Genomic DNA, 216,416 nt, shown 5'->3' with positions numbered 1-216,416 from the left:
GTGAGACTTGTGACAGTTCGTTGCCTGTGACCATAATAGATAGTTTTTGCATGGCCTCCAAGATTGCGGACGCGTGGCGGGTTTTTCATTGGCTGTCCCAATCGCACGGAGAACGCTTGTTTCCAGAGGTGGGCATGGTCCGCTCTTTTCTCCGCACGACGGCGTTCTGTCTTTTGGTTGCAGGGATTTTTTTGTTTTTTTTTGTTTTTATCACCGATTTATATGCTAGGGTGCCATTACATCCGCACGCTAAAAAGGGAACAGCATCAAATCATCATCATCATCATCGAAGGACTTGTGCACGGGGGAAGAAAAGGTAAACTCGTGCTTCCTCCGTGGACTCGTGCGTTGGCAGCCATTGCGTCTGGCTGCTTCATTGTTACAGTTCTGTGTTCTCACACAAGAGCAAGTTTACCTTCACGGCGAGCACAGCCACCATGAGCGGTAAAGTGGCTTCGACAAGTAAACCGACCCGCAGCAGTGCAACCGACAGAGACGCCAAACCTTGTGCCCGTCGCATAGAACGCAACCAATCTCTTCAAGAACTCAGCACATCGAGCTGCGACACAAATTTTCAACACAGCCACAGTACCGACGACTTGCATGTAGAGAGGCATGCTGAATGCAGGGCCACTCCAATGCCACCAGGAGTTCCAATGCCCCCAGAAGGACCAGCGGAGAATGACAGCACCACGATAACACCAATGGATCACAATTCCCGGGATTGGCTGACAACTAAGAAGGGCGGGTCCACAAAATTGACTAAAAAGGCCGAACACAACAGTGTCCTTCAAGAGAAGACAACAGAAACGCATACGAGAACGACCTCGGTTCCAAGTACAACATCCAAGCAGCTGACAGTCAAACTACCGGACTTAATTCTAGTTTCTATTCAAGCCCGCCTGCTGTTCACCGAACTGTTCTGACCCGGAAAATCATTTCCCAGTTATGCCTCAGACACCGAAATCCAATGACTAGCTTGGAGCTAGTTTTTTTTTTCATTTTTTTTTTTCACAATAACTCTGACTACGCACCCTGGAGATCTTATATGTATTTAGTTATCCATTAGTGCTTTTCTGAGGCGTTGGCATGTTTTATCGTAACGCATGTTTAGTGTCGGTGCAACATGCGATTTATCATGCGGTGAAACACTTGGGTCTTTATCCAAGGCGTAATAAGCTGTCCGATTATCCTCGTGAACGCACGCTTGTTTAAAAAAAATAGTTACTAGCACAAAGGACTAGCCAAAAAAGTGATATAATAAATGAATTCTTACTTTGGACGTTTTGTTTAGATAAACTGCGTAGGACTTAATTGGTAATGTAATATAGAAACCATGCAGCTAGTAAATAAGACTGCTTTCAAAAAAATTTTGTTCCGGAAGGAACGCTATTTATCTTTAACGTTCGCGCTTACGCATTGATTTTAGAGGACCCCGATAAGCCTGCAAAAACGAATGGCCGTTTGAAAGCTTTAGAGCCGATTTTACTATATGACGTCAGATTTTACACTTCCTGTTTTTTTTTACGTGTGTGTGTGTGTTCGCGGACTTGCCACAGAGTGTTATTGTCAGTAAAGTTTGCTTAGTAACGTTTCAGAAAGAAATATTTCAGCGTTATGCATACATATTGCGCAATATGTAGTGTTTACAGCACGCTGCATGGCGTGTATTCGCTTTCTTCTTCACAGCTACACTATGCATAATAAACACACCTACTTGACTAATTTTAAAGATAGTGTTAAAGAGCTCGTTTCGCAGAAATATCGGCGGCGGCGGCGTTAGTTGTAAGCGGAAAGTCGTCTTGTGCGTTACCGAAAAATTGAAATATGTTTTTTTTTTCATCCATAACAAAATGATATGGGATGGACATCATTTGAGGGCAGGGAAGCTAGCAGCAAGATAAAATTTGAGAAGTGACTGAGAGAAATGGGGGAGGAGCGTTGGGCTAGGAAGGTTTTCAGCTACTTGTACATGAAGAATGTCGACACAAAATGGAGGAAGCGAACCAGAAAAATGACGGGTAAATACTTAGAAAAGATCAAGGGGCCAAAGCAAAAAGAATTACCGGTTAAGAAGAAGGTGAAGGTAACAAAGACCGTTATGTGGAGAATTGGCATGATTAAGAAGTCCGCGCAAGAGATCTATCGAACTTTTAAGCAGGCAATTGCCAAGGAAAGAATCTATGATAATACTCGGGGTAGTTCTTCACTGTTTGAGGCCAGGACGGATGTATTTCGAACCAAGACTTATCGAGCCAAATACGAAGGGGTAGACACGGTGTGAAGTGCGTGTGGAGAGGAGGAGGAAACTGCCGAACACTTGATAATGTTCTGTAAAGGGCTTCACCCTATAGTTTAGGATGATGGTGCAGAGTTTTTCAAACACTGGGGTTTAGGGACAGCGAGAGCAAAATAGACTCTAAGCGGGTAGAAATAACTAGAAGTAGGTTATCTGATTGGTGGCTAAAATCAAGGCACGAACAAAAATTAAATCCTTCACTGCGAAGTACCAGTCCTGAACCTCACTATTTAGGGGGAAAAGGGAGAGATAAGTCTAGTTGTTGGTTCACTAAGTATTACGGCTAGGTAGCGTCAGCCCCCACCCGATTTAAAGGGTACAGCCACATCAATCCATCTAATCTATACATCCATACATCCATTGGTGCAAGGCATTTGTGCGCAAAACCGTCTACAGAGCGTACAAAGTGCGAATATCCTTTATGGAATAAAAGGCCACAACACCACAGAAACAGCGACATTTAACCGCCTGTCAATGAACACATACGATAGGAGGAGGAAAGAACTTTATTCAGAGTCCGGCGAGTAGATGGGGTGGGCGATTGGCCCCGCCTAGGTTACGGCCAGGAGTCCTTGAATCCTGGCGGCTTCCTCGGCCCGCTGGACGGCCCACATTTGGTCTTCGAGGACGGAACTGAGCATTGCGGCTTCCCAGCGCGCGCGAAGGCTGTCAGCAGAGGCCGCATACTTGTTATGAGTACTAATCCCTCTACATTCCCATAACATATGCTCCAGAGTGGCTCTGGAGTCGCAACGCTTGCACCTGTCCGTTTTGTATATATCAGGATATATAATGTGCGATAGTGCAGGATTCGGATATGTCCTAGTTTGTAACTGCCGCCATTCGACAGACTGTCTTTTTGTTAATTTTGGGTGAGGGGGCGGGAATATGCCCCTCTGTAATCTATAATGTTTTGTAATTTCATTGTATCTGGTCATTCTGTCTTCCCACTCCCACTCGTCTGCCTCGCCGTAATCACCGGAGGAGGTTGGGGCGGCACTTGAGAGTGCAGCTCGGTCAGTGAGCCCTCGAGCTGCGTCATGTACAGCCCCGTTGTTGCTGACCCCCGCGATGGCATGAGCAGGTGTCCATATAATATATGTATTTCTGGGGCTTGTTCGACACCCTCCTTTGAGAATACGTAGTGCCTCCGGGGAGATGCGGCCGTTGGCAAAGTTTCTCACTGCCGTTTGAGAGTCACTGACTATCACGGTTGCGTTTGTCTGAGTTATAGCGAGCGCTATGGCTACCTCTTCCGCTGTCTCGGTACTTGTGGTGCGTATCGTTGTGCATGTCGTACAGCGTTTGTTGCTATCGATTACGGCTGCGGTAAACCCCCGTTTGCGCTTGTATCGAGCAGCGTCTACGAAAACTGCGTCCTTGTCATTACCGAACTTTTTTTGTATTTGTTTTGCTCTTGTCTCTCGTCTAGCTTTATTGTGTTCGGGCTGCATGTTTTTTGGCAAGGGTGGTATCATCATTGTTTCCCTGGTCTCTTTAAGAATGTCCACCTTAACGCCGTGTTGCGTGTGATACGTTATGCATAGTCGCTCTAGAATATGTCTTCCTGCTCGTGTCTTAGAGATACGTTCATATTGCGCCGTACGCTGCGCCTCAATAAGCTCATCTATTGTATTGTGCAGGCCTAGCTGTAACAGTTTGTCGGTGCTTGTGCTAATCAGTAGCCCTATAGCTAGTTTGAATATTTTTCGAATGAGGCAGTCTAGCTTGATCTTTTCCGCGACTTGCCATTTTAAGTATGGCGCTGCGTATACTATTCTGCTTATCACGAATGCCTGTATCAACCTTATCGTGTTTTCCTCCCTCATGCCACTGTGCTTAGTTGCTATCCTTTTTATGAGTCTCATTATTTGGGCTACAGTTGCATCCAGTCGCCTGCGGATTTCTCCATTGTTGCCCTTGGCTTCGATGAGCAGACCCAGTACCCTGATCCTGTCGACTATGGGTATGGTTTTTCCATCGGCTGTTCTTAACTGTATTTCTTCTTTATGAGCAAGACCTTGACGGCAGTTGCCTGGTTTGCGACCTCTACGAGTAGGTCTGTACAGCAACAGCTCTGTTTTTTCCGCAGAGCAGGCTAGCCCAGTACCTTCCAGATACCGCTCGACCGTTTCGATTGCTGTTTGAAGCGTTTCCTCTATTTCGCCATCACTACCACTTCTCACCCATAGGGTGATGTCGTCTGCATATATAGTATGATTCAGTCCTTCGATTGCTTGGAGTTTGGTTGGCAGTCCAATTAGAGCCAGATTGAATAACATAGGTGATAATACCGAGCCTTGCGGCGTAGCTGCACTCCCAATCTCAATTTCCTCTGAAACTAGGTCCCCTATCATGATCTTTGCCTTCCTTCCCGTCAGATAATTACGCACGTAATTGTACGTCCGTTGTCCCAGATCTAGATCGTTTACCCTTTTTAGCACCGTTGCATGGGTTACATTATCAAAGGCCTTCTTGAGGTCTAACCCTAGAATGGCCTTTGTCGCTGTTCCCGGATTATCTATAATCTTATGTTTTAACTGTAGCATTGCGTCTTGCGTTGAGAGGTTCCTCCTGAACCCTATCATTGTGGGTGGAAGCGCATCCCGGTCCTCGAGATAGGTAATTATCCTTTCCAGAATCACGTGCTCCATGAGTTTCCCCACGCAAGATGTGAGAGATATGGGTCTCAAGTCCGCAATCTGCACTCGCTTGCCTGGCTTGGGTATTAACACGATTTTTGCCGTCTTCCATTGTTGCGGAATCTGTCCTGCCTTCCATGATTTGTTAATGAATTTAGTTAACTTAGTTATGGACTCGTCATCCAAATTGCGTAGCGTTTTGTTAGTTATGACATCTGGTCCAGGTGCTGATCTAGTATTGAGTTTTTGCAAGACGGCCCTCACTTCTGCCTCCCCGATGTCGTTGTCTAAATCATAATTTGCCAGCCCTGTGTAATCAGGGTGTGTAACGGGAAGCGCTTGAGAGATGTATGTTTTCTTGATTTCATTCAGGAAATCCTGCTCTGTACCTTGATATCTTTGTATTAACCGATTAATATTGTGCCTTTCTGCCAACTTCTTTCCGTCCGGGTTTAACAAATGTCTAAGGATGGTCCACGTTTTCGCCATTCCTATCTGGTTGTCCATGTCATTGCACTTTTCCTCCCACTGTTGTCTGCACAGCTGCTGGGCGTATTGCTCTATATCTCTATTCAATTAAGCTATCTTTCTACGAAGTGTCCGGTTGTGCCTTTGGTTTTTCCACCTCCGTTGTAAACCTTCCTTAGCTTCCCACATGTGGAGAAGCTTATTGTCTACATACTCTAGCTGCGCCTCCGGTGGCACCGTTTGCGTAGCGGCCTCCACGTCTCGTTTTAACTTTTCGGTCCATTCCTCAATACTCCGTATCATTTCGTCGGGCTCCTCTCTGATGTTTCGGAACTTGTCCCAATCGACAAGTTTAAGTTGTCTGCCTTTTGCCTTCCGCGGCCCTGCCCTCACCGTTATTTCAAGTATAAAATGATCGCTTCCCAAATCATGTTGCGTATTGGTCCATTGCGTGTCCAATATATTTTTGGTGAACGTCAAATCTGGCGTGGTATCCGCGCAAACGCTAGTACCTGTTCTTGTAGGAATGGATGGATCGGTCACGAGCGTCAGGCCCTCCTCCTTTGCGTCCAACCACAAGTTCCTGCCTTTCTGGGTTTTGATCCTGTATCCCCATGCACCGTGTGGGGCGTTGAAATCTCCTCCAATCACTAGCGCCCGGTTGCCCGTTATAGCGAGGGTTTTTCGAAACAGCGTGCGGAATTTGTACTTTCTGCATTTAGGACTGCTGTAAATATTCAATACAAAAAGACTGTCCTCTGTTTTTCGCGTGGGTATGAGTTAGAGGAGAATGTGATTTATTGCCTTGATTTCTGTGTCATGTTGCACCACCGCGTGATTTCGCTTAACCAACGTTGCTAATACCTTTGTCTCCCCATCAGCACTGCCGAATGACTTATGTCGCGACAGTTTTACCAACCCGTGCGTTTCTTGCACCATTATAACATCCGGGGTGCTGGTGTCTTTAAGATGTTGTTGCAAAATATATCGTTTTAGATTATATCCTCGACAATGCCATTGCCAAATCGTGTAGCTATTTTGTCTGTCCATGGCGGCGTTACAGGCTCTCTAATCCCTCGGTGGGCACCGAGGTCCTAGCGTACGGTTTAAAAGACGTCTTAACTGGGCCCCCACCACTTGACTGCGATCCCCATATTGCTAGCTTGGCGTCGAAATCAGCCACCATTTGCTGCACTTTCTGCAATATCGTCTTGCCTAGCTCCACGCTTTTGGCCTCTATGTTTGCCTCAAATCTAACTTCTTGTTGTTCGAGCTTAGTTTGCAATTTTCTTTCAATTTGTTCCATTTCGGCTTTTATGGTGTTTGCGAATTCCTCCTGTCTTTCTTGTGGCGTCGCCACTGCTTTTGGTTTCTTTACCACGCTTTTAATCGGAGCGTTCTCTGGTTTACGTTTAACAGGGGTGAGGGCTGCTACCTCTTCCTCCATTGCTGCTCCTTTTTCCTCCATTATAACTTGTGAGGTTTCCTCGTTGCGTGTAACCCCTTCGTTTTTCAGAAAATCATTTTCTTCCCTGAGTTTTCTAATCTCATTCATAAATGCAACATTGTTCTGCCTGATCTGCGCCAATTCGTTCTCTAGCGCCTTAATCCTACATTGAAAAGCAGCCTCTGCCTCCGCGCGCGCCCCGGAAGCTACATCAGCCCACCTGGAAGGGTCCCGCGGTGCCACGGACGCCGCTCGGTCCTTTTGAGCTTTGGGATCCTCCTCCCTCCTTTGATCGGGGAGACCCGGTATTGCCGGTCTTGGGTCTAGACCTCGATCTGGACCTCGATCTGGACCTCGATCTGGATCTCGACATAGATCCCTATCGGAAAAAAACGAATGGTGGGCATGGTGGAAACCACCACCCACCATTATAGTGGATTAATGTAGTGGGTGAATGGTGGGAAACGCCCACCATGGCGCATGGTGGGTATGGTGGGTGCTGCAGTGCCGGCAACACTTGAGCGTGAAATGACGTCAGAATCACCGTGACGAGCTGCCACAAAAAATAAAAAAAGAATTCTATAAAAACGATATAAAAAACACCCGTCCCGTAAAAAAAAAAAACAAGGCGCCACGGAGGATCGAACGTGCAACCTACGGATTCCCATTCGAAGAGGCTAACCACTGCGCCACACCAACATGACGATGACTGTGTGTTAAATACTTACTTGCCATACAAACTTAAGGTTCAACTTAAGTTATGTTTGTTGTGTACACAACATAGACAAGATCTACATCTGCTACTAAAAATTGCACATTTATTAAACACAAGCAACTGCGGCCTGTAACGATTGCCACTATGTTAATGGCACTAGTGCTATTTTTTTTTTACAATTCACAACTTCAAGGAAAAAAACCAATTGTACTGGGGAGCAGCAACAGTTTACCGGCGGGGTCTGTCAAGTTTATTATCCGTTTCGCGCTCGTTCTAAAGGGCGACATCTGCTCACGCTTTATGACGCTTCTAGGCTCATTCCATAGATACGCCCGCTTAATTTATTTGATTGAGTATTGGGATGCTTTTCGCGCAATGTAGAGGGCGGTCGCGCCAGCGCAATGCTGTAGCTCTTTCGCTAAAGCAACAACTACATAACGGCTTGGCAAAAACGAATGCAGTGTGCCGGAAACATTACGCTATCATATTGGTTCACCAAGCACACGAATTGCCATGTCTGAGTTCTCGTACAAGAGCTAGAGAAGTGCCGGCGAGTGCGACCGGCGGCTGTCGGTGAGAAGACACTTAATTACGTTCTCTGGGAGTGCTTTAATCGCGTCGCATTGATGTTTGTTGCTTCTTGAGCGGACGCCATACACAATGAAAAATGCTTCATTTAGGTTAATTGATGCCATATGGCTGCGCTGTATTGTCATACTTAATCGTCGTAATCACTGTATTCTGAAACCCGGAAGAACGGATAACACAATTGTACGGGCTCGGTCACTAGGCCTAACCTTTGGTGGAAATCATGGTGGTAGAACATGTAGTGTACAGATCCCAGCTTGGTACACTCTATAAATTGCCCCCCATTATAAGCCCACCCATCATCTGCTTACTGCTTACCAGCATTATCGCGATGGTGGGCAGAGCTTCTCCGCTTGGTACACCATGTGGCCCACCATAACAAGCAGCACCCATCATCTGCTTAGTGCTTCCCAGCATTATCGCAATGGTGGGAAGCGTTTCTCAGCTTGGTACACCATGTACCCCACCATAATAAGCGCCACCCACCATATGCTTAGGGCTTCCCAGCATTATCGCAATGGTGGGCAGAGTGTCCCATTATTGCCCACTATCTAGTCTCTGCTTTCCACCATCATTTCCACTTTACCCATCATCTGTACACCATACCACCCAGTATGTCCCGGCATAACCACCATATTTTCCACTACGTCCCACCATAGCCATCATAATTTCCACCATGCCCACTATTATTTCCACTACGCCCACCATGTTTTCCAGTATCCACCATGGCAATTTTTCCGATAGGGATGTGGTGGTAGTAAACGTAGAGCGGTTTTTGTTTTGTGCTTGAAGCTTGGTGAAGGCTTCTGGTCCGGATGCGTCCTGCGTCCGATGTTCCGATCGTTGACCTGAGTCGCCCCATCTTTGCCTGTGAAGTGCTTTCGCTTCCGTCTCGTAGTAAAGTGCTTCTTCTTCCTCTCGTCGGGCTCGTTCCCAGCGGCGTCGTTTCACTAGGTACGGTACCTTAAATCTGGCCTTGCAATGGCGATCTGCCGTCGGGTGGTCTTTGCCACACAGCTGGCACTTCACTTCGCACTCGTGCTCCTACGGTGGGTTCTGAGTGCCACGCCCTCTGCATATTCTGCTATTTGGGCTCGGGCAGACGTCAGCTCTGTGACCAAGGCGTCCACACTGGTAGCACACGTCTATTTTCTTGCAGTATAGTGAGCACTTGACCAGTGCTCTTCCGTAGCTCACATAACTTGGAACGTGATGCCCATCGAAGAGGACGATGACGTTCGTGGTGTTTCCCATCCTCTTGGCCATGAGGACTGTCGGATTTCTCAGGGTTACCAGCATTTCCACGATCTCTCTTGGAGACATGTCCTGCGTTACTCCTCGGATCACCCCTTTAGATGTATCTTCCGGAGCTGACTCGTACGCATTGGCTTCGAATTCTTTGTCCCCAATCTTCAGTTGAGCGATGGTTCTGTATTTTTCGGCGCGCTCCTCTGATGGTGTGCTGACCACTAGAATGTTCTGTTTATAGTTGGCACATACCGTGTCTTCTTCCGATTCATTCCTGGGTATTTTAGCGGCGTTGGCGGCGCAGCATTCTAGACGATTGATCCCGTAGTCAGTGACCTTGAAGCCGTCATGTGGGCGCAAATTATCTTGTAATTTTCCTTCGGCAGACGGGGCATCCTGCTCGCAGCCACAATTTGTCTTGCTCTCTGTCCCTTCCTCCACCTATTACTGACCGCGTTTTCGCTTCAGAAGTGCGTATCTTGGTCCTTGGCTTCATGCGTTGTGGTTTCTTTGTTGGCTCGTCCTCTTCTGTTCACAAGGCGCCAACCTGCTTCGTTCTCATACTCTTGTTGCGTGATATCTTCGCCATCCACGCTCATCGTAGCCATCCTGTGGCATTAACCCGATAAGACGCCGCCTTGAAGGGGCTCAAGACGCCAGCGTCCATGGGCTAGGCCAAGCGCATTATGCACAGCAGCAGGAGGCAATGGCGTCGTGCGTTCGTCGGCGTTACAGAAATGTGGTCAATGTGTCGAAAATTAAGCGTCCACCTACTTGAGAGTGGTATCGCGATGTTCCGCGGAACTTCCACTTTCTTCACTGTAAGAAGGCATCCGTCAATTCTTCGATTTCACGCTGAGAATCACTCCACATACGACAGAGCAAAAAGTAACCTATAAGAAAATATTAGGTTACAACAGCATAAAAGCCGCGAAGCTACAACGCCAACGACATGTGAACAAACCAACTTTTGTGAACAATAAAAAAGTTAGCAAAAAACGATTGAACAGAACAAAAATAAATAAAAGGTCTCAGCACCGCAATAACACCAACAATTATTCGCCCACAAATCAAAGTTTATAATTTAACAAAAAGAGAAAAATAACAAAACAAAAAGCAGTTACCCAGATCATAATAGAAGGTCACGATTGATAATCCACTGAATGCTGCATTAGTCTGTGAGCATTATTTCTAGTCAATTTACACAGATTTTCAAGAGGCACTTATTGAGATAGGCCTCATTTGTGGCAAAATAGAACGCCCACACATACTTCAGGGACGGCTTACTGCTCTCCCATAGCTGAGTACCACGTACTCAAAATCGTTCAACATTTTTTCTAAAGAAACCAACACGCGACATTTTTGTCGATACGGCCTCGTAAAGTGTGAGGCCTATATACGGGACGGCTTCAAGCTTTCCCGTAGTAGAGTACCTGGTACTCTAAACTAAATCGCTGCCCTCTTTTTTAAACACAAGCTATCATGACATGGTGGTGGTAGTGGTTGTAAAGGAAGAGGAAAAAGGCACCTAATTTCTGTCTGTATTCAGGCGACACGGCGCAGTGCCTTATAGGGGTGAGGGGAAGGAGGGATAAAAAGAATAGAAGGAAAATAGATGAAGAAATAGACAGGCAAGCGACGGAAAAAAGAAGGAGATAGGAAAGTGGGGATCCGGTCGAAGCAGTCCAAGGGCGGGGCGCCACAATGCGAGAGCTGCACGGCGTCCGCAGACCGCGGAGGGCGGACCAGTCGGCGGGAGCTACGCTGGCGTCGAAGATCGCGAGGGCACAACCGTCCAGCTTGAAATCCTGCGAGCGAATCATGATATCATACTGTAAGCTGGTTTCGGTGTCTGTAGCCACCACGGAGGAAGGAAAGGTATTAGAGGCCCTGACGTCACTCGTTGTGAAGCCGCGATGACTGGACAAATTCTCCTCTCTTGTTTACACCCGAATGTAAAGCAGAACGCGCGACTCTCTCTCCGGCTCGAAAAGCACGTGGGCTGCGCAACGCGTGTACCGTGACGATCTGAAACTATTGGAACGGGGCTCATCACTCTGAGCCAGAGGGACACCTTCGGCGAAATCATTTCGTCCGAGTAATAACAGGGAGTGACGGCTCGCCGACAATGAAGCAACTACAAGAGAACGCGCGCTAGATGCACTGACAACGGCGAGTGTTTTCACGCCATTAATTCAGCAACTGTACAGACAACACGATCGGTCGTGCGCCTTCTACGGTTGCATTCCGCCACGCGGCCGACGCAGCGTCCGGCCACTGTGTCCGTGTTCCGCGTGAAACTCACCGGCGTCAGCATTCTGCTACCGTGGTAATTTTATAAGCACGGCGCAAGTGACACTTGAACGCGGTTGCGGTTACGTTGAGGTTACATGCAATGCTGGTGGAGAGTGTACGAAGCGGAACATAAAATGTGTTTTAATACGCACATGCAAGTTGTTACTGTACACACACCATAGAGTTTCTCAAAATTAACTAGAGGGCACTCTGGCGCTGCGATCGTTCAGCGACCATGGCAATGATGGGTAGTACACACATTCGCCTAGTCTTCGTACTTGCGGTTGGCGAATCGTACTTCCGGCTTCGTTTATTGCTGTGTTTCGATTTTGTTTTGAAAGAAAGATTCAACCTTTTTAAACTTCGTGACCCAATTTGGAAAGATAATTAACAAATAGGATGGTGAAGCGCAATCGCTGAACATTTGCCGATTTTTGTTTCATGAGAAAACAGCTTCAAGCCACACGAACACACACGGAGCCAAAAGCAGGCCAGAAGTACGAAGTTTAGACAAATGTGTGTACTACCCATCATTCCCATGCTCGCTGAAGCGCCATGTGTTGCAGCTCCCATAGACACTGGCGCCAGAGTTCCCTCTAGTAAGTATTGTGGGAAACTCTATGACACACACAACACGAAACTACGTATGTGCACATGGTCCTCGTGGCGTCTTGCTGGGCTCAACAGCGTCGTCCGTTGTCACAAGCAGGAGCCCTGCTCAACCGTCACTGACCTGCAAGGCGTTTGTCGTCGTTTAGCTTCGTCATGGTGCCCAACGCAATTTCGCTGAACACTTTCATCCGCGTCATCCGCCGCCCGACACATGGATATGCACTCGTTCTACGCACTGTTGAAACCCCGTAATGGACAAAGGGATTTGTAAACGTGTCTAAGAGTACAGTAACTACCAGAAGAACACTGCGTAACCAATAACACGGCGCAGAGCATGGATATTGTCCGCCACGGCTCAGCACGAGACCGTTTACTAGACCAGCTCCACAACGTTTCTAGACTAGGTAAGCTGCAAAACTCCCGGTGTCAGACTACTCGTCACTCGGCGCCGGGGCAGCTTCCGGTTTGGTGGCACTGACGGCGCAACAAGCTTCCGCTAGCAGACGGAAACGCGTAGTCGTCGTGTCAAGACGCCGTGGCGGCCGTTCTAAAAGAGCTCTGCCAACAGTATATTATCGAGATTTGTTGTGCTGCCGCAGAAACTTAGTGCTGCGTAATATTTAGTGGTGTAAGGCAAATACAGTATAATTATGGTTTTCTGAACTGCCCACAAAAAACAATGATTGATATATATAGCGTAACATACGAGTCTGTCGGTTAGTTGCTAGTTGGCGTACGTTCGCAATATATTTTTAGACGCGAAAACCCCAATTACAATGTCTGGCATCCTCTTTTTGTGGCTGTGTTTTTCGGGCTTGAAAATAAATTACAACTATGTGACGCAATCTCATGGCTTTTGTCTCGTTATGTAGTCAGCTTTTTTTTTTTTCATGTCAGTCACATTCTTTACGAACTTACTCCGTCGAGAAGCTACGCGTGCGGCCATTTTCTTGAGCAAGTCTTCCCTCTGCTTCTTCTGGATTTCCTCTAATGAAATTCAGTAAAACTTGCGTTGGGTCTAGTTGGTACATAGCACAAAAAAAGAAGTTAACTTCTTTGGCGCAAACAATACGGAAAAAAGGAAAAAAGAAGGCGAGGAAAGAAACAGATTGTCGCCAAACTAACAACTACTTTATTCTTCACACAGCAACGCATATATATGCCGAAACCACATACATTGCATGCGCACGCACAGCTTCGTATCGTATACGTAAAAACGAAAAAATTCCTAAACCTTAACACATCACACCACACACCTGAATGTACACGCGTGTTGTCATATTACACTTGTAGAACACGATATCTTAACCAAGATGTGTACGCAAAAATTCATATTCAATGGCATGCAAAGAAACGGAAGTATCACTGATACAGTCAGCTCCGCTTTTCTTAATATGATAAGCCTCCAAAGCAAGTCTTGCATCTTCATTCCTGCTCCTGCCCAGAATCATCGTATCATGAAACCGTGGCGAACATCCAATGCAGGATTGCAAGTGAGCAACAAGATGTGCCCCTTTGTCTACCTTGTTAACTATTTTTTGCGCATGTTCCCTAAGACGCTCGTTTATGCAACGTCCCGTTTGCCCGATGTAGATCCTGCCACATACCAGAGGTATGCCATATACCACACAGGTGATGCAAGAAATAAAGCAGACACCGTGTTTTATTTTGCACCCAGTTTTGCTACTACCGCAGGTGCGGGAGCACAACTTCAAGAGTTTGTTGGGCGCAGAGAATACCAAGGAGACCCCATGCCTGTTAGCAACTCTCTTGAGTTGATGTGTGACCTTATGTAAATAAGGTATCACAACAGGCCTGAACGTATCATCGCGGACGTCAATGCATTGCTCGACCACATCATTCATGCAACCTGCAGAGCAAGAGTGTATGGTTTTTCCCTGCGCAAAGGATTGATTCCGGCAGATGTGAGTGCTTTGTTTGGGCCCATATGTCCCTCGTGGGCTCACACCAAGAGACTGTGTAAACTTCTACGGTCAGAGATGTGGCGACAAGTTCGTTTCTTCCGGGACTGGCTTTGGAATATGTGCCTTTCCAGTGTTCCCTACTGGCTGGCTCTTAAAAAGTACCGATCTTTGATTCGGCTTGCGGGCCAGCTCATTGAAGCTAGGTGGAAATGCCTTTTAAAGGTTTTGTGCATTGCAGCAAAGAAGGACAGTCCTAGGTCCAAAATTAACGTCAAAGTAATAGGTAATGTTAGCCTGCCTGAAAATGTTTCTCGTTTGTTGTCCAAAGGGCCCAAGTTTTGCATGCCTTCCAGTATTCCTGCGCATGAATTGGTGGCTTTCAATAGAAATGTGGCTTCAAAGGCACAGCAAGTAGTGCGCGATCGATGCCTACTTGAAGGGGTGGAGTGCCTAGATAAAGCTGTGTCCAAGCAAGGAGCAAAACGCATGGATTTCAGTGTTAAACATACGTTGTCCTACTTAAGGAATAATAACCTATGTCTTTTGCAGGGAGACAAGGAAGGTGGTTTTGTTGTAGTAGAAAGGGGGGCTTTTAATGAAAAAGCGTTACAAGCAGTGACAAAAAATTTTGTAGCGGTTAAGAAAAGCGAAATTCGCGTAAAATCAAGATTCGTGGAATTTTGTAACAAGTTGGCGCTCGCGCCGCTTGCGAGAAGTATTCAGAGAAGTAAAGCCAATTGTTTAAATGTGTTTTTCACAGCTAAAACGCACAAGCCTGAAACGCCTTTTAGAACCATTATTAGTGAGTCTGGGTGTTGGCAACACAACGTAAGCCAATTTTTGCAGAAAAAGCTGGGGTGGCTAAGTGTCAACGACCCGTTCCGCACTAAGAATTCTGAAGATATAGTAAAATTTTGTAGTGGGAACGAAAAAGTGGGCTATGTTTTCTCGGTTGATGTCCAGGATTTATTTTACTCTGTACCGCAGCAAGGGTTATTGTTATCTGTGCATGAATGCATTGAAGAAAACGGTGCTATCTCGTTTCAGAACGAGGTCGGGTTGAACGTGGCGAATTTTATGAGTTTGTTAGAATTCTATCTTAAGGTCACATTTATAGTTTTTAATGACCAGCATTTTATTCAGCGTGATGGCATTTGCATCGGATCCTGTGTTGCTCCTGTACTTGTCAACATTTTTTTAGCCCATGTCGATAGGTCTCTACAAAATGTTTTTAAAGTTTTTAAGGTATTAAGAGTTTTTAGATATGTAGATGATTTTATTGTGTTTTTAAATATTGGCTCTGACTACAGTGATACGGTGACTGATGTTTTAAATGCTTTTAAGCAACACGGACAAGGGCTCACTTTCACGCATGAGCTGCCCCAGGAAAATGTCTTACAAGCTCTTGACCTTAGTCTAGAGGTATGTTACCGGCATGTGTGTTGGGCTTACAGTCCCCGTGTACAGAAAGAGCTGTTAGATTTTAAGTCGGCCCACTCGAAAGTGGTTAAAAGAGGAATAGTCTCAACCTGCATAGATTCAGCTCTCAGAAAGTCGTGCGCTCATAAAATGCAGGAGAGTTTTGAAAATCAGGTACGCCGTATTTTGGCTGCAGGTTACCCTATGACGCTCCTTACAGCCGTAGCTGAAGCCCTGCTTCAGAAAAGGAAAACAAGAAAGAAGGCGACATGTGAACGTGATACGTTCAGGCCTGTTGTGATACCTTATTTACATAAGGTCACACATCAACTCAAGAGAGTTGCTAACAGGCATGGGGTCTCCTTGGTATTCTCTGCGCCCAACAAACTCTTGAAGTTGTGCTCCCGCACCTGCGGTAGTAGCAAAACTGGGTGCAAAATAAAACACGGTGTCTGCTTTATTTCTTGCATCACCTGTGTGGTATATGGCATACCTCTGGTATGTGGCAGGATCTACATCGGGCAAACGGGACGTTGCATAAACGAGCGTCTTAGGGAACATGCGCAAAAAATAGTTAACAAGGTAGACAAAGGGGCACATCTTGTTGCTCACTTGCAATCCTGCATTGGATGTTCGCCACGGTTTCATGATACGATGATTCTGGGCAGGAGCAGGAATGAAGATGCAAGACTTGCTTTGGAGGCTTATCATATTAAGAAAAGCGGAGCTGACTGTATCAGTGATACTTCCGTTTCTTTGCATGCCATTGAATATGAATTTTTGCGTACACATCTTGGTTAAGATATCGTGTTCTACAAGTGTAATATGACAACACGCGTGTACATTCAGGTGTGTGGTGTGATGTGTTAAGGTTTAGGAATTTTTTCGTTTTTACGTATACGATACGAAGCTGTGCGTGCGCATGCAATGTATGTGGTTTCGGCATATATATGCGTTGCTGTGTGAAGAATAAAGTAGTTGTTAGTTTGGCGACAATCTGTTTCTTTCCTCGCCTTCTTTTTTCCTTTTTTCCGTATTGTTTGCGCCAAAGAAGTTAACTTCTTTTTTTGTGTTTTGTTCCTCTAATGAAACCAGTTAACACAGCTGCAGCCAAAGCTTCGAGCATAGACCGCACTTTGGGGTATCGGTGAGCACTTCGTAGTCATTACCCACGAGTCTGCCTGCTGACGCACTGGGACAACATGAACACACTTCCAGATTTTCTAAGTCCTCCAGAAGTTCGGCCCATTGGGTGAAGGTATCTGCATTGCCAGGCGACTTGGCTAAGCGATGGTGACGGCTGCTAATGGTGACTGTAATGTCTTCTGCGACGACAACGCATTTCTCCACAAATAGCACTCTTTTTTTTTTCTTTGAGCCCTATAAACACCACAAGATGTCTTGTCTCGCCATTCTCAACAACTTTCCGCCAGCATGTAAACAAATGTTTTCTATGTCTTGAAGCGATATGACGCCACTAGTTGACGGCATGTCGGGACTTATTTCACTGTCTTCGAGCTCAGTGCTCGGAGATAGTCTATTCTTTTTCGCCGATGATATTCTGGAAAATGCCCCACTCCTATCGGGCAGCTTTCGCTTCTTTGTCGCGGGCCCCACGACAAAGCTAAGTGGGCAAGGTAAGCGGGTGAATTCGGGAATATTCGTGGAACGCATCCTTCGACAAGGTCCCACTTTCCTCTTGCGATTTGTACCTTCTTACTATAAGACGTGAGTGAAAGCCTTCAGGATGTCCTTCTCATGAAAGTGCATCTACTGACGCCAACAAGAGCTCTCGCAAGTGGTTCCCCGTGCTCGGACTCCTGTGACCGTGTTTCCATCTTTCCTATCTCTCTTATCCCCTCAGTTTGTTGTCGCTCCTTCTGGCTTACCACTTCACTTCTCTTCCTTTTTTCTACTCCTTTACTCCTACCCCTTTTATCCCTCCTCACCCCCATCCCTTGTGAGCTACTGTTAAGGTGTCGCTCACTGAAGCAGACAGTTACGGGGCTCACTTTTGCCTTCCTTTCTTTCTTAAAAATCACCTTCTCATATCACACATACGTGAGGTGCTGGGCAGTTTCTTATCTGCACGAGGAATAGCGTGGTTCCATACCTCTCGCTGCTCAGGTACACGTGGGCAAAAAAGAAATGTCGTGGTGTCTCATTTCCTGTAGCTACTCTACAGCTGAGAACGCAACATCTGGGCATGATGAAAACACGCAACACATACAAAGCAGAACAGGGCGCGCTGAAGCACAAAACTGTTCACGCAGAAAGAAGCCTCCACAGATATCGACGCACTGCAACATGCACAGGCGATGGAGGTTACGGGAGTGACACGAGCGAGCTAGATGTTCTGTGAGCGAGCATGCAGTAAGTGAATCCGGATGCGACAGCAGCGCCACATTTGTCGCTGGCAGCGGCGGTGCTGCGCAACATCGCTCAGTTTTGCAACTTACCTAGTCTGGAAACGTTGAGCTCCACTGCGCAACACGTAACCATAACAACGCCGCCATTGGGCCCACTGAATGTGGCCGCCATGATGTCATTTCCGCCACACTTTTTACGCAGCGCGCTGGCTGGGCATGCCCTCTCCTACCTTTCCTTCCTCCGTGGCCTGTGAAGTGTTTTTGTTTATTTACTTTTTAAGTTTTTTTAGATAGGGCAGATTAATCTGGCCCGCCCGATACAAAGGATAAGCTTCAAATCGTCATCATCATCATCATCATCAGAAAAAGTCTGCCTCGCTGTTGGAGAATAGGTTTTATGTGGCGAGAGAACATATATTTTTTGCTTTCATACAACTTTGTGTTCGTTTGAAAATCTAGGGTCGAGGAATACGAAAGGCAAAGTCAATGCTGGGGCATATTATTTTGAAACGGGGTTTTTATTTTGCTGCAGATTGGGGCTGCCCGTATTAGAGCAGTCAAACTATACTTCGAAGTCCGCAGGCTGTATTGTATGAGGGGGGGAGGGGGGCACTGGCGAAAAAGAAATGAAAAATAGCTGCCTGATCTGCAAGCGAGGTCAGAAGAGTGCCGCGTTCTACGTCTATGGATTACTTTCTACACTCGATTGAATGGATTCTTCTTGCTCTCATTGAACTAGCATTGTTTTTAATTGTAACGCTGTTTTGAGCATTTTTGCTTACCTCCTAATGTAATCACAGCTGCGCAGCGACGTGGTTTTATTGCTTCTTAGAAGTGTTCCTCGTTACTTAGGATGGCACGCCAGCAGTCCAGCAATGCTCGTCACAACTGGTCTTCCCTATAAATGAGGCGCATTCAGTGGGACTCCTGAACGAGGAGCCAAACGCTGCTTGGCGCACGAGAGATAAATAAACAAAAGCGCGGCATATGTGCGAAGTGAATGATTAGCGGGGAGAAGCGTCCACCCGTCCGTTCATTCGTCCATGCGTCGGTCGACTCCCATCACACAACAGCATGCATCAGACGGACGGACGCTTCGCCCCACTCATCATATTATTCACTCATTGGATATGCTGGCTACGCTGGATAGAAGGACGACCGACCAAGTGATGCCATAAAGAGCTTCGTCCCTAAAAGCAATAAAACCACGTCGCGCTACGCGTCACAGCTGTGATTACGCGCACGCCTGTAATAATTCTTTAAAAAGCGTTACAATCTATATAAATCAGTGGTATAGTTCCACGAAAGGAACATGAAAGTGACCCGTGTAACCCGTGATTGAGAATGGGGCATTCTGATTTAGCTTGTGGATTGGGATGTCAATTTTTATTAAATGTGGAGCATTTTATAGTCACACCTACTCGCGAATTTGGCGTCGGCGGTGCCATTGACACCACCACTGCGCATGCTGACGTCTCGTGTCCAAGTTTTTTTCCTATCTGACGTGCAGAAGGGCACGCAGCAGTATGACATATTCCTAAAGTAAAATAGAAGAAACAAGACCTGACGTCACTTTTTCTAACAAAAAAAAACTACAGCATTGACTTAGAATTAATCGCCTCACCGTGGTGGTGTAGTGGCTAAGGTATTCGGCTGCTCACCCGCAAGTCGCGGGATCGAATCGCGGCTGTGGCGGCTATATTTTCGATGGAGAGGAAAATGCTGTAGGCCCGTATGCTCAGTTTTGGGGGCACGTTAAAGAACCCCAGGTGGTCGAAATTTCCCGAGCACTCCACTACGGCGTCTCTCATAATCATATGGTGGTTTTGGGACGTTAAACCCCACATATCAGTGAACATATCATTAATTGTATAAAGCGTAACCAGTCGACAGCTTAAATAATAAATCGCTACTATTGATCAAACATTTGTTCCGACTTCCACTCCAAAACTTTCTCTCCTCTATGCAGATTGCTACGAGGAATGCATGCAAGGTAACCACGCGAACGCCGCAGCATGAACCCGCTGAAGATGAGCGGTCGCTGAGCAGACCGAACTCGGCGCTCAGCATCAGCAGCTGTCTTGCTCTCTCGCAATGTGCCGATGCCGTCAAGTCTGGCACGAAAGCCGCGCTCTCAAAGCGTACGCTTCGCACTCAGCCACCGCGAGGCTTTCCCAGTTTCTCTTTCTAACTGCCTCCCGTCGCGCCGCAGTAGCAAGAAACAGGGAGGAGGTCTAGACAACGGCTAGACTGAACGCCACTGGCTTTGCGACAACGACGGGCTGGTTACAGGTGCGCTTTGGTCACTTATGGTCGCCAATTCGCACTGTGAGTTCTACGATGTGCAGTGGATACGTTGGGGAATGTAAGAACGAACATCGATTGAGATCTTTTGCTTGTTGTAGGAGAACGCCGCACGCGTTGAGAGTGCTGAGTATCTGAAACACTGCGCGTTTTCTCCAGTAGTCTACCTCGACGAATACTTGGTTTTCTGAAAGACGCCGTTCGGCCGCATGTGCGACCCTTATTGGGTGAATGAACACTGTGAATGAACACGATACTGATATTGCCATTGTGCTACCAAAATCTAATCAAAGTACAGATGACGAAAAAAGGAGACGATAATAGTTCAAGCACTTTCGCTGTGAAGGACGTAGTGAGTAAATGTAGGTCGGCTAATCGTAGCCTTTCACAATATTCTGGCAAAATTATCACATTAATAAGTGGCACAATCAGCGCACTTAATTAACCTGATAAATATCAGTACACGATAAAATAGTAAAACGATCTCTAACGATAGGAGGGCAATATAATTCAATGACTATAATTAGCTAAGTTTTCACCCATATGCGCGTCTAGAGAAAGGAGGAATGCTACAATGCTTCTGTCACAGACAAAATACCTTCTACCCCATCTTTTCGCCACCCTGCGATATATCCCTCCCCTTTGTGCATTTTTGTCAACAAAAAGCTAACCTAGACCATATCATGTGGGGGTGTACTCGAAACCCACCACCCAACTCTCTACACATTAATAGTAAGGAGAAGTGGGAGGCTGCTTTGTGCAGCTCGGCGCCCGAGGTCCAGGACCAGATCTTGGATTGGGCCAAGAGGGCAGTGGAAACTTACGCTGGGTAGGCTCCTCTGACACTCCACCACCGCACCTTTCCCTCTTGAGATAAATAGTTTTACTCCTCCTCCTTGCAATGATTTATATAAGAAAAAAATCTGTGGTTGTCATTCTTTTATTCGCCCATTGGACCAAAATAAAAGCATAAACAGAAAAAAAGACTTGCTTTGAGGGCAGCCAGAAGATTTCTCGGTGATTTTTGCTCGCACGCAAGAAAACAACAACAAAAAAAAAATGTTCACGCTGAAATCCCGCGGGCCCGCTTTCTTCCGTGGTCTCCTCCGCTCGAAGAACCATAGCGCCCGCAATCTTGGAGGCCATGGTTCTTGGTTCGTTGTTGCTAAACTGGACACGTGGTGTCAGATGTGTCAGCCACAGCCTTCTAGATTTCTTTTGCCTGCCGGATTACCGACGGTCACTTAAAAAGCGGCCGTCGCCAGAACTATGGTAGTGGCGCTACCTAAATAGGAATGTTTTCAAAAAACTTTTTACGTTTTTGAAACCTATATGCAACAAAAATAACGTAAAAAAGTTAAAAAAAGCGTCAACGTAATTATAATTAACCATACGTAAGTGACGCTGCCGATTAGAAAGGAACTTTTTCTATACAAGGCATAGCCTTTGAAATTAGTAGCAAACATCAAAATTGCCAATCTCAAAGGCCAAGTACAAATATCTTGATTCCTACGTAGGTAGCGCTGCCATGGAGGACGGGCGTTTCACGCTTATTCGGCAGGCAAGAGAAATCTAGGAGGCTATGTGTCGGCGCAAGCTCCGGACAGCGCTACCCGGCCACGACCTACTGTACTCTTGACCTGCCCAGCTGGCGGTGGTCTACGGAGCTGCCTGCACCTGCTCGAATGCCGAACTTCACCACCTAGGGGGCGCTTGAGTTACCCCAGCTGAGCAGTAGGGGCGTTCCCAGGACGCAAGCTGGGAGCAGTCATGAGGCAAGCGAGCGCAAAACTCAAAACTACAGCTGATAGACGATACCTCGTGATAAGTTCAGGCGGTTTAAACGATGCCTTAAATGAAGATACAGCAGGACTAGCAACCACACTGGCGAAAGGCGTCGATGACATGCGTGCCACTTCTCCTCAGGTACAGGTAGCGATATGCACGATACCTGAGGTACCGGTGTGTGATAGCAACCTGCAAAGAGCGGTTGTCAACGCAAACCAAGAGATATGGCGGATGAGTCGAGAGAAAGGCTTTGAGGTGGTGGAAATAAACAGAAAGGTGCATAGGTGGGGTGGCTTTCAAGAAGACAGAATTCACTTCGATGGGCGGCTAGGTCATGAGGTGGGTTGGCAACTTGCAGGACGCGCAGTAGTTTTTTTGGGAGGCAAGCAGGCCCTTCGGGGTGCAGGATAGCTTGTAACGAGGAAAACTACCAGGGAGACTCTTTGACAGGTGGTATGGACAGATATGATTCCAAAGTGGCACCAGTATATAAGATAGGTAGAGTCTGGGGCAGAAATAGACGTAGCCACGAGCGCCAAGCCAATTCAGACATAGGGTATATTAACATGCAGGGTGGTAGGAACAGGCTGAAGTGGGAAGAAATAGAAGAACAGCTAAGGGAGGAGAGGCCGATGGTATACGGTTTTGTAGAAACACATCTCAGGGTCATGGAACAACCTCCTAACAATGCAGACTACGCGTGGGAATATTGTAATAGAACAGAAGGCAGCAGAAAGGGGGGTGGTATTGGGGCATTCATTCATAAAAGCACAGACTGGAAAAGGGTCAAGTAGAAGTGCAAGGAACATTTATGGCTAAAAGGGAAAGTAGCAGGGCAAATGACACTCCTTCGTTTCGTGTAGTTGTGGACGGGAGCAAAGGCCAGAGAGAAAAACCAGGCGATGGTAGAGTGTATATCAAAGGACATTCAGGAGTTAGGAAGAGAGGGCGAGATGATTATACTAGGAGTTATGAATGCACACATAGAAGATATAGATGGGTATACCGACCCGACAGGCAAAATGATCATGGATATGTGTGAAAGGCTTGATTGTATCATTTGCAACAGTACCGAGAAGTGTGAAGGGCAAATAACGTGGGAGGTAGGAAGGCTGCAGTCGACGATAGATTACGCACTGATATCACATAGGATGTATGATAAGCTCAGGGGAATGCACATAGATGAGGGTGGCTCCAGAAGTCTGGGTAGTGATCAAAAACGAATCAAGCTAAGTTTTGGAAGTCCAGTTAAAGTGGGAAGGAGACATGATGAGCAACTACAGGAAAATTTTTATTCAGAAAGGTAAATTGAAATAGCCACTAAACAAAGTGAGAAAGTAATCACTGAGGATAATAATACAGCGTGGCACGAATCTAATTAGATTGTTTGAGCTAGAGCTTGCTAAGGCACGTGACAAGTCACCCCGGAAAAGAAGACGCAAACCCAAAAGTTGGTGGGATGAGGATGAAAACCTCAGGAAGCCTCTAGGGAAAACCGACATGCTAAGCAGTGGGGTGAACCGACAGATGATGTTGAAAGAAAATGGGAAATCTTTCTGAGCTGTAGAAGGGATGCATCTCTTCTGATCAATAAAAAGATTAGAAGAAAGGGAGCCCAGTGGCTGGCAGAAGTACATAAAAAAGATAGAAAGGCAACTGTGAAATTTTGGAACCATCTAAACTCCCTAAGAAATGAGACAAGCCTAGAGCACAGGTTTATAACTACAGCTCAAGGTGTTAGGCTAGAAGGGGACGAAGCTATTGAATATATAAGAACAAGGGTGACAGAAAAATTTCAACAAAGAAGGGCTTTATGCACCACAATAGACAAGGATGAATCAAGTGGCACAATGGCTCATTTTCACAACAAGAGTGGGAAAGGGCTGAAAAAAGGGTTCCTAGTAGTACATCAGCAGGCCCAGATGGCATTCCAATTATGCTGATAAAGACATTAGGTCCGAAGTCTAAGCAGGCTTTGAGAGAGGCCGTGAGCAAAATAATAATCGATGGAGAAGTTCCCGATGGATGGAAACTTAGCAGGAGGAGCATGATCTATAAAGGAAAGGGGGACAAAGCTGACATAAAAAACTACCGTCCTATAACAGTGACATCAGTGGTCCACAGGCTGGCGATGCAGATTATAAAGGAAAGACTGCAGGCATGGATAGATGATGAGGGGGTGCTGGGGGAACTGCAGAACGGGTTTCGAAACACAGGAGGCTGGAAGACAATCTGTTCTCACTGACGCAGTGCATCAAAGTACCAGAAAAGGAACACAGGCCCCTGTGGCTAGCATTTTTGGATATCAAGCTTGGAAGCGTCCGATAGCGTGGTTCAAGAGGAATTGTGGAGAGTATTGGAAACACTAGGCGTGGAAAATGTAGTCACTAATCTTTTAAAAGATATCTATAAAGGTAACAAGGTAATTATAAAGTGGGAAAAAACAGGTATCCAAGCCTGCAGAGGTAAAACAGGGGCTTAGGCAGGGGTGTCCCCTGTCACCCTTATTATTCATGATGTACCTACAAGGATCAGAAGCAAAATTAGGGGGAAGTGGACTGGGCTTCAACCTCTCTTTCGTCAAACAAGGAAAACTCATTGAATAGGCACTACCAGCATTGATGTACGCAGATGATATAGTGCTAATGGCCGACAACAAGGAAGATTTCAAGAGATATTGGTGGACATCTGCGGTAATGAGGGAGATAGGTTAGATTTCAGATTCAGTAAGGAAAAATGAGCAGTTATGATTTTTAATGACAATGAAGGTAGTGAGCTTAGAATACAGGAGGTCACGCAAGAGATAACAGATAAATACATATATCTGGGCGTATGGATAAGCAATGGGGCCGAGTACCTAAGGGAACACGAAATATACGTGACGACTAAAGGTAACAGGAATGCAGTGGTAATGAAAAACAGGGCACTATGGAATTACAATAGGTATGATGTTGTGTGAGGAATATGGAAAGGGGTCATGGTTCCTGGTCTGACGTTCGGCAATGCTGTCTTGTGCATGAGATCAGAAGCTCAAGCAAGATTAGAAATTAAGCAACGTGGAATAGGTAGGCTTGCTTTAGGAGCTCACGGGAATACACCAAATCAGGGAGTACAAGGTGATATGGGATGGACATCATTTCAGGGCAGGGAAGCAAGCAGCAAGATAAAATTTGAGAAGCGATTGAGAGAAATGGGGGAAGAGCGTTGGGCTAGGAAGGTTTTCAGCTACTTGTACATGAAGAATGTCGATACAAAATGGAGGAAGCAAACCAGGAAGTTGACTGGTAAATACTTAGAAAACAGCAGGTGGCCAAACCAAAAATAACTATCGGTTAAGAAGAAAGTGAAGGAAACGGAGACTGACATGTGGAGAATGGGCATGATTAAGAAGTCCGCACTAGAGATCTATCGAACGTTTAAGCAGGAAATTGCCAAGGAAAGGATCTATGATAATACTCGGGGTAGTTCTCTACTGTTTGGGGCCAGAACGGGAGTACTGCGAACCAAGACATATCGGGCCAAATACGAAGGGGTAGACACAGTATGCAGTGCGTGTGGAGAGGAAGAAGAAACTGCCGAACACTTGATAATGTTCTGTAAAGGGCTTCACCCTATAGTTCGGGATGATGGCGCAGAGTTTTTCAAAGCATTCAAAACACTGGGGCTAGGGACAGTGAGGGCAAAATAGACTTTAAGCGGGTAGAAATAACTAGAAGGAGGTTATCTGATTGGTGGCTAAAGTCAAGGCGCGAGTGAAAATTAAACCCTTCACTGCAAAGTACGAATCCTCAACCTCACTATTTAAGAGAAAAAAACAAATCTAGTTTTTGATTCATTAAGTATGACGGCTTGGTAGCGCTAGCCACTACCCAATTTCAAGGTACAGCCATATACATCTATCCATTTATCCATGAGCGCTGGTGGATGCATAGAAATACATGGGGTGCATAGAAGTACAGATACGCGGGTATCTTGAATCGTTTTATTTTATGTGACTTTGAGAATCTTCTTTTGCATTTTAGTTGACATTTCAGTGCGTTATTTTTCAAATATAACCGCAAATCAGATACAAACACATGTATCAGCGTGCAAAACAAGAAAGAATGATGACAGAGAGAGGTTGTAAAAAGTGCTGGCCCACCAAATCTTTATTTAACTGATGATATCGGCTACACGTGTATACATTGGTGGACTTGTCGCATACTCAGATCGATTGAATTTACTGTCTGGACAAGAAAGTGTAAGGACTATGACATTTGACAGTGGCCGCGGCATCCAGCGTGCATAGAAGACAACCCAATACAGACAATTTTGCGCATAAATACCTTCGTCTCAAATGTCAAATGTAGATCGCAGGTACATGAATAATCAATAAAAAACACTCTGCAACTGCTTTGAAACGAAACAGCACCAACAGCAAACAACTTTACCTGCAAGACTGCAGTGTTTGCTCTTTTGGAGAACAGATTCACCTTTGCAACTTCACGGTTCAGCTTGGCTATTTGCGCCTTTAATTCAGCATTATTCCTTGCCATGGTTTGGCATTACCGGTGCGATGATTTTGCGGAAGTCATCACACGGCGCATCTTCTGGCTGGTTATAGTTGTTTGCGTGGTCAAGGAGCGACGGTCTTTTTTTTTACTTTGTCGCCAGGTGCAGTTTCAGGTGGTTCTGTGCGCTCGAATTCGGTGAGAGGGTGCATAAAGTCTGAGGATGGTCCCGCGATTGTGTTTGCGGATGGTACTGATGACATGTCGCTCGATGTCAAGCTCTGCTGCGCCGGGGCTGAACCTGTTTTCTTCCTGCATTAAAAATTGCATTCTGTTATACGCCTTTCCTTGAAATTCGTTTTTATTGGTCCAATTTGTATGCAAGAGCAGTGGGGAGACGTCAAGCATTAAACATTGTTAGTCACTTTTTTTCTTTGGGCAGGGTCCATGTTCCTGAACATTTGAATGTTTCAAGATGCGGTGGACTTCTGCCACGGGTGGCACCATGTACTTTGGGTAGTGTGGAAACATGACGGCGCAGCATCCGCTTTCAGCCTTTTTATATTTAGTCCTGGCTTATAGTCGGTTGGAGCAAAGTGCACACTGCACACCTTCGACCTGTCATTTGGGAGCCAAACTTCAATGCCAGCCCCTTGAAAGGAAGAAGATGAACATTCAGTGAAATATTGTGAATAAAATACAAAACTTCTTGCTCTTTTCTAAGGAGTATATCATGTAATTAGCAGTTTATACTATGGTGGCGAAGTGAATAAAACACAGTTATGAAGTGAGCGTATGACTTCAACTCGTTAACCATGGGACACACGTAACTGGCTGAGATACATTAGCACTAAATAAAACGGATGACCACAAGAAAGAAGACAAGGACACACGCTACTCGCAACTTTTCATTAGGAGAAAAGGTTTCACGTATATGTCCTTTTGTCATGCATGCGCGTAGACGGGTAAACTAACACGTTTATATCAGACGCAGTAGCACATAAATTCAAGTTCGAGGTCAAACTAATTAAGCGGCAGAGGATAAATATTCACTTATACAACGATCTCTGCTCTTTTTGGTAATGCAATTAAACTACTAAAGCTATCTCGAAGAAGCTGCTTCTTCCCACAATGGGTGTGTTTGAAAACCTAGTTGCATAACCACATGTAATGACATGACTTCCATATATGAACTTTTGTCATCACTTCTTTTTTTTTTGCTAATAAAAAGTTGTGAGTATAGCACGTAGTCATTTACAACCCATTACATTTTCTGCATGCCAGACAACGCCTAATTGAGCAGCTTACCCTTTCTAGAAATCACCTTGATCCATTTTTCACCAACCTCGGTCACTGGAAACTCATGGAAAGTGACATCAGAAGTCTTCCCTTGCCTTGATTCGCAGAAAGGCACGCAGCACACCACCATCGTGATGGTTAATTTGCACCAATAAACCTCGCTTCGCTGGTGTACAAACTGCACCTACCTGCACGCTTCTATCGCAGCTCGGCACGAGGAGATGGTAGCAAAAGATCGTCATTATACTTTTAAGTTCATTCAAGAAGAGGCTTTTATTCATTTTTTTTTCAATTGTTCATAATGTATGCACGCGTAAACATTGCTGCTTTTCTCCCAGTGTCACGCGAGCAGACAACAACAACAAAAAAAACGAAAAAAAAAACGCGGCGGCTTGTGTTTTGGTCGTCAGCAACCGGTGCGGGATGGATGGATGGATGCTATGAGCGTCCCCTTTATAACGGGTGGTGACAAGTATGCCACCAGGCTCGACAAAAGGTGCGGATAGGGTAAGTTAGCGCCAGAGAGCGCTTAGCGGCAGGCGCTAGTACCAGAAAGTGCGTGCTGGCACTTCACTCGCTGGGCAGGACAGTAAAATACAGTAGGTCGTGTACCCGGCCGCCACCTCTTCCGCCATATTTAGCAAAACATGTCGGTTTGCAGCGTGTGTATGACATGACGCAGAGGTTTCTAACATGGGCGACGCGCGTTTGGTAAGTGGTACTGAAAAATTCATTGTCGCGTGCTGTTGGCAGGCGCCCTTGAATCAGCCGGGTTTCACTGGTGTGACCAGTGTCGTTATCGGCTGCTTCGCCGGTTCCTTTGAACGACCAGATATCTGTAGTCCGCAAGTTTTAGGCCTATTGCTTAACCCTAATTGTGTTTTCAATGTGCTCTTTTGTGCAATGTGTGTTTAATGTAAGGAGTTGATATTGCTTGCAGTGGTATTATAATGTTGGGTTGACTGTCTGGAAACTGTATGTCGAGCGTTTATTGCCTTTTGTGTTGATGCACATTCGAACTACTGATGTAATCGGTGTCGACCGCACATGTCGGACGTTAGCAGCCTAGCCGAAAGTCGTCCAAAACCGGCAAGTCCATATTATGTCATCATGTAGAATTGGTTGTATCATTGTTTGCGCTGTTAGTTCCGACGTTTGCAATGTTTACGTGACGAGACCTGTTCGGACTGGCCGTGGTAGCGTAAGTGTTGACTTGAGTATGGCCTGGTTGCTGATACCTTGGCTTCTGGCGCGGGATCATAGTGATTTTTTTTTAATTTTTACTTACGTAAAGCTATATTGGTTCGTGTGTGTGCTCTGACCAGTGAAAGGTATCAGAAAGAGCAAATTGTTCTATGGACAGCCTTTTTGTATATGTTGAAGTAGATCTTGAGCTCTGTAATGAAATCGCCTTTCTTTGAACAGTTGCAAAATGACGTCTGCACACGCGCCAGCCAGTGCGCCTTTACCTGTTAACTTCCTGTTGTGACATGATTACACCAACCAAATGCTCATTTGAACTGGTCGTAGCACATGTGTTAGTGCCCCGGCGTGTGCGTAGGTGTGCAAACTTCGAATATGCAACGAAAGATGATCTGTGTAAAACCAGTGAATTGTCGCTAACGTGCAGGTTATTCTTTTGTTTTTTAAAATAACATGATGGAATAGTCTTGGAGGTAGATTAAACGCAAGATTGTTCCTTATTGCAGTGGTGGAATTAATTATTTTTTTTTCTACTGTTGCATTCTTTGTTACATGCCTTGTGCGTCGATGCTGGCATTGTAGTCCCGAGAGATATGTTGCAAACGACAATTTTGTATTGAAAGTTCTGGGTAAACTCTTCAAAAGCAGTCTTAACCTATGGCTACTACAGTGTGCTTTGTCTGGCATTATGCTTAGTGGTCTAGTGGCTAAGGTACTCGGCTGCTGACCCGCAGGTCGCGGGATTGAATCCCGTCTGCGGCGGCTGCATTTTTGATGGCGGCGAAAATGCTGTAGGCCCGTGGGCTCAAATTTGGGTGCACGTTGGAGAACCCCAGTTGGTCGAAAGTTTCGGAGCCCTCCACTACGGCGTCTGTCGTACTGATATGGTGGTTTTGGGACATTAAACCCCACATATAAATCGAATCAATCATGGCATTATGCTGATACCCCTGTTACGTCACACCTAATGTTATTTACAACGAATGACATTAAGAGGACTTAGTCATTTACCTGCGTGCTGTCGCACAACGAAAACAAGTATTTTATAGAGATGACCATGACCTTAGCTCTTCTGAGCCGTGGCCTTGGGAGAAATAAAAAATCCATTAAAGCTCGCATGTAACATATGATACCTGTACCTTCAAAAGTAACTTTTTATCCCTGTACAGTTGCTAATATAAGCACAGCCATTTTACACAGCTTCCCACAGCTGCATGCTGCAAATCTAGACAAGCCAAGGGCCACTCGAAAACCTACATGGCCGACGATATGACGGAGTGAGTATACATAGTGAACTTATAAGTGAACTGAAGTTTGGGTGCATAACAGACCCCACGGCTCCAGAAATGAGACGGCGGCAGCAATTTCATGGGGTCCACACCTGATCACCACAACACAGGCAATCAATGCCCGCGATACTGGTAATATTGAGAAAAAAGTCCCTGGCATCGAGACTATGCATTTGGTTTGAAGTTGAATGCCAATGTGTTTTGTGAACTTATAAACAGGAGATGTTGATTTCATCAAATAGCATTATTTTCTGTGTGTGACAGCAAAGAAATGACATTCGGTTTGCCTTGTGACAGGGGAATTATACTGTTTCATACGTGAGGCGCAACACTGTGGATGCTATGGAAGTTCAGCCAGCATAACGTATAACTTCGTACTCGGCTGCTGACCTGCAGGTCGCGGGATCGAATCCCGGCTGTGGCGGCTGCATTTCCGATGGAGGCGGAAGTGTTGTAGGCCCGTGTGCTCAGATTTGGGTGCACGTTAAAGAACCCCAGGTGGTCGAAATTACCGGAGCCCTTCACTACGGCGTCTCTCATAACCATATGGTGGTTTTGGGATGTTAAACCCCACAAATCAAATAACGTATAACTTCCCTAATTTATTGCTGATGCTTCCTCGGCTTTCTTTGGCGCGACTGGCAAACAGAAGAAAGTGAGGTGAGTACAAAAGAACGCAGAAACGCCGCCATTATGACGTACCCAGAGTCGAGAGCCTGTATGTGACGTAGCGTAAAAACTATACAGCCACATAATAGCAGACACTCAACGGCGTTTTTGTTTGCAAGACATACTTGACATACTTCCATTACTTAACTGCCTAATAATGAAAGAAAAATGAAGTTTTGGTGGTAAGAACACCGAATTACTTTTTGTTGCGAACATATCGACTGCAAGAAGTCTCGCTAGCTTTCGCAACCTTGCACATGTGTGAAACAGAGTATAGACGAGAGCACGCCTATCTCGAAACCCAGGCTCCTTCGACGGTATACTCTCGATCCGAGACGCCATAATTTGCAACTGCCAAGGCGTACCTCGCTAGCATGGAACGCAGTGGCTCTGGGAGTTTGAAATGCGAAAAAAAGCACCTGTTTACGCTGCGCCCGCTTATAAAATGTCATCTGGTTGCCACTGCGCTGTCATCTGATGCGACAACAACCAGCGCAAGAGAAATAGATTGCTAAGCACTGCCTGTGAAGTTCGCAGCGCATCGCGGGAATCGTGTTGGTGTGGTGTTTTGTGATTGCACAGATTTCTGTCACCACCTTAATACCACGTTGATAAATTTCGGGGGGGGGGGGGGGGGGGGGGGGGGGCATGTGCCTAGTGTGCTGCGCCCATGCTTGAGCATGTAGCAAGTTTAACTCGCAGCCACTGTGTTCACATTTTGAGGGGGGTTAATTCTGGAAAAAAAGATCTACTCAGATTCATGTGTGTGTTCATGAGAATTTCAGCGATTTTATGGGTCTGGATTACCCTACCAAGGGTTGCTTAAAGGGCCCCTAAACCACCCAGCGGTCGAAATTTAGTTGAGGTGAGGAAGTTGTGATAGAGTTTACAATGAACACATAGCTGTTAGAATTTTTCGAAACGGTGCCATAATAGAGGAGTTACGCGCGTTAGATGATCGAAATGCGACAATCGCTTCTTTCCCTCTTTCCTACGCTACCCTCTTCCAAACCGCTTGGCCTCTCCTCGCTGAGTCGGCTAGCCGAGTGCTCCTCCTCATCTCGATTGGCATGCGTCACCGCTGACACGCTGTTCAAGACAGCGTCTACTTCCAGTTGCCGCGATCCGCCACTCCTACACCCCAGCTCGCCGTCAACTGTGTTGTGTGTGTCATCTGGCTGCACTGATCGTTGATTAACCGCTGTTGCTGTCGTGCCGGCCCGTGCCCCTACTCTAGCGACTTGGCGGTTGCGTTACGGGCCGCAGATGTCGATTCGCAAGCGGCAACATGACCAAGACTGGCGAAGTGTATGCGAACAGCTGTTTGCAGAGTGACCGGAAGTCGTCGGTTGTCATTCGGCCAATCGCAAGCATCGAAAGTGGTGACGTCATCGAGTTTCACTGGTGATGTCACACATGTCAGTGGCAGCGACCGGAAAGGATAAGCTATTGTTTTTTTGAAATTGTGGCGCGCCTGCTGTGTGTAGTGCTGCGGCATGTGGCATCGTTTATCGTGATGGCATTCTATACGCGATGCGCTTGTTTACTTTAAATGTTTGGGAAAATGACGGAGGTGGTTTAGGGGTCTTTTTTAATAATGTCTGTTTTGGCATGTAGTGCTTCAGTACCTAATATGGCTTTTAAATTTATGTTGCTGGGAAAAACAATACTGCCTATGCAATATTTTTTCTGCCTGCGGCTTTCGCTCCACTCATTTTGTCCACTTGTTCACTATTGCGGTATTCATAGTGCAGTGATTTCGGGGAGTCTTACTTCTCTGTGGCACTTCGAAAAATGTGCTAGTCTAATAACTATTTTGAAAATTTAACTGAACCTTCTGGCCATGATGCCTGCTGCAAATGTTGTCCTGCATTCAAAGGTCGAAATGTCCAAAAGCACTGACAAACCTGCATATTATGTAAAGACATTTTTGATTTTGTGGAAATATAGATTGCGTTAAAAATGCCATTTGTGAAAATGTTTTGACAGTCATTGAAACCTCCAATTTGGAAGTTGTGTTATGGCATGAAGACGAAAGTGGGGTAGTTACTTGGAGCATAGCAAGTTCTTGAAGTTTGTGAAATGGGCTACAGTGACGTAGATCGTCGTTCGTTTTCTCTGCAAAGTTTGTTACTTTTGTGCGGCTAATAATGTATCTTTGTGGCAAGTCAAGCTTTATAAACGTTTGTCATCACCCCTCTCTTGTTTCCAGAGTTGTCTAGAGCATCACATGAAATTGTTTTTAAATTGGTGGGTAAGCAGTTATGATTATCTAATTTGAGGTAAGCTGTTTTAATCATAGCTTGGTACCATGCAGAGGAAGAATTCAGTTATGGTACTTTATACGTGAAAGGTATCCTCTTCGAGCTAAATAGCAGCAAACAGCAGTTAAAAAAAATGTCGCCACAGTAAACATTTCGACAAGGCTTTAAAGATATCCCTAGTTTGACTGCTAGTGATCACGCCTTCATATCTGTGTGTTCCTCTTGTACAGAATTCTAGAGAGTTGGTACCGGCTAAATATCAAGCAGTGCATAGCCATCATTCCCCTCTCCCCTTTTATTGCCATTGCCTTCGAAAGCGCCCAGTGTGATGTATGCAGTGCCTGTACAATAATGTAGCTCTCTTCACCAATATATACCTGCAAACTTCTTGGTGAAATGTTGTGAAGAATGAAAAGGGGGCTGAAATTCATCATGAAAGGCTAGTTCCTAAAAAGGACAGTCATACTAGAAAGAGAAAACATGAACATAGTGCTGTGGTCATGTTTTGCCTTTCTAGTGCTATCATCCATTTCGTGTGCCATCGTTGCTGTGTCAACAGCTCACCCAGCAGTTCATCATTCTGGTGTTTAAAGGTGTCCCAAACAATGCATCTAGGCATATTTCTGTGTGCAAGCCAGTTGTAGCATTTTGCTCATTTTCACCATTTGAAAATTCTGATTTAGATGTTTGGCATGCTCTAATAACAGGGGTGGTACAGCTTCGCCGATTGCGCTAAATTGATAAAATTTACTTTGCACTGTGCCGAGATCATGTAAAAATTATGCAACACCGTGCCAAAATATTCAACCAGCCTCACGTTGTTCTTAGTTCTGCTAATTTTTACAATGGAAGCTGCATTGGCCACATAAAGGCCTTGACCCTACCCCTATGGCGAAAAGAAAGAAAAAAAGACAGTGATTCTGCCATTGGGCAAAGCGCATTTCATTTCTTAACTACTCATGCATGCTGACATCTGAAAAATTACTGGCTATCATTCATGGCTGTAAGGTTTTCGTGGCCCTGAGAAACTACAAATAAACAATAATGTAAGCCAGTTTTATTTTTTCACCATTTTAACTACAAACCTCTGGAATTTCAAGGTCACTAGGGTGGCACGTCAGCATTTGTTTTGACTGTCATATTTGACAGGCATTGTTGATACTAATGCGCTCGTCTTTGTTATTTCCATTGCACGGGGGTTCAACCTATTACTTTTATTAAAATAGCAGTGTTCACTTACACTGTGCACGAGCTAGCGGGGATTTTTTTTTTAATAAAAGTAGGCTGGCTTTGCTAAACAGCTCCAAATTGGAGATTCTGCACTATAAAAGTTTCAAGTGCTCCAGAAAAGTACTCCAAACCTTATTCGTGGTGTTGTACCCCTGCTCTTAACTCACATATCCTTAACAAGTAAAACATGTAGAGAAACGGAATGTACCTTTTTTATGTTAAGGCATTATTTTGCACTTTTTAATAGTTTTGTTTCTGTAATATTACAATTCAATTCTTGCCTTAGATTTAAATAAGAAAGTAACATTGTAGTATGGGCTGTCTTTCAGTTTTCAGTGCTTAAAGTCACTTTAAAATGGGCATACTTGAAGTTCTGAGGGTATGTACGATTTCACGATTTTATATCATTACTACAACCATTATTGCAATATTCAGTGTTTTTTTTTAAAGATTAGATGCAGTACACTTCATTCCAACTTCATGGGCATACCACATTTCTGCAGTGTTGCATCTGCTGCACTGGTTATAGTGCTTGGCTGCTGTCCTCAAAGTTGTAGGTTTGACCCCAAATGCAGTGGTTGCATATTGATAAGGGCATGTTTAGTGTGCGATGACAATGCGTGCTAAAGAGCACCAGATGGTCATAGTTTACACACGGCCGCTGGATGAAACAATGCACTGGTACGGCCCGCCGCGTGCTCTAAAACCGGCAATACAGGTCTAGTTCCCGAACTGCCGCTGCGGCCCCACCAGGGGGGGACAGTTTTCGTGAGCGCCCATTGAATCGCATGCGCGGCGCGCTTGCGGTAGTTACGATTGAGCGCGTGCACCTTTGTTTCACCCGCGAAATCTTCTTTTAATATCAATCTGGCGTGTGCCCACCAGGTAATTACGGACCTTGCTTTTAGATACCTGCAGCCCTTGCAAATTTTCGGTATTGCCTTACTCGAGATGGAACCTTGCACATTGATCAGTTTTCGCGGAAGTAAGAATTGTGAGCGCATTTCACTCGGATCCTATAAGATCACTACTAACAGATTTGGAAGAGCTATACCTTTCCAATGCATCTAAATTGATTATAGTAAGTGTGAGTATGTCGTGTCAGATAACGTCCCTTATTTAATCATTTCATTTAAAATCAGTAACCTCAGCAATGGCTGTTGCCACTGTTCCTTAAACACAAAATAAGATAGACATTTACTTCCTCCAAACACGTCTATAGTATTCATACAACATAGTATCAGATGCAACAGCCACTATGCTAAGCATGTGTGCGAATTCATAACAGTGGACTTGAGGCTCTTTGAAATTTCAGTGTTGAAATTTCAGTTTGAAATTTCAATGTTGGCAATTGAGCGAGCAGTTATGAAGTGAATAATATGAAAACTGTTAGACGAAAAGAGCGATGAAATGATGCAAAACGTGAACACAACTGCATGCGTTACTGCGTTTTTGACTGTTTTCGTCTCTTTCGCTCCCGAAGTTCTTGTGACAATGCAGCTAATAAAACAGTGAACACATAACCAGAACAAGATGCGTGAAAATATTTTATTTATTCTCAATTTGTAGTTGATCATGACATTTTTTATGTTTTGTTTACTTCTTTACACCGCTGCATAATAAAACAACTTGACAATTGCTTCAGCTTGTCCACCCAAGTTTTGGCTTCTGTGTCTATCGAGAATAAAACCATTCGTTCGGTCTTTGCATGTTAGCCTCTCCACGGGCACTGGCGAATCCCGATAACACTCCAACGCGCTTGTCTTCTAGAAGTCTTCGTCATGTGGTTCTTTCAATCAGTACTGTTTATTTGTTCTACTTTGTATCGTCGACGAATTGGCACCTTTGCTCGCTCAAACATAGGCAGGTCACATGCACTGGACTGCCCTACAGCAGCCATGGTTTCGCGATTTGTAAATGTAATAACGCGGTTGTCACTTGACCAAGCCGTACACGCGCGCACACACGCACGCACACCACACACACAGACAGACAGAGAGAGAGAGAGAGAGATAGATAGATAGATAGATAGATAGATAGATAGAGAGAGATAGATAGATAGATAGGAAGAGACGAGACATAACTTAGCGGTTGTCTTAGTTTTATTTCCAACGGTTTCGACCGGTGGACCAGTCTTCGTCAAGGTTTGTGAATAATTCACAAACCCCGACGAAAACAGGTCCACCGGTCGAAGCCGTTGGAAATAAAACTAAGACAACCGCTAAGTTATGTCTCGTCTCTTCATATATACGTGTGTGTGTGTGTGTGTGTGTGTGTGTGTGTGTGTACGGCCAGGTCAAGTGACAACCATGTGTGTATATATATATATATATATATATATATATATATATATATATATATATATATATATATATATATACACACACACACACATACACACATCTGCCTAGTAACAAATATGAAATTCGAATGCCGCTTCTAATGATGTATACTTTCACAGTCTCTTCAATAAAAAAAGTTACGAGGAGCGCATCATGTTTGTATAAACCACTTTTATCCAGCGAGCGAAGCTTAATTACTTTCCGGCACACTACCCTGTATCGGATAACAAAAACTATTCAAAATGTGTCTCATTGGTAGGCTTTCAGCGTACAAAATTTATGAACGTCTATTGTCAAGTGTCAAAAAAATTGTCAAGCATTCTGGAACGGGAAAGGGCTGAATAAACGCCACAAAAATAGAAAAATGTGAGTTTAAGACATCTTCATAAACAGAACGACTTTGTCACGCATTCAGTGCCATATGATTCAGCTACATGCATTGTGGGTTTTTCTTTCAGCCTCAAAGCAAGAAGCTGGCTCAGAAAAAAAAAAAAAAAAATTCAGGTGCTCGGCACGCACAGGCGAAATCAATTGGCTTTTTTTTTACTAGATAGCGTCTCATAGTCCACTAAATATGCGATATATCACTGCTGCGATAAATGAGATTAAAAACTGATTAAAACAACTGTGTGTCACTGTTGCGACAACCACCAGCTAATTTGCTGCAGCTTCTGCCCCGAGGGAACAGCCGCCCCTTGTTTCCCCGTCCCTTTTGTCCCCACCCCGTCGCGCTGCAGCGGCCCCAACTGACCCTACGGCTGACGCGCGCTCTCCCATAGAAAGTCTCTCCACGCAGCAGGCTGACACGCGCTCTCCCATAGAAAGTCTTTCCACGCAGCAGGCCGTACCGTGCGCTCTTTCATCCAGTGCCCATGGTTTACAAAGCCCTACATTATGGCATGCCTCGTAATCATATTGTGATTTTAGCTTGTAAAACCCCAGATATTATGTACTTGCATCTAGTTGCACTGGAAACTACTTGCGTTTCTACACACACATCTACCCACACCACCACCCACACACTATGGCACACGGTCATGCTATACTGTCACCTCTACGCACGCTCACGGGAATTTCCAGTCATACTGAAACCTACCCATGTTCACTAATACTAACATTTATGCCCGTGTCTTTCACGTTCGCTCATATTTTCCGACATTCAGAAATGCTCCGTCAAGTTCACTTGCACCTGATGGACTACAAATATCCACCGTACAGGGACAAGGGATGGGAAAAGTTAAGGAATGCCTAAAGGGGTCGCGAAACATTTTCCAAAAATTTTCAACTGCGTATGTGTTTGGAATCTTGGCCGTCCATTCAATATTGTACCTCGACTTGTGTAATACAGTAGTGATCCAGCTGCGCCATTTGCGCCAATTTGCTACAATTATACCTTCCTGCGCCTTACTGCGCAAGTGTTGTTTTGTTTGCGCCAAATGCGCCAAATTGCACGAAAGAACCCGACTTTAGCGGATGTTCATTTTGCAGTTGGCAACAAGTGAATTCTTTTCTAGGTTGGCAATTGTTTACCATGTGCTTTGCAGCTTTGGTATTCGTCGGTGTCGTTTGGGTGTTTTCTGTAGGTTTTCGCGCTCATGCACAGCATGTCGTGTCGTAGCATGTGCGCCATGTGCTTGTGAACAAACAGTCAGCGAATGTTTGTCATCCCCCCGCTGTTGAAATGGACAAAAGTAAGTCGCTTTCTTTTTAAATTTTGTGGCATTTCTTAATAGCGCCCGTGAAATACTTTAGTGAATGCTTAGGCGATCGCGTAGCGCTGCTGGCATTTATTACCGGCCGCACTTTGCTATTGAATCAGTACAGAAGTTGCAACTTGCCTATAGTTCTTGTGATTTCTCGCTACTGATTGTTTTTGTGTTCGGAGTGTCCGAGCGCTGTACGTAGGCTTAGGAAGGTGCGCCGTGCCTTGTTTCGTGGTGCGGAATATCCGCATTTGAAACGCGCAATCGCTCGTACGGCATGCAGCAGTTACACCTCCTACATGCTACCGTTCGGAACATATAATAGTGCGAAACGAACGAGCGAGTGACGCGGAATACACTACGAATTTCTGCAGGCGGGTCGCTTTTGTTGACGTTAGCAGATCGCTAGATGGGCCGTATGTGCTGCCGGCGCGTCACGGATCGGGCGCCCCACCGTGCGAGCTGCTTGTAGAATAGTCTGAAAAGAGTGATTGAGCGTCGACCATGTCAACACAAGCAAGTCAATAAGCACCGTAATGTTACCGCATTAGCGGCCGCCGATTGTTGGGAATCCGCTATTCATGACGTGCCGTTCCCAATCAGCTTTTTAAATATTTAATTTAAGGAAAACATTGCTGTCGATTTCTGCTCTGGTCATCGCGCGCCGCGCCGGAAGGAAGCAAACCTCCAACATACATTAGCGCCTTATGCCGCCTTGCCAGCTGGGGCAATGCGTTTGTCTGCGGCCGTCAGACCCACGCGTCATCCGCATGGCAACTTCCTGTAAGTTGGTCGCGAGTTTTAGGTGTGAATGGTCGACAGACATACTGGCATCCCGATTCGCGCTATTTGTCGAGGCTGTACCCAAAATGCTTGCGCAAATATTTGGTGTTGGCGCCTTAGAGTTGGTATTTAGATCTTCCAATGAAGTAAGGTTGGCATTATGTTACGGGCTACCCTAAAAATAAATCTAGTAGTTACGTGCTCTTTTTACTAGCGTGCCCTTGTCGTGGGAAAATTTACAAGAGTGGGACTTTAGGCTAGTTGATGTGTAGTCACATTTGCAAGATTTTTATACTGACGCATTGACTAGGCTTGTATTTTGTCATGTTTTTAATCATCCTTTTTTGGGCATATATATTCTTGCCACTCTGTGATATAAAGTTAGAAGTCAGTGCTCTTTCTGTCTACCCTGTTGCTTTTACCTATATTCACGCTCTGAAAAAAAACTTGGGAAAGTTTACTGTCATAAAGTTCGTTTCGCTCAAGTTTTCAGATCGCAACACCAAGTTCAACGCCTCTGTACTCAACGAGGTGGACTCCAATAATGATCCGATCAGTCGGTGGTGCAAGAGTGGAACCCGAAATACAGATGCATTTTGTATTCTTTGCAACAGCACCATTTCTTGCGCACAGCATGGAGCGGCAGCAGTGAAGCGTCATGCTGGGATGAAGAAACATATTGATGCAGCTGCTAGACACAGAGACAAGGACGGGAATCTTCGTCCACCCAAATTGGTGCAAGGCACACTGGACTTCTCCAACGGGTCTGCTAATACATCACTTGAGCACCAAGTCAGCAAGGCAGAAACTACTTTTGCTTTGTCTGTTGTGGCCAAGGGAATTCCTTTTTCGTGGGGAGACACGGCAACTTTGATTTATCACTGCATATTCCCCAACAGTGACATTGCCAAAAAGTTTAGTTGCGGCAGAATAAAGTTGGCCCGCATTGTATCAGATGGACTGGGTCCCTACTTTAAAGGACAAGTGGTGACTGAGCTGTGCCAGCCAAATGTCTATTTTTCCATTATGATTGATGAGACGCCAAAGCCAGAGCTAAGGGTGTAACAACTAGATGTGCTGGTACGCTATTTTTCCAGCAGCCAACAGGAAGTTGTTGTTGAACATGTCCAGTCATTTGATCTTGGGCGTGCAACCACTGAAATAATTGTTGGCTGCATAGAAGAAGCAATAGCAGATCTTCCAAAGCAAGGACTTGTTTGCTTTTTCAGTGATGGCCCTAATGTTATGAAGAGCGTAAGAAACAAGCTTCAGAAGCATGTGGCACCAAGTTTGATTGATATTGGCAACTGCAATCTTCATAAAGTTCACAATGCATTTGGCAGAGGCCTGGATGCATTTGGCTTAGATGTAGAAGAAGTAGTGAGAAATATTTACTACTAATTCAAAGGTGCTGTCCGCGCTGAAGCACTCAGAGAATGCCAGGATGCTTTGGGAATCACTTGTCATGTATTTCTGCGCCACGTTTCTAATCGCTGGCTGACGCTACAAGACTCACTTTGCCGAGTTGAGGAACAGTTTGAAGCGCTTCGCACCTATTTTTTTAAGGGCAATTCATCTCGTCAACGACCTGACACCCAAAGCCTACACAACAAGCTTGGGTCGGCATTTTCTGAGAAAAAACTTTTGGCCAAAGTGTTGTTCCTTAAGAACTGTGCGCAGCTTTTCAGTGGATTTCAGCTGCTCTTCCAAAAGCAAGAGCCGCTCTTGCACATACTTCACGTTGAACTTATTGTTCTAGTCCAATGAGTCCTCAGTCGGTTTCTTCGTCATGAAGCCTTTGCAGACAAGAGCGCTGAACAACTGAAAAGGCTAGATGTGATGGATGCATCCCTTTGGAAATTGAGGCCGGAAGTTGGTACAGATACTGAAAAACCAATGCTTGAGTGGGACTCTAGTGAGAAGAAGCGGTTTTATCTTGGAGCACGTGCTTTTTACTTGACCTGTGCCAAGGATCTTCTTCAGAAACTTCCACTCGACAATGGAGTTCTTCAATCTGTTAGCCTCCGTAATTGGCAGTCAACAAATGTTGAATCGGAAGTGCGAGCACCGAAGTACCTTGTGTCTCAGCTTCCACAGGTAATCAAACATGAAGAAGTTTCCTCAGCCATCGATGAGTGGCATATGTTAAAGTGCGACTCCAACAGTGACCTCCTGGCACTTGGAGGTGAAATAATTGATGTTCGTTTTGGCACAATATTTGAACTGAAGTCTCCTGGAGGTCAACCAAAGTATCCATTATTGTCGAGGCTTGTCAAGTGTCTGCTGTGCCTGCCACATGGCAACGCAGACTGCGAACGAGGATTTAGCGAAAATAAGCGCTTTTATGAGAACCGCTACTCATTATGCATTGCTAGCATTAACGGGTTGCGCCAGACAAAGACATACCTCCGCAGGTATGATGGAGATGCCACTAAAGTTCCCTTGTCTACAGAGCTTCTGCAAAGTGTAAGGAGATCTAGAGCCCGATACACAGAGAGAACTGCAAGTGCACAGCAGTCAGAAAGCAGGAAAAGGCTTGGAGACCAAGACACTGGTGCTGATGTCGACGAAAAGCGACTTCGTAAGAACTTGGAAGAAAAGGTCACCTCAAGTAGGGCATTGCTGAAACGAGCAGAAGACATAATTTCTTCTGGTCTGCGTTCTAAGAGCCTGGAACAAGTTGAAGCTGGGCAAACTTTATTAGCTGAAGGCAACTACGCTTTGAGCCAAACCCTCTCACAGCTGGAAGAACTAAGCAAGAAGGTGAGCAAGAGGACGTAAATGCTGCAACATGCACATCTTTCTTCTGTAAATAAATGAAAGTTCAAAACTTTCCTTACAGTTCGGTTTCTGGGAATTTTCGTCGTAGCTTTTAGTGTACTTTAATCAACTAATGCTACACCTGCACTACCTTCATTTTCAGTAGTGCATTAATTCTGATGGACTGGTCCATTTCTTGGTGGCTTTTAAAATCGGCATGCACGTGACACTCTAATTAATAATTGAGAATTGAGACAAATACGGTTTTATAGAACTGTGGTTGCTATCACAGCTTTAGTTTCAGCAATAATGAGAGATGTATTTTTGTAAAATAAGTTGCTGCTACAATTGCTGCTCCAAAATCGAGTGCCGATACAAAGGTGCTCCAAAAGAGCATTTTCTCTGCTCCAAAAATTGCTCCAAAAGTTGAAGTGGCTGGATCACCACTGGTAATAGTCTGGGCTCACTGAATAGCTGAAAAAGCACAATTTCAGTTTCACAGTTCATGTTCCTGTCAACTGTGCAGCTGACGTCACTCTAAAACAGCCAATGAAAAGTAATTCTTTGAAAAAACATGGTGACCTAGCGATGTTTGTGTTCCTTATTTGGCTGTAGCTCATAGCATCATACTGTGTTGATTACGGTGCTGTCACCGTTATTACAATACCAAAACATCGTGAACACATACTGTAGGATCGCCGATTTTCTCAAACTACAGCGTCGTCTGCTAGAGCAGAGTTGGCTGTTGGGCTTTGAGTCGTACAGCTGTGGTACACTATCACAGCCATGCTAGTGCCAGATCGGTCAAGACGGTGGCGGCGATGTCTAAGAAGCCTGTGCCCTGGAAGCACTCGTATCCAGACGCGTGGCAGAACATCCGCTTGCAGAAGCCGTGACCACGAGTCTCCACTCTGCATGTCCATACCATTGAAGCCGTCACGGTTGATAGCTCGTAGCCACACTGCCTTGCACTGTGGCTCACTGGGCAGGTTGTGAAAACGAACGTTGATTGCACTTCCATAAGTTGTGCGGCGCTGTCTGATGATGCACGTGGTTGGCATAGCGAGGATTAAGCCACCAAGAATACGCAGTAGAACACAACCTGATGCAATAAAAAAGAAAAAAGTGGGATGCTGTACTGGCTGCACCAATCGAGCCAAGGCAACTTGCGGGAAGACAAGGATACACACATGACAGAGCCCGGATGTACGAAAGTGGAACCAAGCAGATGACTCGCTGTAATTGCACAGCATACAACTCGAGGAGTGAAAACTGCTTTTTCTTTTATATGTAGATTCCTATAAATGTACTACTTGAGAGAAAAATGAAGCTCACACTCTGCTTGTAATTTCTCTTACTCTGACGTTTCACTGGCGTCTTATGTTAGTGCCTATAGGGGCCAATGGTGCCACATGGTCGCTAGCGTGTCCAAAAAAAACTAATTTTAAGTGCCCGTCATTAATTAGAAACTGGATATTGCACCACAATATTTTGGGATTGGTATGTGTAAGCCTTATTGAAGCAGGGAGAATTGCAACCAGGAAGTTTCATTCTCGTTTCACGGCCCCTTTACAGTCCAACTGCAACGAAATTGTGGACACTTCGAAAAGCAGTTTTATAGCTGGGGGTGATGCTACCAGCCATATGTCACCTTCAATATGCAAGTGGTTACCCATGAAAAAAAGTCTCCAACGATGGCCATCACAGCTGACCAGAAGGATAATGCTACCAGCCATATGTCACCTTCAATATGCAAGTGGTTACCAATGAAAAAAAGTCTCCAACGATGGCCATCAGAACTGACCAGAAGTGATGTAGACAGCAGCTTGACAGATGGACCGATACTGGCAAATCGTCTACTCTACACTTCGAAGTATGCACTTTGAGGCTGCGCCCCACAATTTTTTTTAGATGGTTCTCTATGGAACATTCTCTATGGAAGGATACATGATTATAAAAGTTCGTGAAAGTGTGTCTCTAAACAAAGATTGCTCACTTCGCGCCTACGCTCTCATCCTTCAGTCTTGGAGAACTCGTTGGTGCAGAAGGAAGGGTGCTGCTGGTTTACGCTTTGAGCATTCTTGCTTCGTTAAAGGGCCAGTCAACAAGCTCCGACTTTTTTTTTTACACCCCCCAAACGAGCTCGGCGATTCGTAGAGTAAACCGCAGCAATCACGTTTTCTGATTATTATAAAGCTGCGTGCTGCGCAGAGCCCCCATTTCGAAAAACATTTCCCGCGCTCCTTTCCTACGCCTGACCAATGTTCCTTGCAGGCGCAGTGACTACAACTCGGGGACATGACGCAGCACACAGCTCATCGATTGGTCTAAAGCAGGTCTCAACAAACAGTAGTGAAGTCAACGACAGTTCCTGTTCCCACCCACAGCTACGACAGAGCTATTCAATCATATGAGTTGGGAAACTCCCCGTAGGCTCCATGCATCGAAATTGTAACACTTCACTGACCCAATTTTTGGGAATTAACAGATTGTCGTGCCACCTGTTGATCAGCTCACCCACTATTAAGCGCATTATTTGTGTTTTGTGTTGCTACTCCCAGATGGGGCGACAGTCTTTTTTAAAAAAATCAAACTCCAGAAAAATTTGGCGAACTTCATGTCGGGGTTTTGGCCGGTGACGTCAATCGCTGACATCTTGTCACATTGTCAAAGTGGGCAGAGTAACGACTACGGGCCACGCCTTCCCCTCCTTCTGAAGGAGGTGGTTGCAAGGCCGCGTGAAAATTTGAAACCAGCTGGATGCAATGTTCTAGCCCCTGTAACTTCCTTAATATAGCGCGTATTCACAAAATTTTTGTGGCAGCAAGTTTACGGAGTAAAAGTGCACATATTTCTCTTCACAACAATTTTGGGACCGTGGGGTTGTTTACTGGCCCTTTAACAAACAACGGTCCCTAAGATGGTGTTGTTTGGCACACTCCGGAGTCTAGCGAAAGCGTCCCTATGTCTGTTAGCTCCACCCTAGACTTTCACATTAATTTCTAATGTAGTACAATTCGTTTTCTGATAATATACTTATATGCTTGAATTGCTATGAACCGAGCAAGATTACATTTCTGTACTTCGCTGCCTTGACTAATGTAACTAAAGGTGAGCCGATCAGCTTAGCCATTTGATTACTGGCACATAGATGGCGCAGCTAGTCCAGCGCTTCGATGGGCGTCATTCTATATGTTTTTTTTTTTAAATAGCTTTATGCTACAAATTAGGAAGCGAAACATGTCAACGTAAGCATTTTAGGCTATACTAAAGCTGTCTAATACAAATACCTTTCGTTGCCGGCAATTCTCGAAACGCTGGTTGAGGATTCCCACTATTGTGTTTGCAGTGGCTGAATATTGAAGGCACTGTGTCAATTCAACATTTTCAGTTTCAACAATATTTGCATGTAGAGATGCAAATATTGCAAAGCTATGCCCAAATACTAACTTCTTTGAAGTGTGCTGCATAAAACACCATGCTCTTCAAAAGCTCCTCTACTTGCAGCCCAGGCCAATAACCTGCAGCATTTGAAGCTTTACGCTTTTCAAAAAAACGTGGAAGCTGGTCTAAGCCGTAACATATGTCCCAGCAGGCTACAGCCCGGCATATTCTTCTATAAGATTGTTAACTCTTCTAAATTATCCGCCTGTTGAGGGGTGTCACACTCACACACACACAAAAAAGGGGGAGTGGGGAAGGGGTGAAGCTGCAGGGAGTTCTGCTCGAGTAGTGCTGAACTAAGATTGGATTTCCATGTGGGTCTGATTCTATTTGGGTCTGAAGGTACTCGGCTACTGACCCGCAGGGGTAGGATTAAATCCCGGCTTAGACGGCTGCATTTTCGATGGAGGCAGAAATTCTTTAGGCCCGTGTGCTCAGATGTGGGCGCACGTTAACGCATTCCAGGTGGTCGAAATTTTTGGAGCCCTCCACTATGGCGTCTCTCATAACCATATGGTGGTTTTGGGACTTGAAACCCCATATATCAATCAATCCATCAGGTTTAGTCATCGTAGTGATGCCATTGGCTGTGTGTTCTGGGTGGCTTGACAAGCCAGGCATCACTTAAGGTTAGTGTGGTGCCAGCCAGGTCTCTCTATAGATCTCTAAGAATATAAAAATTTTGTATACTTTGCCAGATGCAAGTTTTTTTTTTTTTTAAAGGGTTGATGCTCGCTTTTCAACATGAAAAACCGAATAACCTCGGTATCTGAGTCAATATCTCGCCATGAAGATTGCGAGTTTTGGGGAGATTTGTTCCGTGTATTAAGCATTGTTTTTGTTGTTGTTCTTATTCTTTTCAGCTGATGAGAACTCTGTAGGCTACACAGGGAGGAACAGCAAAAGGGAAAAAAGTTATGCCATTGCGTATCATGACCTTGAATGCATGTGTGCCCCACTATGTTAGCACACACTATGCAGTGCGGGGCCCACTCATGGTGGCACCCTGTGCAAAAAATGCATGTCCAAATGTTACTCTTTCTTTATGTTGGCTATTGGCCAATAAATAGCATGCTATTTGTTGTTTCATCTCAAACAGCAGGTGTCCCACCATAAAAAATTTGGAGGATGGATGCATGAAGAGAGCATGCTTGATAAAATGGTAACTTACGTTCCACTTCTATACTCCTCTTGCTATGCTTGACCATAAGACTTGGCTGAGTTGTTCCTAGCAGTGTCTGCTTTCTGCAGAATGTGCTTTCTCACTAAGCCTTAGGGCCTATTCATAACTAGGGCTCCGTGTTTTCGGAGTTTATTTTTCTTGAAGTTCGGTTAATTTTTTTAGTTCATCTTTCTGGGGAAAAAATTGGAATTTGTGACAGTTTACTATGGGGTAAATCCTGAATTTTTTTAAATTCAGCATTTAATTTTGCATTATAAGTTGTTCAAATTTGGTCTTTTGAATTATCATTTCCAGTGAAATTGCTTTGCTTGGTTGCTGATAATCCTTATTGTCCATTTACATTTTTCTCGTGTGCTGTTGATTAACTCTGTTGATAAGTCCATTCATGTGCACCACTGGATAATCGCCCGAGGGTACTTTTAGAGGCCTGGAGCTAGTCAAGCTGCACCTTGGTTTTTTTTACTAGTCATCTTCTTGATGAAAAATAAGACGTATTTATTATTCTCAATACACCAAAATCTTGCATGAAATGATATTGGACCATGATATTATGCGAACCCAGTAAGTATATTTTATACGATTTGAAGGCTTGGACTGTAGAAACAGGTATGCACACAAGCATAAATACTTTAGTATTGAACATCTACGTTTGGTGTTTTAACTTTAAAGCTTGTTATAATATAACTCGAGCATACTTTACGAAGTTACTGCCACTGATGGAGGTACTCTCCTTTCGAAGAATGATTCTCAGCTTTGAAAATGTCCTTTGAACTTGCAGAACACTGTATGAATATACGAAGTTTATCGGATAAATCATAATTGACAGAAATTTTACTGGAGGATGTTGATCGGATTTTTTTTGGATTAATCCGAAAACATGGTGCTCCATTCATAACCCTTTTAAATATGGTGGTCTGAAAGCAATTGCTACATGACTGCAAGCACACGATGCAATGGCCTACATCGGGTGCGATTTGCTAAACATTTTCTCATTGCCGGCTCGGTCTTTGAACATTCAGGGGCATTGACTTCAATTCCAGTGTAATCATTTTTATAATTCTGTCTGCGTTCACCTCTTTATTTGATATCGCGCACTCTTTAATGCTATAAAAACAATTTATAAACAAAAATTAGAGGGCTGTTCTGAGGTTTGTATGCCCCCCCCCCTCACAAAGGGCCTGCCTTCCCAGTCAACATAAGCTGATTGTATCCCTGTTGGGGGGGGGGGGGGATATTTGTATATGCACATATTGTGGAAAGGCTGGCACCCGAAGCCACTGACAGTATTTGAATCTTGCATTCAAGAGTATCAATTTAAATGTGTTGTGGTGGTGTGTCATAGTTGGTGACTGGAGAGAAGGGAGAGGGCTATGGACTAGGCAGCACATGCCTGTACACTCCCTTTCCTTTTGAATGTTTGATAAGATCAAAAACGAAACCTGCTGTGCTATAAGTGGTTTCCCTCTTTTTTTTTTTTTATAGAGCCTGGAGTTTTTCAACTGGGATGGTTTGCCCGAAGATGATGTTCAAATTCTAAATGAGGCCTTAAAGAATGGGAGCGGCTGTGTCGAGGTAAGTTCCTGAATCTAGTGTAGAGATCAAGAAAGTGTGTCACTCAAGTTAAGCTTGTGGGGTCTCGAAATGGCGAGCGAGCGCCACGCCACGCTCTTGGAGTGAACGGACACCGCTGACACGGTCAGTACAAACCAAAGAACAACATACATTTATTTAACTACTTTAGAACGATGATATCCTCCGCCAAATCGATACATCAATCGTAATTAACAGGCTAAGTCATCTTTACACAGAATTACCATACACTCAAACAAATTAACACAAGAGCACACAAAAGGCGGCGTCGCCAACGCTTCACTCACCACGTGGGCCTACCGCAGGCGGCCCGTGGTGCCGTCCACGGCAGAGCCATCGCGAGAGACAACCGTTCGCGACAACCGCCACACGCAGAAGAGGCTCGTTCAGCTCTTGCCCGCAACCAAGGCTTGCTTTCCGCCAGGGGTCACCGCCGGCGCTACGCCATGATGGTGATGATGATAGTGGTGCTCAACGCGAATACGCCACCTACCACCCAATGGTTGTCACCCCGAAATGCGGCTTTGGGCGAGACACATGTGCCACGCGGCGCAAACAACTTCACAGGGGGTGTCAGCACCTCCTCAAGCTTCAATGTATTGGCAGTGTTCTTTGGTGATGGTTGTGATTTCAATGACCTCTGACAGGGAAAGTTGTATTATTTATTTCTTTTACAATAATTTGTAGCTTTGCATCTGGTAATACTGAAATCGAATCATGAATGCATTAATGCATGGTAATAATAATGTTAGCATCCTTAATTCAGAACAATTTTATGTCAATTTGAAATGCTTGTCTAAACACCATAAAAAATTGGTGTCTCACATGGGGGGGCTGAGAGTATGTGCGCTCAATCTTTGGCGATGCTGAACACGCTGTTTTCAAATCTTGTGATATGTGGGGGGGGGGGGGGGGGCTTTTAAGCGTTTCCCAGAGAAGGAAAAAAAAGAAGCATTCCTGGCGTATGCAGCCAAAGCCACATTGAGAGCAGCTTGACAACAGAGCAAAAAGAGGTGGACAAACAATAGTCGTCGCTGGGTGCCAGTTGGCGTATTGTGTGTGCCCCTGAAATGATCTCAGACGTTAACAATAGTTGCTTTAATAGCAATGTGGATTGTCAAACGGGTCCTCTGTCTATGTCAAACTAGAGATGTTGATACACTCACCCTTAATTAAAAACCAAATGATCGTATAGGCAATGTTTGTCACTAATAATTGGCGACTGTCCCACGCACAAGACTGTCAAACAGAAGCATCTCAAGTTTCGAAATTAGGTGTCAGGAGTCTTTTAAAGGGACACTAAGTATAATAATAATTTACGTGAGAGTGAAAGCTCAATGTATGACAACCTCTGAAACAGGAATATTATCAACAGCAATGTCCTACTTACTGAGAAATTAAGGTAAATGCAGGTGAACACATGCGCTACGATAGGACATTCTCAAAATAATCTCGATGTCAGACAAACCGCCTGCAATTAATCACTAGTAATCGATCCAATTGCACTAAATAAAGAGCCTTCCGTACATTAAGAGATGCAATAAAATGTTGCTTGTTCGTTTCTGCTTGATTCATGGAAAAAAGAACCACCGGACGTTACTACGGGGAATGGCACGAGTGGTTCAAAATTTTAATTTTTGCATGGCTACACAGGACAGGTGGTGCCATTAAGTGGGGTGCGGTTGAACCAAAACAGGTGCCATTTAGTGGGGTGCGGTTGAACCAAAACACGTCTGCCATTTCGGAGCCAATGGAAGGAAATTGATCAATGGCCGTTGTTGCTGCTGTGGCTCCCGCTACCTTCATTTTACTGCTACTAGTTTCGGTGGCCGCGCAGTAAAGCTGGGCAACGTTGTGCACGGCAACAGTGATGTTCCGCTTTTTAAGGCAAGTAATTTGTAGTGCGCTAACCCGATGCAGACCACTAAAATGTGATTTTATTTCAAAATAAGCACTTCCTTGGCACAAAAGTAACATTACGAAGTTTCTGGACCACTATTTAAACAATCAACGGCAACTTAATTGTTGCCTTTAGTGTCATTTATGGTATTTCACCACTTTTCGAAAAGAACTTCAATGTTTGTCTGAAATTTAGTTCCACTTTTGCCTTATCAAGCTTTAATATTTCAACTGTTTAAAATCAACATATCTGTCAACTGTGAAATCATTTTCTATATTAGTAATGAAATATAGAATTTCATTCACGTTTTTCTAGTGTATTACATATGTGAATTATCCTTGCAGTTGCCTTGGCAAGATGAGGAACACTGCCTGGATACTGACGCATTGCCCTCTGAGCAACGTAAGAGACTGTTATGCAATATTGGAATGCTGCTGAGTAGTCAGTGCCTGTCGTTCTCTCTTGCTCTGAATACAATATTCGTTATGTGACTAGTTCATTGTATATGGACTCGTGCTTAAAAATGTGGGCAGGGCAATAATTGGCTGAGCTGTTTACAACAGTGTGTTCTTTACTCAGTAAATGTTTTTTCTCACTAAGTTTAAGGGATGGTTCAGGGCTGGTGGCACAGTTGACATGATGTGACACTTGGTGCAATTTTACATGTATTGAGCCCCTCCTAACAATACATTATGCCTGTATTGGGTGTTCACATTGAGCAGTTTATAGTACTGGCATAGTTCTGTGGAAGGCCTTAGTTCAATTTCGGCTTGAACCTCTGATTATTGTTGAAATGTGCAATTTCTTGCTCACCACTTATGCAGACACCAAAACTGTTCTGACTTGAGCGTCTTTAAAGGGCCACTCACCAGGTTTGACAATTTTGAGCTGACAAGCGCAATGCATAGATGAGGCGTTCATGATCATTTCTGCCAAAATTAGCAATGCTACGCGCTGCGAGTATGGGTCAAATTTCAAGATGAACGCTGTTCCCCCTTCCTCTTGTGGGCACGCGCCTAGAGAATGAGGGCATGACGTGCGTGTATGAATGGCTCTATGTATATGGCAATGCAGTCACGTTGGTCATCTACGTAGACAACTCTGCTCTGACGTCAATAGTATACCACGTGACATGGCTTGAATTCTTTAAGATGACATGCGTAGTTTATGTATTTTGTTGCTCTAATAGATGAATAAAACTTGACATAAATAATGAGACACACTAAGGAAATGTGCGTGTCTTCCTTTAATTTTTTCCGTGAAATGCAACGAGATGTGGGGCTTTATGTGCCAACGTTTCGCATTCGTTCGTGTCCCCGTTGTCAGAGAATCGAGCAGACGACAGTCGTGGCACGCTCCTACGCGTTTGCGCACTCATTGTGATCATCTATTCTGCTGCATCTAAGCCAGCTTTTCCAAACCATCCCGCAGAAATGGGCAGTACACTTCAAAACAACGCTGGTCAAAATAAGTAAATAAAAGCCGCTCGCGTGCACGGGGGTTGGGCTTGTTTGGGCACGTCATGTGCACGTGACCTCTTGGTCAGATGCAGAGAGAGTAAGGAAGAGATTCGGCTCTCGAAGGCTACGCGGAGGAGAGGCAAGGATTTCAAGCTCTCCTCCTCTCATCTTCGTTTCGCGCCGCTTCAAAAAAAAAAGTTTTCTTGGCTCGTAATGAGCCGATTAAAAAAATTCTTGTGGCAAAATGTTCCTGATCGGACACCCAACAACTTCCATGGTCTAACTAAAGTTTGGTGTGGGGCGTGGTGAGTGGCCCTTTAACACTGTTGCATTAAAGTATGGGGCTCCATAATTCCTATAATTAAGTAAGGTTTGTACTTAGGAGTTTCAATTATCAAGGTGTTATTGTAGCAAAAAGCTCTTTTTGCCGAACATGGTACTGATGCGTGCTTATAAATTGTTCTACCAGGATTAACTTAAATGGTGTTGTGGCATTGTGTTCCTTTAATGCAATCAAATAAGCTTGTTTGCTTTTTATTTTAATATGTAGCGGGTCTTCCAAGTTGTGCCGACACCCTCGAAGCGCAGCCAACCTTGGTCAGCCCAATGCAGGAGACATTGCCAGTACAGCCGCTCTACGTGCAGCCTCAACAGGTGTATCCACCAGCTCAGTATTCAGAAAACCACCACCATCTACCTGTTGTAAACCCGGAGGTGGGTGTGATACAGGCATGCATGCATACTACAGTATTCTTGTCTTTTATATGAGATGTCTCTTATAAGCAGGTATCTCATATGCATTTTGTTCAAAATCTATGCACTGGTGTCTCTTATCCCCATTTATCTCTTGCATTAGTGTCTGTTATAAAGAGGTTCTACTGTATTATTAATTTATTATTAGGGTGCTTGCTGTGCTCCCAACTAAGGCTGCAAAACTTTTTTCTCTCATGAAGCTATCCTCAGAGTATCTCAGCTACCTTTAATGTTACTTATCCTCTTTTTTTTTGCTAGCCTGCAGAATTCCTTGCTACATGCATCAATGTTATTGCTGTTGAATCAATTTTTTAGCATGCCTGTGGAGCATGTTGAAGCAAAAATTCGTAGTAACGTTTGCTGGAAGAGACCATCGATCCCGAATTCGGGAGTGCCTACTCGCGACGAATCTTTTTTTGACTAAGGCTTCTAATCATCCCTCTGGCGAATAAATTTGTCAGAAACGGCAGACTGCTGTGAACAGCTGAGATCAATTTTTGTTTGTTGTGCTTGGGAGAGGGAAAGTCCACCATGTAGCACATTTGCCATTTTTTTTAGTAGCCAGCGGCTCCTAAACTTAGTCACTTAGCAGCTTGCTACTTTTGGCCTAAAGATAGGGCTCCATCTTTTTAGAGCTTCTCTTTATTGAAGTTTGGAGGGTGTCTCTCAGAGTCAATTTTTTTGGAGGATATTTGGAGTTCAGTTTTTGTAAATCCCTGTTTCCGCACTTACAACCTGCTCAGGCTGGGTAGTCGGGTAAAAAAAACCGCACCTGTGATTGTGTTCATTGCAACAAGAAACCTGTCAGTATGTGTTCAATGTGTTGCAAATGTTGTATACAGCAGTCTTGCGAAATGGGCACCTCCATTCCAATTCCATTCTGGGGAATCGCACTTGCCATAATTCCATTGTTTTCAGTTCCTTGGAATGAAAAAACTTAGCCCATTCCTCAAATTAGGAAAGACATATCTTGATAGCTTTATTGGGCTATGAATGATCGCAACAACATAAGGCTGATGTCATCAGATGAATAAAAACTGTAGAAATACACTTAACATGTTACCACAGTCAAGGGATAATGGCTCGGTGACTTGCATCGTGCAGTACAACCACAAGTTTCCAGAAGGGCAGTTCTGCCACCTATGACGTTTGCATGGTCAGCACAATCTTAAAAAGAAAAAGGTTGTAAACAGTTGGCAACGCATCCATTTACTTGTTTCGAGTGTATTTTACCTCCTTTGCGGCATTTCTTAACTATAGCCAGCAGCTAGTTAACTCTTTCGTTATGGAGAAAAAATGGCCGATTTTCAGTGCTTCCAGAAAAAATTTTTTTTCTCTTGAACAACTGCTAGCTTTTAGCATTGCTATATATCAAATCGTAGCTTTTTCATTTGGCTTTCCAACTATGAAAGGACAGTGCTGTGAGGTTTATAGTAATTGAAAGTTTATTTGTCAATTACAGACAAACATGCACAAAAAAGTACAAACACAAAAAAGTGAGCGAGTATGCTTAACCAGAAAATTATTTTTGAAATTCTGAAATATACAAATTGTTCCCTATTCTATCAGCTATCGGTTAGTATATATATCAATGCGGTGCTCTAAGTACTGCATTATTGGATGCCCGTAAATCTAGCGGCCTTGACGGCTGTGCCACTCGGCAAAGCAGTCGCGCGAGGGCACGAAACAAAGATAAACTTTGCAGGTGGAGCAATAGACACTTGTTCTGTTCTGTGTTTTTGTTTTCTCATAGCAAATCTTACAGTTTCTTCTTTTATCCAGTCTTTTTGGTTGGTGCCGAAGAGGGTCCAATGGTGCGAAGGGGGGTGAAATGGGGGCGTGTCCTTGCGCGACTTCGTCATAATCAAATATCTGATGAATTAGTTCTTCTCTAAAGGCCAATTGATCAAAATAAATGCTCCTGGAAAGTTCTGGGACTTCTGGGTTGTTTTTTCGGTGCTCTTGAAAGAGAATGAAGCTTTTCACGCACGCGATGTCAACACAGTGAAAAAAGAGAGTTTTCCACCATCGCACGCATTTTCTGAGGACGTTGTAAGTGCCAATGATTTGGTCCGATTTGTCCACACCTAACATCCCAGCATTGTATTCGTGGACAAGGAGCGGCTTTTTGATTACTTTCAGAGCCCACTGGCTCCCCCTTCGCTCTCTTTTTTTGGCCGGCACATGCTGGTTTGCCGTGTGCATTGTACTCATCAAGTTCACAGCCCGGCGGTCTTTCCACTGCATGTAGAGGATGCTACCCTTCCGAATCCATCGAATGTCTCCACGCTGTGCCCGTTTTTCCCATGCAGTGTCTTTCAATTCAGCTGGAAAGCAGCGACGGTCCTTGCGAGTTGTCCCGCATGCAAGTGTCTTGCGCTGAAGCAGATGTTCAAAAAGTTTCCCTGATGTGTAAAAATTATCCATATAAATTTTGTATCCCTGATCAAGGTACTGTGTACAAAGCCTGTTCACTACGTCAAAGGCTAAGCCATGAGGCCCCGGTGCCTCACGCTTACCAGTGTACACGAAGAATTGAAGTGTGTATCCGGTTTTCGAATCTGCCAGTACCCAGAGTTTATAGCCAAATTTAGTCACCTTGTCCCGAATGTATTGCCTGATTCCTGATCGGGCTTTAGATTTGACCATACGTTCATCAATGGAGAGGTCGCGCTGTGGCTGGAAGAAATTTACTGATTGCTGATTTATGTGCCTCAGCAGCCACGACACCCTCCATGTCTTTCCATCAGATGCTGCCGCCGCTGCGTCTTCTGGGTCCCCTACACTCAGAAAGGCAAGCAGCGCGAAAAATCGGTCTCGTCGCATAATATTTGGTGGCAGCAGGCCACTGAATGTTCCTGTGGTCCGCCAATATAAGTGCAGTCGCGGTACTTCAACAAGGCCCATGTAGATGATGAGTCCAATTAGTCGCAGCATCTCCAATGGAGTGACTTCCTCCCAGGAGCCGTCACGCCGAGAATAGGTTTGTTTCTCCAATATGTGCATCCAGGCGTACTTATTTGTGTTCTCGCACACCGTCTTGATCACTTCGGTCGTGAAAAACAAAAGAAAAAAATCCAGCGCTCTACAGAACCGACGCGCGTCGCTCCGCATCACTGCTCCAACATAGGCACCTGGTTCTCTCGTAGGCAAAAACTTTACACGCCGCGATGAGTTCGGCAAAGTATCCTGGCCATATGTTGTTGAGGCCCTAAAGAAACAAACAATAGCACTGTCGTCAAGTATGAAGTGCGTTTTTTATATATACACAGCGCGAAGTCGAAAACGAATCTCACCTGCAAGCGCTTGTCGAAGCTTGAGGCCCCTGCGCAGCAGGAGTGTCGTCGTCCGAGCTAAAATCTGACGATCCCGCATCGTTGCTTGAGCCATCACTACTGCTTAGGTCAGAAAAATCGGCATGAGAAGCGACCGAAATACTTGCTGCAGGAGTCTGCTTTCGAGGAGCGCGACGCTGACGGGACGCCATTCTCGCACGCAACTCGAAACCACTTTCGGTTCAAGTGTCGTCTTCAGCGGCACGGCGCGGCGCGAAAAGTAAACAAACCAAGCTGGAACTGTAAGAGGAGTTTTCAAAGAGTATGCCAGATGGCGCAACTTGTCTGTAAAGCGCTGCTTTTATTTTTTGCGGGAGATTTGAAGTCATCGGACACCCGTGTCTGATGGCCTATGGCGCCGTACTGAAAGAGTTAAGCTTGAAACTTTTGCCGTTACTAACCAGGAATGCTTCCTCGGTCTCTTTAACTAGGTAACTACTAATCCACATACATCGCCACATCTCTCTAAAACACCATCGTATGTCCTGCAGTAATCGTGACACTCAAGAAATAAACTCTAAAAAAAAAAGAGCGAGTAAAAAGGGTGTTTTTTTTTGTCTCACAACAATAATCGTCATCTATATTGCATTCCATCCTTGCGCTATCGCCCCGCGCCCGGTACATTCCGGTCATGATCGACGTGCCCATTATCAGGGTTACATTGCATTCTCGATAGGAAAGTGGCCAGCGCAGAGTTTTCAAGAAAGGAAGCGCACGCAAGCTTGATGACGATTATTGTTGTGAGACAAAAAGACACCCTCTTTACTCGATATTTTTTAGAGTGTATTTATACCTATCCTAATTTTTTTATTACATTGAAATTAAAATTTCGTGGTAAGTGATGGCAGGCATAGTAGGGCAGATGTTGTGTACGAAACGTCCATTATTCTTCTACATATTATCGCTGCTAACCAGTACACAGCAGTGTTGCGGAGTTGCCACTCCGGATATGGAATAATTCTGGAATCATTCCTTATTTTTGCGACCCATAAAGTTGGAATGGGGACGATGCTTGGAGGAATAGGAATGGAGTTGCATCTATTTCTGAAAGTAGAGCAGGTTTTCGTCCACGTGCTGTTTTTCAAACTTCAAACATTAGTGAATTAGAGCCTTAAATTCAGCTATAAATCAGCAATTTTCAAATGGCTTGGCTGATTACAAGCACGGTATATCTATAACCAATGCGCCTACTAAACCGGCCACGGCGGTGTAGTGGCTAAGACACTTGGTTGGTGACCCGCAGGTCGTGGGATTGAGTCGTGGCCATGGCGGCCGCAGTTTCGATAGAGGCAGAAATGCTTGAGGCTTGTGTGCTTATATTTAGGTGAACGGTAAAGAACCCTAGGTAGTCGAAATTTCCGGAGCCCTCCACTACGGCGTTTCTCATAGTCATATGGTGGTTTTAGGACGTTATTACAATTCTGTCCTTATATCAACTGGGTTCCTCCTAAGTTTGTTTCGATTCTTTGCCTAACCGTAGGCGAGCGAAACTACTAAGGCAGCTCCCCCCCCCCTCTTCTTTTACGCCTTGCGTTTTTTTCCCCTCAGCGGGGCCTCAGCCGCCTGCTGTCTCTCCACCCTTCACATCTTAGGGCTATTGGGCTATGTCACTATCGGCGACTTGGACGTATATTTGAAACAACGCTTCTCTAAGTTATGCGTACTAACGCTGGCACGGTGCTTTCGTTCTCTGCAAGCTTCCGTATACCAGCTTGCTAGCCCTCTCAGCTCATACTCCCCGCTTCATGTCCCCCCTTCTAGACACATAGGCGCCTTTGCTTGAAACTCTGTCGGTGTATGTTTGTAGGTCAGCGCAGTGCGCAGTCGTACACGGTGAACTGTATGCAAGCCGCCTCCGTATGCGTGCAGAACTTGAATAAACTTTTTGAAAGCATTAGTTCGGAAATCGCCTGAACCGGGAAAGCGCACGTAACCACAGCCAAGGCAGCGTCTCCCTCGAGTCCTCACGAGACGATTTGTGTCAAAGAAAACCCAAGTTCGCTCTGTTTTCGGGTAAACAAAGGGCCGGGTGGAAAGTCGCCGTACTTGTTGGCGGCTAGTGAAGCACTACCACACACAGACTTTTGCGTCCAGTGCTCACGCTGGAGCAGTTCATGTTTGTGAAGCGCACTACATAGTTAGGTGTATACGGCAATTGTTTTATCTCAATAATTTTTAGAACCAACCTTTCAAAAAGCTGTCCATTAACAATTTGGGCTATATTTATTTATTTATTTTTACATACCGGAGCCTTAATGAGGCTATTGCAGGAGTGGGAAAAAACAACAAAAATCAACATTCATGAACAGGCTTCCAGAAATTCCTGAAGTGGTAGAGAGCGAACACTTCCGGGCAGCAAATTCCAGGCTTTTATAGTTGAAGGGAAAAAGCTGTATTTGAACATGTTAGTGTGGGTGAAAAAAGTTGCAGTGTTAAGGTGGTAGGGCACCTTCAAAAGTTTTTTTTTTTTGCTAAATAAATTTTTAGGGTTTTGTTTTTCTTGCACGCCCAAACATTCACATATATGTTGCAACAAAAATTATCCTGCTAGCGTCATTAGGTTGCGAGTTACAGCAAGTTTTCCATACCCTATGCTCCTATAGCAAAACAGAAACCACATTTCCAACTGTGGTTTCGGTTTCGAAAAATCGCTTTCAGAAGCAAGTGTTGTTTCGTCTATATTAATGCTATTCAAAATACTTTATGCATTTTATTGACTGTTATATAAGATGATGTCATTAAATACAACTTTGTGTTTAAAAGTCTTCGTTAATCTCTAACAACAGCCACAAGGGGGACGCACAATGCTCGCCGGAATTTTTGTTGTTTGCCTTGGTCAGGCTACGTCAGGCTTCGTTCTGCATTTGTTCCACGTGTCAACGCTACTAGGGCTGTATCCTTAGGCCACCTGGACCATATTACGACCAGCATGGGGAAGTGCAGAACACAGAAAACGAGGAAACGCAAGTTTGCTAAAAATCGCTACACGACGACGAGGCTGCTTACTGACACAGACGCCAGTATTTCGGCGACTGCGAAGAAGCTTGGGGACATAGACAAGGCATACCAGGCTCCACTAGACAATTCTGCGCTCCAAGGGAATAGGATAATGGACATTGGTATTCTTTCTTCAGTGTTTTCATCGCTGACATGTTCCAAATGCATGAACACAAGACTGAAGCTCGAGGAACGCTCTCACCATAGGATATGCTCGGCTTGTGCGGTCGTGTGTACCGACTGTGGGTTCAAGTGCCCATTTCATACGTCGAGAAAGATGGGTCGTGCCAATGAGAACAATTTACGTCTGGTTTACGCGATGCGCCAGTTAGGAAAAAAGCACACTGGTGCAAAAACTTTTTCCAAAGTGATGAACATGCCTGCTCCTCCACGTCACTCCGCCTTCGACAAATTGTCATATCGGCTTTCTGCAGCGGCAGGAGAAGTGGCGTCGAAGTCGATGACTCATGCTGCTGTGGAAGTTCGTCGTGTTGTGGGGAGTGCCGAGTGTGGTGTTTCAGAAGATGGCATGTGGCAGAAGCGTGGCCATTCATCTTTGAACGGTTGTGTGTCTGTGATTTCTGTTGACACGGGAAAGGTTATTGATGTTGAGGCCCTTTCTAGTTCGTGTAAGTCTTGTAAAACCAAAAGCAAGTTGAGGCAAAATAGTGCTTCGTACCAGGAATGGAAGGCAAACCATACTTCCTGTCAAGCAAACCATGCAGGAAGTGCTGGCAGTATGGAGACGGTTGGTCTATACCGAATATTTGAAAGGTCGAAAGGCACAAGAGATTTGAAGTACCTGCAGTACTACAGCGATGGTGATTCCAAGAGCTATGCCGCTGTCAGACATGTATGGAAAGGACAGTGTGCAGAAACTGGAATGTATTGGGCATGTCCAGAAGCATGTTGGCTGCCGCCTCAGAAAACTGAAGAAGACGGTGCGTGGACTCTGTGGTTAGGGAAAGCTCACTGATGCCCTCATTGACCGCCTGCAAAACTACTATGGCATCGCCATAAGGGCTAATGTGGGGAACCTTTCTGCAATGAAAAAGGCTACCCATGCCAGTCTTTTTCATTGCAGCTCTACCGACAAGCAGCCGAGACATGGCCTGTGTCCACTTGGACCCAAAAGCTGGTGCGGATACCAAAGGGTTGAAGCACTTGGCCAAGGGAAATATGTACATAAAGGAGGACCTCCAAATGATGTGCTCAACAAAGTTAAAACTGTCTACAGTGATCTGTGCTCTGATGAACTTCTAATGAAGTGCCTTTATGGAAAGACTCAAAATGCTAATGAGTGTTTCAATGGTCTAATATGGCAGCGGGCACCCAAAGAGGTCTACGTAAGCTTGCCTACAGTAATGTTTGCCTTGCATGATGCTGTAGCACACTTTAATGATGGCAGTGTAAGCACCCTAGATAGATGTAAGCACCCTAGGCAGTGTAAGCACCACACGATGAAAGCTTGCATCGCCAGGGATCTTCTGCACATGCAGAATGCTAAACGCAAGTCAGTGGATGGGACAAAACAGGCCAGGAACAAAAGACGAGCAGCCACCCGAACAAAAGGAGACAATAATGCTTCCGCAGAAGGGCCCAGCTATGTATCTGGTGCATTTTAGGCCTGCATGCGAAGATTGTCGCCCTTTTTACAAGCTCGGAAATCTTTGTTGTTTTCTGAAAATAACAATTTGCTCCAAATGTTGTGACGCCAACTTTCATAACGTATTTCTCAGCGCATGCTTTGAATTGAAATTTTGCACAATGATTTACAACATATACATCTGTGCAGTGAATTAGAATAAAAGAAATCCATCGAATATTTTTCAGTTCACAGGTGAATTCTCCAACAGGTTCTGTCTAAATTGGCTCTTTTTCCCCGTTTTTTTTGTTTTTAGCATTACTTCTTTGATATTCACTGCATAATATTTATTCTAGTTCACTGCATAACTCCAGCCATTAGTTACACAAATGTCAAAGCTTTACTGAATAAAGCCACCCATTAGTCACTAATCACAGCTGGCGTGGCATGACTTTTAATGCAATTTTTGACAAAGATTACCTCCCAATAAATAAATATTCAATATTTTGCACTGTAAATAGCTGGGTAAATTAAATAACACATGCTGGTTTTGGGGAAAAAGTTATTTCAACGCTGCCTGCCCTTCAAAAAATTTTTGTTTTTGAGTGGCCTACCACCTTAAGGGGATGGTCACTCCTCGTAGATGAAGATTTCGAAAATTTCGGAAAACCTCGGCACTCTAGAATACTAGAGTGCCGAAGCGAGAAGAATTAAGTTGTGCAGAAATTCTAGGCATTCAACATGGCGAGGCTTTAAGAGTGTAGTGAGACCTAGCTGGGGAAGGAAAACAAACAGCAAAGCACTCATTTAGCTCTTAAAACTTTATGGCAAAATGTCGATGAATAAAACCAAAGTACCACCTCTTTTTGCACCTTGTCCTACTTGTGACCTTTTTTCAGCATTTAAGTGAAGATGGTCCTCAAAAAACTTTTTCTTCGGATATCTGTGACAGCTCAATGAAACTTTCACCAGTTATAGAGGTTGAGCTCCTCTTTTCAAATCTGCCCTTACTTTTTTATGGCACATTTACTTAATTTTTCGCAGACCATGCATTTGTAAATACAAAACATTTTTGTGCAAGCTAAGGCAGCAATAGTAAGCTCAAGAAAGCTCTAAAAATAGCAAACGTTGCTCCTAATGAATTGCAGAATTCAATAAAGCAAAGAAACATTGTGTAACATTTGTGCGCTGGCCTAGAAAAAAATTCTAATGCTCAGTATGAGTTTATTATTATTATTAGTAAATATGGATACACTCGGCAGTGTTTTGCCGTCGCCGCCATGTTTTGTAACAAGTCCAAATTAATAACGTGCTCCGCACATCCTAGCTTTCACAAGTGGGTAAAAACGTGCGAGTGCTGCTGAAGCAAAGATAAAATGAGTCGTCCCATCCCTATCGTCGCCTGGAGACTGCATAACATCTTCTGCGTGTGAGAACTGTAGTTGAATGCTCAAACAGAAAGTAAACCACCTGTCTTGAAAGAGCATGAAACAATCCGGGAAGGGGACGGGGGATTGCTCGAGTAGCAATAATGAACTTGGATTATAAGGGCGGTTGCGATCCCTGGCGCACTTGCTATCTCGGCGAGTATCGGTGCGGTTCCAAGGTGAAGGGACTGTGTGAAAAGAGCAATTTTTTTTGGTGCGGCCCTATTCGCTCACACCAACGTTTTGTAGCAGTTGTAAAATATCGGATCCAAAAGAGTTGGCTGCCAGCCTTACGTCTTAGATTACCATTTTTTGTTGTCGCGTTCATTGCATTGCATTCAGCGTGCCGTCACGTTGCCAGAACTACCGTATTTTCTTCCGTAGTGAATGCACTTTTTTTTTTCTCGTAAAATCTGAGCAAAGTTGGGGGGTGCGTTTATTAGGCGGGGTAAATTTTATGGAGAATTTTTTGGTAGAAGAGAAAAAACGTGGTTATGCAAAAAAAAAAGTCTCTTAGCCTTTCGCAATTTACATAAGCGTACACTGTTTAAAAACAGCTTCTTTGTTGCACTTTACTCATTTTTGGTGGTTGATGGCGCTATCTTCTGCAAGTTGTTTCCCGGGCCGCTCGCGCAAACCAGGTGCAGCTACAGTGCACGAAACAAGTATTAAGCGAAGTATTAGATATATTTGTGCATTGAACACTCAGAAAAAGAGCCATGAATTTTTTTCCGCTAGTCGACTGCGTCACCAAACCGCCGTGACATGCTTGCCAGAAAACTCGCCTGAACAACGGCGAAAACAAGAGCAGGTGCCACAGCTCCGCACTCTACGAAAAAGATTTCATTCTGTACTACTGTTGCGTTGTGAATTGCCACGGGCGTAAATGACTTCAGTGTTACTGATTTCCGCAGCTTTCGCAAAGCAGAATGGCGAGAGGGCCGAATTCAGGCCGTTGCGAGTGTGTAGGGTAAGTGATATTACTCGCGTTCTCCACAGCCATTCGCTTTAGTAAGTGCGATAATGTAGGTACCTGTTACTGTTTTGATGAGACTTAACAAAGAACCGTGGTAACTTTGATTATGAAGCGTAACATACCCTCTGACCGCGGTATGGGACTTGCAACAGTAGAAAGGTGACTCTTGCGATAAACATCGCACACGCTGTGACCACCGATAATCTGAAGTTGTCGCCACCACACAGCATTACGCACGTAGGGCTTTGAAGGCTCTAAGTCTCGGCTTTATCTAGAAAATTCCAACACATGCGTTTTATACATTTTAATCGCAAAATGATTGCGACCACAATCGTTTTTTTTTTTGAGGGGGGGGGGGAAGGGCTCTGCAATTACCTGTGCTATCTCGGACGCATCGGCTTCGCCTTTCGTTGAACACTGAGAAAGTGGGCACACATGTATCCCCATTTGCAGTATATATACAAACGGATGACAACCGTTAACAGGAAATTCTAGCATGCGTAATAAAACAGCTTCAACGCACAGGAAGCAAGAGATTGATGGAGAATGCAACTGCAAAGCGAAAATCACCAGGGCCATTCGTGCAGGATAAAACGAGCTTCATACCAGTGATCGCATAGATGGTTCGTGTAAGCACTTCAACGCTTTCACATATATATGCCCAAGTTTAACGCATTGAGGCATTACAGAACACACGTCGGAGTGCTTGCTTCGAACACGATGTCATGCGATGTTCGCTTGCATTTAAATTGCAAGTTGCCGCTCGCCCAAATAAATGAAACGTCTTTTGCATTGTGCCCGCATTTCGGTTTGATGAGCTTCCTACTTTTATGAAGCGAGGTTGGATTGAAATGAGAAGCTTGCCAGGTCCTTGATTTTCAGGAAACCGCGCCTCAATACCAACGAAAGAGGAGGGCCTATGCAGGTTTGCTTGCAGACGGCTCTCTGTGCACTACCCATTTATGGCTGGCGCAGCGATGGGAGCGCTGGTAGAGGCGTTTTTCGCAGTGCCGCCTGGGCAGAGTCTGATATCCATAAGCACACGGCAACGGGCGAAGGGAGGGGAGGGGGAGCAAGCCGGGGTGGTTGAGTGAGGGGAGTCCGAAAAGTAATAAAAACAGAAGAGAGCTGATGGGTGAGGAGGTTAGCGGGACTGCTGTGGATGAATTTAGGGGATGCATTTATTACAGCACGCGGCAACGGGCGAAGGGGGGGGGGAGAGAACGAGCCGAGGTGATTGAGGGGGGTTGGCAAAGTAATAAAAAATGGATGAGATCCAACGGGTGAGGCGGATCCAGGTGTGGATTGGTGAGACTGCAGCGGATGAATGTAGGAAGTGCGTTTATTACTCAGCATTACACTACCTTCACTTTTTAGGAGGTTTGTGCTTTTTGTGACAAGTTAACGATTAGTATTTGATTAGGTTGATAAGTGGGCCTTTCTTCTAAGAGTGCGTGTTTAAACCAATGTTGTTTTAATATTGTTTAAGCTTAAATGCATTAATGTTAAAATGATGACTTAGTGAATCGTTGTGTCCCTAGAGATTCGGGGAGGCGCTGCCTTAGTTGCGTAGGATCGTCTGCTTTGGCTGGCTACCTGAACCAATGCTTTCAAGAGCCGATTTTATCTCCCTCCTGCGAGGTTCATCTTTTGCAACAGTTCATCACATGCACAGTTCACACAGCACACACTTCAGTATGTACTAATGTGCACTGCTTAGACATACAGACCTTTGCGATAGAGTTTCAGGCAAAGGCATTCATATGTGTAGCCAGGGGTGACAGTATTGCAAAAAAGAAATAAAAAAGGAGGGGGGGGGGTAATATCTGGCAAGACTGCACATGCAAGTATACGAAAGCGTGCAGTAAACACAAGCGTCTCACCTGCATCAATACGCATCACAACTTGGAAAAGCACTTTTTCGAATATGCGTCCGAGTATCTGATGGCTGCCTGCTGGCTCCCCATCCTTCACTTTGTTAAGTGAAGGATGTAGAGACGGCAGGCGGCTGATGTGCCACCAATGGGGAAAAAAATCGCAAGGTGTGAGGTCAGTATGCCGCCATCGTATAGCATACCTGCCAAGTCTCTGATTACCTTGGAGACTCCCGGATTTTGAACTTTTGAACGTTTCTCCCGGTTGTAGGGGTCATAGGAAAATCTCCCGGCAATCCAGTTTTGCCTCGTGTGTCCAGTGCTTTGTCTGGCCACTTGAGTAAAGTTGTCTGGCCTTGTAGTAATAAAGGATTCTTCTTTTTTTTTTTTTAACGATGGCAGCAAGGTTCAACTCTGTTCAATGTACGAAAATAGCGCCAGAACATGCAGCCTGCCGAGTAGGAGCAGCAAAATCGTGCATGGCTGTGCAGTTTTTGAAGGTCACGCACATTAACGAAAAAAAGGGAGAAAACTTCGTTGGAGTACAGAGAGGGCAGTGACTCTATGTTACGGTTAATGCTTTTCCTGGCTGTTGATTGTGTTAGCATTCTAAGAAGTGATGGTAGTCAGACTGCTCGCAGTGCTGTGCCACTACACTCTGTTCGCTGTTCAACTGACGAAGGTCGTCCGCATCTTTTCGTAAAAATTCTTGGTTTCTTGATGTAGGAAGTGGGCAGTCAGCCATTCAAGCAGACGTCAAAGGCCCCATCTCATCACAGCATCGGTTTTTGTGCCCCTGATGTAGGAATTGGGCAGTAAGCCATTCAAGCAGCCGTGAAAGGCCCCATCTCATCACAGCACCGGTTTTCGTGCCAGATGGACAATCGCCGAATGTTTACGTTCGATATTACACGCCAGAGGAGATGGTGGCGTACAAAAATGACCCCACATCGTCCTCATTTAGCACTGGTGTCTTCCAAGGAGGTAGTTCGCATTTATCACGCGGGCTGCGTATTTTGAACTGCTCGTGCCGCAGTGTATGCGAGAGAGAAAAAAGGAGAGTAAGGAGGGAGCCAGCACCACCAACAGGAGCGCTTGCTTTGACATGACTTGTAGTGACACATTTGCAAACGGGCACACGAACGGAAGAATGCGCGGCCCTCTTTGTGGCTGTTCCCCCCACGCCCTTAGAACAGTGGGGGTGCAGCTGTTGACCATTGCGGTGGGGGGGTTGGGGGAGAGCATAGTCAGCCCATTAGATTGAAATAATGAGGGGTGAGGCGACTTGGGTGGAGGGGGGGCGACCCTGGGACAGACCTTCACTCTCCCCCACCTGTACCCGGAAAGGGAACTGAGCATGCGTATGCCCACACCTCACCGCACACTTCTGTACCTTTCCTTTATGCGTCCCCTTTCCCCCTCACCCTCAAGGAGCTCAGCTGAACCGTGCTTCCGCAAGGGTTCATCGAACCTAATGGCAGGGCTTTTTTAACTCTTTCCTTACCACGCCACTAGGCATCGTTCACCGGTGAACGACGATTTCACGCCCCTATTTTTCAACAAACACCGTGCATATGGACTTGTAGCGCCATCTAGGCGATGGTACACACACTAGAATTGCCTTTTCTGTACGTTTCGCATTTTTACCGTGTGGCGGTGATTTTTAAAGGGCACGCCCGTTCAAAGTTTGAAGAGCATGTGATTCGCGCGATGGCGTCATCAGAAACTGCGCGCGCTCGGATAAAACCGATTTCGCTCGATGCCGACGCCTCGACGAGCGATCTTTTGAATTTCTCGAGCAGTGAGGAATCAGACAACGATGTGGTGACATCGGATTTTTGCTCCGATGAAGAAATTTCATCAGATCAGCCGGGAACGTCAGCTGTTAGTCGCGGGTATGTTTGGTTTTCACCTTCTGTTTTGTTTATCGTGTTCTGGAGCTGGCTGACTTGCTCTGTATGTGTCCCACATATTATTATTATTATTTCTAGCGTGTCTACTTCATATGGACGCGATGTGCTGCCTCCAGCACAAAGACGCGTGGACTTCCGACCCCAGAAAGATCCGAGCATCGAGCTCGGCATGACGCTCCGCAGTCGTGCACATCGGCTGACGAGAGCACTGGATTTTTTTCGCCGCTTCTTCACGGCGGAAGTGATCCGCGCAATCTGTCTAAACACCAACAAGTATGCGTGGGCTCACATACTTGAAAAGCCGACATACGGTGAGAAAGACGGATCGTGGAAGGAAGTGACGCCGGAGGAGATGATGAAGTTCATCGGACTCCTGATGTATATGGGGATATTAAAACTTCCGCGTCTAAATTTTTACTGGAGTACGACTAAAATGCTTTCTGAACTTCTTCCGCCAAAAGTCATGTCAAGGCGGCGTTTCACCGCACCTCTGGCCATGCTGCATGTTTCAGATCTCGAAACGAACGGCACTACCGCACAAAAACTGGACAAGGTGTCTTGGCTTCTTCAACACATCAATGACTGCTCTGCAACGTTTTTCCAGCCGTATTGCGAAAGTTCAGTTGATGAAAGAACGGTTAAATCCAAAGCGCGCTCCAGAATTCGGCAGTACATTCGAGACAAAGTTGTGAAATGGGGATACAAATTGTGGGTTCTTGCAGATCCGAAGACCGGCTACACCATTCAATTCATAGTTTACAGGGGGAAGCGTGAAAAACCAAGCACAAATGGGCTGGCATTCCATGTGGTGACGAAGCTTTGTGACAAATACCTTGACCGTGGCCATGTCATTTACATGGACAATTTCTCTACGTCCACATATCTTCTTGTGCACTTGCTAGAATGCAAGACACTCGCGTGTGGCACTACTAGAAAAGATTGCCGCGGGTTCCCATCAGAATTGAAAAATATCACCTGGGAAAGGAAAGCCAAGAGAGGGGACATTCGCTGGCTACGGGATAAGGGGGTATTGTACCTTCAGTGGAAGGATCGGCATGTTGTGCATATGGTTAGCACAGCTCACACCGCTAACGCTCACGTGCTTGCTAAGAGAAGGGAAAAGAAAAACGGGAAGTGGGAACAGATCACAATCAGGAAACCTAAACTCATTGACGAATATAATGCCGGCATGTTAGGGGTCGACAAGTCTGACCAGCTGATTGCTTCTTACAATGTTCTTAAAAAATGCGTCTGCTGGTGGAAGACGGTGTTCTTCCACAGCATTGATATCGCAGCTGTGAACAGCTACATTCTTTTTGAAGCACATCGGAGGTAAAATCCAGAAACACCTGAACTTTCTAGGCTTTCTCGCTTCGATCAGCTGGCTTTTAGGACAGAACTCGTTCAACAACTTCAGATAGAGGACACACCGCACCAGCTTCTATTCCTCCCACCCCAATTCGGCCACCCACAGGTGTACAGCACCAGCCTGAACGATTGGAGATACACCGCAACTGTAAGAAGTGCTACCAAGAAAACAAGTCTCAACACAAGACGAACGTTTTCTATCGCACCTGCAATGTCTATTTGTGCTTCACAACGAGAAACTGTTTTGGTGTCTGGCACACTGTTCTCCTTGAGTGAACAATTTATAGCTCAAGAAGTTCTTCAGCTATAACTTTAATTTTTTCAATCCTACTCCAATACGCTGTTTTAAATATTTTGCATCTCTCATAATATTCCATAATTTTATACTCGGAAGATATAAGTAAATCATTACGACGTTTGTTGTGAACGTACCTAATTATTTGTGTTTGTCAATTTTTGTTACCTACTTAGATCTGCCAGTTCTTCCGTCAAATATACCTTTCAAACCCTACATTTAGTACTTGCATTTTGGTATGTAAAATTTTGCTGTTAAGTTTTTTTTCTTAAAAAAAAAAAATCTCGCGTAAGACCAACTCAGAACTTCACCATTTCGCTATGCATCACGCAATTTTTTTGTAACTCAAAAACAGCTTTGTCAATTTTAACAATTCTTCTAAATAATGTTGCCCTGTGATTGCTAAACATTTTGTATATTTCAAAATTTCCCAGAAAAATTTTTTTGTCGGAGATATCGCTTCGTTTCCAAATAAAATTTTTGAAAATTTTTGAGTTTTTTTGTATACGATTTTTTTTCGCCAAATAAATTTTGTTTATTGTTTCAAAATAAAAAGCATTCAAAAGTACATTCATTCGTATTTATTTTGATGTATTGCATGGCACTGTAAATCTAGTAGCGACGGCGCAGAAAATTCCTAGCTGCAACATACAAAAATAGGCCAATTTTTCCGTGGTAAGGAAAGAGTTAAGCTGCTCGCCACGATAAACCAGCGTTTCTCTATTTTGCAAGTCAGGACTTTTTTTTTTACTTTCTCTTCCCTCTTTTTTAAATCCGACCCTTTTCCCCTCTCCCTGTCTCTTTTATCCCCATCCCCCTTATCGGGCACTCCTCCCCATATTTTTACCTTTTTTCCTCTAACACTCTTGTATTTTTGTGTGTGTGTGTGTGTGTGTGTGTGTTTACTCATTTGTAAAGGTTGCCAAAAAGAGTGCTTGATTTCTTTTCTTACGCACCTTTTTTCCTCTAACACTCTTGTATTTTTGTGTGTGTGTGTTTACTCATTCGCAAAGGTTGTCAAAAAGAGTGCTTGTTTTCTTTTCTTATGCGTTCGGGCTGCGAGCAGAGAAGGCTGAGCTGGGGGAAGGCGAGTGGTCCGCAGGACTGTACTGTGGCCCCTTGCCCAACTAAATAACTTGTAAGCAAGCGCCGGAGCGATGTTATCGCATGTGCTCTTCAACGGTGATGGCCGGGTCGTTTCATCTCTGCTTCAGCTGCCTTCGTCCCTAGCATTAGCGCGTTTTTACTCGCACGTAAAACAGACGATGCGTAAGCGATGTTATCGGTTAGGATTCTGTACAGATCAGTGGCGACCACAAAATTCTGCTGACAGGTCCATATAATAGTGAGAAAAACTTGCCAAGCAGTGCAGTCTATATAAGAACAGGATTATAGTAGGTGTGTTGCTTATAAATGTAGCGTGCTTGTAATCAGTCAGTCCATCTGTTTTAGGAATATAGGTTCTAAAAAAAATTATTTTTGAGTTTTAGTGTACACGTATCTCAAAGGAGTACGACTAGCGTGGGTCCCGTCTTAGCGAGCCACAGGGTCGCTTTAACAGTTGCCTCACGTGACTAATGCCGCTGCACATGTGTGTTTTAACAGCCAAGGCGCCGAGCGCAGCATGGCAAATACAAACTCTCAATACAAGCAAATACAAACTCTCAAACAGGTCGCAATACTTCATTGCCTGCGGCAACACCAAAAACAAAATGCAGTACAGAGCCCGTTGCAAAAGGGGTGGCGGGAAAGCAAACGAGGCTTATCCATGCCACGGGCGAAAAGTACAACAAAAAGGGGGCCGCGAGCACGTGGGAAAAAGGGATTCACGGTGATACGCCGCTGAGGGAAAATGGGCCCGGTCGCTCGAGCGAGAGCAAAATCCGCTTGTGCTGGGTTCAAGAGGTAAGGGTCGGCGTAGTCGGTTTAGTGCGAAGACGCTGCACCACTCTTTAGCCTAGCGTCGAAAGCGGTAACGAAAGATAAGCATTCGCTGCAAGCGTAAGGCGCTGGTGGCGAGTCTGAGCTAGCCCCAAACAAAGGGAGCCGACGGACAAAAAGATACGTGCTCACCCTTTGAGGTCCCGGAGAGGTCTTTTCTCACAGACTCCCGAAGCACGCGCGAGACATTCCAAGAGACAAACACAGCACCATAGGCGAAATGTGGGTGAAAGGGGTCAACGTCACTCCTGCTCCCCAGCGTCGACGCACCACGGAGGTAGGGAGAGGCGTGTTATGACGTGAGAACGGCAGAAATGCGCCAGAAAGCCCGCACAATGGCGGCGGCTAGCCTCAATTTCCAGAGTCAGTATAAACGAAACTTCACTGTCTTGATCTGTTTTTTTTTTTGTGGATTTCATATCTGTAATTAGTTTTTTTTTTTTAATAGCTCCGCAGGTCGCGGGTTCAAATCCCGGCTGCGGTGGCTGCATTTTCGATGGAGGCGGAAATGTTGTAGGCCCGTGTACTCAGATTTGGGTGCACGTTAAAGAACCCCAGGTGGTCAAAATTTCCGGAGCCCTCCACTACGGCGTCTCTCATAATCATATGGTGGTTTTGGGACGTTAAACCCCACAAATCTAAATCCAAGTTTTTTGATAGCTGAACTACTTCAAAAATTATTGAGGTTCAGAAAATTATTAGGGCCTACTCTTTACTGGCCTTTTTGGCACTTTTGACGCACTGAAACTAATATTGGAGTGCATGGCCCCAACGCCCAAAATATGCTTCAGGGGGTGATGCTATTTCTATTCAAGGTGGTGCTGAAAAACTTCATTATAAATGCCAGCGTATGAGTCCCCGAAAGGGCCTTACAGAATAGGTGACATCCTCAGTCAGGGACGTCATTCGACAATACTGCTGTCTTTGCTCGGGCAATCGCGGCCTGTTGGACCCCAATGTTGGAGCAGCTAAGTAGCGTCGCCTCCTAGTCCTCTCTCGTAGGTTTAACGAGGGAAGAAATATTGTAATATCACGGTGCATAGCAACGTAATTGTTTAGAGCCGGCATAAAATTTTCTCCTGCCTTATCCAGACCCTGGGCAGGGGGTGGATACCGGGGATGCTGGGAGCGTTAGTATTGCTTTTGCGAGCTCTGCCTAGATACGGGATGAACACCCACTGTTATTTTACATTATTGACTATCATTGATATTTTTAATTATAGTTTGCAGAATGACCCTACAGAAATATAAATAGCATCACCGCCCAAATTGTTTCAATTTGAGTAAAATTGTCATTTTTACTCAACAACATCAACAACATAAGAAAAACCCCCGTAAGGCTGAGTGCATTGAGGAAAAACATCAAACTGAAAAAAAAAAATGCATTTTAAGTTTCAGGCAACTGTAACGTCAGTGGAAGAACAGCCACAGTATTACGAATTAATCATTCAATAGAATTATTCGTCATGAGAATAGCCATACCAAATATTTGACCATTACTTGCTAATATATTCATAATATCTTGTAAAGCCATGTGGTACACCGAGAACCAGAATGATGAACACTGTCTTTACTATTTCATAGGCCTGCATCAATTCCCTGCAAGCTAAATAAGTACAAAAGCTGTCTAAAAATGTGGACTTCCTATTAGCAAATAAAATAGACAGAGATTGGTCCTAGGAGGCACATGGCTTATTTATTAAACAAAAAATCCGCGATGATTTTCCAGCAATAACTCTTGGCTCTCAAGCAGTGAAGGGCTGTACAAGGGGTTCCCTGCTAATTTGTGCTGATTTGAGAGCTTGTTCTTTGTATCACAACTGTATAAGTGCTCCTTCTGTAACTACTCATGTCAAATTTGGTTTCTGAAGGCTGTGGCGCACAAATCAATATCTCAAAGAGTAACAAAGCGTCTTGGCAGTTTGAGTGTTGCTGTCAGGCCGTGGTTGGTGCGATTGACGTTGCGCCCTCATCGATGATATTGGTTGCCTTAAATAAATTCATTTTGCTTCATAATCCATTATTTTAGCACTACTATTATCCCCAGCTACATTAAGTCAGAAACGCTTCTCGCACGAGTCTCAAACTTGTGGGAATTGAGGCTAGCCCGCTGCCTTTGCGCGGGCTTTGCCGCCTTTTCTGCCGTTCTCATGTACCAACATGTCTGCCCTTCTTTGCTGTCTGCCGTGGTGGGAGAGCGGAGTGACGTTTAACTCCCTCACCCGGAAGCGGATGTTGACTGTGGCGCCGCGCGCGGGGACTCCCGAGAGGTTTTCGCGCGCTGCGTCGGGAGCGGTCAGATACTCTCTGGGACAGCAAACGGTGAGCCACGCAATCTTTTCCGTCCGTCGACTCCCGTCGCTCGGGGGCTCGTTGGACTTCGCTGACGGCGCCTCGCGCCCGAAGCGAACGCTCATCTTTTTGTTGCCCCGCTGCGTACGTACGGCCGAAGGGCGGTGCGTGGCCTCGCTACGCCGACCCGTCTTCCTTCGAAGCCAACGCGAGTGCCTTTGCCCTCGCTCGAGCAACAGGGCCTTTGTTCCGGTGTCTCCGTGGATCACCTTTACCACGGAGACGTGCTCGTGGCACCCTGTGTAGTACTTTGTGCCCATGGCGTGGATAAGCCTACTTGCTTTCCCGCCGCGCCTTTTTGCAACGGGCTGTACTGCGTTTGGTGTTGCCACAATAAAGTCTTGCGACTTGAGCAGTATCGTGTTCTCGCCACGGCGACAATTAACGCGTGCCCTGCGGCTCGCTAAGACCGGACCCACGCTGGTGGCCGTACTTCTTCGGGATACGTGTACACCACACTGGCGCACAACGTGGGGCCCGAACCCACGACCCTGAGATTAAGTGTCTCATGCTCTACCGACTGAGCTTTGCCCTCGCTCGAGCAACCGGGCCTTTGTTCCGGTGTCTCCATGGATCACCTTTACCGCGGAGACGTGCTCGTGGCACCCTGTGTAGTACTTTGTGCCCGTGGCGTGGATAAGCCTACTTGCTTTCCCGCCGCGCCTTTTGCAACGGGCTGTACTGCGTTTGGTGTTGCCACAATAAAGTGTTGCGACTTGAGCAGTATCGTGTTCTCGCCACGTCGACGGTTAACGCGTGCCCTGCGGCTCGCTAAGACCGGACCCATGCTGGTGGCCGTACTCCTTCGGGATACGTGTACACCACAAGCTTCAAGTGCAGTGCAGCCCCGCCGCGGTGGTCTAGTGGCTAAGGTACTCGGCTGCTGACCCGCAGGTCGCAGGATCGAATCTTGGCTGCAGTGGCTGCATTTCTGATAGAGGCAGCAATGTTGTAGGCCCGTGTGCTCAGATTTGGGTGCACGTTAAAAAACCTCAGGTGGTCGAAATTTGCGGACTTCATTCCGGCGTCTCTCATAATCTTATGGTGGTTTTTTGGCGTTAAAGCCCACAAATCAATCAATCAATCGAGTGCAGTGATACCTTCCGCCTTGACACAGGTCTCTTGAGCCGAACTCAGAACAAGGCAGAAGCCCAACGAACGCATTTTTTCACAAGGACAAAGTCCACGCTAATTTCTTTGCCCCCGTTCACCAATATCCAAAAGCTTGAACCTCCGCTGCTTCAAAACGCACTACACACAGTGATACCAAGCACCCGTTCTACCACCACATTTCCCGCGCACTCGGCAGTCCCGTATAGTATGTCATAACAATGCGGTTTCAAATGGCACTGAAGCACTGTCCAACGATCTGGTAGCTGCAGTTTTGCCAAAGGGAACCAGTTCATTTTCGTAGAATGCGCCGCACCTCGGGCAGCAGGTAGTTTTAGCATCGCGTCGGCGACCAAATTCAGCTGTGCGCACTATCGTCTATCTCGTACACTTGGCACGACACTGCAGCAGCGCGGGCGAGCAACGAAATGGCTACCCCAGGTTGCGCCAGCCAATGGGAGGCTCAAAAAAAAAAAGGGGGGTGGCTCGCCTTGCGCGCGTGCCCTCTGGCCCATAGTTTTTTTGGAAAAGCAACGATAGCTGGCATTCTGTCGAAGGGACATCGTTTTGAAACACCACAAAATTCGCACAAAGAAAACAGCTTCAAAACAAGCCCAACATTGCGCCGATCGGCCAGCTGCTGCACGCTCAGCAAGTTCGAACAAATTTTGCCTTCTGCGATGCGATTTGCGGCTCTCATGGTGTCTAGAATCAAAGCTTTAACCAATTTTCCGGGTGAAATTGGCAATATTTTGAGGGCAGCTGTCTGGAGGTACAAACTTTTTTTTTTTTCGAAACTCTCTTTGGCTTTTTTTTACGATTCTTACCCCCGTATCCAGAAACGCTCCTTGACTTTGACTTGAAACTGCTTTCAATTCTGCGCGTTTGAAATGCGTCTGTGCTGCCTTGGCATCGCCTGAAGACAACGCGTTCGAAACGTGTTTGTGCTGCATTGAAGTCGGTGACAAGTTCAAGTCAAGCAGCGTTTTTGAATACTGGGGTAAGTGTCCCCACAGTAGTTTATCTTTCTGCTGGCTTGTCAAGGTAGCCATTGGTGTGGTCTCATAGCTTTTTTGCATAAGTGACCATTTGATATTCTTTCTTTTTTTCACCTTTGTCTTCTCTCCTTATTTTTAATGACAGCTGATGCATAGATATGTACCGTATTTATTCGAGTCTAGGGTTGGCTTAGATTCAAGGATTTTGAAAAACGCAATATTTTTTATTGACAAAAGTGGTGCACAACTGGTGCCACCTTGACAGTATTGTAACCATTATACTTGGAGACAACTTTGTGTTGCGATGAAGAAAAGGCTATGGAGTCAAAGTGGGGGTGTGCCATCGCTTTAGAATATAGGGCCACAAATGCATCCGTGTTTTTCATGTGAAAGTAATAAGAAAGAACATTATTTTCTTCTGGATTCTGCTTTTAAAGAGACGCTGCATGCACCAAGCGGTAATTCATATCTGTTGTTGCTTTCCGAAGTCTCTCTTTGCGCTTTTGCGCGTCTGAAAACATTGTATATTTTCCATGCACCTCTTAGTCAAAATGGCGCCTTCGTCTTTTGGTAAGTGCGCGTCGTCCTCCAGCTATTCCGACGACTCGCCGAAGGAGCTTGTGTCAAATTTCACTCACAAAGAGCTATGTAAGCAGGCGTATCAAATAGTGTGCAGTGGGATTGTCTAAACATGGCCATCTGTCGTAACGCGAGACGAACCGGACTACTTCGCCGAGGTGTATAGGAGCGGTAGCTCCGCCCCCATATCTTTCCCTTCATCTACACAGAAAGTTTTGCCCAAGTATAGTAGCCGAGCCAACACCTGGCTTAAGCCAGGTATTGGCTCGGCTTGTAAGGGCTACAATACTGTTTAGGTGGCGCTAGCTGTGCACCAGTTTTCTTAGTGAAAAATGTCGCATTCTTCAAAATCTTTGAATCTAAGTCGGCTGCAAAATTTGATTCAAAGAAATTTGGAAAAAAAAAAACTATAGATTTGAATAAATACGGTAGTAAAATTCTACAATTGGTAAAAGACTTGATTGTTGGCCAGTTGGTTGGGCATAATGGGGTGAGATAAGTGCTAATCAAACAAGGGACACAAAGGCGCTTGTCCTTATTTTATCGTCCAGTATAAGCAGTTGCTTTTTATATCAATACTGTGCTTTACACTTTGCCGTAATTCTTATTTGGATATTTTTAGAAGGGTAACAGCATGACGTGTTGGTGTGCATGTTACATCTAGATGGTGTGCGACTTCAATGAACAGCTCCAGCCTCAACCTACTCTGCCATTAGAGGGTATAGGGAAACGTCCTCCAGGGCGTAGAGTCCATCACAGGAACAAAGGAATGCACCACAATTCTCGAGCCGAGCCTGCAGCACCTCCACCTACAGCTGAGGCAAGTGGGTTTTATACTGGTATGGGAAATCCGCCATCTTGTTTGTGGGCCGCAGTAATACTGGTTGTGTGTTGTGTTCAGTGTTCTTTTCTTTCTCTCTATGATGCATTTTTTTCATGTTATGGTTACTCTATTTCCTCCAACTGTGGTCTTGTTAAAACTGATGACAGTTTTACTGCGAAAAACATCCTATATTACTAATCTGTCACAAATTTTTGCTCTAGTAATTGCAAAATGGTCAGGTTTATGACACCTAAAGACAGTTCCAAAAAAAAAAAAGTACCATGGAAACATTATAAATCAAATATTTTAAGTGAACATGCGGCGAAGCTTATTCCACGGTAAAGGTAACTAACTAAGCAAAGGCTTACTAATCTTCGCCGTGTGAAAGGTGCATGCAAGGGTCCTGGGGAGGGGGGGTCTGCGTATCTCCAGGTGCTTCATACTTTGACCAGCATAGGCTGTGAACTCTGTACTTAGAATGTGTGAAGAACAAGCACAGTTGTGGGAATTTTTCAGATACTTTAAACGAACACTAAAAAGCAAATAAGAATTGGTCGGAGTGAAAGCTCAGTGTATGACCATGTCTAACATGGCAATGTTATCAACAGCAGTGCCCTACTTACCAAGAAATTAAGCTAAATGTATCACATGACGTGCGCCACAAATGGGAGATTTTCAGGGGTGCAACAGCTGCACTAATTGTGCCAGTTTCATACAATTCCCCATTTCTGCACCAAGCTGCGCCAAAACCATAAAATTTGCTGAAATTGTGCCACTCTGCACTAAATGCCCCACCAGCCTCAAAATTTTTTCAGTTGGGCTAATTTCAGCAAGAAATGGAGGCCACGTTGGCTACCTGTATTTTCAAAATCAATCGATCAATCAATCCAAAGATCCAAGTGCATAGACCCTAACACACAGTGTAAGACATATACTCATTAGGTCGGGACACTTGCGAGACGTGACCGACCAAATAAAATAACAATGCTACGTGCACATCAGTCCGCTGACCACAGCAGATCTCTATCGGCGGGACAACGCAACTTCAAGACAAAAATGCGTTGCCGCAGCTGCCGGTAGCCACCAATACTTCGTGGGAAATATGAATTTCCTACCATGTCGGGAACTGAAGCTGGAAGCGTATGCCGTAGCGGCATTTGTAGCGTAGCTGCATTTGTATGTAGTGGTGAAACCATCACATAGCATTCTTAGGAGCGTGGAGTCTGATTAATGCCTGCTCTCTGTCTGTTAACCTTAACCTGGTCTCTTCAAATACAGTATAACCTCATTACAACAGACCTCCATAGTGAAGAGAATTTTGGTCTGTCCCGTGTGCTCAGATTTGGGTGCGTGTTAAAGAACCCCAGGTGGTCGAAATTTCCGGAGCCCTCCACTACGGCGTCTCTCATAATCATATGGTGGTTTTGGGACGTTAAACCCCACATATCAATTAGGATTTTGGTCTGTCGTGAAAGGAATATGTAAAATCAAAGTACCGTTACAATAGACTCTTATGGATACACTGAGTGGGTCTGTTATAACGTGAGGCAATCACGAGTCATGTTAAATTTATTTTTAATGGGGCATAAAAAATTTGATTTATTGGAAATCATTCTTCAGTGTCCGTAGCCTTTTTTCTATCTGATTCCAAAATTTTTTTACTAAAAACTACGTAGCAGTGCTGTAAAAAGTTTTTCGCGCGTGCCGCGGTGGTGAAAATCGTGGAAGTCGCAAAAAAAAAAAAAAAATTGTTTTCAAGAATATATAGTGTCGCAATGGCAGAACTGCCCATCATTTTTTGGCTCATGCTAGGAGTATTTTGTAAAGGCCATTCAGTGTTCAAAAAGCAGATGTTCGAAATTCATTTGGAGGACTCTGATTGCCTGCTTCTGCTGTATTGCTCCAGTGCACTTCGCTAGTCCGATGCTCATTCCGGATACGCCTTCGAGATAGTGTCGTCTGCTTCTTGGGAGTCGCGAGGTCGCGGCTGTATAAAATAGCACCACTTCGTGACATTTCTGGCTTGTTTTGTATTCACGGGTTCAGTCTTTAAATTACGATCACTCGCCGTATTCGTTGCGAACATTTCACGCACACGTCTCGAACCAATTTTTATAGCATTTACTCGTTGGGAAGAACGTCCTGCTTATCAGCGCTTTGGACCTTGCAATGAAGACCGTTGCGGGACAGATTTGCGTACTCGTGATTGAGCACATCGTACACTTAAAAATTCGGCACCACGGCCACGCACATCGCAGCTGCGCTTTCTGCTTGAAGTCGTGCCTAGACGTAACTCCGCATTGAACTTGGCGGGTAAAACAGTCGCGCTTGTGGATATGCAAAAGCAAAGAAGACATGTTTCGTCGCGAGCAACAAATCACATTGGCCGCTGGCTTCTTGTAACCACGAATCTTGCCCTTCAGTAGCGAACCCCAGCTGTGCTCGTCGTGCACCAACCACTCAGAATAGCGCTGGCAGGAGCCAGCAATTTCGCGCCCCAACACGCAAAATCGAACACGCTGTGTGCTGATTTTTCACCGCTGTAGCTAGGTATCTCATCGTTAACAGACCGGAGATATGCGGCCTTCGTTCTGAAATCGCTACGTTGATATTCCCGTCCCAAAAGCATCCAAGTGATTTTTGAAGTCAGAAGTTATTGAGTTTGGGATGTCCGTGGTAGAAAAGTCTGCTCAAAAGGAGTTCTGACCACCTTGATGGCCTCACATTATAGTCAAATATATCCGAATGTCTGTTATACCAGAATCTGTAGTAAACAAAGCTTCCAGAATCCGTAGTAAACGGAACGAATAGGGAGGTCGGCATAACGCCGCAAATCAGTATGCATAATACTTACATCGTTGCTCTGCCACATGTGTCCGTCTCATTAAAATGTATTTTCAAGACAAATTTCCAACAAAAATTTGTCCATAGTAACCCAAAATTCATTTGACAGTGTTCTTCAATAGGACAATCATTGCGGGAATGTTAGTTAGCCAACAATTTCAAGTGACAGGAATTGTGTTTTATATGCATGTTTGTTACATGCAAATACTGTAGTGTACAGCATATCCTGAAGGAGTATGGACACTAGCGAGGGTTTGCTCCTGGTGAGCTGCAGAGCCGCGTTCTTAGACGGCCGCAAAGCCACGGACTGCGGAGCAGGGGAGAGTCATGTTAGCACATGAGAATGACAAAGGCGGCGCAATGGCGGTGGGCTAGCCTCAATTCCTACGATGCATTGTTATAGGCATTGACTCCAGTCATTTGCCACCTGTACTTGCCACCTGAAAAACTCTTCTTTCACCTTCATTCACGTGAAATTGTACTACTCCTATAGTGAAAATATTATATGTCCATAGTTTTTTGCAGCATGAGGTTGGTTTAAGCATAGGGAGGACTTAATTTCAAATTGGATAAACTGTGCATTGTTCTATATATGGCCCTTTGTTTGTTTGTTGTCAGGTTATGGAACAGATGGAGGATCCTGTGGGCCATATGCCTCTCGCGTATGCCCCTGGCCAGACTGGTTATTCTTACTCATTCCCTCAGCCTGTGTACTACATGTGCGTCCCGACAGCACAGCCTTTCTACAGTCCTACCCAAGGCCACCATCCACTGTCATTTGTTACGGCCATGGTCTCGCCCCAGCCTCCACCGCATGTGGCCATGGCAGCTCCCAGTACACTGGCCAGTGAACCAGTGACAGCGGCCCATTATGCTGAGCCGCCTGATCTGAGCCTGGCAAGTAGAATACTTTTCCAAATGTCATGAAGCAAGTTTTGTCTTGCATGGAGGTAACTAAAGCATACATTATACAATCGAATGTCGTTCATAGAAATTCCTAGTGGATCAGTAATTTATTTGCATAAAATAATTTATACCAAGGAAAAAGAAGACTTCTTATATATACAGCAATATTTTATTAATTCGAGCTCTGGTACTTTGAAGTACTGTTTATTTCAAAGAATTTGTGTGGTCCGATATTTCAAGTAAATTTGAGGGGTGCAACAGCATCAGCCTGCTTCCTTGCCTGATAAATCGTTAGTTTAATACATTGGATTCTATGAGAATTATGCGGGGATATTCGAAAACAAGTTAGTAGTTGTGAAGATGTAGCACCTAAGTATGTAAGGGGTGCTGCATACACTCCAATTGGAAAATATAGGGGGCGCCTTGAAAGGCGCGCTTAGCTCCACTTGTGCGGCGGGAGCGCAACTTTGAGTCTTAGCAAATAGTAGCGCCTCGTTGCTTTGATAGCTATGGTGGCGCAAGCGCCCGTGACCAGTGCATAAGTGCTTCGAGCAAGATTCAGAGATCTCGTAGAGAAACATTGTTCCGCGATGCCACCATAAATAAATGGGAAAGCCTGCATGAAAGCGGCCACGTTTCCACATTAGTGAGCGCCTTGCTGTCCATTGTCTGTTAGTACTGATGGCTAAATACTCAGGTGTGCGTACCGTATTTACTCGCGTAATCCTCGCACTCGCATATTTCTCGCACCCCCCCCCCTCCCATCGCCCAACAAAAATACGATTTCTTTTTTTCTTTGAGTAATTATCGCACCCCCGAAAACTGTCGCAATAATGTCGTCTGCTCGCTACAACCACTGATGATAGCGTGCGCCGTCTGGCGCCATCTCTGAAGCATCAAGCGTACTATTATTGCACAGAGATTCAATCTAATCCACGCCAAGCCAAAGTGGCAAGTGCGCGTTGGGGCGTGCTTTCTATGTTGTGTCGGTAATCTTGTCGCGTTATGGGGCGATACTGAAGCTACACGGCTGCTTTTAAGTTGAAAGTGATAGATCATTCACTAAACAACGGCAACAGGGCCGGCGGAAGGCCCTTCGGAGTCTAGGAGTTTTGTGTTTGCTACTGGTGACAACAGCTGAAAGCCACCAAGACTAGTTGGGCCTGTTGTGTGCATATGAAACTGGGATTGATGGCCAACTTTATTTCTTCAGAAGGAAACTGCGGACGATTCTGTTAAATATCCATCAGCCCAATACTGACATCCATCAGCCCAATACTGACGTCCTACGCTTACCTTTTGAGTGCTTCCGTTAAGCGAGGAACGCTACCGCTACGCCTGCAACGCCCACAAGCTTTGCGTATGGTATTCGAATTCCCGACTATTTGCTCGCACTTTTTGTGTCTCAAATAAATCTTGCCTTGTCTTGAACCTGTACTTTTTATTGTTGAGGTAAGTTTTAGTTAGTACTTCTCAAAGCTTCTTGTTAGTTGCTGGTGTGAGAATCCCGATTTGCGGCCACTTCGTTTTTTTTTTTTCGCTCTGTACGTTTTCGTGGAAAGTTTTCCCCGTGTAATTCTCGCGCTCCCAACTTTGCATCGGTTTTCCGCCAAAAAAAGTCCGAGGATTATGCGAGTAAATACGGTATATAATGCAAGATGCTTACTTCATAACTGTCGGGGTAAGCTGTCTTTTTTGTTTACTTAAGGGGGGAATCCCACTTAAAAAAAACTTTATTTGTGGGTACATTTTGATCAAACTTGCAAGCTTTATGTATTTTGACATACTGATTTCAAATAGGCAGTTACTTTTTCTCTACAACAAGTACTTTTCAAAATATCGAGAATTTTGTGTTTTTTTAATTGGCTTATTGGGAGTAAAGTTTTCTCTTTAATGCAGGTTGTCATCAAAGACAATGGCATATGAAAATGATCCTGTTTTGTCAGAGCTTGAAGTGGTACAAGAATGAAAGTTCTAGAGTGATTTGAGCCGAAGTTACAGCATGTCAAACATTTGCAAGCCAAAGGCTTCAGTAACACTTTAGAGCAATTATTACTTTTGAAAAATATGTCTCATGTTATTTGTTCAAATTTTAGGCCTACTGCAATCCCCATTTGTCCCCTTTTCTAACAAAACAAGAATCGATGCGATAGGATAAGTATGACCAGAGATATCGTCACTCCAAAACTACATGATGATCAAAAACGCAGTTTTGAGAAAACGACAAAAAACATTTCCAGACAAATTAGAAATTATTATGGAAATTACTTCAACATTATAGTGATGAAGGATGATACACGGGTTCAATCCGGCAAGAATGAATATTTTACAATAATTTTAAATTAAATTAGGGCATCTCAAAATTCACTTCTAAATCCCAAACTTTCTAAAATGATCATTTTTGTAAATGTTCTTCAATTATGTGTAGCTATATACTAGTCCTACTGCACTTGTCAATTCACCACTTTTCTGACAAAAAAAGAATTATTGAGACTGGTTGAATAGAACCACAGATATTGTTGTTCCAATATGACACCATCAGAAATGCCACTTTGGGGAAACAGGTAAAAAAAATTTATTTACACACTCTCCCTCCAAAGAAAAAGTACCTCAAAATGATCCAGGGGAGTAATCGGGATGCATTTTGTCATAGTGACATTTGTTCACTGCCTTAGTAAGGCCAAGTGATGCTGCCCTTTTTTTAGCAGAACTTGTGCTACGCCGCAGGTCCTTTTGTCTTGCCCTGTTGGACCCTGTAGGTGTTAAGTTCACATTCAATTCTGCTAGCATGGCCGTAGCCGCGTGCTCATTATTAGCATTAAAACGCAGCACAGCCTCCGCTACAGCTGCCTGTACTGCAATCAACGATCAGTGCTGCTCTTTTGCTAGTATGCTCCAGATTACCGAGTGGAAAGACTAATTTGAGTGCTGGGTCTTTCTCCTGAGGCATCTTCACAGCAGTCTCCTCTCCGACAATCGCTGGTAAACCGGCAAGAGAGCTGCAGCCACATCACTGGGCAAATTATATTTGTGCTTGGGCTCTGGCTCCCCTTTAGCCTTTGCTGCGTTGTGGCGACACCAAGATTGCTCACCAGTTGGGCACAGTTGGTGGTTCGGGCAACTGTAGGTAGAGTTGACGTGATGAAATGTTGCCATCACTGCCCGGCTCATGGCTTCAGCATAACCTACGTGCGATTTTAGCACTCGCCCATAGTAGACAGCCAACTTGTTAATCAGTTCGGCAATCTCCCCTTGCCACCTAGGCTTCGTTTGCCTTCTTCCTTGTGTTGTTGCACTAGGTTGCATAGTGCAGTACCCATACGTTTCTTGACGTGGTCTACGCAATCCTCCTTCTCCACTTCAAAGTAGCCATAAATTTTCGCTTCTTTTATGGTGTATGTGCGGCTGTCACCATCACAACACCGTAGTGTAACAAAGGTCATGTCGCTGAAGGGATCGTTCAAACAAAATTTTGCCGGCTTCTACCTCCATTTGACCAGACTCTCAGCTAGAATTCTTCTGGCACTGGTGGCTTGGCTTCCAGATATTATAGCCCTCACTGCCTGGCTTAGCGCCGTTCTCACAACCCAAACAAAAGTTGGACGTCACATGGTAGTCAATCACGTATTCAGTAAACAGTTCGACAACCATTCCAACACCAATGTGAGAGGAATGCCCCCTTGTCAACCAAGTGCCGTCATAGCACACGGCAATGTACTTTTTGGGCCCAAAACACGTTTCCTTTTATAACTACTTTACTTCACTCACGCACCGAGTCATAACGGTCGCGGCAGCTCGGGTGGCAGCCGATTCTAAGTTGGTTTCAAGTGCCATTGAAATGTCTTATTGTGCAGCCCCCACCGAGTCAGTGCCATCGCCGCGAAAATATCGTTCATGGCTGTCTGGCTGTTCCCACTGCAGAGCATCGCACGCGTGGTTAAAATGTTTACCGCAAATGCATTGCAGGACTTATCACCATTGACTCAGCGCGAATTCTATGCCGTCATGACTTCGCCACAACAGTCGCACTTCACGATCATTTTTTTAGCGAGGCCGTAGTCGCCGGTCACCGTAAGTAGGCGTTTGGTGCGTAGCGACACCACGGACCCGAGCTAACGGGGGAGTTTCGACTCCCTCCCACGCCTAGCCGTGCGTGGCTTTGCCGTGTCCGGGGAAAAGGGAATCCTGGGGGTTGAGCCGACGCCGGGTGATTGGACCTTTAAGGCCCCCCGGCAGAGGCAACACACCCCTTTGGCCCCGGCTTCACGTAGACGGTACCCCTGGGCTGACCCACCCAGGGGAAATCGGCAGTCGCCTCTTCCTGTCTCCGTCTCTCCATCTTCGTCTTTTGTACTAGTTTTGATCTTGCCTGTCCTCTCCTCACTTCTTTTTACTTCCACAATTCTCGGCGGCAAGGGTTAACCTGGTGTAGATATCCAACCTTGGGTAGATATATTAGGTTATAGCGGCCATGTACCGCTGGCGCTTGCGTCTCCGCGTCTCGCAGCGTCCCCTTGTTGGGCTTGGTGGGGGGTCGCTGGCATGGCCGCCGAATAAGCTACCAAATTCATGGGAACTCCTAGAACTCTCACAATCAATCGCCCCTCCAAGAGGCGGCGCACCGATGCAATTTTTAAATTTCTTCCAAACAAGAAAGATAACTTCCGGAAAAAGCACATCAACTGTGAAAGTACAGAAAAGAAAGCTAGAAACATTTCACCTATCCTTGTGTCCAGATGCCTTATAGAAACGCTAGGCACAGGCTACAAAGCCACAAAGACCGCCAGTGATGACCTGCTACTCGAAATAAAAGACCACGCACAGTACCAGAGACTGCATAAACTTACATAATTTGGGGATCAGCCTATAACAATCACACCGCATCGAACCATGAACACCGTGAAGGGTGTTGTATCAGATAAAGCCCTGATGGACCCCTCTGATGAGGAACTTCTAACAGGCTGGAAAGAAGAAAATGTCATTCAGGTGCAGCGTATCAAAATAAGAGGAGAAAGTAAAGAAACCCCAACGAAACACATCATACTCACTTTCGCATCTAGCACTCTCCCCACTGAAACAGCAACAGGATATCTTAAGGGGGGAAGCTGCACTTGAAAAGCAACTTTTTTATTTATGGATATATCTGAACCAAATTTTCACAGTATGTGTATTTTGATGTGCAGATTCCAAAAATGTATTTACTTTTGTGATAGGGCTAGTAGTTCCCAATATACTGTGCTATCATTGAATAAGCCGGGTCCTTTGTTTGGAGCAAAATTAGCGTCTAATTAGAAAACCCAAAAATGGTGGTTACAGTATTGAAACAATGTAGAATGTTCAAGGATAGCAAGATGCTATAAATCAATTTACTAGGCGAATTTTAACAAGTTAGAGGTCATCAATGTTTACAGAAAAAAAAGCCATTGTCACATACCATACATGTGACCCATTTAAAAAATTTTGTGAAATGTATATTGCCCTGAAAATAGGCATATTGCTTACTGCATGCATTTATCTTTCTGGCAAAACAAAAATTATGCTGATATCTCAAATAGAACAGAAGCTATTTATCCTCCATTGTGACAAATGTGTCAAAATTGCTGTGTTGCGAAAACAAGGAAAATGTTGCAAAACATTTTTATTGGAAAAATACCTATAAAAGCTTAAGAAAATGCACCAGGGGTATAATCTGGATGCATCCCATCCTTATTCCTCCTCTTGGCCAGCTTCCCCACATTCTCAGATGCCTCTTTTTTTGTTGGAGCTGGCAGTCCGTCGGCGGTCTTTCTCTCTTGCTCTCAAAGATGCCCTGCTGGATATGTTGATGTCCAGCCGGAAAGATCCTCAAGCGTGGCAGGCTCGCGGGCGCGCGCCTCTTGCACTTCACTGGCACCGATCACATCCACGTCTACCCTCACACGGCCGGAGTCGACATCGCGCACGTCAGGGAGGCGCGTGTCTATGCGCTCTTCTCCGTTCTCGATAGCATCGGCGCGGTCATAGTCCACAGAGCGTACGCTCTCCGGGGAACCCGTCTCGCGCACTCCTGTGTTGACGGTAACATCAGTACTCGTGCGTCCACGCCGCGCATGCACGAGGAATCTTCTATGGCCACGTCGACGTTATCAGACGATGTCGGAGCTTGCTCCCGCGATGCAGTAGCAGCACCATTGGGCTTTCTACCCCTGCCTTTCTTCCGTGAACGGCCAAAGTGATGCTTCAACCGGAACTTTTTCGCACCGCTGGGCATAGCGAACCGCACCAAAATATTCTAGCACACTGACCGCACGAACACGTTAGCGATAAGACACCATCGCAAGAGCGATACCTTTTCAAAATGGCGGCTGACACTGCCATCAAGTTTTCCTGGCCAATCGAGAAACGCCATTTTGGTCACGTGCGTCAGGCAACCAATGGAATCGCGCGCAGTGCGTGGTTTTGCTTTGCGTTTCTTTGCTTCCCCGTGGGGCACTTGGTTGCTTACTGAAAAAAAGAGAAAAACTGGAAACGCGCCCTTTCAAACAAGACCAAAATGGCGCTGTTGGAGCGCGTAGTTCGCGTGCTGTTGGCGGTTGAAGTAAGGCTAGTTCAGACTTGAATTTAAAGGTCCGCTTGTGCGTAGTTGCTCTTTTTATCTCTTATAACTCTGGAAATAAATAGAATTTCGAAGCCAAAATTTGCTGATAGATGCAGAAGGGCCTCGGGAACGCGAAAATGATGAAAGAGAAAATACGATTTTTTGGCCGATTTTCGACTTTCCCCCCTTAAACTGCCAGTCAGACCATACATACCCAACCCGCGGCGCTGCTCTAAGTGTCAGAGGTTCGGGCACGGCTCCCAGAGCTGCCGAGGACAGCTTACCTGCGCGAAATGCGGCACCAAATGTCATACCGCTGACGATGACTCAGCTACAAGTCCACTGCGCAAACTGTGAGGGTGACCATCCTGCATATTCCAGGTCATGCATATTCCAGAAATAATAATTACAAAGTTTAAATTGAACATAAGCTTCCGTGAAGCACGGCAGCGCGTTTGCCCGCATTTTGCTGGGAACACATCGTATGCCGAAGTGGTTCGAGGGGGTCAGCACCACTTCGGTTTTTGGCAATGCCGTGGACCACGCCTAGCGTGCCGAGGCAAACGCCACAAGCCCCCACGGGGGGAGCTGCCTCGGCTGCCCCACCCTCCTTGAATGCAGCTCCTCAGAAGGCCCCTGTGAACCCTGGCAGCAGCCAGGGCACCACACAAACTAAAGGGGTCCCCTCGACCTCGAGCCCGGTGGGTTCGAAGGCTCCGTCTGTCATGACAAAGCCTACAACGAAAACAAGATTGTCTGTCGTCTCTCCTAAAGCGATGGACGCATCCACTGCACCGGCGCAGACTGCGCCAAAGGAGCGGCGAGGTTCCCTTGACCGCTCCTAAGATAAGTCACTTTTCTCTTTAGATACCAGCCACACTCATTTCGTACACACAGCACTTCTTTACTCCCATAATGGAGACAAATTATACAATGGAACGTCAGAGGACTACTTCGAAACCTCGACGATGTCCAAGAACTTCTACAGAAACATTCTCCGAAAGTGCTGTGTGTACAGGAAACACACCTAAAATCCAAGAATGCAAATTTTTTGCGTCAATATGTTGTCTTCTGAAAGGACAGAGATGATGCTGTGGCGTCTTCTGGTGGTGTAGCCATTATTGTTAATCGAGGAGTAGTATGTAGTAATCTACCACTAGTAACATCCCTAGAGGCAGTGGCTGTTCGAGCAGTTCTATTGAATAAGCTCGTCACCATCTGCTCTCTATACATACCGCCGCAACACCGCCTGGAAAAACATGATTTCCAGTCTTTAATAGATGAGTTACCAGAACTTTATCTGGTTCTAGGGGACCTGAATGCGCACAGCGGTTTATGGGGTGACTGTCGATGTGATGCACGAGGTCGTCTCATCGAACAGTTCCTCTTTTCATCAGGTGCTTGTCTGTTGATTAGAAAAGAGGCAACATATTAACTTACTCCTCCATAGACCTCAGTATTGCATCTCCTTCACTTCTACCACTACTCCAATGGAAAATTATAAATAATCCCTACTGAAGTGACCATTTTCTTGTCATTTTGAGTACACCATTATACGAATGTCCTTCACAAGTTCCCAAATGAGTGACGTACAAAGCCAACTGGGAACAGTTTTATAACACTACTCATTTAAGTTGGACAGACATATGTGGGTTAAGCATAGATGAAGCTGTGGAGTACTTCACAGCTTTCTTTATTGATGCAGCAGCCAAGTGCATCCCGCAAACATCTGGACTGCCTGGCAAGCGACTCATCCCATGGTGGAACACCGAGTTTCGTAATGCGCGAAAGGAGCAGAACAAGGCATGGAGGTTGTTTCGGAATTCACCAACAGCCGAAAATCTTGACAGCTTTGAGAAAAATGAAATCTCGAGGCAGGAGAATGCACAGGCAGGCCAGAAGAGAAAGCTGGCACAAGTTCTTATCAGGGATCAATTCATATACACAAGAGGCTAAAGTCTGGAACATGGTTCGTAGGGTAGCAGGAAGACAAGTACATTCACTCCCACTCGTTAATACTCAGGGTGAAAGCCTGGAAGATCAGGCGAACTTCCTCGGTGCCCACTACGAGCAGGTGTCTAGCTCATCACACTATACTGAAGCTTTCCAAAGATATAAAGCAAGGATAGAAAAGCAGGAACTAGAACACAAGTGTACAAACTACGAGGCATACAACCAACCTTTCAACTTGTGTATGAAATGTTGAAAAACCTGCCGCTCGAAACTCAAAACACATTACTCTCCCTATACAATGCTATATGGTTTTCTGGCGTCATTCCTGCTTCCTGGAAAGAGGCTATAATTCCCATTTTAAAAGAAGGCAAGGACCCTTCCTCAGTTTCAAGTTATAGGCCCATTGCACTTACAAGCTGCCTTTGTAAACTTTTTGAGAGAGAGAGAGAAAACTTTATTAAAAAGTTAGTCAATTTTTAAGGCATGGCCCGTCGCCCCTAGCTGTCGGCCGGAATACCTTGGGACGCGGTAGCAGCAAGGGCTGGACTGATGATGTCGCGCTGGACGTTGGGGTCTGAGCTGCGGAGCAGGGCCTCCCAGGATTCTACAGTGTGAGAACCATCGTTTTGACTTCGACATGTCCACACCATGTGGACCGAATTCGCTACCTCATCACAAAATTTACACTGGGACTGGAAAACTGCGTGGTGCCACTTCCTGTAAAGTGCGGGGTTTGGAAAAACCCCGGTCTCTAACTTTTTGAAAAGATTATAAATCGCCGACTTTAGCTCCTTGAAACACAGTCTGCTCGACCGATTTCAGTGTGGATTTCGAGAGGGTAGACCCACCATCAACCATCTGGTGCGTATCGAGGCACAGATCCGAGACGCTTTCGCCCACAAACAATACTTCCTCTCTGTGTTCCTCGATATCGAGAAGGCTTTCGACACAACATGTCGTTTTGACATATTAAGAGACTTGTCTCGCCTGGGTGTGCGCGGTAGAATGTTTTCCATAATCGAGAGTTACTTGTCCAATCGAACATTCCGTGTTCGTGTACGCAGTGTTCTCTCCCAAACATTTGGCCAGGAGACGGGAGTAACGCAAGGTGGTGTACTTAGTTGTACACTTTTTATTGTCAAAATGAATTCCTTGCACCTGTCCATCCCCCGCAATATGTTCTACCGTACATATGTCGACGACGTTCAGCTTGGCTTCAATTCATGCAACTTGGCAATATGTGAGCGGCAGGTTCAGCTGGGTTCAAACAAGGTCTCCAAATGGACAGATAAAAACGGATTCCGACTTAACCCATAAAAAAGCATGTGTGTCTTGTTCTCTCAAAAGAGAGGCTTGCACTCGGAACCTGATATTCGACTGAACGGGTAACGTCTTTCTGTCAAAGCCGAGCACAAATTCTTAGGTCTAACCTTAGACAACAAGTTGACTTCCATACCGCACATCAAGTATTTAAAAGCAAAATGTCTAAAAGCCATGAATATTCTAAAGGTAGTGTCACGTACCACGTGGGGTAGTGACAGGCAATGTCTCATGAATTTGTATAGAAGCCTCATTCGCATATAGAAGACTATGGGGCCGTTGTTTATCAGTCTGCGACTCCAAGTGCTTTGAAGATGTTTGACCCCGTGCACTATTTGGGCATTCGCCTTTCTACGGGGGCTTTCCGCACGAGCCCTGTGGAAAGCCTGTATGTGGAATCGAATGAGTGGTCACTCCACTTAGAGAGATGTTACACATATTTTGTGTACTACCTCAAGGTGAACGCAGACAAAAAACACCCCTCTCATTTCACAATCAATGATCAGTCTTATTCTGCCCTGTTCCACAGCCGTCCTTCAATGAGGCAGCCCTACTCACTTCGTGTGAGAGGGCTTGCTGAGGAAACAGATGTGCCACTTCTGTAACACTGTTTGATGGCTCCTGCTGCATATCTACCGCCGTGGCAGTGGCAGCTTGTAGACTGTGACATATCTTTTGCGGAAGTCACAAAGCATGCACCTGTTGCCCATATCTGCACATACTTTCATGAACGCCAACACAAATACAGTTGTCCCGAATTCTACACCGATGCTTCAAAAACGGACACTTCTGTCTCGTACGCTGCAGTTGGCCCATCGTTTTCAGATGCCGGTACTCTTCATCCGAACACAAGCATTTTCACTGCAGAAGCTCATGCGTTACTTGTGGCTGTCAAACACATCAAACAAATAAAACTACAACGTGCAGTGATATACACAGATTCCCTATGCGTGGTAAAAGCCCTCAAAACCCTGAAAAAACAAAAATTCTGTTCTTGTATCTCTTTACTGACTCCTATGCACAGTATACGCACTCTAACAGCATGTCGTAGTGTGCTGGGTGTCGGGACACCGCGAGATAAGGAACAAAATTGGCAGACCACTTGGCTGCATTTGCCCAAAACAACACTGCTACCAATACATCCATAGCTGTCCCTGCGCTCGACCTGAAGCCCTTCGACGGAAGCTCAGGTCGTGTTGGCAGCGGCTATGGGATAGACAAACACAAAACAAATTACACGTAATAAAACCAGTACAGTCGCCGACCGATTTTCCGGACTCCAAAAATTCGGACTTGTTGGATATTCCGGACTTCATAAATGCACCGTCAGGGATCCCATAGAGCTAATGCATTGTTTCGACCGATTTTTCGGGCGAATTTGCCCCTGAAAGTTCGATTTTTCGGACTAAATTGCTCGTTTTGTGCCACGCCTCAAGCCATTGTGAACGCCGCCATGTTGGATTTTCCGTCGGCTTGGCTAAGCTTGGTCTTCAGATGCCTTTCCTGCCTCCGAGATTGGAATGCGCACGCCATATTTTAAGTTTCAGAGGCCGTGTTTGCTTTTTAAAAGACGCGGTGATGGATGCCGTTTTTTCGTCTTCGGTCAGCACTATCGTCATCACATCGCACGGGGAGGAGGCGAAAGAAGGATTCTCTACCTGCCACAATGACATTTAAAGACTTCACTCGTGCGACGACGACATTGTTTCGTGCGCGGAGGCCATTGACGACGAAATTCTTCGCCAGGTTGTCCCGGAGCCGGAGAGCGGCTCGGATGACGACGACGATGACCGCCCGCGGAGATCGCCAACGCGGTGACAACTTTGTCGAGCGTTTACGGCGACAATTTCACCTTGGCGCAAATACGGGCAAAGCAAATTGCCTCCAAGCGTAGTTTGAGGCAAGGCAGCATCAAGGACTTTTTTAAACCTGCCTGATGCAATAAACTTCAGATTTTTGGCGAAAACGAGTTTTTCGGACTGTTCGATTTTTCGTACTTTTTTTCGGTCCCCGCCAGGTCCGAAAAATCGGTCGGCGACTGTACTTGGAAATTGGCCACCAGTATCCAAATCACGCTACACGCAATTAACGCTCACCAGACTGCAAATAGGACACACACACAGCACACATGCATATTTGATGACTTGCGGTGAGCAACCCATCTGTGAGAGATGTGGGGAACAGCGTATGGTTTTACATATACTTGTTCAGTGCAATGAGTTGGACTCTCTAAGAAAAAAACCACTTTATAGTACCCTTCTGACAGCCACTTCCATTACATCCAGTCATGTTCATGCGTAGAGATCCTCTTTTTAAGATTGAATCGCTTTTCATGTTTTTAAAAGAAGCAGATAGCTTTCACTGCATATTTCAAGGTGATCCGGAGCACGACCTCTGTACAGAGGTCGAGGCTTCGGTGGTTCCATTTAAGACAGCACCTGCCTCGCTGCCCTTGGGCTCAAGGGCATGCATTGACGAGGCATTCGTGCTAACCTCATTTTTTCAATGTAGTTTCATCACCACAAACACTCTCTTTTACTTCCACTACACATATTTCATGTCACTTCCATGATTTTAAATGCCTCTATGTTTTAACCCACCTTAGGGTGCCGAATTTTAGGCCTCTTTACAGCCATGAAACATTATCATAGTTCATATCCTGGACCTATTGCATAAAATCATGCACCCTTGCCATTTTATAAACATTTTACATGGCGCTCTTTGCCCAAGTATGGCCCTTGCACCATTAAAACCCATATATCATCATCATGTTCTTGGTGTCGACTCAAGTTTATGAAGAATGTCCTGCTCACGAGGACTTACTTGCGCAATTTTGCTGCTCGTGACAGCTCGAGCGTCAACTCGCACACGGCTAGAGCCGGCGCAAGAATGCCGTCGTTCTTCGGCGGATCGCTGTCAGCTGCATCGCTGCGGGTCGCTTGCTGATCGCTTGTAGAGCCGCGCGATGGCATGCAAGCATCTTGCGGACCGCTATCACCAGCACTGATGATATCGGATGCCCCGACACAGCGAGTCGCCTGCTCGTCGGTTGTAGTGCCTTTGTAGAGCGGACCGGTATCATCTCCATTGCCGTTATCGGGCGCCGAAGCAACGACGGTCGCTTGCTGATCGGTCGCGGCAACTTGTGACGTGCCGTTAGCATGTTTTTTCATTTTGGCTCTCCTTCGGCCGAACTGATACACCGAATGATGCTTTTTCGATCCTCCAGGCATGTTCGTCGTATCACTGTAACCAAAGTCAAAATGGCGTCTCGAATAGCCAAGTTTTCAAAGCCAACGCCCTAAGCCAATCAGACGGCGGCATTTTAGCCATGTGATCTCAAGTGGCCAATGACAACGCTTTACGCATATTTTTTCTTTCTTTTTTTATTTCAAGAGGTGGCAAGCTCAGTGCTGCCCAACCGAGCGAGAAACATAGCGAATTGCAAGAGATTTTCAACGATACCAAAAATAGCCGCGTTTGAGGGGGCCGTTCACAAGTTACAGGCAGCCGAAACAAGCGCGATTTGTCCTCAATTTAAAGGTCTGGGGGCATGCCAACACATCTTTAATTTACTGTTACGCCGTTAATATGTGGTATTTTGCAACTAAAATTCGCAGACAGGTTCGCGATGGTAGAAAGAATACAAAATGACACTTTTGAAAATTCGATTTTCGAGGAAACTTTCGGGTCCCAAGAGCCGTCTCCCCTTAAAATATTATTTGTGCGTGCCCATTACTGGCGTACTTGCAAAATACTCTGAGCATTGAGGAATATTGATAGCTTCGTGGCCAGGCGGTGTGCTAGATTGTTGCGACTTCGTACTAAGGCTATTTTCAGCTATCATGAGCGCAGCTCATGCTAAAAGAAGCGCTATGATTTCGCGGTCAAAGAGGATGCCGCAACCGTTCCGTCTTTGGCTTCACCTTGTGAAGTGGTGACGGCAACGGCACGGTAACTCTGGCTACCCCCACGTTTCTCTCATTCACAACAACTTCTTGCATTGTTTGTGCTTTCCAAAACTAACACCGACATGCAGATTCGTCGCTACTATACTTGCGATGCTTCGTTTTTTTACTCTGTAGTTCTGCTACCCCTTGTCAGTTCTTCTTAACATGCAGATATTTTACCAATCAAAGAAAAGGTCTTCACGGATGAATCGCTCTGAAAGATGGGATTCAATTTATCACTTACGGTGGTTCCTTCCATTGGAGCTACAGCACAGGGTTTTAACTACAGGAAAGCATTTGCAGTGTCATTCGTGATTTAATATGCGAGACGAAACGAAATGAATGCTTAGGTTATCTAAACCAAACTCATTCTTCAACAACATTATTCTTTTTTGTGAATAAAGATAAATAGTACTTTGAAAACAATCTATTGTTAATGATTTTGAGATTGTAAAGAAATTCATTTATTTGACAAGCCACCACAATTTTTAAGGTCGATCCCCCATGGTGGTGTGCCCCAGTCCCAGTTGGTTGCCCCAATTGGGTGAACGAACCAACCAACATCTAGAAGCCATCCAGGTATGCGCTGCTGGACAGCAAGTTGTCTTTACAGTACAGCCGAACCTCAATATATCGAACACGGATATATACAATTGTTGTTTATATCGAACGGTTCCTATATCACGCGGGAAATCGCATGCATTTCTAATGTTCATTTCAAATGATGTTTGACGCATAATGGATATATCGAAGTCGGCCACCCCAGACCGTTACTGCTCCATTGACTAGTGCAAGCTTTCCCGTAACACTCTCGAAACTACAGTCAAGCCTGACTATATAGAACCCGTTTATATCAAATTATCTCGTAAATCGGACAATTCTTAAACAAGGTAAACTTACATTGAGATTATATAGCAAAAGTTACTGTTTTATCGAACGAAAATAGCAACGACAACTGATATATCAAACTCGCATGTGCCTCAAAAGTGTCCCAGCAAGTTCGCTTTCCCTCGCGGTGGCAGGGAAAACTGCCGGCGCCACCATAGAAAAAGTTAATTAGACCCGGTTGTGCACAGGCAAACACCCCCCTGCAAGAAATAATCCTGGCTTGTTCGCAGCGCTTACAGCCAATCGGAGGCCATCGTGCTGTCTCCGAGCAGCGAAGGCGGTAGAAGTTAGCGCCATTTTTTCTTTCTTTATGCTTGTGTGCCTGCAGCTGCTTGCTTTCCTCGAGTCCTCATACAGTGTGAGCGCCATTTTTTCTTTCTTTATGCTTGTGTGCCTGCAGCTGCTTGCTTTCCTCGAGTCCTCATACAGTGTGGTCTGTGCTGGTGGTGTTCCTTGTTGCTCTGTGAATTGTGTTGGCACGCTGTCGTCATGGCTTGCGAAAAGAGGCAGAATTTGCCGTTTGCCGCGAAACTCGAAATCGTGAATCGGGTTGAGCGCGGTGAAAAGAAGTCAGACGTCGTTGCCGCGTACAAAATCCCTAGGAGCACCTTGAGTACTATCCTGAAGAACAAGGCAGACATCAAGGCCAAGTCGGACAAAAGGCCAGGTGTCCGTGGCACCCGATGTGTGTGCACTGCTGTGTACAAAGACGTTGAAGCAGCCTTTTACAAGTGGTTTGTGGACGTTCGGTCGCGAAACATCCCGGTGTCCGGCCCTATGATCGAGCAGAAAGCCAAGGACCTTGCTTTCCTGCTTGGCAGGAACGATTTCCAAGGCGGTTCAGGCTGGCTCCAACGTCGCGAAACATCCCGGTGTCCGGCCCTATGATCGAGCAGAAAGCCAAGGACCTTGCTTTCCTGCTTGGCAGGAACGATTTACAAGGCGGTTCAGGCTGGCTCCAACGGTTCAAAGAACGGCACGACATCGTTGGCAAAGCTGTTACAGGTGAAAGCAGAGCGGTGGACCTGGACAGCGTAGACAAATGGCTCGAAGAAAACTGGCGAGATATCGCAGCAAGATATCAAGCCCAAGATGTCTTCAATGTGAATGAAACCGCTCTATTTTGGCAAATGTTGACAAACAAGACACTTGCGTGTCGTGGCGACAAGACTTTCGGCGGCAAGGCACACAAAGCTCGTGTGTCCGTGCTGTCTGCAGCTAATTTAGACGAATTGAAGAAGCTTTGACCTTTGGTTGTTGGAAAAAGCACGACACCGCGGTGTTTTCGAAATGTGCTGTTGCTTCCAGTTACCTTCCGAGCAAACTCAAAAGCGTGTATGACCGGGAAGCTTTTCGGCAGGTGGCTATCGTCGTGGAATCATGATTTGGTAAGCGAAAATCGCAAGGTGTGCCTGTTCGTGGACAATTGTTCATCGCACTACTGCAGTGTGATCTTCAGCAACATCGAGCTTCGTTTTTTGCCCCTGAACACTACGTCTGTACTGCAACCACTGGATTAAGCCCCGCCATGGTGGTCTAGTGGTTAAGGTACTCGGCTGCTGACCCGCAGGTCGCGGGATCAAATCCCAGCTGTGGCGGCTGCATTTCCGATGGAAGCGGAAATGTTGTAGGCCCGTGTACTCAGATTTGGGTGCACGTTAAAGAACCCCAGGTGGTCAAAATTTCCGGAGCACTCCACTACGGCGTCTCTCATAATCATATGGTGGTTTTGGGACGTTAAACCCCTCCAAATCAATCAATCAACCACTGGATTAAGGCGTTATACGTGCAATGAAAGCCGGCTATTGGAAGCGCCTGTAGAGAGGCTGCTGCAGAACCTTCGTGTTGGCAGGGAGCTTAAGATCGACTTGCTCGGAGCTATTTCTATGTTGAGTAGGTCGTGGGAAGATGTCACGAAGGAGACCATCCAGAACTGCTTTAGGCATGCTGGTTTCCGCATGCCTGGTGATGACACCCCAAATTCCGACGACAGCACTGAAGTCACTGCAAGTGTTTCCGCCGAAATTTGGAACAAGCTGGCAGAGTTCGCGGGTGCTATCGACGGATCGACATTGGACGAGTTCGTCAGTGCGGACGATGATGTCGCCATCATGAGTCGGTTGCAAGATGAGGACTACATTGCAGACGTCATGCCAACCACGAGCCAAAGCGACAGCAATAAGGAAATTGACAATGGCCCATTGCCTACATTCTCCGAAGTGATTAGTGCACTTGTGTTAGTCCGGCGCTATTGCATGAATGTGGAAGGTTGCCGCCTCAGCTGCTCCGACTTGATGGACAACGTGGAGGCGTGCGTGCTGTCGCAGGCAGCGAAGTCTTTGACCCAAAGAAAATCCGGCACTGTTTTGTACCACTGTAGGGGTCGCAAGTAAGCCGCCATATTAATAAAGTACTTTTCTTATAATTTATTATGTGCCTTTGTGTCAAATTCTATACCGGGCCTATATCGAATTATGCCATATATCGAACTAATAAACGTCTTTTGGCGAGTTCGATATACCCGGGTTTAACAGTAGCAACAGCACAGTGGGCGTTTACGAACACTGCACACATTGATGGCGCCGAGAGTGCCACTTAAACGTAGTAGCGTCAATGGGTCGATGCAGTGCACTTATTGGACTAGCTCCTCCCCTTTGTTGCATCGATCATTGTGCTTGTAACCTAGTTTTGTTTGTGTGTGGAGTTAGCCTGTCGCACGTCGTGGTGCTTGTAACGATGGCTGCAAACGCTAAGAAACGGACGAGTCTGACTTTTGCTGCTAAATTAGAAGAAATTCAGTGCGTCAAGAATGGCGAGAAGTCGAGCGTTGCAGATGCGTTCGGCATACCAAGGAGCACATTGAGTACTCTGCTAAAAAACAAAGGCGACGTAAAAGCCAAGGCCAAGAAGCACTTGGGCGTGCGGCGTGTATGCAAAGCTGCCTTCGAAAATGCTGAGAAGGCATTTCAAAAGTAGTTCATAGTCACAAGGGCCCGAAATATTTTTATATCGGGACCGATCTTGCAATAGAAGGCACAGAACTTTGCATTCATTCACGGTGCCGAGAATTTCTCTGCTAGCAGCAGTTGGCTGCAACAATAGGACTCGCTTCGACATTGTTGGGAAGATGCTGTCAGGAGAGAGTCAGGACGCCAGTGATGAAGAAATTCAGAAGTGGCTTGATCAAGAGTGGCCCAAAGTTTTCGGAAAGTATGAGCCGAACCAAATCTTCAATGCTGACCATACTGGCGTATGCAGGCAAATGCTTCCGTGACAAACGCTGAAAACTCGCGGGGACAAGTGCCGCAGGCGCAAGCAAGGCAGGGCTTGTGTGACAGTCCTATGGGTTGCCAATATGGATGGAAGCATGAAGCTGCGGCCTCTTGTAATCGGCAAGTTTCAAACCACGAGGTGTATGCGGAAATGCCTCAATATTCCGGTGACTGATGTCTGGAATAAGAAGTCGTGGTTGACGAGAGATATTTTCGTCAAGTAGCTGAAGGCCTGGGATTTGGACCTAGCGCGTCAAGGAAGGCAGGTATGCCTTATTGTAGACAATTGCACGGCACACCATCCCGATGCCCAGGGCGCAGTTGTCAAACACGCCATTGCCAAAAAAGCAGACTAGCCTTTTTCACTATTTTAAGCCGACACAATAAATGCTTTGTTTGAATCCCCAAGTGAGTACTTAACTGTATCATGATTGGTTCATTGGTTCTTTTCTGCAATTTTTGACGCATATTTTACTTGATTTTTTACAAATTATGGGTATATCGAACTATTTCGCAATCGCCGCGCTGTTTGATATATTGAGGTTCGACTGTAATATGCCACGTAACTTAGTTAACCGAGGGGTGGAACAGCTGCGCCATTGTGCACCAAACTTGCTTTCTTGCGCCGAACCACTCTTGGTGCACCAAACTCTCCTATCAGCAGCGTACTGTGCCTCGGCCTGAGAATTTAGCCGCAAAGTGCGAAAGCTATTAAGTGACGTGCCCGAAAACGTGCCTGAAACGTCTTTTTTGTTTTATCGAAACAGTATGGTTTTGGTTTCGGAAAGCCTGTGATTGCTCCAGCAGCAGCTGTGAGGACGCTAATGTGAACTTTGATCCTTGGAGCGTGGTTGTGTTTTTTATGCGCGTGCGATCACGGAAGGCATCAACATGAATTGCTCGTTACACTTCTACGTGCTGCACTCTCAACGCAAAGAGACTGCGAGAAGAGCATCTCTTTGGCACGGCTGTACACTCAAACTTCGTTATAACATAAAGGGATATAACGAAATAATGGATATAATGAAGTAAATGAAATTTTTAATGAAAGCTCCATTGAGAAGCATTCATTTTAAGCCTCGTTGTAATGAAGTAAAATTGACTGGTAAATGGATATAACGAACTAAATTAGTCTATCAAGTAGTCTATAAAAAAAAACATAGTGTGGTATATCGTTTTCTGGGAAGTTTGACGCTTGTTCGGCGCGGCTCTTTCAAAACTCCTGCGCCCGCCTTGCAGCCACGCCCCGCGCGGCCGGGAGAGCCGTCCTCCTCACACAGCCAGCGGAGAGGATTCAGGAAGAGTTCAGCGGGTCACGTGACTGAGAAGCGGCGCCGCAGTGCAAAGCGAATTCCCTCTCACGACGGCAACGACTGCGTCTCCGCTGCTACCATGGCTGCTACCCTCTGCACCGAGAAAGTACGACTCTCCGCGTTAGCTTTTTTTTTTTCCGCTCTGCGCGCAGCCTTGAGAGGAGAATGGTCTCTACGTGCAGAGACAAAAACGGAGAAGCGTGGCGCAGGCGCGTGCCACGCGTAGGTGTCTTTTTCCTCTTCTAACCACTACCATCCCCAGATCGGCATTTGAGAGAGAGAGAGAGAGAGAAAGCAAAGAATCCATCACAGTCTTTTCTTTCCTTTTCTTCTTTTCCTTCTTTGCGCGCAGCGTTCAGAGCATTTTCGGTGCGCCGTATGTCCGAATTGACCGCCGTAAGTGCTTGTGCGTTTGAATTACAGGGCGTTTTCGCTCATTGGAATACACATAGCTTTGACGGGACCTCAGTGTGAGGTCGAATTACTCGAAAGTTCTAATTAATGAGATTTGACTGAGTTTATTTTACGTGGCACATGTGGTCGCGTAGCGGTACATCGGGCTGTAAGGTGGTTTACTTCTTTGCGGGCTTATAGGTGTGTTCCCATCTGAGCATACATTACCACAAACTGTTATATTCGATATAACCAAATAATGGATATAACGAAATAATTGTGGCTCCCCTTCAACTTCGTTGTAACGAGGTTTGAGTGTATTCTTCTACACCAGTGTTTTGTACAGTTAAGAGATATCTGATCTAAAAGAGTTTGCTGCCAGCCTTATAATTTGTTGCTGTTGCATTCATTGCTTAACCATTCCGGGAAACTGCTTTTTTATAACTTTTCCGAACGCAGCAGTGTTCGAAAAAGAAAAGGAAAAGTGAAACCAGTAATGGTGCTTAAAACAAGGGGGTGTCTGGTTCCTTGAACAGCCTATCGCAGTCTGGGGCACATGATTACTCAACGAGCGCATGCGTGTATTCTCGTTCATTTGGCTGTTTCACTTCGCGCTTCTTGACTCTGTGGTTGGCGTTGGTCGTTCAGGCAACAAAAAAAAAATACATGGGAGGCTGTGCATAACTTCGCCACAGTTGCACTGCAAGAGTGAAGCAATGAGTGTGATAGCAGCAATTGTAAAATTGCATCTTTGGGCTGTCCAAAGAGCCTGCGAAGGGGCGGTATAGGCTAGGTCTAAGGGCTAAACCTCATAAGCGCGAAAATGCACACGACAGCGACGAGCGACGCTATGAGCGACGAAACAGAGTGTTCGCGCGACATGTCGCGTGCTCGTTTTCGCGCGATCGCTCGGTTCTCCAGATTTGGAAACCGTCGCTCATCGCCCAGAAGTGCTGGGCTCAAGCAGCCAATAGCGAAAAACCGGAAAAGACAAAGACTACATAGGTGCACGTGACCCTGCCCGAGTCACGTATGCGCAACAAGAAATAATGCAATGTTTATTACGCATGTGCATATAAAAAAGTGCTGCAAGGCAATAATAAACACTTTCCGTTTCATTACAGAACAATATATCTTATTTTTAAATTGCATACCGCTCGCTACGCGGTTTTCTCGGTGCGAGTAGATGGCCTCATGCCAGCAACAGTGGAATTCGCTCGCCGAAGCCGTCGCGTGAATGAGGTTTGCCTGCGCTAGCGACTGATCGCGCGAAGCCGATCTACGTCGCGTCGCTTGTCGCTGTCGCGTGCATTTTCGCGCTTATGAGGTTTGGCCTTAACTGTCGCCACGTGGGAGCAACCCGCGTTGTTCCGCTAAGGGGTGGCACATCTCCGGATCTTTAGAGCTTTCCGTACCATGCCATGTTTGTCGCCCTTGCTCGCATGTGCGCGCTTCTGCTTTATAAGATAGAACATACGATGTGCAGGGGTATGTTAGCAATTGCTAATTTATACCGGACATGACGGCAATAGCAATAACTTGCTCGGAGTTTCCATATATTAATATCTATCATAACAATGAGGCTATGGCACAATTTGGCTGAGTGTTTGAAAAGTGCAGCATTGAACAAATGTTTCAAAAGGGCTTTGAACGGGGCTGCATCTACTCTGCATGTTTTTGGTGCTCTAAACGTGCTCGAAAAGGCCTTTTTGGCTGCTCCAAGCCTGCTACAAAAAGGACTTTTGCCTGCTCCCAGAACTGCTCCCAAAACCATGTACCCTGTTTTATCTTTGTTAACCCCCCTTAAGTGATGGTTCTATCAATCCAGCAATTCAAAGTACTAATTGACCTCATATTGCATCCCCCAAAACTGCAAAGGGTAGACTGCTAATTAATAATTATTCATCATCATCATCATTAGCCTGACTACGTCCACTGCAGGACAAAGGCCTCTCCCATGTTCTGCCAGTCAACTCGGTTCCGTGCTTGTGGCTGCAAATTTATACCTGCAAACTTCTTAATATGCCCACCTAACCTTCTGTCTCCCCCTAACCCGCTTCCCTTCTCTGGGAATCCAGTAAGTTACCCTTAATGACCAGCGGTTATCCTGTCTACGCGCTACATGCCCGGCCCATGTCCATTTCCTCTTCTTTATTTCAACTATGATATCCTTAACCCCCGTTTGTCCCCTAATCCACTCTGCTCTCTTCTTGTCTCTTAAGGTTACATCTACCATTTTTCTTTCCATTGCTCGCTGTGTCGTCCTCAATTTAAGCTGAACTCTCTTTGTAAGTCTCCAGGTTTCTGCTCCGTAGCTAAGTACCGGCAAGATACAGCTGTTATATACCTTCCTTTTGAGAGATAGTGGCAATCTACCTGTCATGATTTGAGAGTGCTTGCCAAATGTGCCCCACCCCATTCTTATTATTCTAGTTACTTCAGTCTCGTGGTTTGGCTATGTGGTTATTACCTGTCCTAAGTAGACAGTCTTTTACATAATAGTTATTAAGGTTCATTAAAACGTTCCATCAGATATGAGCTGAATGAAAATGCTTTGCATACGTTTCTTTTCCCACTAGCTTCTATGGCAGCAGGGACATCATGCAAGATCATTGCCCCTGCAGAGATGGTGTCTCAGGCCAGTTCAAACATGCAGCTGCAGAATGCGAGACGGCAGAGAGTAGTGAGAACCAAACTCTTTCTACGTCGCACATCTGTGATCCACTTATTACGCTGCCCAATAAATCGGGGACAAGTTAAGAAACAGTAAAACGTCGTTCCTGCAGGACGTGGCATGTACTTATTTGTACAATCGAATACACAGCAGTTCATGATTACAGTAAACTGTGTGCTAGCGGACGTTGGGAGAGCGTTTGGTTCTGCTCAGGTTCTGAACGACATTCTGCTCTGGCGGACGCGCGGTGGTGCCAGTCGCAGTGCACGGAATGTGTAGCAGAGTTGCATTGTATCGTGCAGTGTACTGCTTGTACTTGAAGCTTTGCCAAAATAAATGTGGTGGTACCTGTAAGAGTAGTGCAAGGGTGCAACAGCTGCGCCGATTTAATACAATTCCCGATCGTTGTGCCAAAATGCCCATCCAGCCTCAAAATGTTTTCAGGTGCACCAATTTCGGCGAGGAATGAGGCCACGTTGGCCACCTGCAGTTTGCGCCATCAGTCTGTATTCTAGGCACCCGCCCTACGCTCGCGAGGCGCGATCGACCAAATAAAGTAACGACACTGCGCGCTCATTGGTTCACTGACTGCAGCGGATATCTATCGGGGAGATGACGGAACTTCAAGACAAAAAATGGGTGTCTGTAGGCACCAACACTTTGCAGCTAATCAAAATTTTCTAGCCTGAAAACGCGGCTATGGCTTGTTAGAAACTAAAGCTGGAAGCGTATGCCGCATTTTACTCTCGCGAACAAGCCCAACGTGCTGCGAACGCCAGCAACCACGTTGATTGTCTCAGCAGTGGCACATAAAATATTTTATTTGCTTAGAAGTTGTGTCGTCCCGGCCACGGTCCTGGTGGTAGATATCCGGTACCGTCAACGGCAACGGGCACGCGCCATTGTTACTTTACCTAATTGAACATGCCTTGAGAGTGGCACCTACCCCCCCCCCCCCTGCCTCACCCGTAAAAAAAAGAAAAATGGTGGGACATTGGGGGGGTGGGGGGGGGGGTGTAGCTGTTTAAAAATTTCTTAGCTTTGGTTAAAACCCGTGCAAAGAATGCAGCTTAAGCCACCTTCGCAGCAGTCAACTGGTGCCCTGCGGAAAAGCGTATTGAAATTCGGAAGGGGTTGTTAGCGCTAGTCACAGGATATTGCACATTTTTTTCAGTTACTCATATGTTTGTATGCCGCATAATTTTGAGTACCACTATAATCACTGATGTCTAAATGAGCTACTGGCAATCATTTGGAGCAACGTATGATATTTCTTCTTCCCTAAAAAAAACTAAATTGTGCACCAGTTTTTTTTCTCCACCTCTACTTTTCGGTTTCACGAATTTTCCAAATTTTAAGGTCGTGAGCTTGGGAGATCCTTAAATTATGCGACAGGTGCAGCAAATGCTAATATGGACTTTATTATTGTTTGCTCTGTGGGGTGGTTCAAAAAACTTTTTTCATTGAAATAGCAGTGCTCATTGAAATAGCAGTACATTTAAGGTACTGTTGAATGGTTCATACATCATCATCATCAGCCTGACTACGTCCACTGCAGGACAAAGGCCTCTCCTATATTGCGCCAGTTAACCCGGTCCTGTGCTTGCTGCTGCCAATTTATACCCGCAAACTTCTTAATCTCGTCTGCCCACCTAACCTTCTGTCTCCCCCTAACCCGCTTCCCTTCTCTGGGAATCCAGTTAGTTACCCTTAATGGCCAGCGGTTATCCTGTCTATGCGCTACATGCCCGGCCCATGTCCATTTCCTCTTCTTTATTTGAACTATGATATCCTTAACCCCCGTTTGTCCCCTAATTCACTCTGCTCTCTTCTTGTCTCTTAAGGTTACACCTACCATTTTTCTTTCCATTGCTCGCTGCGTCGTCCTCAATTTAAGCTGAACCCTTTTTGTAAGTCTCCAGGTTTCTGCTCCGTAGCTAAGTACCGGCAAGATACAGCTGTTATATACCTTCCTCTTGAGGGATAGTGGCAATCTACCTGTCATAATTTGAGAGTGCTTGCCAAATGTACTCCACCCCATTCTTATTCTTCTAGTTACTTCAATCTCGTGGTTAGGCTCTGCGGTTATTACCGGCCCTAAGTAGACATAGTCTTTTACAACTTGAAGTGCACTATTACCTATCTCGAAGCGCTGCTCTTTTCCCGAGGTTGTTGTACATTACTTTCGTTTTCTGCAGATTAATTTTAAGACCCACCTTTCTGCTCTCCTTGTCTAACTCCGTAATCATGAGTTGCAATTCGTCCCCTGAGTTACTTTGCAATGCAATGTCATCGGCGAAGCGCAGGTTACTAAGGTATTCTCCATTAACTCTTATCCCTAACTGTTCCCATTCTAGGTTTCTGAAAACCTCCTGTAAGCACGCGGTAAATAGCATTTGGGAGATTGTGTCCCGCTGCCTTACACCCTTCTTGATTGGTATTCTGTTGCTTTTTTTATGAAGCACTATGGTGGCAGTTGATCCCATGTAGATTTCTTCCAGAATGTTTATATATACTTCATCTACGCCCTGATTCCACAGTGTCTGCATGACGGCTGATATTTCTACTGAAGCAAACGCCTTGTCGTAATCTATTAAGGCTATGTATAGTGGTTGGTTATACTCTGAGCATTTCTCTATTACCTGATTGATAGTATGATTGTGGTCGATTGTTGAGTAGCCTGTTCGAAATCCTGCTTGTTTCTTTGGTTGATTGAATTCTAATGTTTTCTTTACTCTGTTAGCAATTACCTTTATAAATAGCTTGTATACTACAGAGAGCAAGCTGATCGGCCTGTAATTCTTCAAGTCCTTGTCATCTCCTTTTTTATGTATTAAGATGATGTTAGCGTTTTTCCAAGACTCTGGTACCCTTCCCGTCAGGAGACACCTCGTAAACAGGGTGGCTAGTTTTTCTAACACAATCTGTCCTCCATCTTTCAGCAGATCTGATGTTACCTGATCCTCACCAGCAGCTGCTGCCTCTTTGCATGCTCTCCAATGCTTTTCTGACTTCTTCTATCATTACTTGTGGGGTGTCATCTGGGTTACTGCTAGTTATAGTATTAAGGTCGTGGTTATCTCGGCTACTGTACAGATCTCTGTAAAACTCCTCCGCTATTTAACTATCCTATCCATATTGGTAGCTATTTTGCCTTCTTTGTCCCTTAGTGCAAACATCCGACTTTTGCCTATCCCAAGTTTCCTCTTCACTGCTTTGACGCTTCCTCCGTTTTTCAGAGCGTGTTCAATTCTCTCCATGTTATACCTTCTTACATCGCATACTTTACGCCTATTAATCAACTTTGAAAGCTCTGCCAGTTCTATTTTGTCTGTTGTACTTGACACTTTCATGCTTTGACGCTTCTTAATTAGGTTCTTCGTTTCCTGGGAAAGCTTGCCAGTGTCCTGTCTAACTACCCTGCCTCCAACTTCCACTGCACACTCCGTAATGATACTCGTTAGATTATCATTCATTGTATCTACACTAAGGTTGGTTTCCTCACTAAGAGCAGAGTACCTGTTCTGCAGCGACACTCTGAATTCCTGTACTTTCCCTCTCAGTGCTAGCTGATTGATTGGCTTCTTGCGTATCAGTTTCTGTCGTTCCTTCCTCAAGTCTAGGCGAATTCGAGACCGTACCATTCCATGGTCACTGCATCGTACCTTGCCAACTACTTCCACATCCTGCAGGATTCCTGGGTGTGCAGTCATTATAAAGTCTATTTCGTTCTTATTTTCGCCATTAGGGCTCCTCCTTGTCCACTTGCGGTTTTGTCGTTTTCGGTAGAAGGTATTCGAAATTCGCAAATTATTACGTTCTGCGAATTCTACTAGTAGCTCTCCTCTGGCGTTTCTAGTGCCGATGCCATAATCTCCTACTGCCTGGTCTCCAGCCTGCTTCTTCCCTACCTTTGCATTAAAGTCGCCCATCACTATAGTATACTGTGTTCTTACCTTACTCATTGCCGATTCCACGTCTTCATAGAAGCTTTCAATTGATGTAGGCGCGTAAGCCTGTATACCTTCATCTTGTATTTTTTATTCAGTTTAATTACGATACCTACCACCCTTTCATTAATGCTATAGTGTTCCTCTATGCTGCCAGCTATGTTTCTGTGAATTAGGAGCCCCACTCCCAGTTCTCTTCTGTCTGCCAAGCCCCGATAGCAAAGGACGTGCCCATTAGTAGCACCGTATAGGCCTTATCTGTCCTCCTAACCTCACTGAGCCCTATTATATCCCATTTGACACCCTCTAGCTCCTCGAATAGTACAACTAGACTTCCCTCACTAGATAAAGTTCTAGCGTTAAACGTTGCCAAGTTCAGGTTCCAAAGGCGGCCTGTAGTCCAGAGATTCTTAGCACCCTCTGCTGCGTTGCAGATCTGACCGCCGCCATGGTCAGTTGCTTCGCAGCTGCTGGGAACTGAGGGCCGTGAGTTATTTGACGTATGCATGTGGGAGGTAGTGGCCAGATACTGCACCAGGGTGGCCAATCCTTTCATGGTGAGGGAGTGCATTCCCGGCGGTGGTTACCGGTGAGGCCACACCTCAGGCCTCTTAATGCAGTTCCATCAACACGCGGATTTTTTTTTTTCCGGTTGGGAACAGCGCGGCACCGGGATTTGAACCACGGGCCTCTTGCATGCGAGGCGGATGCTCTAACCACTACGCCATCGCCGCACCCGGATTGTTATGTTCTAAATGTAGGTTTCAGCGGTGTATCAGTCAAGTTTGTGGTTATTTTTATAAAAATGTTTTATTGAAATGAGATTTCTGCTGATTACCCCCTTAATTAAGGGTCTAGAGAGTACGGAGTTCGGCCTCCGATTAGCTTATGGGGTGCTGTTTATTGATATATTAAGCGGACAAAGTTTAAATTCGTTTGTGAGGTGATGTTACCAAATTAATCTTTTTAGTGATTAGGATTAATTTTGGTCACGAAATAGTTCCGGTACTATTACTCCTGTCCTGATGAAACCTGAGCGGCGACAGGTCTACAATTAGGGCTTTGCACTGTATGAGTGAGAAGTTTCCTGGTAGTTTATTAGCAAAGTTAAAAGCGATCGTAAGGAAAAAAAAAAAAAAAAACACGTGGTTCAAGACTTTGATCTGACGGGCGTACCTTTCTCCCGAGCAGTGAGCCACCCTCCTCCTCTGAGCGAGGGAAGACGCGGGCGCCACACGTTTATTAGCGGTTTTCGTTATATTCTTTCTAACTCTGTATCTTCCGGTTACCTTAAGCTATCAAAATTATTTTTACACGAAAAAAAACCGGACTGTTGTGTTCTAAAAGAAGATATTAGCTATTTTTCGGTGGCGTTTGTAGCTCCTTTTGAAAATTTGTTTTAATGAAATGAGCTTTTTGCTGATTACCACCTCAATTAAGGGTCTAGTGTGTACGGAATTGTGCCTCCTGGTAGCCTATGGGGTGTGGTTTATTATTATATTAAGCGGACAAAATTTAAATGCGTTTGCGAGGTGATATTACCAATTTAATCTTTTTAGTGATTAGGCTTAATTTTGATTGCAGAATAACTCTGGAACTATTAAACCTAGCCTGATCAAACTTCAGTAGCGTCAGGTCTACCCTAAGGACTTTCAACTTTATAAGTAAGAAGTTTCCCGGTAGAATAATAACGAAGCTACAAGCGATCGTAAAAAACATGTGGTCTGACTGTTGTTGTTTTCACAGATTCACACTGTTTTCCGCTCCTAAAATTTAAAATTTTCGTTTGTAATAATAGTATTTGTAGCGGTTGAACCCCTTGTATCTTCACGAACAAATAGACACCACTCTGAACCTCCTAGAACCAAAATTGCTAAAGTTATAGGCAGATATGTGCAGAGCTCACCTACACGTGCTGCTGACGCGGCCGCTCCCGTGGCTCCATTACCATACATATTTTTTTCATACATATTTTTTTCATACGTATTTCATACATACATACATATTTCATACATTTCATACATACTTCATACATATTTTTTTCTAAATGTAAGCCGCCTTTTTATACTGCTTTAAATTTGGTATTTCATGGATTAAAAATCTGTGGTGGGGGGGGGGTTCCCATAACCTGCTGTAAATTTGGATTTTAGTGCTCCAAAAGTAATATTTTGCTACTTCTAAAATTTCTCCAAAATATATATCAGCTGTCGCACCCCTGTAGTGGCTCTTGGTCTATAGAAAACTTCTGTTGCTTTTATTGTGCTAGTTTTAAAATATTCGTCATGTAGTGCAGTCTTTATTGGTTGCTCAGAAACCTTTACTATGAAGTGACGTTTTTGTGCCTAATTACTACATTGGAATAACTTGAGGGGAAGGGGAGTTATAGCAACTATTTTTAATATGCCCATTTGAAGCTGATTTTTTTACTTTGCATTCTATTTTGTTTTTTATATCAGTCCAAAGAAGAAGTGGCAAGCCCAGTGACCACCAGCACCAGTGAAACGCTTCCAGCAGTTGTGGATAATGTGGAACCAGTTGTGGGTGATGTGGAACCAGTTGTGGGCGATGTGGAACCAGCTGTGGGTGATGTGGAACCAGGAGAGTTTTTGGCCAGTAGTGTTCCCAGTGAGGCAGATGAAGCAATGCATGAGATTGCCAAACCTGCGTCTCCTTTGGCAACCTCTTTTCCCACTGATGTGCCTGAAGTAGCTGTGCCTGTTGTTGAGCAACCTCCTGTGCCTGTTGAGCAAGCTCGAGCTGTGACCACAGTTGAAGAGTCGTGTGCTGAACCTCCTGTAGTGAATGGGTCTGGATCAGCCAGGCGCTGCTGGGCTGACCTATTCAAGAAAGGCTCGGGTGAAGTGGAAGGAGCAAGCAAGCTGCTGCCACTTGTGCCCTTTGGCAGTAACTGTGAGGATGAAGTGCGACCATGCGGGTCATCTGTACCAGAGTCTGTTGACGTCAGGCTTGGAAGTGAGTCTTCCACAAGTATTTTTGTCACTTACTCTCAGTTCTCTCAGCTGGCTGGGAAGTGTCTTCCTTAAGTATTTTTGTCACTTACTCTCAGTTCTCTCAGCTGGCTGGCTTGGACAATACAGTCAAACTTCGTTATAATGAAGTTGAAGTGTCACTTCATTATAACCATTAGTTGGTTATAGCCTATATTCATTTCTACCGACAGTTAGCCAGCCAGAAAGAATGTACTCACCACCGATATCAAAGCAGCCTGCCGCACAGAGAAAAATGGCTGTCCGAAGGCAAAAAACTGGCAAAATGGCAAAGATGGCAAAAAAAAAGGCAAGCAAAATTGGCAAAAAAAGCCCCCATATAGCCTGGTTCTTTTTTTCTTTTTCTAGATTTTAGGGTACGAAATTTTGACCTCATACTATATGTGCGTCCTAAGGATTTTGGCATCATCATCAGGTGTTTACGTGGTTCTGCGCTAAGTGTAGTGTTCGCAGCGGTAGCAAGCATTAGTCTTACAGACCCACGTGTGCAACAGTGGTCAGTGGCCTTTGTTTCAATTTTATGCCCATACGACGTCCACGACTTTGCTCCTGTAATTTTACGTCACATGAGCACTGTGCAGGCAGTACTCGGCTGTTTTAAAAGGAAAGTTGTTGCTGCTGCTGAAACCATTAGCAACTGTGCCACAGAGCGGCAGCTGGGAGTTATCGAGCAGAGCATTCGCGATTGGTGGAAGCAGAAGGACACCCTTCTTGCTGGCCCCGCCGCGGTGGTCTAGTGGCTAAGGTACTCGGCTTCTGACCCACAGGTCGCGGGTTCAAATCCCGGCTGCGGCGGCTGCATTTCCGATGGAGGCGTAAATGTCGTAGGCCCGTGTACCCAGATTTGGGTGCATGTTAAAGAACCCCAGGTGGTCGAAATTTCCGGAGCCCTCCACTACGGCATCTCTCATAATCGTATGGTGGTTTTGGGACGTTAAACCCCACAAATCAATCAAACCCTTCTTGCTTACAGGAGCCAGAAAAAAAGTTTTTGCGGACCAAAAAACGGAGCATTTCCTTATGTAGAACGACAACTCGCAGACTTTGTGCGGTAGCAGCGGACTGCACATCTCACTGTTAATATCCTGTTAACGAGAACGAGCGTCAAACTTCGCAGAACACGCATTACTTAAACACACGTCGGTCATTTTTTTGATAGGCTAATTTAGTTCGTTATATCCATTTACCGGCCAATTTCAGTTCGTTACAAAAAGGTTTAAAATGCATGGTTCTCAGTGGAGTTTTCAAGGGGAATTTCATTTACTTTGTTGTATACATTATTTCATTATATCCTATACGTTATAACGAGGTTTGACTGTATTTACTCACATAATCCTTGCACCTTTTTCTCAGATAGATCGATGAAAAGTTGGGGGATGCGAGAATTACGCGAGGAAGATTTGGGGGGATCCCGGCTGCGGCGGCTGCATTTCCGATGGAGGCGGAAATGTTGTAGGCCCGCATGATCAGGTTTGGATGCCCGTTAAAGAACTCCAGGTGGTCGAAATTTCCGGAGCCCTCCACTACGGCGTCTCTCATAATCATATATGGTGGTTCCCCCCAAATCAAGATTTGGGGTGAAACGAAGTGATTGCAAATCTGTATTCTACAACTAACTACAAGCTTTGAGAATTATTCATAAAGACTTATTTCAATTATGAAACCACAGGTTCAATACACGACTAGATTTATTTGAGGCACAAAAGCTGCAAGCATTTAGTAAAGTTTTGGAATACCTTATGCAAAGCATGCGAGTGTAGCATTAGCGTTCGTCACGAGAGTGGCATACGACATCAACCTTGGGCTCATGGCCATATTAATATCCAATTGTCTGCAGTTATTTTCCGAATAAATAAAGTTTTACTATCCATTTTACTATCCAGTGTTAGGCACACTGAATGCCCAGGGCGCCTTGGTGGCTTTCAGCTGCCCGTGCTGTCATCACCAATAGCAAACACAAAACTCGTTGCCTTTAAAGTGCCCACCGGTGGCTCTGTTGCGGCTGTTTAGTGCATGATCAATCACTTCCAACTTGAAAGCAGCCGTGAAGCTTCCGTATCACCCCGTAACGTAACCACCGAATGGACACAGCATACACGAGTACTCCACAACGCACACTAGCCACTTTGGCTTGGCTTGCCTTTGAGCTCTGTGCGTTGATAGCTCGCATAATGCTCAAGAGATAATGCCAGGCTTTTGTGTGCTATCATCATCATCAGTGGTTTGAAGGTGCATACGACATTTCGGCTGCAATTTTCGGGATGCAATAAATGCCCGGCAAAAAAAAATATGGGGGAGGGTGTGAGAACTATACAAGTGCGAGGATTACACGAGTAAATACAGTATGTGATTGAGTTGCGAAAGGCTGTCCCATTTCAGCTCTGTCAGATCGGCAACGGGGATCAAACGCTGATCTGCCTGGATATGCCCTCGGCGCTGACGGTGCATAGAAAAGCTCTACTGTAATTACTCTAACGCGCACCTTTTTTTCGGGTAAGGGAGTTCATAAATCGCATGCACATTAGAATCAAGTACGAAAAAAAAAATTAATACGGTCATTCTGTTGCCATTGGCATTTCTAAAATGGCTGCCCCCTACGTGCGTCGGCATGGCGCGTCGGCCATTTCTGCCAATGTGTTTTCCATGTGCAGCACGTCGTTTGTGTGCTGAGGGGTTCGTCATCTTGTAGTGCATTAACATCGACGGCATGGAAGGGCCGACTCCAAAAACTCGACGAGTGCACCACGATGCCGCTTTAAAAGAAAAGTCATCGCGTGTGCAGAAACGAACGGAAATTGGGTCGCATCGTGGTCATCTAGAGTTCCCAAAACGTCCGTGCGGGACTGGCGGAAACAAAAGCAGAAGATTGTCGACAGCAAAGCTTCACGTAAAGGCTTCATGGGGCCACAGCAGGGTCGGTTTCTGCAAATCGAAGAGCTGCTTGCCGAGTATGTGCTTGAGCAGCGAGCGGCACGACAGAACTGCTCCAAGTGCGGGCTATGCCGTTAACCCTAGAAAAGGGGCTAACGTGGAGCCAGTTCAAAACGAGCAGGTGCTGGCTAACTAACTTTATGAAAAGGAAAGGCTTTTCCCTCTGAAGGCAAAAGAGCATGTGCGAAAAGTTGCCGAAGGAGTACGAAGAAAAGCTTCTCGGTTTTCAGAGGTTCGTCTTAAACTTGCGGCACAACAATGGCTACCTGCTTGAGCAAATCGGGAATGCCGATCAGACGCCTCTTTGCTTCAACATACCTGGCACCACAAACCTGGCACCACAACCGTCAAGGAGAAGGGGGCGAAGCAAGCTCGCGTGCTGACATCGGGCCACGAAAAAACTAGAGTGACGGCAATGCCCTGCTGCACAACAGATGGGCACAAGCTTCCCCCGTACCTGATATTTAAATGGAAGGCGCTCCCGAAAAGAGTCGTTTTCCCGAGTGGTGTGATCAGGCAGGCCAACGAGAAAAATAGGTGCACGTTACAATAGATGTACTTTTTTTCCGTCGTGGAAACTGGGTGCATGTTACAATCAATAGGGCGATAGAATCGAGTAAATACGGTAGGCAAGTTATCGTGCGATTGACTGGAAACGAAAGAACACTGGTGTGTGTAATGTTGTCCTGCACTTCAGGCGGTCGCACGTTACCACCTTACTGGTTGTTCAAACAAAAGACTGTGCTGAACTGGGAGAAGTCCTTAAAAAGTTGTTTGCTGCCAGGACAAGGGTTGGATAGATGAATCACTAGTGCTTGACTGGATAAAGTTCGTGGGGTATCGACGGCCCGGAGCACTGCTGGGGCTCCCGTCGATGCTTGTGCTCGACGGGTTTCTGTGTCACCTGACCGATTCCATGAAGCAACTGCTGCACGACTCCCGCACCGAGCTCCCGGGATCACATCACAGCTCCAGTCGCTTGATGTGGGCCTTAATAAGCCATTTAAGGACCATGTCAAGCGCCTGTACACGAAGTGGGGGAGGTCCGGAGAACCAGAAGTGACCCCTGCTGTACGGCTGAAACGGGCCTCACCAGCGATGCTGTGCTCGTGCATAGTCGAGGCTTGGGCCTGCATTCCTGATGCGCTCGTTTACCTCGTGTTCAAAAAGTGCTCCATCTCGAACACACTTGATGGCACTGAGGATGATGTGCTGTTAGAGATCATTTCTGACAATGGAGCTGGTAGATCACTTCGAATAAAAATAGTCCTTAATAGACTTTTGCCGACTCTTCCTCGCACAGATGACTGCTTTTTCAGCTGCAGCAGCTATTTCGAGTCCGTCCTAGCCGTCATCGTAAGCACCAAAGAAGCAACGCAGCAGATCTGTCGCATCCAGCGCTTGTGCTGGCGTCCGTATGTCGAGTTCGGCAACATTAGGCTCTGGAATGTCTACATATTCGTCACTGTCGTCATGCACCCCTGTCACTGCACGCACAATTTCCGCATTTGACAACTCTTCCATTGTCACCGTGGCAGCATCAGCACCGACGTACAGGCAGAAAGTGTCATAGTTAAGCACAGCGCCGGCGTCAAGGAGAGCGTCCCAAGACGTCTGGGCCTTGTCGCTTGCGGCACCATCACTGGCATCATCGCTGAAATCTTCGCTGGGCTTTCCACTGCTGACGCCAAATGAGGCATGCCGGAAGGAGTTCGCGATCGTACTTGCCGTTAGGGCCATCCAGGCAGCTTGGGACATCTCTATCGCCATGCACAGGTCGATTGCCGTTTTGCCCTTCATGCTCATATTGAGCGAAATTCAATCGACGACACGCTTGCTGTAGGCCGGCTTGAAGTTCATGATCACACCTAGATTGAGGGGTTGCTCAATAGCAGTAGAGTTAGGCGGCAAAAAGTGCAGCTCCATGTTTTCAAGCACAATGGTAGTGTGGTGGGCCGTCGTGCAGTTAACCAGGACTAGGCATACCTTGAGGTTGTGCTTGCCCAGCCACTCATCGCGCACCCATTGTGTGAAAATTTCTCTTCTCATTCAGGCGTTGCGGTTGGATACGTAACTCACTTGGAGTGATTGGAGCATCGTGGTGATTGACTTTCGCCGATCATGAGGACCGACATCTTTTCCAACCCGTCCATATTCGCACATACCGTATTCACTCCAAAATAGGTCAGGCGCGAATATAGGTCGACCCCTGGTTTTAGTGTTCTACGAGAGGAAAAAAAGAATATTCAAGTATAGGTTGACTAATGTCTTTTTTTAGTTTAGAAACAGAAATTGAAACATAGCACACCTTTATTTAAATAACTCAGCGCCCGAATCACTGCCGGGGCTGCCATCTCGTCAGATGTGCAAAATGACGTCATCAGATTCTTCGCAAGCATTCGAAACTCCCCAAACACGGCGTCTTTGCTGCCACAGCTTCTGATTGCTGGACCGTGAAAGGCACGACACCGACATTTGCACGCAAACAGACGGTTCCGCTGCTTTCCCCAATGCTGCATGGCACCATTGCTCGAGTCCTCAATAAAAAGTATCACTTGGCATTCGAAGTGACTTCTGTAGCTCTGCTGACGTGACATCGTCGCAACCGCGCACAACGAGATGGTGCTGGTGGTTAGAAGAAGGCGCCTAATTTCTGTAGCCCGCTAGAGCGCCCGGCACAGCGCCTAAAGCAAATGCGAGCTGTCGCTGTCGTCTATTGCATAAATGACTTTTTTCTTAATTAATTAAGTAGTCAGAAAGGTGGAGGAGGGTTTTCTTTGATTTTGTTGTATATAACATGCGTATGCAGCAGGAACCGCTTGAAAAACGGTGGGTGCGGCGTTTTGGTTGGTTTGATCGTGAATCCAGGTCAAGATTCTTTGGTCACGAATATAGGTCGATAGCTGGTTATGATCAACATTTTCAGAAAAAAAAAAAGGTTGACCTATATTCGAATAAGTACGGTAATAGCACGGTCATACGGACCTTGCCCTGTTTACCGCCCTGGTAGCGGTCACCTTTAAGGGCCAAGGTTTTTTGCGGCAACATCTGATAGAATAGGGCAGTTTCATCTGCGTTGAACAGATCTCTGGGGCTGTATTTTTCGAACAGGTGCCCAATGTTCTTGATTCACACCACTGAAGCTTCGCGGTCAACAGCTAGCGATTCCCCCGCTCACAGCCCTGCCAATGATGTCGGTGCGCTCCTTGAAGCACTGCAGCCAGCCATCACTATCTACAAAATCGTGATGTGCGCAAAGTTCCTTGCCATTTGTTGCACAAGTGCCCCGCTCAGAGGAGTGCCGCTTCCTCAGATTTCTAAAAATCAGTTGAACACCGTCTTCTCGACAGTTTTGAAGGCAGGGGCTAGCAGATTCGTTCGGTCGCCTTTGATGCCATGTGTAACAGCGTCGTTAATGACTTCTCTCTTGCTTAAGATCGTCGTTACCGTGCTCATCAATGCGCCAAAATCTGTGGCCACTTTTTTTTTTGGCTCTGAACTCAACGGCTTTCAACATTGCTGACTTCTGCTTGATTGTTATATTTTTGCACTTGCGTTTGCCGCTGGTGTTGTCCATCTCGTGTCTAGCGGTGGAAACTGATGGAGGAGGTGTTGTTCTCCACAGAGAACGACAAAGAACAAAACCACAATCTCCAGCGTCACGGCGTGGAGCTGAAGAGGAGAAGGTGAGCGGATGTGCGGGCAGATCAGCGAATTACAGGAGAGGAGAGGCTGGCAGCTGATGGACACGCTCGCGTAAATTGCTGTGTGGGCGCAGCAGGAGAACTTGCACCCACGCGCGTGTTGGCAGGCGGCTCCCGGGGAGCGCAAGGCACTAGTTTTGAATTGCCACAGCCATGATGAGATGTAAACCGTCGCACGCTATAAGATATTGAGTTGACGTATACTAACATGATCGGTAAATGCTCGTTGTGGACAAAAAATTTTTCGTTATATCCTTCGTGAGGAAATTCTTGCTTCTTTAAAATGAGGTTTTAAATACATGGGTGTCTATAAAAATTACAGTTGCTTTGTTATATTCATTAGTTTGTTATAAACCACTTGTTTTAACAAGGTTTTACTGTGTTCTAAACTTATCATGTCGTAGTCCGTTGAGTGGATCAGTGGCTATGGTGCTTGGCTGTTGACCTGAAGGTCGCAGGTTTGATCCCGGCTGCTGCAGTCTCATTTCGATTGAGACGAAATGGCAGAGGCCCGTGTATTGTGCAATGTCAGTGCACATGCGATTGTCAGTCTGTCAGTATTGTGCGAGGTCAGTGCGCCCCAGATATTTTTCTAATGGAGTTATCATACATTTGCACATATTACAGCTGCATTTGGCAATGCTTTGTTGATTGATATGTGGGGTTCCGAAACCACCATATGATAATGAGAGACGCCGTAGTAGAGGGCTCCGGAAATTCCGACCACCTGGGGTTCTTTAATGTGCACCCAAATCTGAGCATATGGGCCTACAACATTTCCGCCTCCATCGAAGATGCAGCTTCCACCGCCGCGATTTGAACCCGCGACCTGCGGGGGTCAGCAGCCGAGTACCTTAGCCACTAGACCACCGCAGCGGGCCTGGCAATGCTTTGTTAGCCACGCTTGTCAGTGCTGTTATGTGCGAGCACAGAATGAAGTAAAAATTAGTACATGATCTATGCTTTAGTCGTACAGTGTGAGTGCACGAAGTGGCTCGCATCTGGTGAATGAATGGAAGCACAAGCTGCTGTCAGCATCATAACACAAAAATACTAGCTGTGCAACTTGATATGCGTAAAGTGCAGTGCGGGAGAAGTTGTACAGTTTCGTGTGTTGAGATGCACCAACTTGTCCAACAAGTTCTTCTAAACTGCTGTCAGCTTGTTGAACGTGGGTGTCATTCGTTGGTTACCATTTTACTTTGACAGGCACAAGCATTCGTGCATTTATTGAGTCTCGGCTGTGCATTCATCTTGTTTATAAATGCAACCATTTTTCAAATTAATTTTTTAATTAACCTGTTCAATAGTTCTGCCTGGTGTTTACAAAGTATACTGAAAGCATTAGTGAAAGCCTGCAAGGTTGGAAGTGTATTACTCTGAAACTCCAGTGAATCAACGCACTCTTTCACGCTCACCCACTGCACTGTCACATGGACATTCACACACTCTCGTTGCACAGACTCGCTAACAGGCTAGTCACTAGCCACTTTCGTTAACCACGGCTCAACAGGTGGGTGGTGCTAACTATAAGCTGATAAAATTCTTTACACTTACTGAACAAGTGCAAGTTCACTATGCTTCCGTCATTCCGTTTGTGTACAACGGTGTGCGAAACGCCATGAACAACGTGCTAGTGCCACTGCTAGTGCCATGCTAGTGCCATGAGCAGTGCTAGTGCCACTGCCATGAAGCAGAGTTATGCTCGAGAAACTGAACGTGGCGTCGCAGCATAGGAATGTATAAGGGACATCTCCCTTTTCAGTACTCTTTCATACTTCTATTGGGTTGTGTTGCAAAGTGAAACGAAACAAGATATCGATGCGCAACACACCCACACCTTGTGATGCTTTCACATCCCGCTGTGGTTGCCCGTAGGAGAGATGATGTGTAATTTTTATGATTTGGAAGGGGCTGTTAGCGCTGGCATGGGACATGGGACATTTTGTTTAATTACTCTTTGTGTAGCTGTGCTTTCTGTATGTGCCAGGTAATTAAGGGTACTAGTATGATAGGTGACATCTAAAAAAAGCTACTGCCGATCATTTGAAGCAGTGAATGACATTTCTGCTGTCCTTCAAATTTTTTCCTTTCTTTCTTTCCCGCCACCCCTACTGAGAGAAAGGCAGGGAGGTCAGCCAGAACTGCAGCATCCGGTTTGCTATTCTGCACAAAGGGGAGGGGGAATAGGGAAGAAAGAGGAGATGGAAAGTGCCACCCCTACTTTTCGGTTTTACGAATCTCGAATTTTAAGGTCACCAGCTTGGCAAAGCCACATTCGAATTGGCAGTCTGTCAAAAGATTTGACAAGGCGTGGCAAAATTTTATGGGAACCTCATCATTTTCTCACAGTGGGGTAATATAGAATTATTCTTCTATTGAAATAGCAGTGCTCTTGTTCAGTTTACACAATTATTGCGACAGCAATTATATGGACAGTCTCGGCTGGATTTTGCCTTCAATCATCATCATCATCATCAGCCTGACTACGTCCACTGCAGGACAAAGGCCTCTCCCATGTTCCGCCAGTTAACCCGGTCCTGTGCTTGCTGCTTCCAATTTATACCCGCAAACTTCTTAATCTCATCTGCCCACCTAACCTTCTGTCTCCCCCTAACCCGCTTCCCTTCTCTGGGAATCCAGTCAGTTACCCTTAATGACCAGCGGTTATCCTGTCTACGCGCTACATGCCCTGCCCATGTCCATTTCTTCTTCTTGATTTCAGCTATGATATCCTTAACCCCCGTTTGTTCCCTAATCCACTCTGCTCTCTTCTTGTATCTTAAGGTTACACCTACCATTTTTCTTTCCATTGCTCGCTGCGTCGTCCTCAATTTAAGCTGAACCCTCTTTGTAAGTCTCCAGGTTTCTGCTCCGTAGCTAAGTACCGGCAAGATACAGCTGTTATATACCTTCCTCTTGAGGGATAGTGGCAATCTACCTGTCATAATTTGAGAGTGCTTGCCGAATGTGCTCCACCCCATTCTTATTCTTCTAGTTACTTCAATCTCGTGGTTCGGCTCTGCGGTTATTACCTGCCCTAAGTAGACATAGTCTTTTACAACTTCAAGTGCACTATTACCTATCTCGAAGCGCTGCTCTTTGCCGAGGTTGTTGTACATTACTTTCGTTTTCTGCAGATTAATTTTAAGACCCACTTTTCTGCTCTCCTTGTCTAACTCCTTAATCATGAGTTGCAATTCGTCCCCCGAGTTACTCAGCAATGCAATGTCATCGGCGAAGCGCAGGTTACTAAGGTATTCTCCATTGACTCTTATCCCTAACTGTTCCCATTCTAGGCTTCTGAAAACCTCCTGTAAGCACGCGGTAAACAGCAGTGGGGAAATTGTGTCCCCCTGCCTTACACCCTTCTTGATTGGTATTCTGTTGCTTTCTCTATGAAGCACTATGGTAGCAGTTGATCCCCTGTAGATTTCTTCCAGAATGTTTATATATACTTCATCTACGCCCTGATTCCGCAGTGTTTGCATGACGGCTGATATTTCTACTGAATCAAACGCCTTCTCGTAATCTATGAAGGCTATGTATAGTGGTTGGTTATACTCTGAGCATTTCTCTATTACCTGATTGATAGTATGAATGTGGTCAATTGTTGAGTAGCCTGTTCGAAATCCTGCTTGTTCCTTTGGTTGATTGAATTCTAATGTTTTCTTTACTCTGTTAGCAATTACCTTTGTAAATAGCTTGTATACTACAGAGAGCAAGCTGATCGGCCTGTAATTCTTCAAGTCCTTGTCATCTCCTTTCTTATGTATTAAGATGATGTTAGCGTTCTTCCAAGACTCTGGTACTCTTCCCGCCAGGAGACACCTCGTAAACAGGGTGGCTAGTTTTTCTAACACAATCTGTCCTCCATCTTTCAGCAGATCTGATGTTACCTGATCATCACCAGCAGCTTTGCCCCTTTGCATGCTCTCCAAAGCTTTTCTGACTTCTTCTATCATTACTGGTGGGGTGTAATCTGGGTTACTGCTAGTTCTTATAGTATTAAGGTCGTGGTTGTCTCGGCTACTGTACAGATCCCTGTAAAACTCCTCCGCTATCTTAACTATCCTATCCATATTGGTAGTTATTTTGCCTTCTTTGTCCCTTAGTGCATACATCCGACTTTTGCCTATCCCAAGTTTCCTCTTCAATGCTTTGACACTTCCTCCGTTTTTCAGAGCGTGTTCAATTCTCTCCATGTTATACCTTCTTACATCGCATACTTTACGTCTATTAATCAACTTCGAAAGCTCTGCCAGTTCTATTTTGTCTGTTGTACTTGACACTTTCATGATTTGACGCTTCTTAATTAGGTTCTTCGTTTCCTGTGAAAGCTTGCCAGTGTCCTGTCTAACTACCCTGCCTCCAACTTCCACTGCACACTCCATAATGATACTCGTCAGATTATCATTCATTGTATCTACGCTAAGGTTGGTTTCCTCACTGAGAGCCGAGTACCTGTTCTGCAGTGACACTCTGAATTCCTGTACTTTCCCTCTCAGTGCTAGCTGATTGATTGGCTTCTTGCGTATCAAGTTCTGTCGTTCCTTCTTCAAGTCTAGGCGAATTCGAGACCGTACCATTCTATGGTCACTGCATCGTACCTTGCCAATCACTTCCACATCCTGCACGATTCCAGGGTGTGCACTCATTATAAAGTCTATTTCGTTCTTATTTTCGCCATTAGGGCTCCTCCATGTCCACTTGCGGTTTTCTCGTTTTCGGTAGAAGGTATTCAAAATCCGTAAATTATTGTGTTCTGCAAATTCTACTAGTAGCTCTCCTCTGGCGTTTCTAGTACCGATGCCATAATCTCCTACTGCCTGGTCTCCAGCCTGCTTCTTCCCTACCTTTGCATTAAAGTCGCCCATCACTATAGTATACTGTGTTTTTACCTTACTCATTGCCGATTCCACGTCTTCATAGAAGCTTTCAACTGAAGCGTCATCATGGCTGGATGTAGGCGCGTAAGCCTGTACTACCTTCATCTTGTATCTTTTATCACGTGTGTGTATATATATATATATATATACACACATATATACCCTCCGTGGCTGGGAGGATAGCCGCCGTGGTAGCTCAGTGGTACAACATCGAACGCGTTATTCGAAGGTCGCTGGTTCGGTTTCTGTCCACAGCCAGCTATCTTTTCACCCACTTTTCCTTCTTCACATTTACCTTACAATTCGGTCTAATAAAGTCCCCTATACTTTCTTTGGCATTATTGTCTGTTATATATATATATATATATATATATATATATATATATATATATATATATATATATATATATTTTGTGTGTGTATGTGTAAGTAAGTAAGTAAGTAAAGATGCGCTAACCTTTTTTGGCGGAACGAAAATCGCCTTTCAGGGTAGGGTTGTCTGCGCACACACTTTTATTGTGAGCTAACAGAGAGGGCTTATGGTTGCTGCGCTATCGCGGCAACGATCAGTGCGAGGCCCTTGACCCAACAGCATGTGATAGATTCTACAGGCTGTGCTCTCAACACGAAAAAATGGCGCCAAAAGTTTACCTGTAGCGGTCAACCACATATAGATGCGCTCTACACTGCCAGCATGCGCTGCCCATGGGAGGCGCTTCTCATCAATGCTGTCACTACGTATGAGCCTTGTTGTGGTCATCTGCTGTGGCTGTGCCGCAGGAAACTTGGTTACTTAGCAAGTGCATGTTTACTACAATTAATATTGCTCCTAAATATGCTAGCCTTGTGTCTTAAAATATTTGAATATTACTGTTTTAGGAGGGTTGAAGGTTTGGCTATTTTTTTTCCCTTAATTTAAGCCTCATTTTATACACTGCTCCAAATTCGGTCATTTGTGATAAAAATTGTTTTTTTTTTCCTGTACGCTTCTGCAAATTTGGATTTAAGTGCTCCAAAAGTAACGTTTCACTGCTCCAGAAATTGCTCCATATTCTAATTTGGCTGTTGGACACCTAGTTGCCAATGTTGGACACCTAATGTGTTCTCTTGGTTGTTCTGCAGCACTACATTGCAGTGACGCTGTGTATGGTCTGTTCCATTACAGCGAAGACGTTTTGTTGGCTGCTTTGGTTGCGGATTGTTGCTATATGGCCATACTGGCCACAGTTTTGGCACTTACATTTTTTTCTTTTCATTAGACGGAGCAGCTCGCTTTTACTTATTGCTGCTCTCATAGACTAATTTTCTTGCATGCAACGTGCTCACATTCTGAGTATATGCTTCGTCGCTCGCCACGCTACGATCATGCGCTGTACCAAAAGATTCTTGCCTCTTGCGCTCAGTCCTTTTGAATTCTTGAATGTCATTCAGGGTGTCGTTGTAGTCTTAATGGTGTTTTCTGAAAAAGATAGTGCTGAGTTGTTTCGAACGTAGTTTTGTGATTATCTGCTCACGAGGGCAGTTTTGTGATTACCTGCTCACCTTCTAGCACATGGAAATAGACTACAGTCAAATCTCGTTACAGCAAACCTCAGAACAATTTTTCAGACTAGTGAATTTTTTTAATATCTCCCTCCAGAAGCCCATTGGCCTTATGTAAAAATATTTCACTACTAGTGATAGCGATTCTAAAGTTACGGCTTGAAAAATAATGCCCAGCTACAAACCTGCCACTATGATCATCATCATCAGAACACTCGTATGGCTGCCCTGTTTAAATGTGCGATAGACCTCGCGGTCATCATCGCCTGGCACTTGCTTCGCCCCATTACCTTTGTTTTTGTCGGGCAGTTTTTTCTGCGTGCTTGTTAGCCTGCTGTTTTCTAGCCTATTGGTTGGTGATTGAACTTTCTGAAGATGAGCTCCACAACCAGCATGGAAAAAATGCTACAACTGTGAAAAAATGCAACGTGACCGACCTGTGGGATGAAGTCACCGAGGATAGACCTGTGCATGCTTCACTGAGGCATGCACATGAATTTATTTGACGATCGATAAGATCCATACCATTCATCGTAATAATAAACAATGATGAGAGTGGAGACAATGTTGAAACAGCACAGGTGAACCAGTAAATGCTGTCAGTATCAGCATTTACTTTATTTACTAGCGTAATCCTCTCACTCGCATAATTATCACACCCCCACATTGCCCAGCAAAAATGCAATTTTTTTTTCTGCAAGCAATTGTCGCACCCCCGAAAATTGCATTAGAATTGCAAATGAGTTCTGTGGAAACCCGCAAGGGGGAGGAAGGGTTAAGAAAAAAAAAAAAAAGAAGACAAGCACCCATTTGTAGCACGAAGCCACAAGGAAATTCATACGTATTTCTCAGAAAGAAAGCCTCTTAGTTGCCGGAAAATTGTTGCCGGTTTGGGCCCAGGACCAACGTCTATTCGGGGCAGTTGCTCTGCTAATTGAGCTAAGCAGGAAGCTAGCGATTGACAGCGCGAGGGCGAATTCATCGAGAACTTGAAGCACATGGACACAAGTATTGCAAATGAGTTCTGCAGAAACCTGAAAGGGGGCGGAAGGTTAAAAAAAGGGAAAGAAGACAACCACCCGTTTATAGCACGAAGCCACAAAGAAATCCTTGTGGCTTCGTGCTACAAACGGGTGGTTGTCTTCTTTCCCTTCCTTACAGAAGTGTCGTCTCAGACGCTCCTTGAAATCACTGATGATGATAGCGCACAAAAGCCTGGCTCATCTCTTAAGCATGATGCTTACTATTAGCGCACAAGCATGGCCTCCAAGATAACAGCACATGCCACCGATCTCAGAGGTCATGGCACGAACCTCAGTCTAATCTAAGCCAAGCCAAAGTGGCAAGTATGCTTTGTCGCGTGTATTGTATGTTGTGTGTATTCTGTGGTTGTGCAATGGGGCGACACAAAAGGGACACAGTTTCATTCAAGTTGAAAGTGAATAATCATGCAATAAACAACGGCAACAGGGCCGCCTTTGTAAGCTTCTTGGAGTCGACGAGTTATTGTTCGCTACCGGCGACAGCAGCACGAGCCGGTGAAAGCCGCCAAGGTGCGTTGGGCCTTTCGTATGCCTAAGACAGATGGATATTAAAACTTAATTTCGTCAGAAGGCAACTGTGGACGATTCTGTGTTAGATGACCATCAGCCCAAGGTTGATGCCAGGCGCTAAGCTTTTGCGGGCTCCCATTGAGTGATGTACGCTAACACTACAGCCACAGTGCCGGCAAGCTTTGCATGTGGTATTTCTCTACTATATGCTTGCGGCTTTAGTGTCCCAAATAAATCTTGCCTTGTGTTAAACCTGCAGTTTTGTTGTTGATGCAAGACTTTGGTAGTACTACTCGAAGCTTGTAATTTGTTGCAGGCGTTAGAATCCCGATTTGCGACCACTTTGTTCGCTCTGTACATCGCGAAAAATTTTCTCCGCATATTTCTTGCACCTTCCAACTTTTCATTGTTTCTCTGCGAAAAGAAGTGAGGTTTATGCGAGTAAATATGGTCGTGACAATGCTTCACAGTGCATACAAAGGATGTGCATGCTTAAAAGTTCGTGTTTCAGCAGTCGAGCTGCCTACATGGGGATAGATCGCTATCGTCCTCAAATAAATGTGCACTGGTGCTGCAATATTTCGTTTTTTTTTCTTTTTTTCGTGTTTATTAGAGCATGACGTGGTCGCAAATGTATACACAGCACAAGTAGGCGACTTACGTGGTTTTTCGTTGTATTTACACTTTGTTTACAAATTTTTAATGCTTTCACTACGACTTCTCAAAATAACTAATGATTTTTAGCAGTCCTTGAAATTTGTAGTATAGAGATTTCACTGGGCTGACCTTTTGTGTGGCACGCTCGTGCATTTTGCACCAGTGTTCCATCACACACGTCAGGGTTACAAAGGTCCACCAAAAATGTTCTTTCAAATTCCTTCAAGTTTTGATTTCGCATCTACTCGAACACCGGTCCGGTCAAACGCAACTTTATGATCTCAAGCATGAAAGGCTCAAGCCAGCTGTGCAGCTTCGCAGTTTGGAGACTTTCAATCTAATCTCTTGCTGAGAGTGTGTCATAACAGAGGTCGAAGCTTGGTATGTGTTTGCCGAGTTAATCTGGAACGCAGCGACTCCATCGAGCGTTTCTGTGGACACGGGCTGTGGCGTTGCTGGTGTAGCTATACGCTCAAGCAACATTGTTATAACACGGTCCTTTTCCATAAGAGCATTCAATAGTTCGCGCACGGTAACACTATCACTGCAGTCGGCACCCATGGGGAAAGCCATCTCATGCACAGTGCCGCGAGCGACACCACTCTCGTCTAAAGTTACCAACCGTCCTGGACTTGGTGGGACATCCTGAGTCTCTGCCACTGTCCCTTTAAGGGCAGCTACATGTCCCAGATTTGTTCCTAAACCACTAAGTTCTAAAATTTTAGTCATCCAACAGACATCCCAAAATGCGATGTTCGCACTAATCGCTCTCACAAAGCAAGACTAGAGGAGGCTTTGATGGGGTTTAGCCACTTTGGCTGAACTTCTGCAGGAACTGTGCCATCTTTTACGTGTACATTTTCCAGCAAAGCACTAGTGCTACTCGCAGCATGAAGCTGAGTAGTACTATGAAGTATCCCACAATGAAGAAAGCTAAGTTCACTAGCTTCCTATAGTAATGTTGCCCCCCTCCCCCCCTCTTGTTCTGTCAGGTCTTGTCCACACTTCCTTCAGTGAAAAGTCAGTAACCCTGCTTTCGTTGCTGTTGGCAGGGGCGCCTCCACACCGAACTTCCTTGTTTCATGATGCTACTCTGTTGTTTTTATAAGTAAAAAAAAAGACTGAAAAAAATTTCACGAACTTGAGTCCTCGCTCGGGACACACACACACAGCGTTGGTCATAGCAACGCACCTTTTCTTGCGCTCACGCATGCACCACCGTACTGTCACATGAATGAGGCACACACTCTCAATGCACACTCACTACCAGGCTGTCTCAAGCTACTGTCCACTAATTACAGCGCTACAAATGGGTGGCTCTAGCTACTTGCTGATACAATTGCTTGCGAGGACAGGGGGTGGGTTTACAAGCAAAGCGTAAGTTCCGTTTTTCTTGGGCACCCTCTTTTTATACAGAGGCCTGTGCCTACTCTATGGAGCAGCGGGCACTTGCTCTTTGAGATTGTACAACAGATTGCATGCTACTGGCCAATAGCCGATGTAAATTAAGAGCCGCGTTTGCATGACATACACTTCTTGGAAATGAACATTACCACGCTATATAGTCAAACCTCGATAGTACGTATCTGCTTTAAACGTACCAACGGTTAAAACATAGTTGCGGCGAATCTCCGACCAAGTCTCATAGAGAACTACTGCATTTGCTGACCGTTTAAGGCGTAGTGGTTCGTCTTATGCCTACCGGTTGGTGCGTACCTACTGGGTTCTGCGATGGCATTTTTTGCCATAAAAGTTTGCCGGGCCGCTGAACTTGCAGGTGCCACTATGTGCTGCAAACGGTTTTTTGTCATTTTGGTAATTGCAAAAATTGGCTGATCGGTTGTTGCAACTTTCGTACCACAGTGGCGACACCTTTGTGGGTAATCGCAGGGGAAAAAGTGGAGGCAAGGTGCAACCACTGACAAACACGCCGGTATGTCTTATTGCTGACAAGAAGCTCGGCAAGCATCCGCAGCTGTCTGCTCAGGCAAGCGTGTCGCGTAGCGTGACTTCAAAGGGACACTAAAGGCAAATATTAAGCCTGTGTTGATTGTTGAAATATCGGTCCAGAAACCTAGTAGTGATATATTGTGCCAATGAACTGCTTATTTTGAAATAAAGTCACATTTAATGGTCCACATTGCGTTAGCGCTCTTCAAATCACCCGTGCCCAACTTTGCCCAACAATACTACTCGATCGCTGACACCTGCAGAAGCAGAGTGAAAGTAGCCATAGCCACAGTAGCAATAATGGCCACTTAACAATTTTCGCCAATCTCAGAATCCATTATTCTGCTTGCTTGGTTCAATTGGGCCCCGCTCAGTGGCGCCACCCAGCCAGCCTAACCAGCCAAAAGCTACATTGTACAAAAACTGAACTTTAGAACTACTCGTGCCATTCCCCATAGCAACGCCGGCCATTTTTTCCTACAAAATAAACAGAATTTTCAGCATTTTATTGCATCTAATGCATGGAAGGTTCCTTTTTTCTGTTTTAGCTGATGACGGGCGACCAATTGTAGTCCGACGCTGTCACTTCATCGGGATCATTTCCAGAATGTCCCACTCGTGGTGCACGTCGTGTGATACATTTGGCTTAATTTCTTGGTAATTAAGGCACTGCTGTTAATTTTGCCATTTTAGGCATCATACATTAAACTTTCACTTTGACATGAATTCGGCCAGCCAGACAACCCAAAGCTGGTTCTCCGGGCATGTGCTAAGCAGCAAAGCCTCCCACTGCTCGACCGTGGTGATTGTGAATGTAGGGTTTGGGCTGTGTTTAACTGAGTGAGTAGCTACGGGGCAGGCCCATATAATATGGTCGAGCTCGGCGTTAGGGGCAACACACGCTTTGCATTGTGGCGTGTGAATAGCGGGGTAAATACGGTTGTGTAGTGATTGACATGAGAAAGCGCGTGTCTGTGATAGATGCCAGGTAGTGGAGTGCTGCTTACTAAGACACTTGTTTGGTGGTGGGTATTTAAGTCTAGCCTTGTGGTAATACATTAGGATTTCTCCGAAGGTAGCCATTCGGTCCCTCGCATTGTTGCGAAACGAGGAGACCATCATCTCTCGCTCAGCCGCGTCAGGTCTCGAGGGGTGGTACTCTGCTGATGACGCGCCCATTGGACAAGAGCTCGGGCAGCGCCATGAGCGTGTTCGTTCCCCGCGAGCCCGGTTAGCTGGTGAACGGCTTTGCAGTGCGAGCGGTAGTTTTTTTACTAGCAGACGCTGCCTACAACAGCCTTCAAGTTAATGTTCTCTCAATGACGTTTCGTTTGATATTCATGAAGGCAGGTTAGAGAGTGCTTGCGTGAGTGTTAGTCGTGATAATGTCACGTAAGTCACTAGTGATCAAGTCGATTGGCCGAGTGATAAGTATGACGTTATTGCTCGCTCACAGGCGTCTCGTTTTATATGCATGAAGGCTGGTTACAGAGTGCTTGCGTGGGTGTCAGGCGTGAGGACGTCACGTGAGTCACAAGTGATTACGTCACTAGGCAGTGACAGCGTACGAGTTATTATTTTCTCTAAGACGTTTCGTTCGATATGCATGAAAACAGCTTAGGACACTGCGTGCGTACGTGATAGGCGTAATGACGTCACGTGAGTCACTAGTGATGGCGTCACTAGGCCCAGTGACAGCTTTCAAGTCGTTACCCTCTCAAAGACGTTTTGTTTGATATGCAAGAAGGCACATTAGAGAGTGCTTGTGTGAGTCTTAGGCGAGATGACGTCACGCCAGTCACTAGTGATGACGTCACTGGGCCTAGTGACAGCGTTCAAGTTATTACTCTCTCAAAGACGTTTTGTTTGATATGCATGAAGGCACATTAGAGAGTGCTCGCGTAGTTCTTTGGCGAGATGACGTCACATGAGTCAATAGTGATGACGTCACTAGGCCTAGTGACAGCGTTCAAGTTATTACTCTTTCAAAGACGTTTTGTTTGATATGCATAAAGGCACATTAGAGAGTGCTTGTGTGAGTCTTACTGTGAGATGACGTCATGCAAGTCACTCTCTCAAAGACGTTTCGTTTAATATATATGAATTCCGGTTAGACACTGCGTGTGTGGGTGGCAGGCGTGATCATGTCACACGAGTCACTAGTGATCACGTCACCAGGCCGATTGACAGCATTCAAGTTGTTACCCTCTCAAAGACGTTTCGTTTGGTATATATGATGGCAGGTTAGACATTGCGTGCGTGGGTGATAGCCGCGATGACGTCACCTGAGTGACTAGTGATCAAGTCAGTTGGCCGAGTCATAGGTAGCACGTTATTGCTCTCCCAAAGACGTTTCGTTTGGTATGCATGTCGGCAGGCGAGTAAATTATGTGCACGGGTGATATGGGTGATGATGTCCCCTGAGTCACTGGTGATCCGGTGGCTTGGCAGAGCTTTAGGTATCAAGCTCCTGCCCTTTCAAAGACGTTTCATTTGATATGCATGACAAAAGGTTAAGACAGTGCGTGCGTGGGTGATGTGCGTGAGGACGTCACCTGAGTCACTCGTGATGAGATCATTGGCCTGGTTAATAAGTATCAAGTTATTACTGTGTGGACGGCGTTTCCTTTGATATACATGTCGAAGGCGTGAATAGTGCTTATGCGGGTGATAGGCATGATGAAGTCGCGCGAGTCACATTGTGTCACTAGTGACTTATTCATGGTTTTTTTCCCTCTTAAATTCACTCCAAAGCTATTCACTCCACGCATTCCTGAAAATTCTGAGTCGTGTTGAAGTAACACTGTCATCAGGATTAAATTTGCTGGCTCTGGATTAAATCGACTGGCAGTTGGATTAATTTCAGTGGCACTTATATTAAATTGAATAGCACCTGGATTAATTTGAGTGGCGGCTGGATTAAATTGACTGGCACCTAGATTAATTTGGCTGGCGCTTGGATTAAATTAAGCGGGAAAACCTGTAGAAGTGGCGGAAGGTGAAGCATGGCCAGGTTGAAAAGGAATGGAGAGAAGACTGACCCCTGTGGTGTCCCTTTTCCACCGAGAGTGATGGAAGGTGCAGGCAAATCGTTGACCGAGAGTGTGGCTGTCCTGTCCGTTAAAAAGTATAGGATGTAGCGGTCGGTACGGCCGCCTACGTTGAACGTGGCGAGGGCGTCAAGGATGGATGAATGTCGACGACTGCGGAGTGTGTATCGGTTGTCATCACCGCGTTGTCCCAACAGGCAAGTGCCAAGTCTGTGCATGGTCTAAAGCACAGTGGAGTATTCTTTTACAAGTGGATTGGCAGTGATGGTGCACGCCGAGTAGGCAATAGGGAACGAACAATTGTCGAGCGACGCCACCATCGCGCTGACCTCCGCGCCACCAACAGAGATGTCGCCATACACAGGCGCTCTACCGCGCGTCATCCTTCGAGCCTTTCTTTCTGCTGATGCTTGCGATCGTCACCGACGTCTCGTTTGTTCGGAAAGTAACAGCTCCCACCGATTTGCAGAGCGCAACGGCACTATCTGTGTGTGCTCAGGAACTTCTTCAGTCAGCAGCACCTGCACGCAGCACGCAAGCTACGCGCGGTGTCACGTGTTGTGTATTGCGGGTGCAAGCCTGTCGAAGGCCTTTACGACTATTTTCAGCCGTCGCTACGGCAGAAAGGACGCCGCTTGCTGCGCAATAACAATGTGTTCGGCGTCCGAGAAATTGACGAGACTGCCAGCTTGAGGAGTCCCCGAAACTGAAATGAATAAAGCAGGAGTAAGTCCCATCAACCAACTGCAGCTGGTGTAGCAGTGTCAATCAATGAAAGGGCCATCAGAGCGTGGTTTTGATCAATGGACCTCTGGGTTATGGGCCCAGCACACACCCACTGCGCCACTCTGCTGCACATGAAAGGTACATGATTGGAACAATAAAGAAATACACTGCACATAAAAGGTATCTTTTACGTCATCCTACGTTCACACATTTAAGTTTTCTCTCCTGCATGAGTGGCGAAAAATTTTCTCGCATTTTCAATGTATAGGAATGCACTAATACAACAGTCGGGGATAAATACCATTAATGAATAGCGCAAAACTATCAGCGGACAAGAAACACGCATGACAGCGCAGGTCCATTGCAGTTTCTTGTCCGCCACCGTCAACCACGTCAACGCCGCGTAAAGCATGTGGTGTCAAAACAAAATTAAGCGCGAACAAAACGGAGAACGGTTTCCGGTGCACATGTAATTTCCGATTTCCTTGCGACGAACTACACGATAATCCACTTTTGTCTAAGTGTAGTGTGATTGTCATTAACACACACACAAAAAAAAACAGATGGCGTAAGACGGTAACTCAGTGCGTCGCAAGCTAGCGCATGCGGCGGCTGCACTTCCGATGGAGGCGGAAATGTCATAGGCCCGTGTGCTCAGATTTGGCTGCACGTTAAAGAACCCCAGGTGGTCGAAATTTCCGGAGCCCTCCACTACGGCGTCTCTCATAATCATATGGTGGTTTTGGGACGTTAAACCCCACAAATCAATCAAGCAAGCTAGCGCAGAAATGGTGTTGCACGTCCTTCAATTCATCAGGACGATATCCAAAATTTTAGCTCAAAAATACCTCTCATTAAGCAAAAAATACTCGCATTAAGCAACCCCCCAGGTAAACTACCCGCACAACGATAAAACATATTTTTTCCTAATTTGCTTCAAAATAGACTGAACCACGTCCTCGACTGCTTTTGCAGTGTATAGCGAAAGCAGCAGTTTGCGAAATAAGAATTCATGAAGAGGAATTCACTCACTTGACTCGTCGCACGGCGATAATCCACTTTTGCCTTCGTGACTTTTTTTAAGGCTTAGACGGGAAAGGCTTAGACGGGAAGCTGTACAGCCTCACGCCCGGTGTCCCTTCGCGACTGTAGCAGTTTTTGACCGAGCAGTACCTGCGTCCACTTTTCTTCTTGATATGCGGTCAACCAGGCGGTTCTGATGATGCCATGGTGGCTTCAATTACAAGTACAGGCGCAAATCTTTCGGATGCGAAGGACAAGCGCTCAAAAAGCCCACGCTAGATCTACGCTAAACATGTGCAGTGAAGACTGACCTGCGCGCGCGAACGCCTTCAAGCTTATTGTTTGGGCCGTCAGGTGGCGCGACCTGTTCTCAAAATTGCATTGCAGGGTGCCTATGGGCTGCAAGCAACTAGACAGTAGACGATTTGGCTCTCTGTGTCTGTACCACATTCCTAAAAAGAACTGTGTCAGGTTACAGTTAAAAGCATACTGCAAAATAGGTGTATCGCAGACAGCCGATTAATTATGTTCATTCTGTCGTTATACCACACAGCGTATCCTGAACCCTGCAGTAGTTTCAAAATTCTATTTGGCGTCGTCACCGCTTGCTAGCGGACGGTTGCACAGGAATGACTAAATCTTTTCGGCACTTTGGCAAAAGGAAATGGTTTTGTTAGGAGCACCTAGGGCAATATTTGCTGTGGCACTGCATTTATTCTTTTGTTGGCGGCGATTGCGTACGTTACGAGATGGAAATTCTTAGCTGGTGGTTGATATGCAGTATGTTTAGTGCCTAATTACGCTGCCATACTCGGCAGGTACGAATTAACGAGATTTCAATGTAGCTGCGTCGCACCTTTGGCAGGTACGTATCAGTGAAGTTTACCTGTAGCTTATCATCACTGAGAGTTAGCAGAACATTTCGAATACTGTGTTGTCCATCACTTACATAACTTCTTTTACAGGGGCTTTGCACAAGTTCACTGTCGATCACTCACCTCCTTTGATTCAACCTCGGGGCTTGGAGAATGGCAAGAACTGGTGCTACATCAATGCCGTATCCTTTTACCTTTACTACTTTCATCCTCCTGAAATTGTGCTCCTCTCAAATTTTGTTATACAGAAATAACGCTCCTGACGTGCGGGATCTCTGAAGTCTTTTAGTGAAGGGGACGTCTTCTGAAAAGACATTAATTTCTCAGTGATGCACAGTAAGGAAGTATCTCCTTCCCAGCAAAGTTCTTTTGCAGGAAAGCAGATCCCACATCAACTTTCTGAACAAAGAGCAGTGGCTTTCAGCTATGGATATTTTGGGTACTGCTTGTGGACTGGTGCAAGTGTGAAGGAAAGCCTTGCAATGAAAAAAAAAAAAATAACGGGAAGGGGGTGGGGGGGGGTAAATACACACATGCTGTGTGAAAGAAGTGCCTTTATTTTAAGTGCTAAACCTAGTCGATCTCAGCTGATTGTCCGTAACATACAACATGATTATTGCTATGTTTACTTTTTAAATATGCCCACCTAAATAAAGCTTACTGAATTTTAGTGAGATATATGTTTTTCCTTGACATAGACATTTAGAACCTCCAAGCTTTGTTGGCTTGTCCAGCATTCTTCAATTTGCTGAACAATTTGCCCCTGGTACCTGGCTTGCCTGGCTCCAATGCAACGCCTTTCATGGAGTGCCTGTAAGTATCCTTTTGCTTTATTGGTGAAGCGAGAAATCTTAAAACCGATTAGCAGCAACATACTGTTTGACAGGTGGCATGCTGAAGCTGCATTTGCTTCTTGTCCTGCCTGTGATGGTGTCTGCACTCCCCAGCTGGTTTGCTTTTAGTCCGCCAAAGATTTTCATTAGTCATTAACCTTGGCTGTCTAGTTCGTATGTACTACTCTGTTTTCAAAGTTCACAAAAATTAACAGACAATAATATTAAAAAAAGTATAGGAGATGTTAGTAAAAGAACGGTGGCTCTTCAGCCCGCCGAGTGCTCCTGTTAACTATGAGAGCGCTAGTTCCCTTTCAACCTGCCGCAAAGGCTATGGCACTAGCTATCGGCAATGTAGGCGTTTCTCTCAAAGCTCTCTTCAGCCGCAGTGAGCTGTTCGCCCCGATAAACTCACGTTTTTCTGATCAGTGTTTTGTGTTGCTCTCATGAACAGGCTGCATCACTTTAGCTGGATTAGTGGCCGATGACAGAGTGGCACACATTAGTACAAGGAATTTGACGAACACAGGGAAAGGTGATCCCGGCCGTGGTGGTTGAAGCCCGTGTGCTATGTGATGTCACTTCACGTTGAACACCACTTTGTTGAAAATTTCCCAAGCCCTTCATTTCAGCGTAGCTCGTGATTATATTGTGGTTCTGGCACGTGAAACCCCAGATTTTAATAATAATAACAAAGATGTTTATTGTATGTTCTTCATTCGGTGCAGTTTAAACTTTTTATTCGGTGCAGTTTAAACTTTTTTTATTCAAGCCCAGCAATATCTAAATTTACCCCTGAATATGGAGAATAACATGCTACATTTGTAGATTTTAACTACGAGATAGATTAGCCCAGCAATATCCAAATTTACCCCTAAATACCGAGAATAACATGCTACATTTGTAGATTTTAACTACGAGATAGATTTTGAGGTATATTCTTGATACGGGCACACTGGCGAAAAACATTGTTGGAGCAGACCCAATGATATTGTCAGAAGCAAAAAAAAAAAAAAATGTTTTTACAAGTCTTTGAAGAAAGAAACATAACTTATATGTGTATTAGATCTGCGCCGTTAGATTGATGCTGTGCATGAAGTTAAGCAATGGGTAATATGCTAGAGGTAATATGTCAAAGCCAGTTAGAATACTATATGTGCACAACTAACTAGTCCAAAAGTAATTTTGGGGGGGTTAGATGGTTCTCTATACATGTACTCCAATAGATGCACATGGTTAGTTTGACTCTCTCATTGAAGCAATAAGAAAGCACAAAATCCTTGTCTTAATCTCACTCATACAAGTCAACTTTCCAATAATAATGTTTAAAAAATAGAGGCTACAATTTCAGTGTCAGCTGAATAGCTTAGGTTGATGCGTATTTTATTTATAAAACAATACTGTGCATAGTAATTTACGAGACATGGTGTATTTATTTCCACGGCATATATCTGGTTATAATGTGAAATGCACAACGAGCAATAATGATTCTCAGTAAAGTATACTGCGTGCATTTATTTTCCCATCATGGCGTATTTCTTTCCGCGAATTATGTCGGTATAATGGGAATCGGACAGTTATTAGTAATGATTCTTTGCAAGTAGTCTCACATACGCATCATTTATTACTGAAATGGTGGAAGATTTCACTATTTGAGGGCATTGTGGAAAAGTTTTCTGAAAATGTCTGAGTATTCTTTCTAGCGAGCTGCTAAAAATTCCACCCAGTTGGCCAGGAAGGAACTCAGTATTGTAGAACCTCGCCGATATGTTTTAGAAAAGAAAAAAAAATGCTGAAGGTAAACATGCAATCTGGGAAGACATGATCGGAATCCAGCAAAAATCGAGGCTGAAAAGTCTATATAGAGGGGTAAGGGCAAACATTTGTTTCTTCAAAAAAAAAAAAAAAAACTAATTTTCTTCTGCCTCTCACCCTTGGACAAGAAAAGCTCGTGCACACATTGTAGACCCTTGTCAGCATTGTCATTGTTTGTCGTTCAAAAAAGGTTTGTAAAGCTTCCAGTCCAGCAAGGGCTTCAGCGAGGTTATCAACTCGGCGCATGCTTTCGTTCTCACTGCTGTCTTCCTGTGCCTCGTCCCCCACCTCCGCTGTGTTGCCCCCACCACCTTCGCGACAATCTTCGCAGCACTTTGTGGCTCGCAAGCCGGAACGTTCTTCTCTATCACTATCGAGACGCACTTGGCGAAAAGTGCATCGGCACCGGTAGAGCGGAACTTCTCATCGATGTCGTTGTTGATGTCAGACACGCACGACACAAGGTGGTCTTCGCTGCACTTTGCATCCGCCGATGCAAGCTGCCGCTGAAGCTTATCCAGCGTCTCAATCAGCGTCTTTCATAATCTCATGGTGGTTTTGGGACGTTGAAGCCGATGCTTTGAGACTCATATTAGTGGGAAACCCTACCCTCGTGTGTTCGGCCACTCCGAGACCGCAATGCTGATGTTGGCACTTGCGATTGAGGCCCCCACTCCTTTTGTTTATTGCGATGTTGTTTTTGTTTGTTTGTTTGACCTTGGGTTTTTCGGTGCAAAAAAAAAAAATGTTCGTGCTCGAGTGCTCATCTCCTTCTTGTCCTTTTGTCGTCGTTTTGTTCTCGCGCTGTAACTATCGTCATGTCGACATACCAACTAGCTCAAACTGCCACACTTCCAAGTCTCATGTCCACCAGAAGCCACACGAAGTGGAATTCACATTCGACTGGGAAGGTTGTGCATAGCAATGTTAGCTTGCTTTTCGTCTTCACGCTAATCGTGCGGTCCGCAAGACGTGTCTTTCGTGCACTGACCTTCGGCGACACAAGTAATCTTAATGTTCTTCAATGCTCCATATGTGTGTTCCACGGTAAAGTGATGGTTACGATGTTCTGTTTTCACCCGAGCGTCGCGTGTTCGATCCCGGCTGCGGCGGTTGCCTTGCGATGTAGGTGGAATGCTAGAGGCCGAGTACCGCGCTATGTCCATGCACGTTTCTCTCCACTAAAAGCGTGCCTCACTATCATTACGTAGCTTGTCACGCAAAACCCCAAATAGTATCATAACATTCTGTACTTTCTTTCACGTCCTCAGTTTTGAGCGGATACTTACCGATGTAAGATATCGATAAGTTATCACAATGCCGATATTTTGGACGCTATAAAAATATATCCCTTATATTATAGCACTTATTTGTATTCACTAGTGAGCTGCTTGTCGTTGGATGGGAAGGGTTCAGAAATGAATTCAGTGCTAGTGCTTTATGTGGTGGCACTTTAGTTTTCAGGGCCATTGTAGCGCAGAGCAGGCAATTCATGACTCTGCAAGCACATCTTTGTGATGTGCATGCAGTGACTATATTCTTAAACAGGCAAGCTTAAAGGCTTTCGCATTAATAAAGATAATACTATTTTGTTAAAATAATATTTATTGATTGCAGCATTCAGTAAAACTGTCTATATGCATGCCCAGGCAAAATCTAAATCCCTTCGTTTAGACCCAAGCCAAATGTGCGGCATTTTTTTTTTTTGCACACTGAACATGTAGTTTCTCCTACACCACGCATCATGAATGTATGGTGGTTTTGCATTTGAAGCTCTTAGCTGTTTCATAAGTTTCATGTAATAATCACAGCACAAATGTCCCCCCCCCCCCCCCCCCCGCCCAAAAATCTTTATTGAGCATGTGCCACCAGATGAACTTAATATTACACAGTAATGCCTCTATCATATGCACACATTTTCAAATGATACAAACCTTCAGAGAGCAACAGATGCACGAGCACTACGTTCCCCTACGGTTTGCGTTAGTGACAGGTGCTCCTTCTCGTGAGGCCGCAGAGGCAAGCATTGAGAAGGTACAGCTGACAATTTCTGTCTCCTTCTAGCAGGCTTCCATATCTGCGGGTCTGCATAAAAAAAAAAAAAACTAATTGTAACTTCTTTATCGAATACTCCTTCCAGGAATAGCTTTAAATTATTTTTCACAACACAAGATGCCAAGTTCGTCATTCACAAACTGTTACGTATTTCTAAAGCATAACCTGAGTTGCTCGTTCCCGCTACGCTGACAAAACTGTGCAGCTCGTTCAAATGATGGCATGCGGTTGCAGGGATTTGACGAGGTGAGATGTAACGGCGACCATAAACTGGGGCTTGGCACAAGCAAAACCATAATAAATGTTGTACTATTACCAGTGCTACTGCAACACCCTGTCGCAAGCTCTACTTCACTTTTTCAATGAAAGCCTCAATTGTCCTCATAAAAACAATGAAAGCATGGATACAAATCAGATATTCTCATTTTCTTACCTATTGCTCCACAAATAGTCAGTGTTCACAAAGTGCACGCTGCACTCTTTCATCGGCGACGCGAGTGTCTTGCTAAATCTCGACTTCAGGATCCACTGCTTTTTTTCCCTCACCACGTCTCTTGGCGAGGTGTGGAGGCTGACTCTTGTTGACGCTTTGTACAATGCGGTACGCAGCATGTACGATTGCTTTTGAAGCCTTTAAATTTGGTCGTTTTATGGCAGCTGCCACAATTTGGAGAAGGAGGGGGGCGATAATGACTCGAAGAAGAAAAAAAAAAGCACCTTGGAGCGCCGCTGTCCTTCCGCTACTCCGGTACTCTTTGAACAAATTATGCTGGTGGTTGTGGGGCAGCGGGACAGTCTACGGAACTTACGAATTGCCATGTAAGGGACCCTGGGCCTTCATCAAGCTGCTGTGACAGCTTTTTGCCTAGGTGTTCCTTCAGATTGTTTTCTGGTAAATAAAAATTGAATTGAAAGTCTCACTGTGTCCATTGAGGCGAATTTCGAATGTTCAGCACACGAACACAAATTTAGGAAGTGTTATCTAAACGTACAGTAGCATCTCAGTGATGTGAAATCGCAGCAGATACGAATTCTTGAAATTTCCCAGCGAAATCTCACTGTGTCCATTGGGGCAAAATTCGAATGTTCAGAACACGAACACAAATTTAGGAGGCGTTATCTAAATGTACAGTAGCATCTCAGTGATGTGAAACTATGGCAGATACGAATTCTTGAAATTCCCCAGCCAAATCCCACTGTGTTCATTAGCTCGAAATTCGAATGCCCAGAACACTTTTCCCAATCGCGGCGTGTATACACGCCGCGATTAGTATATTGAACATTAGTATACTAAAACCGTCAAACGAAAGCAGAGAATGGCGTGCTCGAAGCTTCAGAAGTACGCGTGCAAGCAGCGTGCATGGGCTGTCTGCTACAGTGCGTCTGTCGTTGCCACAGCCGCTGTGCACGAACCCGCGGTCGTTCTTCATACGATCATGCATGGCGGCGACGTTACTGACAGAATTCTGAAAGCAATGCTGCTTTTTGCAAACTCTGGACAAAATCGCGGCAGATGAGATCATATATAGCATAAAACAACTTAGTTTTGAAAGTGTAGCCAGTGCACGCGGATTGAAAACAGAACTACCATTCGCCGCAACCGCTGTGCACAAAACCGTTGTTGTGGCGACGCGATAGCGCTCTACGAGCTCTGAGGGCACGCGGGTAACGCAGGGGTAGATTAGAGACAGTAAAGACTTAAAAAGGCTAGAAGCAATTTGGCGTTCCGGTCGAAAGAATCTAGCAGCGAGCAAACTTTGACCCGCGCTTTCGCCGCAGCCTGCTGCATCGTCCCATCCATTCACGTGTGTCCTACGAAGACATACTTGAGTTGTTTTGGCCGTAATATATTTTGCTAGTTCTTTTGATGACGCGAAATTTCGAGAGTATTTGCGCTTCCCCTTTGAGACTCACCTTCGTGGGAAACCCCTACTTCGTGTGTTCGGCCACTCCAAGCCATTATAAGACCGCAACGCCGATGCTTGCGATTGAGACCCCCCCCCCCATGCGGAAATCTTCCGGATGCAGAATCCTCGGACCCGGACTCCTGTATTAGCGTGGAGCAACTGCGGGTGCGGGCAACAATGCTGAGAAGTTGGGGAAACGAAAAACAAACAGGTTTACTGGCACTATTTAGTGCTATTTACAGCGTAATAGTTTAGGGTTCCGCAAACCACAAGTGTGGTGGATGAACTGAGTAAGGTTCAGAGCGACGTCCTGCACTTCGCAGTGTCGTTTTAAGCCCTGTAGAGCTACTTTTTGATTGAAACACCAATCACGTGCATTATACCACCCATCGTGGCATCAACCAATAACACACGGTCGCCTAATAGTCATTGCACTAGCTGAAGCAATGTTCTACCGATCACTTTCACTGAAGAGAGGGGTTGTGGAGTTTTTCATGGAGCAAGTTGGCGGATGAGTGCTTCCTGCTGTCTTTCCTTGGAAAGGCAGCAAAGAATTAGCGACTTGATCGCTTGGTCACAACTTGCGAGGTCGGTCGGCTGCGCCACCTTTACAAACAGCCATCATGGTGGAAATGCCTGTAGGAACGTTCAGTCGCAGACCATTGAATTGCCACATTCTTATCTTTTTGTTGCTTCCGGCTGGTTGAGACATGAATGAGAAAAAAGCACTGGGGTTTCTCGTCGTGAGAACGTGCCCCGATTATGCTTCTTTCTCGGGGACAGCATATCGGCGACGAACGAAAGTCACAACACAGTACACTATCGAAAACACTCAAATAATACAACCGTGGTGGCTTACTCGCTCGAGCAAACTCTGGCACATCATGCGCACGTGACGTGTGCCCATGACATGTTGATGTGTATGCGTCATGTGATCTTCTGACACCGATACCGAAGAGGGCAGCGAAGGAATTGGGCTCCACGGAGTGAGTGGCAAGGACATCAAGCTTGCACCCTTGCATCATCACTTCGTGGCTTGGAAGAACCATTCAAAGAAATTTTTGTGGCACAATGGTTTTCATTGAGCATGCAACAACTTGACATTGTCTACAATTTTTTATGTGACCTGGTGGAGTGTCTTTCAAGAACTAAATTACAAATGACATGAAAAGACTGTACACATCATATTTTTCTTTCTTTTGAACCAAACTCCTTTCCGCTGACGGCTCTCCACGGTTTGCATTCGTTTTCCATCCTTCCACAGCTACTCAGAGGGATCTACTGTCCCCTTTGCGCTGCCGCACCCGGGTCTTCTGGGCTGTTCATTTCCTTTGGGACACCGGGCAACAGTCTGTGAAAGCCGCTCGCCGCATTCTTTGTCGTGGACGCTTCACTCCTTTCCTTCTTCCATCTTCACTTCTCTCCCCATTCCCCATCCAGACACTGAAATGTGCTCCCATTTAGGGCTGCAGAAATAATGCCTTTTCCTGTCCTCAACCTCTTCTCCTCCTTTCCCTCCAACTGTTCTTGCCATGTCAGCGCTGTGGCGTATGGTGGCCACAGGGTTGTACGTATGCCACTGCTGCTAGTGGTTGTTTTTTGGAAGTTGGTCAACCTAGTAGAGTTTAGAAAAGTCAATGTTGCCCCGTGACGTGAATAATGATCTCGAATTTCGAGCTTAATGTTCATGTAGGCATAAATTTTGACAATAGGCTATAGGCATTCAGGCTTGAACGCCAAAAATAGGCATCTATGCAAGGTGTCTACCAACCTGGAAAACCTGGAAAAGTCGTGGAATTTGGACCCTTCTGGAAAAGTCGGGGAATTTCTGAAAAACCTGGTCAGTTCATGGAAACTAACAGCGTTTCTGTGCGGCCATCACAAAAATTAGCATTACCATTAATCAAAGCTTAAAAAGTCTTATCTTCCAACTGTAACTTCAGGAAGCTGCTAGAAGAGGTGAAAAAAAACAAAAAAAAAAAACAGGGCATACTCCGGCAGGGAATACTCCGACCTGTGTTCCACAGGTCGGAGTATTCTTACGCGTTACTTAGTGTAAACGCGTAAGAATACTCCGACCTGTGGAACACAAAGTTTGCTGACGTTTCGGCACCTGATATGGGAGGGATCCTTGTTCACAATAAAAGCCATATTCCAACTGTAACTATAGTGAGCTGCTAAAAAGGGTATGAAAAAAAAAAAAGACTGCATAACTGTTGCTTCTTAGTGCAAATGCGTAAGGATACTCTGACCCATGGAACACAAAGTTTGCTGACGTTTCGGCACCTGATATGGGAGAGATCATTGTTCACAATAAAAGCCATAAGAAAGGCACAGCATACTTGAAGGGGCCCTGCAACACTTTTTGAGCATGTTCAGAAAACGCTGCCGATCGTTAGTAGAGGCTCCCGGTAACACGTGAGCCTAAAATTATAGCGCAGCAAGCGGCCTGGAATTCGCAATAAATTGTTAGTCAGCTAAAAATTGCTTTCTCCTCTCTCAACAAATCACGGAATATGCCTAAAAAATCGCACATAGCAAACCCGCCCATCAGCTATTGGTTGATCTGAACCTGGCGCGCTCGCTCGTTATAGAGATCGCCGTGGGAATGATGGAAGTGCTGCTCCAATTGCTCCAAACTAAAGCCCCTATACTTTGTAAAAGTACTGCCATCTGCTCTCCCCCTCGCCGCCTCCTCTCCGGCATGTCACTTTTTTTCTTCTTTTGCTTGCGACAGTGGCACTCCCTGTAACACACCACGAGCTTGCAGTTTGCTTTCGAGCCGGTGAGAGGAGGAAGCGGCGCTAATAAAAAGAACACTGTACTTTTCAAGTACCGCCGTCTGTTCCCCCTCGCAGCTTCCTCTCTGGTGCTTTGCTTTTTTCTTTCCCTTGTAACAGTGGCACCCCCTGTAATGCTTTTTTTGTCTATCCTTACAACAATGGCGCTCCCTGTAACGCACCACAAGCTTGCAGTTTGCTTTCAAGCCAATGGGAGGAGAGAGCGGCACCTATGAAAAGAACGGTCTACTTTTCAAGTACCCCCATCTGCTCCCCCCTCGCCGCCTCCTCTCTGGCATTTTGCTTTTTTTCCCTTGCAACAGCAGCACCGCCTGTAACGCGCCACGAGCTTGCAGTTTGCTTTCGAGACGGTGAGAGGAGGAAGCGGCGCCTTTGAAAATAATGCTGTACTTTTCAAGTACTGCCATCTGCTCCCCCCTCGACGCCTCCTCTCCGGCGCATTGCTTTTTTTCTTTTCTTTGCAACAGTGGTGCGCTTGCAGTCTGCTTTCGAGCCAGTGAGAGGTGGAAGTGGCGCAGATCAAAAGAATGCTGTACTTTTCCGAAGGTACAGGGCCTTTACTCCAAACTGCTCCAAAAAAGAAATGCTGCTCCAAAGTGCAATATTTGCTAGTAACTGCTCCAAACCTGCTCCGAAAGGATTTTGGCAAACTAAAAAGAATGAAGCTGAACCGTGGGACCATTCCGTGAGCATAAGTGAAACCAAAAGCAAGCTGTATACACTATCATCCTAGTATGCTACTCAGTGGAGTAAATTCAGAGAAATCACAAGGGGTGACACATATTAGGCCATGGTGTCCAATTCATAATTTTAATGTGGGTTGTATTTTTATTTATATATATATATATAGAGAGAGAGAAGAAACTTTATTGAAGTGTCCCTGCTCGGGTCAAAGGTGGCAGGGGGCCGGGAGGCGGGCCCCTATGTAACCCCCTTCCTCAGGCGGTGGTAAGGCCTTGAATCCTGGCGGCGTCTTCGGCCAGCCGGACATCGCCCAGAGCTTGTTCTCCGGGCATGTGCTAAGCAGCAAAGCCTCCCACTGCTCGACCGTGGTGATTGTGAATGTAGGGTTTGCGCTGTGTTTAACTGAGTGAGTAGCTACGGGGCAGGCCCATATAATATGGTCGAGCTCGGCGTTAGGTGCAACACACGCTTTGCATTGTGGCGTGCGAATAGCGGGGTAAATACGGCTGTGTAGTGATTGACAGGAGAAAGGGCGTGTCTGTGATAGATGCCAGGTAGTGGACTGCTGCTTACTAAGGCACTTGTTTGGTGGTGGGTATTTAAGTCTAGCCTTGTGGTAATACATTAGGATTTCTCCGAAGGTAGCCATTCGGTCCCTCGCATTGTTGCGAAACGAGGAGACCATAATTTCTCGCTCAGCAGCGTCAGGTCTCGAGGGGTGGTGCTCTGTTGGATGACGCACCCAATGGACGAGAGCTCGGGCAGCGTCATGAACGTGTTCGTTCCCCGCGAGCCCCGAGTGGCCCGGAGTCCAGATGATCTCAACGCGGCGACGACGTAACAGAGGTGTACTTGTGAGAATTCGGAGTGCCGTTTGAGAGATCAAACCTTTGGTAAAGTTGTGGATGGCAGTCTTGGAGTCGCTGATGATGCAGGATGCTTGGGTTGAAGCGTAGGCGAGAGCGATGGCTGCTTCTTCGCCTTCTTTGGGTTTGTTTGCGAGAATGGTGCTAGTTGCGGTAATTATATACTGCGGCCCGGTGGCGTCAGCGAGGACCACGATCTGATGCGTCGGATATTCCGCTGCGTCTACATACGCCACGCGCGTGGCTTTCGCGTGCCGCTTACTTAGTTGCTTGGCGCAGTCTACTCGTCTTTCCGGGTTATATTCAGGGTGCATATTGCGTGGCAAGGGGGAATCGGGAAGGTGTCGCGAATGTCCGAAGCAATTGGGAGTTTCTGGCCAAACTGGGAGACGTAAGGTATGGGAAGTGCGCACATGAGGTGACGTCCTGTAGGAGTTTGGCCTAATCGTTCATAGTGCGATATACGTTGGGCTTTAATGAATTCGTCTATAGTATTGTGAAGTCCTAGGTCATTGTGTTTCGTATTGGGCGTAGACATGGGGAGGTGCAGCGCGCACTTGTAGCGGCGCCTGATCATTACGTTTAGTTTTTTTCTTGTCGTTGAGCTTAAGTTTCATAAATGGAGCAACGTGAAGGGTTCTGCTTATGAAGAAGGTGGTCACTGGTCGTATGAAATTGGCCTCTATCATGCCGTGCTGTTTATTGGCGACGCGGGAAATTAGCCTAGTAGTCTGATAGACATGATGATGTAGTAGTTGGATTGTTTCGGAATTGCCGCCATTCTGCTGAATGCAGAAGCCCAATACGCAATTGGTAGGGACTGTTCATTTAGGGTGATGTTGCACATGCAGATTTATCATGGGAAGGTCTCTGTTGTAGGGAGATCAAGGTCGATAGACGAATAACTCTGACTTTTGGGGCGAGCAGGACAATCCTCGTTGTTCAGCGTAAGTTGTGAATCTATCAATAGCCAATTGAAGCTCATCCTGTATCTCTCCGTCGCTACCTCTGGCAATCCACAAGCTGATGTCCGTGTATTGCTATGGTGGAGGTCGGGGATATCTTCTAGAAGTGGCGGAAGGTGAAGCATGGCCAGGTTGAAAAGAGTGGTAATGGTAGCCCACGATGGCCATCATTACCACCATACGAAAACTAAAGCAAAAACGGAGATGACGCACTGTAGGGGGATCGCGCAGTGCTGCCAAACCGAGTGCATGCCTGTCAATGGTGATGACTGGACGGCCAGCGTTATACTATTGTAATGCTTGAAACACATGCTCCGCTGTTCGGGTGTCATTTGATGCCGATAGTACCTTTGTAGTCGGGTGTGAATAACGTGCTCGAGTACCTTGCCGACACAAGATGTGAGAGATATCGGCCGAAGGTTCTCGGTAGTGAGTGGTTTTCCTTGTTTAGGTATCGGAATGACTGTGGAGGTTTTCCATATTGTTGGTATTTCTCCCGACTCCCAAACCATTTGCAGATAAGATGTGAGCGATAAGATGTGTATTGGCGTGGAGACTAGCAGAGTGAAGCAGAGTAAAGGACAGGGGTTGCTGGGCAAGTTGTTTCTGAAGAGCAGCGTTTTCAATGCGAAGTTCTTGTACTAACATACAGAGTGAAGGCAGCTACAGTGTGATATTACTTAACATGGTTTTCTGATTAGGTGTGGTCATGTAGTTGTAAGCGCTGTATTATGTGTAGGAGCAGGTTGGGAGGCAATGCTAGCCCAGCTTACCGTAGAGGTGGCGAGGGTAAGACCAGGTTGCCGCTGCTGAAGGGGGGACCATCCGAAGCCTCGGGTGTTGCAGATCCTAATAGGAGCTCCTGGGGCTGATTCTTGCGCCGCTGGTTTGATCGGCTGCGTCAGCCACGACGCTTCGAGGTTGGTCTGAGACTGCGGCAGCGGGTGTCGCTAGGCTTCACCTCCTGGTGTTCCCGATGACGATCTTGCATGGAAATTGTGGTTGAGAGGTCCTGTTGTTGCTAGAGCTTAGCTTTTTCTTGGCGACAATAAATGAGAAGGTGAGCTGTCTGGTAGCGTTGACAGGTTTTGTCACCTGTCTGGTGGGCTTAGCCGCACAGAAGACACTTAAGGGTGCATGGATGAGCAGTAGTAGGGTTGGCTGTGCCACACAGCGTACAGATTATGGCATTTGGTTTGGGGCAGACATCCGAACAGTAGCCGACTGCCCCGCATTTGTCGCAGACTTCAGTGCGCTTCTTATGTAGGTAACATTTGTATTCGGCGCCTCGGTAGTAGACCTGGAAAGGGACTTGGTCACCATCAAATGCAATGAGTACCGTGTTTGTCTTTCACATTGGGCGAGCTTGTAGTATCGTGGGGTCGCGGTCAATAACAAGACTTGCTGAGATGTCTTCAGGAGAGTCGTCGTAGGGGGGAATATTGTGGATCACTCCTTTTGCTGTGCTCTCAGGGGAAGTAACGTTGGCTGGAACGTCATAGGTTTCAGTTTCCACCTGTAATTTGGAGATCAGACTGTAGATTTCTGCTTTGGATAGATGAGGTGTGCTTACTACGATGAGATTAGCTTTAACACATGTGCGGTAATTGTCCTCTTTGAGTAGCGTTGCATGCAGATCCACTTCGCGCATAATAGAATCACGCAGTTGTGCTTCTCCCACTTTGGAGAAGTTGAGGTTGTCCCTCAGGCAAATCACAACTTTGATGTGATCATCTGGCAGACGCGGTTGCCTGGGTTTGCGAGGGAGATGCTGGGCAGATCCATTCAGCATTGGGGTATTGGACAGGCTTCCCTGGCCAGTTGGCGATGCTGGAGCATTCGATGCGTGCTTGCGTTGCTTGTTTCGGTGGCTAGAGATCCATCCGGCTTCGAGGGTAGCGTCTTCAGGGGTGATCTCAGTTCCTTCGACTGTGACCACTTCCATGGTTGACACTGCTGCGATTTCTAAAGGTAGGGCTCAACGTGGGCGAGCCAGATGGAGTTGGGTGGCACCGGCGTCGCGGCGAGGAGCAGCTGTTGTGGCAGCCGCCTATCACTGTGTGAACTATAGAACTATATAGCCGCCATTACTGTGTGAACTATAGAAATCGATCAATCGATCGATTTCTATAGTTCACACAGTGAGGGGAATTTAACACAGGTATGCATGAAAATAAAAAGCCTTTTTTTTTTCAGTTGATTATGCTATACTTAACTGTTAACTCAATTATGTCACGTGCTAAAGCTAAATCTCAAGTGGAACATCTGCATGAGGTGTCCTTCCTAGCATGAACACTAGAAAAGTACACTCTCTTGACCCCCCCCCCTTACCTCACCCATGATTTACGCCAACTATACTGCTTGTATACTAGTGTACAGCATGTTTATTAATGAATATGAATATTTATTAGATGCTCAAGGGATGGTCTAGACTTCAGGAGTCGTTAAAACACATGCATCTGCTCCAAAAACACCAATAGCAACTTTGAGCTATAGCATTTTTTTCTGCTCCGAATACACTTGGAGTCTGCTCGAAAGCACCATTTTTTCTGCTCTAGAATCTGCTCCGAAAAGCAAAATGTCGCTCCCTTCACTGCGTTACGTGTCCACGCGTGCACGGGTGATCACACTGAAAAGGCTCCGCATTCCAAAGGGGAAAAAAGAAAACAAGTGCTCAAGGTCACGAGGCACTCCCGATGTTTTTCTGTGGCCCTGACATCCCTGCTTAGCTTCCAGCATTTTCGTCGGGACGAGAGAAGAGAAAATGCAATTGCAGCATGCGACAAACCTTTGTAACTCCACTCGCACTGGACGGACTCTTAAAATTTTTGCGGCTTTGAATTTGTGAGGCAATAAGTTCTTCCAGAGAATTCATCACATGGTTACTTGAAAAAGTGGTTCAGGGCCTCTTTAAGTATGCCTAAATACGTGACGTAAGCAGCGAGAGTACATTGTCAGAAGCATCCCATCACTCCTGTTCAGTGTATGTACAGTCTTCTGTATCTGGATTCCAAGTGCAGGTATGATGCAAGCATTCTTTTAAATGCGGAGCACTTCATATTCACACCTACTCGCAAATCCAGCATTGGTAGTGTCTACACCCATGCTGCGCATGCTAGCTCTCGCGTCTCATGCCGCATGCTCGTGCCAACTGTCACTCCCTCTCCACCCTCTTCCTTGCCTCGCAAGACCGACGCTGGCAGCATCTGCTAGTAGAAACCGGTTGCTCGCGCTGCACAATTGTTCACTGGCCCCTCTATATATGTCGGCACTGGATTGAGCGTTCGTAATTCAGTCAAGGGCGTCTTTACTTAGCTTTCGCTTAGCTTGTTGCTTTTCTTAACTCAAGTAGATGCGATGGAAGCAACAGTACCACAGCGCTGGATAAAAAACAAGGTTTTTTTTATCCAGTGACCAATACGGTATCTTCAACCAATAGTGGGGCACAACCCAACATCAGTGTTCCACCACTCGTTGAAAGCAACGCTTCTCCTTCATTCAATAAATACAAATATAAAAAATGAAATATCAATTAAGCATTCCCAAGTTATACCCAATTGCGCAACATTCATGCTATACCCCCACCACTTTGTGACGCATTTACTTAAGTCCCCCGCTCTTTGGGAAGATGCGTGTTTTTTCTTTGTCCAGAACACACATGTTTGACCAGTCTATTTGGTGGTTTGTAGATTCCACGTGTTCAACGAGGGCAGTTGAGACCACGCAATGTTTCGTTTCACCGTATTTGTGTTTAACTCGTTCCTTGAAATCGCCAGTTAACGAGGGCAGTTGAGGCCACGCAATGTTTCGTTTCACCATATTTGTGTTTAACTCTTTTCTTGAAATCGCCAGTTTCACTGACTTACTGGTTGTCACAATTATGGTGGCCTCTGGCATAAACAAGAGCTAGGAAATCTCTGCTCGGCAACTTGTCTTTCACGTTGGCTAAAGCATTTCTTAGCTACCATGTTGGTGCGTGCATTATTTTGATATGTGTTGCTTCTACATATCACACGGCTTATCTGACTTTCGAACACAAACATTACTCACATCTGTAAATTTATGCATGTTTGTCTAGGCAACGATTTCGGCTCGGCTTGAAGGCAGACCGGATCGTCTAGGATAGAACTGCCATCACCAGAAGCTTGCAGGGCTACTCATGCTTTTTTATTATTATTATTATTATTATTATTATTATTATTATTATTATTATTATTATCATTATTATTATTAGTGGGGATGAAACAGCATCATCTCCAGCTACACACCTATTGCTGGTGGCTCGTGTTTGAAAGGTAGCACTTGTGTAACTTTGGCTGAATTTCTAATTTCAGTTTGGCAAAATTGTGTAAATAAATCGGCAATTATTTTTTAGCGTGACGTCATAACCACAGAAGAGTATGTAAATCAAGATGTGTTGACATTCATGATTCATCTGTGGAATCAAGGAAGCTGTTGCACATAGATTCCTTCTTGCCACCACATATTAAACTTCGGCACTTCAAACGGTGTTCCCAGCTTCCATTGCAGTCGTCCGATGACTTCCGTTGCAATTCCAGTGTCAGAGCCCGGAGACACAAAATACAAACATGCATGTGCTCGTCGTAAAAAGAAAGAAAATTTTGCACTACGGCTCTGTTCCTGCAACATTGTCGTTACTCTTCAAGGCAAGGTACACAGAATATGAGAGTAGTTTTTCTTTTTCTTTTTTTTTTTTTTGCTAAAAAGTATATTTTAGAGGGGCGCAAATTAGGCGGGGACGTAAATCAATACTAAATGCAGCAATCCAGGTCGAATTAGATCTGAACCAATCCATATCCTAAGCGGCTTGGGTTAGACCCATTAAAGTAAACTAGATCATACTCCAATGGCAGAACCGGCCAGGCTCCCATGTCCTTATTTTACACGGATGCCGAGAGATGGTACCACTTCTGCATTTCCTAGCAGCATTGACTGCGATGTCGGACTATCACAGGCTCCTTCAAACTTTCATCCGTGGTTACTTTTAACTGGTGTGTTAGCTTCATGGTTCTTCCGAACATCAAACAGTTGAAATGCTCACTGCCTGGATCAGGGGTTTTATATTGGCCAGATATACATATTTTTTCACATTTACTGTACGTACCCAGTACAAAGTCTGGGAAATTAGCAATATCAAATTGGTAGACACCCAGCTACAGGCACTATAAAAACACTGTAAAAGCCCACGTAAACCTTTAATTTATGCTCATATATCAAAAGTGGCAGGATAAAATACATTAAACAAAATAGGCTTTTACCTAAAATCCAGTTTGTAGTCGTCATAGAATGCATCGCATATTTTTAAACTCTGGCTAAAGATAGCTGGGGGCACCCTGTGTAAGATGGAGATCATAAATGTAAAGTTTTTGGTTACTGTGGACCACTGCTTCATGGTTTCCTGACATCTTCTCTTCTACCCCATTTTTTTCTTTCTCAGCATATATTTTCTGCAGACCTATGCTGTTCCCATGGTGCGTGAAAATGGCAAGAAGGGTGAAATGGTTGTTGCAAAAGCGTATGACCCTGCACGTTTCAGAAACCTTCTCATGAAGATAAAACCCGACTGCAAAAAGGTATGTCATATAGTGAATGAATAGACTTTGGGGGTTTTCTCCAAAAAACAAAATTGAACGTCGGTGTAACTAAGTAGTAAAAGTTTAGTTAGCCATGATACAATTTGAGTACACTCGAACCCAGTATATAATAAAGTTCATAGGGATAGTGAAATGGTCATTATATCTACAATTCAAAATATCAAAATATGGCATTCAAAGCTTATTCGAATATTGCATGTTTCCAACAGCAACCTTGAAGACTCAAGCCAGCAAAGCCAGTGCAGTAAAGTTCATTAGTTAGCTGTGTGCATAGTTCATATAGTGGAGCGTGCATGACTAGTGCCTGTCTGCACTAGTTATGCAGGCTTGTAGAGTGTCGTGCGTCATTCTACAATTGAATAATGGGCGAGGTGGCGTTACAGTGTGGTATAGTGGCCATAAAGAAACTGCCCAAGAGGCCCAAGAAAAGCCCCCTTTACTGCTGGTTTCTGCAGTAAAGCGAAATATTGAATACAACTAAAGAAATTTCACCTGTCATGTTTCATTGCTAGGAAGTATTAGATCTATCCTGAGGCACTGCTGTTTACCTATAGCATTATAATAAGTGAAATTTTTAAGGTCTAAGTAACTACCACCATGCAACTCTGAATAACAAAGTTACCATTATATTGACTGACATCAAGCAGCAACTTTTATATGGACTAGCAATGGACTATGGTTGCCAGAATGAGGATTAGGTGACCAGTAAAAGAGTAAGGGATTGTGGGATGCGCCGTCTGCTACAGGCTTCCGGTTCGAAAAGAGTAGGCGATGGCGAACCGGTTTGCTGCAAGCCTCAGATTATTCGGGATACGCACGCGTGGTCGCCGTTTATCTTCGTCCCGATAAACCATGGTCGGTTGTTCAGCCGCTGGCTGCTTCAACTGGAGCGTGAAAGGCAAACGGTGTGTATTGATTCCCATGGAACGAAGAAAGAAAATCAAATAGGCCGCGGCTGTGAAGAGAGCCACAGTGACAGGTAGCCTTTGAATACGGAATGCTGAAGCCACAGTGTTCGAAAACCATTTTATCACAGATACATGCGTCTTCCATACTAGAAAAAGCTTACGCATGAATTTGCTGCGAATATTATATTGGGAAATAAGTTGTTGCGCAAACACCTAGCAAATATATTATGGGAACGCGCGGGTGAACTTGAGACTTATCCTACGAGATGAGCGCCGGCCATTGCACTCATATATATGACAAAAAACGCAAAGTCTTCACTTAAGAGTAAGTTTACACAAAGTGCTGGACGAGTCCATTTGTGTTATCTTTGTCCAACTGTGTGGCAGGACGGCACCCAAAGGAACAATTGCGTTAAAAAATGCAGGGTTTCGATTATTCGGCGCCGCCTAAGTCTGATTGTATTGTTTTTGTGCCGCCGTGCCGCGCAGCTTGATCAAAATGACCGTTTAAATAAGCATCTCACTTCGACTAAGAAATACATCTCATAGCGCGCTGAAGGCTAGAAAAAAAAAAAAAGATATCTCAACGCACTCATTAAGTGCTGCGCTTCATGCCAACCCACCGACGATGTCGACCGGCCGAAGCAGCGACCCCGAAATGAACTTTGAGCACACTGCTACAGTCACACCCATTCTCTGAGATCTTTAAAATGGTGATTTTTTTATCAGCAGTAACGTACATAGAATAAAAACTGTTTTCTACATCGACTGATGTGCTGGCCAAACCGACAGTACCCCCGAGCAGCATAAAAGCATCGCAGATCATTTTAGTGTGATAAAAAAGTTTCCTTTGCCGTTCATAGCTTGTCATAGTCACAATCACGGTTAGCCAAAACAAACAAAAAACAACAACTTGTAAAGCACTGACATTGCACGGAGAGGTTTTTTTTTTTTTCAACGAAGCCGTACAAAAATGCGTGCGTGCCGCTGCTAACCCGCAAGATGTGTCGAACCGGAAGCCGCCGTATCCCACAGTTCCCTGCGATTGCCCGTTTTACCGGTCACCTATTGTGGAAAGTAATGGTGGTGACTCCAGTGTCCACATGTGCTGCTTGCTGGGCACCGATGTGATTGAAGGCACGTGCTGGATAAGCTTGAAGAAGGTTATGCCACTCTTCATAGTGTCCCGAAAGAAAAGTTGCAGTAAAAGCTCGTTAATTCGAATTTCACGGGACCGGAAAAACTGTCCGAATGAACCGAATGCCAAATTAACGAATGAACAGGGAAAACAACATTTAAAATCAAGCTGCAGAAACATACCTTTATTTTTGAAGTATTTTGTAATTGTCGTCTGCGTTTTCGCGCAGATTCCGGCTGATATCACAATTTTTCTTAACTGTTCCAAATGGCCAACAGCACGCAAGCTGTCGTTAGTGTTCAGGCAAACGTCCTCTAATATTAACAGCGCCTCCGAGACTTCCCGTGAGGTGCGATGAGGTCGCGGCTGTATCTCCTCGCATGATTCTTCGTCGGAATCGTGGTCTTCATGGGCGCCCGTGACTTCATTAATAATCTCTTGATCGGTCAGGAGACCACTCGTGGCGACACCATGATCAATCGCGATGTAGTCCTGAAAGGTCACATCTGTGGGAAGGACAGCATCGAAAGTCGGGCAGTCATCGTCGGTGGACTCGGGGGAATCGTGGTCTTCATGGGCGCCCGTGACATTAATAATCTCTTGATCGGTCAGGAGACCACTCGTGGCGACACCATGATCAATCGTGATGTAGTCCTGAAAGGTCACATCTGTGGGAAGGACAGCATCGAAAGCCGGGCAGTCATCGTTGGTGGACTCGGCTGACACCTCCTCGATGCCATCGTCAGCTACTGCTACATGCTCGGGCCTCACAAAACCGCTGTGCCGGAAACAGTTGGCGATGACTTGCGGCGGAGTGTTTTTCCACACGTGGGCGATGATGTGCACTGCGCCGAGTAAGTCCACTTGATACAACTTTCCAGCTTCTGAGCATAAGATCATTCGCTCTAGCAGGTGCTTGCGATACTTCGACTTCTTGTAGTGAATGATACCCTGGTCCATCGGCTGAAGAGCAGACGAAGTGTTGGGCAGCAAAAAAATACTTTGATGCTCTTCAGTTCGACTGTACAGTTATGGGCACTACAGTTGTCAACAACCATAATTATCTTGCGGTCCTTCGACGTGAAGTGCCGGTCCAACTGCTGCAGCCTGCCGCAAAAAATGTCCGATGTCATCCATGCCTTCCTGTTCGCTGTGTACTCGACAGGAAGGCTTTTGACGTTCTTAAAACAACATGGCTTAAGCGCCTTCCCGACGACAAGTAGTGGCGAGCACTCCGTGCCAGTCATATTGGCGGCAAGAAGCACAGTTATCCTTTGCTTGCACTTCTTGCCACCAATGCACGCATCCCCTTTGAAAGTCACCGTCTTGTCGGGCAGAGCTCTGAAAAATAGAGCAGTTTCATCTGCATTGAACACATCACGTGGTTCATATGCGGTGATGTGCGCCAGCAGCTTCACATTTCTCCACTCGGTGGTCACGCTTTCGTCAACACTGGCCTTTTCGGCGCACACACTCCTGAAGACAAGTTCGTGTCTCTCTCGAAACCTCGCAAGCCACCCTTCTGGCGCTTTCAACGATTCAATGTTCATCATTGCAGCGTACTTCTCACCTTGCACCATGATGAGAGGTCCGCTCAAAGGCAGATGCGCGTTGCGACAGTCAGTAATCCACCCGGGAGCAAAACTTCTTCGAGCTGGGGATGAGCTGGGGTTCGCAACCGCTTTCTAGAGGCATGAAACTTCTCGCTTGCGAAGGCTTGTCGAATCTGTTGTTCATTTTTCACGTACGTTCCCAACGTGCTCCGCTTCACGTTGTACTTGGTCATAACCTGCTGTCGCGATTCGCCGTTCTTCAGTACTTCTAAAATTTCCACTTTAGTCGCGTCGTTCTTCGCGTTCTTCGTGTCGTAGTTCTGCCGCTTTTTCGGAGTTGCCATCAATGTAGCGCACGATGGTGGTGGCATGCAAATACGGTCACAATGGAAGAAAAAGAGAACTCCGCAAGAAGAGATGGTTCTGACACGACAACACAAGGGAAAATGGCGTCGGAGGCGCTGAGTGGAAAAGGAAGAAGACGCCGACGTTCGGTGACGCTGCGATCGCCCCCACTAGTTGATGATGATGGCGAGGCCACTCAGGTTTCGGTTTTACTCCAGTGGTGCCAGCGCTGCTTTATCACACTTTTGTGTAGCAGCAGCCGTCAGCATTTGTCCGAATTAAGCGGTGTGGAGCCTAATGCCGACGAAATAACGAAGGTTTGGTCCCATAGATTAACGTGCACTTTGGCCGGGACCAAAAGAGCCGTCCGAATTATCCGAATTTCTGAATTAACGGGTGTCGAATTGACGAGCTTTTACTGTATCAAGTTTTTGAAGGGAATGACACACTCTAAGATGAACACTAGATGAACACTCCAAGGTAACCATTCACACATTTGGATCCCACAGCAAGGTAGTAGCCTCACTACAATTAATGCTGCTGGCTTCTTCTCTTGCAGTGTGCTGCCACAGAGGAAGCACGCCACATTTCTCGCACTTCCTCATCCTAGTTAGTCTTATGAAACCATGTTATTTAGGCCTTGACCTATTTAAAAAATAGTCCTTCAAAACTTAGTACAAAACTTAGTACGTTCCCTTCTGTGTAGTACACAGCTGTCAGATGTTTTTATATGTTGCAGGGGAAGCAAGAGGACGCAGAGGAATTCTTAAGCTTCATGTTGAATGGTTTGCATGATGAAATGGTGTTATTGATGCGTTCTGTCAGCAATGGTCTCAATGGACAATGCAATGGAGAGGCTCAGCCACCGGTTGAGTATGTTGATGACGATGATGAAGGTGCTTGGAAGACTGTCATTCATCGCAATCGACATCAAGTGACACGTTCTGTAAGTAGCTTAAGTTAGCATTGTCAAACTTTTTGTTGTGTGTGCTTGCTGAGCATATGTGCCGGGAAAACTGGTATGTAGGTCAACCACCCGACATCATTTACAAAAAATAAGGGTGGGAAAGGGGGGGAGTACATGGAATGGCTGAAGTATCAGAAGGCGCCTTTACTGTGAAACAAACGTAGTTTCAAATGGGGCTCAAAATGCTATTTATTTACATGTGTGTTTCATGTACGTTTCACATCGCAGAAAGTTAAAACATAGGCTGAAGCATAATGTTCGTAAAACGTCACAACTGTGTTGACAGCCTTCATTTGGATGCAATTTCAGGTAATCATGATGCAAGCATTTCGACAAATTCTGCAACCTCTATCTCCACCATATCTATACAGTCGAGCCCGCTTATAACGAACCTCAGCGTGACGTGGCATCCGTTCGCTGTGTCCCGAAGTTCGTAGTAAATGAAACACAGATTTTAAAAGAAAGTTGCGAGTGAAAACACACTTTTTTTTTGCCCCAAAAAGTCCGTAATGCATGTGTTTCGAAGAGCAGAAGTGATAAGGGCGTTCTCGAGTTCATTTAAAACGGCAGGGTGCTCGTCCGCCGAGGCTCGTGGCATAAGCTGCGTGAGGCACTGGCTTCAAAGTTTCGTCGCTCTCGCAATCCTATTCCTCCAAATCCCTCTCGCCACGTACTTCATTTACAATGCCCTAATCCGTGCACGGTTTCGCAGTGTCAGCATCATCATCAGCCATAATTAAACCATCGCAACAGATGTCCCACCCGCTCTCCCAAGTTGGAGTCGACGATGCACTGCCGCAGTGGTCCTGTTCGGAAGCTTCAGGTTCGGCATTTGGCCCGACGTCGTCGAAGTCTGCTTCGCCAAAACAGTTTCGTGCGCATGTAGCCGTCACTTCTGCCACGAAACATTCACCATCTCCACAGCTGAATATCGGGACGCCCGAAACGGCAAGTTAGCTGCCAAGTGGTCAACAACTATGAGCAAGCGCTCTTAGCTGTTGCAATTTCACGATGCAATTTCAGGCTCATACATTTATTGCTATACAGGAAACCCAATCTTCAACACTTCGATGCATCTAGAGAACCTAGAAATACGTCGATGCTGCGAGGCGCCCTGGCGTTGGCCGGCAGCATATAGCTGCTGTCAGCTGGCCTCGCGCAGGAGCCATGGTCGAAAAGGCAGCAGGGCTTCTCATCGACGGCCGAGAGCAGAGCACAGCGTCAGTAGGTCAATGCCCCGAGCACCTCTAGTGTCGACGTCGATGGGGCGAAGCCACGACGCGCACTCTTCACGGGCACGCACCGAAGCATCACACACTTACACACGCACAGAAGCACGCGTGCACACACACACAGCCGACGTCCTTCGTTCCGCTCTCCACGCATAAGCACCAATACTCAAGGTCACAACTTCCTTCGAGGTAGACGAAATAAACACGGAAAAAAAGTAAAACACGGCAAAATGACACTTAATCTCTGGCCAAAAGAAAATAAAACATAAAATACAAGTAACACCTAATATTAGACAAAATAAACTTAAAATGCGCATGAACACTTAAAAAAAAAAAAAGAAACACTGGCAGCAGACTGGGCAGAGTCAACTTCTTTACGAGAAAAGGCCGTAAAGAAGCTAACCTATACTAATGCTAGACAGTAAACTGAGGGCCTTCGGTTGCAAAGAAGTCCGCTATCCGGCGCTAAATCACAAAGGTGATTGCTTCCTCAGATTGTACTGGTGCGGAGTCCGAATGCGGTCCGCCGCTCCGGGTGTGCCCCGTTGCTTGCGCGAAGTGCCGCAGGGCTCTGGCGCGAGCTCGTCAGACCATGATACAAAGGGTTTTACGTCTGTGATATGGGCACGGCTGAGTTTTCCCGTATGGGGATCTTTCAGCAAGTACGCGAGTGCAGTGCAAGCTTTCTCCACTCGGTACGGACCAAGCCACTTGCCAGCAGGGAGTGAGTGAGGTTGAGAACCCCTTACTGGCATTTCTAAGAACGTGGTTACGCATCAGGACAAGATCGCCCACCTAAAAAACTAGGTCGCCATGCTTGCGGTCATATTGGGCTTTCTGTTGAGCCCTGGCCAACTCCAAACTTTGCCTTGCTTTGCAGAAAGCTCGACAAAGCATGTCCCAAAGTGTCGATACGTAAGCAGAACAGTCTGCCGGCGTCTCCTTGCCCTTGAGCTGGCATTCAGTGACTGTTACAAGCTGCCACTCTAGCGTCGCCAGCGCGAAGTCGGCGACGGGAATGACAGCAGGTTGGTTCGTTCCGTACGCAAGCAGAGACAGTGAAGAGATCAGAGACGTGGGAAAACAAAACAACTTTACTCTAATGATATTGCAGCACACGGGATCTAATACAACACTTCAATACAACCAGCAAAATACATCGACACTTGATACAACTAAAGAAATATATAACAGAAACAATAAATCAGCTTACGAGAGAGAACTATTACAAGCTACACAAACTAACAACAATAGAACTACGCAGGAGAAAGTTCCAAGATATAAACAGGTGAAGGCATACGTGTGATGACCGGCAGCGTTGCGTCCCCGACGATCGGAAGCGAGAAGTCGAAGAGAGTTCTGGCACGACTGCGATGTCGGCGGTGTTGCAACGCTGGTGGCTCCGGGAGGCTAGTGCTTGCAGGTGACTTTGAGCAGATTGAGCTAACTCGAGGCGAAGTCCCGATGTCTACGTTGCAGACGTTAATATCGCGTCACAACTAGACGAACGGCTAAGTTTAGGTGGCCAGCCGATACAGAGCCACTCTAAAAACTTCTAGAAGAGATGCTTGTTGATCTGTTTCTACACCATCTTGGTCAGCGACTAGTCTGCCTAGCAGGGCAAAATCCTGCGCTTAAATCCCCCTCGTGTCTCCTCGCTCTCTTCCTTGGGGACAAGAGACCTCTACCTGGGTCCAATCATGCACGTTTAATTGAAGGGAAACTCCGCCCCAAAAATATTTTGACCCCACCCTTTTTTAATTGGGAGAGGGCCCTCAACTAGCGAGAGTGACAACCTGTCGGGTTGTTGTCATACGGCTTGGCCACCAGAGCGTTTCCCACGCTTTTCCCCGTGGGAACGGTCAAACGTTTGGCTCTCAGCCGGGGTGTCTCGTAGTCTAATCCTTGTTCGGGGTATACCGCGGCCTTCTACGACCTTGCAGAAGTCGCCACAGTTACAAAAGGATTAACTGTCGGCGGTGACGTTCTAAGGAGAGCACCCCATTTTGCACTTATCGGTTCCCTTTCATGTGCCGCCGTTTCTCACGGTCAGTCGGGGAGTACGGCACCCGTTAATTGCCGTGACGCGGTGTCGCCGAAAATAGCCGTTCGTGACAGTGACGCTGGTCACCTGATTTGCCAACTCCTTTCCAAAATTTAAAAAGGTGGGTGAGAAACCAGTTGAGCGACTCTTGGATGTTCGAATAGTGAACGCGAGTTCAAATGGTCTGCCCAGTCCCTTTGACTTTCGGCAAAGGCCGCCAACATCGGTTTGAGCGTGCGATTCACGCGCTGTGTCAAATTGGACTGGGGATGGTAGGTCGAAGTAGTGCAGTGATCAATTCTGAGAGAACGACACGTGACATCAAACACACCCGAGTGATGAAATATGAAGCATTGTTCGTGATGAGCCTTTCCAGGAAGCCGAACCGGCAAAACACTTCCTGCATCTTCTCAAGCACCGTTCGCGCTGTCACCTTCCGAAGAGGGAACAATTCCACCCGTTTCGAAAAGTGGTCAACGACTACCATCAGGTGAATGAACCCCGGCTTACTTCTGGAAAATGGTCCCATTAGATCGCAGGTGGCCACTTGCCTTGGACGCTCACTGACAATCGGTTTCATCAGAGCGGGTGGTTTGCCACCCCTTGATTTCACCATTTGACAGACGCGATTGTCTCGATTCATGCCGATTCATGTCTCGATTGTCTCCGAATGTCTCATCCCGAATGTCTCGATTCATGCCGGGCGAGGTCACAACGCGGCTCAGTTTTGCAAAAACTTTCGAACCACTCAGGTGACCGGTCATGGGTTCGTCGTGAGAGGATCGCAACAATGCGGCTCTGAGACTTTTGGGCATAACCACCTTAAACGGGTCAATGGACTCGTTGTCGGTGGCTATATACTTCAGCAGGAGCCCGTCATGGTCCAGCAAATATGAATCGGCCGGGGACTGGGCGACACACGCTGGTTCGAGCCCCCTATTCGCGCCCTCTGCAGGGCAAGCAGCGTCACGGCGCTCCATCTCTCTGAGACCGTGGCACATTTCACGACAAAACGGGTCACTTTGCTGGGCCTTCAGAAGCTTTTCTCTGCTCAAAGCGATTCCCATTCTCCCAAAATGGGGGAGTCTGGTATATCCCGCCCACTCAGGACCACAGCAACAACCGCTTGAGTCGGCATCACGGGTTCGCTCTCGGCGTCGTAGCCTTCGCAAAGCTCTCCCGCTCGGCCGTTTCGCGGTGCGCCGCTTATCTGGTTAGCAGCCAAGGTTTGTCTGCGTGGGGACCGCATGGGGAGCCGCTGTTTCGCCCCGACGCTTGCGTGTGCAAAGGCACCACTAGCGGCTGTCGCACCGGGATCAAGGTCCTTGGCAGACAATGGGGCACGAGATAGCGCGTCAGCTACCACATTGTTGCTCCCCTTTCGATACTGCACTGAAAAGTCATAATGCTGTATCAGGAGAGCCCAGCGCGCCAGCCTGCTGGCAAGCTCACGGAGCCGCATCAGCCAGCTGAGCGCACTGTGATCCGTTTGCACCACGAATTTCGTCCCATCAAAATAGACGTCAAACTTCCGCAGTGCAAACACGTTGCCGAGGCACTCCTTTTCGGTCATGGAATAATTTTTCTCCGCAGAGACCAAGGAGCGGTTGGCAAAGGCCAACGGCTGCAACACGCCAATGTATTCCTGTAGAATAACAGCTCCTAAACCCAGATTCGAAATCCTTTAACTCGGCAGGTGTGTGTGTATGTGTGTTATATATATATATATATATATATATTTGTTACGCCGTGATATGCCCCCTGTTAACTGCGTCTAATTTCATGAAACCATCAAATAATACTGCCGCCTTGGTTCTTTTTTCGCTCGTTTTAATAGCAGCAGCTGTATATGGCCCGCGGCTCTGGTGCATGCAAAGGTATATTTTTCGTGCCAAAACCATGATATCATTAAGAAGTACACTGTGGTGGGACACGCCAAATTAATTCTGGCCACTTGGGTTTGAGCACCAGTTCTGTTTACATTGAGCATCATCCTGCCATGCACTTGAAATATGCAAAACCAAGACACCCTCTCTGCAATTCTTACACAAATCTAAACACAGTGTTTCTGCATTTCGCTCCCATAGAAATGTAGCTGGAGTGCACGGGAATCGAACTCGTGACTTAGATCCTAGCATCGCAACACCTCAGCCTGCTAACTTATCAGAAGGTGTTGCTTGCAAGACCTGTACGTATAAACGCTCAGCGCGAACACGCAGCATAAATATGTTTACACCGAGTGGCTTTGAGAAGTCTAAAGCCAAAAGCTGTATAGAACACTTGCAGGGCTCGTGGTACGGTATTTCAACTGCGGTGTATGAAGCTACCCAGCTTTGCCACTGTCACATTACAAATGGTTGTCTCGGAAAGCCAGTGCGCAATCTCGTTGTGTTTATATTAACGCCATAGCATTAGAAAGCTGGTGTCGCAGAAATTTCACAGTCAGTGTCGGCATCGTGTGTTAAGAGTGAAAATTCGTCCGTGAGCGAAAAATCGAGAAAGAAGCAAATAAAAATAAAGAATAAAACTTTCGGTTCCATTCAGGATGGAACTCGGGCCATTTGAGTGGCAAGCAGGTGTTCTACAAAGCCGCGATGTTACTTGCTGCTGTTTTGGGAAAAAAACACTACATAAATGTCATGTAGTGGAAGGAGTATTCTTAACGTATTTTGTTCGACAGGTGTCACGATGAAAACGAGCCCATTCGGCAATTTGGGAGGCCATCAAAACTATATCAAAAAAGCTCGGGATAGTCGGGATTATGCAGCCATCGCCGTTAAAAACACAGACGAACTTTCAGACGGCTCTGAAGATGGACAACTATGTCTATCGAGCGGAAAACGTATCGTGCCTTTCCAGAGGCGTTGATCAAGTAAACAGCAAACACTAGATGATGTGCTGCCATCTGTGAGGCATTGTGAGACTCTTGATGGCCTCCGAAATGGCAAGCACGTGGCATGTATTGGAGGCCATGCGACTCTTGCTTTAGATCATAAACCTTTATGTACCATTTGTGCAGGCGCGCTGGTATAGTCTACTGTGTGCGCGCGTGTGTGTAACAAAGCGTATCAATAAGTATGCACTTAGCAGTGGAAGAGTGCACTAGGAGCCGGATTTCGCTATCGCGTTCAACTCTTAAAAGCGAAGCTTAAGGGTCCCCCAATTTTTTGCTGCAGCTTCAGTTGACAAATGCACTTCTCTTTCATAAGAGTCCGGCCATCATGTTTCTTTTGGTAATGCTGTGCACGACAAAAAAATCCTTCAAAGTGACAAGACCACGGAAGTATCAGAAAACTGCCATAGTCCACTCTTCGCGACATTGCTCCATGCACTGCTTGCCTTGGAAATGCTATAACTTCACAGGCGGTAGCAGGTCACAATGCAGCAAGGGTGCGCACCTGCTTTTCAGGATGATGGAAGGAGCGGTGCCCATTGTGTGCAAAATGTGAAATAGAATTCTTAAGAAGAGATGCAGGTCGAAAAACCGAGATTTTTTTTCGAAAAAGTCGAATTTGTGTTTTCTTGCGTTTTGTATTTCTCCAAGCCTTCTCTTTAATATTTTAAAAAATCAAAGCTGAGAATCAGCTAGAAGTTATCGAAAAGTACAATTAAAGATTTCGCGGTGGCTCGTGAAAGTGTGAACTTACCCGATTTTCATGCACGCGGCACTTCGCTCTACGGCATCGCCGGCTCTTGAAATTTCGCGGGCATGTAGGCCTAACCCTCTTCTCTCAGAGCCCACTTCGGCAAAGTGGCATTCACGCTAAAAATACAACAAAAAAATCGTTTTCCCACAGCATTTTAGTGTGGCGACTGGGCCTTTGAAGTCACGTAGTATGATCGGAGCCCTGCCATCGGTTGCGAGTATTCCGCCGCACAGCCGGATGCGAGCGCTTTCTTCGTTCTCCTGCTTTCGCCGAGACATCGACGAACACAATCGCCGGAGTTATTATTTCTGCGCCATGGATGCTGGCGAGAAATGCTACTTTCGTTCACGGAAGTTAGTTACGCGGCACCAGTACGAGGGAAGGCACCACAAACGCAAACAGTGAGCGCCGACGAGAGGTCCGTCTGCTGCTAGGCCTAGCCGCGGCAGCAGCGACGCACCCGATTCGGATTGTTCGAGCTTTATTCCTACCGTCGATGACTTCATCGGCGCTTCAGAGTGAAAGATAAAGATGTTCGACGACTAAAGCAAGTGTCAGATGAGCGCGGGAGCACATTTATTTGTGAGACCAATGCGATGCAGAACCTCGTCAGTGGCGTAGTATGCTCCAACTGCGGGCGGTGCGAGCTGTCTATTTGAGTAATGGCAAGTAGACGATAAGGACTGGCATCGCTTTCGGAACTTTAGCGCCGAAATGATGCACGTGCTGCAACTGTTGTTTCGGCCACGTATGCGTCAAGCCGCGTGTATCAGTCATGCAGTGGAAGCGAGGAGACGTCCGCCAGCAGCAGTGCACGAGACAGCTTCGCTGTGAGCGTGAAGTCGGTGGTCGCACCGCGTGCGATCGGCATCGGACAGGAGCAGCTTGTGCGGGTTTCGTGCAATCATTGGTGTTAAAAAACCGGTGCGTCACAAGAACTGCCATTAGCAAAAAAAAAAAAAAAGTGCATACCGCCGCCGAAACCTCGAATGAGCCCAAGAGCAATGGCCCGTCGCCGCAGTACCGGAAAAAAAAAAAAAATGCTCGCCGGGAGGAGACAACTTGCAGAAGCTGTAAGGGTCCAATATATAGTGCTGGGTTATTCTGAAACTGTCAACTTTTTCGAGATAGCTTTGCTGACATTCTCTGTGAATTTCATTCAGATTGGTTGAAGAGTATATTATTAAACATGTTTTTGAACTTTCAAACCGCTTTTTCTCAGTTCCTTATTTTTTGGCGTTTTTAGAGCTTGTGCACTATAATTTGTACGCTTTACGTAGTCGGATTGCAATGAAACTTGGCGTAGTTAAAGTTGTCCTGAATTCAAATAAACAACTTTCAAAGGTCTCCAGAGCATATTCAGCTGGATTATTTCAGAAGCTTGTTCTTTGAGTATTATAAAACTCAAATTCAGCATTAGAATTTTTTTCTAGGCCAGCACACAAATGTTACACAATGTTTCTTTGCTTTATTGAATTCTGCAATTTATTAGGAGCAACATTGGCTATTTTTTAGAGCTTCCTTGTGCTTACTATTGTTGCCTAAGCTTGCACAAGAATGCATTGTTTTTACAAATGCATGGTCTGCAAAAAATTAACTAAATGAGCCATGAAAAAAATAAAAGCAGATTTGAAAAGAGGAGCTCCAACTCTATAACTGGTGAAAGTTTCATTGAGCTGTCACAAATATCTGAAGAAAAAGTTTTTTGAGGAGCATCTCCCCTTAAGGAACATGTTTTTCATGCATGCAATGGGAAAACCATGCAAGCACAGCTTGTCCAAGCGACCAGAGCTTTGCCCTCTGTTCGCTAGAACAGTGCTGCGCCAACTTGAGCATGTCTTCCCTATAATAAAGTGCATCTCCTTCACACACACTATCATCGCAAAAGTAATAATTTGAGATGTGCACAAGTGGAAAATCCCCTGCGTGCACTTCCGTCATGCTTTCAGTGAAAGCTGACAGCTGCTATGTGAGCCCACCTGCGGTTCCAATGGCCACCGTTCTGCGACTTTCGGTGGCACGCCTATGCTACGCACATTATGACTATTGCACATTGTTTTGTATGTGGTTGGGAAATCCCCACACAATTTGCGCACCCTATTTTCGGAGCTCCAAAATCTGGAGAAAAAAAGCACGCAAATTATGTGTGTGAAATAGGCATGTATAAGCCATTTTTGTCTCGCTGGAGTAATGTGCACTAAGCTGTGTCTGTAAACCTGTAATATCATTGCTTTGTTTGTTTAATCTTACAGCAGGCCACTGCCTAGACGGTCTTTGTGAGTGCTGAATGTATGTTTCTCCCCGATTTTTCAGGCAGAGTATTTACCATCTCCATTAATGGACATATTTGGGGGTGAAATGCGCTCCTCTGTGACAGCTGATGGAGAGACATCTGCTTCCCTTCAGCCATTCTTCACTCTGCAGCTGGACATTCAGGTACAGGGGGTGTGTCTTTCAAATGGTTTCCCTCCCTATTTCTTTCTCCCACTCACTTTCAACTTTAGTATAAACCTCGAGTTGTTGTTTGTTAAATAAATTAATTTTAATTTTCAAAATTTGAAGGAATTTTTCCATTCGTGCACAGTTTACATTATGTTTTATGATCGTGTTCAAACATATAGGCGACTCTCATTAATTCAAACTCAAAGGGACCTCTGAATTTTGTTTGAATTTAAAGAAGCTTTAATTATCAGAAGTTATCTGATATACAACTCAAGGTGAGGTGACACCACACATTATGATTAGGCTTTGATTTTATCTCTATTGTTTGGGGGGTGGATGGCGATCGAAAAAACTTTTTAGTTTGTTGGCCTAGAGTAATAAAATTTGGCAGGCATACTGAAGAGTGTCTTGAATATTTATAAATGTTATTAAACCGAAGTTTCACTGCAATATTTTAAGTAGTTTTCAAGTTACACTATGTTACATAATCTGGTGACATAGTCTGCTAGTGAAAAGCCTAGGATTGTAACAAAACATGCCAGGAAGGTCCAAGTGGTTTTGATCTTTACTCAAAAGAACACTACACAGGATGTCATTATTGAAAATTGTCTATTGCTTTTAGTTTTTTACAAATAACATCCCCATAAGATTCATGTATTACATTAGAGCTTCTCAAGCAGCAATTATCACATACAAAAAAAAAAAAACCAAGCCCTAAGCAATGTAATGGATAACGCCGTCCTGTCAACAACGCTTCAGGGAAAAAAAAAAAAAAAACGGCATCGAGATCTGTCCAGTCTCTGCCACGCTATGCTTTTCACAAGGAACACTAAGGGCCCAAAACGCATTTCAGAGAAAACGGCTTTGGAAGTTTTTATAACACTTCACCTACATCAAAATGCACCAGAACAGTAGCCTTTGACCTCTGCTTCTTCATCTGGTGTGTGTTTGATGATTTTTTTAGCACGCTGGCTGTTCTTTCCTACAGCCCTCTGGGGGCAAACGTCTCCAGGTTTTGCATCCAATGCAGTGCAAATCTCGGTATATGTTCGCAAGCTGCCTGCATAATACTTGGCTACTGGGTCATGCATTGCTGATTCCACAGTGAAGAGGGAGGCATGCTGCTGCTTGGATATCGGTGACCAAATCACCGAGTGGAGGCTCTGAACACCGCATTGAGTCCTGTTGCCACTACATAGAGCCAGCAGTCGAGGGTCTGAAAGGTGTTGATAGATGGGCCGCAGTGCTTCTATAACCTTACTCATTCATCACTGGCCAGAAATCATTTATAGCAGTAGGCTCTTTTCCAATGCTCCCGATTGCCTACACTGATCTAACATTTATATTGACGACTCTTTGCACTTTCTTTTCTCTTTGACGACCAGTGAGAGCTGGCTGTGCCGCAAGAACAGCATATTAGCACCATATCCACGACAAGTCTAAGCCTTGTGTGGACAACAGCGAGGTCTTGCTCATGCCGAATTGGGCAGAGTGTTTTTCCAATCATCGCATTCTGAGCGGCCATCTGAAAAAGCATATATTCTTCTTCTTCTGGCACAGACATCGTTTCATGTTACTGAGACATGGTCAGTGCGAAATTCTGCTCAGTTGCCAACATCGCGCCGAGCGACTCGCGAACTTTTTTCGACTGTGCCTCTGCCGTTTTCGCGGACAGAAGGCTTGGTTGAATATGCGCTCTTGAATCGTACAACACTCACCTAGCAAAGTCTCGTTATTACTCCAGCCATTGACTGCGTCTGCCGACGGGCTTGCCATTTCCGCATCGATCGTTTCATCATTATGCTGAACAGCCTGATCCCGGTTAGGCAAGCGTGTAGCCACACGTTGATACACGATAACATTGATAAGCATGCCTTCTGTTGACGACTCTGACACGCACCTACATCATGCCAACTCTGCATTGTCCGGTGGCTCACGATAGTTTTTTGATGGTTCAGGATCCAGTGTGGCTTCGTTATCACCGACTGACTGCCGACCAGCTGGTGCTTTCGCAAATGCCGTAGAATATGCAGTCAGCACTTTCGTTTTCCGAAAGAGAGCACAGTCATGCGTTTACTATGAAACGTGCGATCCATCGCCACAAACTATGTCTAAAACTTTCGAAGAGCCTCCTCGGCACAGAGAGCTGCGACGGTGGTGCGTCCGGCAACTTGCAATTGTTCGAGCAAAAGGCACAGGAGAACTCTACGATCTGGAGGGCTGCGCGGAACTATCGTTTCGTAAATACTTTTTGCACGACAGTTCCGAGGTCGATCGCAAATACTAAGAAGCACACAGAGAACGTTTGCAACGAAATAGTTGGAGCAGACGATTTGCACGGGCAGCGGCTACACCATGCGCGAGAGATGAGCATGTGAGCGCACGCACCAGCCAATAGCAACCACTCGTTTCCCCCGCCACGAAGGAGCGAGCGCTGCGTCCAATTGTAGCTCCGCATTTGAAAAGCAGGAAGAGCAGGTACCCCACAAGCTACCCAATCGCAAGCCAGTTATGCTTCAAGCACACTGTTGTTCTCGTCACTGATGGCGGGGGGGGGGGGGGGGGAGCAAATTTCTTGAACGAAAAGCAACCAAGATGGCGGCGCTCTATTGAGCGGGGAGAAACTGCATGCGTGCGAAGTTCGGCTATTTTTGACAATTGCACGCTCATGTGCTGCATCGGCTAGCTAAATAGTTGACTTGAGGTACCTTAAGCGCGAATTCGGCACTGATATTTACAGAGGACGTAGTTTATAGATTATACTGACCAAATGTACTGTTTTCTAAAAATGGACTTTCTTTACTTTGTTTTTCCGGTTTTCGAAGGCCACGTGCCCCCATACCTAAGTTTCATTTAACAGGAGTCCCATTTACTGAGAAGTGAACATAGGTGCAGAATACAAGTCCGAAACCAAGCGTTGCAGAAGCAGTAGTTCCAATTAAGCAGTAGTTCCGTTTAATAGATTTCGTTAACTGAGAGTCTACTGTATATACCAGTTGAGAAGCGCCACGGTTTTCCATGCTTGTGCTTTGTTTCAAACATTTGTTTACTGGAAAAGCCTTTCTCTTTGAAGGCCTGTGGTGGTCATTTTTAATTTTTAGACGATCAGGATTATATAGGCATGCAAATTTTTAAATAGTGTGAAAGCAGCAGATTTCATCTGGTCTGGAACTGCAAGAAGCCTGAATTAATCAAATGATGGAGATTGATTTAACAGACTTTTAAATACATTGAAAGAATAAAGGGCCAACCAAAAAATTGAATTTTGTTTAAATTAACCAAAAGTATGAATGATCAGAGTTTGATTTATTGCGAGTCTACTGTATCTATTTTCATCTCTATCTCTATGCTAGTCTGACTTGCCTAACATTGATAATAGGGGAAAGGTCATTATAGAAACGAAACTTCATGGTGATTGAAAAGTGAATTTAGAAACTGTATTGTAGTATCCGTATTGTTTAGGTACAGTGAAACCTAGTTTTTAAATACCAACTTCACGCACACTAAAGATTTAAACACTGCAATGAGTCTTTTGTTGAGTGTCCGTGAAGGCTAATATATTTGCCTACCTCATAACTATGTTCGCTCCAATCTGCTTCACTCTGTCATAATGCATCACCATTTTGTGATGGTGATTACACTAGAACTGACCTCTCTGATGGGAGACAGTTGCATTCATGTTGCGTAGCGGTCCTTGAAACCCTTGAAAACCCCCTGAATTTCGAAATGGCATTTTCAAGCCCTTGAAAACCCTTAAATTTGTTTGAGGTCCTTAAATGTCTTTGAATTTCGTCAATCGAAGTTGCATTAGCCATAATTTAGTGGATTTTTCTTTTTGCTTGCCTGGCAACCATGTCTTCTTAAGCCAACAAACCATCCAATCTAATCAGTTTCTGTAGCTATAGTGGAGCGTTGTAGTACAGTGTACTGTCCTAGTACATTGTAGTTTTGGTAGCGCTTGCATGCTTACAGCAGCAACGGAGCTAAGCCTGGCTTTTTGGGGGAGACTGTGCAAGTGTGCGCGGATATCCACAGTCGCGTCGCTTATTGTGCAACTATGCCGAGCAAGTGCAAATTCCAGCCGTCTTAGTCATGCATTGCTGCTTATAGGAAGTAGATTGCACCAGATACATTGAACTCTCATCAGGCAAAGTATTCCGATGTAGGAAGAGCTATAACATGTCGTCACTAAAGGGTAGTCTGCCTTTAAAAGTCACATGAAGAGTACAATACACATTGAGAACACAAAAGTGACTACAGTCCATGGTAACTTAAATGCGTTCATGGTGCCAACCGTACAACTAAAATAGAGTACACATTTTTATGCTGTAAAAAGTGGTGTTGTCATTTTCTGAAGTTTCAAGTGTTGTTTTAGGTCCTTGAAAAGTATTTGTTAGGTCTTTAAAAGTCCTCGAAAACCCTTGAATTTTGTTTCACTTAAGTGCTATGAACCCTGTGCATGGCAATTACACTAGGACTATCCCTTCTGATAGGAGACAGTTGCTAATGACGTGAACATGGTTTCGGTTAAATAGTGAATGGTGCATGTTTGATTCTTCTAAATGTGGCAAGCCATAGTGGCTTGTTTCATTACTAATGGTACAGTGAAACCTCATTAATACGTACCAGCCACGAACAGCGGCATAACTATGCGTTCAACGTACCCAGCAACCACCAAATGTGCGATCCCGGCTGCGACGGCTGCACTTCCGATGGAGGTGGAAATGTTGTAGGCCCGTTACTCAGATTTGCGTGCACGTTAAAGAACCCCAGGTGGTCCAAATTTCCAGAGCCCTCCACTACGGCGTCTCTCATGATCATATGGTGGTTTTGGGACGTTAAACCCCACAAATCTAATTAATCTATCTAACCACCAAATGTGCATCTCCTGACGTGCACTTTTGCCGCCAACAAAGGACTAAATACAGTGCCACGGTAAATATTCCCCAAAATGCGCACCACAAAGCCATTGTTTTCTTTTTGCCAAAGTGCATAAAAGATTTTGTACATCGCACATCTGTCAGATAACATGCGGTGCCGAAGCCAAGGAGCATTTCGATACGACGGTGGGTTCTAAATATGCATTGTCGTGTAGCGACAGAACGGACATTATCAGCTTTCTGTGATACATGTGTTCCTTATCCTGCTTCTAATCGAAAACAGGGTGTGTTCCCCCTCCATCCCGCTTATGGCCACAGAGAGCCAAATCTTCTACTGGCTAGTTGCGGGCATCACGTCGCCTACTTGGGGCGCACTGTAATTGCCGGTCCGCTTGCTGTACGATACACCCACTCCACTTAGTACTGAAGCCAAGGAGCATTTCGAAATGACTGCGGGTCCTGGATATGAATCGTCGTATAGCCACAGAATGAACATAATCAGCTGTACGCGATACATGTGTTCTGTATCCTGTTTCTAAGCGAAAACTGGGTGTTTGCCCTCCTCCCCGCTTTACGACCGCGTAGAGCCAAATCGTCTGCTGGCTAATTGCGTGCATCGTTTCGCCAACTTGGCGCACACCATGACTGCCTATCCGCTTGCTGTATCATACACCCACTCTGCTTTTGACAGTGCACAAATGTGGCTAGTAGTCTGTTGGGCATATGCCGCGGTGACTGCTTTCTGAAGCAGTGCTCACTTCGCGATGCTCTAGCAGTCTTGGGAGGGGGAGGAGGCACTTTCGGGCTGTCGCGAAGGAGAAGTGACACAAAATTTCGAATGTGAGATAGATTTGGCTAAACAACATCTATGAAATATCAAGGGCGAATATAGCCAAAAACATATTTAAAATGAACTTTTAAGACAATACCACGCAACTGAGCAAGATGTGGATGGAGCCCCTCACGATGCCGACATTTAAGCAGTGAGAGTGTAAACTGTCACGAGTTAAGATTGGCTGTTTGCTTGGCACGCATCTTGCACTTGCGCTACCTGTGATTTCCTCGTCTGCGGTTTTACACGTGCTGGCTGTGGCCAGTGCTATGGTGACTGGCAGTGCAGAACCGGCTCTCACATGCAGTGCCATGCCACAGTTTTGCGTGGTCACATGGCCAGCTCTGTTTGCCTTGCCACTGGAATCGCTCCTGCCCAGCCTCTTGATACCGAAACTGTGACCTGGCACTCTAAAAATGCCTCTAAATATTCGTCGCACACCGAATTCCAGCCCTGATGAGTAGGTCATAAACTACCTATTGTAACAAAAAAAAAAAAAAAGACACTCTTGTATACAACGACTGCTCTGAGCAAGCATTACGCTCTGCAAATGCTAAAAGAATATATTTATATTGCCCCGCCGCGGTGGTCTAGTGGCTAAGGTACTCGGCTGCTGACCCGCAGGTTGCGGGATCAAATCCCGGCTGCGGTGGCTGCATTTCCGATGGAGGCAGAAATGTTCTAGGCCCGTTTGCTCAGATTTGGGTGCACGTTAAAGAACTCCAGGTGGCCAAAATTTCAGGAGCCCTCCACTACGGCGTCTCTCATAATCTTATGGTAGTTTTGGGATGTTAAACCCTACATATCAATCAAGAATATATTTACGTTGAAGTCAATTTTCTTGCGGCGCACCTACCAACATCGACACGAACTTAATATCAGGCTACAGTACTGATCCTGGTGACAGCAGTCTGGCTTGTTATGATCACGTCAAGCACCAAAACACAAAAAATGGCAGCTTGCACGTCTCCTTCTAGATCTCTGTTCACGGTCGTGCGGTCACTGTAATCCAGCGTACCTGTGAAGCCAGTAAGCAGAGTCTGGAATAGCGGACGCGCACACAGTACAAGATATACACTTGGATACCTGCCAACTCTTCAGGTGGTACGAATGCTATCTTGAATCTCCGGAAAAGTTGCCACCCCAGCAAAGGCACACACACGTGTGTGTGTGTGTATACTTGCAGTGTGTCTACAAACCTGGAAAAGTCGGGGAGTTCGTACCCTTCTGGAAAAGTCAGGAAATTTCTGACAAATCTGGCCTGGTCATGAAAACTGATGGCAGTCTGTGCGTTCTTCACATTACCATTCATCAAAGCTTACAAAGCCTCTCTTTGGGCTTCAGCTACCGTGAACAGCAACAAGATGCATGAAAAAATAAAAAGCTGTGCATAACTGTTGCTTCTTAGTGTAGACATAAGAGGATACACCTACCAAAGGAATACAGTTTACTGATGTTTTGGTACCCTCTGTGGTAGCCTTGTTCACAATAATACAGTGAAAGCTTGTTAATTCAAACTTCAATTATTTGAATTTATGGATAATTGGAACTGTAAGTTATGGTCTGGCTAAGCTCCATACAAGCCTATAAGTAAAAAAGCTCGTTAATTCAAACGCGAGTAGGTACCACCGCGGATAGTTCGAACTACGTCAACCGCGCCGGCTGCTTGGCTAGTCACTCGATAGGGCGGCTGCCGAGTTACGAGGCGGCCTGGACAGGAAGCGGAGGGAAGAACGGGAGAAACTGGCACGGAGGCCAGAGTGCAGAAAATAGCGTCACTTACTCTTCACCCCCCTCCCCCCACAATCTCTCTCTTTCTCGGCGGCTGCCTGCTCTCCGTTCTACATAACCTCCGAGATTTGTTTTTTTCTTTCAAGTGCCAATCTCGGGGTCTTTCTTTTAAAATCCTGCATAGTTGTTGCTGTTAGACGACAGATGGCATGACCAGCACACAGGTCGTAGCTTCGCCCAGCCTTCGCGTGCGTCGTACACCTCGGTTGTTGGTGCTGGGAGTAGCTTCCGACTGTCGCGATTCTTTGTGTTGGTATTAGGCCTCGGCTAATGTTTGTTGCGGTAGCGCCGGTAGTAGCTTTCCGTCTGTTGCGATTCTGCTGCTCCGACTTGATGGCGTGTGCCCACGGCAAATACCGTGCCAAAACAATTCAGGAGAAAGATGATATTCTGCAGGAAGTGGGCGCCGGACTTTTGCCTAAGCAAGGTATCGCGAAAAATCATTGGATACCAAAAACGACGCTATCTACTTACATAAAAAAATAGGACTATTGAAGACTCCTTAGAGGCAGAAGTTGCGAGCAAAAGGAGGAGGTTGCGGCCCGCAAAGTATCCTGACTTTGGGAAAGGGCTTGTCATTTCAATAAAGAAAATGCGTTCGCAGGACATACCACTGAGTGGCCCAGTCATACTGGCAAAAGCAGTGGACTTCGTCCTGCAGCTAGACTACGACGACTTCGCTACTTTATACGACCTCGTTTTCCGTGCTGTGTCGAGTGAAATGAACGCCGTTAACATGGAAACGTTTGAAGGTTGGCGCTCCGAAGTGCTTCAAGGCTACATGGAGAAGTATTCTCTGCAAGACATATTTAATGCGGATTAAACTGCCTTATTCTTCAAATTGCTGCCCGTCAAAACTATCACGTATAATGGCCACAAGTGCACGGAAGGGAAGAAAAGTAAAGAACGGATAACTGTGATGGTTGCTGTGAACATGATCGGGATCGAGAAGTTGCCTCTGTTTGTGATAGGCAAATCGAGAGGTCCTCGTTGCTTCAAGAGCATCTGGTCCCTCCCATCAGACTATGCGGCCACTAAAAAGGCCTGGATGACGGGGGAATTGTTCGCGCAGTGGCTGGGGAAGCTTGACCAGAAGTTCGAACGCTGTGGCCGCAAAGTCCTGCTTCTTGTGGACAACTGTTCGGCTCAATAAGTCAACGTTGAGACGAAGGCCATTGAGCTGGCCTTCCTTCTAGCAAACACGACAGCGGTACTGCAGCCCATGGACCAGGGTATAATTAGAAATTTAAAATCATTTTATCGGTGTCATATGTTGGAACGAATTATTTTGTGCAATAACTACGAAGTGACGCTCCTAAGTGCACTACACATGCTTGTGCATGCTTGGGAGCAAGTGACGGTGCTTACGATAGCAAATTGCTTTCGCCACTAAGGCTTCAGCACCGAAGCTCTGCAAGCTGACGAGCCACCAGTGCTCGAACACAGCGTCACCGCTCCCATGGCGGACGTTTTGGACGACGTTGCGAACTACGTCAATGTGGACTCAAGTGCAGTGGTGTGTGGTGCATGTCAGGTGAGAAGTGCAGGACCTGTCGCTGCCAGTGACGATGAATAGGAGGACGAAGCACCAGTGCGGCCCTCTGCTGCGGAAGTCATGGCCGGATTGAATGCCGCCCGTCTTTTTTTAAGGGGGGAAGCTGCACTTGAAAAGCGACTTATTTATTTATGGATAGATCTGAACCAAATTTTCACAGTTTGTGTATTTTGATGTGCAGATTCCAAAAATGTACTTTTGTGGTAGGGCTAGTAGTTCCCAATATACCGTGCTATCATTGCATAAGCTGGGTCCTTTGTTTGGAGCAAAATTAGCGTCTGATCAGAAAACCCAAATATGGTGGTTACAGTATTGAAACAATGTAGGATGTTCAAGGATAGCAAGATGCTATAAATCAATTTACTAGGCGAATTTTAACAAGAGTTAGAGGTCAACAATGTTTACAGAAAAAACGCCATTGTCATATACCATACATGTGACCCATATAAAAAATTTTGCGAAATGTAAATTGCCTTGAAAATAGGCATATTGCTTACTGCATGCATTTATCTTTCTGGCAAAACAAAATTTATGCTGATAGCTCAAATAGAACAGAAGATATTTATCCTCCATTGTGACAAATGTGTCAAAATTGCTGTTTTGAGAAAACAAGGAAAAACATTGCAAAACATATTTATTGGAAAAATACCTATAAAAGCTTAAGAAAATGCACCAGGGGCATAATCTGGATGCATCCCATCCTTATTGCTCCTCTTATTCCTCCTCCTTATTCCGCCTCGCGCACTTCACTGGCACCGATCACATCAACGTCTACCGTCACACGGCCGGAGTCGACATCGCGCATGCTGTCAGGGAGGCGCATGTCTACGCGCTCTTCTCCGTTCCCGATAGCATCGGCGCGGTCATAGTCCACAGAGCGTACGCTATCCGGGGAACCCGTCTCGCGTTTTCCTCTGTTGACGATAACGTCAGTACTCGTGCGGCCAGTGTCCACGCCGCGCTGGCACGAGAAATCGTCTACGGCCACGTCGTCATCGGGCGATGTCGGCGCTTGCTCCCGCGATGCAGTAGCAGCACCCACCCTTGGGCTTTCTACACCTGCCTTTCTTCCGTGAACGGCCAAAATGATGCTTCAACCGGAACTTTTTCGCACCGCCGGGCATAGCGAACCGCACTAAAATATTCTAGCACACTGACTGCACGAACACGTTAGCGATAAGACACCATCGCAAGAGCAATACCTTTTCAAAATGGCGGCTGACACTGCCATCAAGTTTTCCTGGCTAATCGAGTAACACCATTTTGGTCACGTGCGTCAGGCAACCAATGAAGTCGCGTGCAGCACGTGGTTTTGCTTTGCTTTTTTTTTTTTTCGCTTCCACGTGGAGCACATGGTTGCTTATTGAAAACAAGAGAAAAGCTGGAAACGCGACCTTTCAAACAAGATCAAAATGGCGCTGTTGGAGCGCGTAGTTCGCGTGCTGTTGGCGGTTGAAGTAAGGCTAGTTCAGACTTGAATTTAAAGGTCCGCTTGTGCGTAGTTGCTCTTTTTATCTCTTATAACTCTGGAAATAAATAGAATTTTGAAGCCAAAATTTGCTGATAGATGTAGAAGGGCCTCGGGAGCGCGAAAATGATGAGAGAGAAAATGCGATTTTTTGGTCGATTTTCGACTTTTAAGTGCCGCGTCCCCCTTTAAGTTTTAAAGATTCTAAGTTTTGCAGAAGGCAGAGAAGAGGCTTTCCGCCAAATTCACTCGTTAAAGCAAAAAGCGCTGGCTGCCGCCTTCAAGGAAAAAAGGCAGACCACGATAGCAGATTTTTGTCAAAAAATGAATTGTTATGCCCACTCGCAGTGTACTGTTGTTGTGCTTCACTTTTGTTAGTTCGAACTTTCGTTAATTCGAACTGAGGCGGCTTCCTCTTGCGGTTCGAATTAACAAGCTTTTGCTGTAGCCATAGGAAAACCACAGGTTGTTCAGCTACACCTAAGTACGTGACGTAGGCACCGGGACTTGTCGAAAGCGTCCCATCACTCTTGTTCAGCGTAAGTGCAGTTGTCTGTGTGTGCTGGTATTCCAGCTACAAGCAGATGTAAGCGCACACAGTCTGAACATTCTAGGCACATGCGGTACATTTATTTACTTATACTATGGATTGTCCTATTTTGTCACCACTCTAGGGTCTATTTGCAGTGCACAGTTTTCCAAGAAGTTCGAACGGTCATGGAATTTGCTTTAAATTATCATGGAAAACCGGGAAAGGTCGGGGAATATTGAAAAAGCAAATTTGTAGACACCCTGTGTGATCACGCACGTACCATAGATGCGACAGTTGCGGCACTGTGTAAAAGCACTCATTTCTGTAGTTCATTGTAACCATATCGTAGAGTACTGCCAGGTGAATTCTAGGCACTATAGCATCGTGCATCTGGGCGAAGCCCGGCAGCCGCAAGATCTCTTGCCACCTTACCAAAAGAAGGCGAAGGAAAAGGTACTGGAATTTCTGTGTCCGTCTCTGTCTTCGCCTTTGCATTTTGTACACTAGGCCTACGCCGCCCGCCCAGGTGTCAGTTTTGTTTGATATGTTGTTGGGGAGAGGGTGGGGGTGCGCATTTTCCAAAGTTCGTTAGAATGTTTATGGCGGTTTCAATAGCAAAGAAGTACTTGCAAGTGTTTTTCGACTGGTACACAGCTGAGTTTCCATGATTTGCGACTTAGCAGTAAAGTGGCACATACGGATTCTTTACCACGTGCACCTGTGATGTAAGCATTTCGCACAGCGGCAAGGCCATCATAAAGGTGCACATTGCTTTACAGAATCATCAGAACTATGTTTGACTACGGCAAGGTTGGGCAACTTCCGAAGTTTGTGCTAAAGGAAGTGCGTAGGAAGTTCAATGCGCACGGAATGCCTCTTTACGAAATGCCTCTTTACGAAATTTCATGTGGAACACAACTTGCCACTAAGCCTTAGGGATCATGCAGAACTGTTGCTTCGGAAAATGTTCCCGAAGGGCGAGGACGCGAAGCGGTGTGGGTGCGGACGTACGAAAACAAACTGTTGTCCAGGAAATGCCTGCAGAGGCCGAATACACTGAAGTGGAGGCTCTGAAACGTCATGCTTTTGCAATCACAGTGGGTGGAAGCGACAGCGTGTCACAAATGTCTCAGCCGCGGTAATCCACACACACAGACACACACACAAACAAAAAAAGAACTCTCTCCTCCCTCTCTCGCTGCAGTCTCCCGAATTTTCATGCTGCTAGGTTGGCAGGTATGCATTAATTAGAGGGCACAAGAATTTACCAAAAAAAAAAGACGCGCCAAAAAACAACGCGGTCAAAAACTTTCGCATGCACATACTACTGCCTGGGGGCACTGCTCATACCATGTCGCAACGTCAGGGTACAGTAGGAACCTAATCTAGCTTTTAAAAGCATGCTGTAATTAAATTTTCTGGGAACACTCACGCTTACCAGTACATTTCCTATGCTCTCGGGCACTTGGCCTATCATTTCACACACGCAAGAAAACAATAAATGAAAAATTTCATGCCAGTACACCCGTAATATTACTGTGCAGCATGGCTAAAACAGCACTGCCCTTCCTGTACCATGCGCATATTTGAAGCAACACGGAAAGGTTTCTCTGTGCCCGTAATACTAAACTTCGCAACAGCGAGCTGCTTGCGTTTCCGGAAAGTGGTGCAAGCTTGAATGCTGTGGTGCAGCAGCGATCGGTGGCCCAACAATTTCAGGTAGTCGCCTATTGAAAGCTTGCAGTAAGCTTTGTTGCACGTGGTGCAAGTTCATATGCGTGACTGAGCAGATAGCTGCAAGTGCTTATTGTGAGAGGAGGTGTTGTCGGCGATTAGTTATACCATGCGTTTGTTCATTGTCACCGCCTCACCTTCATTTTTCCCCTTATTATTACCTGCAAAGGCACTGCAGCAATTACGCTAAAGTTGGAATAGTTGATTGGCCAATTGTCCAGTTATTCTAATTACATAAAAAGGTTTGTGGCACATTGTGGCATCTGCAAGTTCAGCGGTGCTGGACACATTAATGGTGTAAAGTGGTATTGCTGTATGCATTTGGTACGCACTAAACAGTAGGTGTAAGATGAACAACTATGGCTTAACACTTTGCGAATGCATTGGTCTCTGAAACTCTTGTCTGAGATTGCCTGCAACTACGTGCGTTGGTACATTGAAAGTAGGTACATGCTTATGAGATTTGACTTTAGACCTAAACCTGGATATAACTAAGTTGACTGATTCTCAGAGTAACTTGTTATATGCTGGTTCACGAAAGTTAGAAATATGTACAAGAATTGAATGCAGAGCTCATCTGACTTGTTTAGCTATAAAAAAGCTGCATTTTTATTGCGATTGCAATCATATGCACACTTGAAGGTTTTTGCCGTCGCTGCTATGTTCCGTAACAACTCCAAATTGATAATATGCCCACACGCACTGTCTGCTTTAATAGCGCTGTGCCATAGACTGTCATCCACCGCGATCTGGGGAAGAGCTGTTGCAGAGCACGGCAAGCATAACCGGCGAGGCATTTGAGCCTCCAAAAAAACATAGCTGCTCTTCAAACGCAGTTGTCAACATCTTCGAATCTATCTAGGAGCCATGCGCGCTCTGTAATTTGCTGCACCCACTGGCAAGCTCAAGGGGTGCACGCCCGCCTGCCACCTTGCGCACACCTGCGCGCGCTATTGAACAGTTGCTTTCGCTTGGAAGCCGCTGGCGCCATGAGCGTGCCAGTTTCGGCGGGGCAACCACAGAAAATGCTTGCTCATGCCAAAATGCCGAAACCCGGGGCAAAATACCTAGGTTGTTCGTTGCAAAAATTCTTTGTATCAAGGGTGTCTCCCGGCATTACTTAGTTACATAGAGGTCGCAAATACATGCACTTCTATGGAGTAACGGTGAGAAATAAAAAAGAACATTTTAATATTAACGAATTCGGTATATGGAGATGTTATAGGCTGGTGTAACTTTACTTGGTTGTGGCTGTGCATTACCTTTTTATTATGTAGTTGTGTTGCTTTCCCGGCAGGTATGTATTGACATGTTACTGAGCACAAGACTCTAATGCTTGATGGTATTTATTGCTGTAACCTAGTTCACAGTATGGCATGACTGCTTACTGAAATAGTGACGTATGCTTCACTTTTGTATTATTGCAGGATGGATTTAAAAGCGTAGATGATGCGTTGCTGCACCTAGCTGCTGAAGAGAAGGTGCAAAATTACCACAGCAGCAAAAGCAACAAAGAGGTATGTGCGAGTAACGATGTGGTACTTAGTGTCATTGTTTGCAACATGACTTCATAAGTTGTGGATCAACAAAGGATGTCTCGAGTATTCAGAAAGTGTATTTTCCTCTTGAATTGCTAGTACAATCGAACCCGGGTATATCGAACTCGCCAAAAAGCGTTTGTTAGTTCGATATATGACATAATTCGATATAGGCCTGGTATAGGATTTGACACAAAGGAACATTATAAATTAGAAGAAAATTAGTATATTAAGGGGAAATGCTACTTGAAAAACGATTTTCTTTAATAAGAGTCTGAATTTAACACAAATTGGCATGCTAATAGAGTTTTTTCTCCTCTTTTCAAATATGTCATTTATTTTCATGTAGATTGCTTGGTTTTCTTTCTGCAGGTGAGATACTGAAAAATTATGGCCATTGTTATGCAACAATTCTGACCTATAAAAATTTGAGATAAAGCATGCAGATATAGCTGACTATGATCCTTTGGAACTTTAGAGTCCAAAAAACTATATAAATTTTGTGTGTAAAAAGGTGAAATACAATAATAAAATAGAAAAATTTACTATGGCTCTAGTTGCCAAGGGTTTTCAATGTTATGTAATTTTTGAAAAACATAATCAAGCAGCACTGACAATCTGAATAGATACTTGCACTCTATGGGCCTTCATCATGCTATGTGCAAAATTTCATAGAGGTATGACAATTCTAAGTATACGAACTAGCGTGTATAAGAAGCACAGATCACACAAAACTGCAAAAGGAGAAAAACGCATTTGAAAGTTTGAAACCTTTTTTTTTTTTTTTTTATCACAGAGTTGTTAGAAATGCATAATCTTTGGCCATAATGTTCAACAGAACTTTGAAAAGCACTGCAATTTACTAGAACTGTCCTGCAGCATAGGATGTGCCCTCACGGTCCTTGCGAGCACTCTCTTCTAGCCGTGCCCTTTTCACTCCACGACGACGGTGGGCCCTTGCTTCTGCTGTCAGACGCTCGGACATTCTCTTGATGCGCCTCACATCGCGGGAATCACTGAAAGTAACTAGATCTCTAGATGGCAGTATGTTGAGCTCTTCCAGGATGTGCTCGAAAGTAGCATGACCCTTGTTGAACCACAGGATATCCATAGCTGGGGCAGTCTCGACAACCGTTTGGGAGACAAACTTAGTCTTGGGGCAAAATAGCCAAATTTTGCTGTTCAGGGATTTCGATGCGTTCTGGGTTTTCCCTTTGATGCATCGAGCAAGGAGCTTCTCATCCGTTAGCCGCTTATAAATGGGCAGAACAGCCAATCCCTGTGCTTTTGTCAGGAGAGGTGTGTGGCATGGTGCAGGTTCACCAAGTGCTTCAGCGCGTTGATGTTTGCACCACGACTCTGTTCCTGCAGGGCAAAACTTGTGGCTGCCAGCATTGTCAGTAGAGCATGAGTGGAAGTACGAAGCCCATACTGCAGTGTACATATCCCGTACACTCCCCCTGTTGCTTGTTATGGCAATCTGATAGTATGTTTGGAGCTTCTGAATGGCTGGCTCTCATTTCCTGCCCTCGTGGTAATGGCACATGCAGCTTCCGTAGCGCGGTGCCAAGTCTCTTGGCCACATGATTAGTGCAGTCTTCTTTTTCTATACTGACAGCACCATAGACTTTTGACTCTGCAACTGCACTATATGCTTTGCTGTCACCGTCACTCAACAATGTCATGAAATGCAGTGGGGTGTCATAAGTCAATGTTCTCTGCCAAATGCGCATTGCAGCCTCCGTTTCCATGGCATGGGAGGAACAGTCTGCATTTTTTTCACAGACTGGGCCATGGAATGCCTGCCACACTTCCTCGTCTGGGCCCAAATCCTTGTGCCTACTGCATGTCAGGCAGTAATTTGATATGACCTCGAAGTCTAAGCAGAGGCCAGTATCTAAGGAGATAACTGCGCCAATCCCGTTGTGGCTTTTGTGGCCTCTCTTCTGCCAAGTGCTGTCGAACATAACAGCCACATCAGTTTCGCCTGCTACTTCTTTCGTCAACTCTCTGGATCGGCGCAAGTTTTCACTCACAGCTGCCATTGCAGCGGTGTGCTCCTTCTTTGCTATCGAAAAAAATCCTCGGTGGTGCATTGGCTTTGGGAGTCCAATAATGGAGGAAAATCTCGACAATTGCTCATGCCCAATGCCGACAGCGCGTGCAGCCACCACCACCTTCACATTTACAGCGAAACTATCTCGGGAGCTCCCACTGTCGTACCGTTGGCTCACTCGGCTGCTGCCGTCCGCCATAACACGCAGTGACGTATAGGAGCACGAAAAAACAGTCGCTGAGCATTCGCTGTTTTCGCAATGAAGTTCAAGGAGCGACGGAAGTCCCTTGCGCTTCTCTGCCGGCTCCCGAACGGCAAGTTTTTGAATAATGCCATAAGTGCCGTCAGCAAGAGGGTGTCGCACAAAACTGTCGTTGCACAAACCTCATCGCGCTGTGTTTCGTCTTTTTCGAAGAAGCCGAGCTTCTTTTCCGAAGCACTGACGAAAGAAAGCGCAGCGTCAATCCCTTCATCGCAGCCACTGTCGCCTGCGCACTCGTCGATGCCGCCGTCAGGCCTAGCACACGTAGGCGTGTTCTCGTTCGTCGCCGTCGTTCGGGGCGCTTTACGCCGCCTTCCCTTGAACTTGTGCTTCGTTCGAAACTTCTGCGGTCTCACGTTGCACTTTTTCGGGCTTGCCATCGTGGAAATATGCGTAGACGCGCAGAAAAGCAGACGGACCAAATGCCGATGGCCGCCACTAACACAGCTGACAATGACTCGGTAGCCAATGGCGATGCGGCTTAGGGTGCCGCGCGTTTCAAACCGCTCAAACCACGTGATAAAAAGGCCTCGTTTTTATTTTTATTTTTTTGCCCACGTACGAAACTGGCGGTCGTCGGAGCTGTAAGAAGAAGGCCGGACGCAACTTTCCCAACCGATTGCGATGGCGGGCGGCACTGCAACGGGGAGCAGTGCGCAGTCAAAGATGGCCAATATCGGCGCAAATTCACGAAATTTTGAGCCACCGCGATGCCTTCATACACATTTTTTTGCATTTTGCGGTTCGAATTTAGTTTTGAAATTTTCACAGATGAAAGAAGGTTTGAAGATTACAATGCAATAAAAATCAGAAATACGAGAAATTTCGCTAAAGACGCGATTTTTCGACTCGCATCTCCCCTTAATATGGCGACTTACCTGCGACCCCTACTGTGGTACAAAATAGTCCCGGATTTTCTTCTGGGTCAACGACTTCGCTGCCTGCGACAGCACTCACGCCTCCACGTTGTCCAACGAGTCGGAGCAGCTGAGGCCGCAACCTTCCACGTTGACGCAATAGTGCCGGACCAACGCAAGTGCACTAATCAACTCGGAGGATGTAGGCAATGGGGCATCGTCCATTTCCTTATTGCTGTTGCTTCGGCTTGTGGTCGGCATGACGTCTGCAATGTAGTCCTCATCTTGCAGCTGACCCGTGATGGCAACATCATCGTCCGTCCTGACGAACTCGTCGAATGTCGATCCGTTGACAGCACCCGGGAACACTTGTAAACGGCCGCTTCAACATTTTCGTACACAGCAGTGCGCACACGTCGGGTGCTACGGGCACCTGGCCTTTTGTCCGACTTGCCCTGTGATGTCTGCCTTGTTCTTCAGGATAGTACTCAAGGTGCTCCTAGGAATTTTGTACGAGGCGGCGACGTCGGACTTCTTTTCACCGCGCTCGACCCAATTTCTGATTTCGAGTTTCGCGCTGAACGGCTTATTCTGCCTTTGCGCAAGCCATGATGACAGAGCGCCAACATTGTTCACAGAGCAACGAGGAACACCACCAGCACAGACCACATTGTATAAGGACTCGAGGAAAACAGGCAACTGCAGGCACTCAGGCATAAAGAAAGAAAAAATGGCACTCACTTCTACCGCCTCTGCGCCTTGGATAAAGCACGACTGCCTCTGATTGGCTGTAAGCACTATGAGCGGGTCAGGATTATTTCTTGTAGGGGGGTGTTCGCCCGTGCACAACCGGGTCTAACCAACGTTTTCTAGGGAGGCGCCGGCAGTTTTCCCCACCACCGCAAAGGAAAGCCAACTTGCGGGGGCACTTTTGAGTTACGTGGAGTTCGATATATCAGTCGGCGTTGCTATTTTTGTTCAATAAAACAACTTTTGCTATATAATCTCAATGTAAACTTACCTTGTTTAGTAATTGTTCGATATACGGGATAATTTGATATAAACGGGTTCGATATAGTCGGGCTCTACTGTACCTCAATTTCTGCTTATTGAAAAGGGGTGTTATGGTTCATTATGTGCAGGTTTTAGGCATGTGTTCTTGAAAATGGCTGTCAACAAGGGTAAACTAAACGGGTTCAGTGGCAGCATGCTGGGTAACCATTTAGAACTTCATGTCCATTCCCAGTGGGATAATGAAGATTGTGCAGACTTTTGGAAATCACTGTCAACCAGGGCTTTTAAATTTATTTAGTGATTCTTCAAAGAGGCCTGCACTAGGGATAGAAGCCACACCCCTTCTGGGCACATACAAAATCTTAAGTTGGCAAAGTGGCTAATGGAATTATAACCTGAGGCTGTAGTTTTTAATATTTACACACATACCTACCAAGTCTTCTGGACTTGAACCATTTCCTACGATTGTACAGTTGGCAAGAGATTCTCCCGGCAAAATTTCAGTGCGTTATCTGGCCAGATTGTCAGAAGTCTAATCCAATCTGGTCCAAGTTTTTTTCGAACTCATTTTGCATGCAGGAGTGCAATAGCGTCGCCATATGCGCTATTTTGCCCCAAGCTTGTTTATCAGTTGCTCGAAACTTGTTTATCAGTGTCATCCTGCGCCGACCACACTTGTTGCCCCAAACTCATTTATCAACACCATATTGTGCCGTAGCACCCGAGTTAGGCTGCGAGGTGTGACAGCCATCATGACCGTGCCCTAAAATGTGGCCTAAACATTGTGTTTTAGGCTTCATGGAAAGGGCTATAGTTTTGGGTTCCCTCTTTCCCCTCCTCCCTTGAGGCTGCTTGAGGAGCAACTGTGAACTGATAGTAAAGGTTCAGTCGCGTTCGCTGGTGCATGTGTGCACTTTATCTCTGAAGGCATTCTCTGAAGGCATTAGCTTGTATACAGGGGTGGAAGTGCTGAGCCCATTGCGTCATGCTGCGCCGAGCCGCGCTGGCGATTTGCACGTGCAACGCCAAATTCAGTCCAGAGTATTGTTATCGACTGAGCAACACGCGTGGGCTCCACAAAGGACGCAACCACGTCCATATAAAATTCTGCATTGCTCCACCACGATGGTCTAGTGCTGACCCGCAGTTTACGTGGTCGAATCTTGGCTACAGCGGCTGCATTTTCGATGGAGGTGAAAGTGCTCTAGGCCCGTGTGCTCAGTTTTCGGTGCACATTAAACCCAGGTGGTTGAAATTTCCGGAGCCCTTCACTATGGCGTCTCTCATAATCATATGGTAGTTTTGGGACGTTTCGGAACTGTACATATTATTAAAATTTTGCGTCCATATCGGTTTTGGAACCCCACATATTATTGAAATTTTCCGACCATATCGAACATCTTATTACAGATCATGCATGAATCCTTTGCTAGTGAACACAATCCATGATTCTTGTTAAGGTAGAATTAGTGTGCATGCCTCATTATGTGAGTCTATATATGTTTTAACAGCTGGGTAGTTGCATGGTGACGGTGCGGCAAGTTTTTCGTCATACCGTATTTACTCGATTCTACTGCACCCTCGGTTTTCACGACGAAAAAAAAAGTAAGACATCGATTGCAACGCGCACCCATTTTCCCCGTTGGCCCGCACGATCACACTACTCGGGAAAACGACTCCTTTCGGGAGCGTCTTCCGTTTAAATATGAAGTACGGGGGAAGCTTGTGCCTATCCGACGTGCAACGGAGCGTTGCCGTCACTCTTGTTTTACCGTGGCCCGATGTCAGCATTCGAGCTTGCTTCGCCCCCTTCTCGATGGGTATGGTGCTAGGCATGTCGAAGTGAAGAGGCGTCTGATCGGCATTCCCGATTTGCCCAAGCAGGTAGCCGTTGTTGTGCCGCAAGGTAGGACGAACCTGTGAAAACTGTGAAGCTTTTCTTCATACTCCTTCGGCAAGTTTTGGCCCATGCTCGTTCGCTTTCAGAGGGAAAAGCCTTTCCTCTTCATAAAGTTAATTAGCCAGCACCTGCTCGCTTTGAACTGGCTCCGCGTTAGCCCTTTTTCTAAAGCTAACTAACTGCATAGCCCGCACTTAGAGCAGTTCTGTCGTCACCAGCCGCTGTGCCGCTCACTGCTCAAGCACATACTCGGCGAGCAGCTCGTCCATTTACGGAAACCGACCATGCTGTGGTCCACTGAAGCCTTTGGGTGAATCTTTGCTTTCGACAATTTTCTGCTTTTGTTTCCGCCAGTCCCGCACGCACGTTTCGGGAACTCTGAACGACCGCGATGCGGCCCGATTTCCGCCTGCTTCGGCACATGCGATTACTTTTCTTTTAAAAGCGGCATTGTGGTGCACTCGTCGAGTTTTTAGAGTCGCCCCTTCCATGCCGTTGATGCTAATGAACTACAAGATGACCAACTCCTCGGCACGCCCCGCCGCGGTGGTCTAGTGGCTAAGGTACTCGGCTGCTGACCCGCAGGGCGCGGGTTCGAATCCCGGCTGCGGCGGCTGCATTTCCGATGGAGGCGGAAATGTTGTAGGCCCGTGTGCTCAGATTTTGGTGCACGTTAAAGAACCCCAGGTGGTCTAAATTTCCGGAGCCCTCCACTACGGCGTCTCTCATAATCATATAGTGGTTTTGGGACGTTAAACCCCACATATCAATCAATCAACCAACTCCTCGGCACACGTACGAAGTACCGCACATGGGAAACACATAGGTAGAAATGGCCGATGCACCATGCCGAAGCACGTAGGGGGGCCATTTTGGAAATGCAGATGGCAATAGGATGACCGTGTTCATTTTGTTTTCGCACTCGATTTTAACGCGCATGCGAGTTATGAACTCGCTTAACCGGAAAAAAGGTGCGCGTTAGATTCGAGTAATTACGCTAAACAGAAAAATAAAAAATGGTGTCATGGGCGTAGCGATGATTGCAATAGTAACAATTTGTAATGTTGTAGTGGTGCTGCCGCACAGGCTTCTTTTTATTTTTGTTACCACGTCATTACCCATGTAATGCTGCCTTGTGCAAACCACGCCCAAATGACTGGGGACTATCGAGATAATCTTAGAACTTTATGATGAGGTTATGCACACAATGCGCACATTACAGTTTGAAACATACGCGGCTGCTAGCAATATTGCTGGAAGCTTCGATGGCACATGTGTAAATGTCGTCGCACTTCGTTGCGTGGCAGATTATCCACGGCTGACGCTCCATGTTCGCTATCAGTCTACAGTGTGTATTGCTTGAAGTGTGATGCTTCATTTTCCGGGCACAAGTTAGCCCAAATAAAAATATCATCTTTACACTTGTAAACCTTTCTACGTGCTGTGCTCTCAATGCGAAGAGACTGTGCGGAAAGGGCATGTCTCCATGGCACATTGTCAGCCTTTGTGTGCCCATACAGCTGTTCAGAAAGGAGGTACCCTTTTGATGGAAAAGGTGTAGTTTGCATGAAAGGTCAGCACTAACAAAAACACCTAGTATTTTGGTGGTGTTTTTCTGCTACACAATTATGATCATCATCTACTTTACTCTCCTTGCATTATCAGTACGGTTTCAGTATTTTACGGTGGTAAATGACGCGTGCGTAATCAGTATGACATAGCATTCCTGACAGGAAACCATTCAGCGCCAGGTTTTCAAGAAAGGAAACGAAAGCAAGTCAGATGACAATTATTGTTGTGTAGCTAGACTACTCCCCGAATACTTCAGTTTTTCTTGGAATGAAGTTGTAGCTATGTTTACCAACATTGTAATATTATGGTTTAATGGTAGAATCACTTAGTTACAAGCAAATTAGGCATACAGTTTGAATTCACATTCCTGACAGGACAACTTGATTTTCTGTATTTTTTTATTGTGGCCTAAAAACTGTCTTTGAAAACTTTTTTCTCACAAGAGTGGAACTTATTTTTTGTTGTTGTTGTTGTGCCATTTTCTTTTGGTCCCAGCAATTCCATGGTAAGAAAATGTAATTGTCTCTTTCCAGGTTGATGCTTTGCGTAGAACTACATTGGAAAAATTACCGCTGGTGCTTATTCTTCATCTAAAACGTTTTGTGTATGACAAGCATGGTGGCTGCAAAAAGCTTATGAATTCCATACACATACCTCATCAGCTTCAGCTTGATCGCAGTAAGTACTGTGAAAAAGCCATGCATTTGTTTTGTCTCACCCGTGCATGTTGTTTTAGAATTGGTGCCATCCAGTGAAAGGTGGTCAAATAAGCAGCGCTGCTATATTCTGTTTGCAGGTAAGGTTAAATTATTGGTCTTTTTGCTCCAGTGGTTGGTGGGTGTTCTAATCTGTTTTTTGTTTCATTTCAGTATTAAGCCATAGTGGGGAGCGCACCGACAAAGGTCATTACGTGACTGATGCCTTCCACCCAGCAGGACGCAGATGGTTTCGCTGTGATGACGACAATGTCTCTCCCATTGCCCAAGGTGACCTGCTGCGCTTTGAGAACTCATCTCTTGTGCCCTATCTACTCTTCTATCGACGTGCGGACACTGAACATCAGGCTAGGTAGACAGAATACGAGTTTATAGGACTTTCAAGGCGGACTGGGCAAAGCGTTGCCTACAAGTGGTGGGCCAGTGTTTGCTAGGGTTGTTTTGTGCATACTTCTAAATTCAGGCTCCCTTTCATTGGGTGCTTCATTCTTGTTCATTTTTTGTGTTTTGTTTTCCCTTTGTGCTAAGTGAGGTACTACGCTACACAGTCAGCTTTGTGCTGTGTGTCTGTCACTTTACATGTAGTTTATTGCAAATTGCCTTTTGCTTGCTTTCTTTTGTTTAAAAGCTGTATCACTCAGTGTGTTCCCTTTGGCTGACAATGTGTTACTCTGGTTTTGTCTATTTGTGTGTGCACAGCTATTTATTATGGGCCTTCTCTCCTTGCACCAAGTTCACCCGTGTGCTTTTCATGATGCTGTGGGGGCTGGGGGAGGAAGGGTCTGCTTAGTGCTCTTCCTCCCCCAGCTAATGCCTACCTGCTGGCAACCACTTTGTTGTTCTGCAGTTTGTGTGTAAACCTGTACATAAAAGAGTGTTATGCAAGGGCATCAAGCAAAAACTTATACTACTAGCTGCTATATGCAGACTCTTTTATTGAAAATAAGTTTTTATGGTTGGTGTGCTTTCTATGGAGTTAGTAGGGCAAACGGAAGACACTCACATAAGTGCCTCATGTTTCATAGTTCCACATGGTACTGTGCTCATATGCAACCACAGTCTGAAATACATTACGTATTTTGCCTCTCCACCCCCCCCCCCCCCCCTTCAACTGATAAGAGCAGCCATCATGTAGGACTTGTTAACTTAATGCCTTCATGACATCTCACTTCTGTACCCCACCTTTGGCCCGGTCCTCGTGCTTTCAAGATATATTATTGAAACTTTACTCTTGTTGCACTTCACTGCACTAATTTCAAAAATTTTATTCAGTATAATTACTGTTGTCTTTCATTTTTGTAGCTGTTGAACAGCTTGATTGCAACTATTTTTGTCATGAAGCATTACTTCAGTAACTTGAAGGTTGGAGATTTTAGTATAAGAGTCTTGCTTCAGTAACTTGAAGGCTGTAGATTTTAGTATAAGAGTCTTGCTTTAGTAACTTCAAGGCTGGAGGTTTTAGTATAAGAGTCTGTTTATTGCCATATATAATATGAAGTATGTTTGTAATGCTCAGAGACAACCAACAATATTGAAAGCAGCCACATTTTGCATGGATGGTGATGACCTACTTTCATGCAGTGATGGATGCTCTAGCATCTCTGCCTTTAATTTTTTAGAATATGCAAATGGTTAAAGGGTAACAGAAAGGACACTGCCTTATCCTTGCAGCAGAAATTCTAACATTAAGTAATGATTCTGCTTGGGATGCTGAGCGGTGACACCTTAAACAACCATCAAATATAAATGCCATGTATATTCTGAATCTTGCTCATTTTCTTTGCTTTTAGAGGGTTCTGTGAGGTGTGTTTTTAGTTTATTTGCTAGTTGCACTTCATCTGTTTGCACTGTAGATCTTTTCACTTGGCTTAGTGTGCAAAAAAATCTAACTGTGAAGCCAACTCCTTTTGTGAAGACTTGGCTCACATTCTGTGGGTTCTGTACAATGAAGAGTTCCTGCACATTATCAGTGTTCTCAGGACTAAGAACATGCATGGAAATTATTCTTGCATATTTACTGATAAATTGTATCAAGTTGTGGGTCACGTTATTTTTTTTCTTCTGCTGGGAAGTGCAACAGTCTGGCATATCTCGAAGACTTAATTTAAGCTGTGAGCCTGGACCCACTATGCATAGCTAGCCTGTGGATTTATTTGCCACTCTGTATTCTCGCACTGATAGCTTAAGTTGGGAACAGTGCCTTGCTATATTATTAGAGCTAGTCAGTTTGCATTAGCTTTGCTTAAAATGGTTTAGTGTGCTTGGTTGTTTCCTTGTAGACGAGCATACTGGGTGTTGCTTCAAAAATTTTCATAACTGTACATACACACTGAAGCAAGTGGCATACATTCTGTTGTAAAAATATGTAGGATGTTCCAATTGTACATGCAGTCACCTTGTTTGTCCAATAAGTTAATTGAGGAATGTCTGTCATGAGTGCAAGCTGTTCAAGAACTGTGTGTTGTTGGCAAGTTTAATACGCAAAAAAAGTACCTCTGTTAGAGGACTATATATTTCTAATACTGTACATAATAGTTTCACTTAAAAAAAAAACTGGTGGCAGATTTTTAGAATGTTTTAAACTTGTTACTACTTGAAAGCCTCGAATATGTAGGGCTGTTTTTATGTTACTTGAAAGTGTGATTTGCAGTGGTTTACTTTTTAATAAACTGCAAACTTGTCAGGAGTGCTTGATCGTATTGCCCATGATTGGATTTTTTTATTTCATATAGGTCAAAATAACATTCAAGAGCAACGCATCTATCGCGCTTCGAATAATAAAAAAGAAACCATTGCGTTTCTAAAAAAGAAACCATTGCGTTTCTCAGTCCTTTTCTCGTGAACCAACAAGACCAGGGGTGCAATGCAATTGTGTTGTGTGTTCTGTGTTATAATGGCTGCGCTTCCTAGCAAGATGGATCCTTACCAACTGGCCCGATACAATTGTTTATTGTGCAATGCAAGTTGGCCTGAGCTTCTCGGGCAGCGGAGTTTGCTTCGAGCTCGCTTGCGGTGGCCGTGACATGACAGTGTGGAGCGTGTGATAGCAGCGTTGACAAAAGTGGCTACGGGGACGCGCGTGGCATTGAAAACTAATGTGGGACATTTGCGGCGGTTCTCAAAGAAACACCGCGTGCAAGCACGTCAGCGGCACTACAACATTTTAGCAGTGCAGCGAAGTCGGCGTGATAGCTGTGTCGTATTTTTGCCAACTCAACACGCGCCTCCCACGGGCGTATTCGTGGGTGTATGTAGGTTCTTTTGTTCCACATGCAGCATATAATTTTCCACTTTCGAAGGCAGCAAGGCTGCGCACGCAGCACTCTGGTGCTGCTCGTTTCTGGGACTCGCTCGCTGGATTTCGTGCCGTCTGGTTGTGCCCCCGCGATCTCCGACGACAGCGCAGCCATGGCTGACCGGCTCGCCCTCCGCCATCTTCTGACGCCGTGAAGCTCTCGCTGAGTGGTGCCCCATCCTCGGCCTCCTGCGACCATGTCCATCTTGCCTATCTTCTCCTTCTGTTTGTCTTCTGTTTATCTTCTCCTGCGCTTGTTTGTCTCTCCTCTTGTGTCCCGTTGGTTTTGCGCTTCCAATTATTCCATTATGAATTTGTACCAACTAGCCCGCCTGTCAACCCTACTGCAATTCTCCTTCTGTATGTGGGTCTCTGTGCCTGCCGCCGTCTCCCAATCCCTTTTATTCCTCCCTATCCCTTTTAATCCCTCCTTACCCCCATCCCTCGTGAGCCACTGTTGAGGTGACGCACTATGATGCAGACAGTTGTGGAGCTCACTTCTTTTCTCTACTCTAAGGATCACTTACTGCTCGTTTTGCTTCTATCAGGTATTGCGGATAAATGTAAGGACAGGTGCTCACCAGGGGTGCTCGCATCTTGTCAGCAATAGAGTTACTGTATATGTTACCTAAAAGTAGCATATACAGTCACTCTAGTCGGCAATAAAGCCCCTAAAGCTTCGGTCGGCAGCGCGGCTGTGATTGGATATGTCGTGAGCATGGTGAAATTGAATACGAGACATGGGGAGGTTTAGAATAGTGATGCCAACCCTAAGGATTTTTCCCTATATTTAGAGATTTTCCACCTCATTTAAGGATCTGGCGTCCTTTTTGTTGAATCTAGGGATTTTTATAAGGCTGTGGTAATATGACATTTTGCAGCCTGATAAAAGGCATTACTAAGTGACCAGTCTCATTCAACTAAAAAGGCTTAAAAAATGGTAATTTTGGCAATTTCATGTTTTTTACATAGGATAGTCTAAGTGTTCTAATGAATCGTGTTAAGGGGATTGCAGTATTGTAATTAGATATTTTTATAGTCTGAATATTGCAGAAAATTAAGGTATGTAGTCGTAAGAGTTGAACACGCATTTATTATGAGCTCCTTGGGTGATTTGCTGCTCTGTGAAACAAAGATAAACTTTGTCTTGTAGAGCACATAAGTGCCTGTCAAGATTACACTTACTGCGTGCCTTCACTGAGGAATGTCCATGTGAAATATTCAGGAATCTTATAGAAGAACAGAGCGAAGTAAGACTGAAGATTTGGTGAGGTGGTATGGGTTCAATATTCCGCAAACGGTGTGATGAAGTCTGTCTGGGTGTTTTAGTCTTTCCATGCCCTTTACATGAACATTTGGTCAAACGTGGAGGTGATCTAAAGTACAGAGAAAAGGCGTAGCTATCAGCCAGTAATAGAGCGCCCATTTACATCTGAAAATGTTGCAACAGTGATTGCAAATAGAAAAAAATTTAGAATACAGCACCAGCTGTAAAGCTGCAAGTACGCAAAAGGCACGACGTACTTGCGGTTGACCGAATAACATCTATGTCTTTATTGCATGTGCAAAGCGAATTCGACATTTAAATCCGTTTCGTTCGCATCACTGGTTTAGTATAACGTTCGCAAGTATTGTGGACGTTGCTTCAGTTGCGGGCGCCTTACGAGCTTTAGAATAGCGTTTGCTCCCCCTAGGGAAAAGTAGGGTCTTTCGGCTCAACCGCAAACCCGAATGCACGGAAGCTGCACATAACCCTCCGCGGGCCTCTCGGGCGGCGATCGCCGCACGCTATTTCGGATTTTCTGCGCGCAAACGCAAATGGCAGCTCGCGTTGCGACGCATGCGCAGTGGCAGCGACCGCATCGCAAGGGCTCGCGGTGCGCTATTCTAAACCTCCCTTATGGGCACCGTGCAGTCGAGTTTCACTGAGGAATGTCCATGTGAAATATTCAGGAATCTTATAGAAGAACAGAGCGAAGTAAGACTGAAGATTTTGGTGAGGTGGTATGGGTTCAATATTCCGCAAACGGTGTGATGAAGTCTGTCTGGGTGTTTTAGTCTTTCCATGCCCTTTACATGAACATTTGGTCAAACGTGGAGGTGATCTAAAGTACAGAGGAAAGGCGTAGCTATCAGCCAGTAATAGAGCGCCCATTTACATCTGAAAATGTTGCAACAGTGATTGCAAATAGAAAAAATTTAGAATACAGCAGCAGCTGTAAAGCTGCAAGTACGCAAAAGGCACGACGTACTTGCGGTTGACCGAATAACATCTATGTCTTTATTGCATGTGCAAAGCGAATTTGACATTCAAATCCGTTTCGTTCGCATCACTGGTTTAGTATAACGTTCGCAAGTATTGTGGACGTTGCTTCAGTTGCGGGCACCTTACGAGCTTTAGAATAGCGTTTGCTCCCCCTAGGGAAAAGTAGGGTCTTTCGGCTCAACCGCAAACCCGAATGCACGGAAGCTGCACACAACCCTCCGCGGGCCTCTCGGGCGGCGATCGCCGCATGCTATTTCGGATTTTCTGCGCGCAAACGCAAAATGGCAGCTCGCGTTGCGACGCATGCGCAGTGGCAGCGACCGCATCGCAAGGGCTCGCGGTGCGCTATTCTAAACCTCCCTTATGGGCACCGTGCAGTCGAGTTTTTCAGTGTGACTGGAGCGGCAGAACGCAATGCCTAGCAGAGAAAACACGCAATAATAGGTTGGGGTCAGTCAAAATGGAAGGTGATGCCTGCGTGTTCCTGCCCGCGCGAGTGGGCGGCTTGCAGCAGGCATGCGCTTGTAAAGTGGCTAGATTGTTTTTGTTTTTTTTGCTCCTAATCAATAATTAGCGTTGCGAGTACTGTAGGTGTGGGACACGAGCTACGTTGTAGTGACTTTGACCACGTGAACGGGCTAGGCGGCTGTTTTGAAGAAGGTCGGGGCGCCCGGTTAGTTGTTAAACAGCTAGAGCCGAACACGAAGGGGACCTAGTGAGAGACTACTAGCGAAATTGAACACGACGTACTTGCGGTTGACCGAATAACATCTATGTCTTTATTGCATGTGCAAAGCGAATTCGACATAATTAGCGTTGCGAGTACTGTAGGTGTGGGACACGAGCTACGTTGTAGTGACTTTGACCACGTGAACGGGCTAGGCGGCTGTTTTGAAGAAGGTCGGGGCGCCCGGTTAGTTGTTAAACAGCTAGAGCTGAACACGAAGGGGACCTAGTGAGAGACTACTAGCGAAATTGAACACGTATGTCTGCGGTGTAGGCGGCAGCTCCAAACAGTTGTTGAGGTGCTGGTGAGCTGGTGCAGTGCGAAGAATGCAAGCGCTGGTGCTACTTAGATGAGACAGCATTCACAAGTTTGGCCGACGCGCAGAAGGCGAGGCACTGAAGGCGGCCGTGCAGCGTATGGAGGTTAACATCAAGGGGCTTCAGGAGGAGCTTGGGGCGGAACGCGAGCAGAGGATAAAACTCCAAAAAGAGCTCGGAGCGTCGCGTGAGCGGGAGGAGGCTACCGCCAGCCTATTAGAGCAAATGAAGGGCGACCTTCGAAAAGAACGGGAAGGGCGGACCGAGCTAGAGCAGCGGGTAAAGGGGCTAGTGGCGCTTTGCCCCGGCCCCGAGCGGTGTGAGACAGAAGGCGTGGATAGCGGAGAAGGCGACAGGCGAGAAGGGAGGTCAGGGGGCCGCACTGTCTGGCCACAGCACGGAGGCTCCGAGAACATACAGCTCGGTGGCGCGGCAGTCTTCGAGCAGGGCAGAAACACAGGACAGACGGCAGAGAGAGAAACATAGAAAGCAAACAGGGGCGACATCACAAACAGGAAGCCAGCGATTGGAGCGCAGAAGGGTCCTAGTGGTGGGGGACTCCAACGTGGCCAGGGTTAGGGATGGCGTCGTCAAGACAGTGAAGGAAGATGGGAGAGTCAGGGTAGAGGCACAGTGAGGGAAGAGCATGGTGGATGCTCTGGCCAAAGCTCGGGAGGTTGTAGAAAACAGCATGGAGGGCGAAAATCTTGTCATTATTCATGCTGGGCTCAATGATGTGTTGAAGGGCAAGGATCAGAACCTTCAAAAAAAGCTAGAGGATGATGATGATGAAAAACATTTATTATAAAAGAGAGAGGTACGGGGCCAAAGCATGACCCTGCTACATGGTCGGCGTCCTTAGTCCGGGACACCGCATGACGAGGCCCCTACTCGCGCCCGTCTCACCAGAGCCCGTTGAGACTCTAGTGATGAGCAGTTGAGGAGGGCAGTCTCCCATGCCTCTCGGGAAGGGGTTGGGGAAGGGGGTAGGTGGGGATTTTTCGGACATGCCCATACCATGTGGAAGATATCACACGTCTCCCCACAGTGTAGGCACCGCCCATCTGTGTTCGCATCGAAATGCTTTAGGATTGCAGGACAGAGTAGAGTACCTGTCTGCAGGCGCCTTAAAGTTCGCTCTTCCGCCTTACTCAGCCCCTTTGCAGGAGCCGGGTAAAGGCGGTGGGTGTCGCGATAATAGGTCAGAATTTCTTTGAACCGCAGCAGCGGTGTATTGGCCTCCGAGTCATAAGAGCCAAGGTGAGGAGCCCGGTGGGTAAGCGCTCGGGCGGCCGCGTCAGCGGCCTCATTACCTCATAAGCCCTGATGGCCAGGAGCCCATACGATGCGTTTCGGGGCTGGATCAGCGAGAGCCCGTTTTAGAATTTGGCTGGCTAGGGGGGATATCTCTCCTACCAAGTAATGAGTACATGCTTTCCGGGAGTCCGTGATGATTACTTTTGAGTTGGGGTCCGCAGCAGCAAGCGCTATCGCGACTTCCTCAGCGCGCTCTGGATTTTGTGCTCGGAACGAGAGCCCATTGACATGCTTTTCCCGGTGAACTACAGAGGCCGTGTAAAATCCCGTGGGCGAAGGCCCTGCTATATCTACGTATAATACACCAGGTCGGGAGCCGTGTTGCCTCTCAAGCGTCCGAGCCCGCGCCTGCCTTCTGCTTTCGTGCGTGTGCTTATCCATATTACTGGGGAGTGGAGCGACCGAGAGCATATGCCGCCACAGTTCCGGAATACGCTCCGCCTCCTCTGCAGTGCAAGTGTGCTGTATATGTAAGCGGTTTAGCAGGCGGCGCCCGGGAGCCATCTGCACGAGCCGCGTATATTGATTCATAAGGTGGGCCTCCCGCAACTCCTGGTAGGAGTTGAGCACACTTAACGCCCTCAGTTTGGCGTTGGAAGTGGCCACCGGGAGATCCAGAGCTCGTTTAGTAGCCTTACGAATGATGGCATCTATTCTTTCGTTTTCTTGCTTGTTAGTGCGAAGGTATGGGACGGCGTAGAGGATCCGGCTAGTCACGAAGGCATGCGCGAGCCGAAGCGCGTCCCTGCCCCGCAGACCACCCCGCTTGTTGGAAACGCGGTGGATCATGCGCCCTACCTGTTCGCCTATTCTCTTGAGTTTCGCTATAGTGGAGTCCGGTCTGAGTCTGTGGTGAATGAACAGGCCCAGAATCCGGAGCTCCTCCACCTCTCTGATGGGAACCCCAGACAGGGAGATGTGTATGGCTGACTTATCTCTTGGCTTCGCTCTAACGTGCAGAAGCTCTGATTTGTTTGGAGCACATTGGAGTCCACAATCGTTGGCATACGCCTCGACTATGGATGCGGCCTGCTGAAGGCGTTCCTGCATTTCACCAAGGCTCCCTTCAGTGGTCCAGATTGTAATATCGTCGGCATATACTGCGTGTTGTGGGCCTTCCACCCTGGCCAATTCGCTTGGAAGGCGCATCATAGCAATGTTGAAAAGGAGTGGTGATAACACTGCTCCCTGTGGGGTACCCCGTGTTCCCTAATGTACGGGCCATATTCCTCGTCCTCGATCCGAAGAAGTGCCTGGCGTTTAGAGAGAAAATCTCTGACATATGCAAAGGCCTTAGCCCCGCAATCAGTGGAGCTAAAGTTAGCCAGAATGCTGCTGTGTTCAACATTGTCGAAAGCCCCCTTCAGATCAAGGGCGAGGATGGCTTTATCATTGTGTTGCATACTTATGGGCTGTATGACGGCCCTATGGAGCTGGAGAAGGACGTCCTGTGCAGACATGTGTGGGCGAAACCCAAACATGGTGTCTGCAAAGAAGCCCTTGCCCTCAAGGTATGGGGAGAGGCGATCCCGTACCATCGTCTCTATAAGCTTGCCCGCACACGAAGTCAGTGATATGGGCCTCAGATTTTACGTATTCACGGCCTTGCCTGCTTTGGGGATAAAAGTCACAAGTGACGTTTTCCATTCGGAAGGGAGCGCACGGCCGTCCCAGATCTCGTTCATGTATTCCAATAAATGGAAGTAGGCTGTGTCAGGGAGGTTTGCCAACAGCTTTACTGTTATGCGGTCCAGCCCCGGAGCCGTACCCCTGCGCATTTTAGCTAAAGCCGCTTTAAGGTCATGCAACTCAAAACGGGCATCGAGTTGGTGGTTTGGCTTACCAGAGTATGTGTACGCCGGCCCAGGCGGGTCCTCCGTACGACAGAGATACCTATCGCACAGAGCATCCGCAAGCTGTGCCGGAGTGCCTTGGTACCCTTGCAGGGCTCGCCGGAGCTGCTTCTGCGCCTCCCCTCTCGTTTGAGAGGGGTCTATGAGACTGCGAAAGAGACGCCATGTCCCCTTCGAGCTCATCTGACGAGCTGCGGCGTCGCAGCGGGCTATCCAATTTGAATCTGAGAGTTGGGCAGCATACGCTGCAGCTTGTTCCGTGAGTTGGGCTATGCGGATACGTAATTTGCGATTAGTCTTCTGCTTTTTCCAATGTTTTGTTAAGCTTCGGCGCGCCTACCACAAGTGTAGGAGGTGAGTGTCAACTGCGGGGATTTCTTCGTTGGTTTGGAGGGTAGTAGTAAGTCTTTTCTGAATGTTGTTTATGTGTTGAGCTCATTCTGCATAGCCTCCAGAAAATAGTACGGGAGGGATAGTCTGATTGCGAAATTGGGTCCAATCGGTCAACTTGGCTTGACCGCATTTTTTATGAGCTGACTTTTCCAGGAGTGTGACCCGGAGAAGGCAGTGATCACTGCCTAGAGAATCGCCCAAGTTCTCCCAGGTAGCATCCTTAGCGTTTTCTACGAGAGAGAGGTCCGGACACGTGTCACGGGTTACCGAGTTCCCCACTCGAGTGGGGCACGCCGGATCCGTGAGCAGCGTGAGGCGAAGGGTGGAGATAAGCTCCGCCAGCTTACGTCCTCTGGCCTTCTCGTAGTGATAGCCCCAGTGAAGGCTGGGAGCATTGAAGTCTCCCACGATCACTAAGGGGTCCTTGTCTGCCAACTTGATCGCCCGGAGGAAGATTTCGCTAAAAGTTGCGGGGGGCTGTATATATTTAGGATGTGTATTGACTGGTCGCGACGTCTGAGAGGCAGTACTCTGACCATTGTGTATTCTTGTTCAGTACTTAAGTTTAAATCGACCTGAATCGCGGTATATGCCTTGTTCACCAGGATGCATGACGAGGGCCCCCCCAGAGAATTTAACGTCCAAACCGGGCTCCTGCAAAGCAAGCAAGGCGGGCATGTTTCCGAGGGACTGCAAGTAGAGCTGGAGGTGCGACCATTTTTTCCAGGCTCTAAAACCCCTGCAGTTCCATTGTATAATCTCAAATTTTTGTAGATATTTAGCTTGTTTATTAGATCGGCTAGCCATCTTTTAGTATTTATTTAATGTGCAGAGGACCGGTCCGGACCTGGAGCCGGCCCCGAAAAGCCTTCTTCTGCTGCCTGACGGGAGGCCGGCTTGCGCTTAACCTGCGGGGAGTCGCTCTGAGTGGTGTTTTTAATTTGGGCGATAACCCAGGGCTGCATGGCTTTAAGGACTGAGTTAGAGACCTGCGCCACAATTTCGGGAAGTGCTTGCGTTAAGGCTGCCGTGAACATGTCCTGAAAGGACTCGCGGACTGCCGACATGATTTGAGTGGGGAGGGCTGCCACGCTCGCCTCTAATTGCTCGGTTTTATGCTCTAGGGACTCGATGCGACCGATGGATCCGGTAATGGAAGCTGGTCCAACTACAGTGTCCACGTCCTGCCGAGAGACGCTAGTGAGGCGGGATGTGACGGAAGAGCCGTCATCCCCGTCCTCTGCCTCGGCTTCCTGCACTGGCTCGGATGACCCAACCTGCTTCGCTTCTAATTCCTGAATTTTGTGCGCAAGAATTTGGTTCTGGCGCCTGAGCTCCCCTATCTGCTGCTGTAGGGCGGTTTCGGTAAGGGAGGGAGAAGAGGAAGGTCCAGAGACTGCCCCACCCCAACAGCTCACCTGTGCTTGGATGGGTGTCAAGGGTGGGAAGTCCTTGACCAAGGCAGGAGGCTCCGACGGGGTCCCAGGCTTTACATTGGTGGAGTGCCCGGTGTCGGTCTTCTTGAGTTCTGGCTTATTCGACTTGGCGGCTGGTGCTTTCTTGGGGCCAGTCTTGGGAGTCGGAGCCTGTTTGTTCCCCCCCGTTGTCCTCGGCTTGGATCCGCGTGGGGATCCCGACTTACCGGCTGCCGGAACCGTCCAGCACAACCGGGAGCTTCAGTCTTGTGGCCACCGCCGCAGAGGAGGCAGTTCGAAATGCACTGGTGTTCCGTAGGGCCGTCAGGAGTACCAGCAGGTACCTGAACGCCGCAGCTTGTGCAGCGGCCGGGCTGCGGGCGCGGGCAAGTATCTGCTCGATGGCCCACTGTGCCACAAAGTGGGCATGCAGGCACTGTCTTCTTATACAAGCAAACAGGGAGCCGCTCGCAGTTGTATAACACCGTCCGTGGCACCTTGTTCCCCGCGAAGGTGATCACCGCAACCGGGGTGTCCCCAAGCTTGCGCACAGACACTATATTTGGCTCAGCACTGAGCTTGCTTTCACAGTTTCGGACGTTTCGTCTTGAGAGACATGCACGATGCCCCGACAGAACTCACCGGAGAGTTTGGGATGTCCCCGGAATGTTAGCTGGCGGCCCCCGACTGGCAGCTTAATGTCCCGGAGGAGTCTCTCGGCGGCGTCCACTGATTTGAGCGTGCACACAAGTACATTTTGATCCCAGAGGGGCCACACCGCAAGTCCCACACTTGCGTCGGCTCCGAGGATGCTGCGGACTGCAGCGCCGGCTTGTCCAGGACCAAACGTGGCCTTGAGGTCGAGCGTCTCACGCGGTTTCAGCACCACTATGATGTCTTCTTCGATGCGCGGCGCGTTCTTCGGCCGCCACTGGAGTTGCTTGGCGCGCTGCGAGGCGACGCTCGGCGCGTTCTTGCCCTGTGCTTGCTGAGGGCGAGACGCTGCTTGTTGTTTGGCTGCAGGAGCCCTGGCGTCTCTCGACGCCACTGCTGTGTTCTTTCTTCCGCGCCAGACGCGGACCATATCCTTGAGGTACTCTTCCTCGGTTGGTAGAGGTGTCTCGGTTTGAGCGGTATCCATCTGTATTATCTGTAGGGACTCCGGATCGTAGCCGGTGACTTGATTTGGAGACGCCATTACCGGGGAAACCCCGGGCAGGGCCAGCGCGGCCCTTACTGCGGTTAGGCTTAACTCCGCGGTGGTTTCGCGAAAACTTCAAGTGACCAAAAAAGGGTCAGAAGACGGCCCACCTTGACAAGACGTGATGTCTTCGGTTGCGGCTGACGTTCTTGGAGACGGTGGTAGAAGGCTTGCAGGAGAACGACTTGATGTGACGCAAATAATTGCGATATTTCACAGAGCCGACGTGGTATGCGACCGCTCCCGTCGATCGACGCCAGCGCCCCCCCCCCCCAAGCTAGAGGGATGGGATGCGTAAGCTCCGAAAAGCCTCTGGAAGTGTGCATGTGACCATATGCACAGTCCCAGAGGTCTGGGGGCAGCCTCGTGGGATTGAAAGGAGGGTAGTGGAGGCCAATTTTGTGATCAAGGGTTTGAGCCGGCAACTCGGATACAGCGTAATGTAAGTTAACCAAGACGTGTACGAGCCCGGCACTCGCCCCTTTGCACAGGATGGCAATCACTACAGTGGTGCGACGGGCAGGAGGGTTGGTGAAATGGGTCGCCAAGCCATAGCTTTTTTAGGGGGACCCAGAGCCCTGAGGCTGACAGTGTAGCCAAAGACGGACCTAAAGGGGCACAATTATTCAAGCCACACGAAGTCCGTGAGGGAAGAAATCGACGTAAGCACAAGGGCCGAGCTAAGTCAGACGTAGGCTATATTAACATGCAGGGTCGCAGGAATAGGTTAAAGTGGAAAGAGATAGAAGAGCAGTTGAGGCAGGAGGAGCTGATGGTATATGGGGTTGTGGAGACACATCTTCGGGACCTGAAGCAACCACCCAGCAATCTGGACTACGTATGGGAATATTGCAATAGAACAGAAGGCAGCAAAAAGGGCGGTGGAATTGGTGCATTTATACATCGGAGAGCATAGGTTGGCAAAGAGTCAAGCAGGGATGCATGGAACATTTATGGTTAAGACGGAAAGTAGCATGGCAGATAACACTCCTTGGTTTGGTGTACTTGTGGACAGGAGCAAAGGCCAGCGAGGAAAACCAGGCAATGGTGGAGTGTATATCAATGGACATTGAGGAATTAGGAGAAGAGTGCAAGATAATTATACTAGGAGATATGAATGCACACATAGAAGATATAGATGGGTATACTGACTCAACAGGCAAAATGATCATGGATATGTGTGAAAGGCATGATTTGATCATTTGCAACAGTACTGAGAAGTGTGAAGGGCAAATAACATGAGAGGTACGAAGGCTGTAGTCAACGATAGATTACACACTGATGCAACATAGGATGTATGATAAGCTCAGGGGAATGCGCATAGACGAAGGTGGTTCCAGAAGTCTGGGTAGTGATCACAAACGTATCAAGCTAGGTTTTGGAAGAGCAGCGAAAGTGGCTAGGAGACGAGATGAGCAACTACAGGAAAATTTTCATTCAGAAAGGCAAATAGAAATCGCTACTAAACAAATTGAGAAAGTAATCTCTGAGGATAATAAGAATGTGTGGACATACACAGATCCTATTAGACTGTTTGGGCTAGAGCTTGCTAAAGCACGTGACAAGTCACCTCGGAAACGAAGACACAAGCCCAAGAGTTGGTGGGATGAGGAAGTTAAGAGAGCCATAGCAAAACGTCGGGAAGTCTCTAGGCAACACAGACATGCTAAGCAACGGGGTGAACCGACAGAGAAGAGCAGCGAAAGTGGCAAGGAGACAAGATGAGCAACTACAGGAAAATTTTCATTCAGAAAAGCAAATAGAAATCGCTACTAAACAAATTGAGAAAGTAATCTCTGAGGATAATAAGAATGTGTGGACATACACAAATCCAATTAGACTGTTTGGGCTAGAGCTTGCTAAAGCACGTGACAAGTCACCTCGGAAAAGAAGACACAAGCCCAAGAGTTGGTGGGATGAGGAAGTTAAGAGAGCCATAGCAAAGCGTCAGGAAGTCTCTAGGCAACACAGACGTGCTAAGCAACGCGGTGAACCGACAGATGATGTTGAAAAAAAAAGGAAATCTTTCTAAGCTCTAGAAGGGAAGCATCCCTCCTGATCAATGAAAAGATTAGAAGAAAGGGTGCTCAGTGGCTGGCAGAAGTACATAAAAAGGACAAAAAGGCAGCTGCGAAATTTTGGAACCATCTAAACTCCCTAAGAAATGAAACAAACCTAGAGCAGAGGTTTATAACTACAGCTCAAGGTGTTAGGCTAGAAGGGTACGAAGCTATTGAATATATAAGAACAAGGGTGACAAAAATTTCAACAAAGAAGTGCCTTATGCACCACAATACACAAGGATGGATCAAGTAGCGCTATGGCTCCATTTTCACAACGAGAGTGGGAAAGGGCTGAGAAGAGGGTTTCAAATAGTACATTAACAGACCCAGACGGCATTCTAATTATGCTGATAAAGACATTGGGTCCGAAGTCTAAACAGACTTTGAGAGAGGCAGTGAGCAGAACAATAATCGATGGTGAAGTCCCTGATGGATGAAAACTTAGCAGGATCTATAAAGAAAAGGGGGACAAAGATGACATAAACAACTACCGTCGTATAACAGTGACATCAGTGGTCTACAGGCTGGCGATGCAGATAATAAAGGAAAGACTGCAGGCATGGATAGAGGATGAGGGGGTGCTGGGGGAACTGCAGAATCGGTTTCGTAAAAACAGGAGGTGGGAAGACAATCTGTTCTCACTGACGCAGTACATCGAAATAGCAGAAAAGGAACTCAGACCCCTGCGGCTAGCATTTTTGGATATCAAGGTAGCGTGTGATAGCGTGGTTCAAGAGGACATGTGGGGAATACTAGCCACACTGGGTGTGGAAGATGGAGTCACAAATCTTTTAAAGGAAATCTATAAAAGTAACAAGGTAGTTATAAAGTGGGAAAAACAGGTATCCAAGCCCACAGAGGTGAAACGGGGACTTAGGCAGGGGTGTCCACTGTCACCCTTGTTATTCATGATGTACCTACAAGGATTAGAGGCCAAATTAGAGGGAAGTGGACTTGGTTTCAACCTCTCTTTAGTCAAACAAGGAAAACTGATTGATCAGGCACTACCAGCATTAATGTACGCAGATGATGTAGTGCTAATGGCCGACAACAAGGAAGATTTGCAGAGATTGATGGACGTTGTTTGCACGTTTCCGACAGGTTCGTCGGGTGCGGTGGTCCTTGTTTTTTTTTTATTTGCGGTGGCACTCTGACACCAATGCTTCTGTATTCCCCCTCATAGCGCGAAAACAGTCATTGCTTCGTCTTGGGGTTCACTACAGGATACAAGTCAGCTAAAAAGAAGCATGCGTTGTTCGGCGTTCCAAAGGACGAAGCTCTGTTAGCGCTGTGCTGGAGAGCGATCCCGCGCGCTGACAAGCTGCTTCAAGAAAACTCGGCTGTGTGTGAGCTGCACTTAGGCGAGAGGTACATCTTCTGGCACTTCGAGCACACTGTGAATTGTGAAATTGTCCGCAATGAAAGGGGCATGCCCATATGCCTGCTTGCCGTTAGGGAAAAGGGGGGGGGGGGCAGGTTTATCGCAAGGCGCTACTGTGTCCTATTAAATCATTGTATGAGACAGATTTTACGCCCCACTTTTCGATGACTAGAATAGTGCCCAGCTGCCTAGTCAATCTATAGAACAGATTTAGCGCCCCCCTCTCCCAGGCCACCCCCTTTGCCCCCCTCGTGCGGACGCCTACGGTTAGGCCTTTCGGAAAAGGTCTTCGCAATTGTAGACGCCCTTGAAATAACTTCGTCGTAGCTGAACCACTTTGAAGATCTTCACAGTGACAGCTTGGAAGAGCTTGTTTCCTGTCTGAAAAAAAAAAGTCACTCTGGGCTGAGCACAACATGGTCTGAGCCTCACCAATCAAGTAACCACTTTTTTTTTTCTGCTCACCCATTTGCCTTTTTACACAAAGGTACTCCACAAGAAGCGAGCAGCTTCCAGTGAAAAAAGGAAGTACCTGAAGCTCAGGCTTATCACCTAGGCTTGCAGTCTAATGTTCTGTGGGAGCGCTTGTGAACTATAAAACTTTTTTTTTCTTCGGGATAAAAAAAAAAACGTGCGACCAATTATTAAGAATGCATTGTGGTAAACAGATAGTCACTACTCGAAAATGCGTTGTATGACCTGTGTACAGAAAATAAAAGCTTTTCATCCAAATACCGCTAGTGATTCTCGTCTCTGAGTTTAGTGCTTGAGGAAATGATGGTTTGCCGTGGAAGGTGTCGCAAGCAATCGCTCACAACTGAGTTAATCGTTCCACTCCCCTCTACCACTTCTCATCGATAATATGTTTCAGTGCCGTCACGCGCTCACTTTCGGCATCCTGTCGACCTGACAATATTTCAGTTCAGTCGCGCACCCACGTAGGCATTCTGCTTTCCAGAAGCAATCTAATTAACATATATTCTCGGTCGCCAGTCGAGGCCATGCACGAGCAAAAAAAACATATTTTAAATGTTTACCATTGCCCGCGCGCGTGGTTGATTCCCATCTGCGCAGCTCATCGCTGCCCTAGGTGATGAATGGATGGATGGATGAATTGATGTGGCTCGCCAATCAGATAATCTCCTTCTAGTTGGTTCTACCCGCGTAAAGTCTATTTTGCCCCCCCCCCCCCCCGTCTCTAAACTCCAGTGCTTTGAAAATCTCTGCGCCATCATTCTGAATTATAGGGTGAAGCCCTTTACAGAACATTATTAAGTGTTCGGCAGTTTCCTCCTCCTCTCCACATGCACTGGATACCGTGTCTACCCCTTCGTATTTGGCCCGATATCTCTTGGTTTGCAATGCTCCTGTCCTGGCCTCAGACAGTAGAGAACTACCCCGAGTGCTATCATAGATCCTTCTGCTTAAAAGTTCGATAGATCTCCAGTGCGGACTTCTTAATCACGCCAATTCTCCACATGTCAGTCTCCGTTTCCTTCAACTTCTTCTTAACTGATAGTTTTTTTGGTTTGGCCCTCTGATGTTTTCTAAGTATTTACCCGTCAATTTTCTGGTTCGCTTCCTCCATTTTGTATCGACATTCTTCACGTACAAGTAGCTGCAAAACCTTCCTAGCCACGTATGGATGGGTGGATATGGCTGTACCCTTTAGATCGGGCGGTGGCTAGCGCACCAAGCCGTAATACTTAATGAACAAAAAACTAGATTTATTTTTTTCCTTAAATAGTGAGGTTGAGGATTCGTACTTTGCAGCGAAGGGTTCAATTTTCACTCGTGCCTTGACTTTAGCCACCAATCAGATAACCTCCTTCTAGTTAATTCTACCCGCTTAAAGTTTATTTTGCCCTCACTGTCCCTAAGCCCCAGTGCTTTGAAAAACTCTGCATCATCAACCTGAACTACAGGGTGAAGCCCTTTACAGAACATTATCAAGTGTTCGGCAGTTTCTTCTTCCTCTCCACACGCACTGCATACTGTGTCTACCCCTTCGTATTTGGCCCGATATGTCTTGGTTCGCAGTACTCCCGTTCTGGCCCCAAACAGTAGAGAACTACCCCGAGTATTATCATAGATCCTTTCCTTGGCAATTTCCTGCTTAAACGTTCGATAGATCTCTAGTGCGGACTTCTTAATCATGCCCATTCTCCACATGTCAGTCTCCGTTTCCTTCACTTTCTTCTTAACCGATAATTCTTTTTGGTTTGGCCCCCTGCTGTTTTCCAAGTATTTACCAGTCAATTTTCTGGTTTGCTTCCGCCAATTTGTATCGACACTCTTCATGTACAAGTAGCTGAATACCTTCCTAGCCCAACGCTCCTCCCCCATTTCTCTCAATCACTTCTCAAATTTTATCTTGCTGCTAGCTTCCCTGCCCTCAAATGATGTCCATCCCATATCACCTTGTACTCCCTGATTTGGTGTATTCCCGTGACCTCCTAAGGCAAGCCTACCCATTCCACGTTGCTTAATTTTTAATCTTGCTTGAACTTATGATCTCATGCGCAAGACCGCAATGCCGACGTGCAAACGTGTGCCAGCGCCATCTGGTGGTTTCCTTCCAAGGCGTTACGCGCTAGCCGGCACTTTCATCACACCTTCCTATTCTAGCTACTGTAGCGCGCGCACGTCTTGTTTTCTGTAAAGCCCCTTTAGTTTAGTTTAGTTTAGTTTTCTTTAGTTTTTGCACGTTTCTGCACGTTTAGTTTTCTTTAGTTTTGGAAACTTTAGTTTTCTGCACGGAGGAAGGAAAGATGGGAGAGGGCATGCCCTGCTGGCCAACGTTTCTAGAACTAGGTAATTTGCAAAACTGAGCGATGTTGCGCGGCGCCGCCACTGCCAGCGACAAATGTGGCGCTGCTGTCGCATCCGGATTCACTTACTGCATGCTCGCTCGTGTCCCTCTCGTAACCTCCGTTGGTTCTGCATGTTGCAGTGCGTCTTTATCCGTGGAGGCATCTTTCTGCGTGAACAGTTTTATGCTCCAGCGCGCCCTGTTCTGCTTTGTATGTGTTGCGTGTTTTCATCATGCCCAGACGTTGCGTTCTCGGCTTTAGAGTAGCTACAGGAAATGAGAGACACCACAACATTTCTGTTGTACCCACGTGCACCTAAGCAGCGAAAGGTATGGGACCACGCTATTCTTCGTGCGGATAAGAAACTGCCCGGCACCTCACGTGTGCGTGATATGCTCTTTCATGAGAAGGACATCCCGAAGACTTTCACTCATGTCATATGGTAAGAAGGTACAAATCGCAAGAGGAAAGTGGGATCTCGTCGAAGGATGCGTTCCACGAATATTCCCGAATTTGCCCGCTTACCTCTCCCGCTTACTTTTGTAGCGGGGCCCGCGACGAAGAAGCGAAAGCTGCCGGATAGGAGTGGGATCTTTTCCAGAATATCATCGGCGAAAAAGAATAGACTATCTCCGAGCACTGAGCTCGAAGACAGTGAAATAAGTCCCGACATGCCGTCAACTAGTGGCGTCATATCGCTTCAAGACATAGAAAACGTTTGTTTGCATGCTGGCGGAAAGTTGTTGAGAATGGCGAAACAAGATGTCTTGTGGTGTTTCTAGGGCTCAAACAAAAAAAAGAGTGCTATTTGTGGAGAAATGCGTTGTCGTCGCAGAAGACATGACAGTCACCATTAGCAGCCGTCAAAATCGCTTAGCCAAGTCGCCTGGCAATGCAGATACCATCACCCTATGGGCCGAACTTCTGGAACACATAGAAAAGCTGCAAGTGTGTTCATGTTGTCCCAATGCGTCAACAGGCAGACTCGTGAGTAATGACTACGAAGTGCTCACCGATACCCCAAAGTGTGGTCTCTGCTCGAAGCTTTGGCTGCAGCTGTGTTAAAAGGTTTCATTAGAGGAACTCCATAAGAAACAGAGGGAAGACATACTCAAGAAAATGGCCGCACGCGCAGCTTTTCGACGGTCTAAGTTGCTAAAGAATGTGACTGACATGAAAAAAAAAAGCTGACTACATAACCAGACAAAAGCCACGAGATTGCGCCACATAGTTGTAATTTATTTTCAAGCCCCAAAAACACGGCCACAATAAAGGATGCCAGACATTGTAATTGGGTTTTTCGGGTCTAAAAATCTATTCTGAACCTACCCTAACTAGCAACTAACCGAACACTCGTATGCCATGCTATATATATCAAGCATTAATTTATTGTAGGCAGTTCAGAAAACCATAATTATACTGTATTTGCCTCACACCGCTTAATATTACGCAGTATTAAGTTTCTGCGGCAGCACAACAAATCTCGATAACATACTGTTGGCAAATCTCTTGCAGAACGGCCGCCACGGCGTCTTGCCACGACGACTACGCGTTTTTGTCTGCTAGCGGAAGCTTGTTGCGCTGCCAGCGCCACTGAACCGGAAGCTGTCCCGGCGCCGTGTGACGAGTAGTCTGACGCGGGGAGTTTTGCAACTTCATCATCATCAGCCTGACTACGTCCACTGCAGGACAAAGACCTCTCCCATGTTCTGCCAGTTGACCCGGTCCTGTGCTTGCTGCTGCCAATTTATACCCGCAAACTTCTTAATCTCATCTACCCACCTAACCTTCTGTCTCCCCCTAACCCGCTTCCCTTCTCTGGGAATCCAGTTAGTTACCCTTAATGACCAGCGGTTATCCTGTCTACGCGCTACATGCCCGGCCCATGTCCATTTCCTCTTCTTTATTTCAACTATGATATCCTTAACTCCCGTTTGTCCCCTAATCCACTCTGCTCTCTTCTTGTCTCTGAAGGTTACACCTATCATTTTTCTTTCCATTGCTCGCTGCGTCGTACTCAATTTAAGCTGAACCCTCTTTGTAAGTCTCCAGGTTTCTGCTCCGTAGCTAAGTACCGGCAAGATACAGCTGTTATATACTTTCCTCTTGAGGGATAGTGGCAATCTACTTGTCATAATTTGAGAGAGCTTGCCAAATGTGCTCCACCCGATTCTTATTCTTCTAGTTACTTCAATCACGTGGTTCGGCTCTGCGGTTATTACCTGCCCTAATTAGACATAGTCCTTTACTACTTCAAGTGCACTATTACCTATCTCGAAGCGCTGCTCCTTTCCGAGGTTGTTGTACATTACTTTCGTTTTTTGCAGATTAATTTTAAGACCCACCTTTCTGCTCTCCTTGTCTAACTCCGTAATCATGAGTTGCAATTCGTCCCCTGAGTTACTCAGCAATGCAATGTCATCGGCGAAGCGCAGGTTACTAAGGTATTCTCCATTAACTCCTATCCCTAACTGTTCCCATTCTAGGCTTCTGAAAACCTCCTGTAAGCACGCGGTAAATAGCATTGGGGAGATTGTGTCCCCCTGTCTTACACCCTTCTTGATTGGTATTCTGTTGCTTTCTTTATGAAGCACAATGGTAGCAGTTGATCCGCTGTAGATTTCTTCCAGAATGTTTATATATACTTCATCTACGCCCTGATTCCGCAGTGTCTGCATGACGGCTGATATTTCTGCTGAATCAAACGCCTTCTCGTAATCTATATGAAGGCTATGTATAGTGGTTGGTTATACTCTGAGCATTTCTCTAGTACCTGATTGATAGTATGACTGTGGTCAATTGTTGAATAGCCTGTTCGAAATCCTGCTTGTTCCTTTGGTTGATTGAATTCTAATGTTTTCTTTACTCTGTTAGCAATTACCTTTGTAAATAGCTTGTATACTACAGAGAGCAAGCTGATCGGCCTGTAATTCTTCAAGTCCTTGTCATCTCCTTTCTTATGTATTAAGATGATGTTAGCGTTTTTCCAAGACTCTGGTACCCTTCCCGTCAGGAGACACCTCGTAAACAGGGTGGCTAGTTTTTCTAACACAATCTGTCCTCCATCTTTCAGCAGATCTGATGTTACCTGATCCTCACCAGCAGCTTTGCCTCTTTGCATGCTCTCCAATGCTTTTCTGACTTCTTCTATCATTACTTGTGGGGTGTCATCTGGGTTACTGCTAGTTCTTATAGTATTAAGGTCGTGGTTATCTCGGCTACTGTACAGATCTCTGTAAAACTCCTCCGCTATTTAACTATCCTATCCATATTGGTAGCTATTTTGCCTTCTTTGTCCCTCAGTGCATACATCCGACTTTTGCCTATCCTAAGTTTCCTCTTCACTGCTTTGACGCTTCCTCCGTTTTTCAGAGCGTGTTCAATTCTCTCCATGTTATACCTTCTCACATCGCATACTTTACGTCTATTAATCAACTTCGAAAGCTCTGCCAGTTCTATTTTGTCTGTTGTACTTGAGACTTTCATGATTTGACGCTTCTTAATGAGATTCTTCGTTTCCTGGGAAAGCTTGCCAGTGTCCTGTCTAACTACCCTGCCTCCAACTTCCACTGCACACTCCGTAATGATACTCGTCAGATTATCATTCATTGTATCTACGCTAAGGTTGGTTTCCTCACTAAGAGCCGAGTACCTGTTCTGGAGCGACACTCTGAATTCCTGTACTTTCCCTCTCAGTGCTAGCTGATTGATTGGCTTCTTGCGTATCAGTTTCTGTCGTTCCTTCTTCAAGTCTAGGCGAATTCGAAACCGTACCATTCTATGGTCACTGCATCGTACCTTGCCAACCACTTCCGCATCCTGCATGATTCCTGGGTGTGCAGTCATTATAAAGTCTATTTCGTTCTTATTTTCGCCATTAGGGCTCCTCCATGTCCACTTGCGGTTTTCTCGTTTTCGGTATAAGGTATTCAAAATCCGTAAATTATTGCGTTCTGCGAATTCTACTAGTAGCTCTTCTCTGGCGTTTCTAGTGCCGATGCCATAATCTCCTACTGCCTGGTCTCCAGCCTGCTTCTTCCCTACCTTTGCATTAAAGTCGCCCATCACTATAGTATACTGTGTTTTTACCTTACTCGTTGCCAATTCCACGTCTTCATAGAAGCTTTCAACTGAAGCGTCATCATGGCTGGATGTAGGTGCGTAAGCCTTTACTACCTTCATCTTGTATCTTTTATTCAGTTTAATTACAATACCTACCACCCTTTCATTAATGCTATAGTATTCCTCTATGTTGCCAGCTATGTTTCTGTGAATTAGGAACCCCACTCCTAGTTCTCTTCTGTCTGCCAAGCCCCGATAGCAAAGGACGTGCCCATTCTGTAGCACAGTATAGGCCTCATCTGTCCTCCTAACCTCACTGAGCCCTATTATATCCCATTTAACACCCTCTAGCTCCTCGAATAGTACAGCTAGACTTCCCTCACTAGATAAGGTTCTAGCGCTAAACGTTGCCAAGTTCAGGTTCCAATGGCGGCCTGTCCGAATCCAGAGATTCTTAGCACCCTCTGCTGCGTTGCAGATCTGACCGCCGCCGTGGTCAGTTGCTTCGCAGCTGCTGGGGAGTGAGGCCCGTGATTTATTTGACGTATGCATGTGGGAGGTAGTGGCCAGATACTGCACCATGGTGGCCAATCCTTCTCTGGTGAGGGAGTGCGTTCCCGGCGGTGGTTACCGGTGAGGCCGCACCCCAGGCCTCTTAAGGCAGTTCCATCAACACGCGGATTTTTTTTATATATCCGGTTGGGAACTGCGCGGATCCGGGATTTGAACCACGGACCTTTTGCATGCGAGGCGGATGCTCTAACCACTACGCCATCGCAGTTCTAAGTTATAATATATACAAACATATATAGCGCACATTCAACTGCAATGGTCAGTTACAAGAATGCTCTTCAAATTTCACATTGAGAAGCAGTGCACTTTGATAAAACAGAAACAAAAGATAATTAGTATTACGTGCCTGAAAATTCATGCATCCTTGTCACATCAAGCAATAAAGAAGAGCTTAAAATGTAGTTTACATTTAGCAAAGAATGAGTGCATCCACGCTAAATGACATCTTGAATGGTGAGTTGAGGCAACACAAAAACTACCGCTTGTCACTGTTTCTAGTTGCTTGCCTAATTTTAAAGAACTAAGGGGTGAAATGGTGTGGAAACTGCCTTATCTGAAAATACACTATAAAAGGACCCAAAGTAAGAAAAAAAAACTTGGTGTAAAAAAATATATCCAGGAGTGACACCACACTGTAGTGCGCAGCTTACATGATTTGATGCATTCGCCTTACATTGTGCCACATGCTCCGAAGAAAGTGTTAATCAGAAAGTTCAGTGACTTCATAGGCATTTGCTCAATGTTGCAGGAGGGAATCCACAAGTGTGCTGTAAAGGCCATAAGAACTTATATGCAGAGAAATATATTAGGCACTCAAGGAAAGCTACTTCAACTCCGACAAGAATGCCAGCATGAAATTTAAGAACCACAAAAACGTGGAGTCATTTCAGCCTATGAACGTTGATGACAAGTGGAGATATGAAGAAGACGCCACACTGTTAGCATGAAATTTTTGTCTGCTGTACGAAGAGTTTAACTTCAAAACTGTACATTTATGTGAAAAACACCGCTAGTTTCTGATGTGTGCCTCACTGCTGCCATTCTGCGGAGTGTTGCTCTTGCTAATTACTTGCACTAAGCATCTTTTTCATGAAACTCGGGCCTAGCGCGATACCGAAGGTTCAACTCGTACTTCTACTTTCATCACCATTCTTAGAAATCGCACTGCTCCTAGGGCGTTCTCACATTGTGTGGTCAACTCGTAGTTGCCACACACGACTGTGCCAACACAGTGCCTACATTCGGCTGACATAGCAAAATACATACGATAGAAGGCATACTGAGGAGTTTTCCCCTCCTCTAACGCACCACTTTGTTCCACCAGGCACCAGGGGTTGAGGGCACCTCAACATACACCTACCCTAATGCACTACTTTCTTCTGCCACTTCACAGAGGGTGCCAATGGTTGCATTTTGATGCTTCAAAATATGCACTATCTAGAGTGCAGGGATTCCAGTTTAATGCTTCAATATACACACAATCTAATGCACTCATTTCTTCTGCTACTCAGCAGACAGCGCCAGGGGTTCTACTTTAATGCTTCAACATACTCCTGTTCTAATGCACTATTTTCTTCTGCCACTTCGTATAAAGTCCTGGGGCTTTCCTTCAATGCTTCAGACTATACCCCTGCTCCCTAGAAGGCTAGGATGTGCTAAGTGTTTTCAGTGAGCGGACAGATGCAGTATCATGAAGATGATAAAAAAAAACTACAATTTTGTAGCGGCACATTAGCTGAATGTGTGTAGCATTCCTTAACTAGAGTGAAACCACCTTTACATCACTCCTTTACTGCACAATATAGCATTCCTTTACTACAGAGAAACCACCTTTATAGGTGTTTTACATGTGGAAAAATACGTATAATACGTACCATGAGTATAACTTTGTCATGGCAGTCCAGAAGTAGCCCTGGAGTGCAATCACAGAACGATGCCTTTTCCGAGGCCAGTGCTCTTCTTGCGCTTGGCCAGTGGTCAGAGCGAAGGTCCGTCCGAGTTATCAATGCAATTAGCCAGTCGCGAGTGATAACAAGAATAGCATAGCATTAAAGCGTCACTCCACAATAGCACCCCAGATTCATCATACGAGAGCGTGGATTCGATTCCAGCGCGGTTATCGTTGATGCCACATTCAAATGTAAACAGATGTAAAGGACATACGGTTTTTATTTAAGCTGTACTTGAGGAGTCCCAAATGCCAATGATTTCTCAGATGACTACTCATGCTAGTGGTTCAGAGGTTTAGGTCACATGGAGCTCCTGTCAACTAATGTTCTGAATAGTCTGGAAACGTTCACTCAATAGGGTTGGTGTCACGTCCAGATTACCGTACATGTGCAAATGAGGTTTTGCTTACCCGCCACATTGGCTCAGTAGTCACAGTAATGCTGTACTGCTAACCTAGTGGTCGCAATTATTTTAGACTTGTAAAGTATTAACTCAAAATCTTGTGTTAGTTTCATCGTATGTGATTGATGTTTTTTTTAATATGCATACTTCTTTTCTTCTTCTTTTTTTTTGCCTCTTCAGTATACCACTCATTTGTGCTTGTTTTTTTTTCAGGCTCATTGAACTGCCTCTCGCAACAAAAGTGGCTTTTATGGTATTGTAAAAATATGCTAATTACTTAATGTTCCATCTAAATTTCTCTATAGTGGTTCTTCAAGGTAGGCCAGGTAGTCAAAACTAACCCAGTACTGTTCACTACACTATCCTTAAGCATGTAAATAGCTTTGACAGATTAAGCCCTAGAGAACTTGGAGGAATTTACCACCTTCGCCTTCAAAAGTAGAACGCGATAGCGTGATAGAGCCCTGTGCAAATCACCTTCAACCTTGCCGGAAGAGAAGGAAGGTTTGTGTGTTTAATGTTGGCCATTCCAAGTTGTCTTAGAAAGCCTTCTGCCAGGGAAAGTTCCCAATACACCATAATTCTTCCTTTTGTTAATTGGTAAAATTGGTACCCATTGTGCACCTGTATGGTGCCATGCACACCTGTGCAGCTGAGCACTTTGTAACGGGGGCCCAGCTTTGAACCACCCCCACGCTTTACAATTGACGTGTTTGACACATGGTGCAATATTATGATTCTGCCACACAATATTACATGTTTAAGGAAGTTTCTCTGTTTAGATTACATTTTTAGCATTTTTTTATTATTGTGATGTGGCTTATGCGAATATTCGAAAGCTTCATGTATTCAAACAAATATTAACATATTTGAATTCGCTTCGATTCGAATTTAAATTATTGGAAATTTTGAAGTTTTCAGAATGAACGAATAGGTGTATACGTATTAATCCACAAGAATTCATATGAGTTTTCAAATCAGGCAACTAATCATGTCCTGCATTCTGGAATAAACCCTTCACACTGCATTTGTCAAGGAGCAGCAAGACATCCATGTGACAGCAGCGAGTAGCGGGAAAGACTGCGATTTTGGGAAATACCAAGACTACACTGAAAGCTTATTACGGGAGCCTGTGCCACGTCAGGGTAGGCACAGAATTCGAAACCAGCGGTCTTGCAAAAACCTATTATCATCATTATTATGCATGAGCCACAGAAATTGAGCAAACCCCACAACTTCCTACTCGTTGGCTGATCGGCCCTCGTAGGCATCCCCTTCTGAACTACTATACTAAACTGCTTCGATTCTCCGTACATGCATCAAGCGTGCTGGAAGGAAACAAACAACCGTGTGCATAACATTTGTCATTTCAAAGTATCTTTGAATGCTTATTTCAAGCGCAGTTAAGTGCCCACTGCGCTATAATTCTTTTGTGAATCAGCGAAGGGCAACATGCGAACCTGCACAGCTGTTCACTTTATTGATGGTTCTGCTTATGATGACGACAATTAAATATGTCTGAGTGCTTTGTAATGCCGACACAGATTGGATACTTTGACCTCGCATTTTTCTGCTGTAACATGTTGCTGGGGGTCTGTTAGTCAACCAGACACATTGTTTGCTGCAGCAGGCAACAAATAATTATTTACAGGCCGCTCATTATCGACCAGTTTTGGTTAAAGAGAGCTCCAAAAACAAAAAGTCACCGGGTGCAGCTATCACCACATAGCGTGCGCCGTTAGCGCGTGCGCCACATAGCGTGTGCAACCAGGTCAGCACACTGTGACAGACTTTCGCACGGTCAGCATCAAAAATTACTTTCGAATAGGAAACGGAACTGCAGTGTCACCAAACACAAAACTTCCAAAAAGTGCGCCACGGCCACGCACTCACGATTAGCCGCCGAGTAGCATAGACTGCTGGAACAGACGAGGCAAAAGGAAAAGGGTGTCATGACTTGCTTTATTGACTGCATAGTGTCGGTGCCACAACAGAGTCGAGTGCTCATGCAAACTTTAATATTAATTTAAAATACCTCCCGCAAGCTATGTTCACTCTTGATATTTTGCAGATGTAATACGAATCACGGGAATCAAACCCGCAGGCTATCTCGACAGCGAAATTTTGTGTAAGTCTCCTTTTAAAGCACCCACTTGTTGCTCAATTCACATCTTTTGAAGCCTGGCATGATTCTAGACTTCTGCCAAATGGTGTGTTAAGGAGACGCCTTCCACTAGATGACATCCAAATCAACGAATCTCTGCGGTACAACACCTGCTTGACACACAGCCTGGCGTGCATCCTCACTCAAACCCACAAATTTTATTATTTTATTTGCATCTCTCTCAATTACTTGGTCACTGAAAAGATAGTTTTTTACTCGCAGCCAACAACACCAACACCGGAATATTTTCGAAACGAGCTCACTAACACTGTAGCATTAGCAAATAATACACTCGCCTCTCGTTAATTGAAACTCGAAGGGACGTCTGAATTTTGTTTGAATTATCAAGAAGTTTGATTTACCAGAATTTGTCCGATATATGAATGTGGATGAGGTGACACCACACAATATGATAGGCATTGATTTATCAGACCTGAAAATTTTCCAAGTGTTTTTAAACCCCAACTCCACAAAATGAACAGAAAGCAGAGGTCTCAGATGCACAAATTTATGGGCCATTTACTGCTGATCAGACCTTTTAAAAAATCCTGAATTGCCAACTGCATTTTTGCTATAGGTATGCGCCTTCAGCACAAAGCTGTCTATACCAACAGAGAAGCATCGCAGTTTATCATGTGTGTGCTTCGTTTCAAACATTTGTTTACTCGTAAAGCCTTTTTCCTTGAAGGCCTGAGACACTTATTTTTCATTTTTTTGGCTGTTAGAATTAAATAAGGATGCAAAATGTTAAATACCATATTTACTCGTGCAATGAATGTACTTTCTTTCTTGAAAAGTCCGAGCGAAGTTGGCGGGTGCATTTATTACGCAAGGTAAATTTTATGAAGGCTTTTTTGGAAGGAGCAAAAAATGTGGTAATGCAAAAAAAAAAGTTGTTACTTCATCATCATGATCATCATCAGCCTGACTATGTCCACTGCAGGACAAACGCCTCTCGCATGTTACGCCAGTTAACCCGGTCCTGTGCTTGCTGCTGCCAATTTATAACCGCAAACTTCTTAATCTCATCTGCCCACCTAACCTTCTGTCTCCCCCTAACCCGCTTGCCTTCTTTGGGAATCCAGGTAGTTACCCTTAACAATCAGCGGTTATCCTAGCTGTCTACGCGCTACATGCCCGGCCCATGTCCATTTCTTCTTCTTGATTTCAGCTAAGACATCCTTAACCCCCGTTTCTTCCCTAATCCACTCTGCTCTCTTCTTGTCTCTTAAGGTTACACCTACCATTTTTCTTTCCATTGCTCACTGCGTCGTCCTCAATTTAAGCTGAACCCTCTTTCTAAGTCTCCAGGTTTCTGCTCCGTAGCTAAGTACCGGCAAGATACAGCTGTTATATACCTTTCTCTTGAGGGATAGTGGCAATCTACCTGTCATAATTTGAGAGAGCTTGCCAAATGTGCTCCACCCGATTCTTATTCTTCTAGTTACTTCAACCTCGTGGTTCGGCTCCGCGGTTATTACCTGCCCTAAGTAGACATAGTCTTTTACAACTTGAAGTGCACTATTACCTATCTCGAAGCGCTGCTCTTTTCCCGAGGTTGTTGTACATTACTTTCGTTTTCAGCAGATTCATTTTAAGACCCACCTTTCTGCTCTCTTTGTCTAACTCCGTAATCATGAGTTGCAATTTGTCCCCTGAGTTACTCAGCAATGCAGTGTCACCAGCGAAGCGCAGGTT

At 45.8% G+C, this 216,416-nt stretch overlaps 1 protein-coding gene and 1 pseudogene across 6 annotated transcripts; both read left to right on the top strand.

The window, feature by feature from the left end:
- The first annotated feature begins 28,481 nt into the window (after positions 1-28,481).
- LOC119176508 (ubiquitin specific protease 10) lies at positions 28,482-189,215 on the top strand. Of its 6 annotated transcripts, none has more exons than XM_075877772.1 (18): positions 28,483-28,619; positions 46,695-46,757; positions 48,261-48,350; positions 50,613-50,670; positions 52,279-52,442; positions 75,896-76,051; positions 79,517-79,795; positions 99,004-99,183; positions 108,551-109,067; positions 132,093-132,184; positions 132,709-132,815; positions 149,387-149,522; positions 154,227-154,433; positions 163,691-163,813; positions 178,039-178,128; positions 186,344-186,488; positions 186,547-186,606; positions 186,680-189,215. In XM_075877772.1, exons 1-18 carry the CDS (start codon positions 28,602-28,604, stop codon positions 186,880-186,882), a joined length of 2,688 nt encoding a protein of 895 aa, XP_075733887.1. In that variant the 5' UTR covers positions 28,483-28,601; the 3' UTR covers positions 186,883-189,215. The 6 variants fall into 6 exon arrangements, with proteins under 6 accessions (XP_075733889.1, XP_075733887.1, XP_075733888.1 ...); XM_075877773.1 differs by having other exon boundaries at positions 28,516-28,619; positions 46,698-46,757; XM_075877771.1 differs by lacking the exon at positions 28,483-28,619 and adding an exon at positions 34,607-34,942 and having other exon boundaries at positions 46,698-46,757.
- Positions 36,960-46,686, top strand: LOC119169904 (uncharacterized; annotated as a pseudogene).
- Positions 189,216-216,416: the final 27,201 nt, after the last annotated feature.

This window comes from Rhipicephalus microplus, chromosome X (genome assembly GCF_043290135.1).
Source record: "Rhipicephalus microplus isolate Deutch F79 chromosome X, USDA_Rmic, whole genome shotgun sequence".
Lineage (NCBI taxonomy): Eukaryota > Metazoa > Arthropoda > Arachnida > Ixodida > Ixodidae > Rhipicephalus > Rhipicephalus microplus.
Note: the sequence above shows the minus strand (reverse complement) of the source record. Positions and strands in the feature narration are given on the sequence as shown.

Excerpts from the sequence above, each read along its gene's own strand:
- LOC119176508 (XM_075877770.1), top strand. The coding sequence starts at position 34,919 with ATGGGCATACTTGAAGTTCTGAGG. Across the intron at positions 48,351-50,612 it reads ATGGGAGCGGCTGTGTCGAG|TTGCCTTGGCAAGATGAGGA; the intron begins GTAAGTTCCTGA and ends TTATCCTTGCAG. Across the intron at positions 163,814-178,038 it reads CTCTGCAGCTGGACATTCAG|GATGGATTTAAAAGCGTAGA; the intron begins GTACAGGGGGTG and ends GTATTATTGCAG.